Below are 288,358 nucleotides of genomic sequence, written 5' to 3' on the forward strand. Positions count from 1 at the left end.
TACAGAAGCCTGCAAGCCTAGCCCATTCATCTAAAGACACACCAAACTACTAATTTCAGTGTTACTCTCATTTATTGAAGTCCTTAACATCACACAGACCTGTGGACAGGACTCAGACATTTTGAGCTTCCTGCTGTCTCTTGTCTGTTGTGTGAGAAAAGGCCATTGAATTCTTAACGCTTGTTTCCTCTTGCGGCTGCTATAAGGAAGGATGTTGCTGTTTCTTCCATTAACAGACAGTTCTGCTCTGTGTGAGGGTGGGGGACTTACCCCCCTCCCACTCTCCAAGGGAAGAGGAAGCACCCTCTCTGCTACAAACAAAAGATAACTTTTTCTGATGCACATCGAGATAGTCCTCCTGGTAACAAAGGCCCTCAGAGAATATGCAACGGAAAACTCTCGCAGTCCCAACAAGCCCTTTTACAGTGTGTTTAATCAGGAAACAATAGGGCATTATGCAGTAGAAACATGTCGAGGTCTTGCATTAAGGGCAACATGTATGCTGGGCCATTTATGACCTGCAATTCAACCAGGGGCCTGCCTGGCCAAGTGACAACTTTTGAGAATTTGAAAGCAGGAGATTTACATCTGCTCCAGTCATTGCTCAGCTTAGCAGTGCACGCAAACAGTCAGCTAAGGTTGATCACTGAGCAGAATGCATCCTGGCCTGTCTGATTATTAGGGTGGCCCACTTTTATTTATTTCATAACATTTGTATGCTACTTGCATGCAAGAATATGAAACAACAAAATAAAAAAAAGTTGCAACTGTACTTTAAAACAAACAAAACTTTTGCACCATCGTTTTAAAAAACGAAACAGTGGGTACCTGTTGTATCTTGATAGGGGTGCTATTCCACAGAACAGGAGCAGCCATACTAAAAGCCCTGCACAGTTACTGGCGATTGGGCTTCGGAGATCTTGGCAACTTGTAGGAAACACTCTCCCACAATCTGCAGCAACCTGCTGGATGTGTTGACATCATTGAGCTGGAGATCATCATATAGTGCCCAATAACATTCCACTGAGTCCTTGTACCTGTGTGTGTGTGTGTGTGTGTGTGTGTGTGTGTGTGTGTGAAGCAGCTTTTATCAGTGGGACTGCTGGGGTGGAAGGCAGGGAGGCCAACACTAGGTGGCGCCAGAGCCAATGGCAGGAGGAGCCAACTCAATCTGGTGTTGTAACCATCCTCTTCCTCCAGACCCAACTGCTGCAAAGGCAACTGAAACGGAGGAGGACGAGGAAGCTGACCTCCACTACCACCCTCTAGACTGGTTGTAAGTAAGGAGGGGGGCAGCTGGCTGAGGGCAGGTAGTGAATGGTGGTTGCAATGCCTCACTCGCCCTGGTGGACCAACCTGCACCTGCTTTTCACAGTAGGAAGCAAGGTCGAATCCTGCCAATGATAACAGTGAAACATTTGCTTTTGCTTCCTACTGTGAAAAGCAGGTGCTTTCCCCATCCTTGGCATGATCCTGAGACGCCACATGTGCCGGCCTCTGCTCACTGTTAATCAGCTGCTAATTTGTCCAGCTTTTAAGAAAATCAGAACCACAAAGGCTTTCATGTGGCTTGACATGCAATGCTTTGATCTCATGCTGCAGGAGGGAGGAAACAGAAAAGATTTTGTTGTTATTAGATGTATAAAGGCTAGTTTGCAATACCCTCTCCACCACCTGCCCTGTCCTGGCCATTCAATGGAGCGACAAAATTAATCTCCAGTCATGGAAATGAAATCCAGGGGAAGGTTTAGTGCTAGGGTCTAGAGAGAATGCAAAAGTCTTCTATTCTTTCCTTCTATAGCAGTTCCAGGTTCTGGAACTGGGGGAAGCCCATAGTTCCCTAGCAATGCACCAGCTTTGCCTTTAAAGGTTCTAAGTTCAATCCCTGGCATCTGCAGGGAGGCCTGGGAATGTCCTCTGTCTGAAACCCAGGAACACTGCTGCCAGTCAGTGCAGTTGACTGAGTTGATGACCCAGCGCAGAAGACACCCGAAACCCCACCCACCGGTCTAGAAGGTCCCGTATGTGGGGTGGGAGACACACTGTCCCTCCTGCACTGCCCCACCTCACACTTCTGTCCCATCACCAAACCTGCCTGCAAAATCTTGTTTGGAAATTATGGCTCTTCAGAGAGCTTTGGACCGACTAGACACCAGCCTCTACTTTATTAAAGCATTAGCAATGCATCTTCACCATTGGATGTCAGAGAGTTATATTACCCAATATTCTCCTTGCTTTATGTCCCAGACTTTGGGGAGGGAGGGCACACTGCTGTACTGTACAGTCACTACATCTATTAGAGGATAATTCATTCCTGACATTTACTAGCATTTATGAGAGTGCCATTGTTCTTTCATTACTATTTTTTTAAGTACTCAAAATGTGTAAAAGGAAGGAAGGAAGGAAGGAAGGAAGGAAGGAAGGAAGGAAGGAAGAAGAAGAAGAAGGAAGGAAGGAAGGAAGGAAGGAAGGAAGGAAGGAAGGAAGGCGGCTCTAACATCACTTGTAAAATTGGGTCTTGGGAAGTTTAACATTTATTACTGATGTGTTTACAGGGAGCTTCCAAGCTGTCACTGTTTGAGGGGGTGGGATTCAATCACATACCGGCAAGTTCAGGTTGCATAATTTTATACAGGTTGCGTAATAATATACAAGTTGACTGGGAGGCTTTGTACAACAAATCTAGACATTTTGCAGTAAGGAAAGTGACAGAGAAATGCCCTGGAAAGTGTGAGAGGACACTTCTTTTATTGGGTGTTATAGTCTGGATGTCCTCAAGGTACTATTATTGGCGATATTGGTTAGAGTCCAACATCTGGAGTGCACCTGATTGGCTACTCCTCACATAGGTGATCTAAGCCAGAGCCAGAGCTACGGTAGGGGGGCACAAGGTGTTTTGCCCAGGTGAAGCCTGAGATAGGTGCCAGTGCGTGTGTGTGCGTGTACACAAATGTGCATGGGGGGTGCCAAATTGGGTCTTTGACCTGGGTGAAATAAAGCCTAGCTTCACCCCTGTCTAAGCACCAAAGTATCTGGGGCAGGAATGTGCAAGCAAACCCTTTCCATCTTGCTCTGTGCTCCTCCTGCAACTAGCCCGCTGGTTTTAAGTTTTCATTCTTAATTTGGGAAGGTGAGGAAAGTTTGCCATCTGAGAAATTACTCCTGGGTGGAATGGAAATCCCCCTGGCAGAACAGCTCCTGCTTTCAGCACGAAACCCGACGGGGCAAATCTTGCTTGTCGGCAGTTGGAAACCCTTTGCAAGAAGGCACAATTAAATCCCAGGCTCTTTACTTAGAATATTTGCCATGGGGTGAAAAGGAGGAGAGAAGTTACAAAAACAGACCATCGGGGAGGAAGTTTGAGACAAATGTGAGCATGCAATTAGCCAGAACAATTTAGATCCCGAGAAGATGGATTTTCATTTTAATCAGCTTGTTTTATTGCTACCCACATGTTATGTCACTCCCAGACATTTTAGTGCTAAATGGTTTTATATAACAGCACTACACACGCGAAAAACACACACACCCTATTCTCTAGTCTAGAAAGCATCCGGTTGGTACCAGTTGGTGCAAGGAACAGATCCACCTTGGGTTACTTATTACCACTGCTCCACAGAGCGCGGGGGGTGATGGAAGAGGGGGTGTTCTCCTGTATTCCACTTTGATTGCTGTCAGTTACAGAGGGATGTTTTTTAATTAAGTGCAATCCCAAAACATGAAGTCATGTCATCAGTGATGATCAAAAACATTCCACTTGGTTTAACCTATGGAGTGGAGGCCACAATATTATTTCAGAGTCATTGATGCAGCAGAGCTATCTCTCAGTGTGGGAGTAATGCATGATCCACAGCAGAAGATGGTGGTGGTGGGGCGGTGGGAGAGAGATTCAATATCAGTTTAGCGGTGGGTGAGGGGAATTATGAGTTCAGAGACTTGGAGACAAAAAGCTGGGCTTGTTATTTTGGGTCAACATGAAAAATTCAGTCATCTTCACCCATCGTTCCACAGACATATGAGAATAGAACTGGCTCTTCCATTTGGCAAATGGAGGCCATGGCCTCAAGTGGAGAGACTCCCAAATCTGAACACACCCATGCACACACCCGTGATGTAGTGGCAAATTTAGAAGTGCAGGGTCCCTTCATAATATTCACCGCCATGCCCCTCATAGCCACAGCTACATTCCTTCCAAGATGATGCAATTCTCTAAGAACGTACAATGATCTTATAATTAAACAACAATAATAAGTAGGGATGCATTGCAACAATCAATGCAGATCTCCATGTGTTGCCTTTCAGCCAGATCTGTGCACATACATGGGGAAATGATTTGGAGGGCTCCAGTATCGCCTTTCAGAGCGACTTAAGTTGTGCGAAGTTAAATTCTATGACTAGCGCACCATCCTCTTGAAACTGAAGCTCTTTGTGTTTTGAGTGTTCTTAAATGCTTAGGTTTGGAGCATGCACAACAACTCCTCCTCAATGTTCTTCCCATGTGCCTTCTCCAGAGTGACCCTCAGAGCGCATCACCTCCTTTCACTCTCATTGGCCCCAATCCACACAAAGGGCCAAAGCAACTTCTTCCCAGTGGCTAAAAAGCTCCTCTTTTTTTTTGTTATTGGAAGGCTCTAGGACACTGGAGACAGGGACCCTGCTGGGACCCTGCAGTGGAAATAGTAACAGGTCTTCGGTCATACTGGGAGATGCTGGGGGTTGAACCTGAGACCTTGGCTCTGTTGTAAACAAAAATTGCCCTTTTCCCTTATGGGGTATCCAAGAGCCCATATAGAGTCCTTACATAGGTTCCCTATTGGTAGGAGAGAATAACAGAGGCCAACCAGAGAATATTGAGAAGCAAAGCAGCTAGTAAGCCTGATCTTTATTGATCTGTTGCAACAGGGTGCTCCCCTCACACACAGGAGAGGAGGAGGAACCCAGAAAAATGGCGCACAAGGCGTTATAAAGACTTTTGAAATTGCCACCTTGTAGATCAAGACAACCCCCAGAAACATCATACATACATCACAGAAGGGGTGTAACCTAAGACCACCCCTCAGATACATCATACCTACATCACAGAAAAGGCGGTCTAAACAGAAATTTGAATGTTGTTTTTCTCCTGTCCTTGTTTATCTCCTGTCTGGCAGGTTACTTGATTGGATTGCCTGGGGAGCCTGGCCAATCTTTTGTAATGATAAATACTTAGTTCCTGGACCAGGTCACAGGTTTACACCCTATTCAAACACAGACATACCCTTAAGACAGGATTTGTGAAGGAAAAGACAATGGGGAGGCTTTTCCACTTTGACCTTGCAGAGAAAACATTTGCTCAGTTTAGGAATCAAAATGGCTTCAGGTCGGTCTTCCTGTGCTGATCTATGTATGTGCGGTTATGAACATTACCATATATCTAAGACCTCAAAATTCCTATCACAGCGACCTGGATGCAAAGGAGATGCTCCACCACTAAATTACTTCCCCTACCCCAGCAACAGTTTGCAGCCTTGGAAGTTGTCCAGCGTCAACTATTGCCAAGTGCCTTTCTAGATAATGATGCCAGAGAAAGTGGCACAGACCAGGCCAGCCTCCTCCTTTGTAGATAGCTTAGCCTGCTGGGTAATCCAGCCCAGAGATTCAAAGATCTTCAAGATGAGCTCAGTTCTCTAAGGAATGCAGGTGAAGCATCCCTATTCAATAAGCTCTGAAGTCACACCTCCTATATTGAACAGCATAAAAGCCAGGCTTTTTAAAGGATGATGAGAGCACAGAAAAAGAAACCCCAATTCTGAGTGTCAGATTGATAGCATGGGGAAAGTAAAAGATTAATCAATGGTCTATAAAGCAATAAAAGGGGCAAATATATATATATCTTTCTTGCTGGGACTATTCATCCTCACCCAGTGAGGGTCATCAGGAGAGTTTAATGCCGTGCAGGCCCTGATTAAATATTTGCCTTGTTTTAGTGCTGCTCATGCAACAGACGTTGGCTTTGAAGTCCCCCCCCCAAAAAAAATAAGAGGGTGGATGTTCCTTTGTTGCAGGATGAAACATGATAAGACATGGAACCGGGAGACTGAACCGCAGTTAATCATTGTGGTTTTACAAGCAACAAATCATGGATTTCAATGGTGAAGTGGATGACTTAAAATTTTGATAGAGGGAAAGAGAGAGGGAGAGAGTGGCTGCCTCTCCTCTCCTCAGTATCCCAAAGGATACTTTTGTGCCCAAACTTGTTTGCAGAAGTGCAGGGAAAGCCCTGGGCAAAACCAGCTCTTCTATTGTGAAAGGAGGTTCCGTTAATAGGTGTGGGCAAACCCCAAAGAAAAGGAGGCTGTCAAATCCCAGGCTGGTGCTTTCAGGGCTGATTCCTCTTGGGGATGTTGCAGGTTGAGTTTTCAGCTTCTGTTTAAAGGTAAAGGGACCCCTGACCATTAGGTCCAGTCGTGGCCGACTCTGGGGTTGCGGCGCTCATCTTGCTTTATTGGCTGAGCTTCCGGGTCATGTGGCTAGCATGACTAAGCCGCTTCTGGCGAACCAGAGCAGCCCACGGAAATGCCGTTTACCTTCCCGCTGGACCGGTACCTATTTATCTACTTGCACTTTGACGTGCTTTTGAACTGCTAGGTGGGCAGGAGCAGGGACTGAGCAACGGGAGCTCACCCGTCACAGGGAATCGAACTGCAGACCTTCTGATCGGCAAGTCCTAGGCTCTGTAGGCTCCACAGTGCCACCCATGTCCCAGCTTCTGTTTAGAGAGAAGTAAAAAAAAACATGGATCACAATTCAGCCCATTCTGACATTTCAGATCACACTGATATCAAGAGCAGAGTGAGTGAAGTGGGGTAATCAAGACGCAGAGCAGTAGGGAGTGCCCCCCAAATGTACAAAAGAGGGCACTGGCTTGCATAAACTTGGCATATGCTGATGCATATGTATAGCGAATTGCTATATGTATATCTTATATAAATTGCCTGCATTTGCACAACAGTTTATTCAGTTTCTTTGAAGTTTTCCTAACCGCTAATTTCCATGTTATAGCTGAGCTTTCACACGGTGTCAAAACAACCTCTGGAGATCTAGCCGAATATGGAGCTCATTTCTGTGTATTTTTTTAATTCCAGAAAAAATCCATTTGCAGCCCCTTTAACCCGGAATATTGTCTTAGTAGAAGTGATGGAATTTGGGGCCATAAACCAGCATGCAGTTGTCTCTTGCTGTGTCCATGGGGGAATCAGGGGGAAACAGAAGCAGGCATGTGCAGAAAGGGAGGGGAAGCAGCGATCTTGTCAATGACATTTATTGTTGTGCCACACCACGCCCACTAGTATGAATGAAATTTGGCACAAAATGCTGGCATCTTGGTCAAAAAGCCACCGTTCCACAACACAGCAGTCACTGCAGTATGGAAGGAACATTAGGAAACGGGACAGAAGCACTGACCGTATAATCAGGAAAACTAACACAATATTCCCCATGTCTGAAAGCATGCATAGAAATGCAATCCATCTCACCATAAGAGGGAACAAGATGGTGAGCAGAAGACTTGTGCGCCTGCTTGGTTGGCTGCCCCATTGTCGGTGTGCAATGGTGTTGCTTTAGCCTACCAGGATAGGGCAGGGGGTGGATGAGGAAGGTGGTCAGGGCAGCACAGGGACACCAGTAAGGCCCACTGGTGCTTCCCTGGTGACCCCAGACCCACTCTGAACTTGCCACCCTGTTAAGTGGCAGCCACGCTTCTGTTGGGAGATTGGCATGGTGGTGCTATCGTTCTGGCCAACCCTGGATAGAACCCTGTAAGACCATGTAAAGCTAGACAGACTGGTTAAGGCACCTTTTAACACTCGATTGGGAGCCGCCCAGAGTGGCTGGGGAAGCTCAGCCAGATGGGCAGGGTATAAATAATAAATTATTAAATTATTATTATTATACATTCGTTGAATCGTAGAATTATAGAGCTGGAACAGACTGGACTGAGGAGGAATAGTGGAGACCGCCTCCCCCTCTTCCTCCTGACAGTGGCGAAGGTGCATGCTCTGCTACTGGGGGCAGAGAGAAGGCAGGGGCGTGGCTGGCACCCCCTCCTGGGGGTGTGATGCACACCCCAGGGGCGTGGCACACCGCCCATGGGTCATGGCACGTATCCTGGGGGCATGGTATGCCACCCACAAGGGCATGGCACACTGCCCGCAGGGGCGTGGTGTGCGTTTGGGGGGCATGGTGCGCTACCTGTGGGGGCATGGTGCCTGGCGTGCAGGGGGTGCACAGCGCATGTCTGGGGGGGGCGCCGCAATGGCACCCTACTGGAATAGTGGTGCCGGGGGCAGTCCACTCCCTCCGCACACCCTTTCCTCTGCCAGTGCCTCCTGAACCTTCCAGAGAAGAGGAAGACAGTATAGATTTACAAGACTGGTTTGCAGGAGGTCAAGGCTCAGAGATAGAAGAGGGACAAAGCTGGGAAATCATTGGAGAAGAGGAAGGGGGAGAAGCAGAGCCGGAGCAGCTGGCTGATACATTATCACTGGAAAGCATTCCAGACCCACCTTCTCCCAGAACCCGGCAAGCAATGAAAGTAGGAGAGCAGAGAACTAAGAGGCAAATGGCCTTCAGCAGCCACCATAAGGGTGGTGGTGCTGTTGACAACTGAGAAAGGAAGGGATGGAGTTTACTCAAAGCAACGCCATTACTCCTAGAGGCAGCATTTCTAAACCGCTCTCTGTAAATATTGAATAAAAGACTTGGTAGGAGCTTTTCATGTCTATTTAACCCTGGCAGCCTCTCATGTGGCGGAGGATCAGACTCCCTGATGGCTGACACCAGGGGTCATTGTGTCCAGCCCCCTGCAATGCAGGAATTGCTGCTAAAGCATCCCTGACAGATGACCACCCAACCTCTGCTTGAGAACCTTCAATGAAGGAGAATCCATCACCTTGCGATGAAGTCCATTCCACTTCCAACATGCTCTTGCCATCAGAAAGTCCTTCCTAATTCCATGTTCCTGGTTCTGATGTACGCACAAACACAAAGGGTGTCATTAGGATTAGGAGATGTTAGTCGGAATCATCAGCTCAGCGCTCATTTCAAGTCATTAAGAATGACTGATTAGCAAACACATTTTCACTAAGTGCTTGGAAAAGACAGACCTCAGCAACCCCCTGGAAATAAAGAAATAAAAGCCCAATGTTTTCCTCAGGCAAAACATTTCCCCCCCCCCCACAGGCTCAGACTAGTGGCGAACAATGCTAGTCGTTACCTCCCTAATTAACATGCACGTGGGATGAAAACAAATTTCAGCGCCTCCTCTGATGCACCAAGGTGGATTCTTTTCCCTCTGATTAAGCAAAACTTTGTGGAATGGGCCGCCCTTGCTCGGCACGCAGATCCTTTGGGGTGTTCTTGGGCTCGGAATGAAGATAGATGGAGTTATTAGGAGAGGACGGAGGCAAGCGGAGGCTTTAATTTCATCCAGATGTTTGGAGGCTTCCCCTCCCTTGACAGGTGTGAGCTCAGGAGGATAGTGAGTGAGAGTTTGCAAGGGAAGGTGGCTTTCATTTAATACCTCCTTTTATGCTCATATGTTTTTAAAAAAGAGAGTATTTTTTTGTTTGTTTAAAGGTGTGGGGTTATGTGTGGTGATAGTGGGGGCTGCATTTAAAAAAATGATATACCCTCTGGGCAATGCAATGAGGATTTGGGGGGGGCAGGGAGAGAGTATAATAATATTCAGTATTTACACGGCACTTTTAAAGGGGGGCAGTTTTGTTTGGTGTTGGTCTAGGACCTGGGAGAGTAGGGTTCAAATCCTCACTTGGCCATGAAACCCACCTGGTGACCTTGGGCCCATCACTGCCTCTCAGCCTAACCTACCTCACAGGGTTGTTGTGGAGATTAAATGAGAAGCGGGGGAACCATGTATGCCACCTTGAGTTCCTTGAAGGGAAAGGAGGGTATAAATGCAATAATAAATAAATACATAGAATTGCTGCATGTATATTATTCCCATCCCATCTAGGCCCGGGGTTGAAGAGTGAATTGGTTAATATTTATTTATTTATTTGAATGGGGAACCCAGACCCAGGGGGTGAATGTGGCCATCTATGCCTTTCTATTTGGCCCTCATGACTCCTCCCAGGCCACACCCACTTCCCAGGCCACACTCCTCACCCACCATGTTCCAAATGCTTCTTAGCTGTTTTTGCCTGGCTAGAATGTGCCACTGACCTATGACAATGCCTCTTGCTTGCCTGGGTGGAGTGAGATATGCATTTGGGTGTGGCAATATAGCAATCCTGGGTTCTGGCATGACTGGAATTTGGCTTCCTGCGCAGACGTAAGAGTTGCATCTGTTACTCTGCCCATTTTTGCTTCTGGCCTCACCTATCACTGCCATGCATCCCTCACAAAGTTCTCCATGAGGGAATGTGGCCAGCTGCTCAGCCCACCAGGGGGCGCAACACTTGCCCCGCCCCGGGCACCAGCAACCTACACTATACCACTGCCTCTGAGAACAGAATGCAGGTCTAGATGGGCCATTGGCCTGATCCAGCAGGCTCTTCTTATGTTCTTATGACCTCCCTCTGAAAAGCAGAACAGCCACTCACCCTACGGCTGGGTAGTGGTTTAATGCCAAAGCCTTGTTCCAAGTCCAACATTCTGTCCATTGTTCGGCAGCCACTTGCATTCTTTGTGACGTTTCCTTCCACGGTGGTCCAGCCAACTCCAGGAGTCTTGCTCACTCAAATAAAAGCAATGTCTCTACAAGAATGTGCACAGGTTTGAGGCTCTCGTTTATGCTGCCAGTAAAGATGAATGCGAAGTAGCTTTGGTGCCCCTTTCGAAGGTCAGCCTCCGAGTGGAGGTTTCATGGGGCCCAGATGTTTTCGATACGTCCTCAGGGCTCTTAAAGCATTTGCGGTTCCTGAGCCCGGTGGGGAGTGTCTCCAGTCCAGGCCGCTGGTGGGAAGATGAAATATCACGAGATGAGTCTGGGCTGACTTTTATAATGTTTCCTCGACGTAATGCGGCAACTCTGGACAATTCCATAATACAGCATGGGATTAAACAGGGGCTGGAGAAGCGAGTTCTATGTGTCCATGACAACACAAGGGGAAACAAAAATATGAAGCTGGGCTCACCCTTGATGGAGACCGAGAGATGGTTTGTAGGCCATCTACCCTTAAACCACCTGCCCTCACCCAAAATCCAGACCCCACTCCCATTTTGTTGACTGCAAATGGTCTGGTAAATTTGGAGATAAGAATGGGAGAGAAAATTGATTAACTTTTTAATGCAAACCTACCTTATTCTTCCTAAAGCACCTGAGGGCCTTACAGTTGTAGTTTGTTATGGGTGCTGAGAGTCATTAGGAGACCCCTGTTCCCTCCCAGAGCGACAATTCCCAGAGTTCCTTGTGAAAAGAGACAGAGTGTTAAGTAACTTTGGGAATTGTCGCTCTGGGCGAGGAATAGGAGTCTCCTGTGTGAGAGCCAGTGTGGTGTAGTGGTTAAGAGCGGTAGTCTCGTAATCTGGGGAACCGGGTTCGCGTCTCCGCTCCTCCACATGCAGCTGCTGGGTGACCTTGGGCCAGTCACACTTCTCTGAAGTCTCTCAGTCCCACTCACCTCACAGAGTGTTTGTTGTGGGGGAGGAAGGGAAAGGAGAATGTTAGCCGCTTTGAGACTCCTGAAGGGGAGTGAAAGGCGGGATATCAAATCCAAACTCTTCTTCTTCTTCCTAACAACTATCAGCACCCTTAACAAATTACAGCTCCCAGAATTCATTGAGGTGAGCCATTGAATGTTTAAAGTGGAATCATAGCACTTTAATTGTGTGGTTTGAATGTGGCCCAAGACACAGCGATGCTTCAAGATTCACACTTCTCTGAATTTTGAGATATTGTTCACCCCTCACTAAAGCGTACAAAATGTATATACTAGAGAAAAGTTTGCATAAAAATGTGTACATTGCTGAAAATAATGTACAAACATTTACATTATATTAGAGGAAACTGCTTACAAATAGATTAGGAAAATAAAAGGTAAAAAGGTAATGGACCCCTGGATGGTTAAGTCCAGTCAAAGGCGACTGTGGGGTATGGCGCTCATCTTGCTTTCAGGCCGAGGAAGCCAGCGTTTGTCCACAGACAGCTTTCCGGGTCATGTGGCCAGCAGGACTAAACCCCTCCTGGTGCAACAGGACACCGTGACAGAAGCCAGAGCACACAAAAATGCCATTAAACTTCCCTCAACAGTGGTAGCTATTTATCTACTTGCACTGGCATGCTTTAAAATGCTAGGTTGGCAGAAGCTGGGACAGTGCAACGGGAGCTCACCCCATTGCACAAATTTGAATCACTGACCTTCCAATCGACAAGCCCAAGAGGCTCAGTGGTTTAGACCACAGCGCCACCCACTCCCTCTGATTAGGAAAATAGTTGCATTTAAAAATTGTGTATCAATTAGGGTGGCATGGCTGTAAACAAAAGGTGTATATTAGGGGGTAATGCACATTAATAGACTGCTGAAAATTTGTCAGGACTTAAAAATAATAATAATGCAAACTGATGTAGAAGTGGTGTAAACTACACCTCAGGAATTGCCTGAACCCTTTTATCCCAGCTTGATTGCTGAGCTCATCTGCAGGAGATGCCACTGGTTGTTCCCTGAGCTAGTGAGGCTCATTTGACAAGAACAAGAAGCCAAGCCTTTAGTGTCATTGGCCCAGTCCTCTGAAATACTCTACTGAGAGAGATCCAGTGGCTGCCTTCTGGGCCAGCTTTAATGCCTGCTGAAAACCTTACTGTTTCACCAGGAGTATGCAAGCAATTAAGAGGAGACCCTTCCACAATGGTTTACTGGTGTCTGTTGTTGTTGTTGTTGTTGTTTTAAAAAAATTAGCTTGTTTTTAACTTTTTATGCATTTATTGTATAGTTTTATTGCTGTAAACTGCTTTGATTTTTTATGATACATTTTAAATTGTTTTTAAAAGCTTTTCTTGGGTAACAAAAGTATATACAGCGTCTCTGTTTTCAATTCATAGAGCCCTCTCTACAGGTCAATATAACAGACAAACAAGCAAACTGAACCAAAGATCAGAACAATGAGAAATGGAGATAAAGCAAAATTGTCATATTTGTCCATCTCTAATTGGAGGGGAGCCCTTTTAGCTCAGCATATATTTTTTAAAAAAATTTTTTTTAAAGAAGACTAAAATTCTGGACTTTATTACTGGAAAGCTCAGCTTGAAAACTTGTGGACAGTTTTGGTTTGGTTCCAGAAGTCACTGCAGGGAGGCGGTCGGCTCCTGCGTGTAGTGTAGATGGGAGGCTGCAGGGCTCCACAGAACTAAGCAGCCACAGCCGTGTGCAGGTTTGCTTAATCTGCATCTTTTTGGCTTGCAAATGGTCGCTTCCCTTCGAGCTACCTGTCTGCAGAATGTCAGATTTTTTCTGGATTGGTTAACTCCTGGGCACCGTGACGCCTGTGCCAGCCCAGCCTCCCTGCCAGGGTCTCTCCCTTCCGTAACAGCTGGCAAATGCCCTGCTTGCTGTCACCAGCTGGGGCATTTGCTTCAAAATAAATCATTATTTGCTTCCTTCGTGACATCCCCGAGCTTTCCCCGTGCCAGGCTCAACTCTGAACAAGTCTTGGCAATCCCTGGATCGAGGTGCATCCGTTGAGTGACAGCCCTTATTTAAGAGATTTCACTGAGCACCTGGAGACACGGAGCAGGACTTGGCTGGGGAAGCAGGTGAGGAGTGAAGCGAGGCACTTTGATCTCTTCCACAGGTGCACAGAAAGCAGGGGACAAGGGAGTCGGGACTGGTGGAAAGCACCTGCAGAGCTTTGTGTACCGAACTTCTGGTCACTCCCAAGTCAGGCATTCAGCGGGGAGGATGCTTATCTGCTCTTCCAGTGTGGTGTAGTGGTTAAGAGCGGTAGACTCGTAATCTGGGGAACCGGGTTCGCGTCTCCGCTCCTCCACATGCAGCTGCTGGGTGACCTTGGGCCAGTCACACTTCTTTGAAGTCTCTCAGCCCCACTCACCTCACAGAGTGTTTGTCATGGGGGAGGAAGGGAAAGGAGAATGTTAGCCGCTTTGAGACTCCTTAGGGTAGTGATAAAGCAGGATATCAAATCCAACCTCCTCCTCCTCCTCCTCCTCCTCCTCCTCCTCCTCCTCCTCCTCCTCTTCTTCTTCTTCTTCTTCCATCCAAGATAAGAACATCCAAAGAGCCAGTTACTAGACGTGGTGGCTATGTTCTGCCTCCACAGTTGGAGCCAGTGATGCTTCTGAAGACCAGTTGCTGAAAGCCATGGGGAGGCGAGAGTGCTCTTGTGATCAAGGTCCCTGCATGTGGGTTTCCCACATGCATCTAGTTGGCCGATGTGAGAACAGGATGCCGGACTAGATGGGCAAACGCCACAGCACCTTCCCCTCTTGTGATCCTTAGCAACCAGCCTTCAGAGATATACAATCTCTGATGCCGGACGGAAGGACTTAGTAAGGAGTTAGAAAATGAAAGCTGGCTTGCTACAGAAGTCATAATGTCTGCATTGACCAAATATTATTGCATAGTCTTAAGAACGGAAGAGGAACCCCGCTGGATCAGACAAGAGGAGGCTCATCTAATCCAACATCAGATGTCCCAAGGCATTACATCACTGATGGGAACTCCTAGTCTTTTAAGCTAGCTAAATTTTGAATAAACACAGTGAAACAGGGCCGGTGGTTTATTGTCGCCAGGGTCAGCAATTTATCGTCATCAGGGAAAACTGGGACAGTCCCTGTCAGTCTAGGACCCTGCCTGACTCCTTTGTGTGGGTCAATGCAAGTACTTTCCAGACTCGACCAGATTCCCCACCCCACCCCCATCTTCCAGTTCTCCTTCATAGGCATCATTACAGCCTGTTATCGCTCGTGATGAGTCTGGGAATCGGCCTCCCTGTGTCCTGCCATTAAACCCTCATTTGCTTATTACGGTAATGATCCTTCTGACTTAATAGGAATATTTTTTGCTTAGCCGAGTCAAAGAGATTTGGCGTCAGCGCAGTTAATTAAAGGAGATACAAGGCAGGAATTGAATTATCCGCAAGGCCAAAGTAAACTTCTCAAACAATTTGAAGAATCATCCATATATCCTCCCCTCGGTAGCCCCGATGTGACCTCCTGATTAGTTTCTCGTGATGGACTGAAGGGATGTTTGCATGCATGTAAGGTGAGGCTGGGTATAATAAAATAGACATTATTGTCTGGCTCAGCTTATGTGGCAAATAGCGATGGACCAACCTAGGGGAGTCCAGTGCATTCCCTTTCCACATGGATACAGGACTAAGCCCATCCCATCCAATTTCCATGCTGATTTAAAAGGGGAAATGAAAAAATAAAATATAAAAAATAAAAGCACATCATTGCATTTTTACATCTTATTGCATTTACCTCATGTTATGTTTGCTTCATGTTACGTTTTTTCAGGTTGCGTCCCACGGTGACCCAGAAGTACTGGAAAGGGTTACTTCCGGGTTTTGCCACTCGCACATGTGCAGAAGTGCTAAATCGCTCTTTGTGCATGCGCATAAGCGCCAAATCGCACCGCACACCTGCGCAGATATGGCGCTTCAGGTTGCAGGCTTTTCATGTTGCGAACAGGTCTCCAGAACGGATCCCGTTCGCAACCAGAGGTACCACTGTATATCTCACCTGCAAGCAGCTCGTAGCAGCATACATGGCTCTCCCCATCCTAATTTAATCCCCCCCAACAACCCTGTGAGGAAGGCTGAGAGGCAGTGACTGGCCTGAAGTCACCCAGTAAGCTTCATGGGGGATTTGAACCCTGGTCTCCCAAGTCCTAGTCTGACACTCTAATCACTATACCACCACTGGCATTCCTAAATGGCTAGTCAGACTTCCCTTGATGATGAAGTGACCAACCTCTCTGCCCAATGCCAAACTTTGGGCAGGATAATATTGGGGAAGGGCTATAGCTCAGTGGAGGAGCATCTGCCTTGCACGTAGAAGGTCCCAGGTTCAAATTCCCAGCATCTCCAGGTAAGGGAGAAACTCCTAGTGGGAACCCTGGAGAGCTGCTGCCTGTCCGTGTAGACAATATGGAGCAAGATATACCAATGGTCTGGCTTGGTGCAAGGTATCTTCATATGTTCCTTTGTATTGCAAGAGGTGCTTTGTCTGGGAGCTTAGGGCTTCATATGTCAAGGTTACCCCCTTGAATTGGGCTCAGCGGCCAACAGGAAGCCACTGAAACTGTCCTGCTAACTTTTAAGATTTTCAGGTGACGAGAAGATCCTGAATTGGTAGCAGCAAGGAAGGAGCTGTCTCCTGCTGAGCTCAGCAGAAAGAAAGAAAGAAAGAAAGAAAGAAAGAAAGAAAGAAAGAAAGAAAGAAAGAGTGAGTATGGAAGGAGGGATGGTCTGCACTGGGGGGAGCAAGAGCATAGGGAATCCCCTCCCCACAGTCTGCTCTCTATGTATGGAAGATGGAAAGCTTGGCAGGTCAAGACCCCCCTCTAGTGGAATTTTGATCAGCTCTTTCTTTTTAATCACCATACTAATTATCTTCATAACACATTTAGGAACAACAAGAAGATAGCAAGTTGCCTTATAACAAATCAGGCCATTGGTCCCTTTAGCTCAGTATTTTCTCCATCGACTGGAAGCTGTTTTCCAGGGCTTCAGGCAAGGGGAAAGAGCAGCAGCAGCAGCAGTAATGACAATTCTGTTTGGGAGAAAAGTCAGTGCCGTGCTAGGATTGGGCCCCAGTGTTTTTGTTACAATCCCCTTCTCATTTAAGTAATCAATTTTAATCTAGAATTTAAATTCTCAAAACTTTCTTATTTGTTATAACTGCCTCCATCATCTGGGGCAACAGGTTGACAAAGGCTGCTGTAGAGTCTCAGGAGTTGAAGCAGCCCAGGAAAAGAGATGTCAATAATAATGGAGAGCTTGTTCCTTTGAAGTTTGACCACAGTCGCTGTTCACTTCTGTTTCCTCAACACCTAAGTGTAAATGTAAGTTAAACCTAACAATTTCTGTGGGGAGCAATTCTAAAGCTCAACAAATCTGGGGCAAAATCCTAAAAAAAGCCCAACAACTTCAATCCTAAAAACAACAACTTTGGCCGGCCCTCACGCATGTTCACTTCATCAAATCTGGCCCTCTTTGAAAAAAGTTTGGACACCACTGGGCTAAAGGAAAGAGACACAAAGACTCATTTGCAACTGTTTTGTTGATTACTTGATTAAGGGAAGCAATACTGAATTTTCACAGACACCCAGACTTGTTTCAGTTACTCTGGGTTAAATCATCTGCACTTTGGACTGCTGGCTGTGTATTCTTATGCAGCACTTTCACTGTATGCCTTGAGATTATTTTTTCTTAAAAGAGGTGTTTAAAACAAAAAAAACCCCCAATGACTTTTTTTAAAGGAGTAATTTTGCAATTGCTTTCAGCAAACTGTCATAAACTGCAGCCATCCGTTTTGAACTTAACTTTAGTTCCTATATCACTTCCAGTACTCCTTTCCCAACATTCTTCTGCCTCACTTGATGATTCCAGTGCTGAATATATCCATGCCAACATTGTAAAAAGCCATTGTAAAAAGTCATTTTCAGTTTCGTATAATATGATATCTTGTGCATTTGTTTTCAATGCCAGATATCTGTTTTCCATTCTCTCAGAGAAGGAGGCTGCCGACCCTTCCAGCAACTGGCTACCAATATCTGAGCAGCTGACAATATTTTTCCTTACCACTACCCTGGGATTATTTAGTAATATTTCACATACGGCTTTCTAATAATGCATGTAAACCAAGAGATTCCTGACTGATGCTTATCTATCGCCTTAGCCCAAATGTACCCACATAAGACTTAAATCCTTGGAATGGGCACTGTTACAGGTGCAACACAAGACCCCTTCCACATTTGTAAGAATGGCAACATCCGTACTTTGGAACTCCCTGCCTATTGAAATCAGGCAGGATCCTCCACTGTATGTCTTTTGGTGCTTACTTGAAACATTTTTGTCTCACCAGTCCTATCCAGACGTGTAGAATGCTGTCCTGCCTTTTAATCACCTTCTTTGCATGCAGAAGACCCAAGTTCAACCCCAGGAAAGAGCCGTGGTCTGAAACCCTGGAGAGCCATTGCCAGTCCGTGTTGGCAATACAGAACTAGGTACCACAACAACGTCATTTGGTATAAGGCAGCTTCCTTTTTTAAAAAAAAATAATAATTAAACAATTTCAACATAACAAATTATCAGTCCAAATAATCAATTACATTCCCCCCCTTTTCCCCCATCCCCCCCTCCTCCCCCCCCAAGGACTTCCCTCAGCTCCTTTCTCTGATTTCTTTGCACATATTATTCTTTGCATGTTATAAAATTGTACATATCCTTGCCTTATCTACCATGTGTTCAACTAATAAATTTGTGGATGTTTATTCAAAACCTGCCAAGGAGTTCAGTTCATTTTGTTGTCTTTTTAAGTGATTTGTAAAAAGTTCCCATTCTTCCTTGAAGTCACGATTGTCCTGTATAAGGCAGCTTCCTAATTTCCTTCCCATTTATTTTTTCTTGAAAGTGGGAGCACAGCTCACTGGTGGAGCATCTGCTTTGCATGCAGAAGGCCCCAGGTTCAGTTACCGGCATCTTCAGGTAGAGCTGGGAAAGTTTCCTGTCTGTACCCTGTTACAGAAATTACCGGGGGGGGGGACATCTTTAAAGTTATTAAATGTTACAAATATTATGCCTGAACGTATCCTTTCAACTTGACAGCTCAGGGAAGTTACCTAGCTTTAAAAATCATATAAAATCAACTCCTTTGCCAGTTTGGAACTCCATTCCAAAGCTATTTTCCCCTTGAAAAAGGGACTCCAGGAAGTGCCCAGAGGTGACAATTGCTGAGCTGATTGTTGGCCAAGGAAAGCCTAATCCCATCTCCAGACTTGCCGAGGGGTCCAGACATGCAAAGTAAGTTCTATTGTACTTTGGGTGGTGGGATTTCAGAGGTGTTTGCCTATGCTAATCTTATACCTGGGTCTTGCCCTGACATGTCTGCTTATGCTAATCTTGTAACCCCTGTCTACCCCTCCCCTTTTGTGACATGACAATGATGTAAAGAGGCTAAGCGAAGGGCCTTTACCTGTGCCCGTCTCCAACTGTTTTCCTACAGCAGTTCTGTCGGGTCGTTATTCCAGAGTCCCCATCGCAAACAGAACATGCACCTGTAATGACACGGCTCTGGAGACTATGGAACATGTAATGCTCTTCTGTCCCAACTGGACAGATGAAAGATCTCAGTTTTTAACTCCTCTCATGAACAAGCTTCATCTCCCAATCCAGCCCTGGATAGTGTCCCTTTTTTTGCAGGATTCTGATTGTTGGATTACCGAGATGACAGCTAACTTCCTGCTCAGCGTGATGAAGAGGAAAGCGGCACTAACCTCTTTTTTAATACCATAGCTGCAGTCGATACGCTGCACAATCGAACGAAGTTCCAAGTAGCTTTATTGTACAAGGTCAATGGAGCTAGGACAAATCCGAGGAGCTGAAGGACCCCTTTAACGATCCTCCTCCACCCTCAGCAGTTTTTTTGTCTTTTTGTTTTTGTATTATCGGTCACTCGATGTTTTAAATCCCTTGTCGCTTCTGTTATCTCTCTTCCCCCCCCCCTGTAAGTATTTGCCCAGGACGATATCTACCTTTACCTCCCCACCCCCATTTTATGTTGTTATTTCTATGTATATCATGCTATGGCCACACGGCTAATGCAATAAAATCTATTGATTGATGTAAAGATGATGTATCAATGATGCTGTGCGAACTGTATCCTGGGATGTGGTGGGAAGTTTTAAAAGTTATTGTCGCCCCGTTCTCGGGGTTCAAACTTTCTTCTTTGAACCTGTTGTGCAATAAACTTTGGTCTATAGCTATTTGCTCCACTTGGTGGCTGGACTCCTTCCTTTATTCCGCAGGGACCCATGGGCTCTGCCCGATGAACTGGGTGAATGAGCAGTCTCGCACCTAGATCTTTCCGTAACAACCCCTAGAGAGCAACCACAAGCTAGCAGGTAGATAATACTGGATGAAGCAGTGTTTTGACTTCCAGTGCTCAAGCTTCCTAAACTAGCTTTTCTCAAACTTGGGTCACTAGATGTTCTTGAACTACAATGTCCAACAACCCTCGCCACTGGCCATGCTGGCTGGGAATGATGGGAGTTGTAGTCCAACAACTTCTGGGGCCTGAGGTTGAGAAAGGCTGTCCGATTACGAACTGTTTTCCTGCAGTGCCATCTCCTGTTCAGTGGCTGAAAATCCAAGAACCATTTGAACTTAACAAAAATCACACTGATTTCAGGGTTGCACTCGCAAGCATGAACCTTTTGTTGTTGTTGTGTTGTTTAGTCGTTTAGTCGTGTCCGACTCTTCGTGACCCCATGGACCAGAGCACCCAGGCACTCCTGTCTTCCACTGCCTCCCACAGTTTGGTCAGACTCATGCTGGTAGCTTCGAGAACACCGTTCAACCATATCGTCCTCTGTCGTCCCCTTCTCCTTGTGCCCTCCATCTTTCCCAACATCAGGGGCTTTCCAGGGAGTCTTCTCTTCTCATGAGGTGGCCAAAGTATTGGAGCCTCAGCTTCAGGATCTGTCCTTCCAGTGAGCACTCAGGGCTGATTTCCTTAGGAATGGATAGGTTTGATCTTCTTGCAGTCAATGAACCTTATATTTATTAAATACGGACATTTGCTTTGGTTAGGCTCCATTTTGAAGAACTGTCCATTCAGCAGCTGAGATGTGAATAAAAGCACATCAGAATGCAGCAGGGGAAATCTTCCTCCCTTTAAAACTTGTTCTGTTCTTGAGTGGCAAGAAGGAGGAGCCATTTCCATCCTGAGCACCACTTCTCCTTCCAGACAACCTTTGAGGGGCCACATGTGAAGCAGTGGGTGGGACTGGAGACAAGTGTGGGCAGAGCAAACAAGTGTCAATCTTATCTTTGTACCAACAGGCCTGTTTCTGCACACACACACACACACCACACACCCTCTTGCCAAGGAAGAAGAAGCCGTTTTGGGACACATGCCAGCCAGGCAGTAACACTCAAGGAAAGGAGGGCCAGTGAGGGGCATGGCCTAAGGAGAGAGGGTGCAGCTGGGGAAGAGGGTGTGATATAGAAGCACCCTGAAGGCTTAGAGGGCCACATTTGGTCCCTGGGCTTGGGGTTGCCCACCTCTGCTCTCCACCAAAATCTGTGGATGGTCAAGGACAACTGAAGCTTGCTCAGTGCTCATAAAGATCTGTTTGCATGAAGGATTATCAGCCTCTGAAAGTAATAAATAAAGTAAGCAGCTGGAAGAAATGACCATCCTTCGCAGGAAGAGGAGACTGATCAAACACAGAAGAGAACATGAGCTCTTAAAGGGCTTGTTATTCTGTTACAAGCACTAGATGGTAGCACAACCTCGTCATAATATTCAGGATTCAGCAAACTGCAAAACGGTCACAGTAGAAGCCCGTAAAAACGGTGGCACTTCCAGAACTCCTCATTCCCTGGAGTTCAGACAGCTTTAACAGCTCCCTAGTATGCTATGAGGCATCAACTGTCCCCAAACTGACTGTTGCTGGTCCTAGAAGAGATCAGGTTGTGGGGAAACAGCAGTCATTGCTCAAGCCTAAGGCCAATAACGCCAAGTGCATGGAATAACAGGTACCTGGGTCAAGATCTGCTTGTAAGACCTTAGATTTGAGCTGTCTAGCGACTCAGATGAAGCTCAGCTTCTGCAAGGGTCACTAACGCTAGGGAAGAGTTTGGTAGAGTGCAGAAAAGGGCCGAGCAATAACGCAACATCTGTTCCTTGATCTACCCTGAGGCAGTTGTATAGAGAACCACAAATAATATCGTTATGACCATGCCCTGCAGAAATAGACCTTCCACCAAGGCTTTTGTTCAGCTAGTTAGTAGTTCAAAATGCTTCTTTCATGGCCAGAGATGGCTGGTTGCTACAAGCTACTGCACACACCTAATATATTGGGGTGACGGCTGGAGAAAATAGATTGGCAAATTGATTGAACATAGGCAGCTGCCTTGAACTGAGTTGGACCATTGGTCATTCTAGCTCAGTATGGTCTACACTTGCCATGACTTGCCAGTGTTTCTGGCAGCGAGTCTCTCACAGCCCTGGCTGGAGATGACAAGATCTGAACTGTGGTCCCCTTTGCCGAGGATGTCCTAAGAAGAGGCAGAAGTCTGTAATTTATTTTTGGATGGCTAGTAAGAAGAAATGCTGCAGGGTATTTGCTTCCAGGTGGCAGCTGAATCTTCTTTACAGACCAGCACTCTCTTTCCAGGTCCCCAGAATCTCCAGGCAGGGCTCCATAAACTTCCTGCATAAAAACCAGGAGAGTCACTCCCAGTCTCCTAGGGAGCTAGGTGATCAAGTGGTCAGACTCGATATAAGGCAGCTTCAGGTGTTCCTAGCAACAGTTGCTGGACTCCAAATCCCATCATTCTTGGCCATTGACCATGCTAGCTGGAGCTGATGGGAGATGGAGTTCAGCAACAGTTGGGGGTGGTCACAGGCTTCCCATTCCTGCCTTAGATGCACATTCTGTGCTTGCAGAAGGCCCCAGAAGCAATTCTAGTATATCCAGTTTAAGGATTTTCAGACATCAAGCTAGAGATTTCTCTCTGACCAGGACCCCAGAAAGCTACCACCAGTAGGAGCATTGAACTAGAATCTGATGGGAGTCATAGTCCAGAACATCTGAGGGCAACCAGGTTAGGGAAGGCTATACTAAGCCAAACTTCTGGTCTATCTAGTTGCTAGATAGACTAGGGGTGGCGAACCTGTGGCCCTCCAGACATTGCTGGACTCCAACTCCCACCAACCCCAGCCAACATGGACCAAGTCAGTGGATGATGGGATTTGTAGTCCAGCAACATCTGAAGGACCACAGGTTTTGCAGCCCTGAGACAGACCAACAGTTTAGCTCAGTGCAGCCTTCCTCAACTCTCTGGATGTTTCGGACTACAGCTCTCATCAGCCCCAGCTAGCTTGGCCAGTGATCATGGATGATGGGAGTTGTAGTCCAGCACCATCTGGACGACATCTGGCCGTGGAAGGCTGTACAGCAGCTCCGTCTGTTCATACATTTGGCTGAACAAAATCACGAGTTCAGCGTGGGAGAGGGCAAGGGAGGAAGATGTTTCCCCACTTCGGCAAGATGCCGTCCAAGAGCTCCTGATTTGAGAAACAGATGAATGTTGGCCGTGTTGGAACACCGTCAAAAATCTGCTAACACTCTCCTCCCCCACCAAAAGCTCAATAAATCCCCTTTAATATGCAAGCACCGATCAAGAAGCTGAAATAATAGCAGAGCTTTCTGACACACTCCTTGCTATCTTAGGCTCCCCGGCCCCCCTTGCCCAATACATTTCCTCTACCTTAAAAGAACAGTTGAGGGCAATAAAATGTGCTTGGTTCAGTCAGAGGCCGACACTTCTCTGACACCTGGGCAACTGGGTCTCCTTGAATTTATATAGCATTTCTACAGAGTTTGCTTTAGAGGTTTCTGATCAGGGTTTTCTTATTCCTTCATTGTCTCGCAGAAATTTCAGGCTGACAGCTTTATATGCCTCATATGGAGTAGCAGTATTATTATTTTTACTAATTTATGCCCTTTGTTCTTTAGTGCGGTGCTAAGAGGCGCAAGCCATTCCCCTTTGCATTTTCTGTATATAGGACTGTAAGCGGAATTTACTAAAGGTTTAATATGCACAATGTGCATGGAATGGCGGTGCAAGTCTCTGCGAAATCTAAAATGCAACATATATTCTTAAATAGGCTTGTCATAGAAACATAGAGTTGTAGAGCTGGGGTGTATGGGGCGTTAGGGGAGGGGTAGTACCTCTTGTGGGGGACACATTCTGCCCCTTCTGGGGTAGTTTGTCCACCTTTGGTCCCCACCCTGCACTCAGCTCCCACCTGTGGCTCCTAGAGGCTGTCAGCATGTGACAGTGGCCACACCCTGGGAACGGCTTTGATTGGCCAGCTAAACCAGATGAGGTTAGCTGATAGGTCCGCAATACCTCAAGGACTGCCTCTTTCCATATGAACCATGTACCCTGAGCTCATCTTCTGAGGCCCTCCTTCATGTGCCGCCTCCTCGAGAGGATCAGAGGGTGGCAGCACAAGAACGGGCCTTCTTTGCAGTGGCTCCCTGTCTGGAATGCTCTCCCCAGCGAAGTTCACCTGGCACCTTCATTATACACCTTTAGGCACCAGGCAGAAACGTTGTTTTTTAACCCAGACTTTGGTTGACCTGATCAACATCCCATACCCTTTTAAAATGTGGCTTTTTTTTGGTGGGGGTATTATAGGGTTATTGTTTCATTTTTATTTTATATACTGTGATCTTTTTACGTGAACCACCCTGAGACCTCCGGGTATAGGGCGGTATAACAACAACAACAACAACAACAACAACAACAACAACAACAACAACAATTAATTATTTGTACCCCGCCCATCTGGCTGGGTTTCCCCAGCCACTCTGGGCGGCTTCCAACAAAGATGAAAAATACATTAAAATGTCACACATTAAAAACTTCCCTGAACAGGGCTGCTTTCAGATGTCTTCTAAATGTCAGGCAGTTGTTTATCTCTTTGACACCTGATGGGAGGGTGTTCCACAGGGCGGGTGCCACTACCGAGAAAGCCCTCTGCCTGGTTCCCTGTAACTTGGCTTCTCACAGTGTGAAGTGTGGTTTCCAGCAACTGATATTCCACGCTTATCTTTGGCAAGATGGCGACCTGGTGAGCTTTCAGGCATCAGCCTGGGCCCAGCTCCCATCTCTACACCTTTGTGTAGCTGCCAAATGAGTTTCCCCTTCTGACTGTGAAAACTTATGCCACAATAAATGCAGTTGTTAGCCGTTAAGGTGCAACAGTTGCACCATTTTCAGTCCCACTGACACTGACTTTTTACCAGACGTGAAGCAGAGACATCTTCAGCTACATTCTAGAAGTCTTGATTCCCGTGATCTGTGGATTCTGGGTGCCAAATTAAAACCTGTCCATTTCACACTCACACTTTCTGGCAGGGCCAATGGGTCCCGCTTCTTGCTCAGAGCTGCTAGACATGCTTCCTAATAGCCTCCCTGCTGAATTCTAAGTTTCAGTCGCAGCCTCTAAATTTTCATTAAGGCCAGTCACCCAGAGAGGATGATGGATTAGATTTTATTGTTGGAAAACCTCCAGATAAAATTAAAGTGACTCTCTCTCTCTCTCTCCCCACCCATCCCCCCATTTTTTCAAAAAAAGGGGGGAGGACTTGAAATGTTTCCCTTTTTCCTTGTGGTGCCCTCTATACAAGGTATCGATAATGTTTGTTTTCTTAAATGTTCTCATCACATGTTCTTGGTCATCTTTTCTGCCATGGTCTAGACACTGGATTCCAGAAAAAAAATTAGTATGAAAGAGCAAGTCAACATTTTCTTGCCAGTTAAACTCCAGAAAAGCTTGACTGTACCCATATATTTTTTCCAAAAAAAGAAGAAGGTAAAAATGATAGTGTTTTAGTTGACATGGGGCTAGCAATAGACGTTTTGGGTGCATGAGAAAGAAAATCTAAAATTGCACCATCTTCATGGCATTCATTGACAGAGGGCACGATGGAAACTTAGGACAGTGCACTGTACCAGCGCGATTAAGACAATTGCTCCATTAAACTCAGTATTGTCTACACTGACTGGCAGGGTTACAGAATAGGGGCTTTTCCACGCTACCTGGAAGTGCCATCAGGGATTGAACCTGGGACCCTTTGCATGCAAAGCAGATCCTCTGCCTCAGAGCCACAGCCCTTCCCAGAAACTGCCTTTCACCAAGTCAGGCCATTGGTCCATCTAGCTCAATACTGTCTACACTGACTGGCAGTGACTCTCGGGGGTTTCATACAGCAGGAATGTAAAGAATCTGTGATTTCCATCTCATCCTGTATTCATAGCAATCAGCTACTGTTCTGCTTCTGCTAAAACCTATGTTATCTCTCTTGCTCTTCACTATGGCTGACACAAAAAATTACTTTTGAAATTACATAATGAATTTCAGTACAGTTCGGTGGAAAGGGGATATTTTATAAAACAAAATGTGATAATAAGAAAAGAAAGTGATAAGGAGAAAATGGGACTGTTGGAAGAAATAAGGAAAAAAGAAAAGGAATTAACTAAACAACCAAACAATGATAAAATTAAAAAAGAAATTAGACAATTACAGGCAGAATATACGTCGAAAGCAGAACAAGAAATGGAATGGAATTTGAAAATGTGTAAACAGAACAACTTTGAGTTTGCCAATAAATCAGGTAGATATCTGGCATGGCAACTCAAAAAGAAGAAAAATGAAAAACAAATAAATAGAATAAAAATAGGAGAGAAAAGCATAGATGACCCTAAAGTAATAATACAAAAATTTATAAAATATTATGAAGACTGTACAAAAAAGACGTAGATATAGAAGAGGAAGTAGAAGATTACTTACGCCAACAGAAAATCCCAGAGAGTAAGAAAGAAAAAGTACAAATGTTGGATGCCCTGATATCAGCAGTAGAAGTCAGGAATGCAATCAAGGAAACTAAAATAGGGAAAACACTTGGCTCAGATGGCCTTCCAGCGGAATTTTATAAAAAAAATGAAAGAAATACTAATAACACCACTAACCAAAATAATGAATAATATTCTTAATCAAGAAAAAATTCCCGATTCATGGAATGAAGCTTATGTAACCCTAATACCTAAGCAGGGAGGTGACCCAGAGTCAATATCCAATTATAGGCCAATATCACTATTAAATTGTGATTATAAACTCTTTGCCAATGTATTGGCAAACAGACTTATAGAAGCTGTTAAAGAAATTATCCACCCAATTATCAGTCTGGGTTCCTACCAGGAAGACAAATTTTGGGGAACACCAGAAATATTGTTGATATTTTAGAATATCTAGAAGCTAAAAGTGACAAAAAGGCAGCCTTACTTTTACTTGTTGCAGAAAAGGCATTTGACAATGTTTCTTGGTACTATATGAAAAAACAGAATCAATGGGATTAGGAATAAAATTCAGGAAAGGAATAGAGGCAATATATAAACAACAGAAAGCTAGACTTTTAATAAATGGCAACCTTACAGATAACATCCCCACTATAAAAGGGACCAGACAGGGATGTCCTCTGACACCTCTGTTATTTATACTAGCTCTAGAACCGCTTCTACAAAATATCAGAAAAGAGGAAAATATAAAAGGAATAACAATTGGGGAGAAATCTTACAAAGTCAGAGCATTTGCCGATGATATAATTATAACAACACAAGGAGCTTTAAATCAGAAAGTATATGGAGAATGGAAAATATTTAAAGAATATTTAAGACTATACTGTACAAATAATATCATACTAGCAGAACTTGAATGATACCTGTAAGGGGAAAAAAACGTAATGAATATCTTGCTGGAGTATATGAAAAAATATAATATAACACAAAGCTGTGCAAGAAAACAATTACAGCATAAACAGTATAATGAGAACGATTGGAAGTTTTATGTCCAAAATTTTTATTTGATTGTTATTCAAGAAGATGCAGTTTCCTCTTATATAAAGTTTTCTTTTCTCTCTTTGTCTTGACTCTTTTTTCTTTCCTTTTTCTTCTTTGTTTCTGTTGTAAACGATCTTTTATGTCTGTATTTTAAACCAATAAAGATTTTTTAAAAAAGGAAATAAAGGTAAAAGGCAAAGGACCCCTGAACAACTAAGTCCAGTCAAAGGTGACTATGGGGTTGCGGCATTCATCTCGTTTTCAGACCGAAGGAAGTCACCGTTTGTCCACAGACAGCTTTCCGGGTCATGTGGCCAGCAGGACTAAACCGCTACTGGCGCACAGAGGACCGTGACGAGTGCCAGAGTGCATGGAAACACCTTTTACCTTCCCTCTTCAGCAGTACCCATTTATCTACTTGCACTGATGTGCTTTCAAACTGCTAGGTTGGCAGGAGCTGGGACAGAGCAATGGGAGCTCACCCCGTCACGAGGATTCGAACTGCCAACCTTCCAATCAGCAAGCCCAAGAGGCTCAGTGGTTTAGACCACAGCCCCACCTGCGTCCCTTACCTGGAAATACCAGGGAATGAGACGCCGGACCTTGCCTTAGACCTTCTGCAGGCAAAGCAAGGGCTCTTCCACTGAATTATAGCCCTTTCCTTCCACATTTAATCAGTACTTTGTCCTGTGCAAGGAACCACATAGCTTCCTTTCTGATATCCTCATTGTCATCATGAGAACAGCTCTGCTGCACTATATAAGAGACTCAAGCTTAGATTCTTTCAAGGAGGACTGGAAACCTTTTCTAGTTTATTTCAAAAGTGACTCTTTATATACGAAGTCCACACTGTGGGGTTTGATGTTTGGGAGGGGGGGAATTAGTAGAATATATTTAAAAATCTGTTAAAGTGGAGGAAACTCAATATGAGGCTACTTTAAAATGCAGTTACCTGTATATGAAATTACATTTACAAATGTAATTTGTACAAATTGAGGATGGGTGAGCGGGAAGCAATTGGTATTGTAGGATTTAATTATGGAGTGTTAAATGTAATTTTGAATCTTGAAACCAAATAAAATATTCATACAGTCATACCTTGGATCTCAAATGCCTTGGCTCCTGAATAAATCGGCTCCCTAATGATCGAAACCCAGAAGTGAGTGTTCCGGTTTCCGAATGGTTTTCAGAAGCCGAATGTCCAGCACGGCTTCCATAGCTTCCGATCGGCTGCAGGACACTCCTGCAGCCAATCAGAAGCTGCGCCTTGGTTTTTGAACGGCTCCAGGAGTTGAACGGAAGCAAAGCATAGCCAGTGTGGGCAGTAGCCACTGGTAGCCTTCTCCTCCTCCCTGAATTTGTCTAATCCTCTTCTGAAGCCATTCAACTTAATGGCCCTCAGTGCCTCCTGTGGCAGTGAGTTCCATAGTTTAACCATGCACTGCATGGCCATCTCCTCTGGTCTTCTTGCGTTCTGTTTCTCCTTCCTCTCTTTTACTTCCCCATCTTCCTCTTTTCCTTTGTTCTTCTCCCTTTCCCTCTACACAGTCTTCATTCCTCCCCTCACCCCTCCTTCTCTCTGCCATCCACCCCCACACAGACACAATTTTCTCACGTTTCATCACCCCGTTCCGTAGTTGCCATTGACTTCTCCCTTGTCTGCCTCCCCCATAACTGGCACGTTTCCTTTGAACATATTTAATCTCCCCAGATTGTAGACAGATGAGACAATGCTTTCTTCGGGTACTATTTCTCATTGCCATGTGACCCAGGCGGCTCCTCTTTTCAGAAGGAGCCACTGTTTCAAATTGCCATTTTTTATTTATTTGTTTGTTTTTTGATAAGTCCTTATCCACCATTGCGGCTCTTGGGCTGGTCGATTTTTCTAGCAGATGTTCTTTCTTACGACGCAAGGAAAAGAACTGAGGGGAAGATTACAGTCGGCTCGGAATGGGGGCTTAAAGGCTGATCAGGAGCCTTTTAGGGTGTCACTGTGACTCAAGGAGGCGAGGCGGGTGCCGCCAGTGCAGAATTAGGCTGCCCCAGCCCTGGTAGACCCCCCTGGCATGATTTGTGCTGGTGTCAGCTCCTTTAAATTAAATTCCAAAGGGATTTTATCCAGCAATAGTGCGGGATACAACTTACAGACTGTGCTGTCCGTCTCCCCTCACTGTCTCTTAAATTAATATAGTGCTGAAAGGCAGCATTTGGCCCAAAGACTGAGACAGACTCCTCTGCTAAATCCCCACCGCCACCCTCAACCCCCAGTTTTGTGTCTGCTTCATGTCTCCATACGAAACGGAGCAATCAGAAGTGGTTTGCTGACTGACTGGGATGGGGCCATCGCTCCAGCTCGGCCACAGGTGGGATGCTGTGGCTTCCTAGGAGGACAGAGGGGCAAGGCTACCCAGAAGATTGGCACAGTGCAAGAAGAAGAAGAAAGGTTAAGGAGAATGAAATTTTACATTGCAGACACATATGAGAGGCAGTGTGGTGTAACAGACTGTTGGACTAGGATGTGAATTCGAATCTGTACTCAGCCATATGAGAATCACTAGCTAGGACCTTGGGGGTCAGGCACTGCCCCTCAGCCTAGCCTACCTCACAGGGTTGTCATCTGGATAAAACTGGGAGGAAAGAACCATGTACTCCTTGGAGGAAAAGGTGGTATATCGGCATGATAGGTTGTTGATCAGGTCAACCAAAGGCCTAGTTAAAAAGGAACATTTCTGCCTGGAGCCTAAAAGTGCATAATGAAGGTGCCAGGCAAAGTTCCCTGGGGAGAGCCTTCCACAGATGGGAAGCTGTCAGGGAACTGCCATCGGAGAAACAGGAGGTGAAAGGGCTCACAGAGGCTGAGAGAGACTTATCCGCTGAGGAGGGGACCAGCAGGGGGAGAGGAAGAGCTCCAAGGGAAAGTGAGTCGGAGGGAGGGCTCAGAGACACTTCCAGCGAAAATAGCGGGGAGGTTTCAGGACCTCCCATAGGGACACCCACTCCTCGCCGGAAACTGTCACGCCGAGAGTCCAGAAGACGCGTTTCCGTTAAGGAACTTTTATGTTGGAAGAAGTTCCGTAAACGCCCACTGTCTGATTCTACGAGCGACTGATGGAGCCATGCTTAAGGAGCTCCGTCACAGGCAGAGGTTTGTGGACTTAGCCAAACTCTGAGGGACTAGGACTTTATGCACAAGCAGCTCATCATCCCATCACAGCAATCGGACAGTCCCTGAAAGCAGCTTGTGCAGAGAGGCATCATGAGCAACCCAGCCGGAACCGGGGGAACAGGAGGAGCTGGAGAGGGTCCAAGCCTGGAAGAAAGGTACCGGGTGTTGGAGGTCCAGCTAGCGCTGCAAACGGCGAGGCTAGAGGAAAGGAGGGCGCAGGATGCAGAAAAGGCAAAAGGCGCCCCACTAGCAAGAAAGATGCCAGGATTGGTGCAGAAGTTTGGGGGGGCCCCCAGGAACTATCAAGTCTTTAGGACAGAGATGCAGTATGCTCTCAATCTGCAGTTTGACGACTTTCCCGACGAGGCATCGCGAGTGGCGTTTGTGGTTGGCCATCTCGAAGGGGGGGGGCGAGAGACTGGGTTAGACCCCTGATGGCAGGGAATAGTGAAATGCTGAAGGACACGAGGAAGTTTTTTCGCGCCATGGATTTGATGTTTTCCAGCGAGATTGAGCAGGGACTGGTGCACAGACAGTTGATGGCTTGTAAACAGGGGAGCCGATCGGTTCGTGAGTACTGGACTGAGTTTACCATGCTGATACATAAATTGGGGTGGGACCTATCGGCGGAACCCATTCAAATGCTTTTCGAAGAGGGGCTTTCTTCGGCGGTGAAAGACGAACTTTCCCGGGCGCCCAGGGCGGAGTCTATGGACCAGCTGACCAAATCAGCGCTGACCATTGGAGCACGCCAGGAGGCGAGAGCCTTGGAGAAGCGGGAAGGGAAAGGAGAGCGTTGGAGGGATTTCCGCATTCCAGAGATTCCGGAGCCAAATTTCCCGCCAGGAGAGCCGATGGAAATTGGAACAGCGCGCGCGCGCGCAGTTTCAAATCCCAGTGAAGGGCGGAAGAAGGAGGGGAAGAGCACCAAGAAATGTTATCTCTGCCAGCAGCCAGGTCACTTTGCCAGAGTCTGCCCGCAAAGAAAGGAATGGCAAGGGATGGCGGGAGCTGTTGGGGGGAAGGAGGAGGGAGTCCAGGAGCAAGTAAAAGCCAACGCCTGTCTGCCACCGTCAGGGCACAGCAGCCAGGCCAAGGAGCAGTAAAAGTGCCCACGCCGGAACCTCCAAGACCAGCCCTAGTGATAGAGGTGTTGCTAGAGCTGGCAAACGGACACCCACTAAAGACAAAGGCGCTATTGGACTCAGGCAGCTCCTGTAATTTTATGAGTAAGGAGTTTGCAGCTGAACACCAGATACAGATACTCCCTTTAAGTAACCCCCTGCAGGTGACCACGATCGATGGGAGGGAGCTGTTGGGAGGAGAAGTTAGCCTACAGACCGTCCCAATGGTTATGAGGGTGGCCAGGCACACCGAAAGGATAGCGTTCAATGTGGCCACCCTGGGAGGGGCTCCCGTTATTTTGGGAATGAGCTGGCTAGCGTTGCATGATCCGCTAGTGGGCTGGCATCAGAGAGTGGTCTCCTTTGGGTCAGCACATTGCCTGGAACACTGCAAAGAGGGAAAGGCGCCAGAAGGGACAAAAGCCTTTCTAGCAGGGACGGAAGTAATGGACAAAGGGAAGGTGCCCAAACAATACGCTGACCTGAGCAAGGTCTTCAGTGAAAGGGAAGCAGATAAACTACCACCGCATAGAGCCTTTGACTGCCAAATCAACCTGGTCCCTGGAGCCCAGCTCCCAGTGGGCAAGCTGTACGCCATGTCAGACAGGGAAATGCAGGAGTTAAGGGAGTTTATTGATAAAAACCTGAAGAGAGGCTTCATCAGAGAGTCCAGAGCGGTGGGGGGCAGCCCAGTGTTTTTTGTGGACAAAAAACACACGGATAAACCCAGACTTGTAGTGGACTACCGGGCCCTAAATGCAGTGTCGGAACCAGTGGCTTTCCCCATGCCCAGAATTGATGACATTTTGACCAGGGTGAGGAAGGGAAAGATATTCACTAAACTGGACCTGAGAGGGGCATACAACCTGATACGGATAAGGAAAGGGGATGAATGGAAAACCACCATGTTCACCCCTTTGGGGGCTTTTGAATATTTAGTTATGCCCTTCGGATTACAAGGAGGCTCAGCATGTTTTCAATCGTTCATGAACCACGTCCTGGGACCTCTGCTCTACAAGAATTGCGTGGCCTTCCTAGATGACGTGTTGATATATTCAGAGAATGAGGAGCAGCATGTAAAGGATGTCAGGAAAGTGCTGAGCCAACTGCAAGCAAACCAGCTGTGGGTGAAATTGGAGAAGTGTCAGTTTCACACCAAGGAGGTGGAATTCCTGGGGTACCGCTTGTCGGACAAGGGATTAGCCATGGATCCAGGCAAGGTCCAGGCGGTGCTGGAATGGAAGACACCGAAAACGAAAAAGGATGTGCAAAGATTCTTAGGGTTTGGGAACTTTTACCGTAAGTTCATCAAGAACTTTGCCCACTTAACGGCTCCCATCACGGACTGTCTCAGCAGCAAGAAGAAATTTGTTTGGACGGCAGAGGCGGAGCAAGCATTTGAGGAATTGAAAAGGGCATTCGCTTCGGAAGAACAGCTCCTGCATGTGGATTTACAAAAACCAATGAGAGTGGAAACTGATGCATCAGACCGGGCGGTGGGGGCGGTGCTTCTTCAGCCGGGGAAGAATAAGTCGGAGTGGAGACCGTGTGCCTTCTTTTCGCGTAAGCTAAACAAATCCGAGAGGAACTACACCGTATATGACCGAGAACTACTCACCATTCACGAAGCGTTCCGGAGATGGAGACATTTACTAATTGGTGCACAGCATAAGGTGCAAGTGTGCACGGACCACAAGAATTTGGAATATTGGAGAACGGCACGAGTGCTCAACCAACGACAAGTGAGGTGGGCCCAAGAGTTCTCCAAATTCCATTTTGAAATTTGCTATGTGCCAGGTCCAGAAAACATCAGAGCGGACGCTCTCTCACGCAAACCTGAATATTTGGAGGGGGAGGGAGCACCTGAAGAGAGACATATCATCCCAGAGGACCGCTGGGTGTGTGGGGCGGCCTGGGTGGGGCAAAGGGAACTGGTAGAGGGAACGGTGAATGATGAATACGCCCAGAATAAGCTCAGAGGTTTAAGGAGAGAGGGAGAAGACCCCGGAGGTTTTGAAGAAAGAAACGGGGTATTGTATTACAAAGGGGCACTTTATATACCCGAAGGGGAATTGAGGGGGAGAGTACTCAAACAGCTGCACAACCCACAGTGGGGCATTTTGGGCAACACAAGACCATGTGGTTGGTGACCAGGGAATTTTGGTGGCCCAAGGTGAGGGAGGATGTACGGGAGTATGTAAGAGGGTGTGACCAATGCCAGAGAGCCAAGGGAGAAAGGCGGGCGCCGGCGGGGTTATTAGAACCGTTACCCACACCAGAACGACCTTGGGAGGCGGTATCGATAGATTTTATGACTGATCTGCCGAAATCCCAGGGGAAAACCGCCATACTGGTCGTAGTAGACCTGTTAACTAAGATGGGCCACTTTGTAGCTTGCTCACATGCAGTCACGGCGGAAGAGACAGCGAAATTGTTTGTAGAACATATTTTTAGGCTGCATGGCGCCCCCTTGAGGGTGGTCTCCGACAGAGGGAAACAGTTCACGTCCAGGTTCTGGAGGAAACTTATGAGCTTACTGCACGTAGAGGTCAATTTTTCGACTGCCAGGCACCCTGAGACCAATGGGCAGGCGGAGAGAGCAAACGGTATCCTCCAACAATACCTGAGGTGTTATGTCAATGACAGAGAGAACGATTGGGTCGAAAAGTTGGTGCTAGCGGAATTTGCCTACAATAATGCGGAGAATGTGTCCACCGGGATGAGCCCCTTTTTGGCTAATTATGGGTGCCACCCCAGGGCGTTTCCAGGGGGAGGAGGGGAGAGATGGAGTGTCCCGGCCGCCGAACATTTTGTAGAAGAAATGGAAGCGATCCATCGTCAACTCCAACTCAACTTAGAAAGGGCCAAAGAGGCAGGCAGACAAGAGCAGAAGGGAAGGTGAAACCATTAGGGTGGGGAGTCAGGTCTGGCTGTCAACCCAAGGGTTGCCGTTCAAGGGGGGTTGCAAGAAATTGAGACCCAAAAGATTGGGACCATTTGAGGTCATTCAACAGGTCAACCCAGTGGCTTTCAGACTCCGGTTACCAAACCACATGAAACTGCACCCAGTATTCCACAGGTCATTACTGTCACCATATAGGGGGGAAGGTGAAGGGGTCTCCACACGGGGGCCAGTCTTAGAAGAAAGGGAAAGCAGCAACCATGTGGCGGAGATCATCGACTCCAGGTGGAAGGGTAATCAGGTGGAGTATTTGGTCGCGTGGGAAGGGGAACCGGAGTCGGAAAACACCTGGGTGACGGCAGAGGAGGTCAGTGACGAGATCTTGATCGAAACTTTCCACCAAAGGTTCCCCAGGAAACCTCAGCCAGTAGCGAGGTTCCGGAGGGAGTACTTTGGCACCACCGACGAGGAGGAGGAACTGGAAGGATTCAGGGAATCGGAGTTGGAAGAAGGTACAGACTCTGATGAGGAGGAGTACTTAGAAACCGGAAACAGCAACCGGTGGAGGGAACTGTTCGAAACTTCGGAAGATGAGGGAGGTTCTTTCAGGGGTTTTGCTCCCTCGCCTCCCGCAGAGGAGGGAAGGGGAGGTGGTGAAGGGGGCCCTGGAGGGGAGGTGGATGTCAGGGAACTGCCATCGGAGAAACAGGAGGTGAAAGGGCTCACAGAGGCTGAGAGAGACTTATCCGCTGAGGAGGGGACCAGCAGGGGGAGAGGAAGAGCTCCAAGGGAAAGTGAGTCGGAGGGAGGGCTCAGAGACACTTCCAGCGAAAATAAGCGGGGAGGTTTCAGGACCTCCCATAGGGACACCCACTCCTCGCCGGAAACTGTCACACCGAGAGTCCAGAAGACGCGTTTCCGTTAAGGAACTTTTATGTTGGAAGAAGTTCCGTAAACGCCCACTGTCTGATTCTACGAGCGACTGATGGAGCCATGCTTAAGGAGCTCCGTCACAGGCAGAGGTTTGTGGACTTAGCCAAACTCTGAGGGACTAGGACTTTATGCACAAGCAGCTCATCATCCCATCACAGAAGCCACTGCAGAGAAGGCCCGTTCTCGTGTTGCCACTCTCAGAAGATGATCTCAGGGTCTGGGTAGGTTCATATGGGAAGAGGCAGTCCTTGAGGTACAGTGGTACCTTGGGTTACAGACTCCGCTATTCCAGAAATACTACCTCAGGTTAAGAACTTTGCTTCAGGATGAGAACAGAAATCATGTGGCAGCAGTGGGAGGCCCCATTAGCTAAAGTGGTACCTCAGGTTAAAAACAGTTTCAGGTTAAGAACGGAACTCCAGAACGAATTAAGTTCTTAACCCGAGGTACCACTGTATTGCGGTCCGGAGCTTTAAATGAATGACTGCAACATGCAGCCCTAGAACCCAGGGTCATCCAATAAAGGAGGTCAAAAGAAACCTTTTTAACACAGTTAAACCGTGGCCTTTCCTGCCAGTGATGGCCACCACCTATAACAGGAGTTTATGGAGGATAACATTAGAATGGCTTCTTGTTTCATTAATTCCTGATGGAATATTCACAAAGCTTAAAGGTAAAGGTAAAGGGACCCCTGACCATTAGGTCCAGTCGTGGCCGACTCTGGGGTTGCAGCACTCATCTCGCTTTATTGGCCGAGGGAACCGGCATACAGCTTCCGGGTCATGTGGCCAGCATGACTAAGCCGCTTCTGGCGAACCAGAGCAGTGCACGGAAACGCCGTTTAGCTTCCCGCCGGAGCGGTACCTATTTATCTACTTGCCCTTTGACGTGCTTTCGAACTGCTAGGTTGGCAGGAGCAGGGACTGAGCAACGGGAGCTCACCCCATTGCGGGGATTCGAACCACCAACCTTCTGATCGGCAAGTCCTAGGCTCTGTGGTTTAACCCACAGTGCCACCCGCGTCCCTTGCACAAAGCTTAGATGGCTTTAAAAGATGGTTGGACAAAGGCTAAAGCTTTCAATGCCTACTAGCCATGATGGTTATGTTACATTCTGCCTGGAGGAAGCAATGCCTCTGAATTCCAGCTGTTGGAAACCTCAGGAGGGGAGAGGGCTCTTGTGCTCTGGGTTTCCCTTTGGGGCGTCTGCTTGGCCACTGTGAGAACAAGATGCTGGACTAGATGGCCTCCTTTGACTCGATCCAGCTGGGTTCTTTCTGTTGCTCTTATCTATGAATTAAAGCAGCACACACAGAGAGCTCTGCTCCAAGTTACAACGCCCCCAGCTGGGCAGCAGCCCAGTGTTATTTTGAGGCAGGTTTCGTTGCACATTCCAAGGGAAACTTTGAAAGGGAAAGAAGGGGAAAGGCCGGGGGGGTGTGGAGGGGGTGTAACATTGCCGGAACTGAAACACAGTCCAAAAACTTATGACAGCCAACCTGCTAATTCTAGCACTTATTGGTAGGAGGTTACTATGTGTAAAGGCAGTTCTAAAGACAACAGCAAACAAACCCCAGGCAAAGCCAATGGGGCCTTAAAACGTATAAAGAAATCTGTGGTGTTACAATATCACAGAATTGCCGGAGAATTCGGATGAAAAGAGGAACAGGAGCAGAAATTGCCCACCTCTGCTTATTTATCCCATGTCAGGAACAGAAATAAATCCAGTGAATATAATCAATATTCACTGCTGCCCAATGAGTATACAATTATTTTTATACCTATGTATTGTATTCTGTTAAAGTTTCAAGTACCTTTTGGGGTGTGTTCACCCCCCATTTCTTTCACTTTATTTTTCCACAGGAAATTTTCTATAAAATATAAATTTAAAAAATCGCTGCTGTCGCTGCTGCTTTCAGTCTGAAAATGATAAGTAATTGAAAACATTTTCCCTTTCCTTTGCAATGAAATGAATGAGGTGGGATAACATAATGGCACTGGAACTTATGAAATTAATTACCATACTTTCCCATGTATAAGACTATGTTTTTTAATTTAAAAATCATGCAAAAAAGTGGGGGTCATCTTAAATATAGGTAGTGCATATGGTATTGTGGGTGTTATTGATTGCTGCATCAATAGTTTGGTGTTGATTGGCTGACGCTCTGGCAGTTTGGTGGGCTGTTGGCAGCAATGGGACAGACAGGAGATGAGCGATTTCTGGCAATCCCCCCTAAAAAACTCAACAACTCTGTGTCATCTCCCCCCCTTTCTTAAATTTGAGTCTCCAAATACATGGGGGCATCTTATAGATGGAAAAGTATGGTATGCATATTGCATAAGCTCTGCAATTTTGCAGCAGTGAGTCGAGGAACGTCCTTTTGGGTGGGAGATATAACTTTGGAGCAAAAGAAGCAGGGCTGCTTGTGACAAACATAGGACAGAACGGGAAAACAATGCTTCCATACATCACTGCAATACAATAATAAAAGGTTAAAGCGTGCGTGAGAGAGACTCATATAATTTCAATAAAAAGCCACATATGAAATAAAACATCTTGCAGCCAAAAAACTTATGAACTGCCCTGAGATCTTTTGATGAAGAGCAGTATATAAATTTAATAAATTAATTAATGATGATGGTGATAAAACCACCAGATATACCGAAATACAATCCCTGCCCCCAGTGAATCTGAATCTGGAATGAATGGATAGTAGAGATGCTGGTGACAAAATCTCCAAATTATATTGTTTCTTTAGTTCATCAAAACTAACTTAGAAATGAGGAATTCCTCATTGTTGAAAGTTGAAGATCAACCTCCAGCCTCTTATTTTAGGATGTAAAATATTCCCACATAACTGAACCAGCAGAAGTCTCTCAACTGAGATTTGTTGTTCCCTGGAAGCTTCAACACAACATCAATCCCACCAAATGATCCAGACATTAAAAAGGTAATTAGAAAGGACTCAGCCACTGAAAGGCAACCCAAACACAAAGTTCATACGCCCCGGCTTTCAGGAGAGCCTCGCAGCTAGATTGCCCTGACTCTGACAGGAGCGGGCTCCATAAGAGAAGTTCGAATTGCCACAGCGAATGCCTCTGTGTTTGCTGAGGGGTGTCTTTTCAGATTTCAAAAAGGGGCAGGGGCCAGACAAATCCATTGGGAAATGGAGCCTCCACAGTCAGGTGCAGCATACTTCAATGATCAAATAACAGGGGAGAAAAAAGAGGAATAGAAAAATAGACAATGAACAAGTACAAAGGAAAATAATAATGGGGGGATGAAAAGGAGAAAGAAAAGAAGCTGAAAGAAAAATAAAAAGAAAGAAAGGAGGAGGGGGTTAGATCTGGCTTAACTCTAAAGTCATTTCTCTTTCACTCAATTTCTTTTGTCTTCCCGCAGGGAAAATCTCAGTGCAGAATTTCCAAACCTTTAATGAAGAACAGGCTGTGCCTTACCTTTTAGGGCCCTGATTCATGGTGATCATCCATAAATACTGCTTTTAAAACTTTTCCGAGGGGCTCCCCAGAGGCCCCCGTTATAGCCAACGTCAGGAAATGTCAGACATTTCTCCTCCTCCTTCTCAAGGAGCCGGGAGTGCGGCTGGGAAAGAGCAGATGCTTTAAATGCGGCAAGATTTACGGCGCCCTCAGCACGCAGGAGCCATAAAACGACAATTTGTTCAATTTCAGAAGCAGACCCTTGCCCGTCACGAGGCCTTTCGCCGCGGTTTATAAATCCGGGCCTTAAAAGGTCGCCCAATCCTTTATGATGAAATGGATGCAAAACTCTGTTTTTCAAACTGGGCTGAGCTCCGGAGATGGAGAAGTTTGGCGCAAAGATGAGGAATGGGGATGTTGGGAGACTGGTGCTCGTGGATCTCTGTTTTCCTACCCTCCTGCCATATTCACTTCTAGAAAGCTCAGTGGTCTAGGCCTGATCTTTTCTTTTACACCTTTACTTTGGCAGGTGGAATATGTCTTGATCAGGGGGATGATCTTCTCTTAGGAAGAAAAGTTGCAACATTTGGGACTTTTTAGTTTAGAGACAAGGCAAGAAAGAGGTGACGTGATGGAAATTTATAAAATTTTGCACAGCATGGCAAAAGTGGGACGGAAGAAATATTTTCCTCCCTCTCTCAGAACTTGTGGATGCCCAACAAAGCTGAATGTTGGAATATTCAGAGCAGAGAGAATAAAGTCCTTCATGCAGCACATAGTTAAACTATGGAACTCACTCCCACAGGAAAGAGAGATGGCTACCAACCTGGATGGCTTTAAAAGAGGGCTGGACAAATTCCTTGGCTACCAGCAATGATGACTATGCTCTGCCTCCACAGTTAGAGGCAGCAATGCTTCTGAATACCAGTTGCTGGGAACCACATGAGGAGAGGTTGCTCTTGGGCTGGGCTCCTGGTTTGGGGTTTCCCCTTGGGGTATCTGGTTGGCCCCTGTGAGAACAGGGTGCTGGACTAGCTGGGCCTCAGCCTGATCCACCTGCAGGGCGATTCTTAGGTTCTTATGACTCAATAAAAGGCAGTTACCAAACGGCTGTGGCTCAGTGGCAGATCATCTACTTTGCACGCAAAAGGTTCTCTTTTTGCCATAATTTTTTTATTGATTTACTTAAATTTCAATATATGCTTTTCTTAAAATCAAAAGTTTCCAGATTCAATCCCCAGCAGCATTTCCAGTCTTGTGTGCTAATTAAATATTAAATTGTGTGCTAATTTAAATGTTAACTGAATCTAATTTCTCCCCCATCCCCAGCTGCAACCCTAACCCCACTTCCGTGGGAGCAAGCCCCATTGATTTGAATAGTCATGGTTAAAGATTACACTGGGATAGTGCTTTTGGATAGTCGTCGTCGTCATCGTCATCATCATCATCATTTTATTTGTAAGCTGCCTTTCCATAGTTAAAACAATGCTCAAGGCGACTTACAACATGACAAGATTTACATAATTACCAACATCACAAAAGTCATAAACAATAAATAAAACACATCAAAAGATACACAACCAAATGGAAAACAATTTCCACATAAATCATGAAATCTAACTAAAAATACATTAATATCAATAACAATTTAAAATGACATAGATAAAAAAATAAAAAATAAATTTAAAGAAGGAGCCTTCTCTGTTGAGCAGCAGCAGCAGCAGTAGCAGCAGCAGCAGCAGCAGTCCTTTATGGAGCCAGTCAGGCCCCGCCCCAAGCCAGGTGGAGAGAGGCACAGCAGGGCCCTTCCAGCTCCCAGCAGGTCAGTCCTGGGCAGCAGCAGCAACAGCAGCAGCAGCAGCCCCTTATAGTCACAAAGCACAAGACTCCTATCCACCAAGATGAGATATTATTGCCCACTTTGACGTACCTTCTACCAGGGCTGTCTTAAGCATATGCAGCGTGGGAGTGCAAAGATCCACCCAGCACCCCCCCCCCCAGGTTGCCCAGTCCCAGGCGTGCAGGAGGGTGGAGCCGGCCGGCCACCTCAACGTCTTGCTGGCTCGGTTGCCCCCGAACTCGTGGCACAGAGTCGCCCACAGCAGAAGAGCCTGCTGCAGCGCTCCTACTGACGAGCAGGCTCTTCTTCAGACTCAACTCTCAGGCCTTGGACTCTTGGCCTGACGCTCCTGAGAGTCCTGCACCCCTAGCGCCTATGGGTAAGACGGCCCTGCCTTCTACCACCACAGCTGAGGGAACTCTCAGCCAGAGGATCCCAGGGGACTGAAGACCCATTACTATATTTGCAGCAAGGTCCCTGTCTCTGGCATCTGACAGCCACCCAATCAGCTGGAAGGGGAGCTTTTTATCCCCAGAGAAGAAGACGTCTCAGGCTTTGTGCTGGCTGGAGCCAATCAGAGTAAAGGAGGTGAGTCAGCCCCTGAGGACTGGCTCTTGGGGTCCCTCTGGAAAAGATGTGCAGGAAGAACAGCTAGAAGTTCTTGCTCTGTATGCTCCAAAGCTAAGCGTTCAGGAACACTGGCAGCAAAAGTTTCGAGAGAATGGTGTGCAGGTTCTAGTATTTAAAACACCAGCTGCAGCTGTGACAGGGTTTGGCTATGAGGGGCATGGCTGTGACTATCATGAACTAACCCTGCACTTGTCGCTACACTACTGGTGTGTGCATGGGTGCATGTAAATTTGCCAATCTCTCTAACTGAGGCCATTGCCAAATGGAAGAGCCAGCTCTGTTCTCATATGCCTGTGGAATGATGATTGAATTTTTCATGTTGACCCAGCATAACAAGGTTTTGTCTCCAAGTCTCTGAGCTCATAATTCCACTCACCCTCCGCTAAACTGATAGGGAATCCCCTTCCCCACATCTTCTGCTGTGGGTCCTCTATTACTCCCAAACTGAGACAAACCTCAGAAAATAGTAGCTCTAGCAAAACTGCAACACATGGAGGTCTGAACTGATCGTGGCAATGCATCCATAATGGTTTTTACCATGTAATTATAAAATGGCTGTATAATCTTGGAAGATTTTCCAATCTTAGAAAGGGGTGTGGCTTTGACTATCATGAAGCGACTGTGCCAGTGCTATTTTTCTAGAAAAAGAGGTGCTGTGTCAGGAGTGTGTGCAGGAGCCAGGCCCTGTGACCAGTAGGACTTTGCAGGACTGGGGCCTTCCTAAGTTTGTTCTGAAAAGGTAAGGCGCAGCCGCACAGGTGAGGCCAATTGGTAACTCACAGCACCTGGTGGCAAGAGCTGGGAAGGGATATAAGGTCAGCATTTCCCTTCAGCTCTTTGCCACAGCAACACATTTCTTGCTTTGCTGCATTTGGCTCCTTGACCCCTTGCTTCTTGATCCTCAGACCCTTGACTTTGTGACTCCTTGCTTCTTGATCCTCGGACCTTTGGTTTCTTGACTCCTAGCTCTTTGACCCTAGGACTCTTGGCTCCCTGACTCCTGGCTTCCAGACTCCCATTCCTGCTCCCACCCCACCCTCTTGCCCCCGGTCCCAATGTCCTCTGCCAGGACTTCAACCGCCCTTAAACCAGACCATGACATGCTGGAAGTCACCACAGATGCCTCCCTTGTTCTCTTACAATGGCAATGGTGCCCACTTGAGAGGTGCCGGAACTGAGTTCCAGAGAGTTCTGGCTGAAAACAAGCCCTGGACTCTCCACTTCTGAATTAGCCATTACGCTTGTGCTCTAGTCTGCCACAGAAAACGGGGTCCATTCAGGCCATGGCTGGAGTCTCTCTGCTTCCTTTGGTTTGAAAATATGAGAAAAGAAAGGATTAGAAAAGAGAGATTTATGGGCTCGCCCCATCAGAGTGCCTCAGTTCACACTTTGAAGGAGGAAGCCTCAAGGCAGGGTAACAAAGGAAAAGCGATAAAAGGACCACCGATAAAAATCTACCTCTCAGGGAGGACTAAATCCCCCTTTGGCTTAGGAAAGACGTCGCTCGCCTTCAGTGAAGGAATGCTGACACATTTTTTATTACAGCCTTATTAATAAAGAACTGGGAAAGTGCTTACTGCTGCCCTTGTAAATCTTTAAAGATAGGGAGGAGGCATGTGAGCGGGTGTCACACTGGTGTCAGAAGTGCAGGGGAACCTCACAGGAACATCAAGTTTGACCTTTTATCGCCCACCTTTCATGGGCATCAGTGGCAGCATCTTCGGTTTCAGGAATGGCCGACGAGAGAGGTAGACCCAGGAGAAACAGAACCTTGTGCAGGTGGACAGCCAAGTCACAACGGGGGAACCCGGGGGCATTTTTTTGAGGGAAAACTGAACCGTCTAGCAGAGCCTGCTTTATGAGTGTCAACGCAGGCCGTTTGCATTCAATAAAACTGCTATTCCAGGTGTTACACAGGAGTAAATGTAGGCTTATCACTAGGGATGGAGGAGAAATTTGATTCATTTCACGTTCAAAAACAAACCTATTTATGAAACAGGGTGAGAACAAAGACACAGCCATCCTCTGAAATTCACACTTTTCTGAGTTTTGCAATGCAATTCTCCAACCAAACATGTGTTTATTCATGTAAAAATGAATACATAAGAGAAAATGAATATATAAGTGAGGGGGGAAAACTTATTACAGGAAGTTGCTTGAAAAAATAAGTATAATCGTAAAAAAAAAAAAGCCCTGCATACAAGAATGTGTTTATTGGGAGAAATCTGCATTGAAATGCAGATGAATTTTCATGAGGGTTTTTTATTTTTAAAAATGTAACTATCTGCAGGGATGCAGGGAACTGAATTTTAGTTCAGAAAAATGAGAAACAGAGAACTGAAATGGACAGATCCACCTATCCTTTTGTGCCACCGGTGACAAACCTGGCTATGAGTCCCATGTCTTCAAACATGTTATTGTTCTCATTCATGCGCTACTTTTTAAGGTACACAATTAGATCCTATTTGCAGTTTAAGACTAAGACTAGAGATGTAAGAAGGCATTATTTTCTATTCCACCTTGTAGCCATCGCGTGTATCTTTGTTGGCATCCATCTGTCTCTGGAGACAATGGAAGAGTGTGCCTTTGGGGGTAAAGGCAAACTGTTGGAGAGTTGCAGCACCTGCTGTGGCTGTAGAGACCGATACGGGAGGGACATGTTTTGTTGCAGGTTGGGTAGATGAAGGCATCCTGTTTTGCTGCTTCAGGTGCACCACGACATTTCTTCTCTCTATGCTCCTCCCTTTCTGGAAAAGCGATAGGATCTGTGCAGGAAAGGTGGAGCAACAAACAGAACAGTGGTTCTCAAACTTGGTCCCATAAACTCTTCCCTAGTGCTCCCTACCGTATAAGAAACATGATTCAGAATAGTGGTTTGCACGACCCACAGAAGATAATAACGCAATAGAATTCAAAGCAAGGAACAATTGATTGCACAATTATTCATAATCCATTTAAAACAATTAAGTTTAATTCATTCAACAAAACTGATGAATGTGATCCAGTCATGCCAGCCTTTCAAAGTCTGGTAGTCATTTTCTGCCACCTTCCCCCTTACCTCTTAGTACCCCTTAGGCAGTGCTTTTTTCTGGGGGGGGGGGGGAGAGATGCAGGGGTACGCATACCCCTAAACATTTTGTGAATCTAAGTTTGGCCTTATTGAGGTGCAGTATTTCAATATGAATAGGAAGATGAGAGTATGCCTAAACATTTTAAAAGAAAAAAACCCAAAACACTGCCCTTAGCAGTGTATGTGGGGGGGGGGGGGAGAAGTACTGCCCACTTTGTGAACCTCTCCATTAGAAAAATAAACTTTAATCCCTCAGCAATTAGATGTCTGGGGGAACATTGTCCACAGCAGTTAATAAAGTGCGGCCAGCTCATCCAAAGGCTGGTTTTCCCTCCCAGATAAATCACTGGCTGTGGGAGAGCTGCAGCTTCCTGTTTTATGAGGTGAAGTATCTGTGCAAAGGAGCACAGGTCGTGTGCGGAGCTGCGGTGTCACTCCATCTCTCTCCAGCTCAAGCAGAGATTTCCCAGATCCACTCGGACTCTTAGAATAATGCACAAAACACACTTGAGTGAGAACTTAACAAGCTCATGTCTGGTCTGGAGAGGGAGAAGGCGGGTGTCGCAGGCTGCAAGGGTTTGGCTGCTTCTTGGGCCCTGCCACTCAGACTTCCAGGAGAGGGTTTCACAACGAAGTCCAGAATAGGGACAGGGAAGGAATTTGATTCAGTTTGCGTTAGAAGGAGGGTTTGCAGAATTCACACTTTTTTGAAAGAATGCTTGGACCCCAACACAGCTGTGCATTGAAATTCGCACGTCTCTGAATTTTGCAATGCGGTTCTGTACAAGTCACAAGTACAGAGATGCACACAGCTTTGGGCCCATGCTGAAGATGCACCTCTTTGAACGGCTTTTTGATGCTTGAGATGTATATTTTTAAAGACCCACCTTATTTTTAAGTCATTTAAAACTGTTTTGAATATTATGCAACGTTGTGTTTTAATAGTAATGTTGTGTTTTAATTGCGGCAACCTGTCCTGGGACCCTAGGCTACAGGGTGGGCAATTGATGATGATAATGATAATGATAATGATAATATAATTTATTATTTATACCCTGCCCATCTGGCTGAGTTTCCCCAGCCACTCTGGGCGGATCCCCATCAAGTGTTAAAAACAATACAGCATGATACATATATTTGTTAAAAGTAACTACACACAGGTGAGATTACTTTGTAAAAATGTGTATATTAGGCAAAATTGCATATGAAATGTGTATATGAGGAGATAATGACAGTGATAAATACTCACGGGGACTTCTTCCACAAAACGCCCTCAGGCTGAAGACTGGAACAATAAGAAACTGAGAGGAACCAAACCAGACACTATGCCCATGCTTAGTCCAGAATTTAGGGCATATTAGGAGTCATGAACAGCAGCAGAAGAAGAAGTGGAGTCAAGCTATAGAAAGTTGAGGGTGTTGATTAAAATAAGACCTGATATAACCAAGGATCACTACTGACTTTTCAATTAATGACTGAACCTGAAGGGGGGAAGGGTAGTTCACATCCTATATTAGAAATATAGAAGAAGAATCAAATATGCAAGGAATTAGCACCATACATTTCAATATCAGAGCATTGGAAGCTGCTTCATAACAAATCATTGGATGATTGGTCCATCTGGTTCAGTGTTGTTAACACTGGATGGCAGCAGCTCTCCAGGATTTCAGGCAGGGGACATTCCCAGTCCAGGAATAAACTACCCGCACGGATAGAGAGGAAATGCAAGCTGTGGTTTTGATGCAGACAATGTTGTCTACACTGCAAGCAAGCAAGCAAGCAAGCTAGCAAACAAACAAACAAACAGCCCCAAAACACCTTGCACACATGACCAGAAATGATACTACAATAAACTCCTATCCAGAAGCACCTCTGTGTGAGGATCTTTTGCAAGCTCATTTTGAAGTGAATGTGCATGGGATTGGAGCTCTGGTAAAAGAGGAGGTGTTCTCTCATTCCTCACTCATCCCAGGATACATGATCATGGCTGCAATCTTTGGTACATTTGTTGTAGCATAACGCGGGTGGCGCTGTGGGTAAAAGCCTCAGCGCCTAGGGCTTGCCGATCGAAAGGTCGGCGGTTCGAATCCCCGCGGCGGGGTGCGCTCCTGTTGCTCGGTCCCAGCGCCTGCCAACCTAGCAGTTCGAAAGCACCCCCGGGTGCAAGTAGATAAATAGGGACCGCTTACTGGCGGGAAGGTAAACGGCGTTTCCGTGTGCTGCGCTGGCTCGCCAGATGCAGCTTTGTCACGCTGGCCACGTGACCCGGAAGTGTCTCCGGACAGCGCTGGCCCCTGGCCTCTTAAGTGAGATGGGCGCACAACCCCAGAGTCTGTCAAGACTGGCCCGTACGGGCAGGGGTACCTTTACCTTTACCTTTAAATGCCTTTTGAGCACTGTAGGTTTTCCTCAAAAGACAAAACATGCATCAGAAAGCAGGGGTCGTGATGGGTGAATCTCTCAAGTTTGGTTTCACTCAGTTGCTCATTTTCCTATTCTTGAGTTCAATTCCCCACATCAGATGAGAGAGAGAGAGATAGATGATTGATTGATTGATTGATTGATTGATTGATGATAGATAGATGATAGATATAGATAGATAGATAGATGATAGATATAGAGAGATAGATAGATATAGAGAGATAGATGATAGATGATAGATAGATACATAGATAGATGATAGATAGATCTCATAAAAATCCATCAGGGGTTTCATGTGAATTTCTCCCAATACAGTGTTTTGTATGCAATCTCACCTAAGATAAACACCTTTGCAACACAATTTCCCCTAACACAATGCATTTGAGTATGTTATTTTTACTAATGTATTAAATGCACACTTTGCACTAGTACATACATTTCTGCACAGATTACTTTGCTGGAGAAGCGCATTGCAAAATTCGGAGACGAGCGGATTTTGAAGGATGGCTGCATTTCAGCTTCCGTACTGTTTTGGAAAGGGCGAATTCGGTTAGGTTTGGCTTTTAAAAAGAAACTGCATCTAATTCCTCCCCTCAGACCAGCTCAACAAAGGCAGGTGGCCCATCAGAACTTGCTCCCAAGGTAACCAAAGAGCGAGGGAGGAGCAGAGAGACAAACCCATCAGTTCTGCAAGATCACAGAAGACAAATGAACCGGAGGAAGATGTGTTTCCTCTGCTTGGGGCTGGATCTCTGGAGGGAAATGTTCATCCGGGCAGGTCAAGAGTTGAAGAGAGAAGAGGTAAGAGTTTTGTAAACCTCCCTCACTTTTTTTGCCATCCTGGGGGTGGAAATCCCTCTCCCCGCTTTGCACAAATGAGTTAAGAGTATGTTTAAGTCTTACCCGTTAAAATAGAAGGGCCTTAACACACTTTGCTGTGTTTGGGACACACCCAGACATTTTTACCCTGTGGCTGCCTTTGCCAGCATTCGTGCTCAACGTGACCTCCTTGTTCTTAACCAGGAAGCTGGAAACATTTTTCCTGAAGGCTCTAAGCTGTTCTCGTCAATATAAGAAGTCTGCTTATGTGAATTTTGTTGAGATCTTGGGGTGCGACAGCAGACTAGCCCTACACCCTATAATCTCCCTGGACTGTTCAGGTGGCTGTGTTGTTGCTTTGGGGGGGGGAGAGGTCTGCCTTCAAACACAGCCAGGGAGAGGAAGGGGGGATTTTGGAGGGTCCTGTGCGCCGTTGAGTGGGGTGGTGTCTCTCCCCCCACCTACTCTGCAAAACACAATGCCATCCATAGACCCACCAGCTTCAGCCCAGCCATTTGGAAGCAATTACAATACCTGTATGTTATGTTCAACTTTTATTAAACGGCTGGAAAAATTTGGTCATGTGTTAATCATGACTTGAATGACAGGTGCCTAATGCTGGAGTTTTCTGCATTGCATCAAGGCAGGTCAGCAGTTCAAAATGATTACCAAAACATATTGCTCCTTTTTTCTTTCCTTTTCTTTTCTTGCTTTTCCATACGTGTTAATTTTTAATATTTACGACCCGAGACTCTTGCCTCTCCTGTCTCCAATACACGTTGCTGTCCATTATATTCTCCTTCCAAATGCTGGAGCTATATCGATAGACTAGTTTCCTCCAACCCGGTGCCTTCCTCAAGGATAAGCATTGGGACCTGGGCTTTTTGATCTTGTTCTCCAAATTGGGTGAAGGGACAATAAATGGCAAATGCAATCAGTGTAAGCAAGTGTGAAGGCAAAAAATCCCTCCATTCACATATAATAATAATAATTTATTATTTATACCCCGCCCATCTGGCTGAGTTTCCCCAGCCACTCTGGGTGGCTCCCAATCAAATGTTAAAAACAGTACAGCATTAAATATAAAAAAACTTCCCTAAACAGGGCTGCCTTCAGATGTCTTTCAAAGATAGGACAGCTGCTTATTTCCTTCACATCTGAAGGGAGGGTGTTCCACAGGGTGGGCACCACTACCGAGAAGGCCCTGTGTCTGGTTCCATGTAACCTCACTTCTTGCAATGAGGGAACCACCAGAAGGCCCTTGGAGCTGGACCTCAGTGTCCGGGCTGAACAATGGGGGTGGAGACATGCACACTTATGGGGCTTAGACTGGCGGTGAATGATGTTGCAGTTGTGATCTGCAGAGCAAAGGTCTTGGGTTTGATCCCCAATGCTTTTACCTGGAAGGATTCTGGGTAGCAGGTTCTGGGGAAAATTCATTTATTCGTTGCATTTATATCTCACCTTTCCTTCAAGGAGCTCAAGGTTTTTCTGCGCACATGGTTTTCCTGTGAGTTAGGTTAGGCTGAGAGACAGTGAGTGGCCAAAGGTCACCCAGTGAGCTTCATGGTCGAGTGGGGGATTTGAACCCAGGTTGGGTGGCGCTGTGGGTTAAACCACAGAGCCTAGGGCTTGCTGATCAGAAGGTCGGCAGTTTGAATCCCCACAACAGGGTGAGCTCCCATTGCTCAGTCCCTGCTCCTGCCAACCTAACAGTTCAAAAGCATGAAGCGCAAGTAGATAAATATGTACCACTCCAGCGGGAAGGTAAACAGCGTTTCTGTGTGCTGCTCTGGTTCACCAGAAGCGGCTTAGCATGCCCACATGACCCGGAAGGTGTACACCGGCTCCCTCGGCCAATAAAGCGAGATAAGCGCCGCAACCCCAGATTCGGCCAGGACTGGACCTAATGGTCAGGGGCCCCTTTACCTTTACCTACCTCCCAGATCCTAGTCCAACACTCTAACCACTACACCACATTGGCTCTTGGAGATGGTCTGCCTTTCAGAGCAAGCAATCCTGGGCAAGAGGAACAAATCAGTCTGACCTGCCATGAGGCAGCTCCCTTGATTCCTAAATCTATGGGCACATGTTCCCCACACCATTTTTCGACTGTTAATATCAATTCTCTGCAACAAGTCCCAATTCCACGTGTTTTATTTGCACTCGCTACGAGCAAAACGCTTTACACTCCCTGAACATCGTTTCCTTCCTGATTTATGCTTCTTTTATTATTCCCCCCAATGTCCTTCCCTCCCATTTCAGTAAAAATCACCGCCATAAATCCATCACTTCTCAGAAAGACGTTCCATAAATCTGCTTGTGTGAAGTCCCGGACTGTGCCGAAAAGTAATGCAATCTTGCTTTTCTTTTCTTTTTACACAGTATCTTGCTTTCTGCAGCCTGACATTTACCCCACCCCCACCACTCCATTTTTTCCTTTTCTTTTGGGGTGGAGGGGTGAGTGTTGGAGAAAATAAAATAAAACTGCAAACCCGAATCTTTGAAAGCCATCTCCTGAAGTATTCAGAGATAGCCAATATTATGCAGGAATAAAGCTTTTCTGAAAAAGGATGGTCTCGGGCACCCCAAGAGATGGTCTCCCAACTTCCCCTTTCCCACCCTTTTAAAACAATGGCCCTGACTGCTCTTCTAACTTTGAGGGACATGAGGCTATGTAAAATCAGGAGGTCTATGTAAAATTCATGGATCACTGCCTTGCCATGGCGAAGGGGCTTGAAGAACTCAGAGAAGCTATGAACTATGCCGAGCAGGGCACCCAAGATGAACAGGTCATAGTGGAGAGTTTTGACCAAACGTGATCCACCTGGAGGAGGAACCGGCAAGCCACTCCAGTATCCCTGCCAAGAAAACTCCATGGACAAAGACAACAGGCATATAAAAGTTATGACGCTGGAAGATGACCAAACTGCGGGAGGCAGTGGAGGACAGAGGTGCCTGGCGTTCTCTGGTCCATGGGGTCACGAAGAGTCGGACACGACTAAACGACTAAACAACAACAAAATGTAAAATTCAAAACCAAGCACTCTTGACCTGGACATATTTTTTCACACACACACACACACACACACACACACACACACACACACAAATGAAGGTCTGCCTGACTACACATTAGAGCAACAGTGGGGAATCTCAAGCCTGGGGGCCAAATGTGCTCCCAGTCTGGCCCCTAGATCTCTTCTGAGGCCACGCCCCCTCTCCATAGGCCACACCCCTCACTGGGCTGCCGCTGCACTCTCCCTCTCTGTTTCTGCCCGGGACGTGACTCTGACTCCTGATAAGGCCTCCTCCTTGCCTCAGTGGCATACAGAGAGGGATGTGTAAATATATGCAGAAACTAGCCTATTGTCCACAGGTAAAAATTACATTTATTGCCCACCCACTTTTGCCTCACCGCCCACTCACCACTGGCATGTGGCCCCTGGAATGTTATCCAGAAAGGAGTGTGGCCCTCAGACTGGAAGGGATTCCTCCCAGCTCTGAAACGGAGGCTGTCTTAGGTCAGGGTTGCCATATTTTGAAGAGCAAATAAGAGGGTGCTATCACAGCTCTCATTTTAAATACCCCTTCTATGTGTAGGCTATAGAAGCTGTGATATATTGCAGGAGAAGAGAAGAGGAAAGCAAGTCTTCAACCGCCGGTTATGTCTATGTCTCATCCAGAAAGTATAGCCAGAGACATTTTGGCAAATATAAAAAATCCACCTGGACAGAAATTTAAACCCTGAAAAAGAGGACGTGTCCTGGAAAAAGAGGACATTTGGCAACCCTATTAGGCACGCATGCAGTGTGCCTTTAAAAAAATAATTAAAAAATCAAACAGGTTTCCCTCCACGCACACACTTTGCAGAAACAAAACAGAAACTTTAATTGTAGAAATGTCTAAATCCTTCTTTTGGAAAATGCAGGGTTTTTTTATTATCTTCCTCCCTGTCCTGAGACAGTTTGAAAGTGCCAGACTCCTGCAGTCGCGGCTCGAGGCTCACAGCCATGACCTTGGATGACTTTGAGCTGCTGCAAGCAGGGTTGCCGATCCAGTGATGTCACCTTTTGGATCTCAGTTCATCATCAGGTACTCTTAGCTTTTGGCAGGCCAGCCAACATCCGAACAGCCGGCCAAGGTGACCACTAAAATTAGTATCAAATCTCACGAGTGTCTCGTGTTATGTGTGATATATATATCCTATATTATTTCCATTGGATCTAAATTGCTTTTGTTTCTGTCCAGCTCTCAGGGGAGAGCAGTTCAATAATCCTAGCACTGCTCTGGGAGTGCAGAATCCCAGTACAGGAGCTGATCTTTTGTGTCGGGGGAGAAAGTTTCAGATGGCTTTGCCAAGACTGCTTAGGGAAATGGGCTGATGGGATTAAGCAGAACAGGCTCCGCAAACATGCACATCAAATGTCACTTGGAGACCTCCAAGATTTAACCTTCATCAATGATATCTCTGTCAGGAGTTCAGCCCTACACTTGAGTAGGACCCTGGTAGAGACACATGCCCGACTGGCATGTTCCCTCCCTCCTGGTCAATCGTTCGGGAGCTTCAAAAGCTTTCTTCAGCCCGAACATCACAGCGACTGATGCCAACCGACACCGGCACACTTAGGGATCCTCAGAGTTTGTGCATCATGTGTAACAGACCTCAGCAACTCAGCATTTTAGCTAATCTACATTATTTACATATAAACACACACAGAGCACTGCAACATGGCTCCCTCTCTCTCTAGCATCAGACAGCAAAGAACAAAGGACAATAGTCCCACTTCACGGAACACAGTAAGACAAACATCCTGTCTCCGTCACTTTCCACTCTGTGGAGTCAAAACATACACCGTCATGTGATAGACAAAAATCCCATGACTGCAGTCATGGAGCAGGAATTCTAACAATCTCCATGAATAGGACCTGGAAAAGATCAGTCCTCCACAGCAGCATCCAAACTCAAAACAAAATTGTTCGTGATTTCCAGAAACCTGTATTTAGAAGCATGACTGCACCCGACTGTGGAGACACGAGTTTAGCCACCATAGCTAGCAATCGATTGTAGACTTCTCCTCCATGAATCTGTCCAGTCCTCTTTTAAAGCCATCTAAGTTGGTATCCATCATTGCCTCCTGGGGGTATAAGTTCCATAGTTTACTCCATAGTTTATTTATTATTTATTTCATAAAATGTATATCCCGCTGGTATGTTTAAAACAACAACAGCAGCCTCAATGAGAATTACGAAAAGAAGTAAAATGACTAGTAAAAACAATTAAAACATTCAAAAACTAAAACTAAAAACACATCAGAATTCTAGATAACCAGAGTAGGCTTGTTGAAACAGCAGTGTTTTAGTAGGTGCCTGCCTGATATCAATAGGCAGGGAGTTCCAAAGTGTAGGTGCCAAGTTGTTAAGGGCTTTATATACTAATAGAAACACCCTGGATGAGGGTGGTGCTGTGGTCTAAACCACTGAGCCTCTTGGGCTTGCTGATCAGAAGGACGGTGGTTCAAATCCCCTGGACAGGGTGAGCTCCCGTTGCTCTGTCCCAGCTCCTTCCAATCTAGCAGTTCGAAAGCATGCCAGTGCAAGTAGATAAATAGGTACCGCTGTGGCGGGAAAGTAAATGGTAATTCCGTGCACTCTGGTTTCCATCACAGTGATTCCATTGCTCCAGAAGTGGTTTAGTCCTGCTGGCCACATGACCCAGAAAGCTGTCTGTGGACAAACGCCAGCTCCCTCGGCCTGAAAGCGAGATGAGTTCTGCAACCCCATAGTTGCCTTTGACTGGACTTAACTGTCCAGGGGTCCTTTAACTTTTTTACCTTAGTAACTCTCTGAACTTGAACCTACAGCAGATCAGCAACCAGCGCAGATCTCTGAGCATAGCTGTCAACTTTTCCCTTTTCTTGTGAAGAATCCTATTCGGAATAAGGGGATTTCCCTTTAAAAAAGGGAACAGTTGACAGCTATGTCTCTGAGTATATGCAGAATTATGGAAAGAACGGAGATGACTAATTTAGCTCTATTAATTTAAATGCGTCTGCACTGAGAATAAACAACATAGCAACAATGATTATTATTTTCCTGCATTGCAGGAGGTTGGACTAGATGAACTTTGAAGTCCTTTCCAACTTCATAATTCTATTATTATTATTATTATTATTATTATTATTATTATTATTATTATTTACAGGTAGGTAGCCGTGTTGGTCTGCCGTAGTCAAAACAAAATAAACAAATTCCTTCCAGTAGCACCTTAGAGACCAACTAAGTTAGTTATTGGTATGAGCTAACTGGTAGCTTAGTTGGTCTCTAAGGTGCTACTGGAAGGAATTATTATTATTATTATTTCTCACCTTTCTCTTCCCATGACAGGATACAAAGGTGTAAAAAAATCAAATAATACAATGCAGTTAAATCACTTCTATGCTTTTGCTTTTTTGAAAGGCAGGAGGGGTCGAGATCCGCTGCCCTCACCACCCGCCCTGCTCCTCTCCAGGCCTGTCTCTGCCTGTTATGATCCTGATTTCACGCTGCTAATGGGCCTGACATGCACACAGCCGGCAGGAAATATCGGGTGGCGGCTCTTATGCGTATGGCGAGAAGCCGGGGCTGGGTGGACCAGGCTGGAAAATGCACCTTGGAAGGAGCCTGAGACGTTCCAGGGCCTGGGCCAGCGCTTGGCATGGGTCAAGGAGAGGTCTGGGAGAGAGGCAGCCCTCCGCCATGGCCACTGGGGGGCGGTGCTGGCCACAAGCTGGGGCCTGCAAGTTCTCAGTGGATGTTATTTCCTTTTGGACCTTCCCTCGAGAAACCCACAGAGCTGGCAGCCGGTTCTGATGTACAGACTCCCTCACCATTGCCCGTCTGAGGGAGGATAAATGCAGAAAAGGGATAGTGTGGGGAGGGAAACTTAGGGGGATTTTGTAGAAGAGAATTGTCTGGTGAAGAAACCAAATAGGTCATCTCCTGCAAGATCTAGAAAGTTTGTGCTCCTTTAAAAACTGGGAGGGAGCATAGGAGTCAACTCCTAGGGGTCAAGGTCCCTTCGGCCCCCCCTATAATATTTGAAGGGGCTAGGCCCCCCAAAGTTGATGGCCATTGCCATTCAGATGGTGTGTGCATGCCACATCTTGTGATCAATTATACAGGGTGGGCGTTACGTGGCACCCCCCCCCATATTTTATTCAGGTTGGCACCCCTGGGAGTGTGTGTGTGTGTGTGTGTGTGAGAGAGAGAGAGAGAGAGAGAGAGAAAAGGTTGCTCCAGATATTCTCTACTTTCCATTGTTTTGATTTGAAACAGTGGCGAGATCAAACCCCTTTCTCCAAGACTTTCCCTTTTGCTCCATATTCCAGGGTGCAGCTTCCCCAAATGCTGCTTCTCTGAGGACATCTCTGCCCCCCCCCCAAGAAAATTAGCCACAATAGCAATCCTTCCCAATCAGAGGTTCACACCCAGTACATGGGACTGGTTTCTTGAGCAGCTGGAGATACTAAGAATCAAAAATATAAGTTTCGGATGAGGGAGTTCTGACTTGGCTGCAGCACATGGGAGAGGAAAGGCAATACCGTCTTGGGCCAATGATGCCCCCCCCATCCCCAACACATGGTCTATAGCTTTCATTGATTTATGGGTGGAGCCATTGTGTTTTGGGTGAATTAATTTAGCTGCTGACCACTACTGATGGGAATGAAGCTGAGCTTATATGACAAGATGTGAGGCAGGTAAAGAAGCAACTGGGATGAACATTGGAAGATGCAGGACACATAAGAGGACATCCTCAGTGCATATTTCACGCTATGGAACTGCAGGTTGGCCACTGTGAGAGCAGGATGCTGGACTAGATGGACCACTGGCTGGATCCAGGAGCCAGGCTCTTCTGGTGTTGTTTTGCAGGCACTGCCTGATTTTCATCACTTTTGCTCTGTAAACCATCAGCTGCGCAGAGAAGCCCCGACAATCAGCTGGTTGTTGGTGTGCAACACTTTGCAAACATGTTAGGGCATGGGTAGGCAAACTAAGGCCCAGGGGCTGGATCTGGCCCAATCACCTTCTAAATCCAGCTCGTGGGCGATCCCGGAATCAGCGTGTATTTAGACGAGTAGAATGTGTGCTTTTATTTAAAATCCATCTCTGGGTTATTTATGGGGCCTTCCTGGTGTTTTTACATGAGTACAATGCATGCTTTTATTTAAAATGCATCTCTGGGTTATTTGTGGGGCATAGGAATTCGTTCATTTTTTTTCTTTCCAAAATATAGTCCAGCCCCCCACAAGGTCTGAGGGACAGTGGACCAGCCCCCTGCTGAAAAATTTTGCTGACCCCTATGTTAGGGGATTGACAGCTGGGGGAGACAAGGTGATGGCTCCCAGTTTCTGAGCTGGGTGGACCAATGGTCTGAGTTGGCATTAGGTATCTTCCGCTGTTGAGGCGGCTTCAGAAACACAAGGCAACCCCCTTTAGTCACCCAAGCATTCGTCTCTCTTTTTTGATTTCCCGAGTGATGTCCATGAGTCAACGTCAGACCTTGGCAGACAGCACCAAATGGGCAAGCTTGGCAATGTCTGTGAGGTGGAGAGAGGGCAGGATGTGGCCGAGGGAGAAGGAGGCTCTGTGGCTGGCCACAAATTGACAAGCCACACTTCCCCTGAGGGTTGACCTCAGGTCTTCCCCTCTGCTCTGCCCCCCAGTCAGGAATGGGAGAGGATTTCAGGCGGGCTGATATGTGTGTTTGTGGTTTGGGGCTGTTCAAAGCTGGCTGGTGTTTTGTTCCTGAATAATTTGGGCAGTTTGAAAAGAGCCACATATGTATTGTGAATGGAAAGGGGCAAGAGTCAAAGAGCTCAAACCCAGTTGAAAGGTCCTCCTCAGTCACAGTCCCCCATCCAGCTTCTTTCACCAAGCCTAAAGACTAGAAATTTGATTTTTGAAAAGTAAACATGAGATTGTTTGGAAATTGATATCTGTGCTCAACATCAGTCCATATGTGGAGAATAGCAAAGTGTGGAACTGCACACACACAAACACACACACACACACACACCACCTAATATAGGAGCCAATTGAACAAAGATAACTGCCAGAAGAGGAGAAAGAAGACTTGCCTGGTTTAAATGTGCTGAAATGCATTGAATTTACATTGTCACCCCACCGTAATTGCTCCAATATAAGCCCCGCACAACAATAAGGACTAGAAGCTCAGATTTCTCTAATGAATTCTTCACCAAATACGACAAGTACAGACTTATCTGTGGGCGTTATCCTGAAATTGTATAAATAAAGGGCTTTTAAAAAGAAACAATAACAAGAGACTCTTTATTTATTTATTTTTGCTCTAAAGCAGTTTCTTATATATTAAATGTGTGGTTCGCATTTTCATTCTAAATCTTCTGAGCTACACAACTCACTAAAACAAAAACCAGTCTGAAAACAACACTAGTTAACTCAACCATTGCCACAACAGTGACCGAAGTTAATATTCGTAGTCTAATTTCCTTACCACAACAAAAAGGCAACACAGGAAATAGGCAACACATCTTCTTATTGTCTATAAGAAGGGTGCAAATTGGTTTTCAAGGGGGAAAGTGGTGTTGTTGTGACATCTCCTGCTTTCCTCCCCACAGCTCTGGGCTTGTTGCTCCCAGCCAGACTCTCTCAACTCCTCTCTCTGGCTAATGGGACTTGCTCTCCAACCCCTCCAGGCCTCCCTGTGGCTTCTCCAGCCTTGGCCCTCAGTCCCGCACCCCACCGCTTGTGTCGGGTGGCAAGGAGCAAAAGCTCTCGGTTCCTGCCAAGAAATCCGTCCATTTGGCTGCCTTTGGGAGCCTGCCAAATCCTCTGCCAACTCCGAGAGAAAGAGACGAATGAAACTGCTCACAAAGGCCGGTTTATAGGAGCTGACCAGGCACCTGACATTTGGGGAGTAGCTTACGTTACTCCCTTAATCTCCCCCATTTGAGTCTAATAAAAAAACATAAAAATAAAAAAAGAAGTAACATTTTAAAATAATAAAAAGAAGAGTGGATGGCAACAGCTGTGCCTGAAGCTTTCCAGGAGATGAACTCATGGACAACTGTTCAAAATAACTTTATTCGTATGGCTATTAGATCAGGCCTCGGGGGAACAACCAATTAACTTGGCTGGTGGTAGTCAGACTAGGCCAGCGTGGAACTGGAAACCCGGGGATTGGGAAAAGACAAGAGGGAGAAGGGACGGATGCAGGAGATGGCTTCACAATGATGGATCAGGTGGAGTCTTGTCCATCAGCTGTTCAGCTCACAGAGGGTCTGGGTTGCATAAATGAACGCAGAGGTTTCTGGGACAGAGGTAGCTCTTCTCATGTTTCCAGAGGGAACTCGGTTAGTTCAAGGGGCGTAGGAAGAAGGAATAATTGGTGAGGAAGGGTTGAGATGCAACTGGAGAGCTGCATAAAGAAATGTTTCCCCCATTTTTTTCAGCTGGGCTTGAGGGCTGAGTCTCTCACCCACTCCCAGTTAGAATCTGAGGCTGTCTACACTCCAAAGACACAGCTACTAAGCCTCATCACTGCAACTGCAAGGTAATTCAGTTAAATTGGCTTCCCCCTCTCTGTCTCTTTCACAAGGGGCACCCCTGCTCAAAGGATTAAGATTTACATAGAATTTGCATGTGCTAATTTATATATCTAGCTGTGCATTTAGAAAATGTGGGTCTCTTTTTATTCAATTTCGTTTCTTTGCAAGCATTTATTCATCCTAAGTTGTCGCAGAATGACTTCTGCTCACACAACAGAAATTCCTCTCCTCTCCCTCCATGTGCCTTTATGAACCTCCCTGCCAAATCTCCTCCTCCCCACAACTCTCTGGAGCAGATCTGAGGACAGTGCAGGTGAAAGGGAGGGAGTGGAAGTGTCGTTGTGTGAGCGGAAGCTGTTGCGTGAGCGGAAGTCCTTCCGCTCTTGCATTGACTGTAGACGGATTCAAACCTTGATATTTCAAAGGAATTTCAAAGTGGTGTACAGAGCCCGGTTTATTTATTTTGTTTAGTATCATTTTGTTGCTGCAATTGTGAAACATTTGCCCTTGTCAATCTACTGCAAATCGCTAAGAGATCCACTGGTAGATCCCAACTGACCTTACCCCCCCACACCATTCCTACAGATGTGCAAACACCTCCTAACACAGGGGATAATGTTTTAAACAAATACAGAATGGGATGGAGCTGAAAGATCTCTGGTGGGCAAAATCAACTGCTCTGAAAGGAAAGGACAGGCAAAAAAACCCCTTCAGTACTTCCTTCAAAGAAGAAAATTGTACAGAGCCGGATTTGGGAAGGGTCATAGCTCAGAGGTAGAATACTTGCCTTTCATTCAAGTGGTCCCCGGTTCAATACCCTACAGCATCTGCAGGTGGGACTGGGAGAGTTTCCTGTTCCAAACTCCAGAGAGTGGCTGCCAGTCAGTGTGGATGATACTGAACTACTTGCTTCCAGCAATCTTATCTGGGATGTGAGAGTTCCCCCACCCCACCCCAAAAATGCAAACAATCCATTTTGTGGTTTATTTCATTCTTTCATTCTCTCTCTTTTTTTTATATCGCCTGGACAAAACATTAGGAAATGAACCAGCCCTGCCTTGGCTTAGAGGAGCTCTTACCTAATCGGGCTTTTTTTAGCCCTCCGGCCCTATGATTAATCAAGAGGAATAAAACGGGAAGTGATAAACTGAGCGATAACACCTGCCAACATTTGCCTCATTCACTCTCGGCCCTCCATTACCTCATGTCTTGCTGAGGGGACGAGCGAAAAAGGTCTCCCTGCAAAACAAAATGCAGCTGCCTTGTGGTGGTCGTGGCGGTGGCTGCGGTCATGGTCCCTTCCTGGCCAGCCTCGGCTGAGGTCTCTTGCTGTGCAAAAGTTCCTCGGCGCTGCCAATAGCTTAATGAATGCTGACAACACAATCTGATGTGCCTCTCCTCAGAAGTAAGAACAAGGGAAGAGCAACAAGGGCTGATTTTGCCTTTATGCGGTAGGCCAGTTTCTACATTCACACTGAAACACTTCTAATTATTATTATTATTATTATTATTATTATTATTATTATTATTATTATTTATAGCCCGCCCATCTGGCTGGGTTTCCCCAGCCACTCCGGGCGGCTTCCAACAGAACACTAAAATACAATAACTTATTAAACATTAAAAGCTTTCCTAAACAGGGCTGCCTTCAGATGTCCTCTAAAAGTCTGGTAGTTGTTGTTCTCTTTGACATCTGGTGGGAGGGCGTTCCACAGGGCGGGTGCCACTACCGAGAAGGCCCTCTGCCTGGTTCCCTGTAACTTGATTTCTCACAGTGAGGGAACCGCCAGAAGGCCCTCGGCACTGGACCTCAGTGTCCGGGCAGAACGATGGAGGTGGAGACGCTCCTTCAGGTATACTGGACCGAGGCCGTTTACCAGGTGAGCAAGTGCCATTGTCAGAGTCTAAGGACACATGCCAGCCAGGCAGAAATGTTCAAGGAGGGTGGGAAGACAGGTTGGGACAGGCCCTGGCTGGGGAAAGTTTCATAAGCCAGGTGGAGAGACCCCACTGATCAGACCAAGCCTTTTGAGGAACGGTTGAGGGAGATGGGTATGTTTAGCATGGAGAAGAGAAGACTGAGAGGTACTATGAGAGCCATCTTAAAAAATCTGAAGGGCTGTCGCATGGACGGTGGAGCAAGCTTGTTTTCTCTTGCTCCAGAGGGTAGGACCCAGAACCAATGGATTCAAATGACAAGAAAGAACATGCTGACTAGGAAGAATTTTCTGAGGGTAAGAGCTGTTTGACCCATGGAATGGATTCCTTCAGAAGTTTTTAAACGGAGGTTAGATGGCTTTCTGTCACAGATTTTTTAAGCTGTGATTCTGGAATTTCAGGGAGTTGGACTTTGGGTCCCTGCAATTCTATGGAACTTAGCTACTTATTCAAATGTTTTTACCCCACCAAGGCAGCTTACTAATCTTATCTCATACCAGGGTGGGATCTGGAGTAAAGTATCTGAAGTAAACAGTGAGGTGGTTCGCTTGGGCACAGGTAGGTCTTGGGGTCAATGGACTCAACCTTTCCAGGGCTTCAGACCAGCACTTTAAACCGAGCGTGGAAAATAATAGATGAGGTAAGAGTGGAGTGTGAATGGCTGGGGTCCAGGTTTCCAAAAGTCATCCCGGAGAAGCCTTAGCCCTCTGGGAACAGACTGTACTGACAGGCACCACATCCCTGCAGGGTGGAGCAGATAAGATTGTTGGGCCAGGACTGGAGAGACTGCACAACCTGAGTGACCAGTCACTATATTTCAGTCTAGCCTACCTTGCAGGACTGTTGTGATGATGATTTGGGGGCAGGGGAGAGAGAGCTGTATAACCTGCCCTGAGATCTTTGGGAAGGATATAAATATAACAAACAAATAAAATAAAAACAGGGTTGTATCCAACTAAGTCCTACTCAGAATAGACCCGCTGAAATTAATGTTCCAGTATATGAGTCATGCCCATTAAGTTCAGCGCCTCTGTTTTGAGCAGGACTAACATTGGCAACAAGCCCAAAACGCTATCAGCTGAAATCTTGTGGGATAATGATTTATCCAGGATGATGGAAACATTTTAGACTGTCAACTCTTGGTGCACCAGCAGCAGCAGCAATAATAATAATAATAATAATAATAATAATAATAATAATAATAATAGAATACAAGTAGTACAAGTTTCTAAATCTAGCAGGATTCCGTCCTTTGTGAACCGTATGTGACATAAGGACATCAAGGACTCAGCTATGTTAGTAAAGAAAAAAACACATGTTTTAAATGCGTTATAACACTGTAACACCAGATGGCGCTGTGGAGTTCTGTCTTTCGGCAACGTGATTTCCCATTATGAGGTTTACAATGCGTTTTCCTGAAATGTTTTTTTGATGTGTCTAGATCCAGCCCTCGTCTTGCATCCTGTTCTCACAGTGGCCACACAGATGCCTGTGGGAAACCAGCAAGCAGAACAAGAGCCCTTGCCCTTCCTGTGGTTTCTAGCAACTGATGCTCGGAAACATTACTACCTCTGACCAGCCATCAATATCCCTCTCCTCCTGCATGAATTGGCCCCATCCTCTTTCAAAGCCACCCAAGTTGGTGGCCGTTCCTGCCTCCTGTGGGAGCGAGTTCTAGAGTTTAGCTCTATGCTCTGTGAAGAAGGACTTCTTTTTATTTTTACACAGTCTTTTAAACTTAGAATCATAGAATTGTAGAGCTGGGCCCCAAGGGCCATCTAGTCCAACCCCCTGCAAAGCATGAATCTTCACTAAAGCATCTATGACACTTGGCCACCAACCTCTGCTTGAAAACCTCCAAGGAAGGAGAGTCCACCACCTACTGCGGAAGGCCATTCCACTGTCAAACAGCTCTTCCTGTCAGAACGTCCTTCCTGTTTAGTCGGAATCTCCTTTCTTGAAGCCATTGGTCAGAGTTGCACGGCTGATATAGGCTGTCACTCAATGACACTTAGTGAGATTTGTGGGCTCACAGGCCGTCGCCTCTGTTTTCTGGCCTCTGCTTTCCCTCAAGCTGCATTGAAAAGAACATATTGCACTGGGTACATCACAGGAGCTAGCGAGGGGTGGGGGATGGGGGAATCTTCGCATTTTAGATTCCCAGACAGTAAAATCAGCATCTCCACTCCACTGACGTAATCTCAGGGAAACGGCACTCCAAGGAACTGTTCTTGGTGGCGATCAGGGGCTGTGCTAAGAAAAGAAATAAAACGGATCCAAAACTGACGCTGGAACTGAAAAATATTCAAAAGGCTGCAGGTGAGGGGAGCAATTTCAATCTCCCAGGAACCTCCCCTGACAAACATTCCCTGACAAATCGGCAATCCAGCAGCCATCCTGGGGCAAAAGAACTTTGAAACCAAGACAGACATGTGAAAATGCATTGGATCAAGAGGTTGCAGATTGAACCAAGAAAAGTTGTTGTTTTTAGCAGATTTTATATGTTAATTGGCTTACCGACACCAGGATGCCTGTGTTATCAACAACTGTTTTGTGAATTACCGTTGTATATTACATAAGGGTCACTGTCTGTGCTTGACTGCATTTCATTTCCTTCTCTGACCTCCCTGTTGACACTTTCCATCCAGGCACTCAAGGAAGTGTGGGGGGAGGCTGGAGAGGGGCATGGCCCATGGAGAGGGCCAAACAGAGAGCACGCGGGGGCCACATCAGACTCCTGGGCCTGAGGTTTCCCTGATCTAACTCAGAATCCTGTTTCCAGCATTAGCCGGTTCAAAAACAGGGAACAAACACTAAGAATAGCCAACTCTTGCTTGGCTTTCAGCATTGGTTATTTGGAGGTATACTTTGCTTGTACAAGGAGATTCCACTTTGCTACTGCAATAGATAGGGTCAAAGGTAAAGGGACCCCTGACCATTAGGTCCAGTCGTGGCCGACTCCGGGGTTGCGGCACTTTACTGGCCATCTCGCTTTACTGGCCAAGGGAGCCGGCGTACAGCTTCTGGGTCATGTGGCCAGCATGACTAAGCCACTTCTGGCGAACCAGAGCAGCGCACGGAAACGCCGTTTACCTTCCTGTCGGAGCGGTACCTATTTATCTATTTGCACTTTGATGTGCTTTCAAACTGCTAGGTTGGCAGGAGCAGGGACCAAGTAATGGGAGCTCACCCCATTGCGGGGATTCGAACCGCCAACCTTCTGATTGGCAAGTCCTAGGCTCTGTGGTTTAACCCACAGCGCCACCTGCATCCCTGCAATAGATAGCTATCAGTAAATGAATTTCCCATGAATTTGTCTTGTCCTTTTTTTAAAAAAGTAAACACACATAACTAAGCCATCACCACTAGTGACAGTGATAAGGCAATTTTAAGTGTGATAGTTTTGAACTATTTGCCCCACCCCCACATCTTGCACAGTACGGCTTAACTGTGTGAAAAATGTCTCCAAGTTTCCACATTTGACCTCCAAGTGGTGAACCAGCAAATATGTCCCTTTCCTCTTTGTAGTTTTTGGAGTTTGGCACTCCTGGAGAATCCAGGTCCTGCCTTAAGCTAGGACAGGTGGGGAATGGGTGGACTGACGGATTCATGAAACAGAATCCTGACCCTCCGAGTGCCCTGGAATTAAAGTGCTCCAGAAAACTATTTCAGGCTTTAATTGGGGAACTTACTGATTTTGGTAGAGTTGAACAGCTGACTGGCAGCGGGCCTCAGATGACAGAATGCTCTTTCCTGAGGCTTTTACCTCTTCAGACAAGTATATTGTGCTTTTTCACTTTTTCCATTCAGGTTCAGCAGGCTGGCTGAACCCTTCAGTTCAGTTCTGTTGTGGCCTGTGAATAAACAAGAGCTGTCTGAAGAATCGCTGTGTCGTCTAATATGTTCACCCACAACTTAACCATTTTCAAGGAGAGGGCAAGGCCCCTTTCATATTCTGTGGCCTGTGGCGGGCCCCGGTGAGCCTTCCTGTGGCCACTGTGGGACGTCACATGCACACAACACCCCCCGCCCAATGTTGGGTGGAACCTGGCACATGTGCTCTGGGAATTGTAGCTCGGGGGGGGGGAATGCATCCATTATAAAAGGCCTGTTGGAAGAGGAAGGTGCCCAAAAGATAGCAGAGCCACATGGTGCCATTAAAACAAGCGAACAAGCAAGCAAACAAGTGAGGCTGCCCAGTATACAACAGGAAGGATTTCCAGAGGGTAGGTGCCACCACAGCAAAGGGCCAATTACTACAGCAAACATAACAGACCTCTTGATTATATGGACTTGAAGAGGCTCCCACCTGCAAAGTGCAGTGAGGAGTTGGATGTATTTATTCTGATTGATTTATCTTTACATTTATATTCCATCATAGTGCTCGCCCCTGCCCTCCATTGGTTCAAACCAAGGTCAAAAATGGGACCAAATGGGACTAGAACCCCTTGTCTTCCAAGTCCTAGTTTGACACTTTAACCACTACACCACAATGGCTCTCAAATATGGAGGTGACATAATATTTTAGGTATCTTGGTCCCAAGCTGCACAGGGTTTTGTACACCAGGACCAAAACCTTGAAGCTAGCCCAGCAGTTAAGAAATCTCAAAGTTTGAACATATCCTTTAAAAAGTCAGCTAGTAAAAACAACAACCACGTTATATATTGCAAAAGAGAGAGAGAGACGCCTTATTCCAACAATAATATGTAAATGTAAAACTATACAACATTGCACTCTTGCAAACCCTATAGAATCCAAATGGCTATTGAAACATACAAATATGTGTGTGCAAACATGTTTGGACATCGAGTCCTTTTCAGCGCCCAGATAACGCCTTAGACCAGCAGTTCCCAAACATTTATCACCACAGGCCACCTGAAAATTGTTCCGAGGTCTTGACAAACCACTTCATGATTTCCCTGCCTATTGTAGCCTTTGCAATGTGCACTGTGCTAGATTCTGGGAGATTTTAAATCACATTCTTATTGCTTCTTTTATTTCTTATGCATTGCATCTCATTTTATTACAGTTTGCATTCCATAGAATTCAAATGGCACTACAATAAATGCAATATAAAACATGAAAGATGCAACCAGAGCATAATTAAAAGTCAATATATTTAGTGCAGACTTGCCAAGGACCACCTGAATGAAGCTCTCAGACCACGGGTGGTCCACAGGCCACTGTGTGTGTTTTGCTGCCCGCGTTGGCCAATCTGCCTGCCCAAGGGCCACAATGTTAGGACCGGCTCCTTCACATCAGTGGCCCAGCGCCTCCAGCTTCACAGAATCACCCTTTGTTGGGAGGCGGGCAGAGGGCACATGCTGGAACCCAAGGAGGCATTCGCCGCACGGCTGGCGTTGACGCTCGCCAAGAACCAACGGCCGTTTGGGGGGGGGGAGTTGAGTGGAGATTGGAATTCTAAGCACAAGTGTGAGCAACTTTGTTTTTCTAATCCGGCCGGGTTCAAAGTGGATGGGCTCGCGTTGGGCACAGCTGCGGCTGTCTGAACTCAAACAGGTGACGGGCGCAGCTGTCTTCCTTTTCAACCGCTCCAAAAGACGGAAAGTGTGTGTGTGTGGATTTCACTATTTCCTCACTGCGTCGCTCATTAACCCCCGAGAGTCCTCAACGCCATGCTTCCTAGACTCCAGAACCCCTTGTCCTGGATCGGGACTCTACTCCTTTCCCCAAGAGAAGCGCTGACTTGCTTTCTTATATTCTTCCCTGAAAAGCGATTTCATCTGTGTTTGTTTCTGTCCGTTTCTGCCTAGTAAAGCGAAGCAAAAAAGGAAAAGGAAAATGGGGGAAAAAAATAAGAGTACATTCCAGTGGTTTGAATTTGTGTCTGGCTGATTGCTTAAGCCATTCCTGAGCATCGGAAAGACCCAAGAGGAAAACGTTGACCTTCGGAGTGAAGTGGGGTGTGTTAAAGGTCACTGCCCTTTCTCTACAATGTCTTCCACAGATCAGCAAAGGAGAAGGCACCTGTTCCTGTAGGCTCTGACCCCAGAGATGAGGTTGAGAAGACACCAGGACATGGGAACATTTTGTAATTTGTTCCCATAGCCCAGTATCTTCTCAGCTTCTATCTTCCATGCTTCTTCCCACAGCCTTGGAAAGCCCCCTCCAAGCACCTTGAAGCTTGCTTTGCTTCAAGGCGCTCTGGGAAGAAGGCCGAGAATGGGCTCCGAGGAGACAGTTCCTCCTCTGAATTTTGCTTTGCAGGTTTGGATCTTCCTTCTGCAGGTTGGGAAGGGACATAGCTTCTGCTTTCCATGCAGAACATCCCTGGCTCATTGCACAGTGATGGGAAGTTGGAAACTAATAAAGAGGCTTCTGCACTTTGTATTCCCCAGCTGTCCTTTTATAGAACCGTTATTTGCAATACTCATAGTAAAGTTCAGGTGGGGAGAGAGCTCTTGTGCTCAGGTCTTGCTAAGGGCACCTGATGAGAACAGAAGGCTAGACTAGATGGGCCACTGGCTTGATCCAGCAGACAGGGTTCTTCCATTGTTCTTAAATCCAAACAAGCATGCATTGTGGCCAAGAGACAAACTGAGAGGAGGGCTACGTAGACATGGGTTTTTCTGAGTTGCTGGCCTCAGAGATAGATGGATGAGTGGAGGAGGGACTGAAACCCCTCTCCCCATCCTCTCCTGCATAACTTGATGGGTTTGTTAGCGAACAACTATGGATGGATTAATCTCAATTTCTGGTGTTGCCCTTCTTCACCACATTTTGGCATCAGTTTGCTTTTTTTTTTTTTAAATTCCTGGTGAAAATCTGCCCGCATTTTGGTGAACATTTTACTTAACACGACCATTTTCGCAAGCCATTGCCCGTTAACACGATGCATCTTTGCATGTTATTTCCTCCAATATGTGCATTAAAATGCACATTTCCCCCTGACACGTGGATACTTGTGCGCGGTTTCTGATCGGACGACCAAATTCAGAGCAGTGTGAATTTTGAAAGGTAGCTCGATTTTGGACCATTCAAGGAATTGATTTGGAAGCTTAGTGTTCCACTGTGAACCGAGTCAAATTCTTCCCCCTCCCTTGTGAATATGTCAGGATTTGACCACTGCAGATGTCCACATCAAAGATTCCAGCAGGTAAACATGCAAAGGAACCCCCCCCCCCCAGAAAAAGCATGAAGTTTTTGATTTGGATCAGCCTTGGGATATCATGTATGGATAGGAATACCATCAGGCATCTGGGCATTTTAATATTTTCACAGTCAGTCGTTGTTTGAGGCTTCAGTCATCTTTGGGTATAACACTCCCTCGATTCCTCCTGGTTGCTGCTGTTCAACTGTTGCTCGTGTCCCCCCCCCCCAGTCCATGCAGCTGCAAAGATGACGTTGAAAGGACCAGCTTACTGATTATTTGTTTCTGGAGTTGCATAATTCCCCCCGCCTTCCTTGGCAGGCATTCATCTTGATAAAAGAAACTAAAACCGGGGGGGGGGGGGGGGATTGGAAGCCTGTTTGAAAAGGAGCAACAAGTGTTCTGTTTAAAAAAAAAGAAAAAGTTCGCGCCCCCCTTCCCAGAAATGGAGCATGGGCAGCTGCCCCTTTAAATATTAATCAGTGCCTCATTGAGATGCAAATATGTTAATGCCAAATAACACGGCTGCAGCTGCAGGGAATGGGCAACGGTCGGAGCTGACCTTCTTCTGGAACTGGAATAATGGTACAGGTGCAGGATGGCAGCACAACCTTTTGCTTAATAAGGCAATTTGTGTGCCTCTGCCTTTCAAGGGGAGGGGTGAGAGACACTGGGGAGGGGGCAACTATCTTGACATCGCCTCGCGGCTAAAGCAAGGTGCTAATCTTACAATAGCTGGGTTGACCTAGGACATCTTTGGTTTCTCGCCCCGAGGCTCGGCTAATCAGAACGGAGATCTCCCCTGCCCCGCAGCCCCGCGAATCAGCTGGACTCTGGCCAAGACCCAACCATAAAGTATTACTTGTTATGTTTCCAAGATAGCAAGCAAACAGGAAGAGCAGGGTGGCCCCAGAAACAAAGCGGGGACCAGAGAGCAATTGCCTGCCCATGCTCCATTTCTGGGAGGGGGGGGTGAACTTGATGGTTTGCTCTGCTCTTGTGAAATGCTCAGATGTCCCAATGGGAAGCCTGCAAGCAGCACTGGGGGACAACAGCGCCCACTCCTCCTGTGCTTTCCAACAACTAGATTCAGAGGCACAGTGCCTCCAACAGAGGAGGGAGAACAGGGACATCATAGTCTTCCTCTCCATAAATGTGTCCAATCATCTTTCAAAGCCATCCAAGTTGGTGGCCACCACTGCCCCTTGTGGGAGTGAGTTCCACAGTTTAACTAAGGGTCTTCTTTGGTCTGCTGGTAGCAGATCACAGTTGATCAGCAGCTTCCTGTGCTGCCAAGGTGACAAGGTACTGCACACTTCCTGCTCCTTCTGCTTCCAGCTCTGGCTGTCATGCTTTAAGGAGGACATTGACCAATGAGCATGTTCAGAGGGGTGCGATGAGGATTGTGGGGGATCTTGAAGGCAAAGGCCACGAGGAACAGCTGGAAGAGCTGGGTATTTTGAGTCTGGAGGGTCCAGCAGAGACGTGAAAGCTATCTTCACATATCGGAAGAGCTGTCACAAAAGTAGTGGTGGAACACATGCAATTTCTGTTAGGGGAAGGGCCAGAGTTCAGTCGCAGAGCACCTGCTTCTTATATTTACTTCTCCACATTTTCACATCTGTTTGCAGTTGTTGCTTTTTTAAAAAAAGAAATGTCCTCATGAAAATTTATGTAAATTGAATTTTTGTATGCAATTTTGCCCAATGTACACATTTTTTTGCAAAGCAATTCCCCCATATGCAATGCATTTTTGTGTGCTATTTTCATTAATATATGCATTTCATATGCATATTTTGCCCTAAGATGTGCATATTTGAACACATAACTTGGCTGGAGAACTGCAGTGCAAAATTCAGAGAAGTGCAAATTTCATAGACTGGCCGGGGGGGTTGTGGTTTGTGTATTGTTTTGGGAAGTGCAAATTGGGATGGTCCACCATTCCATGTGAACTGAATTGAATTCTGCCTCATTCCTAGACCTATGTCATTCTCTGCCAATCATCTGGACCAGTGAGGGTGGGGCTAGCACCTCACACATCCGGACTATAAAACAAACTTCAATCCCATCACCGGGCTCATTTGAATTCGCTCTTAGAGAGAGCAGGGAGGGCATTTCTAGTCAACTAAGTCTGATTCAGAGTAGACCCACCAAAGTGAATGGACCTAACATTGCCATCTTCATTCATTTCAGTGAAATGAAGCAAAACACAAGCCACATTCACACCATCCATTTAAAGCACTAGCATACTGATTTAAAAAGTCATGGTTTCCCCCAAATAATTCTGGGAGCTGTAGTTTCTGAAGGGCATGGATAATTGTTAGAAGATCCCTCTATTCCCCTCCCAGAGCTACAATTTCCAGATTTCCCTGGGGAAAGGGATTGATGGGGAAACCACTCTGGGAATTGCAGCTCAGGAAGGGGAACAGGGGCCTCTTAACGACTCTCAGGACCCTCAATGAACTACAGTTCCCAGGATTCTTTGGGGGGAACCATGACTGTTTAAAGACGAAATCAGTACTGTCACTCCTCACTCACCTTTACCAAAAAAACAACAACAACTTTTAAAAATACTGGTATTTCTCCTGGGCATGGTTGGCCAATTGGTGCCAAAGAAGGACAGAACTTTCTTTATGTATGCAACAACAGCAGCAAGAATTCTCATTGCAAAGTATTGGAAGACACAAGATCCACCCACCTTGGAAGAGTGGCAGATGAAAGTGATAGACTATGTGGAATTGGCGGAAATGACTGGCAGAATCCGAGACCAGGGAGAAGAGTTGGTGGAAGAAGATTGGAAGAAGTTTAAAGACTATTTGCAGAAACATTGCAAAATTAATGAATGCTAAAATGATGTTGGATTGAAATGAAGTGGCTTTAGCAATAAGGTTAAAAAGAATATGTAAAAATGGACTGATAATTAGATGAAAATATAAAGTTATAATATGTTAAGATATAGAATTAAGATAAAAACAAAGAGGGAAAGGATTTGCTGAATTAACTATGTGAATTGGAATACAAAAAAGGGAGGTGTGAGGAGGTCAGGAAACAAGTAATTGAAATATAAGATACAAAAAGATTGATCTGTTTTTAATTGTTTTTTATTTCTTCATGTATTTTGTATTTTTCTTTGCGTTTTTGTATCTTTTTTCTTTTTCTTTTTCTTTTCTTATTCTGTAATTCTTTTGTCTGTAAAATTTCAATAAATATCTTTTAAAAAAAAGACTATCTGCAGAAATATTGTAAAATTAATGAATGTTAAAATGATGTTGGATTGAAATTAAGTGGCATTAGCAACAAGGCCAATAAGAATATGTAAAAATGGACTGATAATGGATGAAAATATACAGTTATAATATGTTAAGATATAGAGTTAAGATAAGTGAAAGAGGGTAAGGATTTGCTGAACTGACTGTGTGAACGGGAATACATAAAAGGGAGGTGTGAGGAGGTCAAGGAAACAAGCAAACGAGCTTAAAGATATGAAAAAAATGGATTTGTTTTTAACTTTTTCTACTTATTTCTTTTTTGTATTTTGTATTTTCTTTTCTTTTATGTATTTTTGTATTTTTTGTATTTTTTTCTTTTCTTGTCTTCTTTTTACTCTGTTAATTTTTGCTTTTTGTAAAACCCTAATAAACATCTTATAAAAAAAAATAATAAATTTTTATCATAGTGCTTTAAATGTATGATGTGAGTTGAATTCTACCCAGAGTGATTATATTTTTACCAGCTTTTGGAATTCCGGAAGCTGTTGTGATTCTCTTGAAGCAAGGTGTGTGAGACGGTGGTTCTGGGAAATTAAACATTTCATTATCTGTTCAGCAAATGAATAACTTTGCCCTGGACACCTCAGTACCAGGCAAAGGCAGCTGCAACGTCCTTGTCCCCCCCCCCTCTTTTTAAAAAGAAATCACAGAGACGGTGCTGCAGATGGCTCCTCCATCAACAAGTACTGCAGCTGCGTGGCATTACAGCCCCTCCGCGTACAAGCAGTGTGCGAGAATGCGGCTGGATGAATTGGAGAGAGGAAGAAGGCGCCTCATTTGGTCTTGTTCAGCACCGAGGGCGGGGTGGGGGTTGGAGATGCGACATGGAGGGAAGAGAAGAGACAGATAAAGAAAGACAAGGACCAAACACACAGGCAGACACCCTTCCCTAAACTTGGGGACATGGGGGGAATTCTGTCCAGTTTGCAATTAAAGGCAAGCTTCCAAATCTGCACACTTTGAAACAATAAGCAAATTATGTCTGAAAATAATAAATCACACGACACCTTCCATGTTCACTCAATGGCAGCCCAGTCCATTCAGACATCTCAAGTCACAGATTCGCAAACTCCACCAGAAGCAATCTCATTCGCTGACAAAGCACCCAACTACTTGGGTCCGAGGTATCTGAGGAATTGTCTGAGCCCTTCTATTCCAGCTCAGTCACTGACATCATTTGCAGGAGTGTCTCTGGTCGTTCTCCAAGTAGCTGAGGCTTGTTTGTCAATGATGAGAAACCAAGTCTTTAGTGCCATTTGCCCAGTCCTGTGGAACTCCCTGCCAATAGAGATTCAGCCTTCTGCGGCAACCTTTAAATGCCTGCTGAGAACTTTTCTATTCTTTCAGGCTTATGCAGCCAATTAAGAACATATCCTTCCACAATGGTTTATTGATGTGTGTTTTTAACTTCTTATGGTTTTCATTGTACGGTTTTATGTTTTTGGTTGCCGTAAGCTCCTTTGATTCTTTTTATGGCACAGCAGTATGCAATTTTTAAAAATTTTATAGATAAGTATAAATAGATAAATTTCAGCAGAAAATAATGATAAAGGATAAGCTGTAACTCACTGGAGGGAATTGTCTCTCTTGGGAACTTGATTAGATATTTGTTTTAAACTCGTCTTGCTTCATTTTGTAGGAATCCACGAATCGTGTCGCAGAGTATTCGGGTGCTGAGCAATCAAATTAATCATTATCATCCTCTACGGCCAATTACAAACATGCATCAGCTTCCCATTGGGGCACTCATGTGAACCCCAAGCCAAGGAGATAAGCAACTATACAATCTTTAGAAGACATCTGAAGGCAGCCCTGTATAGGGAAGTTGCTCTAGTTATAATGGAGTTGAAACCCTTTATTTCCACCCCTTGTTTGGTTGGGCTTCCACTCAGAGAGATGAAGATCTTGACCTTCCTTCTTTCTTCTCTGTTGGCCATCTGGCAAAAGTACCTGCAAGACGGTCACAATCCCTTTCATTCCTACACTTGTCTTTGGCTGATTTGTAGGGAACCAGACAGGGTGGGTTAGGGAGGAGGGAAAATAGAAATGCAATGAGACTTTGCACCAGACTAGCACTTAATAAATGCTAGCATGAATTAGGAAACTCCAGCATCTTACTGTAGGGTTGTTGAGAGAGGCCAGTTCTTGAAACTGTTATGGACTACCCCAGATGGGTTTTCATGAAACGCCAGATGGGAAATATATTCAAGCATTGTAATATATACAAATTATTTAATGCTTCTAGCACCAGCCCCCCAACTATGGGTTATTACAAATCTTTACGGCTACAATCAGCAAATATATCATCGATGTATATAAAATGTACATATTATAAACACTTGTGAGTATCAGGTCAGATGCACTGATCTTGTCTTAAATGACATATTTTATTTTATTTCTATAACTGGAGAATAGCCTTCTGGGGAATTTCAGTAGAAGCATGTTCTTCATACAGTTCCCATCAGCCCCAGCAACTGTGATTACTGAGTGTTTTGCCCCTAAACATCTGGAGGGCTACAGGTTGGTCTATAGACAAAACAACTTCTTTGTTTGTGGAAGCGGAGCAAAGTTTTCCTCTGGAGTGACTTTCTGGATCTTATCAGCAAGTCTGGGTTACGCTTTTGCCCTTCTGACATGGCCTAATTGTGCTTTAACCTCAACCAACAACTTGGTGAAATGGATTGATACGAGAGCTGCTTAAGGTGACCACGGCTTTCACTTCCTCCTCACAGATAGGCTGCTTCATAATCTGTTGCCTATTTATTATTGTTGCTAACTGCTTGCAGGCCACATCAATTGAGCACGATCATTTCCTCCATGCAGGCGCAGAAGTCTCAGCGATGTTATCCTGGGCTATTAAAGAGCCGAGTGCCCAGGGAAAGTCAAAATGGGAATTGTGAAATTTTACATCCCTAAACAGGCTGGTGCAGAAGGACCCATGGGGGCTCTCCTCTCTTCCATTTTTGTATCAGGCTAGCCCATGTTTTTTGTTCTCAGGCTACCTATGTGTGAGTTGGCAATTTGGCTCGATTTGCTGGGGGACAAGAAGTACTGCTTTTGAAAAGCATTAGGTGTTAATGCTTCTGAATACCAGTTGCTGGAAACCTCAGGCATCTTGTTGGCCACTGTGAGAACAGGATGCTTGATCCTAGATGGCTTGATCCAGTAGGGCTCTTCTTAAATTCTTACATTCCAGGTGGGCCTTGATAATTCATTAAGAGGCTCCCCTACCTTCCCTCCCAGCGAAATTTTGCACTGTGTTAATGGCTCATCCACTCACTAGTTCTCTGTAAGCAGGATCTTACAGGATAGAGCAGTGCTCTGTGCTTAAAGACAAAAACCCTGCATCAAGTAATCCAAATTTTAAGTCCTATGGACATTGAGCGTCAAAGGCCAACACCCTCAAACTGCTACTGAAAACATCAGAAGACCATCAGATCAAAGGGGGCCCACCTAGTCAGATACCCTGTTCTCACTGTGGTCAACCAGATGGCCCAATTGGAAGCTCACAAGCAGGACCTGAGTACACCAGCACTGTCCTCATGTGTGATACCCAGAAACTAGCACAAAGAGGCATTTGGAGGTTCTATTTACAAGCAAGTGGTATACAAATTTTGTTAAAAGCAACCCATCGATAAATTTTTCACCAAAAGGCTGAGCCCACCTCAACTGCCATTTTTATCTGTTCCATCCGGTTCTTCAGAATCTGCTTCCTTTCCCTGATCTCCAGTCTCCAAGCTCCTCTGCCATGCATAGCTTGTCCCACACATCTTTATCTACCCAGACACATTCTGGAGGGTGTGGGACGGACAGGGAGGCCAATATTACTTTCTTCAACAAAGCGATGAGGGTTTGGGAAGAGACAAAAAAAATCCCCCTGAGTTTACAAGAGACCAGGGAGGAGAGGAAGAGCCTGTGTTTTTACAGCCTTCGCTCCACTGTTTGGAGAATGATCACAATTTGTCTGGAATGCTTCCGGTTCTTTGCCTGCTTGGGAGTCTCTTCTCTTTCGTTCTCCCCACAACAACCCCCCCCCCAAACCTCTTTTCCTCCTGGGCCAGAGAGAACCAGGAGACAGGACAAAACACAACACTTCGCAGCTGTGCGTCTCCTTCCTCCAGGACCTGGAGTTCACTGGCGATGCTAATTGGTTTTGCAGAAGCCATCAAGATGAACTGTCTCTGAACGCCTCTGAACAGATGATACTCCTAGTTGGAGAGGGACTCTGCAAAGCCTCACAGATCTGAGTTGCTTTTCAGACCCTGAGGTGCAAAAGTCACGGTCACCTATCCCTGCACTTGAAAATACAAAAGTATAGCCCTTGTAAATGGGGTCTGCTAGAATTCAGACCTATTTGTCTGTAAAATCAGAGCTTTGAGCAGGGCAAGTCTGGGGAGCTTTTTTCAGCCTGAGGGTTGCATTCCCATAAGGGCCATCTTCGGGGGGGGGGGGATGGGACGACAGTACATGTCACTGGTGGGCGGTGTCAGAGGCAAAAGTGAGCCGGCCAACCAATGTGAACTTTATCTCTGTACAGTAAGGTAAAGGGACCCCTGACCATTAGGTCCAGTCGTGACTGACTCTGGGGTTGCGGCGCTCATCTCGCTTTATTGGCCGAGGGAGCCGGTGTACAGCTTCCGGGTCATGTGGCCAGCATGACGAAGCCGCTTCTGGTGAACCAGAGCAGCACACGGAAATGACGTTTACCTTCCCGCAGGAGCGGTACCTATTTATCTACTTGCACTTTGATGTGCTTTCGAACTACTAGGTGGGCAGGAGCAGGGACCGAGCAATGGGAGCTCACCCCATCGCGGGGATTCGAACCGCCAACTTTTGATCGGCAAGTCCTAGGCTCTGTGATTTAACTCACAGTGCCACCCGCATCCCTGTACAGTAGTTATCTTCTAGATACATACACCAATCCATTAGGGCAAGCAAAAGTCACGACCAGAGTTCTAAGACACATTCCAGCCAGGCAAAAACACCCAAGGAGGGTGATAAGCAAGGCCAGTGAGGGGTGTGGCCTGGGGAAAGGGGTGTGGCTAGGGAGGGGTTTTGGCCTGAGGAGAGTCCCAAGGGTTAGAGAGGCCCAAAGGGCTGCATTTGCCCTGAGGTCCTGCATCCTTGGACTATCTGGTCAATAACCGGCGCTGCCCACATGAAACCCAGCCCACCACCCTAGGCAGCTGCCTGCTGGGAAGGGTGAGAGGGCAGCAAGCAAGTGGATGACCTGAGATCTGTTCAAGTGTGGAAGAATAAGAGCAGTCGTGCAGTGGGAAATTCAGAAGAGCCAGGTCCCTTCATGGTAGTCACAGAAATGCCCTCTTCTAAGATTATACAACCTTCTAATATTATACAGCAATCTGATAATTACCATATCTTTCGGCCTATAGGGCGCACCTTTTCCCCCTCCAAAAATGAAGGGAAAATGTGTGCGCGTCCTATGGGGCGAATGCAGGCTTGCGGACAGCAGCCTGCAGCCCGAAACCCGGGGAGCGCAGCGGAGCACACCCCGGGCTTTGGGCAGCTCTCCACAAGCTTGCGGAGCCTGGCGGGAGTTCCTGCCAGGCTCCGCAGGCTTGCGCACAGCTGCCTGCAGCCCGAAGCCCGGGGAGCGCGGTGCTGTGCACCCCAGGCTTCAGGCAGCTCTCCGCAAGCCTTGGGAGCCCGGCGGGAGTTCCCGCCGGGCTCCCAAGGCTTGCGGATAGCAGCCTGTTCTGGGGGCTGGGGTCGGAGGAAGCTCGGACTTCCCTCGCCCCAGCCCAGCGCCTGGAGGGGAAATTTTTTTTTCTTCTTTATTCCCCCCCCCCAAAAAAAACCTAGGTGCGCCCTATGGGCCGGTGCACCCTATAGAGCGAAAAATACGGTATACAGAAATAATAGTTAGGGATGCATTTCAATGCCCTGGTCACCAGCTCTGGTGGCAATGTCCTGGAATGGTCATAACCATATTTTAGTGTTCTGTTGGAAGCTGCCTAGAGTGGCTGGGGAAACCAAGCTAGATGGGCGGGGTATAAATAATAAATAATAATAATTATTATTATTATTATTATTATTATTATTACATCTTTTGCAGGCCTGGATGAAGGAATGTTTATGTCTGTATATATACCTATAACCTTTTGCATAGCCGGAATGTAATATTGTGTTCTAATCTTGTATTTTAATTGTTGAAACCCTTAGGCTGAAGGGTAATAATTTGTAAATAAATAAATAATAATAATAATGTGCTTGCTGTAAAAGCCACATCCATTGCTGTGCCCACTTGCCTCTGGCCCAGGCATCTGGGTGGCCCCTGTGAGAACAAGATGCTGGACTAGATGGGCCACTGACCTGATCCTGCAGGGCTCAACTTATCGTCTTAAGTTTTATGTTATGACTCATAATTCGACACTGAGTGCCTACCATTCGGCTAACCAATTGGGGTAACAACACTAAAATCTAGTTGGTTATATAATTAGAAAATTAAAGAAATCCAAGCAAGCAAGGCTGCGAGAATAAGAGGCTGAGATACATCTGTCTACGGAGCCTTATCCATTTTACTGTAAAATGATGAACATGAGAAAAAGGCAGACTTAACATTTTAAAAAGTAAGTAGGGTTTTCAAAGTCAATGGTTCTTGGTCACGGTCTCTTCATTTGTTTGCTTAACCGTCTTGCTTGGGTTGGGGCCAGTTTCGAGCCTCGAAAAACTTCTTCAAGCCCTCAAGGTTGACGGGTGGGAAATAGGGCCCGATCCTCTTTCGGATCCACCACTTCCCGTCTCTGGCGTGGTTACCTCCAGGGCGGCTAAACTTGTACCTGTAGTGTTCGCCCCGAACCCACCTATAAAAAGGAACAAAACGCCACAGAGTGAGGGCAGGAACAAAGAATGCAAACTTGCGATTCATATTTGCAAAATGTGCCTTTTAAAATAAATAACTAGGCCCCTACCTCTTTATTTATATTAAAAGTATATATTAAAAGTAACTGCTCTTGCGTGTTAAGGTCATCAGAGGAAACCCTCCTGGATACTGTCCAACTTTTTCTTACCTGAAATCCATAAACAAATGTTTAGGCCCCAAATATCCGAAAGACCCACCCCTTTCTCTGCAAACTCCCTCAGGTGTTATGATCTGTGGGCCGCTTGGTAGTTCCTCCTTCAGAGGTTTCATATATGATTTGCCTCTGTGGTTCTTAGTTGTCTTAATCAATAACATTGTTAACCTTACATGGGGTAGCAGTACTGCTTGGTCTTGAATGTGGGATTTGTTTTGTATTTCTTAGACGGGGTTCCCTTTTTGCCAGGATCTGTACACTGCTTAGAGAGTTCTGCTGAAGTATGAAGCAGTGTATAAATTAAATGAGCAAGTCTAATAGATATAGTTTCAAATGGCTGTGGCTGATGGGAGTTGTAGTCCACAATGGCCATGTGAGTTCAAGCCCAAAACATCTGGAGGGCACCCGGTTGGTGAAGGCTACCCTCACATAAGCATCTATTTCGTTCTCCAAAACAAGAGAACAGCTGGCAATGAGAGGGTGAAGGGCCAGCTTACTGACCCTGGAACCTCAACAGAAGCAACATCCATGTGTTCCTTAAGCTGTAGTGTGGGGATCTGCAGGAATGACTACTTGGGAGGCTGAGAATGCATGAGAGAGAGAGAGAGAGAGAGAGAGAGAGAGAGAGAGAATCCCCAAGAGAAATGAACAGGCCCATATGGAAAAGAGCATTTGGGGAAGAGATATGAGCAATGCAGGAATTGGAGAAGAATGGGGAAAGAAACCATTGTGGGGTGAGGCTGCCTTCTCCCTGCTTACTATCTGAAAGCACACTCTGACAAGTCTGTGCCGAGCAGGCTGGAGCTTCGGAGACGCCACCACACCATGTTGAGAAGTTAATAAAATAACCCACCTTATAAACATGTCAGCATCACATCAGTGCTCATTGGGAATGTCCTCGCTTCGCTACTCAAATACAAAAACAGCCACTGAGTTGGGCAGGAAGGTGGAGCAGCTGCCTTTCCCTCTGCTTCATCCCCTCCGCCGAACACTAGATCCTCAGGGATGTTATACAGCTGTAGCTGAGGAGTCCCTGTGGCTAAATAACAAGAACCCTTTACACATTTGCAACACCTTGCTAAGCCTTGAGCAAATGGACCCTTGTTTAGTAAGGTGTTTTGGGGTTTTTTGCAAAGGAGATATATACGTGCAAACCATTTTATTTTTTTAATGGTGCTATTGCACATCACCTTTCAAATCCTCTGCTAGCTGCTGGGGTGTCATGGAATGTTCACAAACATTCCAACTTTTCAGGGCAAAAGCACCAGCGGCATTTGGCACGCAGTGTTGACAAACAGCGCAGATCTGGAGCAGAAGTGGAAGGTCAGTCTGGGCAGGAGGGAGAACAGAAGGAGAAAAGCAAAGGGCGCAAAATGATACGCAGGATCCCTGGGCCGGCAGGAATTGTGAAAAGTTGGATGGTGATGAGGAAGAGGAAGGAGGAGCCAGAGGGAAGTGCAGGAAGGAGGTTATGAAGCTGAGACTTGACAAAATGGTCAGTGCTTTGGGTGGGGGGGAGGCAGTCTGCCACTAAATCACAGGGAAAGGCAGTCTGTTGTGAGCAGTCTGTTGGGAGGAAGTGAATAGACAGGCAAAGGAGCTGTTCAATATGAGGAAACGTGGGCTGTGCATGTGTGCATATTAGGAGAAATTTGCTGATGGATTTTCATAAGGACTTTCAAAAACAAACCATTTGCAAACTGATGTGGAAATGTGGGGAAGTGAACTTAAGACTGGAAATAAGATAAAGTGAGAAAAACTGAAATGATCAAATACACCTATCCGTACCTAACAACTGGTGACCAGCAGCCTCCATTGGCTGCAAGATCCCATGGGGGGCGGGGTCAGACAATGTGTTTTCAACCTTCACCCCTGCACAGCCCTGGGGCACATGCCACCCCTTCACAGACACTCTGCTCTTTATGACAGGCATGGCACCTTTTCATGTTCACTGCCTGCTCCTGCCAGAGCGCATGGAAATGCTGTTTACCTTCCCACCACAGCAGTACCTATTTATCTACTTGCACTAGTGTGCTTTTGAACTGCTAGGTTGGCAGAAGCTGAGACAGAGCAATGGAAGCTCACCCCGCCATGTGGATTTGAACTGCTGACCTTCTGATCAGCAAGCCCAAGAGGCTCAGTGATTCAGACCACAGGGCCACCCGTGTCCCTGACATATATATATTTCATATCTTTATAGAATCATAAATCTGTAGAGTTAGAAGGGATCACAAGGGTCATCTAGTCCAACCCCCTGCAATGCAGGACTCTTTTGCACATTGTAGGGCTTGAACCCATGACCCTGAGATTCTCATGCTCTACCAGTTGAACTATCCCACTCTCTAAGTGGCTAACAAAAGTAACAAATACCGTATTTTTCGCTCGATAACACGCACCTGACCATAACACACACATAGTTTTTAGAGGAGGAAAACAAGAAAAAAAAATCTGAATGAAACAGTGGATGTATCATTTTTGTGCTTCATGCTGTGGCCACAGACATGTGATTTGACGGTGAGTTTGGGGTAGCCCAATGCAAAAATCCTGAGAATCCATGTCGATCTGTGCTTTGTAACCACGTTTTTGCACCATTGCAGCCCCAGGCAACAGTGGGTGCGTGATTTTTTTGGTGCAGGCTGTAGCCATGGACATGCTATGTGATCTGATGGTGAATCTGGGGTGACGCGATGCAAAGATCCTGAGGATCCATGTGGATCCGTGCTTTGTAACCACGTTTTAAGTGGGGAGGGAAGGAAAAACATAGAAGGGACAAGGAGCACGAGAGGGGTGTGCGGAGAAGCAGCTGGCTAAGAATGCAAGAGAGGGGTTTAAAGGGGGGGGAGGAAGGCAAAAGTCCCCCCCACCCAAGCCAGCCCTCTCTCTCTCTCTCTCCTGCATGTTTTCCGCTGCCTGCGAGTCCCTAGACGCAGCAGCAGCAGCACCAGAGCACGGAGAGGAATTAGAGGGAAGGACGCTCTGCTTTCCCCTCTGCTTGCCTGGAGGGGAGGGAATTTGCCTGCTCTTTGTTCCGTTTGAGCAAACACAGTAACGAAACAGAAGAGGGTGGGCAGTAAGACCCTGAGGCAGAATGCAGGAAAGCAGCAGCCTCCTCTCCTCCGTGACGGCGCGATATGATTTTTGCCTGATTTTTGCCCTGTACTTGGGACTGTCAGCTCCAGGGACCACACATTCGCTCAATAACACGCACAGACATTTCCCCTTACTTTTTAGGAGAAAAAATCTCCGTGTTATAGAGGGAAAAATACGGTAAATGCTTACCAAAGAATGGAACTGGAAAGTTCGAGTAAAGTATCTTACAAAACTACAACCCTATTCATTAGAAGACAATGTAATAAAATAAAAAGCAGCACATTTAAGAGTCAAGGATACTTCCCCTCTTCATCCCCCTTCCCTCTTGCCAAGGCACATCCTGAAATGAAGCTTTTATGCCATGCTTTTATGCCTTTAAAAAAATTTTTAAGTCGCTTGGAGACTCCTTATGTGTCAAGCAACCATTAAAGTGACTGACTGAAGTCTCTACTTAGCTGTCCCTGACAAATCTGTATTCCAAGCCAATAACCTGCTTCTCTTGCAGCTGCTTTTTTTTTAGAGGAACAGTACTTCTCTTCTCTTCCCCCGTCATCACACATGAGTGTGCGCACACACGCACACACACACACTCCTTCCAAACCCAGGGACTGAAGTGTTAGTCCCACCGTGTTTACTTTTCAGTAGCACAATATTTCCTGCTAATAATTAAAGCATTACTGCCTCTTGACATTTCCCAGGTCCAGCCAGCTTGGCAAGCCAGGCAGGCTGTTTCATGGGATGCTATGGTTTCAGGCACTGTGCTGCTCCCTGCCTGGTGAACACCCCCACCCAAATTCCCAAGTGAGAAAACACAGCCATCTTATGGAGCATCCTAGCTTTCTGGAAAACCGATGAGCTTTTGGTGACATCTTTTCCCATTCAACTCACTTTATTGCTGGTTTGGCAATTTGCTTTTGGTGACACAAGGTGTGTTTTCAGCTGTTCCTAAATCCCACTGATTGGAAACTGGGGTGATAGTGGTGTTTAGTGGAAGAGCATCTGCTCTGCATGTAGAATGTCCTGGCCTGGGAGAGACTCCCTGCCTAAAACTTTGTAGAATTAGATGGGTGAATGGTTTGACTCAGCAGAAGGCAGCTTCTCTTAGTTCTATATTCAAAGTCATGAGGACTGGAATCTTGCTTTATTTCTAATGAAAACAGCGATAGAGCATCAGTGGTAGAGCATCTGCATTGTGTGCAGAAGGCCCCAGGTTCAATCACTTTTAATCTCCAGGTAGGACTGGGAGATATGGGACACAGGTGGCACTGTGGGTTAAACCACAGAGCCTAGGGCTTGCTGATCAGAAGTTCCGCAGTTCAAATCCCCGCGACGGGGTGAGCTCCTGTTGCTCCGTCCCTGCTCCTGCCAACCTAGCAGTTTGAAAGCACGACAAAGTGAAAGTAGATAAATAGGTACCGCTCCAGTGGGAAGGTAAACGGCGTTTCCGTGCACTGCTCTGGTTCGCCAGAAGCGGCGTAGTCATGCTGGCCACATGACCCGGAAGCTGTACGCCGGCTCCCTCGGCCAATAAAGCGAGATGAGCGCCACAACCCCAGAGTTGGTCACGACTGGACCTAATGGTCAGGGGTCCCTTTACCTTTACCTAGGACTGGGAGATACTCCCTGTCTGAAATCCAGGAGAACCACTGCCAGACAGTGTAGACAATACTGAGCAAGATGGACCAGTGGTCTTAGTTGCTAGAAGGCAGCTTCCTTGGTTCTTATTTCTGCCATGCCTCAAATCCTGCATTCAGAAAGGCCCGGCTGGAGAAGGGCAGGTCACAGCTCCCCACTTCGCCTTGCCAAGGCCTAAGCGCCATTTGTTTCCACATCAACATTCCGCAATTTCCTTCTCAAGCCCGGGAGCAGCTGTGCGGCTGAGATGCAACCAGCTTTCTGCCTGCGATGACATCTCCCAACTGTGAAAGTGTTAAAAATTAGCAGCAATATTTGAGCTGTTATGGCCAGGGTCTAAATCTTCCAGACAGCTGTAATTAGTTGCAGAGGCTGCAGCTGTCCCTCTGGAACAGATGAGATGGTTTTGGAGGGGAAACCCAAGCACACAATCTCTCTTTCTCATACACACACAGACACACACACACACAACTGGCAAGACTGTGAAAATGTTACCCTACTTTCAATGCTAGGCTCTCTTACAGAAATGACAAATTGAGGGGGTCCATGGGAAGTATCAACGCTCATGGTACAATGATGCTGAAATGTCACTCTGTCCGACACGGAATGGTCACTGTCAAGAGACATCGAACTGCAGGAGGGCAATGCATGCCTGGAAACGAAAGTCTTTAGAACTTGTCAGTGGAGTAGATTGATTGCAGTATGTTCAAACTCATGACGCACCAGGCAATGGGCTTACCATATTCTGCTCATGTGGCTGACCACTGAGCTGTGCCCCCCCTTGATTCTCATGGGTGGGGGGGCGACCTCGAGGAAAAGTTGGTGCTAACCGCTGCCCTCCTTACGATTCCGCTGGGATTTGTTTCCAAGCAAGCAAATTTAGGTTTGGGGCACAAGGAGAGCAGGCTGTTGACTTTCAACCTAATGTTCTGTGACACTGGAAAAAACCAGTATCAATCTCTTTCCTAATTTAAATCTAATTGTCCTTTCTCACTTAAGCAAAACCACATTCATGTGGCTGCAACCGCCTCCTGCAAGAGTGAGCTAAATCACTTCTTAATTTTCTTAGCTGAAACCTCCAGCATTTCAGATTTATGGTGGCTAAATATTTTACAAACCATTGGCTGGGCCCTGATATTTCGCGTGCGGACATTTTGCAAACTTCACTTTGCTTGAAGTCAAGTTTCACACTCAATTAGATTGCTCCCAACTCCACAATGGCGTCATTAAAAATAATAAAAAAAATAGTAATAACCAAGTCACCTGCTTTTCATTCCATATTTATCACACTGGCTGCAACAACAACTACCCCTCCCCCCTCCCTCGCAAGTGTAACATAAAAAAGGCCAAACAACCCCCTGCCTCCTTTGCTCTAAAGCTTTTCATTTTGAAGGCATTAACTCTCTTGGAAATTCCTTTAGCTAGTGGGAGAAGTGCTGACCCAAACGGACAATGGGAAGGTGTTTCCCCCCCATCAGTTTGCCCCCAACTACAAACTAGGTTATCCATTTCCATTATTTTTCTATCCCTTTGAGATAGGGTGAAAAAATCGTACCCATGGGGTCGGTTTCCATTGGAACGTATCTCTGTTCATGAGGTAACCAGGCCAAAGGCCCCTCCCTCAAACTTGTCAGGGGTGGGGATGTGTATTTTGACTGAGCACCGCTGGATAGCTCAGTCGGAAAGAGCATGGTGCTGATAACACCAAGGTCGCAGGTTCAATCTCCATATGGGACAGCTGCATATTCCTACATTGCAGGGGGTTGGACTAGATGATTCTCAGGGTCCCTTCCAACTTCCAATAGAATAGGGTCCCTTCCAATAGAATCCTATTCCAATAGGGTCCAATAGGGTCCCTTCCAATAGAATCCTATTGTTTCTATGTCTATGTGTCTATATTTTCAGACTCTGAGCATGACAACACACTGCCTCTTTTAATGATGTATGAGGATCCAAAGGCCCATCTAGTCCAACCTCCTGTTCACAGGAGGCCAACCAGATGCCCCAAAGGGAAGTCAGTAAGCAGGATCCCTTATTATTCACAACAATAAGGGCCATGCTACTTGCAGGGTGGGAGTGGCCAACAATAATCCTATATCATCACTGAATTTCCCGTGGGTTAGGCTTACCTTGGTGGGGCTTTGCCCTTGAATGGATTGAAGGCTATCAGAGATAAAACTTCCTTCTCATTGGCCAAAAGCTTTCCGGCTAAGTGGATTATCCATTCGTTTTGTTCGTAAGTCTTGAAAAAGAACACATGGGAGAGGAAGAGGATGAACATAAGGAGGAGGAGGAGGAGGAGGATAATATTAAGTGGTCTATCTGTCTGTCCATCTGTTCTCTATGCATTTGGACACCTCTTGGGATATTGTTGCCCAGTTTGGCATAACAGTACCTGAGATGGCGGAGTGGGTCTTCGACTATGTTAAAATACCACTGGACACTACTGTGAATCAAGATGGCGGACCAAACCATTACTCAATCTGGCATGACAGTGCACAAGATAGAGGAGCAGGTTTTGGTCTACATTGGGGTACCAGTGGACACCATTTGGAATCAAGATGGTGGGCTTTTCCAAATGGCACTGATTTATTTTTGGCAGGGAGCGTTCTTGGAATTCTTGAACTAACAACAAGAACAACAACAAATCATCAGAACTGTCTAGATCACTTCTTATAGAAGGCTTGTAAATTGCTGCAATAAGGTAATTAAATAAACCATGTGCATGTGCAGAACAGCCTTTGCCAATCTGGTGCTCCTGGGTGGGTGACTTTGCAGAAGCCCCAAACCTCAGGACATAAATATGGAATACACCTCCTTCACTATCAAATAAACATGGCTAGCCTCTTCACATCGAGGATTGAGGAGCCAGAAGCAATAGTTGATTTGCCATATTTCAAGGGAAGAACAGGGAAGAACTTCATACTACTGTTTTACTGGTTTGATGTATTTTATTTTCAATGATATTGAGTACTGTTTTTATCCTGTACGCCATTTGCGAGATAAAAAAATAATAATGTTTGCAGTCACCATTAGTCCTACACAGAGCAGACCTACCGATAATAATGGGCATGACTAACAGATCTATTCATTGCAGTGGGTTTACTACAAGCTAGTTGGATATAACCCAGCAAGTGATTTATAAATGTTTTCAATAAATAAATGAACAAACAAATGAAACCAAGTGAGGATTCAAACCGAGATGTCCACAGTTCTATTCTGAGTCTCTGCCCTGTGTTGAGCCCCGCATCCCACTGGACAAAGGCAAAACTGAAACATGTAGGGCTCAGTGAGTGGGTGAAAAAAGAATATAGCACTGCAAATTGTACCTGGAAAGCTCTCCGGACCTCCTAATGAGTTTCAGGCACTGTAAATAAGAAGGGATCCTCCTACCCCCAGGTTTCGTTTCTGCGTTGCCCAGTCCTCTGCAGGCAGATTTTATACTAAGCAAGCAGCAGGGGACAGTGTAGGAAAACAAAATTCAGCCATCCTATCTGCATGACCATGCCGAAGTTCAGAGGGTTACTCAGCGTTTTGGGGCTATATGCCAGTTAAATATTTGTGACTCCTCTCCTCTGGGATAGGAGGGTCTTGGGTGGATAGGAGTACACTGGGTTCCGAGAGCCACTGAAGCTCTTATTGGAATAGTTTGGGAGAAGCCTCTTTCAAAACAGCTCTGATGACCCTTTCCATTTAAAACGGGACTCTGTGCCTCGGTCCCAAACTTTATTACGATTTCTTATTTGATATGCTTCAGGAATTATTACCCTGACTTAGGGGAAGGGCTATAGCTCCGTGGCAGAGCGTCTGGTCCCTGGTTCAATCCCTGACAACATCTCCAACTAATGCTGGGAGAGACCCCTGCCGCCTTTGCATCTGGTCCCTCCCACATGTGGCCCCTGGAAAGCTGCCCAGGTGGGAATGTGGCCCTTGGTCTGGAAACAGGGTATACATTGGGAGGTACAAGAAAGAACCTCAAAGGTTTTTGCCATCCTGCTTCTGGGGAGTCAGATAACAGAACTTTATTGAGGCTGCACCAGCCTTCCTGCATCTGGTGCCCTCCAGCTGTTTGGGACTACAAATCCTATCAGCCTTAGCCAGCAAAGAATCTGGGAAATTTCCAGAGGTTGTGCCACCCTTTATTTATTTAAACCCCACGAGTAACTTGGATGGTTCCCAACAGGTGGCTTACTCCAGAAACCACAGGCAAGTCTCTTTTAAGTGTTCCTGAGCCCAACTCATTGTCCCTGGGTTAGAAGGGAAACTTTGAAATAATAATGCAGAGATACTGGCTTTTAAAAGCCACTATCACCATTATCAAAAGCACTATAGCATTATCAAAGGCTATTGGTCTTCATTGTCTGAGTACTATGAGTGGGCTTAGCTATTGTCCAGAACAAAGGAGGCATGGAGTCCCTGTTGTACTGCAGTTTTGCAATCTGAACAGGATAAGAAAATCCTTACCCTATAACTCTGCATACTTCAAAAGCTCTCTCTCTGCATGCACATTTCTTTATTAAGAAGTTTTAAGGTGATGCTTGCTGGCTTTCAGTCATTGTCCTTCCAAGTTGACTTAGCTCAAGACACACCCTGCGTTTGCAGTAAATTCAGTGTATCCCCTCCTAATCTACATGTCTGACGTTTGTGAGCTCTGCTCTAACAGCTCCATTCTTTTCAATGGGGATTGCAGAGGAGAGCTTCCTTGTGGATTTCTCTGTGGGCATCTCTCCAGGATAAAGCAGGATTTAAAAGCAAACAAGCCCCACAGCAACTTAGGCCAGTATTATTCCAAACAGTAGCACCCCTGGCTGGAAGATGGTGCAAACACATTGCCTTATAAGCAGCCACTGGGATAGTCATTACATCATATGAAATGAATCAATTACATAACGAAAGGTCCTCATGGCTCCAATGCTTCGATTCATAGAGGAGGCATCCCACTGCCTCTCTGCATGATGCTTTGGCCTTCCTCCTTTCTCACAAGGAAGCACTCCCAGAAAAACAACTGATAAGATGGACACAACAGACTGACAACATAGGAAGCTGCCTTCTACTGAGTCATTGGTCTACCAAGCTCAATATTGTCGACACTGAATGGCAGTGGCTCTCCAGAATTTCAGGCAGCAGTCTCTCCCAGCCCTGGATGCCATTGGGGATTGGACCTGGGGGTCTTCTGGATGCAAGACAGATGCTCTATAACTCAGCTATGGCCCAAACCCCAGGTCAGCTACCTTTGGCCTCAAAGGACAGGCCTCTTCTTGGGGTACAAGCATGTCACAAATCTCCAATTTTAATTCAGGATCAAAAGCATATTATGGTTATTAGAAGAATAATTGGGGGTGGGGAATGTATGTTGAGGTATTTGGAAGTCACATTGATTCCTCTTCACTGTCGTGTACTCAGCATCAAATAGCTGCCTGATTTCTTCTGCAGACAAGAGGAAGACCTGCAAGTGTGTAAGCGGACTGGTCACGTCTCTGCCAGCAACAAATGAAGGACACTAATTGAGAGCTACGGCTCTCATGGGAGGCCGAGACACTCAAAACAAAGAGCGGTTTATAAGAAGGAGAGAGAGAGAAATGAAGAGAGGATATTATATTTGGCTAATAAAATTATGGTAACAGAAGCCCTTTCTTGGGAAGCAGTGTTGCGTTATATGAAATACAATTAAAAGCACTTCTGGGGCAGCAATTAAGCAACAGTCTGCTAACAAATTGCTCCTCAGGGCCGGGCATTCCAGGACAAATCCTCAAGCGTCTGAAATTTCGGATGTGCCAGCTATACAAACATGTGAAAAGTGAAGGGCCCTCGGTCAGCCATGACAGGCTTTGGGCCTACTCCTTTCAACAGATTGTGTGCTGCTCTGGTGGAAGTCTTGTCACTCGCCTCAAAAGGGGAAACTGTTTTCAGGAAGCCTGGACAAGAGAGTGTCGTATATCAAGCAGTGATGAGGTGTAAAGAGCAACCTGTCACGAGTCACACAATGGGATGGGAAAAGATCTTCTCCATCCACCTCCTGGCCCTGTTTGGCTTTCAGCAGCTTGTCAAGTGTTGGGTTGCCTCAGGTGTTCCAGCTGGCCCCATTCAGCAGCCCACAGTACCAGTGCCATCAACCTTGAAAGTTATTCTGCAGCCTGGGATGATAATAAAGGCCTGTTGAAAATATAAAAGGGTGTCATGGGGATATGGACACCCGAAATAGTCCTATAGGACAGGACTTCCCAAACTGTGGTCCCCGGACCAACAGTGGTCTTTGAGCTTCATTCAGGCGGTCCATGCCATGCCTGTGGATTAAGCATTCATCTTGATCTTTAACTGTGTTTTATTTCTTACTTATTGTACTTCAATGTATTTACGATTGGAGTTACAGGAACCACCCCACAAAATCTGGCAACAATACCTTAAAACTTGTCCAAATACAAGTTTCCAAAATATAGAGAAGAAGAAAAAAGAAGATGGGCCTCAGTCCCACTGGTTTTGATAGTTCTTTTAATTTCCAAGCCCATTTTGATTTGGGGCCCCAAAAATAATAATAAATAATAATAAAATTTTATTTGTATCCCGCCCTCCCCAGCTGAAGCCGCATGGAGATTCAGGTAGCTGCTTTTGAGCTGAAAAGGGAAGCTGTCGAATTGTGCCGCATCTATGGCTTCCTTCCTGAGTAGGGCATATTATTACAGAGTCTGGAGAAAGCACTGCATAGTGTGCGCATGTAACTGTGTCACTGAGCATAATTCCAAGTGAGCCTTGCATGTGACTTTCTAGCATTTACATCCCTGAGTTCCTGCTTGTTATTTTAGTATGTGAGAAGACTCTGCGGGTTAAATCATCAGGGCCATTCTTCCTTCTTCATCTGCTGCTTGGATTTTAGTTTAATGCCCTTGAACATTCTGATTTTTTGAGCGCCAAAACAGAGCGCAACACCATGAGGTACTCAGAGCAAGACTGACACCCTGCAGAGTGAAGACAATGGGAAATGTGGACATCAGGGTCAGAGGGGCTGCTGTGGCTTCCAACTGAAGCCACCATGAATACAGAAAACACTGGTCCTTCTGTGGCTAGTGAGGGCTATTGATGGCTACTAGCCATGACTGCTATGCTCTGCCTCCACAGCTGGAGGCAGTAATGCTTCTGAATACCAGTTGCTGGGAGGGAGACAAGAGTCCTTCTGTGCTCGAATCCTGGCTAGCATGTTTCACACAAGCAACTTGTTGGACACTGTGAGAGAAGGATACTGGACTAGATGGGCCTGATCCAAAAGGCCCTCTTTGTTGAGATCTGCAGCTCTAATCAAAATCACTTTACACCCATTGGATGCTCTTTCGAACAACTTCAGACTAGTGCAGGAGTAGCCAATATGGTGCCCTCCAGAGGCAGTTGGAATGGCGAACACAAGCATGGCCAATTGTGAGGGATAATGGGGATTGTAGTCCAACAATGTTTGGGTGGTACCAGGTTGACTATCCCTGCACTAGAGCCTCATACCTGTGTTGGGGACGCACCTGGAATGCAGCAAACCACATGAGCCAGTCCAGGCGATAGTGGTACGGACTTATGAGGCAGGGTCTCCTGTGCAGGTCCCCAGGTTTACACTTGAATTCATACTCTTCCCAAATAGCAGCAGGGTCGTTGGGATCCAGGCTGGACGTCCCTTGAATGATGACCTCGGTTCTGTCTTTGGTGATGCTGTGAAAAGACATGCGGAATTATTCTCTGGAGTTTCGGGAAATACCAATCCCAAATCTGAACTTGGGCAGCCTGCAGTTGCAAGAGGAAAAAGCAGCCAGTGACTCCAAACAAGCCAGCAACTCCAAACAGAGCACAAAGACCAAATCTCATGGGGCATGTTTCAGAGGAGCAAAGAAGAGAGAGGTTGTAGCATTCAAGCCCTGCTTTTGGGATTCCCATGGACATCTGGTGGACCACAGAAGGAAGGACCTGCTGGACTGAATATACCTTTTATTTGATCCAGCAGGGCTCCTCCTGTTAGCTGCGAGAGCTGGGAATCGAATGGCTATGTTCAGTTTATCTCAGACTAGGACATGCTGGGAGAAAATACTGAGCGAGATGGACTGATGTTCTGACTCAGCATTTCGTGTTCAAGCAAAATGACACCATTGAAAAAGGATGCAAAGACCCCATTGCACCCCTGCCCCACCCCATTTCACCCCTTTGCCATGATGTGCACATGTGCGGTTGCACACATATCAGACACGCCTAAAACGGTTGCAGTCTGTACTTAAATCACCCCTTCTAATAGAAACAGTGAGGACTAGAATCTTAGTTCCGTGGAAGAGCACATGCACAAGGCCCCCAGGTTCAACTACCAGCGTCTCCAGGTAGGGCTGCGAGAGACCCCTGCCTGAAACCGTGGAAAGCTGCTGCCAATCAGTGCAGACAATACTGAACTAGATGGACCAATGGTCTGACTCGGTACAAGACAACTTTCTCTGTAGTCTAAAACATCTGGAAGGCACCAGGCTTCCGGGACGCCGCGGTCACAGACAAGGAGCGCGAGGCTGCTCTCCGGAGGGGTCTCGAACAACTTGGAGGTCCAGAGGGGTCACGAAGGCTCCGTGAACCCCGAAACCTCAGGAGGATTATTCTGAGGGGCAAACTCCCAGCGAAGCTGTGTGTGCTCGCCTGTGTTATTGTCGTTTAACAGGGCTGGAGCCGCAGCGTGAAAGGGAAGCAATAGACCCCATGTTGTGAAGCCTCAGGCTCCGTGTGAAAAGCGGCGGATCTCCAACAACAGCCGAAAAGCTGGGAAACTGCTACTAAGGATTGCACAGAAAACATCGAAAAAACAACGAAAAATATTCAAGTTAAAGTCAAAGGAAATTTAACGGAAGAACCCAGCTTAAAAGAAATATGTGGTGAAAGGAGAAGGAATCTACTGCTGGCGGTAAGAATAAAATGGAGTATAGCGACAGGCTGGGAGTGGAAAAGTATGAAGGCAAGAAAGTAGCCGCTAAGTGGGTGTGAAGGAAAGACCTCAGACATTAAGTAGAAAGAGTCGGAGGCAAAGTAACAGTGAAATCTCTTAATGGACTAGAAAGAAGGGAAAGAAATTCCTTTGTTGCATCGAGGTCGGAGATTACTATAGCAACGAACGGTGGGGGGTTTATAGTCGGTTCGTCGTCTTTCTTTGTTTGTTTGCAACTTTCTTTGTCTGCAACTTCCTGGAGCGCAGCACTTAAGAACAGAACGCAATGCTTTATTTTAAGTTCTGGTGTTAAACATATTTGAATTAAGGATAGAGACCGGCACATACTTAACTTAATAAAAGGTTGGGAAAACTTGAGTGACAACAGAAGGACTGGAGAAGTGAAGAAGCCTCTGAGGAGACTGAGGAGAAAAAGTGAACTGTTTGGGAATACTTGCTTCGTCATCCTCCTCCCTCTGCTTCATCTCCATTTTCCCGTCTTAAAGAGACACACTCCAATTAACAAACAGTATACCCCCCCATAAGACTTTAAAGAATTAACCACGTGTCTTCATATATGCACCAGGCAAAATTCTTAGAACCTGGACGTTGAAGCGTTTCCACATCACCCCTTTCAATACCCTACTAAGCTACCTTCTGTAGTACTTGAGAGACGTTGGCATTGTCATTCACATACCTTGGGCTTCTAATTTGATTTTTTCTATTGGTATTTTGCTTTCTCATATTGGTTACGATATTCCTGTTGGTGGGGGGATGGGCTATACCTTGTTGAAGAAATATAAGGAAAGCTGGCAGTAACGGGAGAAACTGAGAAAGCTAACAATCTGTGTGGGTGAACCAAAGAAGGAAGAATATAAAATATACAAAATATACAAAATGAAAAAGGGGGTGGGAACGCCGGCTGAAAGAAGGCCATCTAGACAAGAAGAGGGGAAGGAGGGGAAAGAAATTAAAGACTATGATAGTTTGATGGCCGAAATAAGGAAAGAATTTAAAAATAATGAACATTATATAGAGAAAAAACTATTAGAAGTACAAGACACTCTGGACAAGAAATTGGAAAGGGTGGTGGGTGAACTGACAGGAAAAGTTAAAGATATATCAGCAAAAACTAAGGTACTTGAGGATTCAATGAAAAGGGTGCAAAAAGATACGAAAGACAGTAAGAAGGAGGTGGACAGGATTAGAATAGAAATTAAAGAGATAGGAAAGATACAGGAAGAACTGCTGGACAACATGGCTATGACACAGATGAGACAAAGTCAGTCTAATCTGAAATTTAGAGGAATACCGGAGAATCTAAATGAAGACATTAGATCTATAATGGTCAAAGAGTTAGCAATCTGGTTAGATAAGAAGGAAGAAGAGATAAATTACTCTTTAGCAAATATTTTTCGGATAAGATCTAAATCGACTAAAGTTAAAGGGAAAAAATTGCCAGGGGATGTGATAGCCATGTTCAACTCGCTGGACATAAGAAATGAAATATTGAAACAGAACTACAGCAAAAGGTTATATATTGAAGGAAACTCAATTATTATATTTAAACAGATTCCTTTGAGATTTCTTAGAAGGAGAGATGCTTATAAAAAATTAGCTAGTCAGTTGAAGAAAAACGGGGTCCTATATAGATGGGAGTTTCCGGAAGGCATTTCATTCTATTTCAAGGAAAAAAGATTCAAACTGTCAACCACCTCAGAACTGGAAAAATTTGAAAGGAGATACGAGAAGGATTTCGGAAAGATAGTGGGAGGGGGAGGAGACGGAGGAGCGGCAGGGGGAGGGGACGAGGGGGAGGGGTCGGAAGAAGAAGAAAGAGGGGTAAACTTAACAGAAGAAAGAGAAGAAGTAGAGAAAGAAGACAAGGAAAAGTAGTTTGCACACAGATTTTGACAATTTATAAACACTTTATAATAGATGGCTTTAAAAATTCTGACTTGGAACGTGAATGGACTGAACAATAAAAATAAAAGGAATCAGATTGCTCACACGCTATTGAAAAAGAACCTTGACCTAATCTGTCTACAAGAGACTCATGTAATAAATAAACACAGGAGAATCTTGAGTAATAAGAGGTTAGGGATGGATTTTGTGACTGCCGATAAGGTTAAGAAAAGAGGTGTGGTATTATATATAAAAGAAAAATTTGATCCTGAGTTATTGTATAAAGATGATCAAGGGAGAGTGATTGTAGTACAGATGGTGTTTCAAGGAGAAAAAATAATCGTGGTTGGAATATATGCACCTAATGATAAAAAGTCAGCTTTTTTCCTTGAATTAGGTAATAAGTTAATGGAATGGATGGATCACAAAATGATATTAATGGGTGATTTCAATGGTGTGGTTTCACCGAAATTGGACAAGTCAACAAAAAAGGAAGAGACTAAGGAAGGGAAACTACCCCGATCCTTTTTCGAGCTAGTTAACAATATAGGATTAATTGACGCCTGGAGATTCAAAAACCCTACTACAAAACAGTATACGTTCTTCTCAAACTCCAAGCAGAGTTGGGGGAGAATAGATAGTATTTGGATATCGAAGGAATTGATGCAGAATTTATGCAAATGCGAAATTCTAGCACAAACTATTTCTGATCACAATCCGGTATCTTTGGAGATAAAAGGCAAAGATACTAGAATAGGTAGATGGAGAATGAATGAATTTTTATTCAACGACCAAAGAATAGTAACTAAAGCTAAGGAAACAATTGAAGAGTACTTCAAATGGAATTTAAATGGGGAAACAGCTCTAGAGGTAGTGTGGGATGCAGGAAAGGCAGTCATGAGAGGCTTCCTGATCCAGAAAAACAGTCAATTAAGAAAAGAAAAAGAGAAAAAGAAAGAGCAAATTCTAACTGAGATTATGGAAAATGAAAGAAAATTAACTATAAATCCCGGTGATGAGAACGTAAAACAAAACATAAAGATATTACAAGCCAAATTTTCAGTAATAATTAACCAGGAAATTGAATGGAAAATAAAAATGATGAAACAGAAAAATTTCGAATCAGCCAATAGGATAGGGAAATACTTGGCATGGCAAATAAGAGAAAGAAGGAAACAAAACATGATTAGCAAGATAAAGGATGGAGAAAGGATTGTAGAAGAACCAAAAGAAATAAAAAGGACTTTCCAGAAGTACTACAAAGAACTATACAAAAGAGGCAAAGAAACAGATCATGAAATAGACTGCTTTATGCAAGAACATCAGATGCCACAGATCTCAAAAGAAGAAAAAGAGTTACTAGACCAGACTATTACACAAGAAGAGATAAAAAGGGCTATAAAAAGGATGAAAATTGGAAAAGCGCCGGGGCCGGATGGCTTATCGGCTAAGTATTATAAGACATTAAGCGATCAAATATCCCCAATTCTATGCGAAGTGATGAATGGTATCTTAAAAGAGGGGAGGATCCCGAACACCTGGAAGGAAGCATATATTACTTTAATTCCTAAAAAAGAGGTCGATATGTTGGAGCTGAAGAATTATAGACCAATTTCGTTACTAAACAACGATTATAAGTTGTTCGCAGACGTAATGGCAGAAAGATTAAAAAAGGTATTAAATAATAGAATTCATAAAGATCAAACGGGCTTCCTTCCAGGGAGACAATTGAGGGACAATGTAAGAAATGTGATAAATATTATTGAATATCTGGATATGAGAATAGATAAGCAGGCCGCCCTGGTATTTATAGATGCCGAAAAGGCATTTGATAATGTTTCATGGGGGTTCATGAGGAAAAGCTTGGAAATGATGGGGATGGGAGAAAAATTTAGAAAAGGTATCGAAGCAATCTATCATGAACAAAAGGCAAAACTCATAATAAATAATACTATGTCAGAATCTTTTGATATATTTAAAGGGACTAGGCAAGGTTGTCCTCTGTCTCCTTTATTATTTATAATAGTATTGGAAATATTCAATAAGAGATTAAGGGAAACAACAGAGATTAAAGGAGTCAGAGTAGGAAAGAAGGAACACAAAATAAAAGCTTTTGCCGATGATATTGTATTAACACTGGAAGACCCAAAACACAGTGTAAAAGAAGCTCTAAAAAAATTTGAAGAGTTTGGTGCAGTTTCAGGACTTAAGATCAATAAGAACAAAACTAAAATGTTGGTTAAAAATTTGACAAAGGAAGAAATGTTAGATTTAGAGCAAAGGACGGGACTTATGATAGCTAAGAAAGTGAAATACCTTGGAGTGTGGATTACGGTAAAGAACATTAATCTCTATAAAGATAATTATGAGGTCACTTGGAGGAATATTAAGAAAGATCTTGAAATCTGGGGGAGAATGAGGCTATCCTTCTTGGGGAGGATAGCAGTGGTGAAAATGAATGTTATCCCCAGAATGCTGTTTTTATTCCAAACTATACCCGTACTCAAAGGTTTAAGACAATGTAAAGAATGGCAGAGAGCCCTGGGGAAGTATGTTTGGCAGGGAAAAAGACCACGAATAAAAATGAAAATATTGGTTGATAGAAAGGAAAGAGGGGGCTTTGCTCTACCGGATTTGAGCATATATTATGAAGCGGCATGTCTACTATGGCTAAGAGATTGGATTAGACTGGAAAATAGAGATATATTGGATCTGGAGGGCTTCGATAATAGGTACGGGTGGCACTCGTACCTATGGTACGAAAAGGTGAAGGTGCACAAGGGCTTTCTAAATCACATTTTCAGGGGACCAATATTTCAGGTATGGGAGAGAAATAAAAACTTATTGGAAAGGAAGACCCCCTGGTGGATCTCACCAATAGAGGTGCTAACTATCAAGAAATCTAATATGGAAGAGAAAAATGCCACCTATGAAGATCTCATAAGTAAAACAGAACAAGGTATTAAACTTAGACCGTATGAAGAAATAAAAGACTCACTTACTGGTTGGTTGCAATACCACCAGGTGAATGATTTGCTAAAAGAAGACAAAAAGAAGGCAGGTTTTGAGGATAAAAAATCTAAGTTTAATGTGGAGGTTGTTGAAGGCAAGAGTAAAATACTGTCTAAAATATATGATATACTACTCGAGTGGTATACAAAAGACGAGGAGGTGAAGGAGGCAATGACCAAATGGGCGATAGATTTCGGGTATAATATTGAATTTGAAAGATGGCTGGAATTATGGAATAAAAATATAAAGTTTACAGCGTGTACGGCACTGAGGGAAAACGTATGGAAAATGATATATAGGTGGTACCATACACCGGTGAAATTGGCCAAAATGTATAGATTAAAGAACAAAAGTTGTTGGAAATGTGGTGAGGCGGAGGGCGATCTCTATCATCTATGGTGGTCATGCAATAAAGTGAAAGGTTTTTGGGAACTAATATATAATGAGCTTAAAAAAATTCTAAAATATACATTTCCCAAAAGACCCGAAGCCTTTTTGTTAGGAATTCTGGGTAAAGAAATCAAAAAAGAAGATAAGATAATATTTCTCTATGCCACTACAGCCGCAAGAATTATGTTGGCTCAAAACTGGAAAACGGAAGTTATACCTAATATAAATGAATGGCAGCTTAAAATGGTAAATTATGCAGAGCTTGCCAGGATAACAGCAAGAATACGAGATCAAGATGAACAGGAATTTCATAAAAACTGGAACAAATATTGGAAATATATTGGAAATAATTTGTAGATGATATTAGCGGGGATGGAGTAACGCTAACAGCAGCTAATATATAAGTTTAAAAACAAAGTACATGATTATAGAATTTTTATTTGATACTTACCAAAAGGGTAGAGGGGAGTCCAAAGGTTTTTTGTTTGTTTGTTTAGGGAAGGGATATAATAAACTATGTAAATGAAAGATATGTACATATATTGTAAGATTTATTAGCATGTTTATTTGTGTACCTTACATTTATAAGAATCTGTTTATTTACAAAAATTTGAATAAAAATGTATTGAGAAAAAAAAAAAAAAGGATGCAAAGACCCCATTGCACCCCTGCCCCACCCCATTTCACCCCTTTGCCATGATGTGCACATGTGCGGTTGCACACATATCAGACACGCCTAAAACGGTTGCAGTCTGTACTTAAATCACCCCTTCTAATAGAAACAGTGAGGACTAGAATCTTAGTTCCGTGGAAGAGCACATGCACAAGGCCCCCAGGTTCAACTACCAGCGTCTCCAGGTAGGGCTGCGAGAGACCCCTGCCTGAAACCGTGGAAAGCTGCTGCCAATCAGTGCAGACAATACTGAACTAGATGGACCAATGGTCTGACTCGGTACAAGACAACTTTCTCTGTAGTCTAAAACATCTGGAAGGCACCAGGCTGGGTGGGGCAGATGGTCCTCTGGCCTGATTCAACTAAGCCATCTCTTACTTTATTTGATCACTGTCTTCTGGCAAAAGCGCACGTTCCTTGAGCCCAGTACTGGCTGGCTGCTGCTAACGGGGACCACTTAGAATTATCCCTACCTCCAGTTCAACAGATTCCCAGTCAAGGACCTCCCCCCCCGCCCCACCACTGTTGCTCAGTGAGCTGAGTTATGAGAGGTGGCCCACTGCCCGATGCTTACGAACACACTGTAAATCCAGGACACCAAATTACTAATAAAAAGCCTGTTCCTACTGTGCTATTCAAAATATGTCAGCCTTCACATAATCATATATTCATTATGAGCTGCAATCCTCTTTTTATTGGTTTACATAGGCTGGAATTACGAATGCATTTATAGCACGGGTTTCATCACATGCTCGCGGGGTTCTGGTAACTGTCGAAAGGGAAACGGTCAACCTGCAGGGAGAGGGAGGGAGTGAAGGAGTTAAGAGGGAGGAACAACAACGGCAGGACAATACACCCCCCACTCCTCCGAAGGAGCCAAGGTAATTCTCATCGCCAAAGGCTCTTAATGATGTGGCAGAAAAGAGGCTGAGCTTCTGCAGGGCTATCAGGACGGGACAACAGATTCTGGCAGGAGCTTCCCTGTAGTACCAGAAGCTCGCTGGGAGGGAGGGAAAAGAGCTAACCTGAGGTGGGAGTGCCAAGACACACAGGGTTGTTGCAGCAGCTGGGGATGCACTGTGCCCTATTGTTAGTTTTTTTGTTTTTAAAGGATATCTGGATTCCACACCAAGAAAAGGTAACTTCTGCAAGAGGTTTCTTGGGGGGGATGGACAATTTCATCCCGGGGGCCACATTCACTTCTGGGAAACTTTCCAGGGGCCACATGCCAATGGTGGGTGGGGCCAGGGGCAAAAGCTGGCGGCTACACACATTCACATACCCCTCCTCCTGCAGTCCTCCACCCAGGCAAGCAAGAAGTATTATGCTCAATGGCACCTTCCAGTCAGGCAGACATATGTCAGTGTATGTTCTCACACTGGCCAAGCAGATGACTCAATGGGAAGCCCACAAGCAGGAGCTGAGCACAACAGCCGTGATTTGCAGCAACAGAATTTCAGGGGCACAGCACCTCTAAGATGGGAGAGAATACGTAGCCACTGTGGCTAGGAGCCACTGCCAGCCTTGCCCTCCATGCATTTGCCTAGCCTCTTTTTAAAAGCCCCTGAAGCTGGCCATCGCTACCTCTGGTGCAGTTGAATGAGTACTTCTGTTTGTCCGTCCTGAATCTTCCAACATTCAGCTTCATTAGATTACTGTGCCTTCCAGTATTATGAAGCAGGAAGGAAAACTTCTCTGTGCCCACTTCCTTCATTCCATGTATAACTTCATACATCTCTTATTCTGTCCCTTTGCCTTTCTTCCCAGATAGCAGAATCATAGAATTGTAGAAGGGACCACAAGGATCATCTAGTCCAACCCCCTGCAATGCAGGAATAGGCAGCTGTCACATGCAGGGACTGAACCTGCAATCGTGGCATTTTCAGCACTACTCTCTAAGCAACTGAGCCAACCTTTCCTCATAGGGGATGTGCTCCAATCCCTTGGTGATTTTGGTTGCTCTTTCAAAGGCCACCGCTTTAAACCTCACGGAAAATCTTACCTGTGCATCCCTCCAAAATCCCTCTCCCCTCCCATGAGATCTGGAAGAGCTCAAGTGGCATGCAGACCCCTGGATTTAGCATCCCCACTGTGGGTTAAACCACTGTGCTGCTTGGGCTTGCCGATCAAAAGGTCAGCGGTTCGAATCCCTGCGATGGGGTGAGCTCCCGTTGTTTGGTCCCAGCTCCTGCCAACCTAGCATTTCGAAAGCACACAGTGCAAGTAGATAAATAGGTACCACTCTGGCGGGAAGGTAAATGGTGTTTCCGTGCGCTGCTCTGGTTTCGCCAGAAGCAGCTTAGTCATGCTGACCACATGACCCGGAAAAACTGTCTGTGGAAGCGGACAAACGCCGGCTCCTTTGGCCTGTAAAGCAAGATGAGCACCGCAACTCCAGAGTCCTTCGTGACTGGACTTGTCACAGGTCCCTTTACCTTTACCTTGACCCTGACCCTAGTAGAGAGCCATACCTTCCAAAGGCCCCGTAGGTATTGACTATCCTGAGAGGGTTGAAGGATGTGTTCATGACTTGTCGGGAACTTAGCAGATTGATAACCACCGGGACGCTGAGGAAGGCAATCAGGACCCCAAACGATAGGTTCACTCCCTTGCGGATGTAGCAGCCTGTGGAAAAGGAGAGGTGGAAACCGTAAGTGATATATTCTTGCTTTGGGGACATATATTTAGTGTGCTCCGGAATCAGCTTAGGACAGGGTTGGGAAACCTTTTCTGGCCCTAGTGCTTCATGCTCTCATGGACAACTTTCCAGGGGCTTCAGGCCAGTGGTCAGAGGGGCCAGAGGGAGAGAGTGGGCAGAGCACTGGATGCATTCTTGCCTCTGTATGTTGGCCACATTCCAGCCAGACTAGAGATCCAAGCAGGCAAGCGAACAAGCAAGCTGGAGGCCTAAATGGCCACACTTGGGCCTGGGCCTGAGATTACTCACCCGCCTGGCTTGGGACGTTCTGTTGCTGGGCTGGGGAAGAAAGACACAACACCTCATGAGGGTCCCTGCAATGTACTAGCCCTCGAAGGACACCAACGGCTTTCAAGATGGCAGGCCTTCTGCACTGAGCCTCATGCCAAGAATTGGCAAGCCTCAGACCTGCAGGATTTATACTTGGCTTTCGCTAGAACCTTGAGGTCCAACCATGGCTCAGAAGGGAGGGTGCTGAATTGAGGGAAATGGTGCCCCTCTCAGCGGGCACTGACTTTCAGGAGCAGAACTGGAGCTCACACAGAGATGCTTACACACACACACACACACAGAGAGAGAGAGAGAGAGAGAGAGAGAGATGTTTCCTACTCAAGGTTTTCTGATTTCAGCAGGCTAGTTTAGGCTTTATGTTGGTGCTATTGGCATCAACTGTTCCTGATCTGGTGCAAATGACCCAGAGTTCTAGGAGTAGTTCCTGCTCTCCCTTCTTCCTGAGCCTGATCCAAGGCCACGGTGACTTAACAATTAAAGGACCAGAAGCTGTGATGTCTCAAATGACAACATTGCCCCAAAGCAGAGCAGGATCCAAACACTCATTCACTCACATTTATGATTTCTGTCTCCCACTTCCCTCTCTCATTCCCCCTCTTCCTGTCTCTGTTCTTTTGTCACCCCACAACTCTCTTTTCTCCTCCCATCGCAATGCTAAAATTCGGACTGCAAACTCCTTTGCTGTTTGTCCTTTCCCCATTTTTGGTTTGCTTATCTTACTATACAAAGTGCAACACACACACACACACACACACCCTTCAAGTGGTCTCTGGCAGGACAGTGACTTGGTAGATCAGAGAGTCTGGTTTCCTCCTGTCACTGTCCTGGGGGCCATTTGTGACCTGGATTCCCCCCCCCGCAGCCAATAAGAAAGCAAGCATTTGCTCAACCTCCCCCTCCCCACCCCCAGCCCCCGCCTGCAACATTGCGGGCCTCAGCCAATGGGCTGTGCCATATCTTTATGAAAATCTGCTTTTCTCTAAATAGTCTGGGAAGGGACTAAAAAGAAGAATGTCTAAAATGCTGCTCAGTTAACAACAAGCCCTAGTGTAGAGAAGCCATTTCTGGCTTGGGGAGTATTTTCTGTTCTTTCTTCTGGATGGCATTGAAATTAAGTATACGCTTGGAGTCCATCTGAGAAGGGAGTTTTAGTCTGAAATACCAGGAGTGCCAACTTGAAGAAAATATTGGGGGGGGGCAGGTAAACCCCGCTCTGCACAACTGATCACATGAAGCGGTGAGCAAACACCATTTGAATCGCAATGCCCATCAACCAAGCTTTGATATATCACCAGATTGCAATGTTTGGCTGGTGATATATCGCAATGTTGAAAACCTCACATTGCCCAGCCCTATTTTGTACTACAACTCCCATCAGTCCCAGCCAACATGGCAGATGGGAGTTGTAGTCCAAAACATTGGCCGGGGGGGGGGGCAGTTTGCCAAAGGCAAAGGCTGTTTTTTTATTATTTTAGTTGCATCAACCGATCCAGGGAAGTAGGTTGGCAGCATCCCCAAAAGACTAAGATACAGCTGTACCTTTGCAAATGGCCACCAGAAAGGAAACTGAAGCTACTGAGAATTGGACAAATAAGCAAAACTGACCCTTGCTGCATCCTGCTGCTTTTTGAAAAGAGAGACAGAGAGACAGACAAATAAAAATAATAATAACTGACTAGCACGGAGAGTTCCTCTTTTCCATCTCTGCAGGGAAACAATGCTTGTTTAAGCCTTTCTGCTACCCTGATAAACTGTTTAGTCTGAGAATATTTTGGGAGCAGTTTTTCATTGAAAAGGGAGGTCTGGACCCCTGGGAAAGTGGGTGGGTATTTCAGAAAAGCCAGGATTTGTTATGTTGCACAGAAACATAACAGAAGAGAGAAACTTGGTCAATATAAAGATGAACACATTCCTGGGACTGGGACACCTCATGCTAATTCCACCCCCCCCCCCAAGTCTGCCTGAGGATTGCTGGGTTGAGGTGTCTTTTGTGCAGGATCCTGGCCAGCTTGGCAGAGTTGCAGAGACAGCAGATCAGGGCCAAGGTTGCCCAATGACCTTCATGGGCGAGTGGGGATTTGAATCCTGGTCTCCTAGGTCCCAGTCTAGCACTCTAATCACTACACACCTGTCTGTCTGTCTGTCTGTCTGTCTGTCTGTCTGTCTGTCTGTCTGCCTGCCTGCCTGCCTGCCTGCCTGCCTGCCTCTATATAGAGAGAGTGTGGTACAGTAGTTAAAGTATTGGACTGTGACCTGGGAGACCAGGGTACACATCCCCACTCAGCCATGAAGCTCACTGGGTGACCTTGGGCCAGTGCCATCTCTTAGACTAACATACCTCACAGGGTTGTTGTGAGGATTAAATGAGAAGAGGGACAGCCATGTGCACCATCCTGAAAATCTTGAAGGAAAAGGTGGGATAAATAAAACAAGATATATGTGTGTGTAATGCAATCCTGAGGGCTAGAAACTTAAAACCAACCAACCAAACAGAATACTATTGTTGAAGCCATACAGCATTCCCAGAGCCTGGGAAAATAGGACATTGTCCCTGCAGCAATAAATAACTATTATTATTTATATCAAATGCTAGTCCTTCTCAGGGTAGACACATTGAAACGAATGAGCATTACTAACTTAGTTTCTTTAATTTCTTTTTTTCCAATGCTTTATTATCCATAATTGCATCCATATATCCACAACATGTCATTATCTATATATCAAACTTATCAAAACAAAATTCAAACAGTAGAATGTAAGTCTTCAGATCATAAAGTACATAATTTTGACTTCCCATCCTTTTCAACATCTTTCCACTCTAGTAAACCTATTACCTTAAGAGATCAATTGTATTAATAATAAACTAATAATGTACATCTATGTATACCTGTCTATTTTTACCCTTACCCTTTCTTTAATTTCAATGGATGTACTCTGAGTAGCGCTTCGTTGGGCTGGCCGCCGTCTCCCAACCTAACCTACTTCACAGGTTTGTTGCGAGGATAAACACAGGTGGCGAAGAACCTTGTGTGTACATAGGTGTCTGTGTGTTCCCATCAGACCAATGTATTGCTTCAGTCCAAGAAGGACTTACCACATCGCAAGGGCTCCGTCTTCCCCTCTGCCTCTCCGGCTTGCATCTCTTGCACTCTGGCCTTCAAGCCTTGTTCTTTGGAGCTGAAAAGGAACCCCAGGGCAGCATCGTCGAAGCAGGCAATGCTTGGCACGATGGTCAGCCAGTTAAGGAAGCTCAAGTTTCCGCTCACGATGAGGAGCACCTAAGGGCAAGAAAGAGGAGATGGACAGCTTGTGGTCAGGGGGAGATTAGTGCTTTCTTCTCAAGGCATTGCAGTTCGTGGCTGGTTACAGGTGCTAAGCAAACAGTAAGAGGGGCCTCAGAAGCTGCCTTACACCCAACCAAGTCCTTGGCCTATCTAACTCAGTGCTATCTACACCAGGCATAGACAAACTTGGCCCTCCATATGTTTTGGGACTACAACTCCCATGATCCCTAGCTAACAGGACCAGTGGTCAGGGATGATGGGAATTAAGATTGCTGGAAGAAATATCAACAACCTCAGATATGCAGATGACACAACCTTGATGGCAGAAAGTGAGGAGGAATTAAAGAACCTTTTAATGAGGGTGAAAGAGGAGAGCACAAAATATTGTCTGAAGCTCAACATCAAAAAAACTAAGATCATGGCCACTGGTCCCATCACCTCCTGGCAAACAGAAGGGGAAGAAATGGAGGCAGTGAGAGATTTTACTTTCTTGGGCTCCGTGATCACTGCAGATGGTGACAGCAGTCACGAAATTAAATGATGCCTGCTTCTTGGGAGAAAAGCAATGACAAACCTAGACAGCATCTTAAAAAGCAGAGACATAAAAGGTCTGTATAGTTAAAGCTATGGTTTTCCCAGTAGTGATGTATGGAAGTGAGAGCTGGACCATAAAGAAGGCTGATCGCCGAAGAATTGATGCTTTTGAATTATGGTGCTGGAGGAGACTCTTGAGGGTCCCATGCACTGCAAGAAGATCAAACCTCTACATTCTTAAGGAAATCAGCCCTGAGTGCTCACTGGAAGGACAGATCCTGAAGCTGAGGCTCCAAGACTTTGGCCACCTCATGAGAAGAGAAGACTTCCTGGAAAAGACCCTGATGTTGGGAAAGATGGAGGGCACAAGGAGAAGGGGATGACAGAGGACGAAATGGTTGGACAGTGTTCTCGAAGCTACCAACATGAGTTTGACCAAACTGCGGGAGGCAGTGGAAGACAGGAGTGCCTGGCGTGCTCTGGTCCATGGGGTCACGAAGAGTCGAAGAGTCGGACACAACTAAACAACAACAACAAAGCTAAGCAGGATCCGGTATGGTTTCACATTGGATGGGAGAACCGTGTGTTGAGATTCCTGCATTGCAGGGGGTTGGACTAGATGACCCTCGGAAGTCCCTTCTGGTTCTACAATTCTATGATTCCTCTTTACAAAAATGGAATAAAATGCCTGGGTGGTGTACAGAATGCATTAAAAGCAACCAGAGATTCAAACCCAAAGTCATGAGAATCCACATTAGAAAACAGATGCTTCGTCATTGCCATCATTATTGCATCACTTAAAAGAGAGGGAGGGGAATGATGATGCACGCTGTTAGTTTGGGTCTTTGGCCACCATTCCCCCGCCCCTACTTTTATATGACCTACATCCACAAATATGAAGCAGTCCACTTCATTAACATTTCTCACTTCTTCTGCTCAATTGCAATCCTGCGCCGCCACCCCCCTTTCCAATATTGAGGCAATTTGAAGAAAATAATTCCCTGAGTTGCCCCTCTGACACAGGATCACCTTACTACTTTATATGTAGTAACTGGGTGGTCTGTTCTGTTTTCCTTTCCTTCTTCTTCTTTTTTTTTTGCTTTATTGCTTGGGAGATTGAAAAAGAAGAATCTTATTTCTAACAGCTGTAGTGTGTGTGTGTGTGTGTGTGTGTGTGTGTGTGTGTGTGTGTGTAATCAAATAAATAAATAATCACAGGATTCAAAACCTGGCCTCTGAGGTTTTGACATGAGGGTGGAATTATGAACCTGTCAAACATATGGTTCTTCAGCCTGGGGCAAGCAGGTCTTTCGAGGGGTAACAGAGAATTAAGAAAAACACTAGCGGAATCTCTCTGGAACAGGCTGTAGGTGTTAGATCAGGGACAGGGAAGCTGTTGCCTTCCACATCTTTTCTGACTTCCATTCCGACCAATCCTGGCCAGCATGCCTAATGGTCAGGGGTGACGGAAACTGTTGTCCAGCAACCTCTGGGCGGTCAGAAGCTCTCCAGTCCTGGCCCAGAAGCACTATCTTTTCCTCACATCAAGGCGTCATTTGCAAGCCTGGTGGGCTTTCCGATGCATAGGACTACAACTCCCATCAGCCCTAGCCAGCATGAGCATGTGATGCTGGGGCTTCTGGGAGCTGTAGTCTGAAACATCTGGAGAGCATCAGGCTGGCAAAGGCCGCCTTAAACCAAGACCTGCTCCCCCCACATCCCAAGTCTGCTCCTGAATCGCAAAGGTTTTCTTTTATTAAGGCACAGTATTAATCACAGTAATTGGGTAGGAACGGTAAGGTTATAAAACTACAGAATGTCTAATGAGCAAAAGCCTGAAATGAGGAGCTGGGACCTCTTTTTTTTAATCTAATAATGTCAGTTTTATGGATTATGACTGGAGTTTTATGAAGTGTGATATGAAATACTGTGGATTCATGGCTCTCGCTGGATTAATTTGGGTGGGGGGGTGAGAGTGGTTTCCCTCCTTCAGCCCCCCAAACAATTATTCCTTGTGTTTCTCTCCCCTTAGCCCTGGCAAGGGAGCCCAAATGCTAGGAAATGGGGCAGGTACCGTCAGAAATCTTTTACAGGTCCGTACACGGTTTGAACCCTAATTGCAGATCATTATAGGCATTTGGTAGGTACCAGCCAGAAACTCATAATCTCCGCCAGACAGTATATCCTTCCAGAAGGAGCTGTAACAACAACTTGCAAACTGTTCCAGCGCACAGACCAGGGGCGGCTATTAGTGTGTGGGCTAAAAGGCACCACAGGGGCAACAGAGTGCCCTGGAAACTATGAGGAAGGGCCATAGCTTAGTGGTAGAGCACCTGCTTTGCATGCAGAAGGTCTCAGGTTCGATCCCCGATGAACCTTTTGCATGCAGAAGATCTCAGGTTCAATCTCACAGCCAGGTAGAGCCACTGCCATTCAGTATATTAATATTAGAACCATAGAACTGGTCAATTAGAAGGGACCATTGAGAATCATCTAGTCCAATGCAATGCAGGAATACTCAGCTGTGCCATATGGGGATCAAACCTGCAAACTTGGCATTATCAGCACCCGGTTCTAACCAACTGAGCTATCCAGGTAGATAGAGCTGAGCCAGTGGTATGAGGCAGCTTCCTGTGTTCCTATTCAATCAGCTGTTTCTTCATGACTGTGAGAATGGTAGGGTTGTGAAAAGACTCCCTGCCTGAAACCCTGGAGATGCAGCCAAGGCAGAACTGACCCAATGGTATTAAGGCAGCTTTCGCTTGAATCGACCCTTCATTCAGATCCATGAGGACTAGAATCTTACTTTATAGTTATGGAAAGAGCCGCAACTCAGTGGTACAGCACCTGCTTTTGCATGTAGAAAGTCTCAGGCACGACGATCGGCATCTCCAGGTAGGGCTGTGGAAAGACCCCTGCTGGAAACCCTGGAGAGCTGCTGCCAGTCAGTGTGGACACTACTGAGCTAGATGGACCAATGGCTCAGTGTAAGGCAGTGTAATGTCCCTACCTTCTCTAACAACACAGCCTAGTTGCCCCATGTGCCATTTACAGATCACATCAATGAAAATGTAAAACTGCTTTTTTTGGGGGGGGTCATAGAATTGTAGAGTTGGAAGGGAGGTGCTCCCAGTTACTTGTCATTTTTAAAAATTGAACCAGGAGTGCCTAATTCAGATGACTTGAAGGGTAAAGGTCTCCTGTTCTTGTTAATCTGCCCTTTACCCCAAGGTCCCAGGGAGGGTCACAACAATGAAAACACAATATTTAAAAGCAGGTTGAGTGTGGAAGGGGGTGCTGAGGGTTCCTCCCCCCCAGCCGCTGAGTGGGTTGGCTGGTGCACTGTCCAAATCAGGGCCTTCCTCTCAGCAACATTAGGATCCTGAGGCATCAGCCATGACATCAGGGACTTCACTGCCTCCCAAAAAACCCACCAATATTTGTTCTTCCAGGTCCTCTGGGATGGAACTGAGTCTAGGAGTTATTTTGCTGCGTTAAGGGCAGGCTCCTAGATTGCTCATTAGGAAGGAGACGGCGAGCAAGAGGTAACCCCCCTCTCCTCAGGGTGACAGAAAGTAGTTCTTGGAAAAACCACAACACGTTGACTTCTCTATTGCACATGGGACAGCAAAGGAGTTTCCAAGGAGTAATTCAAGCCAGTGACAGGCTGTGGAAAGCGGTGGGCAATCCGGGGGCAGCCTCCCGAACTTTTACAAGTGCATACTAGATATATTATCTTACCAAGCAAGGTGAACCCTGTTGATGCCTAGCCAAGTCAGTTCCAGGAATTTATAGGAGTTTAGGTTGGGTTTTTTTAAAAAAAGAAAGCAGAAAGGAAAAAAAAGAAAAAGGGAGAGGGGAAGAGAGAGAGAGAGAAGTCTCTCCTTTAAAAAACAAGAAGTTAAAGGAAATTTATTGCCCTGTCAAAAGCAGGGCTCTTAACCCAAACTCAGCACTTGGGTATCCAGTTTCCATCTTTGGCTGCACTTGCTGACACCCGCCTGCCTCGCTTCGCGCCAGCCGCCCGCCAGCCTGGGCCAGAAGAAATGTACACATGGCCTTGGATGGAGCAGCAGCACCAAAGGTGTCAAAACGTAAAGAGAGTCAACCCACAGAAAGCAGGTGGGAAGGCTGCCATGAGAAGAGGATATGGGAGAGTCGCAGGCCTCATGCAGAGAAACCCTTAGAGTAGAGTTTGTGACTCCAGGGAAAGTCCCTTTCCTCCTTGATATAGTGAAGGGATCCCCACGGCTGGGTGGGGCCACCAGGTCCTAAATTTCCTGAATGGAATCGCATTCCGCTTTTTGGAATTAACGGTGCTCAGCGGGCTGATATCAGATAGTGGGATAAGCTGGCGCTATTATCATCCCAGGAAAATCATGATATACTGGTGCAGCCTTTCTCAACCTCGGGTCCCCAGATATTGTTGGACTACAATTCCCATCCTCCCTAGCAAGCAGAGCCTGTGGTCAGAGATGATGGTAGTTGTAGTCCAACAACGTTTTGGGACCAAATTTGAGAAAGGCTGAACTGGTGGGTTAAGCCCACTTTTGATATGTTATTACTTAACTTATTTTTTAACTTCATCATCACACATTTAACAATATTGATATGCCACTCAACCATCAAAATACCTCTATGTGGTCTATACACAAAAATGTACATTAAAATCACCAGTAAAATCAGATGTTAAAAACAAGTTGTCCTTAAAACCCCCTGAAAAAATAAAAACAGGAGTCTTAAAATATACCTTATAAAACAAAATTACGTATTAAAATACACGCAATAGAACCGTACAATTGTAGAGCTGCAAGGGCCCCAAACGGTCACATAGAATGCAGGAATGTCAAATTTATGTGTCAAGATAGACTTGCTAAAACTTTTTTCCTTAAAGCAGGTGCTGAAAACAGTATAGCAAAGATGTTGGCCTAATATCAATGGGCAGGGAGTTCCAAAGTGTAGGTGGTGCCACATGGAAGAGTGGCTTCATTGCATTATGTGAAGCTTGTAAAACTGCCAGATCTAAGGACTGAAAGGAATGAGCTGTAAATGTGTAAACATGCTTCCTAAACCATGCACAAGCAGATCATACAAAAGTAGTAGAATGTAAAATACGCAATCAAAACTGGAACCCAAGAGATTCTTTTGCAGCCGGATCTTAACCCTCTTTACTCAGATATAAGGAGGACAGTGGTTCTTGAACTTTTTTTTTCAGTTGGCCACACTTTCAGAATAAAATTTGCTTGTGCCACACCAATTTTTTAAGGGATAAGAAATACACTGGAAAACAAAAAGAAACAATTCCTAGCAGTGCTTGATTTATAACACAGAACACAACTACTTTATAATATGATCACAGGGCATCCAGAAAGTATGTGGCTACATAAGAACATGACTCATTCTCAAAATATAATACTGATAGTCTTTGAATCTGCCTGCCACACTTGCCATACTCTCTTGTCACACCAGTGTGATACACCACACCCTGAAGTAGGTAGGACTTGCTCTCTGGAGGCAGGAGCAAAGCAGTGCAGACTCACTGCCTGTCTCCTGGAAATGTCGGCCAAGTTACGATCATATCTGGGTCAAAGGTTGGGGAAGCAATTTTACTTGGATGGAACTAAAGCAAATTCTTGATTAGCTTTTAATCAAACACAGGACAAGAAGATGGAAAAAAACCTGGAAGTCTTGGAGGTCATCCCAACCCACAAGTGGTTCTTATCCAAGTCTGTTGGTATTACCAGTTATAGAGCAAAAACCACCATCTGAGCAATTGGGATTTATATTCCAGTCCAGAAACCAGTAATTACCGAGTTACCAGGGAAATTTTGCCCCAAAGCAAGAGCCACAGCAAAATTGCAAATCCAGCCAGAGGAGAGATGTGTGACAGCATTCAAGAGAAGTCTAAAGGACTTCGCCTGGGTGAAACAAACGTTGAATGCCCCTGTGGCGACAATTCATTTCTCACTTCTGCCACAGTAAAAAAAAGTCCTTCCTGGGCAAAAGTGAAAAGATGTAGTGATGGCCACTAACTGGGATGACTTTAAACAGGGATTGGACAAATTGATGAAGGATAAAAACTGAATAAGGGTCCTTCTGGATGAGTCCAATGGCCCATCTTGTCCAACATGCTTTTCTCACAGTGGCCAACCCTGTGGAAAGCGCACAACATGGACCAGGGTGCAAAAGGAACTCTCTTCTTGTGGTTTCCAGCAACTGGTGTTCTGAAGTATACTGTGCCCAGATGTAGAGGCAGAGTATAGCCATTGTGGCTAGTAGCCATTGATAGCCTTCTCCATGAATTTGTCTAATCCTATTTTGAAGCCATCCAAGTTGGTGGTCATCACTGCCTCCTGTTGGCATTCCAGAGTTTAATTCTGTGCTGTGTGATGAAGTATTTTCTTTTATCTGTCCTGACTCTCCCAACATTCAGATTCGTTGGATCTCCACAGGGACTACTGACCCTGATGGCTATGTCCTGCCTCCACTGTTGGAGGCAGCAAGGTTTCTGAATACCAGCTGCTGGAAAATACCAGCTGTTAGGAGAGAGTTGCTGCTGTACTCAGGTCCTGCTTGGGGGCTTTTCATCATGGGCATCCTGTTGGCCATTGTAAGAAGAGGATGCTGAGTATTATTGGCCTGATCTAGCAGGCTTTCCTTACATTTTTATAAACAATAAAACGCCAGCAGGTACTGGGTACCCAATCCAAGGGCATGCCTTGAACCACAGGCCATCTTTTGCCGCATGGCCTCCAAACACCAGTTCCTGGAAATTGCAAGCGAGGAGAGTTGCACTCAGACCCTGCTTGTGGTCTCCTTCTCATTGAAGCATCTGGTTAACCACTGTGAGAGCAGAAGGTTGTGTGCACCGTTAGTCCTACTCAGAGTAGATCCACTGGAATAAATAGGCAAATCTAACTATGGCCCATTCATTTCAAAAAGTGTACCATGAGTAGAACTTAGCTGGATGCCACCAACCTACTGGTTGAGTCATTGGTCTGATCCAGACGCCAGATGTCTTCTTAGGTTCATCTGAGGAATTGAGGGAAACAAATAAGACAATTGTTTCTCAACCCCCTCCTTCCATCTCCGTAAGTTATTTAGATCGAGGCTTCACTTGTCTCTTAGCATTGGACAGTAGTATCTACAAGATAGGACTCAATGAAGGATCACTGCTGACTGATTTGATGCACGCGTGGAAACAAGAAGCTGCTCCTTTGATCTGTTTCTTCCCATGGCTACTTGTTTGACTCGTAATAAAATGATTTTGAGTAACTCCAGGCCCACAGCAACATCTGCAGGGCAATATTTCCCTTGGACTGGCTGTGCAGCATTGCCATGAGCCAAGATTTCAAAATCTGGGGTAACCTGCTTTCCCCCATTTGGAACTATGCTTTTTGGCACATTTCTTCCACTAACACATTACACAAGTCAAGATTTTAAAATTAACCAAGGGGGCTCTTGCAAGGTTGGTTTAAAACAGAAAACCCAAGCTGAACATATTCCGTTAACGAACTCCACACACACACACACACACACACACACACACACACACACAACTTCTGAATTATAGAAAAAGTAAGAATATTTATAAATACTTGCATATCTGCTATTCAGCATCTCCTGGTCATAGGGGAACAGTTAAGGAAAGAGGTGAAGGAAGAGAGCCTAGCATGCACGCAGGGTTCTATCTCAGCATCTCCATTCAATTTATGAGATCTCTGGTAATCGCAAGGCCAAAAAACTGCTGTCTGCCAAAGATCCAGGAGCAACACTGCCAAGAGCAGGGACTTAGATGAACAAGACATCTCACCTGGCACAAGGCTGTTCCTATGAATATATTTTTCAAGGTGGGAGCGGGGTGGGTATAGCTCCATGGTAGAGCATATCCTTGGCAAGCAGGTGATCCCTACATCAATCCTTGACATCTTGACATATCTGAATCTCAGGTATCAGCTGTTGGGAAAGACTAGCCTCTTAGCCCCTACAGAATCTCTGCCACTCAGACCAGATAAGATAAAGAGTTCCCCAACCGTTCCTGGGCCAAGAGAAGTGTCGTGGGCACCACCAAAAGCCCATTTCACAGATGAAAAAATGACGATGCTCAGAAACATTACCAGCCCAAAAAAAACACACCCAGAAAAAAACACCTACACCACCCTGACAGAAACATATAAGGCCTGACCGAAAATGGCAGGAAAAGCCACCAAAAGCCCAAAAATGTTTTCTTAAAAATGGGACAGGCAGATGGCCTTGGTGGTGGTGGGATCTGTGGGCAGTGTTATGTCCAAGGGTGCCACATTAGGGACCCCCTAGGCTAGATGGACCAGCAGTGCAATTGGAAGGGGTGGGATTTTTGCAGGGAGCACAGTGCATTAGGAGGGGAGACTTAACTCATTAAAAGTCCTCATAAAAATTATACACATAAACTGGGCTTGCTATTAATCTCAGAAGGGGAGCTTCCACTGGCCCCCAACAGCACCTTACTAGTCCTATGTTTACTGTCAGCTGGTTCATATTCAATTGGGAAAGGTGGGGCTGCACGCCTTTAATACATGCATTTGACAAGTAACAATCTTTTGCAAGATTGTAAGAATCATCTGCAAGACGCACGACAAGATCCAGGTGTGACAGATCGAGGAGACTCCAAGGCAAACCACTCCCTGCTGGAAGACCTTGGCTCCTTTGTGCTTTTCCTCCGCCGGAGTCATCCTGCTAAGAACACGGGACACACATTGTTTTGTGTGGTTTCCCTACGATTGGGCAGCACAAAATTGTTCTGACAGCTAAAAGGAACCCCGGAGGAGTCTGCAAAACCATCATGTTTACAGACGGGTGCCAGAGGGATGGGAGGCCAGCCCAGTGCGGCCGGCGTTCAAATGGGCCCCTCTGGAGCAAGGCTGTACTGATTTGAGGGCAGGAAACAAGCCAGGAGGCATCCGCGTTCCCACTGCAATTGAAACAAGCTCCTCGGGACAGCGGGAAGAGAGCCATCGCTTGGACCAAAGCCTCACGTTTCAGTGACATCCAGCTGTTGAAGATGCCATAAGAACAGAAGAGCACAAGAGGCGCCCTGCTGGATCAGGCCAATAGCTCATCTCGTCCACCATTCCATTCTCACAGGGATCAACCAGATGCCCCAACGGGAAGCCCACAGGCAGGATTCGAACACAAGAGCTCTCGCCCCACCAGCATGACTAGTAGCCATCGGCAGTCTCCTCCTCTTTGTCTAATCCTCTTTAAAAGTCATCCAAGATGGTGGCCATCACTACTTCTTCTGGAAATGAATTCCATAGTTTAACTCTGTGCTGCGCGAAGGACGTTCTTTTATCTGTCCTGAATCTTCCAATGCTCAGCCTCTTTGAATGGCCATGAGTTCTAGCATTATGAGAGATGGGGGAAAGCTTTTCTCTGTCCACTTTCCCCATGGCATGCACAATTTTATAAGTATCTGTAAGGTCACCTCTTACCTTTTCTCTAAATAAATCGTCCCAAGGGCTGCAACCATTACTCGCGGGGGAGCTGCTCCATCAACTTGGTGTTTTTGGCAGCCTGCGGCTGGAAAATCTGTGGCCCTCCAGACCTATGACTATCACCATCCCTGACCACTGGGCATTCTGGGTGGCTGGGAGTTGTAGTCCAGTAACACCAAACCTGGAAACCAAGCCTTATGAGGACTGGTTGAAGGAGCTGGTTATGCTTAGCCCAGTAAAGAGGAGACTGAGAGGTGATATGGTAACCATCTTCCAATATCTAAAGGGCTGTCACATAGAAGATGGAGCAAACGTGTTTTCTCCTGCTCTGGAGGGAGAATTCGAACCAATGGCTTCAAGTTACAAGAAAGGAGATTCTCACTAAACATCAGGAAGAATTTTCCGATAGCAAGAACTGTTTGCAGTGGAATGGTCTCCCTTGGGAGGTGGTGGACTCTTCTTCCTTGGAGGTCTTTAGGCAGAGATTGGACGGCCATCTGTCCTGGATGCTTTAGTTGAGATTCCTGCATTGAAGGGGGTTGAACGAAATCACCTTTGGGGTCCCTTCCAACTCTACGATTCTATAATTCTATGAACATTTGGAGGGCCTCTGGATAGCCACCCTTGGTCTACACTGACTGACAGTGGCACAAATGGAGCTTAATTGACAATCAGTTCACCCAGAAATTCTAAGAATGACTTTCAGGTGTCATTCAGAGATTGTCGAATGGATTCAGGGACTCAGTTAATCTAGCCTAGTGCATTCTGAGCACGAAGCCTGCTGTATCTTGTGGCTGGGAAACAGCAAGAAATGACGCATCACAAACATTCCTCAAGACCATCCACGACAAGCCTCAAGGAGCCGTTGCCTTTTGCTGAGGCTTTCTGTACTTACCCCCAAGCCCCCAAAACACTTCCATCCCATTTGCCTCTTTTTTAAAACGAGAAAATAAGGACACCATTTTCGAGCCATCTGCAAGGGGGACGGCATCTTGTCCTGTTAAACCAGCATGCCCTCAGATCACAGAGACTCCAAACATCCTGTGCGTTTTGGAAAGCACCCAGCTCACATCGTGCGTAAAAGCCTCGTCCTGCAAGGGACACGTCCAACCTCTCTTTTGGTTCCAGGGCCAGATCTGTCATAATCGAGCCCTCCCGGAATCACAGCCGCAGGGTGCCTCAGCGAGGTAGGGATGTCTCGCACGGGGTGCGGGCTCAGCGGCCAAGTGTGGCCTTGGAATGGGACAGTTGGGGGGTGGTCAGTGTGCAGGGCCCCCATCTCGACATACCAATGCCATCATCAATTTGCTCTGGGGGGACTTTGTGAGATACAACCAACCAGTGTGTGGCTCCTGTCCCGCGACAGAGCTAAAACATTTTCTACTTTTCAGTGTTCTAGGAAAAAGCTCTTTAGCTTTGCAGCCTTGTTGAAAAGCCTGCAAAAATTCCCAGCCTTTTGTCAGCATGCCAAGAGGCTAGTAGACTGCATTTCCAGACTGGCTGTGGAGAAGGGGAAGGACTGTAGCTCAGTGGTTAGAGCATCTGCTTTGCATGCAGAAAGTCCCATGTTCGATTCCCCAATGGCATTTCCAGGCAGGGCTGGGAGAGACTCCTGCCTGGAACCCTAGAGAGTGGCTGCAAGTCAATGTAGTCTTGCCCTTGAATAAAGCAATGGCTTAGACCGTAACATAGGAAGCTGCCATGATAACTAAGCTCTTCCTCCATGGTCAGAAGCAGCAATACTTCTGAATACCAGTTGCTGGAAAGCACAGGGGAGAAGAGAGTGCCTCTGTACTTGCAGGTTTCCCACAGGCATCTAGCTGGCCACTGTGAGAACAGGATGCTGGACTTGGTGGGCCATTGGCCTGATCCAGCAGGACTCGTCTCATGTTCTGATGCTCCTGAACACTGGCCCTGCTGGCTGCTGGAGCCCAGCAAGGTGTTGGTGGACCAGAAGTTCCCCACCCCTGACTCTCCTGGTTCTGCCAGCAACAGTGAAAGCAGAAGCAGATCAGTAAGAGGGGAGGGGAGAACAAGGAGGGGAATGCTAAAGAAGCAATCTGAGGGCAAAACGCTCGGTGGCCCATGGGGGACGGAGTCCAGATGTTGCAAGGTCAGCCAAGGAGGAAGAGGAAGTGTTTTCTGCACAATTCCCCGCAGCATTTTTAATTTACTGCAGCCTTGCGTAGGACACATGTGGGGGAATCACAGGTGGAGCTTGAAGGCTGAGGATAAACATGGTGTGGAACACAAAAGTTGGTTCTTTTTGAACGGCAGAGTTCCCCTGTCCCGCCAAGGCAACCATCCCAAAGAAGCCTTTCTCCCTTATGAAATGCACATTTGGCACGATGGCGACTAAGGCAGAGTGCTTTGAACACCTCCAAGTGCCCTATAAATGCTAGGTGTTGCTCCTTTTTCAAGGCACGCTTGCTTCTTTGGTTTCTCTTGCAATACGCAGGTTTGGGGAAAACAAGAGTTAGTCATATATTGATGTCATTCGTTGAACTCCCAGGCTTCGCCAACATGATGCCCTACAGATGTTTTGGATTACCTCTGGAGAAATGTTTTCTCTCTCTCTCTCTCATAACACTAGAACTCGTGGGCAGCCCATGAAGCTGAATGTTGGATGATTCAGGACAGATAAAAAAGCTTCTCCATGCAGTGCAGAGTTAACCTATGGAACTTGCTCCCACAAGAGGGCAAGAATGGCCCACGAACTTGGATGGCGTTAAAAGAGGACTGGAAGAATTCACAGAGGAAAAGGCTCTCAATGGCTACTAACCACAAGGGCTATGCTGTGCCTCCACAGCTGGAGGCAGCAATGGCTCTGAATACCAGTTGCCAGAAACCACAGGAGGGGAGAGAGTCCTCTTTTGCTGGGGTCCTGCTTGCTGGTTTCCCACAGGCATGTGACTGGCTTCTAAGTCCAAAATGTCTGTGTTCTCAAGAAGCAGCCAGTCTTTCAACCAGCAGAATGCTGCTGATTCATAGTAAAGTTTAAGGTCCGGCAGGGCAAATCCACCTCTTTCCTTTACGTCAGTTAGTATTTTAAATTTTATTCTGGGCTTCTTGCCCTGCCAGACAAATCTAGAAATATCTTTCTGCCACTTCTTGAAACAGTCCATCTTGTCCAAAATTTGCAATGACTGAAACAAAAATAACATTTTTGGCAATACATTCATCTTTATAGCTGCAATTCGACCCAACAAGGAAAGCTTCAAATTTGACCATATTTCCAAATCTTTTTTCACTTCTATCCAACATTTCTCATAGTTATCTTTAAATAAATTTAAATTCTTAGCAGTCATATTAACCCCCAAATATTTTACTTTCTTAACTAATGTTAAACCTGTCTCCTTCTGAAACCTCTCTTTCTCAATTGGTGTAAATTTTTTCTCAAGCACTTTAGTTTTTGACTTGTTCATCTTAAATCCTGCCACATGACCAAATTCTTGAATCAGTTCTAATGCTCTTTTCGTACTAGATTCTGGCTCCTGTAACGTCAAAACTAGGTCATCTGCAAAAGCTTTCAATTTGTATTGTTTGGCTCCGACCTGAATACCTTTAATCAGACGGTCCCTTCTAATCATATTCAGCAAAACCTCCAGAACCGAAATAAAAAGCAATGGGGAAATTGGGCAGCCTTGTTGTGTCCCTTTCTCTATCTTAAATTCCTCTGTCATCACATTATTGACTATTAACTTAGCCTTTTGTTCTGAGTAAATTGCACTTATACCATTTTCAAACCCTTGGCCCACCCCATTCCCTGAAGATTTTTCTTCATAAAATTCCAAGAAATATTATCAAAGGCTTTTTCCGCATCTATAAAAATTAAAACTGCTTTGGTATTGATGTTCACTTGCAGCTTCTCCAAAATGTTAATTATATTCCTCGTATTGTCAGACAGATGTCTACCTGGAAGAAAGCCAGCTTGGTCTTTATGTATCTCTTCGACTAATACCTTTTTTAATCTGTTAGCCAAGATATCAGCAAAAATTTTGTAATCCACATTAAGCAGGGATATGGGGCGGTAGTTCTTGAGTTGTGTCTTTTCAGACTCAGTTTTCGGTATAAGTGTAATGTAAGCTTCCTTCCACGACTCTGGCGCCTTTTTCCCCTCCAAAATTTCATTACAGACCTCCTTTAGTGGCTGAATTAACCAGTCTTTCAAAGATCTATAGTATTTGGAGGTTAGACCATCCGGCCCTGGAGATTTACCCAACTGCATGTTCTGAATGGCACCTTCTACCTCCTGTTCTGTAATTTTGTGGTTCAACATTCTCTTATTTTCTTGAGAGATTTTTTGTAATCCATTTGTTCTTAAAAACTGGTCTAAATCAGTCTCTTTCTGTGGCCCTTGTGTATATAGTTGTTTAAAGTATCTCTGGAAGCACTTTCTAATCTCCAATGGATTCTGTATGTTCTTTCCTTCCACCTCCAGATTTGTGATAGTGTTTAATTTTTGTCTTTTTTTCATCTGCCAAGCTAGCAGTTTCCCGCATTTATTAGCCGATTCAAATGTCTTTTGTCTCAGCTGCTTAATTTTCCATTCTACTTCCTAATTTATCATTTTCATATATTGTACTTGATATAGCTTTATTTCTCTCAGAATCTCTTGCGACTTTGGTTTCGCTCTTAATTTCTTCTCTCCTTTTATTTTTTCCAAGATTTTATCTTTTTTCTCATTTTGAATTCTCTTCTTTATTACGTTCTGTTGAATCAGAAACCCTCTCATGACCGCTTTGCTTGCGTCCCAGATTACTCTTTTTTCAACTGTGGTATTCAAATTTATCTCAAAATAGTCTCTCAAGATTTTTTGGGCCTTCTTGGTAACCTCTTGATCTCTAAATAAGGTGTCATTCATCCTCCATCTGAAGGAACCGATTGGTGTTAGTTTCATCTCCATCTTCACCGCATTATGGCCGGAGCAAGTTTTTGGGCAAATTTCCACTTTTCGAGTCTTAGGTGCCAATCCTCTGGTTATCCATATTTGGTCAATTCTTGTCCATGTCATTTTGGCTTCAGAGAAGAATGTTCCCTCTCTTCCAAGGGGGTTCTTAGTTCTCCAGATGTCAATCAAGTCCATATTGTCAGTCAATTCAAAAAAAGTTTTTGGTAGTCTGCCATCTTTAGTTACAACCTGTCTCTGTGACTTGTCCATATTTGTAGATACCACTCCATTCATATCTCCCATCATAATGATGTTGTAGTCCATATAGTCTAGCAATGTCTCATGCAATTTCTTGAAAAATTCAGATTTCCCCTCATTTGGTGCATAAACTCCTACAATCAGAAATTTTTCTCCTTGTGATTGAATCTCAATTGCCACAAATCTTCCTTGTTCATCTTTAAAAACAAATTTCGGTGATAGGCTCTCTTTAGCATAAATAACAACTCCTCTCTTTTTAACCTTGTCAGATGAGATAAACTCTTGGCCCAATCTTTTATTAATCAGTACTTTCCTATGTAGCCTTATCACATGTGTTTCTTGTAAACAAATTAAGTCCAATTGTTCCTTTTTTAATAAATGAAAGACTTTCTTCCTCTTCTCCGGGGAGTTAAATCCATGAATGTTCCAATTTAATAATTGCAGAGACATGGTGTAGTTATTCTATTCTCCTCCAACTGCTCCCAAAAGTTCTTCTTGTTCTGACGGTGGTATCACTTTTTTTAGTTTGTCCAGTCCCAAAGGTGGTGGTACTATGTCTAGTACTCCTGATCTTAAAGCTCTTAGCTCTTCTAGAACTTCTTTTTGCAGGTCTTCTTCGTGGTCTCTCAAAAATTTTCCCTTGTCTTCCACTGATCTTATTTTGAACTTTTTCCCTTTAAAGGTAAAAGAATTCCCACCTAAAAACAATTCTGTTTCTTCTCAGTAGGGCCACCAGATCTCCGTAGTTGGTTCTAAGATCCAATAGATGTTTCGGAATATCCTTAAAAATCTCCACTCTCGAATCGTTGATCTCCAAAGTCTTCTGGAAGTGCGCACTCAGTATTTTGTCTCTCTCTTCTTTCGTTCGGAGGGTAACCAAACAGTCTCTCACCCTGTTTTTTCTCCCTCCTCTTCCAAGTCTGAACGCACTTACTATCCTAAAGTCTTGCTCCACCTCCAAATTCCAAAATTTTCCAAATTTCTCTTTTTCAAGTTCTGGTACTGCCCTAATCCTCAGATTGGTCTGTTTCTCCCTCAGTTCAATCATAGACAGAAGTGACTGATGATCCCCAATCTGCTTGTGCATCGGTTTTATTTCTTCCTCTACAGCCACTGCTTTTTCTTTTGCTTCCTCAGCTATTTTTCGATTAGACGCAGATTCTTCCAGCAATTTTTCAATAGATTCTGTATTGGAATTCACCTTCTGTCCCAAATTATTAATGCTGGCAGTATTCCGGTCTATTTTAGTTGATTGTTCAGTAACTTGTTTGCTTAGGCCTTCCAATTTTTCATAAATTTTATTTAACACAGAAGTAAAATCCCCTTCTGAAGCCATTCCTTTTGACCCAGCTTGTGCAAAATCTTCCCCGTGTCACAGGAGGGCCGGGAACAGATGATCTACTTTGCTGGGAAACTGTGCTGGGCTGCTGCACTCTAGCCTTGCCCGATCTTGTTGTCCTATCAGTCATCACACTTTTGTCTATGAATCAAGGTCAATCCCACGGTCAAGTCTTACCGTGGAAAATCCCCAGAGTCAAGAATGGAAAAATCCCCCAGCTGGGTGTGCAATTTCAATGTTCCTCTAGGGGGACACTGTAGCAGTCATAAAAGTTACAATAAAGAATCTTTTCCAGCTTTCCTAAGTCCCCCTCAAGAAAGCAAGCAACAGTTTCAAATCCAGAGAAGACCTTCAACAAGTATCTCCTTTGCAGAGTTAACCATTAAAAAGTTACATTGTCTATAAATAGTGCGGCTCTCAGTGCAACAATTCTAGTGGACCTGACAGTCCGTTCCCAGGAGTTAGATAATTGTCTCTATTTTTTTCCACAAGTGAAAAAGTCACTTTTCCCTCTCTCCCCCCCCTCCAGTAGCCTGGGGGGGGGAAGTTCTTTTACTTTGATGTTCGGATTTGAAGCTTTTAAAACACCGCTCTCTAGATCTTTAGCTTAAAGAGTCTTTGCTTTGAACTGTGTACAGAAAACGGAAAGGCGGACTTCCTGTTTACACCTTCCCGCTTCAGTGCCGAATTAATCCTTTTTTTCTCCTTTAAGTCCCAATTCTTAAACTTCACCTACTCACGGGTAGTTGTTTTGCAGCCGAATTGTCACAGGAAAAAGGTCAGCGCTCTCCGGCAACAGCTGTGCGGCTTCACCCCACGGAAAAAGCGATTGACTCTCAGCACCGCGCCAAACTCCCGTTGCGCTCCGGAGCCCCTAACGGGTTCCCTTCGCTAATCCGGGGGGCGCTGCAGGTGCCCGCCGAGTCCCACGGTCACAGGCTTCTCCTGCCTGTGATTTTCACAAGGGTCTCCGCTTCACTGTAGCGGACAGACCCGATTTCCGCGGAGCTTCTCCCTCCGAGCTAGAAGGAGACTGCCATTGCCGTTGGCGCCGCCTCCGGAAGTCCCTTATGTGATACTCTTACTGCTGGGGGGGTGCTTTGAAAATGCAGGAGGGAAAGGCAGTAGAGCACTCACTTTGTATGCAGAAGGTTATGTTTTTAACTCCCATCAGCTGGACGGGCTGCGGCAAATGGAAGTTGCAATCCAAGAGATCTATCTGGAGAGCACCAGGCTGGTGAAGGATGATTAATATTACAGTGGTACCTCAGGTTAAGAACTTAATTCGTTCTGGAGGTCTGTTCTTAACCTGAAACTGTTCTTAACCTGAAGCACCACTTTAGCTAATGGGGCCTGCTGCTGCTGCCGTGCCGCCGGAGCACGATTTCTGTTCTCATCCTGAAGCAAAGTTCTTAACCCGAGGTAATATTTCTGGGTTAGCGGAGTCTGTAACCTGAAGCATATGTAACCTGAAAGATACCTTTCCAGCAAGGCTTGATGCTTTCAAAGCCTTCCTCATGGGCCCTTTGAAATCTCCGTTCCACCTGCAAATTGCTCTCCATTTTGCTAAATATCATACTAACGATGCATCTCTGTCCCATGGTGGGGTTCAAGCTGAGGTTGTGCATCCACACTGTGGATGCTGTGGGCCTACAGGAAGTCTGCGTTACAGACACTTATTTCACCTGGACCAGTCAGACTTCAGACAAGAGGTGTTTATATACCTGATTTATTTTTAGAGCTCTACGGGGAATGGAGCCTCTGAAGTTGGTCCTCCTTCGGGGTATCATTTACTCTGAGCAGCCGGAAGAAAGCAGGGTTTTCCGGCAGGCATTTTTCCTGCAACGCCTGTGCGCCCAGACCTTTGATGCTCTCTCCAGTATCGTGTTTTGCAAGGGGGAGAGAAAAACGCTGTCACTCCGGCTCTCTCTCCATGCAGGGCAGGAAGGACAACAAAGGGCTGAACTGAAATCTAAATGAAGAGGACCTTCTTTGAAAGGGGGTTATCTCCAAGGTGTCATCACGAGACAGTTACCTTTATGGATCCAACCAATCCAGCCTTGCTGATTATCAAGATAGTGCATAATAATAAATAAGAGCGCATTAAAGGAACTGAATAAGCTGACAACCGCCCCCCGGGGGGAAAGGCAAAAGGGGAAAAATACATCCAAACCAAGGTTCCATCTGCACCATATATTTAAAGCGGTATGATACCACTTTAAACAGCCATGGTTCCCCCCTCCCCCAAAAAAGAATCCTGGGAACTGTAGTTTATTGAGGGTGGTGAGAGTTGTTAGGAAGCCCCTATTCCCCTCCCAGAGCTACAATTCCCAGAGTTCTCCTGGGAAGAAAGAAGGCTGATCGCCGAAGAATTGATGCTTTTGAATTATGGCGCTGGAGGAGACTCTTGAGAGTCCCATGGACTGCAAGAAGATCAAACGCATCCATTCTGAAGGAAATCAGCCCTGAGTGCTCACTGGAAGGACAGATCCTGAAGCTGAGGCTCCAATACTTTGGCCACCTCATGAGAAGAGAAAACTCCCTGGAAAAGACCCTGATGCTGGGAAAGATGGAGGGCACAAGGAGAAGGGGACGACAGAGGACCAGATGGTTGGATAGTGTCTTCGAAGCTACAAACATGAGTCTGACCAAACTGCAGGAGGCAGTGGAAGACAGAAGTGCCTGGCGTGCTCTGGTCCATGGGGTCACGAAGAGTCAGACACGACTAAACGACTAAACAACAAAAATTTATCAGCATTTTAGTGTGCCTTTGTCTTAATATACAGTATACATTTCTGAATGGAATTTTTCCCCAATAGAGACATTATTGCAAGCAATTTTCGTAAGAACATTTGAATGCAGCAACATAAGAGCCTATAAGCCAAGTCCCAATTCAACAAGGGTGGCTTCTTTCACACAGCTAACTGTTTCTTTTCAAGTAAATAACACATTTTATTTCCTTTAATCATGTTTGGATACTTATAAAGTATCCAAAGGGAAAAACTGCAAAGGGAAAAACCCAGTATTTACAGTATACCTCATAAGAAGACATATTTGGTTATATCCAATGTTAGGCATACTCAGAGTAGACCTGTTCAATTTGATGGTCTTGATGAAATTAGGTCCCTTTTTTCTTCACTGGGTCTACTCTGATTAGAACTTGGTTACAGCCCAATGCTTTTACCAGTAGACAAATTAAAAGCATTCATTGAATCGGGTCCTTAATTTGCACGCATATCATTCTAACACATCTGATCAGGTCAACAGGACTTAATACTGCTTTTCGTCAACCTATTTTGTCCATTCAGGAAAAACAGATGGTCAGTTCAGAGGAAACAGTAGCAAAAGTGAGCTACTAACTCACAGCCAAGCCCTTTTAGAATGTAAGCACCTGAGAAATGTTGGGAGGGTTCCTCATCCAACCACCTATTCCTAAGAAATCCAGGAAGAAAAGATTACAGGAATTTGCCTTATCCAGAGTCAGATCATTGGTGCATCTAGCTCAGTGTTGTCAACACTGACTGGCAGCAGCTCTCCAGGGTGTCAGGGGAACATTTCCAGCGCTACCTGAAGATGCCGGGAATTGAACCTGGGACCTTCTGCATGCAAAGCAGATGCTCTTCTATTGCCCTACGGCCTTTCCCCAAAGATGCAGGAACAAAGCAAACTGCTTTATACTGAGTCAGGCCATTGGCTTATTGTCTACACTGACTGGCAGCAGCTCACCAGTGTTTCAGGTAGTCTTTTCCGCCCTACCTGGAGAGGCCAAGGAGTGAATCTGGGATCTTCTGCATGCCAAGCCAATCATCTACCACTGGATTGCGGCCTGAGCCCTGCTCTGGAACAGCCTTTTGAACAGGCACATTCTATTTCTACGTGTTTAAAAAGGGGGGGTAGGAGTTGCTCTTTTTCATTTTCCAAGCGACCTACTGTATGATTAATTGTGCATCCCACCGCTGCTAAAGCAGAGTTTGAGTGCGCCAGGCAAGCAGCGACTCCACTTCTCCAGAGCTGGTAATGGTCCCATTCGCTTGACCCTTTCCAATTAATCAAGCTCACGCCATGATTAAAAAGGCATGATTCACGTCTCGGGCGAGGTGCGCCGTGAAACAAACAGGCCTGTATATTATCCCAGAGAGCATGCCGGCCTAAACAGTTTAAAATAAATACCCTTCCCAAACTCTGTTTTCAAGTAGCCGAAACTTTCCCACCTCGACAACTAATTCAGGCTTCCTTCAAATTATTTTTTTAAGTAATATAACAATTTGTTTTTCATTAGAGCTTGTCAAAAGCCAGGGGCAGGTTTATTTTGAGAGAAACCAGCAACGTATGGGGAGAGGCGGGGGGGGGCAGTTCGGTACAATTTGAATGACGCCCAAAGGGGATCTTGCAGCCACAGTCAAAATAGAGTTTACGGCACCAGGGAGGGGAGACACTTTTAAATGATTGAAAAATAAATTAGGGGTGGTGTGGAGGGGGGAGGGAACTCTGAAGCAGCAGCAGCTAATTAAATGCGCTCGTTCGGCCAACAGGAGAGGGCCGTCTCCCTCACCGTCGCCACCTCCTTGACTACTGCAAAATATAACCCGTGTGTTGGCGAACTAATACCAGCCAGCATCCGCAGGGCGAACAAAGGCAAGCTGTGTTAAGTTTCAGGCTCCATGCACTGAACCTAAGGAGAGCCCTGGTGGATCAGGCCAGTGGCCCATCCAGGCCAGCATCCTGTATCCACAGCAGCCAATCAGATACCTCTTCTGGGAAACCACAAGCAGAACTGCAGCAGCATCCCCCCCCCTCCAGCACTTCCCAGCAACTGCTATGAAGAAGCACAATGTCAGGGCTAGAGTCAGATGCAAGTAAGTCAAAGAAGCAAAGCCGGTGTGAAGTTAACTTTTTATTCAAGGCAACGTACATACAGCCAGAGACACTCTCAGTAAGTCTTGCCCTCTGGAGCAGTTGCCAGGACTAACAGTCCAGTTGCCAGGACTACCTTCATCCCTCTTGAAGGCTCCCAGTGGCATAGCGTGGGTTGCCAGCACCCGGGGCCACGTGAAGGGGGTGGGTGGGAGAGAAACTGACAGAGTACACATGCACATTCAACTGTCTAAGGGCATCCGCATCACCCAGGAGATTGCAGCTGCAGAGATCCTTCCTGATTTACATGCAGAAGCCGTTTTCAGCAAGGCCCAGCAACGGAAGCATGCAGCTGTACTGACGCAGCACCGGGTGTTGAAATTTTGTGCCCCTAATTTTGTGCACCCAGGGCAACCACCCCATTGGCCTTCCAGTGTGGTGTAGTGGTTAAGAGCGGTAGACTCGTAATCTGGTGAACCAGGTTCGCGTCTCCGCTCCTCCACATGCACTAGTCACACTTATTTGAAGTCTCTCAGCCCCACTCACCTCACAGAGTGTTTGTTGTGGAGGAGGAAGGGAAAGGAGAATGTTAGCCGCTTTGAGACTCCTTCGGGTAGCGATAAAGCGGGACATCAAATCCAAACTCTTCTTCTTCTTCCCCCCATGCTACGCCAGTGAAGGCTCCTCCTCTGCTGGATGTTTCCCAAGCAGTCTCAAACTGCACCTGGGCATCACTTACTGTACCTTTGGCCTGCTCTACGCATCACTCTGTGCATCCTTGGAGACAAGAGGGGAGAGGAGCTTGTCGCAGTTGGAGAGGCAGGCTCCCTGTATTCTTCTGCAGTCTCTAGACCCCTCTCCTCTGCTTCAGCCTCTGAGCTGAGACTGCTCCCTGTCACAGGCTCTCCCTGATCACTCAATCCTGTTGCCCCTTCAGCATCCCACTCTTCCCCCTCTAAGAGAGGACCTGATCTCTCCTTTGTGTCCCACTACCAACCCCCAGGCTCTGAGCCTTCCTCCTCTGGGGTTTCCCTTGAGGATTTCCCAGCTGGTGCCTCCCACCACTCATCATCCAGCCATTCCCTGATCTACTTTGCCTCTAAGAGCAAAGGTAATAACTATGAAGATTCCAAAGCAGCCCTCTCCTTAAAAGTTGACAGGGTGCTGTGCCTTGCCCTGCCTTCTTTGGACTAATTGATCCATCTAACTCAGTACTGTCTACACTGACTGGCAGCAGCTCTTCGGGATTCCATAACGGAATCTTTTCCCAGCCCCACCTAGAAACGTCAGGTGTTGAGCCTTCTGCATGCATAGCAGCTGCTCTACCACTCAGCCCTTCCCTCCTTGCTGCAGCCAATTTGACTCAACTCTTTTCTTTCAATGTTTGGCAGCAGAAACCAGTTGGCACCCTTTGCCAGACGGGAAGTACCTGCCAGCTCCATCAGGTGGCTTTGTCCTTCCTTTCTGGCGCCCGCCTAACGCTTCCCCTCACAAACAAGCTTGCCAAGCGGTACAAGTTTAACAAGCTCAGCCCATCGGGGCCAAGAGCCGAGTTTGCCGTTGTACAATTCGGCACTGCAAAGTGTCAAATAAAATTGCAGGACTGCGGTGGGAGTTTGGGGGGGCTTGGAAGGAGGCATGGGAGGCCAGCTCCTCAGGCAAGGTCTCCCAAATTGGGGAGGGGGGCCATTTCGCTCACAGAGCTGAAAAGAAGTGGGGAAGTATGTACAAAATAGTAATAATAAGAAACCAAGAACTTTAACAACCCAATAATACAACTTCAGGATTGTAGCCGATTAATTTATTTAGAACATTTGGGCCCTGCACTTCAGTCAACAAAGTCTCCAAGAACAGCTTATGTACAAAAGTGCCCCAGGAAAAAAATGGGACATCCTGTTTTCTCATGTGAGATCTTGGCAGCCATTTTGCTGCAATCTTGCATGCTCTCGGGCTGCACTGTAACCCTGGAAAAGTGCTTTTTGGGGGGCCGTGATCTTGCATGGTGCCCCAAAATGTGCATTTGGGAGGACCTAGAGAGCAGCGCAGGTCGTGTGACGCACTCAGTAGCCCACAGCAGAAGACACATGTGCTAGTTTCAGATCCAAAAATGTTGGATGGTATGACATAGGAAGCTGCTTTATACCGAGTCAGACCACTGGTCCACCCAGCCCAGTATTGTTTACACTGCCTGGCAGTGGCTCTCCAGGGTTTTAGGCAGAGATGACCTTGGATCTGACTCTACCAGGATGCCGCTGGGGATTTGAACATGGAGTCATCTGCATGCAGAACAGTAGCTCTACTGCTGAGCTACAGCCCTTCCATGTCAAACTGAAGCTGGGTGTGTGTGTGTTGTATGACGTCAGTCAATAAATTAAGACATCCCTGCACACAGAAAGCAAGCATGTCAGGGGGAAGGTCCTGACTAGAACCCAGATCCCTGACAGGCCTGTTTTCAATGGAGGAGAGAATTTTGTGTGTGCTGAGCAGCTTTTTTATCTCTGCTTGCCCCACGTGAAATCTGAAGTACTCTAGCCCTGCCAGGCCCAGGCTGACCACCTTAGTGCAAATGAGGCCTCAGAGAGCCGGTTAACTTTTCAGCATTGTTAGGGATTTATGGGAAGCAGGTGCCAGACTCAACATGTCAAGTAACGCGGCTCTGCGTCCCCCTTGCCAGGAATAAACCTGAAGGGGTGACTTCAGAATTTCAACTGCGATCCTGGGCTCCTTCCCAAGCTGTATAATTTCTCTTTTTTTTAGGACCCGGGGGGGGGGGGAGGTGGAACGGGTTGCCTAAGCTTCGTTTGGGAGAGAGAATTGCCCTTAATGAAGGCACCAGGGGCTCATAAGCGCATCTTTAGAACACAGCTCAGCACACCACCCACCTCGGATGCTTGCTGCGCCAATCCAATCCAAAGTCTGCCTTGAATTATGTGAGCACAGAAACTGATAAGGAAGCCCACTGGCTGATTTGCAAAACGTAAGGACATAAGAAGAGCCTGCTGGATCAGACCAAGGACCCATCTAGTCCAGCTTCCTGTCCTCACAGTGACCAACTAGCTGCCCCAGTGGGAAGTCCTACCAAAAGACTTCCACATTTCAAGTTGGCTGTAAGCCGAGATGGCCATCCATCGGCAGATCAGTGAGGGGGTTCTTTGCCAGTGGTATTTCTTCACACAGCTCGTAGTTAAGCCATGGAACTCGTTCCCACAGGAGGCAGTGATGGCCAACATCAGGGATGGCTTTAAAAGGGGACTGGACAAACTCATGGGGTGGACACAGCTATCAAGCCAGCGTGGTCTGCCCTGTCTCCGCAGTCAGAGGCAGCAATGCTTTTGAATACCCGTTGCTGGAAGCCACAGGAAGGGAGAGTGATGTTATGTTCTGTTTGCATGTTTCCCAGAGGCAAAGAGAGCCAGGACCATCTTCCTGCTGACCTGAGGGATCCTGAGAACAAACACGGCACACACAGGTCTCTGAGATAGGGCACAGGGCAGCTGCTACCTGGCCCCGATGCTCAGCCGCAGTCAGCAGTGATGGAGACGGCAGCAGGGATGTTGGCTGCCAGGAACTGAGCAAGCTTGGTGAGCTGTCATGGCAGAGACATGACAAGAGAGCAGCTTGGCGGAATCCAAAAGAGCTGGAGCGGATACAGCGATCCTCCACCCACAGGGGGAACCAAGAGAAAGTGAGAGCCAACATAGTCTCCACCTCCCCACTCCACACACCCCCCCCCCTTGCAGGAGTAAAAGTACAATGTGGACATTTCAGCTCTGCCCTCCTGAGAAAGTGACTTTTCTCCACCAGACTCAAATTTCAATGTTGTCTGGCCTGAAGGAGTCAGGTACAAGTTCTGTTGGGCATCCCTTGTAGCCTGCGGGCTGGCACATGTTGGCGTCCATACAAGGGGAGATTTGCTGGGGGAGGGAAGTGTGCAGAGTAGCTGCCCGCTGGTTTCCTGACTGGTTCCGTCTGCAAGACCTCTCCCTCCCTCCCTCTCTATCGAGAGAGCTTTCCACCAGCTCCTTCAGAACTTGGCCACATTGGAACAACGTGTGCGGCACAACTCTCTCTCCGCGCCCTGAGGAAAGAGCTCTTGGGTGCTGCCCAAACTCCCCTTGCAAACCCGACGCCTGACGTGGCGGCACTGCCAGGACCTGGAAAGCCGTGCGCTGGGTGGAGAGGGAATCGTGCAGCAGACACAGGGAAGCAGCTTCACGAAGCTTCCAGCTCAGCCCTTCTACTCCGTTCATGGAAGGCAAAGCCCAACTGGCGGCAAAGACGCTTGGAAACAGCAGAGATGTGCAGCGAGGCCCATGTGGCTACCCTGCAAATATCCACCATGGGGTGTGCAGTGCAGAGAGCTGCACCCCGCAGAGAATGAGCTGTCAACCTGGGGAGACACCTTCGGCAGAGCCCAATAGGCTTGCACTAAAGGTAAAGGTAAAGGGACCCCTGACCATTAGATCCATTCGTGACCGACTCTGGGGTTGCGGCACTCATCTTGCTTTATGGCTGAGGGAGCTGGCATGCAGCTTCCAGGTCATGTGGCCAGCATGACTAAGCCGCTTCTGGCGAACCAGAGCAGTACACAGAAACGCCGTTTACCTTCCCGCCGGAGCGGTACTAATTTATCTACTTGCACTTTGACGTGCTTTTGAACTGCTAGGTTGGCAGGAGCAGGGACCGAGCAACGGGAGCTCACCCTGTTGCGGGGATTCGAACCGCCGACCTTCTGATCGGCAAGCCCTAGGCTCTGTGGTTTAACCCACAGCGCCACCCGCGTCCCAAGTGCCACCTGCGTCCCACTATGGCTTCTCTAATCCACTGAAAGAGAGCTGAAGTGGAAACTTTCTGCCCAGGTGAGCATCCCCCACCCAAGAAAACATACAGGGCCTCCTATCAAGGTAAAAATGGAGGGCCCTACAGATGCCCGAATTATTTCTGTTCCTTATCAGTGGCTGGAAGTGACAGGAGGGGAGAGTTGCTCTTGTGCCTAGGTCCTGCTTGCGGTTTCCCAATGGGGCATCTGCTTGGCCATAGTGAGAACAGGATGCTAGACTAGCTGGGCCATTGGCCTGACCCCACAGGGCTCTTCTTACATTCTTAACTAACTCGTACAACGTGAAAACCCTCACAAAGCGAAACAACTAATATGCTTCAAGTAGGCATTCAAAAGCTCAACCTTATGCCTTCTAGTCCCATAGGCACATTGTCTTCTTTCAAAGTCTGAACTTGGCATCAAGAGTAGGAATGGGAGGGATTTTGCTTTTATTAGCATTTCAATACAAACCCATGTACGTAATTCACAGGAGCCAAAATAGTAAGCGAACTGAAACACAGGAACCCTCTGGAATCCAGCCTCTCTCAAATCATGGGATGCATTTCGCCCACCCAAAAATGTGCATATTGGGGAACGCATATTAGGGGAAGACGGGTGTGCACAAACATATATATATTCCTTAAGGCAACATACAAAAAATGAATTACAGAGAACTGCTTTGCAATAATGTCTACATTAGGCAAGATTCGACTCAAGAATGCAAACTAAACAGCTGATGAATTTTCAAGAGCAGTTCCTCCACACCCTTTTTTAAAAACACAAACTGACCCCAGGAAACTCACTAGATTTGTAGTTCTGTGAGGGGACTAGAGGTCTCCTAACAGCTCTCAGTACTTTTAACCAACGATAGTTGCCAGGATTCTTTGGGGGAAGCCATGTCTGCATAAAGTGATATGAAAGTGCTTTAAATGTATAGTGCAGATGAGACCCAATATTAGAAAAATGAGAAGCTGAGAAAAATTAAAGGTGACACAGTTGTCCATCCCTGATCAAGACACTGCAAAAGGTGACTGGGTCCCTTTAAAACGCAGCTGATTTACTTCCAGCAAAAGCAACCAAAGGTCCTCATTAGCATTTAAAGACTGAAAAAGTGAGCGAGGCACTGGAGCTGACTGCCCACAGAAGCTGAATCTGCCACAATTTTTCTTGATAGTTTTTACTCCAACAGGCTCACAGGACAACCCTTTTGGAATCTCCTCGTTGCAATGAGCTGGCAAAAGCTGTCTCCCTTCCCCGCAAGCTGCAAATGTTAAAATATCACTTTCCTACCTATTTAGAAAGTTAGCACTAAAATCCAGTAAGTAAAGTGGTGATTCTTTCTTTTCCTTTCTTTTCCTTTTTTTGAAAAAATAATCTTCTCTTCCCTCCACCTTCCCCTGAGCTGTCAGCACTGCAGGAATATGTGAGAGGCAGTTGGCTGAAGCCAGACCAGCATGCCAGCCACTTCTGGCAGCTGCACCTGGCCCCTGGCCAGCGGAAGAGGCAATTGTGCTACTGGATCATGAACCGTTTGCCAGGGGCGAGGGAAGGGGCTGAGGGGCTTGGCTGGAGCATGCCATTTCTCCTTTCTGTCCTCATCTGTGCTAGAAAATACCTTGATCGTTAAAAGGAAGCAATGACTGTAATTCAAGACAATGCGCTCTATGTGGGGCTTCCCTTGTGCTTGAAGCTGCAGTTAGTGCAGGATGCTCCAGCATTGGTGCTGACAAGAGTCAGTCTCTGGCAGCACATAAGTCAAAGATCTGCCCCATTTGCTACAAGGCCAAATTCAAGGCGATTCTATGAGTATATCAAGCCCTTAACAACTTGGGACCTGAGAGATCACCTTAACCCAGGCATGGCAAAACTTGGCCCTCCAGCTGTTTTGGGACTACAACTCCCATCATCCATAGCTAACAGGACCAGTGGTCAGGGATGATGGGAATTGTAGTCCCAAAACAGCTGGAGGCCAAATTTGGCTATGCCTGCCTTAACCCATATATGGCCACTCAACCACCTCAGTCTGCGGAACTGGGACAGTTACAGGCGCCATATACAGTAATACTTGTCCCACAGTTATAAGAAACAGATATTTTGGTGTGGCAGCACCTGCACTTTGGAACTCCCTGCCTATTGACACCTTTACTGTGCTCTTTTCAGCACCTGCTGAAAACATTTTTGTTTGGGCAAGCCTATCCAAAAACACAAAATGTTGACAGGTGTTTTGATCTGGGGGAGAACTGTGTATGCCAGCACCTCAAGCTCCTTGAAGGAAAGGTGGACTACAAATGCAACCAATGGTGTCCCTGCCCAGCAAGTCCCATCCTTGACACCATAAACCATAGGAGGATCATATCACTGAGAACCCCGCTGAAAGCTGAACATGAGCAGAAAGCCTGGAAAAAAAACCCAATCCTTCCCCAAAGAGATAAAATGGATTGCACAAAGAATCATAGAATTGTAGAGTTGGATGGGATCTACTGTGACTCCCCTGCATTGCAGGATCTCAGCTAAAGCATCCATGACAGATGACCATCCAACCACTGCTTAAAAACCTCCAAGGAAGGAGAGGCCACCACCTTCTGAGGGAGTCTCTCTCACTGTCGAATAGCTCTTACTTGTCAGAAAATTCTTCCTCGTGTTTATGAATCACAAAAATATGTATCTTCCTAACATGACTCTCAGCAAAATCTGAGTCACTGCAGTTCTGTTTTCTTGAACTAGTAATTTGGCAGGGAATAGGGGGTTCCAAATTCATATTTACCTCTGGTGGGGGAAAAGGGTTGGGAGGCAGATTGCAAAAGGAAGGCGGCAAGCAGTGGGATGGGTAACTTCCCCTTAAACTCGTTTCACACAACAAATCTTGTAGCAGTCAGAACTCTCCCCCCCCCACCCCAACCTTCTACTCCTTTAATTTTGGAGAGGGGAGAACAGGAGCTCGGACACAGCTAATTTTCTCTGGGCCTGGTGGTTAATCTAGAGAAACGTAGTTAACAGAGCCTAGCCACCATGACTCCAATAACAATTATAAAAATGTCTAATAAAACCTTGCATGTAATGTCAATTAAAATCTTGAAAAGCACATTTAAGTGGGATATCGACATTAAACTTTATTGCTTCCTTTGCAGAGCAGGAGTATTGTCAATAAAAGTCATTTTGAATGAAGGAAAGAACAGTAAATATTAAATAAACATGTGTGTGTGTGTGTGTGTGTGTGTGTGTGTGTGTTTCAAAATCCTTTAACGGCAAAAGAGTGGCCTATTATGCTGGGATTTGTTCTCCTTGCTTAGACTCCTTTGGGAAAGAAAGTCAGTCAGTAATAGCAAACTGTCCATAAAATGTCAATTAAAGGGCAATAAGAGGAATGTATTTAACAATAGGTCATTATGAGTCGGTTATTGTACGTAATTTCCTTTTCTGGGATGCACTGGCTACTTGGTTAGCACTTGTGAAATTCCCTCCTCCCTGACGCAGCAAACAAATTGTTGCACCGCAGCTTAAGGGTTTTGTTGCACTTATTTTGTTGATGGAATATATAGAGGACATCTCTGGACTGCATGCAGGCTTGTGGGATATTTTAGCTTCAATTGCCCATGCATGCACACAAAGAAGTAGAAAGGCTCTAGCTCCAGTCCTGAAACCTTTGTTTCAAGGGATCAGAAGGCAACAGAGCTATCAAAGTCCTCTTTCTGGCACCTTGAAAAGTCTTTGCCAGTTACAATAGGCCAGCTTTCCCCAAGCTGATGTCCTCTGGGTGTTTTGGACTACAACTTCCACCAGCCTCCTCCTCCTCCTCTTATGGCTGGGGGTGATGGGAGTTGTAGTCCGAAATGGTGATGCTGGCTAGGGCTGGTGGGAACTGAAGTCCAATGATCCAGGTCAGGGGAGGCTGCAGTAAATAGTACTGGACCAAATGAACCAAGGGTCATTTAGGTTAACCAATTCTCCTATAAGTGAGAATAACAGCTAAAGTATGAATGGCTGATGTGTTTCCAGGTCTCCCTCCCATCTGTTTTGAATATCAACATTGCTGTTACTTCCTTGTAACTGATACCATCTAAGCACGACAGATGAGAGTTCGTTATTCTGCAAAGTGACATCCTCGTTGACGATGCTACACACCAACATCAACGTCACTCTCAGGCAGGGAGGTGAGGGAGAATCCTGACACCTAACACAGCAGAACATATTGCAGCTTGGAAAACTGCAACCCGCAGATCAACACCTTATGCTGAGGCAGATCATTGCTTGATCTTTCTCAGTGCTGTCTATACCAATGGACAGTGGCACTCTTGGATAGGGAGGCTCTTTTGCCAGCCCTACCTGGAGATGCTGAGGATTGAATCTAGGACCTTCTGCATGCAAAGCAGATGTTTCACCACTGAGCTAAGATTCTGGTCCTTATGGTTTTGAACAAAGGCGTACTTTAAATAGCAACATGGGAAGTTTCCATATGCTTAAGTCAGACCATTGGTTCGTCTAGCTCCATTTTGTGTACACTGACTGGCAGAGGCCTTCCTGAGGTTTAGACCAGAGTCTTCTCCCATCCCTACCTGCCGATGCTGGGGAATTGAACCTGGGACATTTTGCATACAAAGCAGATGCTCTGTAAATTGAGCCGTGGCTTTTCCCCAGAAAGAGGGGCAAACTGGCCAGATATGGCAACTCTACCCAGCCTGGGTGATGTGTTTCTCCCTTGCTCACATGTCAGCCTTTAAAAAACTCAACCAGCATTTTTACGGTTTGCCCACAGAGTTTATAGCAAGCTGCTCTCCCATTTATACAGCATGTGTACTACCATAAAAGCCTCCGCTGCTACTGCACGGCTCAGAGGCGACACAGAAGTCGTGTGAGTCATAAACGGAAGCAGAAAGCTAACATTTCATTAAGGATGTAGCTTTAAATACACTTTAAAAAATAAGGATTTAAGTTATGAGAATTCAGGAAATGGCAGCTCAAGTCTACACAGCTCAGATCTAGGGATGGAGGAATAATCTAATTGGTTCACTTTCTGCTGAAGACCAGATTCAATGTCCCCCAAAATTGCTCGTCCATCAAAATACAACTATCAGCAGTCTTTATGCACTTCTCCAGATCTTGCAAAGCAGCGCTGTTATTCTGATGCATTAAAAACATACACAAACGGCATACAATTTACACAAGATTTTTCATGCTCTCTTGTGGAAAATCCAGACTAAACAGAACAGGCCTATAAGTAAGCACCTTAATAAAAGAGAATTACATGAAAATGATGTATAGGTGGTATATCACACCAGTTAAGTTAGCAAAGATGTATAGAACAGAACAAAAGATTTGCTGGAGATGTAAAAAAAAAAAAAGGAAGGAACGTTTTACCATATGTGGTGGGAATGTAAGATTGTAAAAAAAAATTGGGAAATTATTTATAACAAATTGAAAGAAATGTTTAAAATAACATTTGTAAAGAAAACAGAAGCTTTTCTATTGGGTATTTTAGGACAAGATGTGAAGAAAGAATACACTATTTATGTATGCGACAACAGCAGCAAGAATTTTAATAGCACAAAACTGGAAGACGGGAAAAATACCATCCAAAGAACAATGGCATGAAAAGTTGATGGAACATGCAGAATTAGCAAAATTGACAGACAAACTGCGTGAAAAGGATAATGGTGACTTCGGAAAGAATAGGAACCTTTTGTAACATATTTGCAGAAACAATGTAAAAGTATGGATTCTTTGGCAGGGTTTAAATAAACATATACAATGTAATTAGACGGAACAAGAAAGGTAACAATGTGATAATATACTACTATATATAAGCAGCAGAATGCAACAAATAGTTTAACAAACCTGAAATGGAAACGGAGGGAAGCCAAAGGGGGAGAGGGGAATTTACAAAACGATTGTTGGTTAAGTTGAATAATGTATGATATATGTATGAAAAACTAATAAAAAGTGATTTATTTATTTTAACAGGTAAGCACTGGTGAAGCTGGCACAGAACAGGTTCATACTTGTCCATCTGCATTGCAGGGGTCCCCTTGGGGTCTGCATCCTTGGGGTCCCCCCAACTCTACAATTCTATGATTCTACAATTCTATGATTCTACATCTATCCCTTTTTGGGTCTTGTAAGCTGCTTCGTGGAAGGGAAGCAAGCCTAGGGACTGAAAGTTATCCGAGACAATTGGATTCAATTTAATTTGATGATTTTAGTCTGTTGTTCTTTATTACTGCTATTAGACCAAGGGGTTGTTAATTTTGTATATCAGTTCAGGTTGTAAAGGGCAGAACGAAAACAAATTAATATTCTAAGGGCCTGGTAAAGAATCGCAGAAGGCAGAATTTGATTACTGTGGTTCCCCACCTCAATACTAGACATTTGGGGTGTTGCTGCTGTTTTTGTTTTAAAAGGAAGGGTCTGGTAGCAACAGGGGCAAGGCTCCCCCCCCCCGAATAAGGATTGGCTTTCAGGCCGAAAATCCAGTCTCACCTGGAAAAGGATCTGCAGGATCCCGTGAACGAGGCACAGGCGTCGCCCGAGGAAGATGAGGAACGGCACAGCCAGCTCAATGAAGTGGTTGAAGAGCGTTTCGAACTGGTGGAACCACCATGGCGAACGATGCATATAGTAGGAGATGGGGTTGGGCACAGGCTGGGTCTGAAAGGGGCAGAAAAGGAACACAGACAGACGTCAGTCAGGGAGAGGATCGCCCCCCAGAACCGGACATTCGCACCACTTCTCTCCTGATTAGTCAGTTAGCACAACTCTCTTGCTGCAACGCACCTAGATCCCTTTTCCTCAGAGAAGTGTACCAAAAATGAGGGAGAGAGCTACATCATTATTAGTTACTAATTTATATCCATTAGTACACAATTTAAATTATCATTGCAATTAGTAATTCATTTATTCATTTATGTATTATTTATTAATTGATCTGTTGTAGCTTTTTTTAGTTCATTTTTTTAAAAATTGCCATAACCTCCCTTGGGACTTGCTGGTAATAAATTTAACAACAGCAGCAGCAATATAATCCTACTTAGTGTAACAATTATAAAATTTGCCTACCAGTAACATGCTGCTTCTAAGCAGTTTATAAGAATAAAATTTGTTATAAAATATCCATGTGCAATGAAAATACGCAATAAAACAATTCCAGCAACACGTTAAGGACACCCATTGCTATAATATACAATACAGTGGTACCTCGGGTTACATACGTTTCAGGTTACATATGCTTCAGGTTACAGACTCCGCTAACCCAGAAAAACTTTGCTTCAGGATGAGAACAGAAATCGTGCTCCAGCGGCGTGGCGGCAGCAGGAGGCCCCATTAGCTAAAGTGGTGCTTCAGGTTAAGAACAGTTTCAGGTTAAGTACGGACCTCCGGAACGAATTAAGTACTTAACCCGAGGTACCACTGTAAAGCCACCCTGTGATATGAAGGGGAGCCCACACGCTGCCACTTCAGGAGGTCAGAATCAGCCAGAAGTCAAAATAGGAGCCTGTAGGTCTGTCACCATTTCTGGGGAGACTTTTGAGGCTGCTGAGTGAACGAAAGTGATGCCAGCCAGGATAAACGTCAAGGTTGCAGACTCAATCCCCGTATGGGACAGCTGAATATTTTTGCATGCAGTGGGGGTTGAACTAGATGATCCGAGTCTCTTCCAACTCTACAATCCTATGATTCTAAGCAACAAATAAAGGCCTGTCTCTGACTAAGCTTTACTCAGGGTAGGCCTATTAAAATTAATAACTCTAATTTAGCCATGCCCATTAATTCCAGTGGGTCTACTCTGAGAAGGATTAATACAAGATACAACCCCATGACGGCATCCAACTCTCCGTGAGTGAGTGAGTTCAGGGGTTTGCAGGGGATGTTTGCTTTCAGATACTGGAAGTAAACATGACAAGATATGTAACTGGCCTCAAACCAAGAACTCAAACATGAATCACGCAGCGCTGGAAAAAAGAGCGGAGCAATTAAAAGCAAACAAACAACAACAAGAAGTCAAGAGGAATTCATCTTAGCGTATCTAACACAGGCACTATTCATCCCCAGTGTTTTTGTTTTTTAAAGAATCCCTGACAGCCACGCAGAGATGGCCTGGAAAGCCGACGATAATTGAAGGAGACGCAACACATCTTTAAATTGTTTGCAGCTAAAACATCAATAACAACAACAGTCAAAAATACACACACACACAAAATTACAAACACCACGAGGGGGAATATGATTACGAAGGATTGTCCCGGCTGCCAAACACTGTAACTAATGCAAGTCCTTATTAGCAAAGCTGGAATTAATCATACTGTTGCTTTATACGCTTTCGAGCCGGCTGGAATTCCCTCGGGACAGAATACCGCATCCTTCCTTCCGCTGACACTGGGGCAGGATGGAGCAAGCCACGGGGTCACGGTGCTTTGCCAAACCCCTACACCAAGGGGGCAGGAGGTCAGGGGATTCCTGCATCCGGGGTCAGAGAACCTATAGGTTTCCAGAGGCCCTCCCTCGGACGGGAGCTGGTTTGAGTTAGTCTGAGTTAGCGAGACTGGGCAGAAGCTCTATGCGGCGATTCCAAGATGGGAGGAAATACATTTTCCTTCCAAACCGGGGGGGGGGGGCAGGGGTGGAGCACCTTCTCTTGTCCATGCAGGACAAAGTATTATGGCGCTTGAAATGCACGTTCTGTTGCAGGGGATTGGACTAGACTCTTGGAATCCCTTCCAGCTCTACAATTCTATGGTTGTTCGGGTGATCAGGCAGGGCGGCTCTTGATAGCCAAAGGCAGCTGAGGTCCCGTTAGCCACGGATGTGATTCAAAGCATAGGACGCAGGTATATGGTTGGGCACCCAGGCGAAGGGAACGTTTTGCTAGACTAGCAAGTGTTGTGGGTTGATTTTCAAGGCTGGTGTGCGTGCTTCAGTTCTGCAAGAAAATAACACCACGGAGCAAGGCCTCGTCCGCATTTGGCTGGTCAAGCTTAGGGCAATACTGCCCTTAACTCCTTAGGAGAGTGCCTAGGTTTTACCAAGATACCTGTGCAGCTCCTGACATGTTAACAGATTCACACAGCACCCCTGCAGGTTCGTTTGCTGTGAATTAATATGTCCTCATGCCCAGGTATGTGTAGATACAACAATGCACACTCTCTAGCCTGATTTGCAGTGCACACACCTGGGTGCAAGCCTATTATAGGCAGCAAATACATACAGTAGCAAAGGCTAAATATATCTCCCTTTCAACCACTTTTTTTTTTTGGAAACATGCCCCCCTACTGCAATAAATAAGTATGTCCCATAAAAGTTTAAAAATGTGAAACTCCACTGCCTGGATGAAAGCACACAAGGACCTAAATTTTAGGATGCAAAGAGGAGGGGCGGGGGCGGTTCTTCCGTAACGAAACATCAAAATAATTACATCCCTAGAGAGCTTTAATTTGTAATTTTTAAAAGTTACCTTACAAGCTTTGGCTGCACTGAAACTCCCCCCCCCCCAACCCCATCAATGACACTCTTCAATTCGGAGGAAAACATGCCAGACTCTGCCCACCCTGAGACGGGCGAACGAGCCAAGGCGATGTCTGTTTGGCTCGGGTGCCTGCGCGACCGTAAAACGCTTGCAATTTACTAGAGACGTAGCGCCGCACCACTTTCCCCAAGGACTGAAATAAACTTCAGATGTACAGCAGATATATATATATTTCCCCAGTATAGAAGGCAAGGCTTGGGAAGCAGTGTGGGGAGAGGAGTGGATTTTGCTGGTTCATTTTTAACCCGTTCCCTCGGCCTTGTTTCTACAAAGCTCTTCATTTTAAAATGAGGGACAGATCCCCTTTTCTGTGCTATGATGCATTTTATATTGAGCGGCAAATGTGATTGGGGAACAGGAGGGCGACCATTTGATCGTGATCGAGTGGCCTGCTGATTTCAGTGGAAGGTGTACCTCCTGTGCCGAACCCTTAATGAGATTTGGAAGCGCTTAATGGGAGCTGGTTAGTGTCCACCAGGAGTGGCTGAATCTGTCACAGCTTCTGTTCCTCTCCATCTTTGGGCTTGTCCACACTTCTGCTTTCTCTGCTGCTTTCTCTCCAGGAAAACCCACTCGAAGCAAACATCAATCAGGTTTTCAGTGGCAAAGAGCGGGTTTTCCCAGAGAAAGAAGTGGGGTAATCAGAAAACCCCTGAAGCATGGGACAAGTGGGTGTGTGGAAGAGGCCAATCTCTCATTTAAGCACATCTGTCTTTTTCCCCTTTTTAAAAAAAGTTCTCATAAAAAAATTGTGAGCATTGTAGTACAGTGGTTAAGAACTTAATTTGTTCCGGAGGTCCGTTCTTAACCTGAAACTGTTCTTAACCTGAAGCACCACTTTAGCTAATGGGGCCTCCCGCTGCCACCGCACGATTTCTGTTCTCATCCTGAAGCAAAGTTCTTAACCTGAGGTACTATTTCTGGGTTAGCAGAGTCTGTAACCTGAAGCGTCTGTAACCTGAAGTGTCTGTAACCTGAGGTACCACTGTTTCTGTTTCTCATAATATCGAGAGTTTTGTATCTAGTCTTGCCTGATGGAATGTTACCATCACTGATACATGCACCCTTACAAAATACACATTTTTCCAGGCATATTTGGGGCTACAGAATTGCATTGCAACATTTGTATGCGTGCAAATTACAAAAGATAGCTGTGTCTTAGTTGGCAGCTTGTTTTTGGGATGTGTGAATTAGGCAGGTTTGCCTGAAAATGCAAACTGAATTTCCGCCCCATCTCTGGATTGCTCGGCCAACAGCGATTTCCTTGGGAAGGGCTAGAGTTCTGCAGCAGAGCATCTCTGCCTAGCATGCAGAAGGTTCCAGGTTCGGTGCTTGATGGCATCTCCAGGTAGGGCTGGGAGAGACTCCCTGTCTGGAACCCTGGAGAGCAACTGCCAGCCAGTCAGGGCAGACAATACTGAGCTGAGTGGACCAATGATCTGACTCAGTATAAGGCTGCTTCCCCTGTCCCAATGTGCTCCACACTGCCCCCAAACCCCAAGTTAGTGACATGGCTACAGCACCATAAAAGAGCCTCAGTGGCCCCCACTCTGAACAGAAACAGAGGAGGCTGCTTTGCAAATATTACCTATTTATTCTGAGCATTCCTGGGGAAACGCAGAGCTAAAATTACATTAGAAAACCATGGCTCCATTCAGGGTATTTGTTTGTTCAGAATCCCTGCAAAATATTTAAGAGTTGGCAGCAGCAGCTGTGGGTGGGAGAAGGGACATTATAGCTCTGCATTCCAGGTCCTTCACCCACCAATTTGACCCCGTGTTAGCTAACACAGCCCAGGTCACATGTTTGATCCATGCTGAAGTCCTTGCAGAAGGGAGGAAGCAGACCGAGGGGTAGCAATGGAAGGGGTGCCAGGCATAGTAACCTTACCCCTTGTATCCTCCAGTGATAAGAAGACAAGAACCTCGTTAGACCATTCAAATCCAGCATCCTCTGGCCAGTGACATAAGAACAGCAGAAGAACCTGCTGGCTTGGAGCCACAGTGGCTCATCGAGTCCAGCATCTTGTTGTCTTCTGGGAAGCCCACAATCAGGACCTGGACCACCTAGTCTACTAGGAGCAGAATTTAACCAGAAATATCTCAGGCTCCTTACATCCTGTATTTGTCACATGCAGTACTGCTTGTTGAAGGTTTTAAACGGTTGTTTTCAACTAATAATTTCATAGTTTTATTCTTTTTGTAAACTGCATTGAAGTTGCTAGTGTTTTTAACAATCAAACAGGATATTGCTTTGATGAAATAAATAATTAATCTGAATGAGTCGCTTTGGACGATGGCACAGTTCACATCTCCGATACCTTTCCAGGCACAGAAGAGAACAGGGGCAGGGGATGTGCAATTAGCCGACAGTATGAAACTGGCCTTAAGAACAGAAGAAGATGCTTTATACGGAGTCAGACCTTTGGTCCATCCAGGTCAGCACTGTCTGCCCTGACTTGCAGTGGCTCTCTAGATTTTGATATGGGAGTCTTCTCTAGCCCTACCTGGAGATGATGGGGATCGAACCTGGCACCTTCTGCATGCAAAGCAGGTGCTCTACCACTGAGCTACGGCCCTGCCATAGCCTTGGGTCCTGCCCTGACACTTGGTAAGGCTTTGAGATGTAACCCAGCTAAGAGCCTCATGGACTTTTCTCCCTGGACCTGGCCAAGTGGACGGCATGCGTGGGGGAAGAAGATGCTCTCCTTCCTTGCCCCCAAAACAATAAGCAATTGGGAGATTTATTTCATTCAGCCATACTTTCACTGTTTCCCTCTTAGCAAGAATGAGAAAATAATGAGGTTTAAATCCCACCCCCTGCTTTCTAAATTAACTTGATTCCAACCTGCAGAAAACACCCAGGTCCACTTTCCTTTCCAGGGTCTCCTCTTGTCCGCCTCTAAGCCATCTTTGCAGCCAGAATTATATTCTGTCAGGATTATTTTCGTACCGTCATAAATATGACGCACGTTGAACCAGGCCAAAGAAAAACCGGGCACGGGGTGGTGGTGGGAGTGAGTCGACAGAGGGAGTTTACTTTAGGGAAGCTAACGGCTCGTGCCTGTGTTTAGATTAGGGCGTTTTGGGGTCTGGATAATTTTCACCCAAGAGTGTAATAAAGTGATGTTGTGGGGAGGGGGGGGGAAACAGTGAGATCTTTCATAAAGCCTGTTCCACAAAGAGCGAATTGTGCCACTAGGAGCTCTCTACCTTGCTCAACGGTGAATTCCCTCAACTGGGACGCGGCTTCATTTTAAAGCCAACTTTCGAATGAAAGACGCTGGCTAGAGGGCTGGAGGGAGTGGATCTAAGGCAAACACTGGAGGGCTGTCTAATTTTAAGAGGCACACGTTAAAATCTAAGATCATCTCTCTCAAATAAGTCTGTTGCAACTGGCATATTATATAAGTCACATTTTATTTTTCCTTTTTTTAAAAAAGAGCGTTGCTACCTGTTTGCAGTTTTAAAGGCTGTTCTTATTTTAGGAGTCTCAGCCGTAAAGAAGTCAGAACACTTATTATAGACAGTGTTCATCTTGATTGTTGATGAGGTGGACAAGTAATTTCATAAATAATAAGGGTGAATGCAAATGCAATTTCAAAGGGGAAAGGGAACGGGGTGGGTGGGGAGGGGACGACCAATACACAATTAATGACAGACATCTGCATTAGAATGAGAAAAGGATTCAATATAAATTAAGATAGTTAAGCATGCAATTAGTTTGTTGAGTGTCTGCAACTACATTATACTAAGAACAGACCCACTGAAATGACTGAACCTAACTTACTCAGGTCCATTCATTTCAATGGATCTCTTAGATACAACACAGAGACATAAACGATGGACCTTTCCTTAAAGATAAAGGCCCATATAAATTAAGATTGTATCCAGCCTTCCTAAGGCTCATGTAAGGAGATACTGAGTAAAGAAATGACTTCATCTGTTTCCCAACTCCCCCTTTTAAACATATATGTTTTCTCAACTTTTGCCATTTCAGTTCTCCTCCTTGCTTTCACCAATGAATGCTTTCAAACTGGGCAGCGGCGGCGGGGGAAGGCTGGGGGTTCCCCACTTCCTTGCCAATAAAGTTCTCTCCCCTGTCTGAAAGGTTCTGCATGTAGGTCTTTCTCAAGATAGCCCAACAGGAGAAATGCTACTTGGTATTGAAATATCATTTTTGAGGGCTGGAGGAATGTCCTTCTCCCTTTCCTTTCTTTTTAAAGTCATTTTTATTGGGGCTAGGTGCATATGAAACTCATGCAGTTACTTTGGAAAATGCAGAGATGAAAAACCAAAGAAACATAGAGTAGCAACTTGATGTGACATAATGCCCAATAGCGTAGTGGCAAATTCAGAAAAAGTGCAGAATCCCCGTGTTGTGTTTTCTATGCACTGACATGGGCAAATGATTTGGAGTGCTCTAATATCATCTTTTGGACTGACTTAGGTTGTGTCTTCCTTGTAGTTCCATTGTGCGTAGCAGAATTTGAACATCATTCTCTTGAAACTGGAGCCCCTTGTGTTGTCAGTGTTCCTGAATGTTCACAACTCTTCGGTGTTCCTCCTGTGTGTCTTCTCCAGAGTGACCCTAGGAGCCAATCCTCAGTGACTGACTCACTTCCTTCAGTACAAAGGATGAGAAGCCTTTTCCTCAGGGGCCAAGCCACTCCCCTTTCATGCTGAACTGGGTGGCTGAAGGACTCTAAAGATAGGGACCTTGCTGCAAAAAGTTAACGGGTCTTCAAGATCCTGAAACCACAGACCACGACACTTCTGCATATACCACCATGCCTAAATAGCAAGGGATTCGTCCCTACAAAAGCAAGCCACAGCTGATAGGGCGAGGGGCAAGAATGCTATTCAATATTTACAGCTGTAAAACAGAAGGGGGGGGGGAAATCCACTACAAAATCAAGCACCAGCACACTAACATGGCAGTTATCTCAAATGAACCAGGCCATAGAATCACTGAGTTGGAAGAGACCACAATAATAATTCTAATCCAACCTACCTGCAACATAGGACTCTTCCATTCATCGTGGTGCTCAAACCCACAACCCGGAGATTAAGAGTCTCCTGCTCTTCCAACTGAGCTAAACAGAGCCATCCATTATCAATGTTTCATAAAGATTAATCATGGACAGTTTGAGCAGAGTTTTAGTATGTTTGCTTTGCTAACAAGGGTTCCAAGGACTTTGGGGGCACACCCCATGGGAGTGGGGGGGGGTTCCAGGAAAACCTCCCACCTCACTAATCTCACGTTATGGTGCTCAATGATTTCATGTGGTCTGCCATTTCTAAGTGATGCAACCTCATGCAAACTTCCTGGACTACCAGTACAGTGATACAATGCAGCTATCCTTCGATTCTGATTTTGTGCTTCTCCGAACTTTTGCAACACAGCTCAGAAAAATGTTGTACCATACCAAAAATGTGTGTTCTGGGATTTTTTAAAAAAGCATATACAAATGTGAATTTTGTGAAATGGACTTGTACAGAAACGACTCAAATGTTTCTGCGGACACCTAGCCACCAGGGGAGATGGTGTGTGGGCACAAGACATGCACAGGGCACACAAATACACACTGATGCCACCCCCACACTACACATGCCCCCGTCTTCTTCCCAAAATCTAGGTTGCTATGTTTGACCTTTTTTGTACAGTGGTACCTCTGGTTAAGAGCTTAATTCATTCTGGAGGTCCGTTCTTAACCTGAAACTGTTCTTAACCTGAGGTACCACTTTAGCTAATGGCGCTTCCTGCTGCCACCGTGCGTTTTCTGTTCTCATCCTGAAGCAAAGTTCTTAACCTGAGGTACTATTTCTGGGTTAGTAGAGTCTGTAACCTGAAGCGTCTGTAACCTGAAGCGTCTGTAACCCAAGGTACCACTGTATCTTGTAGGCCTTCTCCTCTCCACATCTGCCTTAAGCATCACCATCTTGCTACCATGTCCATGCATCCCACCCCCAAAAATTATAAATACAGACATATATACGTATCAAATCATACACACGCCAACACAGATATATACATAGAATATTCCATCACCGTTTCTCATAGTGCTAGAACTCAGGGACATTCAATGAAGTTCAATGTTGGAAGGTTCAGGACAGACAAAAGGAAGTCCTTCTTTCTGCAGCACATATAGTAGTTTAACTATAGAACTCGCTCCCACAGGAGGCAGAGACAGCCAACTTGGATCGGCTTTAAAAAAGGATTAGGCAAATTCATGGAGAAAAAGGCTATGTCAATGGCAACTAGCCATAATGGCTATGTTACATCTTTGCTGTTGGGAGGCAGGAAGCTCTCCGAATACCAGTGGCTGGGTATCAACAGTGTGGAGTGTGCAACAGTTCATACTCATGGGCTTCCCATTGGGGCATCTGGCTGGCCACTGTGAGAACAGGATGCTGGACTCTTACTTTATATTCTTAGGCACAGTTGTGAGGACTGATTTCACTAGGACTAATTCTCAGGTAGGTGTGTATAGGATTTGAAGCCACAACATCCCAATCAGAAGAGTTTTACTTCCTGGACAGAAGCCCTGTTTACCATCTTAAGTCCTCACTCAGTTCCTCAACCCATGTCTGGCCTACATCACCTCAGGTTCCAGGTGGGAGCTGAATGCTCCTCCATTTTGTTAAAAATGAAACGAAACCTGGCACACAGAAAACCAGCATGTCAGGGAGGACGCTAGCTTAAAACCACAATACACAATTTTTCTGTGTGAGAGGATTTTATGTATTCCAGGGGACAAGAGAGACATGTACTCGTGCAAACCTTCCCTTGCACAATGAAGTGGTACAGTCCCCAGGGCTGGATTTAGGTTTGATGAGGCCCTAAGCTACTGAAGGTAATGGGGCCCTTTATATGTCCAGCTGTCTTTTGTCAACAACCAATTGTCACTGTTTTTTGTGTTGAATATATGCTATATGGTATTTTACGGACTTAATAGGTATCTAATAGCCACTTGCACATAACAAAGCAGGTATTTTATAATAATAATAATTTATTATTACAGTTGGACACCAGCTTGTAAAACACATAATGGGACTGCGCTCCCAAATGCAAAGCAGACATTTAAAACAATATACAGCAATGGCTTACATGTTTTAAAAATGCGCTGAATGCGTAAACACATAAAATCTGGGGAAAACTACCATAGAAAATTGGCCCAGAGTCACCCGTGGATCCGAATATGGGGATTTTCTTGATGGGGTGGAATTCTAGGCCTTTTGACTAAGATCGAGTGTAGGTATTTTATCAAAGTAATTGATATAGAAATGAGCAAACCAGTGATATTTTAGGGAGGAGGCTAGCAGGCGGGGCCCATTACTTACATCATAGGAGCCTACACAACACAAAACGCTGTTGCTGTATGTAGGTTTTATTTTATTTGTTTTTTATCTTATATTTTGGAAATGTAAATCCAGTTTCTTTTTCCTTTAATTTTTTTGGGGGCCCCCAAGAGAGTGGGGCCCTAAGCTATAGCTTGTTTAGCTTATACGTAAATCCGTCACTGACAGTCCCTCTGCACATTCACCACCTGACCAAACGCCAATGCCCACCTAGCCCTTTGCCACATTCCCTGCAGCAGATGTCCTGGAAAGCCCACCAGCCCAGGCAAGACAGCAACTGCAGCTCCCTCCTTGCTTGGGCTGCAGGAGACGGTAGCCAAACTGCCCAGCTGCTCCTGGGCCGCCCAGCCCTTGCTCCATGTTTGCACAGGGTGGGTTGTGGGGGCTGAATTTCTGACATAGTCTCCGCCACCGCTGGCACCAGACCTTCCCCCCTCCTCTCCCCACAGGCCAGCCCCACGAGGCCGGAGCCAGCCTGTCCCAAACAGTGGGCTCATTGAGGCTAGCAGGCTGGGGCAACCCCATAAAAGAAGGGAACAGGCTTGTTTGTCTTGAGAAGGCTGCTTCTCGCAGCGCATTTAATATTCCCCAGCACGCTGCCTTCTCTCGCTTTGTGTCTCTGCCTGTCAGTTAAGGCCTGGGATGTTTATTTTAACGGCCACTTGTGGTCGAGCCTGGTGCCAGTTGTGCGGCACGAGCTACACAGATTTAACACAGCGTTTTTTGTGGGGGGGGGGGAGGGAAGGGCAGGGAGGAGAGATGCTTCACCCACAAGCCCCAAGTGCAGAGAAGGCAGTCAGGGACACCCCATCCTAAATCTGGAAGGGGAGGGGAGGCAGCCATCAATGGTGCTTAACTCTTTCAAGGGACATCAAGCCACTCCATTTCCACGGTGCATGGGGCTGCCAACTTCTTTGCCTTCCCTTGCTCCTATGCTTTGTACAGAGGCAGAAATCATAGATTATGTCCATGTCAGGAAAAGGAGGGTAACAAAATCTCCTTACTTCAACCAAAACAGTTTCAGCTGCTGTTTTTGTGTGTGTGTGTGTTTTTTTGTAGATCAAGGCAGGGGAACAGTCTGCCTACTGGGGTCTAGGGCTGGGCAATATATCAATATATTGTCCAAAACTGCTTTGAAATCCATATCATGATATTGGTTTCATAATTTCTGACCAGGCAATATATTGTGTGCGTGCGCGCGCGCACGCTTTGCAAAAATAATAACATGGGGAAATCTGTGAAGCCATCCAATGCCTCCATCCTTATTTCAGGTATTGTGATATACAGTGGTACCTCTGGTTGCGAACAGGATCCGTTCCGGAGGCCTGTTCGCAACATGAAAAGAATGCAACCCACAGCAGCGCGTCTGTGTACGCGCGGGTTGCGATTCACCGTTTCTGTGCATGACGTCATTTTGCGCGCCTGCACATGCGTGAGCGGTGAAACCCGGAAGTAACCCTTTCCAGTACTTCTGGGTCGCCGCGGGACGTAATCTGAAAGAACGTAACATGAAGCGGATGTAACATGAGGTATGACTGTATATTGCAATGTTTAGCTGGTGATGTATCACCATACTGAAAACCAGATCTTGGCCTCTGATGCCCTCCCCCACCTTCCTCTTTGCTGCTGCAGCAGAACTGCCACCCTTCTCTTCCCCCCTGCTACCCCTGCTTCACCTTCTCCCTCCACCTGACTCTTACTTTTTAAAGAACCCCCTTCCACAATGCTGCTACAGCTGTGGCAGTGCTAGTGGCGGCTTCTCTTTCACCCAGGCTCTGAGAAAGGGCCAAAGGGGTATTCTGGACGAGGTGTTTCGAAGAATGCCCACAGTGGCTAAAAAGACTTTTTGAACTTTGCAAATTTTTTATTAACAGAATTCTGGCTCTGAGGAGGCAGAGGCCCCTGTCCTTTTCTCAGATCCCAGGTGATCCCAGGGAGGTGGGTGGGTGGATGTGGACACCAGCACCTGCACCTGACGGCAGGTGAGTGAGCGGGCAGTCGCTCGATCTGGTATAGGAATCCTTCTGAATCCCTGAGTCCTCAACCAGTGCTCAGTGTGGTCAACTGCGGGTGCCAGGCCTGGATCAAGAGGCTGAATGGAGAATCGTGGGGAAATGCTTGTCTGCCTGTCTGTAACTCTGAACAGGAATATTTTGTTGCAGTTCTCAGGGGTGGGTTTTGGCAGGGGGTTTCCTGCATTTATCACCATTGCTTATTTCATCTTTGCAAATCAGCTCAGATATATTACTTAAGTTGCAAAGAGTAAGCCCTGCCTGCAGTCTTACACTGTAAGAATCATTGGCACAGGTATGAGAAAGAGTAAGGAGAATGGTTGGCGGCAGGGAAATACAACAAAAATTTAAAGGAAGATGCAAGTATTCTTCCAAGAGCCCAAGGACAGGAAGACTGAGATGTACTAATCTGGGACTTATTTAAATTTTTGTTCAGAACAGTAAAAATTGGGAAGATCTGTCCAGCTGGACAGGAGGGGAGAGAACGTAACCAACAGCCAATTGTATATTTCCCTTAGAAATTTCATGTCATGCTGCACCAGCAGAGTTACATTTTCAGGCTCCAATTTCAATAAATCAGCACGCTGCTCTGGGGAATGGGAGCACAACTCCCCTTCCCTTAATGTTCACAGGTAAAGCCAAGAACAAAATGGTCATTCTTTCTGGAGTCTGGCAGGAGAACAAATTACTTTCCGCACCTCCTCGCGCTGAAGGGCTCCTTATTAAAATATTGCCTCCGCTACCGTCCCACTTGTAGTTAAACCAAGGGCAAAAAATAGAGCCAGCAAATGTGTCCTCTGGGGATGAACTTTTTTCTTTTTGGCTGGGGGGGGGCAGGAGAGTTGAGTAAGCAATTAAAAGGAATACGGAGCCACCTTGTTCCGCAGGCTCAAGGGGAGGCTTCTGTTTTTCAAAACAGTGTAGCCAAGCAAATGAAACAGCCCCCAGTTCAAATCTTGTATGTAGGACAGGCTTGATGTGATGCAAAAACTGGTGAAGAGGATCACCAGCAAACTGTGTTGTTGTTTTTCCAGGGGTGGGATGTTACTTCAAGACAGCCATTTTTTATATATATATATATATATTTATTCAAAATTAAAACAAGACATATTATCCAAAAACATATCATCCTTGTTTCCCCCCCATTCCCCCCCACAAAACCTACCCCCACCCCACCCCCCAACTTCCCTCAGTTCCAGTCTTTGGTTTCTCTGAGACTGCTGTTTTCTGCATGTTACAAAGTTGTATAGATCCTCAAACTATTTAGCTGATTATTATCAATAAAAAGTTTGTGAATGTTTATTCAAAACCTGCCAAGGAGCCCAGTTCACTTTGTTGCATCTTCAGATACTTTGTAAAGGGTTCCCATTCATCCTTAAAGTCACAGTTATCCTTGTCCCATAGCTTATAAGTCAATTTTGCCAGTTCTGCATAGCCCATCAATTTTTCTTGCCATGATTCTTTAGTTGGGGTTTCTTCAGTCTTCCATCCTTGTGCTATTAGAACTCCCGCGGCCATTGTCACATACATGAAGATGTTTTTCAGCTTTTTTGGCAGGTCTTTCCCTACAACCCCCAACAAAAATGCCTCGGGGTTTTTTAACAAACGGAAGAGTTTCTTCAATTCATTGTATATCATTTCCCAAATTTTTTTAATTACATTACAATCCTACCACATGTGATAAAATGTCCCTTCCTTTTCCTTACACTTCCAACATATATTTAAACTAGTTTTGTACATTTTCCCTAACTGCACTGGTGTTGCGTACCATCTATACATCATCTTCATGTAATTCTCCTTCAATAGGGAACAATCTGTAAATTTTAAATCAGTTTTCCATAATTTTTCCCAATCTTCCATCATAATGTTGTGACCTACATCTTGTGCCCATTTAATCAGAACTGATTTTACCTCTTCATCTTTCGTCTCCCATTCTAATAATATGCTGTATGCGGCCTTCAGTAATTTCACTTTCCCTTCGATCACTTCCGAAGACAGCCGTATTTTTAAAAACCTCTTCCCCCAGCACCTTTTCCCAAATTGAAAAGCTATTTGTCTCATTTACATATGTTTGTGTGTTTGCCTTCAGTCAGGAAAGGGGCAACCGACCCCCAGTGCTGTGGTCCCAACCCTGTTTCAGAATCCACTTGCTTGCTTTGATCTTTAATACAAAGCCAAGGTAAGAACGTAAGACGATCAGCTGATCCTGCTGGATCAGGCCAGTGGCCCATCTATTGCAGCATCCTGTTCTCATAGTGGCCCATGAGATGCCTGTGAGAAGCCTGCAAGCAAGGTATGAGGGCAACAGCAGCCCACCTGCAATTCCCAACAATTGGTATTCAGAGGCATAATGCATCCTTCAACATCATGGATTGGAGCAACCTTTGCCCACCAGGTGCCCTCCAGATGTTTAGGACTACAACTCCCAGCAGCCCCAGCTAGCACAGCCAATGATCGGAGCCATGGTCCGAAACATGGCTGTGAAGGCTTTGCTGATGGAAACTGTGCCCCAAAACCTCTGGAGGGTACCAGGTTGGGAAAGGGTGCCCTAGACATTATGATAAACACAGGGATGCTAAAACAGGTATATTTTTACAGCAGGCTACAGAAGGGGAGAAGGTGGGTTCAACACAACCCTGCCACTTTGGGTAGGAGCCTTACGTTCGCCATAATACCTAGTTCTGCTCTAAGCTAGAAGCCATCCCCACATCTTGCGGTGGTGAATACCATATGTTAATGACAGGTTGTGTGGCGTTATGAACTATAATAAAACTGCTGCTGTTTCTTTATGCTTAAAGCAGGGCTGCCAGATTGCACCCACTAGGAGACCTTGTTCCTTTCCTGAGGTTCTGAGAGGCCCGTTACTTTGCCCACCCAGGGACAAAATATACGGTTAAAAAGAACACAACACTGCAAACAGAAAATGTTTGCACTGAACACACACCAGGGGCTCGGGACATTTTAAAACGGGCTGGGTAAATTTGTGTGCACCGACAAGGAGGGGGTGGTATGAAAACCATTTTTGCAAAGCCGGGGGGGGGGGATGCCAGCATTTGGTGGGAGCAAGAAACACCTCTTGATCAGTTGGAGGGTATATCATAACCCGCCCACCCCCGGTTAAGGTCAGCAAATAAAAATATCAGCATCACCACTTGTGTTTTTGTGTTTTAATTTGTTAGAAGCTGCCCAGAGTGGCTGGGGTAATCCAGTCAGATGGACGGCAAACAAACAACAACATAATATAATATAATATAATAATGATAAAAATAACTAGAATTTTTCCACAAAGGGGACACAGAATACCACAAACTACTCACAAGGGTACACGCTCTCTCACAAATACTTGTACAGTGGTACCTCAGGTTACATACGCTTCAGGTTACAGACGCTTCAGGTTATAGACTCCGCTAACCCAGAAATAGTGCTTCAGGTTAAGAACTTTGCTTCAGGATGAGAACAGAAATCGTGCTCCAGCAGCGTGGCGGCAGCAGGAGGCCCCATTAGCTAAAGTGATGCTTCAGGTTAAGAACAGTTTCAGGTTAAGAACAGACCTCCAGAACGAATTAAGTACTTAACCTGAGGTACCACTGTATATGTGTAGGGAACGGCTTGAATCTGCTCTGTGTAATGTGTGAACAAGCTTAAGGAGAACATGGAATGAGGCAATACAGGCTACTGCAAGAAAGCTGGGGGGAAATGTGGAACGATAATTTCCAGGATTACAAACCCCTGAAGGCGGAGATCTACTAAAAATATAGTTGGCCCCCAAGGTGCGCTAGGCAAATGAGGTGGTCCTGTGGGAGGCAAAGATTTGAAGAATGGATGGTGAGAGCCTTCCAGAGAGGTGGGCACCTTTTTGAGGCAGCCCAGACTGTCTTCATGGTTGACTGAGGTAATATAAAAACAAGAAAGGCCCCTGGCCCAAGTACACTGGCCACACAGTGGGGGGCGGCTCATGAAGCCAGGTTGATTAAAGGAAGTTTGCTGGAGTGGGACCAGGTAGTCACTGAGCATCAAAGGAAGTTCTAATCCCACTTGTGTGGTGCAGGCCCTGGAAGGGAAGCAAAGGCCCATCCCGGAAAGGAAGTGGAAGACCAACAGAGTTGGCCTTTTCTCTCCAGCTGGATGGAATTTGAGAAGAAAAGAAACTAAAACAAGGTAAGAGCTTGGAGGACATCGTTTGCACAGGATCTCTAGCCCTCCCCTGCTCTTCCACCCAACACCAAAAGCAAAGAAGGTGGAGGAAAAGTTCATAATGGCAACACTTCTAAATGATGGCTTGAGTTGGATTGGCAGTGGCAGCAGGAAATTCCCACCAAAGCAAGGCAAAATACTCATCTTTATTCTGCCTTATCTGGGATACGCTTGGCAGTCCAATCAACTTACCATTTTTTTCCACTTCTTGCTTGAGTTATGTATGAATAAGGTTTTCCAGGGCGCCATTTTGCCAAGGATTCCTAGGCTCCCAAGGTTACCTGGATATGAGCTGGGTCTTTGCCACAGCCCCAGCTCTAGAAAAGAGCCCGCTGCCTAGTTCCCATTGAGAGGCGCCTTTCTCAAGAGGTCCCACAATCCTGGAGCCAGCTTCGAACCTGGAACTTTGTGGAGGCCAGAGAACGGGATGTGGCCCACGAAACACCCTGAAAGCTGAGCACTCAGATCCCCGGAGTGTTCTTTAAGCACAGAAGTGAACAAGGGTCCGTAACATCAGCTTTTGTGGAACAAAGGAAACTGCCTCACACCGAGTCAGACACGTGGCCCATCTGGCTTCGTGCTGTCCAAACTGACTGGCAGCAACTCCCCAGCATTTCAGGTAGGGGCCTCTTGCAGCCTTACCTGAAGATGCTGGGGACTGAACTGTGGACCTTCTGCATGCAAAGAAGATGCTTGATCCCTAAGCTACGGTCCTTCCATGATTGGAAGGCAAGATGGAGCTTCTGGGTGGGCAGGAGTGAGTTCCAGGCTAGCTTCTCTTGTCATCAGAACAGGACCTCCACGTTAACATCTTGCTCACTATCCTGCTCCAGAAATTGACCTCATCCACTCAAGGATGGAGAACATTCACTCAGGGGATGGATTCTGGTTTGGTCTCTTGTGTCCTACACCTGAGGTCCTATACACTTTTTCTTCTTCATGACATCCGAAAAGAACAGAAGAAAGTTTCCCTGCTAGCATGTTCTAGAAAGTGATTTGGAATGTGAAAGGGATACAAATGGATTGATCTAAAATATGGTATGGGGTAGACAAGGTTCTCTATGCCATTCATACACACACGCACACACATACACCACCAATACCATAAATAGAAGTTCCTACAGAGGGCAGCATTGCCCCCATCAAATCAGCCATCTTCCTTTGCAGAAATTCTCATCTGAAATTGGGTTTGCGCTCTTCAACCCTGAAATGACCATGCGTAAACACTCTTTTAATTCAGTCGGTCCAAGGCTTCTCAGGAGGGCAAAGTTCTGGCTTCCCATTTCCTTGCAATCCCTCAACTGAATCACTTTTAAAATGTGCTTCAGTCAGGAAAGCAAAGCCGGGGTTTTCATTTCTTGGTGGGAAATTTCCAGTCGCTGCAATTTAAATAAATGAATACCAAGAGCTACTTGCACTTTGGAAGAGAGAGAATCAGCCTCTCCGCTGTAATGTTTTTAATTGAGCAACAGTTGAAATAACATCTGTAGCCTTGGTGTCTGGGCTCCCCTCGGCCTTTGCTGACCTGTCTGTCAAATGCGTATATTAACAACCTACCTCCAGGGGTTTTGCCCATCACAAACCAAACTGCTGTAAGCAAACACTTTGCAAATTTCAAAAGTGTTAGATATAAATGACTGTTAATTGACCACTACAAGGTATAGACATTTTCACTGCACTGAATGCATGGCTTCTTGCAGTTACAAACTGTGCATGTGAGCCATGCCGGACCACCAACAGAGATCTCAGTGATCAGGCAGGGATATAAGGGATCGGGCAGTCCTGAATACATCCTTAAAATAAATGCAGTGCTCCCGGGGCCCTGTGCTCCTTTCCCACTCCAAGATGGAGGACTGGATATAATCTGGGATCTGTTACAGCACGGGTGTCAAACACAAGGCCCGCGGGCCGAATCTGGCCCGCCAGACCTCGTCATGTGGCCCGTGTAGCCGCCGCCGGCCGCCAGCCTTCACCTTTTATTCTCGCTTTTTTTTTTGACACAAGAAAGCCACCTCTTCAGCGCATGCGCGGCAGCCTACAAGCCAGAGGACGTCTGCCCTCTAGCGGTGACCAAACTGCTGATGCGGCCCCCGATGAATTTGAGTTTAACACCCCTGTGTTACAGGCTAGCAGTAGTAACACCTAATTTATAAACTGAGCGATGGTTTACCCCAGAGACAGACAATGGCTAAGCAGGAGGTCTGAGGAAGCCAGGGGTCAAAAGTGACTGTCATATTACGCACACTTCCCCCCACTTATAATAACTCAACACATGGCTATTAGCCTTGGTTTATCTGAATCTATTTACAGAGAGTCAGTGAAAAGGTGTTGCTGTTTTTACAATCTACATCCAAATCATTTCAGGCACTCAGCTGACAACAGCAGCAGAAAATCGAGGAGAGTATTGTAATGATGTTAAACAAGGCAGAGAAGGTTGAATGATATGACTGGCCTCATTCTGCGAAATGAAGCCCTAAAGGCACAGTGAAGAGGGTGGCCAGTATTCGGGAGAACAGGGTCTCAAATCCAGTCAAAAGCACGCAGCGCCACTTGGCATATGCTAGAGTACAGACAAGGCCCTCCTTCCACAACAGAGGGCCTGCACCATTTCAAATGGGAGGGGGGGATATTGCCAAAGCTTGCATATACAGTGGTACCTCGGGTTAAGTACTTAATTCGTTCCAGAGGTCCGTACTTAACCTGAAACTGTTATTAATCTGAATTAACCACCACTTTAGCTACTGGGGCCTCCTGCTGCTGCCGCGTCGCCGGAACACGATTTCTGTTCTCATCCTGAAGTAAAGTTCTTAACCTGAAGCACTATTTCTGGGTTAGCAGAGTCTGTAACCTGAAGCATATGTAGCCTGAGGTACCACTGTACTTTTGACTGAATGGCAGAAAGGTGGAGGGGCAGCGGCACAGAGAGCATCATGTTTGTAAAGTATTTGCTGTGTTTCTTTTTCTTCTTTTTCCCTGAGCAATATGTGTTAACTACTGACAAAATATCAAATACCAAGATGAAGGTCTACCAGTGTGTTGAGAAAGCTGCATTGTGAAAGTGAGTCATGGGCAACTCACAACTGCCAGGAGCGATGCCTCAACGCCTTCCACATGCGCTCTGTCAGGAGGATTTTGGGCTTCACACGGCAGGACAGAGTTTCAAACAAAGATGTGTTCTCCCCAAGCCCACATTCCCAGCACGTTCGTACTTCTGTCCCAGCAACATCTACGCTGACATGGTCACGTCCACAAAATGGAAGATGGAAGGACCTCCAAGGATGTGCTCTACGGGGAACTGGTTCAGGCAACCTTCTCGTGCAAAGGACCATTTGCTAGTAGGGCTGAGGTGGCCCCTGGAGGGAATGGTCTCTCCTTGGCTGGAAGTAGTTAGGTGCAGACTCTAGAGACACGACAGGCACCCAGTATCTGCACAACTGAAGGCACCTTTGATCCATCAAACTTTCCTTGTTGGGTGAACAGGTCTCTGCCAGGGGTGTCCATTTTGTATTGGGGTTTTGTTTCTGTATTTCAAAAAAACACAACTGCTGCCATTTTTTAAATTGTGTTAGCTTTTTTTTATTATTGTACACCGTGGATTGGCTTGGGACATATGTGGAAGCCAATGTATTAATTAATACTCCTGTGCGGGTGGCGCTGTGGGTTTAACCACAGAGCCTAGGACTTGCTGATCAGAAGGTCGGCGGTTCGAATCCCCGCAACGGGGTGAGCTCCCATTGCTCGGTCCCTGCTCCTGCCAACCTAGCAGTTCGAAAGCATGTCAAAGTGCAAGTAGATAAATAGGTACCGCTCCAGCGGGGAGGTAAACGGCACTTCCGAGTGCTGCTCTGGTTTGCCAGAAGCAGCTTAGTTATGCTGGCCACATGACCCGGAAGCTGTACACTGGCTCCCTCGGCCAATAAAGCGAGATGAGCGCCACAACCCCAGAGTCGGTCACGACTGGACCTAATGGTCAGGGGTCCCTTTACCTTTATTGCTGACCCTTCATTGAGAAGGTCAGTTAAACCAGACCACCTCCAATGGTTTCTTCCATGAATCCAAGAACCAGACTTGTTTTCAATCCTTCAGAGGACACTCCTGGGTCTGAGTGGGCTGCCCCCCAATCCTAGGAATTATTTGCTGGAGGTTTTCAGGCCTGGTCAGTGGCGTAGCGTGGATTGTCAGCACCCGGGGAAAGGCAAGTAATTTGCACCCCCTAACCCGTGGATTTGCGCCCCCTAACCCGTGGATTTGCCCTAACCCCCAGATGTTGTGCCCGGTGCGGCTGGCCCCCCCTGCACCCCCCATGCTATGCCACTGGGCCTGGTTACCAAACTGGCTGCGTTGCAACTGAGGTCCATCCCCTGGCCCAGTCCAGAGGCTTTTATGGGGGGGGGGCAGAGAACAATGAGGAGAAGATTGTGCAGCATTGGGACAGTGTCATTCCCTCTCTCCATGGCAACTGCCTGTGGCTCCTCAGGGGGCTTCTCCCCCCACCCCAAACCCTGCTCACTTCAAACCCCCTGGTTGCAAATAGCATCACTGCAAACTTCCATCTGTTCCTTGTGTTTTCTAGATAACTCGATTCAGCTGACGGAAGCGTTTGCCATGGAAGTCTCCAGCGTTAAAAAATAAACAAAGCCCTCGATGGCCAAAAGCCCTGCTTAGAGACAATTCAGATATTTTTCTATAGCTCTTGGAAGGTGGCTTTTTCGTTCTATTTTTGGACCCGATGGTATGAAAAGCAGGGCCTTTTCTTCTCTCTGCTCCTTGTGAGGCTGTCGGCTTGCCCAGTTCCTCATGGTGCTTTTGTAGCTGTGCCTGGGCACCCCACAGGGTGGCTTTCTTTGGATGCTCGAATTTTTCCACTGGGGACTTTTATCTGCACCAGATTTCCTTCCGCGGCATCAGTTGTGCTGCGTTTCCTTGCTACCGCCCTTACTCCCTTTTGATATTCCTTCTTCTCCAGGCCTGTCTTTCTTTTTTTGAAAATTCAGATATAATTTAATCGTAATTATCATTTCATTTGTAATTTAGGCTCTTAGTATATTTTTATCCCTGCCCCCACCTCTAAAATAAAATAAAATAAAATGTTGGTGATGATAGGTAAACAAGACCAAAGAGTGTCTCCAGGAAATTCAATTCTCTGCAGTTAACTATGAATGACTTCTTTTATTATTATTTTTCTTTCATTTGACAACATTTATATAACGCTTGATTGCAACAAAATCTCTAATCAGTTCACAAAAAAGATGAAGAACACCTTGCTGGATCAGGCTAACAGCCCGTCTGATCCAGCATCCTGTACTCAGAGTGGCCTGTGGGAAGCCTGTAGCATAAGAGCACTCTCCCCTCCTAGACTGGCCAACTGTCTGATCCAGCAGCCTTTTGTTACATTCTTAGGTAGATTAGCAGAGTTAGGTGGGGAGATTAGCTTGACAATGTACTCCAACACAGGTTTAGAGAACCTCTTTTATCAAAAGAATAGGGGAAGAACAGAAAAAAAACCACACCTCCTGGTTAAATTCTGTCAAGCTCTGCCCACTGATGCTGGTGGCTAGCAGTGGAATAGCAATGAATATCTGTTACTGGGGGCCAGGGGAGGAAGAGGGGCTGTGTGGAAGCTATTGTACCCCCAGAAAAACCAGGTCTCAATGGCCCATGTGTGATATAGAGCCCCCATCAGGAGCCACCATGTATATGAATGCTTTTCCTTCCTCGGCTCAATTGTTATATATGAAGGGGTTTGTAGCTCAGCAGTAGAGCATCATCTTTGCACGCGGAATGTCCCAGGTTCAATCCCTGGCATGTCCAGATGGAGCGGAAATGCTGGAACCCACTGCCAGTCAGTCCAGGCAATACTAAGCTAAATGGACTCAGCGTTAGGCAACTTCCTATGATAGTTGCATTTCCTGTAACTTAGAATGAGATACATTCCATTTGTGATTTTCCCCACAAATACTTCTGCTCTCTTTTGTATTTCTTGATTTTTTTCCCATCCCCCAGCAAACAGGCTGGGATTGCCATTCTCACTATAAGGAGAGCTGGAAAGACATGAATGTTTGGTGGGAGGCCCTGATTCCTCTTTGCCCGAGGTGAGGAGCCAATGAATACCCCAGTGCTATGGCCTTCAGTTTTTCCCCCTTCGGCTGAAGACCAAATTGAGCAGCAGGCATCTGATGGTGGTTTCAAGCTACTGCATCTGTTCAGTAACGGGGATCAAGCCTTGTTTTAACTACATTTTCTAAACATTTTCCAGGTGTGAACTACTAAACTTGACCTTCCCTCACACTCCACCCCCTTTCTCTTTGGGCATTTCCCTACAAAGTCAGTGCAGGAGGCTCTGATGGGCTGCCACCCAACGCTTGGGCTCCGTCCATGCGAAGTTTGCACAACACAAATTGGATGAGTGGTCAAATGAGGAGCAAGACAAACATGCATGGTCTCCCTCCTCTCCCCCCCTTCATCCCCTCCCCCCTATTCTTTAGGTAGCTGAAATCACAGAATACAAGTCTCGCTGCAGGTGGCTGGAGGTTTAGACTGAGTGGAGAAATAAATCTATCACAGTGTGGATGCAGGAAAGGGCTATTGACGGCTACTAGCAATGCTTCTGAATACCTGTTGCTGGAAATTGCAGGAAAGGAGAGTGCTCTTGTGCTCGGATCCTGCTTTTGGATTTCCCATGGGTATCTGGTCGGTCACAGTGACAATATGATGCTGGACTACATGGGCTACTGGCCTGATCCAGCAGGCTCTTCTTGTTCTTAAACTGCCTTGTCTGAAGCAGATCCCTATTTGTCCCAGGTTAGCAGGCAAGTGGCTATTTACAAGCCACTTTCAAGCTCCCCGGTTTGGACTTTCCCTAGCAGAATGTGGGAGGGACGCGGGTGGCGCTGTGGGTTAAACCACAGAGCCTAGGGTTTGCCGTTCAGAAGGTTGGCGGTTCAAATCCCTGTGATGGGGTGAGCTCCCATTGCTCGGTCCCTGCTCCTGCCCACCTAGCAGTTCGAAAGCACGTCAAGTGCAAGTAGATAAATAGGTACCGCTCCGACGGGAAGGTAAACAGCATTTCTGTGCGCGGCTCTGGTTCGCCAGATGTGGCTTAGTCATGCTGGCCACATGACCCGGAAGCTGTACGCCGGCTCCCTCGGCCAATAAAGCAAGATGAGCGCCGCAACCCCAGAGTCGGCCATGACTGGACCTAATGGTCAGGGGTCCCTTTACCTTTAGCAGAATGTGACATTCTGCCCATGCAGGAAAGGCCGCTAAATTAAAGTTGCTCTGTAACGTTGCAGCCCTCGACTCACAAATGCCGTAATTAAGGAGGGGGGAAAGAGAGAGATTTAACCCACAGTATCACCCAAAGCAAACATGCTACTGCTTCACTCAAAAGTGGTTAACGTGAACTTTGATAAGAGGAATCCCAGTTGACCACAGATGTTTCTAATAAATGCACTTTCCGTCTCTCTCTCTCTCTCTCTCTCTCTCTCTCTCTCTCTCCTGTTTTAGAATAATTAAAAACATGGCTTCTTCAAATCCTGGTATGGATTCGTTAACGTCTCTGGGCATTGTAGCTTGTGGCTATTTTCTGTGCAGCGAGGAAGTTGGCAAGTCACACAAACTGCTCCTCCGTCAACAGTCTGAGACAGGGAGGATCAGATCCTTGGCAAAAGCAGGGCAAAGATGGCTGCAGGGTCTGGATGCAGGGCTGGTTTTCCACCCACTTTTTGGGGGGTCAATAAGAGCAGCGCTCCCTGCTGCAAGGGAAAGTAATGCCACAGTCTACTGCTAGAGTCAAGCTGTGTTTCTTCACTGCTCCAGGGGAGAAGGTGGACTCACAAGCCAATATTCTTAAGATGTCTAAGCTCCAAAATTTATTGTTGCTGTTGTTACATTTATAGCCCACCTTTCCCCTCCCCAAGAAGCTCCATGTGGTGTACATGGTTCTCCCCCTCCTCATTTAATCCTGACAACAACCCTGTGAGGCAGGTTTGGCTGGGAGATAATTACTGGCCCAAGGTCACCCAGGGAGATTCATGGCTGAGTGGGAATTTAAACCCTGGTCTCCCAGGCCCTAATCTGACACTCTAACTGAGTGGTTCCCCAAGCGGGAGGTGAAATCACCTGGGAGGCATGCTAAAAGGCAAGGGGGCGGTAGGTGTGCACCGGAGGTGTAGATGATTATAGACTTTGAAAAGCTGGTATCAATAAAATCTAAGTTCATCAGTTTTGTTGAAAATTTGGGTTCAGTTTACATTTTATTGCAAACTGACCTAATCTGCCACTTTCCAAAATAATACGTGAACACAGCTATCCTTGGAAATTTCCACCTCTCTGAATTTTGCAATACAGTTCTCCAGCAGAAAAACAAATCTACAAATGGTGTGTGTTAGCAGAAAGTGTAGTGAAACATATGAACATGTGTCATATTAGGGGAAATGGCTTGCAAAAAAATACATATATGTCAAAACTGTATTTGAAAAATGTTTGTTTTCTGAGAAATGTGCATTATAATCCCAATAAATCTTCATGGTGACCTTTCTTTATAAATAAATAAATAAATTGCAAGCTAATGCAAAAATAAGATTGGAAAAATTGTAGGGGGAACAAAATTGACAGATTTGTTGATTCCCAGGGGTGAGGGAATCCCTTTTTACTCTAGGGGTCACATTCCCTCCTGGGCAACCTTCTGAGGGCCACATACCAATGGCAGGAGGCTCCCCTCTTCATTTGCATCTATTAGTTTTTCCTAACAAAGAAAGAGGTGAGAGAATGCCCATTGCTTGCCTGGAACAGGTAGCAAGTGTTCGGAGGAAGGAAACAAAAAGTCACCTGAAGTCACATCCTTCAAACTCCCAAGCCGACATGATACAATTGGGGTGTGTGCGTGTGTGGAATCATACAGAACCACAGTGGAAGACTAAGAATCCGTTCCACATTCTGCCCCTGCAAAATGATGGCCATTCTCTCCTCCTTTGTTATGAAAAGTTAATTCATCTAAATGAGAAGTGGACCACAACAAGCCAGCTCAAATCGCATGCTTTTAAAACTGGGGTACAGGATGACATGATACTTGGAAAATGGACTGGGGAAGCTTGGGGGTCCACCTATACTTGTCCCTTGCCATTTGGAACTCTCTGTCTCGCTCTCTTGCTCCCTCTCTTCAATTTTAAACTAGAAACAGATGTCAGAAACCCAAAGCAGTTCTTATGCAAAATAAAAGTGGTATATTATTTCTAAACTGCTTCCTCTTTGCAAACAGGCCCCGGAGGCAAAGGCTGAGCTTCTCCGGCATGGATTTAAGTGGCAACTTCAGAAAAGGGGAAAAAGAAGGGGGGGGAGGAACCTCGCTTGCATTAAAAGGAGAAGAAAAGAAACCCAGACTTGGTTCCTTATCAATCCCCCTCCACACAAGACCCATGACGATGCCAGCGTCCCAAGTGGGGCGCGGGGGGGGCGGGTAGAAAGATGTTGGAGGGAACTACTAGAAGCTAATTCAAACGCACCACTCCAAAATTGTTTAAATCTGAAAGCTCAGGCTGTGAATCTGGTTAACATCAGGCGAAACAGGAGAGGCAAATTAAGTAATTTCTCACCCATTAATAGATTTAACCAGCCAGAAGTTATTGGATCCAGGCCATGTAGATTGCCTTATTAAATTCCGAATACCAGAAGCCAGGTTTCCTGATAGGGAGTGCTAATGAAAAATGAGTGGAATTTATGGGCACTTCAAATTTAATTAAAGCAGGGTCCCAGGTCCCTTAATTTTGCTGCTCTTGGGCTGGGAGCTACAGCAACCTGCACAGTAGCTGTGGCTTCATCAGATGTTCAACGGCACTCGGTTTCTAAAACACAGTTAACCGGAATACACTGACGTCTCCAAACTTCTGGAGACAAGTCCTAGCGCAATGCTAAAAGTCCCTCCCAAGGTCCATCCATGCAAAGCATGGGTGGCCAAGAACATGTCACCCCAGCACCCACATGCCTGCAGGGGTCCCAGCTGTAGAAAGCACAAGCCTTCACTAACCTACTCTCCAAGGATGGCTGGGTTGCAAAGGCAGCCCCGTGCAAGCAAAGCAAGGCCAAGCAAAGGATATCTGTCTCGGTCCAAATGTGATCCAGAGACAATGTCACGCAACACTCCAAGGTCAATAATAATAATAATAATAATAATAATAATAATAATAATAATAATAATAATTTATTTATACCCCGCCCAACTGGCTGGGCTTCCCCAGCCACTCTGGGCGGCTTCCAAAAAAATATTAAAATACTGTAATACATCAAACATTAAAAGCTTCCCTAAACAGGGCTGCCTTCAGATGTCTTCTAAAAGTCTGGTAGTTGTTGTTCTCTTTGACATCTCGTGGGAGGGCGTTCCACAGGGAGGGCACCACTACCGAGAAGGCCCTCTGCCTGGTTCCCTGTAACTTCCCCTCTTACACTGAGGGAACCGCCAGAAGGCCCTCGGCGCTGGATCTCAGTGTCTGGGCTGAACGATGGGGGTGGAGACGCTCCTTCAGGTATACAGGACTGAGGCCGTTTAGAGCTTTAAAGCTCAGCACCAACACTTTGAATTGTGCTTGGAAACGTACTGGGAGCCAATGTAGGTCTTTCAAGACCAGAGTTATATGTCTTGGTGGCCACTCCCAGTCACCAGTCTAGCTGCCGTATTCTGGATTAGTTGTAGTTTCCGGGTCACCTTCAAAGGTAGCCCCACGTAGAGCGCATTGCAGTAGTCCAAGCGGGAGATAACCAGAGCATGCACCACTCTGGCGAGGCAGTCCGCAGGCAGATAGGGTCTCAGCCTACGTACCAGATGGAGCTGGTAGACAGCTGCCCTGGACACAGATTTGACCTGTGCACAGTTCAGGCGAGGCACAAGACAGGTAACTAGAACAATCCAGAGGACCCCAAAGGGAATCCTCAGCACTGGATTCTGGGCCACTCCCAGTTCTTTAACATCTCTGTCCTGCGGGGTGCCTGTTTTGTCCTCTGAGAACTCCACATCTAGTCTCAGGCTTGGCATCATGCTGCATTGGGTCCCTATCCCAAGGTGGTATTCGAGGTGTGCAAAATTGCAAAGTATTCCCTTGGCATGCAAGAGGCCCCTTGCTCAATCCCTCCAGGTGAGGTTGGGAAAGATTTCTTGTCTGGAACCTTGGAGAGACACTGCCCATCCTCCATGCAGACAATCCTGTGCTGCATCAGGAAAGGGGAACTGTTTTCAACCCGAGGGCCGCATCACCTTCTGGGCAACCTGCTGGAGGCCATATATCAGTGGTGGGTGGGGCCAGAGGCAAAAGTGGGTGGAGCAACAAAGGCACATTTTACCTATGAACAGTAGACTAGTTTCTAAATGCACTCACACAGCCCTCTGCATCTATTTAGGCTGGTGTTTCCCAAACAGGTCTCCAGCTGTTTTTGGACTACAACTCCCATCACCCCTAGCTCTCAAGACCAGTGGTCAGGAATGATGGGAACTGTAGTCCAAAAACAGATGAAGACCCAAGTTTGGGAAACACTGATCCTGGCAAGAAAGAGCTATAATCAGAGTTCAAGGACACATTCCAGACAGGGAAAAAACCCCAAAGATGGTGTAGAGTAGGGCTGATGATGAGGGGTGTGGCCTGGAGGAAAGGGTGTGGTTGAGGAGTGGATGTGGCCTGGGGAGGACCAGACAGGCTGGGAGGAGTCCAATTTGGCCCTTGGAGCTGAGATTTCCCACCCTGAGATAGATGAACCAATGGAACAACTTGGTATAAGGCAGTTTCGTATGACTACCAACCTCGAAAGAGCTTTGCATTCCAGCTCCGGTATTAATTGCCTCTGATATTAGCAAGCAATGAGCTCTGCCTCCCCTCAGCCACCCCATCTTTCATCCTGATGCCAATGTTTGTTTATAGCCCTTTGCTTGAAACTCAACATCTGCAGTTCCACCATAAACTGGTGGGAAAGAGTTCAAGAATTCCTTAATCAGTTTATTAATGACCACTCTTGTATGAAAGTCAAATTAAAAAGGAAAAAAACACGCACCAAAACACCACTGAGGGCCACTGCTGCAACCCAGAAACCACATTAATAAACATCAGGGCTAACAATGAGCAGAATCAAGTGATGCTGGTCATCAATCCACCCCCTCCCCCGCCCGGCTGCCCCACTACCACATCTGTGAATGTTTCCCTATAAAAAGACACAACGGGGCAGCCTTTCCAATTGAAAAAGCCCTGACCTTCGAGTGGGAGAGGGAGGATTTCCCACCTACTCCCCAATCATTTGTGGGAATATTGCCCAAAGAGCTATTTTGTATATACCAGGGGTGTCCAACAGGTCGATTGCGATCTACTGGTAGATCCCCGCGAGGTTCTGGTAGATTGTGGGCTGATCTCTGGCTCCCTTTCCTCAGTGTTGTTGACTCCTGCCCCACCCCCACCCCATTGTTGTCTGTTTAGTGGAAGGGAAGACGGAGCTTTCTCTCAGTGGCTGCTTTCATTCAAAGTGATATTATTGTGAGTGACTTAAAAAGCTCAACAAGTCTGACCTGAACCCAAAAAAACGGGGATACAGTGGTACCTCAGGTTACATATGCTTCAGGTTACATATGCTTCAGGTTACATATGCTTCAGGTTACATACGCTTCAGGTTACAGACTCCGCTAACCCAGAAATAGTACCTCGGGTTAAGAACTTTGCTTCAGGATGAGAACAGAAATTGTGCTCCGGCGGCAGCAGTGGGAGGCCCCATTAGCTAAAGTGTTGCTTCAGGTTAAGAACAGTTTCAGGTTAAGAACGGACCTTCAGAACGAATTAAGTACTTAACCCAAGGTACCACTGTAGATCATTGCCAGATTTTAATTCTGAAAGTAGATTGCCGTCTCTCGAGAGTTGGCCACCCCTGGTATATACAACCCAGTTTGGCTTACGACCACAGTGTGTGTGTGTGTGTGTGTGCATACATATACACCAGTCTTCCACAACTTGGTGGAAACCAGCTGTTTTGGACTACAACTTCCTTCAGATCCAGCAAGTACAGTTTTGTTGGCTAGCGCTGATGGGAGTTGTAGTCCAAAACAGCCATGCTGGCTGAGAGTGATGGGTGTTGCCTTTTAAAATGGCTGTGCTGGTGGGGGCTGGTGCAGTTCAAAACACCAGGAGAGCACCAGGTTGAGGGACACCGGCATATACCAAACTAGTCCTGCAGAAGAAAGTATTGAATCATTTGCATGTCGATCCCCAAAATTACGTTTTCAGGAACTGACTTAAATGTATACCGGTTCAAGAGCTCTTAGGTCCACCCAGCGTGTGGTTAAGTGGAAATCCCTGCCTGCTGTATATGTTGGGTGCTGGACTACCCCAGGCTCTTTGGTGGCTCGGCAAATCAAGCAGCTTGGCTGGAAGTCAACTGGGTCTGGCCGGAAGTCAGGCGGAACCCCCCATGTGTGGATGGCCACAGTGTGCGCCCACTGTGTAATATAAAGCCTTTCACCATATTGAGCAGGAGAAAGAAGAGGATGAGCAGTGAAGGGGAGGGGGGCCTGAAATAACTGTGATACGGCACAACCCCCAATTCACACTGCATGCCAGTGCTAAATACAGACCGATTTCTCCAGTGGTTTTATTATTCGTGATGGAATCCCCTGTGGCCTCCAGCAACTCATTTCTGAGCTAATGGATTCGGTCCAGCGTGGAATAGCACAAGGGTGAATCAGTCTCAGGTTACCCAGCAAAGATGAACCACAGGAAGGTGAATGAGAGAAAATTCTATGGGTAAGATCACACACACACATACCATTCTGAATATCACCCTCACTCCCCCAGCACAAGACACATGCCGGAAACATTTAAAGAGCCTGAACAATTTCCGCGTTTGGCCTGAAATCACGATCCGGCACTGTATTTCAGGGTAGAAAGACATTATCTTCGGATTTGAGCGTCATGGCTCTTAAATACGCACACACACCAGTCAGCAGCTCTTTGACAGACATATGAAATACATATGCACTGACACTAGAGAGAGAGGGAAAACAGGATATCATAGGGATTTTATTTTATGATTTATTTTTTGCAATGTGTCCAAAACGTTCACGGTTTTTGGAGCCCTCACTGAGGACTGCTCACATGCCCAGGTGTATAACCTGAGCCTAACTGAACTACAAAAGAAAAGCATTTCAGAATGCCCTTACAGACAAATCTGTTTTCAAAGTCCCATTTGCTTGTTTTTAACATGAGCTAAATCTGTTTCCCACCCTATGCTGGGGCACAATCAAAGCAGAGACAGAGTTGAGAGAACCCACACAAATGAAGATTACACAGGTTTGCTTACATGGTTTGCTTACATGGAGAGGGGCGGACAGCATTTTGCAGAAATTCATGTGGAGAGCATACTCAGAAGGCCAAAATCCAGACAACAATATACGTTTTAGTGGTAGCTAGTGACCCTTGTCCAATTAAGTGTAAAAACAGCTAGCACACACCCAGGCCTTATAATTGCAAGCTAAGATAACATTGCAGCATTGGCATCAATTCTAAAGGGTAGGAACTTAACCACCCCCCACCCCAAGATTTTCAAGGTACTTTAGAATTTCAGATGGGGGAGGAGGGATTTATTGCATCAGTCCATTTACAGCTGGAAGAAACATACAATTGCTCAGATAGGGGGCAGGGAGTAGCAGAATGCTCATTGAGGCTCCCTACCAAATGATTTAAGAAATAAGCAAATGGTGTGCCCCTACTGTTTGAGCGAGGGCATTGTAACACATCCCTGAAATCCAGGGGTGTTTTTTGGTTTGCTTTTTAACATTGTTATTTAGTTCGATAAAACTGTTGAGTTGGAAGGGACCTTGAGTATCATCAAGTCCAACCCCCTGCAATGCAGGAATATGCAGCTGTCCCATACAGGGATTGAACCTGCAACCTTGGTGTTACTGGCACCACGCTCTAACCAACTGAGCCAGCCAGGCTCACTAAGTTTTATTACTGTTTGGTGTTAAGCTTCTGTCAGCACCCTGTCCTTGATGAGCTGGGTGCCCAAGTCCAGAGCATAGGCCGCTATCAAAATCATTGGGGTGGGGGGGCATGGGGTTAGCAATGGGAATTAAATTAGCAAAATACGCATCCATCAAAACACTGGGGAGAACAGTTAAAGGATCTAAAATATGACTTGCACACACTGCTGAGCCAGAGGAAACAATAGAAAAGGTGATTTTAAAAATATCTGGTTTTCCTGAAAGTGGTTGGTTCGACCTGTCATGCTAAAAATCGGGTGAAGTCATACCAAAGTCATGTTTTGCTCTGCTATCTTAGTTCAAGATGGCACCTGGTATCCAAACACTGACATAGACTGTCACCCTCATCTTGGGAACCCTTGTGTTGAGTTTGGTGACAATATCTCAAGAGGCAGCTGACAAAAAAAAATGGTGAAGTTACTCCAAAGTCACATTTTGGTCTACCATCGTGAATAAAAATGGTGCTGGTATCCAAACATTGATAAAGACCGCTGTTCCCACCTTAGGAACCCTCAAGCCAAGTATGCCAATGATATATCGAGGTATGACATCTCGAGATATCTTCCCACTTGCTTGGATGGAGGAGACACTGGGGTCCATGTGTAGAAACTGGCCTACTGCACAAAGGTTAAATTTGCAATCATTGCTCCATCCACTTTCCCCTCTAGCCTGGTTTACCACTGGCATGTGGACCTCAGAAGGCTGCCCAGAATGGAATGTGGCCTTCGTGAGGCTGAAAAGGTTTTGCTGCCCCTGTTCTAAAACGCCATGGAAATAATTGGTAAGGAGTCGCTTGTGTGATTGAGGGGCCATTTGGAGAGGCAGACAGGGCAAGTTCTTTCCTCTTGAGGACTTGCAAAGTTCCGAAGCTGGAGAAGCGGAGGAAGAGGAGAGTGTGAGAAAGCCAGAGAGGAGAGGCAGGACACCCACTCACCCCACCCTCTCTTTTCCATGCTGCCCTTAGGTAAGTCATGTGCAGTTCCTGCCCAAACCGCCCCTGGCTCTTGCAGACAAAAGGAACCTTCTTTAGCAGCAGAGAGAAAGCTACGCATTACCCTCACCATGACAAATTCATTTGGCCGCCTCAATTATAGGATAAGATCTTGTGACACTCGCTAATTTGGAGCCGCGTCTTTTCCATCTGTCCCATAACAGATACGAGGATGGGCATTTTTTAATTACAGTGCAACAGAAAAAGAAAAGAAAAGCAGGGTGACTGTAGACAAGGACCTTCCAAAAGGGCATCCAGGGTCTGCCCATAGAGGAGCAGAATAAGTGTGGAGGCTGTTTTCCAAAGAAATAGGAAAATCTTCAAACCAAAACAATGTCTTCCTTCATGCAGTGGATGTAACAAAGTTGTTTTAAATTTTTTCTTTTGAATGTTTATACTCCAGCTTTTCATTGTTGCTGCTGGCTGCCTCGGACATTACGTACAAAAATCAGTACAGAAACTCTATTTTTGCAGCATGCATAAGCCATTGGATGTGCTACCTAGTCTAACGCGACAAAAGCGACTTGCAGCCCTGAAAGATGCTACACCAAGTCAGCTTACAAAGGGGAGAACAGAGGCAGCGGGAAATGAAAGCAGGCAAGCAGCTCTGAACTGAGCTGTGCATATTGCACAGTTCAGACACTCAAACTCTTGGACTGGGTTCTCAATTTAGGTTAGAGCAAGCAGCAGTTTGGACGTGGGGTCGTACTTGAGACAAGATAAACTACAGCGTGTGTATGTGAAATATTATACACAAAAGGGAGAGCTTTCTGTGAAGGACCACAGTTGCAGGACAGTGGTTGGGAACTTCCAGCCCATGGACCAAATATGACCTTCCAGGCCTCTCCATTTGGCCCACAGGGCTCAACTGCCCCACATCTGATGCCATACATACACTCCCCTCCACCATGTACTTCTCTTTTAGTTCCACACCTCTGCTAAAAAGCTGCCCTTGCCAACCTCCAGATGTTTTGGACTACAACTCCCATCATCCTTGACCATCAGACAAAGGACTGATCAAAGCTGTGATCCAAAATATTTATCTGAAGGGCACCAGCCTGCCAAGGGTTGCTCTGGAGACTAGTTTTCTGCACATCCAAGATAGGCCAGTATCTCAAGAGAGTGGCCACACTTGATGTGACTGGAATTAGAGGTAGGCCAAATTCCCTCTCCCACCTTGTGATCTCAGCCCCTGACCCACAAAAGCATATTAAAGAGCACAGAAAAAAGTCCTTTGTTCTGCCACAGAAGGGGAGAGTGTAACTTATCTAAGTCCAAAGGGGGAGAAATGCCTTTGGTATACAGCGTAAACTGAACTGAAAGCACCAGCGGAATAATAAAGACATTCCGGGACAGTCTCCTAACATTTCCCCTGGGCACATCGGCCTTTTAATAGGCAACATATAAGATTTCCGAAGGTGGGGATGAACCGTCTTCGAAAGAGAAGCAAAGGCAGCAACATCTTAACTAGTAAATTAAACCCATACTGCACACTCTCCCATGTCGGGGGAGAGAACCCGATAAAAGGGCCCGTATTACAACAATGCCCCAAGAAAAGGGTCTCTTGGGGAACCTTGAGTCTGAAAAGCTTCAAAAACCTGGCACGAGCTTTCGGGAAGATTCGCTTGAGGTAAATTGCATAATAGGAAACTAAGCCTGCGTCTCTGAGAGACGCAGAAACCTAATGAGGAAATACTGCCGGAGAAATATGCCAGTAAGCTGAGCCCGTAACACAAACACAAGTGGGCAAAGGCTTTCGTTCTTTACAGCAGCTTCTGTCGTGGTCAGACTCCCCCGTCGAGTATTAATCTCTCAGAAAACATATACAGGGAAACTAGAAAGAGAATTCTCCCATCACCTTATAGCAAGCACAGAACTTTCTGTTATCTCTCATGTCAAATGTCAACCCTGTGTGTCTTTCTTTGCTAGTTGACAAGGACAAACAATTGCGACCAAATATATTTTGATCACATTTACCAGTAAAATGGAAGTTCTGAAGAAGTCACATTGCTAAGCTGATGGGTGGCAAATGTGGTACTCTCCATACAGTTTGAGACTCCAGCATGGCTAATACATAGGGACGATGAGAGTTTTAGTCCAACAGCATCTAGAGGACACCATGTTACCTGCGTCCAACTTAGCTTCCTAGATGTACCTGTTGCCTTTAAAAGTCTTCTAAAGTAATTGGCGAAGAGGGTCTCCCATTAGCATCATACAGTACTGACTACTCCATACTTGGCACAAGAAATGGAACACCACATTACTAAAAAGAGGGTCCAGGGGTGAGCCAAAAACAGGGAGCAGAATTAGGGTAAGCGCCATAATGAAGAGGAGCCAAGACTCATTTTTACTCTCAGCCACCTGCTTGACTAGTAAGTTTGGAAGGGGGGGCCAAACTCACATTTTTCATTGCCAGGCATGCTGACAGTCCACAGGGAAACAAAAGATAAATACTGTATGCACCATCTAATATGCTATTAACCGCTTTGAGGTTTTTCTTTAAAATATAAAGCGGTATAGAAATGAAATAAATAATAATATGCCCACCATATAAATACTCACCATTGTACAAATTTCATGCCCTTGCTATATCTGAACATACTTGCTTGGCTTATTCAGACATTTACAGTATCAAGTTGTATGTGTAAATTAAGATGGATGTACTGGTGCTTATTGGATTGTTTGTGTGAGCTGACAGGGGTTTCCCCGCCTGTCTTTTTCTCCTTTCTTTCCTCTTGCTTTTCTTTCTTTTAATAAAGAAATGCAAATAGGCATTTTTGCACTGCCTTCCCTTTCCTTCTGTAAGGCATCTGTGCCATTTATTCCAATCCCCAACCGTGTCTCTTTTTCTTCTTCCAACCAACACACCTTGCACCAAAAGGCAAAGGCTGTCATGCTTAATAGGCTTGGAAGAAAAGAGCAAAAAATGAATGTAGCAAGCAAAAAAGAGACTCCATACAGATTCACCCTATTTGGTGAGCATCTTGCTAGAGCAGTGTCTCCCACTGCTGAATCAAAACCAGAGACACTCTTATACCTGAAAAGGTCAACAAGACCTGTTTGCCCTCGCTACAGTCCTGAGCGCTTGTCTTGACTACAAGGAAGCAAGCCCAGTGCAATGACTCATGCAGAGATGCAATGGGCAGCCTCTTCTTGGAGAGCATTTTATTTTGATCTCACAAGAGCCTTTCATTCTTTAAATGAAGCTAACAGCTTTCTTGTGGCAAACCAGTGTGCGCTGGCACAGAGTTTAAATATCGCTCCATGTATGTGATTGTGTGTTTTATTTATTATAAATCGACAGTCATTTCCTAATTCTGTATCAGGCTTTGCAGAGCAAGCTGCAACTCCAGAACAGCCAATTCTCAGAGCGGAGCACAAATCAGCTTTCGCTAACCACCGATACAAAATTCTCAAACCTATAAATTAAATTAATAAAAGGACAAAGACTCCTTTTGTGCATTTCCGAAGCCTGGAGGATTTTACAAATAATAAGACGGGAAAGTGATTTATACTCCTAGATTAAAAGCTGGGTTGGCACGCACAGCTCTTTAAAAAGAGCACAAAACTTTCATTAACTCATTCGGGAGCAATGTTTTAAAGTCACAGCTTTTGCTGTTCCTCACGAAAAAGAGCAGGTTAGCTGCAATCCAAAAAGGCTGGGGTGGGGAAAATAAATATTGTATGGGTCTCATCAATGTAGGGGAAATACGTGAAACAAAGTTAAACTATATGTATTTGGCACGTTTAGTCAGGAAATCAAATCATGCGCTGAAACGTCAATAAAAAACAGAAGACGTTTCATTACTGGTTACAGCCATCTTTTTTCAAAAGGGCAAAAAAACCAAACCCACCCTGCTTTCAAGAAAAGAACTTTAAAGTTTAAACATTAGTTAGTTTTTTAATCTTTTACGCCCAGAATCAAACAGCTTTTCTGCCACCCACAGCTCCTGTCTCATACTCCAGCCCATCAATATGTTAAAAGTAGATTTTGCCACCTACCATCTTCTTGATGGACGTGCCAATCACAACACCTGCCAGTCCTTCCTTTGCCCCCTTACCAGTTTCAAACCCCCGTACTCATTGTCCCCCCCCAGTATCATTAATTAACAAACAGCAACATATATTTCTCTGTTCCCCTTTTATCCCAACTATGTTTGCCAACTGCACCGTTTTTCATCATACAGCAGCCTTGAGAAATCTCCCTAATGTACAGAATATTCAAAGCACACACAGTGAGAGCTTAGATTTATTAATTTATTTTTAAAGGCTACAGAAGGAGAAATGCCATACACCTGGAACATTTGAAACATTTGAGAGACAGTGGCACACAGTGGTCAGAGTGTCGGACTAGGACCTAGGAGACCAGGGTTCAAATTCCCACTTGGCCATGAAGCTCACCGGATGACCTTGGGCCAGTCACTGCTCTCAGCCTAGCCTACCTCACCGGGTTGTTGTGGGGATTAAAGGAGGATGAGGAGAACCCTGCATGATACCTTGAGCTCCTTGGAGAAAAGTGAGGTATAAATGCAACAGTAAATAAATAAATGGGGCTATCAGCCTAATGGCAAGGAAGGAAAGAATTTCTCCAGGTAAATCCTTCTACCAGTCAAACAGTCATAGCGTCTCCCAAAGAATCTTGAGACCTGTTATTCAGTGAGGACACCAAGATATTCAATACTAGAGCTCCCCAGCCTTCCAGATGTGTTGGACTGCAAGTGGGACTGAACAGTCAGAAAGGGGAGGGAACCTTCTTTTAGGTGTGAAATTGACATGTGAAATAGACTTAGCTGCCCCAACCCTAGTGACAAGTGAGCAATCCCCAACCCTCTTTAACAACCAAATGATACTTCCCTTAAATAAATTTATTGAACTTCTCGCATACTACAGTGGTACCACAGGATGTGAACGGGATCCATTCCAGAGCCCCGTTCGCATCCAGAAGCAAACTTAACTAGCGACAGCATGTCACGTCGCTTTTCGCCACTTCTGCGCATGCGTGTGATGTCATTTTTGAGCGTCTGCGCATGTGCGAGCGGTGAAACCCAGAAGTAATGCGCTCCATTACTTCCGGGTTGCCACGGAGCACAACTTGAACATGCGCAACATGAAGCATATTCAACCCGAGGTATGACTGTACTGGTTTTCAGCTGATGTGCTGAAAGCACCATGGTTACATTTTTTTTAAAAAAAAAAGAGGAAAGAGGAAAAGGAAAGAGAAGAAGAGGCAGAACAGGACATATATAGTAAATAATTAAAATGGATCCTTATAATGCAGACAGGGATAAAAGCAGGGGGCTGGAGCTGAGCAGGTTGGAAACTGCTGTCCATCCCAGCCAAGTTTTCCATCAACAAGCCAAATCTTGTGGACCCTTAAGAATGTTGTGAAATGGAGACCTGGCCTCAAAAACAGAGGCGGGTCCCTGCAATTCCACACCTGTTAGTCTATGGGCTAAAAGCCTCTTAAGGGTCGCCATGGATTAGACGTCTGTAACAGGCTGCCAGGATTAACCTGATTAAGAGCTGCGATTGGGGCAAGAGAGATTGTGTGTGTTTGGAAGGGGACGGGAAACGTTTCCAAGCGAGAGTGAGGTGGGGTTTGGGTGGTCCTGCAAGAGAGAATGCACAAGCAATGGCAAGATGAAATCCAATCGCCATACAGGAAGCTTTCGCAAGGCTCAAGACAAATCCTTAAGAAAATAGAAAAGAATCCGGGAACGAGAATCGGGTTACAGCTGAAACTGCAATTGGCATATTACCAATGCATGTATGCTTCATGATTGACAGACGTTCCTCTGGATGTCAAGTGCTGGGGGTGCTATCTTCGTGTACTTCAAACCTCCTGGGGTTTGCAGAGTGAGTGCATGCCCCCAGGGATTGTTCCATCTTGCTTATAATTTTGTCTTTTTTCCCCCTTTCTTTTTTACAGAAAAGAAAGCTAAATCAACTGGAAAAGGCAGGTCTGCGTTAGGGGGTGCTGCTCAAAGCACTGAGCTCTAAAGCCTTAAATTGCCAATTTTAGGAGCACGTGAGTTGCTCAGGTAAATCACATAGGAAGCTGGTTTATACTGAGTCAGACCCATAGCTCCAGCTAGTTCACTAGCAGCAAGGACTATCCAGGATCTCAGACATAGATCTTCTCCCAGTTCCGTCTGGAGATTTCGGTGATTGAACCTGGGACCTTCTACATGAAAAGCAGGTGCTCTACCGCTGTGCTACAGCCTTTGCCCTGTCACTAGCTCTGTGGTGTTCCAAAGCATGCCTTTGCATGTGAACAGGTACCCGGAGGTTGGGGTAGCAGAAAGGTTGTTCATCTCACAGTATCATGGCCACATAAGTCAAGCAAGATGAGTGCTTCAGTGCCTCTGCCCAAGTCTACCATTAGGAAGACAGAAAGCTGCCTTTTACTGAGTCAGGCCATAGGTCCATTTGGCCCAGTGCTGTTGACATTGACTGGCAATAGCTCCCCAGAGATTTCAAACAGAAGGTAGATGGACCTTCTGCATGCAACAGCTTTCCTCATTCATTTCTCTGTCCCTTCCATAGCATTTAGGGCATATAGCTCAGTGATAGAGCACCTGCTCTGCAGGCAGAATTGCCCAGGTTCAATTCTCCAACTTCCTCCTCCTTAGTCTCACCATGGCCCTTGTAGAACAGGAAGGAAGAGGAGGACCGGGGCAAAACTAGAATGAATTGGCTCTGCCTCTCATTGGCTCTGACCCTGCCTACTGTTTGGGCCCCATGCCTTCTGCCCTATCAGTTCCAATGGGCACCAGGCACCATTAAAGGCAGCTGAAAAAGTGTGTGAAACAGCTACTTATGCAGAAGTACAAATGCCTTCCAGACTGTTGTTCGTTCGCTTGTTGTTTTGTACTACTGTTGTTATTGTTGTTAATAGTATTATTAACATTTTGAGTTACGAATCACTTTTCATATAAATTGCAAGACAATCCAAAAGTTCAACCTGTGCAGAAGTATCGAACATATTTTGATTTTGTCCCTCTGGATACAACTGAAGAAAATGGCCTTACATTGCTTGGAGATTCATTTTTCATGCACGGAAACCCATGTGCCAATATATGAGCGAAAATGTGCATGTTTGGGCACGAATAAACAACATGTTACATTTGTGAAAACAGGAAACAGGATTCTCCCCCTTTTCAAACCTCCATATGCACAGAATATCTGTGCACAAACTCACAATCAACCCATCTGAATCTTTTTTAAATATCTGGTTCGCGTTTATTTCCCTGGGGGACCTCTATTATATTTCAGTTCCAGCTAGAGAAGATAAATGGCGACCCCTTTCTGGTTTGGCAGGGCTAAAGAGTAAAGATGCAATACTTTAGAACCAGCCTACCATTCCCACCCCTAGACTGTCTTCTTTGCAGTAGCCTGGCTTAAGAGCTGGATCCTGCATTATCACCAGACCATCACATTCTTCAACTCTGAAATCAATTCTGTCTCCCCCTAGCTCTGCATTTTTTTATTTATTTCCCATCCTAATGCAACCCCCGACTATTCAAATTGTCAGCTACCGCATTTCTATTTTTGCTATCCTTGCCTCTCATTTTCTTAGCAAGAATGAAAAGCAGAAGAGAAAGGAAGGGGGTGGAAGGGAAGCAGCAGAATTTTTTAATCTCCTTTGTTTCATTACGGTTGGATTCACAAGTGCTTCTCGAAAGCCCTCAAACCTGGGCTCCGCACATCTGTTTGTCAATTGGGCCTGCTAATTCCAGGCATGCCATGAAAGAACAGCTAACAAGCCAACAATACATGACGCTTGCAGCTCTCGTTGAAACACAAAACCCTCTTCTCCAGCCTACTACTGTCAATTTTGATGGACAGGATTCCCACCACAATTCAAAATGTGCTTTCCTACAACAAGCTAATTTGGACATGATGAAACTTAGACTACCATTAGCTCTTTCTAAAGCTCCAGGAATCTGAGCAGGTCTATCAATATCAGACAGGCACCTCCACTGCCTTCTAAAACATTTTTGTGTAGGCAACCCTACCCAGGCATGAAAATTAATTATGTATATCTGACAATTAAAAACTGTGGATTATATCTACAGATCATTTCATTACACTGCTTGTTTTAAAGCCTTTTAAACTTGAGTTTGATCTTATCTGGATTCAGCTTCTGCTTACTGGTTCTCACACAGTCCATTACCAAAGTCAGAAATTGACGCAGTACTTTCACTGCCACACCTGCAGATGTACAGGTGAAATTGAGCTGTGTGTCATCAGCATACTGACAGCACCTAGAAGTTTCATATAGGTGTCAAACAACATGCAGGAGCTCCAGAAGGGGCTGTTCAAATAGAACTGAAATCACCATGAAGCAGTGCTACTCTGTCCCAGTTCAGACAGGGAGATAACACAGTTTGATGATATCGAAAGCCACTTCCTGAGATATTTCCTTCCTTTCCAAGCTCTTTTCAAAATACAGTGGTCTCAATTTCTCATAAATTCTTTGCTCTCTTGGAGGTGGGGAGATCCCACTTGTCTTCACTCATTTTAAAAAAAAAAAAGCTTCTGAAAATACTTATAACATAGAATCTGCATATACCTCCCCTCTCCCAGAAATATTTGGCTGCCGTTAGGAGTGCAGAGAGAAGAAACACCATGGTGCATCTACAGCAACACAAGTGGATGCCTCCATCTGTCCCAGCTGCAACAAAACATGTCTCTCCTATATCGGTCTAAAAACAGCCACAGCAGGCGTTGCAACCTTCCAACAGTTTGACTTTACCCCCCAAAGTGCACTCCTCTGTTGTTTCCTGAGACAAACAAGTGTCACACACACACACACACAACAAATTATACAGTAAAAAATTTACCAGTTTGTATATTAATTTATATTTGGTAATATCAATTAACTATCTTCTACTCTTAACAGACTGTCTCGCAGTGAGCCATGGGTAGCTGGTGACAAACGTACAACATTGTCCTTCAAATGTGTACTATACATTTTCAAAATTGCCTTAGATGCTTCCTAAGTTTTTTCCGTAAGAGCCATGCTCCATAGTCTATCTTGCCATGCTTCTAGCTGTTTTCCAATATTGTCCTACAAGATTTCTAGCTGCAGACATAACTGAAGGAGAAAAGAACCTTAAGGAAGAACATTTTGGCTTAAAGGGGGTTTTATTGGGGACTCTCTGAATTAACTTTGAATACCATTCCAATCCAAACAATGAATTTGCTTTGCTTGGTGTCTACTGACAACTCTAACAGATGCTCTAGCTGTGACCACTGGTTCCTAAATCTTGGAATGATTCTTCCCTGGCCATCTACATAAGTGGCCTCCAATGTTTTGAGGCCAATCTTGAACCCAACAGACATTTCAGGGACACTTCTCTTTTCTTTTTAAAATTATGTATTGGCAACATGGTAGGCCTGCTGTTACAACCCATCTTAGATCAGACTGCAACCCAGTTCTAGGTCCCGATCCAGAAACTGAAGACCAAAGACCTACATTCGCTATAGATCAAGTATGGGGAATCTTTCGCTCCTCCAGGGGCTACTGAACTACAACCCTCATCATTCCTGGTTGTTATGGCCACGTTTGCTGGAGGGCTGAGGGGCGTTGTAGTTCAGCAACATCTGAAGGGCCAAAGATACCCCACACCTGATCTATACTGAAACAGCTTTGCTGCTCTTTGTATCTGGGAGACATCACCAATTCCTCTGAAGGAGCTTGCCTCCGCCATAGCCTGTTCTTAAGAGATATCTTGACTGTCCTCACATCAGCATTTTGCCCAGTCTACTTGAAGGCCTCATTTGGAATATATCACTTCAAAAAGCAAGAACAAACAACAGCAACAACCCTTCCGCTTATTTTAGTTTTGGCTGTTCTGCTCAGCTGGTTGTGTCCCAAAACACATCCCAACAAATTGGAGGTGGGGTGTGGGTTAAGCTGCAGATTTCTTCTTTTAAAAATAATTTTATTACCCTGATTATCTTGGATTGACTCTGTATTTCCAGAGAATAGGAAAGCATCTGCAAAGCGTTAACAGTATAAATACATGGCTCTGAAAATTTATTATTATTAAAATAAATCATTTTTTAAAAAAAACAACTCATAGTGTATCTTTAAAGAATCTGGCCATCTTGAAGAACTGTCAGTGGTATGCCAAAGCCACATTTGGGGAACTCTCGGTTGTTACAGGGAAATTTCCTGGACTGACCCTGTGATGTGGGCTTTCTGGAAAAGTCTGAATTTTAAAAATTTCCGCCGTAAATTAGGGCAATCTGCATGGGGTAATTTTCAGTCTCCATCAGAAATTTATCTGATGCCCTAGAGCAGTGTTTCCCAACCTTGGTTCTCTAGCTGTTTTTGAACTACAATTCCCATCATCCCTGGCCACTGGTCTTGCTACGTAGGGATGATGGGAGTTGTAGTTCAAAAACAGCTAGAGAGGTTCCCAAGGTTGGGAAACACTGCCCTAGAGAGTGATCTAATCTGGCATGTTGATCTTACTTGCATTTTAATAAACAAAGCTAAAAACTTTTGAAACTGCCGAGTTTGTCTGATACTGCATTTTCAAATTGGCATCCGTTAATTATTACTAATAAACTCATTAAATGGAAATTTTTCCATTGAAGAATAGAGCCCTGGAAAAATGTTCCACCTTTTCTGCTCCACAATAATCCATTTCTACAAAGGGGTCTGGAAGGAAAATAAAGTGCACAATTTTGCAACACCAGAAACAGCACACACCCTCCATGCTTGATCATTCTTGACTCCCCCTATCTACCCACTCCGATTCATGTTTGCGAGACCAAGCATAAAAGAAAATTGGAAGAAGCAATGAGAGGCCATGCCTATCTCTGCAAAAGGCACAGAGGCAGCCTTGCCTCAAGAGAAGGTGAGGCACCTCAGGCAGGAGACTTGGGGCAAGATTACATAACAAGAGCCCCATGGGATCAGGAGAAAGGGTCCCCATCTAGATCACAGTGGTCAACCAGATGCCCCAATGGGAAGCCCACTAACACAAGCCCCCTCTCCCCACTTGTGATGTCCAGCAGAGACATTCTGCCTCCAACAGTAGAGGGAGTGCACAGCCATCACGGAAACACATGCCACGTCTGCTGAGAATGAAGGTGCTGGAGACAAAAGCTGGGTTGGCCAACGTTTACTCAACAGGTCCAAGAGGTCCCCAAGTACAAGCAAGAGCCTATTCTATCGTCTGATCTCACCTATATATGAGCAGCTTTCATGATCCCTTCCATCCAACGGTAGATTGAATTACAGCACCCTACCACTTCCTTGCATCCTTAATTCTGCCCCACAACTGCCAATAATGACATCAGGTGACTGACAGCTGTCAAAGTTCAAAGAGGCTTTCTGTTGCTGCCAACCAGCTAATTGGCTGTTTCAGCGACCTCCATTGAAGGCATGCCGTCAGTGCCGTACAGCTGATTGTGCAGGGAAGAGTCAAAGGGGCTTGCTGCAATCGCTGGTGAACTGAATGGTGGTTACAGGTAACCTCTCCTATTTGCAGGAAATGGTTTGGATTGAAACAACAACAACAAACGCTCTGTAGCAAGTGGACTCAAATTGCTTGCTGCAAATGGAGCATTCTCTCTCTACAGACACGTATCTTCCAATATGTCATTGGAAGGGAAGATGCAAAGGCTGAAACAACAGATAACTACAGGAAATCCACAAGACATGTTTGGCAGCTTACCTCGTAATGGTAGTCCATGCATGTCAGATCTCTCCAGCAACGATCCCCTCGGATTTTGATCAAACCCTGTCAAAGAAAAGGGGGAGCAGGGCGGAAAAGGGAGGTTCTTTTTAGCATCACAATTCAGATGAGAATTTAAAAGCCGTATTTATTAAAAGGTGTTAAAAGGTATTTCCAAAATCTGGATCCTTCCTTTCAATGGCCTTTCAGCATTTGGAAATGAAAATACAACTAAAAACCAGGAAGGTTGGGGGTTAATTAAACACCCACAACACATGCAAAGGCTATGCACATTGAGTGCTCCTACAGTTCCTGAGCACACAAGTTGTCCCAAAAATATTTTGGTTCAAAAAGAAAGCAAATGGTGCTTATGGCATTTTTAACAATATATCAATAACAATAAGCTAGTGGTGGTGCGCTGTTTCTACATCAGTTTCCACACATCGTTTTGCATACATTTCCTCCTAATATAATTTTTATATAACACCACTATCCCCTTTGCTCTACACATTTTCTGTGCACATTTCTTTGGCTGGAGTACTGATTCGCAAAAATTGAAGTCGTGTGTATTTAAAATGAGTTTCAGCACACATATTGTTTGGAAAGTGTGAATTAGGTAGGTTTGCATTTTTAAAAAAAGCTTTACGAAGTGGGTAAGTAGGTTAAGAACTTATGTTATGCTATTTCACAGGGGCTATGGAGTTTATTGCTGGAATGATATTGTGTATAATGTAATATTTCTGCTTAGTATGTATTCATTATGTACAGTTGTACCTCGGATGTCGAACAGATTCCATTCCAGAAGTCCGTTCGACTTCCAAAACGTTCGGAAACCAAGGTGTGGCTTCTGATTGGCTGTGTAAAGCTCCTGCAGCCAATTGGAAGCCACAGAACCCACACCGGACATTCGGGTTCCAAAGAACGTTCGCAAACCAGAACACTCACTTCTGGGTTTGCAGCGTTCAGGAGCCAAAACATTCGACTTGCAAGGTGTTCGACTTCCAAAGGTTTGACTGTACAGTGGTACCACTGGTGGCGAACGGGATCCGTTCCAGAGGTCTGGCCAGATTCCGAGGTTTCTGCAACCTGAGGATCACTGTTCTGCACATGCAGGTGGCAGCAGACCCTTCTGCCCATGCGGAGAAACACGGTCTGATACTTCCAGGTTTGCCGCTTTGGTAACGTGAAGTTTACATAACCAGAGGGTTACATAAGCCGAGGTGCTACTGTATTATGTATTTTTTTTATTACAGTGTATTCCTTTTTATTATGAATTGCATCCAAATAACTGATTTTCTTTTCATTGAAATTCCTGAATTGCAGAGGATTGCACTAGATGACCCTTGGGTCCCTTCCAACTCTACCATTCTATGATTCTATGGTATTGTCTGGCTATTATGTCTCGATATATTTCAGTATGTTCAGTGCGGGGTGTAAACCATCTTGCGTTCTTCTGACAAAGTGCAGCATAGACGTTAATAGACAGATATGTGATATACAGAAATAAAATAATAAAAAGTAAAATGCAGGCTGAACAAATTTCTCCTGCACCTCTAATCTGAACAGAAATGAGAAGGATGCTGAAACGCCTCTCCCTGTTCGGGGTCTGAGAGCGCTGGAACTGCAGCACCCCAGATTAGAGAGATCACATCGTGTTTTTAGAACAATTGGAGAGGGAAAGAAGGCAAAGAGAGGTGTGCAGGAGAGCAGTCCTGCTTCTCCCTCAGGTTACAAAAAGGTCAGCAGGTAAAAGAAAAAACTTTGCAGCACTACAATGGAAGAGGGAGAGGTCCACCAATTTAAAGGTTGGCAGTAATCTCAGGATTGAATTTCGCGGCCTCAAAGTCAGGACTGAAGACAAAGGAGGGGGCGGGAGGGGAGAAGCCAGCCGTGCCAAGCAAGAAAGATGCCCGTCCAAAGAACAAACCTGGAAGCAGGAAAGGTGTGTTTGGAAGCCTCAAGGTATGTGGGACTAGAGCACCCACCTTTGATGTGTGCTTTTGCAGGACATCCTGATTAAGATCTCACAATAATATCTCAACCAAAGGAGGCTTCGCTAGTCAAAAGGATGTTCCGGACACCTGTGGCTCTGCTTTCTGGTGGTACATTTAATGACTACCTTCTCCTTTCACCCCAATAAGGTGGTCCATTGTCTTATGTAATTAAATAAAAGATGGGAAGGGAGATGGACACCAGGCTTGGGAAGAGCAATGAGACAGTTGGAAGATCTGTGTCGGGAAAGCAAGTGAGAGGAAATGTGAGGGTGCTATCCAGAGAAACTGAAGCTACATGAGAGATAAAAGTACAGGATTGATGGCTCAATGACTCTCTTCAATATCAAACAGGGAGAAAGATATAAGGAGCAGGAGGAGCAGTTAAATTCCTAGATGGTGGAATATCATTTTTAAAGACTCAGCCCTAAGTCACCACATAAATATACTTTCAGACAACTTCTCAAGATCTTCAGAAGTTAATGTTTTAGTGAAATATGTACTAGTCCTTTGGAACCTAACAGAGGGACCGTCTAAGCAGCTTCCAAGGACACTCATGGTGGCTAAACGTCTAATGCTTCCTAAGAAGAGCCTGTTGGATCAGTCCAGAGGCCCACGTCGTCCAGCATCCTGTTCTCACAGTGGCCTGTGGGAAACCTGCAAGGACAGTCCAAGTACAAGAGTGCTCTGCCCTCCTGCGGTTTCCGGAACAGGATTCTTTGGGGGAAGCCCTGACTGTTGAAAGTTGTACCATGCTACCCCCCCCCCCCATGGTCAGTGGTCAGTCATGTTGGGAGCTGTAGTCCAACAACATCTGGAGGGCAACAGCCCCTCCCAACCCTGATGTACAGGGTGGTAACAAAATAAAAACAGGGAACATGAGAGACTCCATTGTGTCCAACCTGTAGGATATTTGGTTCCCCCTCAATAGAAAGCATTGAAAATACTACAAAGGGGAAAGGAGCCAGTGTGGTGTAATGGTTAGAATGCTAGACTAGGATGTGGGAGGCCAGGGTTTGAATCCCCATGCAGCCATATAGCTCAGTGGGTAAACCTGGGCCAGTCACTGTCTCTCAGCCTAACCTACTCTACAGGGTTGTTGTGAGGATAAAACAGGGAGTGAAGAACCATACACACCACCTTGAGCTCCTTGGAAGAAAAGGTGGGAAATAAAGGTAATTTTAAAAAAAAGAAAGCTTTGAGAGAATGGGAGGCTCGTTGGGCCTGTTGCTGTTGTTGTTTTTATGTGAAGCCACACAAGCTATAAAGTTACAGGTTGGGTTTCGTGTCAACTGCTTGACGTTTCAATAGCCTGTTTGGACTGAAGCCACCTAATCGACTGCAGGGCCACACCCTTCCCTCTCTCCCAACCACCGACTTCTCACTTAAGCCAAAGAACCTTATGCAAAAGCCGGCTAGGAACAATGCAGCCCTTTGCTGTGAACCAGGGAGCTGTTTTGCCTGGGATTCAAATAGGCCAGGTAGGCAAACGGGCTTTGCAAATCAGACCGCTCGCCAGCCGGCGGACAGTTAGGCCGCACCCAGCCCAGGCTGACAAACTGCTTCACAGGGGAAAAGACAGCTCACTTCTGAAAACTTGTTGAATAACATCATTTGGGTGTCCACAGCACACTGCACATGCAAAATCCTCCATAATCCCATAAGGTAGATTGTTTAAAGTATTTTTTAAAAATAATAATAATAACTGATGCACCGCTCTATATCACAGTTTCTAAGAGGTGCACGGTAAGGATATATTTAAAAACCACAGAAAATCATTTTGGCGAAGTTCGTAGCTTAGTGGCAGAGCAGCTGCTTGGCATGCAGAGTCACAGAAATGAAATATGGGTTTTGTCTGTGCTGTGCACAAAACACTATAGAAATAAGTATCACACAGTTGTGAGAAGGAAGGGAAGGGGAGAGAACAGGCAAAGCTGACGGGGATTATTCTACGCAACAGCTCAGTAAGAAATGAACCAACTCTTTCCTTCCAGTGTTCTGGCCAATAAGTGCAAAGCAGGGATGGGGAACCACAAGCCCAGGGACCAAATCTACGCCCCTTGCCACAGAGGCTGTCTGGGCCTCCAAAACAGAGGCTGGCAAACATTGAAACAAAGGCTTCCCAAACCAAAGCAAATGCCTACCACCCTTACTGTTTACTGGAGCAGTTACAGAGCTTCACTTATGCTCTTTCCACAATTCTGACAATTGCCCTGTGAGGCAGGTCAATTGCAGACGAAGGGCTCAGAGTGTGTAGCTTGAATAAGGCCACCCACTGAGGCAACAGCAGAGGTCACAGCTGGTTTTGAGCACAGCCTCTTCTCCACTGTCCTTCTCCAGAGACCAGCAAAAGACTGTTAACTCTGGAAGGGAAAAGTGTTTTGAGGAGCTAAAGGGCATGTACTATTTCATATAAGGGCAGGAGAAGAACCTGCTGGATCAGGCCAGTGGCCCATCTTGTGCAGCATCCTGTTCACTCAATGGCCAACCAGCTCTGGGGAAACCCGTAAGCTGGATGTGAGCACAACACACCTGCAATGTGTTGCCCACCTGCAATGACTAGCGACTTGTATTCATTGACTTAATACCTCTGATAGTGGAGGCAGGACATAGTCATTGCGGCTAGCAGCTCTTCAAAGACTTGTCCTCCTTGAATTTGCCTAATCCTCTTTTGAAGCCATTCAAGTTGGTGGCCACTACTGCCTCCTGTGGGAGTGAGTTCCATAGATTAACTCATGTGCCATGGGAAGAAACACTTTCTTTCCTCCATCCTGAACTCTCCCAACAATCCACAGACCAATCCTCCACAACATTTCGCCATGGACCAAACAAATCTTTTCAAGTCAGCACGCTGTTTATCCCAAATTATGTTAGAAAACTTCCAGTTCTTTGATCCCAACCCCTCAGTACAAGGAATCTGGAAACTACTGCAATAAAAAGGTGTGGTTCCTTATTAACCGTACTCCGGTTCCTTATTAGTTTTTGTTTATGGAAGAACTGGCTCTGGTAACTTGGTGGTAAAAGTGTCAAGGAACATGTTGACCTGCTGGGTCTCACTTACTGGGAAAATGCTGCATTTAAAATATATTAATCCTCCCCAGTTTTGTTTTATTGTTATTTTTTATTGGCCCTTTTTGAAGTCCCTCACTATGATAAATAAAATTTTATAAACTTCTATCATGTTGCCTCTTACTCTCCTTTTCTCTAAACTAAAAAGTCCCAAAAGCTGCGACCTTTCCTCATAAGGGAGTCACTCCATCCTCTTGATCATTTAATATATATTTTGGAGAACTGGCCAGAAATGACAAGCCTGGAAACACTCAAAAAAGAAGTAGCGACTTGGGCAGGACAGAGGGCAGAACCAGTGAATAATCTAGTAGCTACACTGTGATATACTTTGGTATTACCGTATTTTTCGCTCTATAGGACACACTTTTTCCCCTCCAAACATGTAGGGGAAATGTGTGTGAATCCTATGGAGCAAATGCAGGCTTCAGGAAGCTATCCGCAAGCCTTTGGAGCGCCGCAGGAGTGCCCACCGGGCTCCGAAGGCTTGCGGATGGCAGCCTGCAGCCCGAAGCCCGGGGAGCGCAGCGCTGCGCACCCCGGGCTTTGGGCAGTTATCCGCAAGCCTTCGGAGCGCTCCCTCAGCCCGCAAGCTCTGGGAGCGGCGGCAAGGCTGCGCAACCTTGCCTCCGCTCCCGGACCTGTTCTTGGGGCTGGGGTCGGGGGAAGCTCGGGCTTCCCCTGCCCCAGCCCCATGGCTAAAAACAAAGCCACGCACAGCCTCTCCCAGCTGGAGATGAATCCCGCTGGCTGTCTTGGCTTCTTTGCTCTTTGGGGCTGGGGGGGGCGAAATAATCCCCCCCCCTTAAAAACTAGGTGCGCCCTATGGAGCGAAAAATACGGTACTTCCCCCCACAATAGCAGGGGACACTCAAAAAGAAGCTCTATTCCATATCGCCCTTGTCGTGCAAACTCCACTTCTTTCCATCATATACAACCTACCTCACCCAAGTTCGGCCCCGTTTCACAATGATAAATCCCAAATAATTAAAACGTCATTCACGCATTAAGCCAATATGAGCCACATTCATGGTGGGGGGGATTTTTTTTTAAAAAAAAAAAGCACAAAAAAATCTTTCAAAAGGAGGGGGAGGGGAGAGGGAGGAAGAGGGATAAATAACTATATTCCTCTCTGCTGAATTTCTCCCTCCCCTCAATTCTCTTTATAATGCAGATGTCAGGGTGATGTCCCCACCCCCCCTCTTCTTCTGCAGAATGTCAAAAAAGAACAAAGCCATCTTTGATCCTTTTTCAGGCCAAAATTTATTCCAAATAAGTTGGAGCTGGGTGGCTGGGTGGGTTAAGAAAGACGCACACAAACCCCTCTGGAACAGCTAGAGATGACAATGAAAGGGAGACTGATGGCCTTAAGCTACGTTTCCAAAATTCAATTGATGCAAGCTTGGGAAACACTGGTTGTGCAGGGAGGATTTGACGTGAAAAATTTTAAGAATTCAAAGTCAACCTGATTATAACAATTCTGAGTAAACCTGAAGAATGTTGTTTATTTTTTTATTCATTTGTGTACCGCTAAAATTTTTAAGAAAAAAAAAATACTCAAAGCAGTTAGCAGCACATTAAAACATCAAATAAAACAATCCAGAATAGAACGTTACTGCAGAAAGTAAAACAGAAAGTATGCATTCAAAGCGACATTGAAATAAATCATCGCTAAAGGAGGTCAACTGCGGAATGCACATTTAACGCAGCAAAGTGAACAACAACAAATGATCTTAAACATTTCAAAATAAAACCTTACTGAAATGAGTCAAATATAAAATGCACATTTAAAACAGCATAATTAGCAAGAGGGGGAAAATAATACCATAAGTCTAGAACTTAATCTGCAGCTGTTGCTGCCAGTCTTGCCAACAGTGGTCCATGGTGGGTGGTAGCTGTGGAGGCTCAGTGACCTGAATCTGCATTAAGAGGCAGCCAAGGCAGCCACATGAAATTGCTCCGCTGGGCAGCTACCTGGGGAGGTGATGGCGACAGTACTACAGTGGTACCTCGGGTTAAGTATGTAATTCGTTCCGGAGGCCGGTTCTTAACCTGAAATTGTTCTTAACCTGAAGCACCACTTTAGCTAATGGGGCCTCCCTCTGTCACCGTGCCGCCGGAGCACAATTTCTGTTCTCATCCTGAAGCAAAGTTCTTAACCTGAAGCACTATTTCTGGGTTAGCGGAGTCTGTAACCTGAAGCATATGTAACCCGAGGTACCACTGTATTGGGTCTCTTGCTACCTTTATTGCCATTTGATAGATTTTCAGCTTTGTGCACAACTCGCCTACCCAAGCCCCACTCAGGGAAAATGACCCTCCATGGAACCAAAGTGAGCAGATTCTTCGAAAGCATTTTGGTGCTTGATAAAAACCTTTCTTTGTTTGTTTGTTTGAGCAAGCCTACCTAGGGATGCAGTTTTTAATACATTTTAGTACAATTGTTTTTGAAATACTGGTTTTATTCTATATCACATTTAATGGGTTATACTGAATGAGGTTTAGCTCAGCATTATCAGTTGCCTTTTATTTGCTTCTCTCTCCAACTCATTCCGCCGCCCCCACCGCCGCCCCATCCTTTTTATAGACTGAAGACTGGACGAGAGTTTGACTTTGAAGACTTGCTGTGAGGGGTGGGTGAACAGGATTTCTGAAAGGTTCTTGGGGTCTTAGCTGCTATGTGCCTTTTTAAGCCGTGGAGAGGCAGGGGCAGGAGGCAGAGAGATAAAAACCACAGCGTTTTCTTGCCAAAGGGCTATGACTCGGACAAATGAAGCAAGATCAGAAAAGTACAAAGGAGGCTACTAAGAAGTCAAGTATGGGATCTCCACAGAGTACGGGACGGCTGCAGCTGGAAGGTCAGAGGTCGGAACGTTGCAGACATCACTTTCCAAAAATTCCCATGAAGCTTCGCTGCAGAAAGTCTGTCCCTTTCCCATTTCTCATGTACAGATACCGAGGAAGCATTGCAAAAAACAAAAGGAGGAAAGAAAGCGCCCTTTATGTTCCACTCCGGGCCACGTTAATGCAATAAAACCAATTGGGATAATTACCCTCCCTTTCAGAGTCCTAACGGCAAAAAGGAGGAAGACGTGGCTGTCAATTAAAGCTGCTGACTGCAGCCCATTTTGAGCTTGATTTCAAACACATAGGAATGCAATAAATCCTTGGTTTACAGCATCATATCTAATGTGATTTCAGAGCTGGAGAGCCTGCAATGTCAAAATTCAAAGCAATTTGGAGAGCAGAGGAAGAGGGCTCATCTGACTTCTCAGCTAATCAAATTTCCACCTTTTCCAGTAAGTGCTTTTGCGAAGCTGCACAAAAGAATGGAAAACCCAAAAAAGTAACAAAGGGGTAGGGGAATTATATTTGAAAGTTTAACTTTGTGGAATAGCCTTCACAGGATCTGTCCACAGGCTGCAACCATAGAGCAGTTTTCCACCAGTACCTCCAACGGTGCCTGTGAAAGGTTTCTTGAGTTCCACCCAGAATTCATGGGCATCCAATGAACCTGCATGTTGAAAGATTCAGGACAAGAAAAAGGAAAAACTGCCTCACACAGTACATAGTTAAACTGTTGAACTTGTTCCCACAGGAAGAAGCGATGGCCACCAACTTAAAGGTAAAGGGACCCCTGACCATTAGGTCCAGTTGCAGACGACTCTGGGGTTGCGGCGCTCATCTTGCTTTATTGGCCGAGGGAGCCGGCGGACAGCTTCCGGGTCATGTGGCCAGCATGACTAAGCCGCTTCTGGCCAACCAGAGCAGCGCACAGAAACGCTGTTTACCTTCCCGTCGGAGCGGTACCTATTTTTTATCTACTTGCACTTTGACGTCCTTTCGAACTGCTAGGTTGGCAGGAGCAGGGACTGAGCAACGGGAGCTTACCCTGTTGCGGGGATTCGAACCGCCAACCTTCTGATCGGCAAGCCCTAGGCTATGTGGTTTAACCCACAGCACCACTGGCTTTAAAAGAGGACTGGACAAATTCATGAAGGATGAAAAGGCTATCAGTGGCTAACATGACACTTTCTCAACATTCTGAAGGTGGCCACAATCTTGGAGTCCCCTGCGACAGAGGCCATGGGCCTGCCCTTGGAAGAAAGGGGAGGATAAAATTAAATGAAATGAAAGATAAACAAGCAAATATAGTAAGAGTGAACTCACATTCTTAGCATAGGTCCTTCTGTACTCAAAATGACCCACAAGAGGAAGTCATTGAGGTGGGGGACTAGAAACACAGAAGATGGTAAGGAGATGGACTCTAAATGAAGGGAGTGACAGTTTAGTAAGGACAGGGCATTCTCAGCAGCCAGAGAATGATCAGCATGGGAAGGGGGCAGAATGGAAAACCAGGGAGGATGAAATGGAACAAAGTTTCCTGAAAGAAGACACAGCCAACTGACACCTAGGCAGGAGCACACGGCTCTGCAACATTCTGCTGCAGGGTCCACATGTTATAAAATCATATTGTGGGCTTCTCGAAAACCATTTTTTTGCTTGCCTTCCAAGGATGATGGAAGAGTAAGGGTGAAATGCAGTTAAGAGTGTACAGTGGTACTTTGGGTTACATATGCTTCAGGTTACATACGCTTCAGGTTACAGACTCCGCTAACCCAGAAATAGTGCTTCAGGTTAAGAACTTTGCTTCAGGGTGAGAACAGAAATCGGGCTCTAGCGGCGCTGCGGCAGCAGGAGGCCCCATTAGCTAAAGTGATGCTTCAGGTTAAGAACAGTTTCAGGTTAAGAACGGACCTCTGGAACGAATTAAGTACTTAACCCGAGGTACCACTATAGCAGGAAAGAGGCTGTTTCCTTCATTCCCTGCACCAAGAGCTTTTCATCCTGGCTGGAACAGACTACAGGGCTCGTTGGACCTTACTAGCCTGACCTAGCAAGACAATTCATCTCTGAGTCAGCTTCCAGTAACCTAGAGAAGAACTGGTGTGGATTTGGCCATGAGTTCAACAGCTGCCCCATTCTTCCCGAAAGCCCTCTTGCTCCTGGGACTGTTTTAACTTTACATAACCTGCCTGCACTGCACCAAATACACACACACACACACACACACACACACGTGTGTGTGTAGGATAAATATGAAGAATCACTGAAGATTCGTAACACCTGCAAGAAGGGAATTCTGTGCATTTATTTTAACCAAGTACGGTTGGCCTGCAGCTGCCTAAGACGTTCAGCTATGAATCTGGGAATATGTACAATTCACAGAGTGTCTCTCCCTGTCCTTAAAAGATCTGAGCTTTTGGTTATCCAGAGAGCCATAACTCTCCAGGTGTCTTCCGAGTGAGTTCTCAGTGAAACAGATGAAGCCCCAAGAGCAGCTTTTTATGTCTCACTTGTTGATATATAAGTAGCAGGCATCTGAGAGGGGGGAAGATGGAAAGGTCATTAAAGGGAGAGGGGATTTTAATCCAGGCTGGCGTGGATCAGTGATTGATGGCACCTCAGGCAGCGCCATGCCCCAAGTTATGTGTACAATCCCTTCTGGACTAGGATAACAAGGCTGACAGCCCACAGCACAGCGCAAGCTTAACGCGTGAAACCAGCATTTCCTCCCGGACCACACATGTGCACCTGTTGCAATGCTGCCTGCAGCTGAGGAATGGGCGGCAGTTAAACACAGACAGAGAAGGGGCTGTCGGTACTGCCACCAGCAGGGTGTGTTTCTGGTTGCATGGCACATGCACATACAACTCCAGCAGTGTGTGTGTGTGTTATTACATTTATATCCTATCTGCTTTCATCTAAGGAGCTCAAGGTGGCATACAAAGTTCTCCCCTCCTGCCAATTTAATCTTGTGAGGTAGGTTAGACCAAGAATGACTGGCCCAAGGTCACACGGCGAGCTTCATGGCAGGTCCAGCCCTCTAACCGCTATGCCGCACTAGCTCTCAAACCATTCTGGGAACTGTAGTTTGTTAAGAGTTGCTAGGAGGCGCCTATTCCCCCAATGCAGCTAAAATTCTCAATGTTCACAAGAGTGACTCTTATACCACTCTGTTAAACTGAACTGAGAGACAGCGACTGGCCCAAAATCAACCTTGAGCCTAGCCCCTTTGAGGAAACGGTGGGACAAAAATGCAATAAATACATTAAAAATAAATAAATACAGTGGTACCTCAGGTTAAGAACTTAATTTGTTCTGGAGGCCCTTTCTTAACCTGAAACTGTTCTTAACCTGAAGTACAACTTTAGCTAATGGGGCCTCCCACTGCCGCTGCGCGATTTCTGTTCTCATCCTGAAGCAAAGTTCTTAACCTGAGGTACTATTTCTGGGTTAGCGGAGTCTCTAACCTGAAGTGTCTGTAACCCAAGGTACCACTGTATGTGAATGGGCTAAATGAATTCCTGGTTTCCACAACAACACTGGAAATGTGCAGGATTTACTATTGAGAGCAACAAGTTGGGTTTTTTTTGTTTTTTGTTTTTTAAAGAGAATGGCAAAATGCTTCTGGTTCGATCCCTGTATGGGACAGCTGCATTGCAGGGGGCTGGACTAGATGATTCACAGGGTCCCTTCCAACTCTACAGTTCTATGACTCTATGATTCCATAGCACATTCTTAGTCCCGGCAGCTGGGAGACAGGCTGGAAAGTGTGGGGGCAATGACTACTGAAACCAGGTGCTGCAGTCAAGGAGGGGCTTTGGTTCCCAATGTGGGCAGTACCACCCCCATCCCTAGAGGAGGGGAGTGGGATTACCTTGCTGGGAAGTGCTCAGGGGCAAGAGGAGGTGTAAATGACTATCAGACTTCAACAAGCTAGTATCACTGGATCAAGTTCACCAGTTTTGCTGAATTCATTAAACGGAATAGTTTTAACTAGGATTGTGAATAGATGTGCAGTTAATTGTTACTGTTTTGAATTCTATCGTATTATTATCTTCTTTAGTGGGTTCTGCAAACCAGTGTTCTGGTTTATAGTGTGTGTGTGTGTCTGTGTGTGTAGTGTTTATAGGGCAGAGAGTCACTGGGGATGAGCTTATTGAATCAAGGGGGCAGTGGCCCAAGAGAATTTGGGTACCATTGGACCAGAGGTTTCCCCAGCTGGGAGTTACAAAGGAAGCTGCCTTCTACCAAGTTGGACCACTGATCCAGCTAGCTCCGTATTGTCTGCACTGAGTGTCATCAGCTCTACAGGGCTGCAGACTGGGAATCTCTCCCAGCTCTTCATGGAGATGCCAGGGACCTTCTACATGCAAAGCAGATGCTCTAACCACAGAGCCATGGCCATTTCCCCATGAATGAGGGCTTCCTTGAACCACCTCACGACAAGAACGTGTGTGTGTGTGTGTACACACATACATAATATACACATACAGGCCAATATGCACACACTGGCATTTCTCACCAACAACTTTGGGTCGTGAGGCTGCAGGATTTCAATTTGATGTTGGCTCCATAGGCAAAAAGACAACCACATTGTTTTGGGCGGAGACCTGTTTCTGCAAGCAAACCGGAACTGGCCAATTTGTTTGTTTGTTGCCTTGAGAGCAATTTCTCAAAAGGCAGTCAGGGCTGTTGCTTCCCCGCCTCCCCATCCCTACCTTCAAAAATAATGTTAGATGATTAAACCTTGGCTGAATGTAGCAGGTGCAGTTTTGTCTCATGCTTGAGGGGTCCCTTGATGCTGGAAGCAGAAAGCAGGGAGGGGAGTCTTGATGGGTTTTGCAGACCATGGAACCTCTTGGGATGATGCTGGTGGTGTCATGGCAGGGGCAAGGGGAGGAGATTACTGGATCAAGCCCCCTCCCCTTCTCCAGGAGGAAGGGAATTGGGAGATGGACAGCTCTGAAGGGGGGGGAGGTTATTTCCCTGTCTCGTTTTTTTTTAGTTGGAGAGACTAAATGCAAGAGGGAATCACAGAAAGCTGAGAGGCTCCTTGAGATTCCCATTATCAACCCAGTATTGCAGGACAGAAAATCTTTAACCCCTTAACTGCCTAGTGTGCTGAAAACCTGTAGCCCCACAGGGCAGCCTAAACATGTAAGAAAAAGTGATAAGAAAAGGTGGTCATTTATTCTGCTGGGGTAAATGGAAGGTACAAAAAATTTCAGCTATACTGGAACATCACACAGATCTTGAGACCTAGGCCCTTTGCACGACAGTGTTCTTAAACTTTGAAAAATGCGAAGGAATTACTGTCTTCCCAAAGTGATTTTTAAATTTCAGCTCCACTTATAATGGAAAGCAGGCAGTAATCACCTACCAACGCACAGCCCTGGTTAATAGCTGAAGCCTGAGGTGAGATCTCATGTTAATCAAGCACTTCAATTAGCATTTAGTTAGGAGAGATTCAAATAAAAACCTCTCCCAAGCCCTCAGTTCACACTTGAGACTATACCCAAAGATTTGTTAGATTCAAGTAGGAATGGGAGGAGGGAGGCAGGGGGAGATTTGATTCAGTTTGTACTTAAAGGCGAACCAAGTTATTTTACACCATCTGAAACAATATGCAAACTGAAGCACAGTGATCTCTTGAAATTCTTACTTCTCCAAATTTTGCAATGCTGTTCTCCAGCCGAGTCATGTGGGGAGAAAAAAAAAATGCCCACCCTCCCGGCCACAAGGAGGAAATTCTTGCTCCCAACAAGGACTCCCCAGGAAACTGTCAACTTACAAGTCCAATGTATACTTGGAGCAAACAAATGCAAAATTAAACAAATATAAGATGTGGGGGAAATTCACTTACTGCTCCAAGCATGATTCTGAAGATAAGCCATCGATAGCCCCAGATGACTATGCGGGAAGGTGGAGTGCGTCTGGGCAACTGGGAAAGTGTCCAGAGAGGGCAGAGGAATATTCCTAAAAAACCTGTCTCCAGAAGCTGAGATTCCCATCCTAGAGGAGAAATAATGGGAGTTACACATTAGTTTGCTGGAGCACTAAGAGACAGTTCACCTGCAACATGCAGCTTTATTGTCAGTTAAGCCTGTCTCTGTTAAGCCGAGAGATCGCAAAGTTTGGGCATAAGTGGAAGGAAATACCTCCCAAATTATGTAGCTTCCAAAGAGGTAGCCTGCTGCAGCAAAAACAAGAAAGGCTACTTTTTATCTCCTATCACAAGATACATTCATTTATTTAGAAGCATTTACAAACCACTTAGCATTTCAAACATCTCTTTTAAATAGTTTGAAAAACAAACAATATAACATTAAAACAAAAACCGCAAAATAATACCAATAAAACAGTAGTTACAGATGAAGCAAAAATTTGGGAGATCTAAGCAGATAAAACAGGATCCAATCTTATAGGACAAGAAAAGCTTGGGCAAAAAAACAGCGCCTTTGGAGGACACCTAAAGCAACTTATAGCTGCTGCTTCACATATGGAAGAGGAAAGGGTTAGGCAACAGCAGAAAATGTCTGTTTTTGGGTCACTGCCCTACGATGGGCATGTGGGGCATGCTGCCAACAGCAGAATTTCCCCAGATGACCTAAGTCAATGGTTCCCAAAAAATTTCGCCTGCTTGGTCCCATAGATTCATCTTCAGTGACCCCTACTCTATAAATAACATTATTCAGAATAAAGGTTTGCACAACCCACTAAGGAAGATAATAACACAATACAGTTCAAAACAGAAACAATTAATTGCACGTTTATTCAAAAACCAATTAAAACTATTTAGTTTAATTAATTCCACAACACTGATGAGTTTGCTCCAGTGGCACAAGCTTCTCTGATTGACATCCGCAGCTCTAGCACCCCCCTGCTGATCCCATTGGAATCATAGCATCCCTTAGGTCAGAGGTTCTCAACCTGTGGGTCCCCAGATGTTGTTGGACTACAACTCCCATCATCCCTGAGCTCTGACCTTGCTAGCTAGGGGTGATAGGAGTTGTAGTTCAACAACATCTGGGGACCCACATGTTGAGAAAGGCTGCCTTAAGTAATCTCATTGCCACCCAAGGGGTGGTACCAGCCACTTTGGGAACCACTGACGTAGAGTAATATAATAATAATTAATAATAATAAATTATTATTTATACCCCGCCCATCTGGCTGAGTTTCCCCGGCCACTGGGATAGTCTTGCCCTGGGATATTCTTTCCAGTCACCCACCAAAGTCCCCTGCTTATCAAATGTGTTAGAGAGGTAGAATTCCATCCCATGTCATACAAAGTTACAATATTTGCATTTTATTTCCCTTCCAGCTCCAGCAAAACACACACAACATAAAATATCCAAATGATTATTAAGAAAAGGAGGGAGGGGACATAAAAGAGTTTACACTGATGAAAAAAGACTTTTATAGAAGGGCCTTCACTCTGATTAGTTATTAGTGGGAGTTCTTTGTTCTCTGCTCTGTACTTGTTTAAAATTGCTCTGTACTTGTTTAAAATTCGATAAAAGATATATTAAAAGACAAAATAAGAGGGTCTGCCCTGTTACTATTTCAGCGTGAGCAAAACAACTAAGTCACAGGTTGAACAAAAAGACATACATCTCAGTAAAGTAAATGTGACAGAAATAATAAACAACCCAATTACTATGTATCAGTTAAATGAATTCCACGAATTAAATGAACAACATACATATATCAGTAAAAAAGGTATATAAATAGCAATAGATTAAATTCCATATATGAATAAGGTTTGTCCTTATTTGTATGTACACATTCCAAAAAAGTGAATTTTTGACATATTAATTCTACTGCTGGTTTTAATATTTATTCTACAGTCGCTTAGAACTTGTACAAAAATATTAACCCTCCTGTTGGTTAAAATATTAATCTTACTGTTGTTTGGAACTTGAAGGGCCGCCTTAGGCAAATATATAATGGGAGAAATAAGTACACCCTTGCTGAAGCAAGATTATTCCATAAACAAGAACCTTCCCAATTTACACACGCTGGAGACAATTTTAGCTCACAAACTCTGCTGAGTATCCTTCACCTATACTTAAGTCAGTGTTTCCTAAATTCCTGACAGCAGAGAGAGAGAAACATTCTGAATTGAAACTGGAAGAATGATTCACATATATATCCCCCCTTCTCAAAAGTAAACCTATTGCCTGTCCTCAGAGCCCACTGACTGGGTCTCCCAAATACATCAGGGCAAGCACAGAAAAGGAATTCATCCAGAGTTGCAAGAGGAAGCTTGGCACAGGGAAGAGTGAACGAATGAACCAGGTTGCTTCTGATACAGGTATCACTGCTGTTATAAAGGTGGCCGGGGCAGAGCAATGAATCATACAGAGATGCAGCAGGCAGCCTCCTGGTGGGAAGGGACTGAAGCTCACAGAAGCTTTTATTTATGAATTACGGGACATGCAAGCAGGTCTCTCAAAACACATTAGGGTGCCTGCTGCTGTGTTTTGGGAATCACGGCATCGCATAATTAAAGGGCTGTTGAATAACTGAAAATGTGCAGATCTTGATCTCATGATGAGCAAGACTATTTTCTGAATATTGAAGGAAAGCAAAAAATAACCATGAATGGAACAGCCTTTTTGTTCTGCTAACTGTAGACCCAACAATTCCCTTCAATTAAAACTTAATGACTGTTTTCCCCTTCATGATTGAGCTTTGATTATAAAAAGGGGGGGTTCTCATTTTCTCTGCACACATCCTGTGGTTTCTAGGAGATAACACTCACTGCCAAAGCCAGCACTTTTTGTGGAGCAGAACGCAGATCTGCAGTTGCAAAAGCAGCTGCATCAGAAAGGCGAGGGGAGACGGCAGAGCTTGAAAGGTTAATTGTTCCTGATGGCGGCCACAAATAGCAGTTATGGGCTCTGAACTGGCACCCGAAGGGTAGTATATCTCACTTGATTCAGCCCGAACAAGAACCCCAGTGTTATCAGGGCTTTCACATGCTAATTATCACAACCCTATTCCAGAAAAAACAACTGGGTCCACTGGATCACCACCCAACAGTGCATTATCCCCCCCACCCCAATTCTTCAACAGGGATCCTGCAGGCCACATCAGCCCCCTACCTCATTCTCTCTCCCCCACCCACATCACCCAGCACCATTGCCCCATTCATTTTCTTCTCAGCTGCCCTAGCTCCAACCATCACACTCCCTTTTGTCTGTGCTAAACACACATCTGTATTAAGAGGAAGTCACAGGTGGGGAGTCTCTGGCCAAATGTCAGGTCTCTTTATCTGGCTCTTTTGGACTCTGCCCAGGCCATGTCCTTCACGGGCCCTGCTCTGCACATTCTTGCCTGGCTGGACTGCAATCATGCCTCTTGTTGGATGGAGAACTATTGATTCTGTGTAAGCAGAAGCTGCTGTGTGTGGCTGGACATTAGCCTATAGCGTAAAGAGAACAGCCAACTGTTTCACCTGGCCCCACCTGCAACTGGTATGCGGCCCTCGGAAGGTTGCTAACAGGCCCTTGGATGTAAAGGAGCAGTGTGTTATCAGCACATTGATGACAACGTACTCCAAAACTCTGGATAACCCAACTCAGCAGTTTCATGAGGGATATAACCGAACCTTGAGGAACCCCACACTGAAGGCTCTGTGGGGCCGAAGAACACTCCCCAAGTATGACTTTCTAGAAACAACCATCCAATTAGGACCAGAGCCACCTCCAAGCAATGCCACCCACCCCTAGCTCCAACAGCTGCTCCAGAAGTATACCATGGTCGATGGTATTGAAGGCCACTGAGAGACTGAGGAGAATTAACAGGGACACATTTACCCTGTCTCTCCCAACAGAGGCCATCATACAGGGTAACCAAAGCAGTTTCTGTGCCAAAACCAGCCCAAAGCTACAACTGAAATACATCTAGAAAATCAGATTCCTCCAAGAGCACATGGATCTGGTTCACGGCCACCTGCCCAAGAACCTTGCCCAAGAAGGATTGGCAACTGGCCAGTAGTTACCTTTGATTTTCCAAATGTAGGGAGGTCTTCTTAAAGAGTGGTTTTACCATTGCCTCTTTCAACCCCGTCCCACAAGGGGGCATGAATCATCTCCCTGGCCCAGCTAGTTATCCCCTTTCTAATTTTGATGAGCCAAGAGGAGCAAGGGTCCAGAGCGCATGTGGTCATCCTGGCCAATCCAAGCATCTTGTCCATATCCTCAAGCCTCATCCAACACAACAGGACTAGACAGTGCTCTGGACACCCCTTGAGATTCGTCTGATGTAAGAGAAGAGTGAAGATGCCAGTGGATACAAGCGGTTTAATCCTCAAAACACTTTGCAAACAACTCACAGTGAGCTACCATCAGTTCTGCCACCTTCGGGCCAGACTCTAAGAGGCCCCACACAACCCAGAAAAGCTCTGCCAGATGACACAATGAGGATACAATGGAGGCCGTATGTGTTCTTTGCTGCCTTCACTGCCACTAAGTAGGCTTGATGATGAGCCCTCACCAGTGTTCGATTGCATTCAACCAGAGTTTTCCTCTACTCACTTTTGAGCTGCCTGGCTGCTTGTATCCACACCCTAAGCTCTGGAGTGCTATTGCACTGAAGCCCCATACTGGCAGGTGCTCATGTGAGTTTTAATTTAAAACACCTGGCAGGTTCTCAAAAGCTGACATATATCCTTCTTAAAGTGCAGTGCCCAGAACAGGACACAGTACATCAGAGGAGATCCAACCAGCATGGAACAAATGGAAGAACCGCTTCTTGTGACTTGGAAACTCTGGTCCCAGTAATACCCACTAAAACTTCATTAGCCTTTTTCTGCAGCCAGGTCATACTGCATTCAGCATCACAGAAGAACAACCCTGTTTGAATACCACCTGGAAGAGGATTTGCAGCAGCCCTGAGAGTCACCAAAAGCACCAGCGTAAGACGCACGGAAGAGCAGGCCTCTGTTCCAACGTGAAAAACAAGGAGTGCCTCCAAATGGTATTCCCATCAAGTACTTGTGAACCGCTCTTCATACTGAAGATGGGGGCCCAATAGGTGCAATTCTGAAATGTGTGTCTGTGTCAACTGGGGGCGGGGAGACCTCAATGGAGCCTCCAAAACCACAAGACCACACAGCAGGCTCCTTCGCTTCCCCTTCCTTTTTCTTGGATCCCAGCTGCTGGCAGGGGCTCACCCACTAGATTTTAATTTGTACCTGGCACAACACACACCCTTAGGCATTTTATTACTATTACTATATCAGGCAGGGGAGGAAGGGACCCCAAACTCAGTAAGGGAAAAGGGGGGAGTACAGCTTAGAATTTCACCCGATGTACCAGAATGCCTAATGGCCTGGAATTCTCTGCATGGAAATTTATGGGGGGCTTTTTGGCCTAGAAGGCTGATCTCCCCCACCCCTCCTGGTGCACCTGCCAGGCTTCTTCCAGAGCTGAATTCCTGGCACTGCCATCTTCTGGGGATGGTTCCAACATCCCAATCTCGTTTTAAAATGTGCCAGGATTTATTTATTGAGGTGGATAATTCCATCATGCAGCTGGAAAGGGCTTGGAAGGAGGGGTGAAGAGAATCTTATTGATGAGCCAGCCTGGAGTAAACAGAGCTCCCCCAGCTGTTAAAAAAACACAAAATAAATTCTTAAGTTACCCACTGACACCAGCAACAGCTGAGACAGTGATCAACAGTGTTTAATGGTCAGTGAGGCCACAGAGAACCATCGTTTCAAAATATTCAACGGACTGGGCAGCCCCCAGTTTGGAAAATGTCTTTTATTTTTAATAATTTTATTGATTTTAAAAAATTAATGCCCCCTTAACAAAAAATTCTCAAGGTATACTGTGAAAATACACCATAGGAATACACAGTCTGCAGTCTGAAGTGTAGAATATGATTTAACCCAGAACAAACAAAAAATGTCTGGATGTCTGTGAAAATTCAGGATTGTTTTCCTTATTCGTATAATCAATAAAACAGCACCAGCCAGTTATAAATGAGTTTGTGTGTCTCTGTCCTTCAGCTGGTCATATTTTGCTGCTCTTTCAGCCTTTGGTCAACAATGGCTACTGCTAACTGGGCAGTATTTTTACAGATTTGGGTATCACTCTAATAGTCCTCTTCTTCCCCACAAATTTGTCTCACCTCCTTTCACAGCCATTAGCCTAAGGAAAACAGAAATCTATCTTTCACAATAATAAATGGAAAACCCAACTTCAATATAACAGGTGAGGAAGGGATTCCATTTTCCTACTTCTATAGTGAGATTACCTTACAGAAGCCAGCGGGAAACAGATTTCCCCTCCTGAACCCTGCTGAAGTAGCACAAGCACCCATCACCAGACCCAGATTTTTCCACAATGAATCAAGCAGGCCCGAGGTCTGGACATGAAGCTGGGAGATATGGCATCACAGCTTGCTAGCAATTTACAAGCAAACACTGGAGAACGGTCATAGTTCAGAGGCACAGTACACACTTTGCATGCAGAAGGTCTCCAGTGGCACTACTGAGTTAGATGAGCCAATGTTCTGACCCAATATGAGGCAGCTTCAAAACACACACACACACACACACACACACACACACCCTTCTAAGCATTAAAACAAACCTCCCAAAAGTATCATACCTCAATATATTGGTCTAAATATCAGCTGGGAGCCAACAGAAGGAAAACAGAGCAGTCAGGCACCAGCAATGAAAATGAACACTCCGCCATCTTGACAGAGCATATTGGCAATAGAAGTCCCACGTACGATTCTGTGACATTTGGGGAGCTTTTATAAAGGGAAACCACAATCACACATAAAATTTTTCCCCGTTAAGGATACCCCTTCTGGGCTCCGCTGTGCCCTCACCCAGCCACTCCCGCCCCACTGCCCAGCGGCCCTCTCTGCATACTGATACTTCTGGGAACGAAAGGGTCGCATTGTTGACCCACCTGCTCCCGTTTTCTTTTGGTTGGGTCTCGTCAAATTTCAGCAGCTGCAAGGGCAGGACAATGAGCGCTACTGTTATCTAGGCGGAGGGAATGGATGCAATTTAAGATGGAATAAAATAAAAAATGGCACGGATTTCAACGGCTGCACTCGCCTCACACGTGTTCAGAATGTACGGTACGTGCGCCTAACTGGGTGCAGAAAAATAAGCCAATTTTCTTTCTTTCTTTTTTAAAGAAAGTATCTTCTTGGAAAATGCTGGAGAATGCCACAAACGCTAATGCTTTTCGGTCAAGATCGCATGCATTAAACTTAATCTGTCACCCTTCACACACTTCGAAAAATCTTCCAGAAATCAACCATATAAACCAATGTTTAACGACCAACATCTGTTGGCTGGAAAATCTCTCTCTGGCTACACATTTGTGAGGATGCTTCATTAAAGACCATACAGTTGTTGACCAAGATGAGGTGGGAGACTTGTGTGAAATTGGACAAATCGACTGCCCATCTACTGTCTCCCCTGGCGGGTCATTAGCCCCCAGGGTGTAATTTGGGAAACATTCTGCAGAACGCATGAAAGAATCCGCATTACCAATACAGAATGCATTGCAAACGGAAAGCTATTCAGTCCACACACAGGCATTCACACATAGAAATTTAAGACATGCACACTTACTACGGAGTATGCCCCACTGAACATAATGGGACAATACTCCCAAGCAAACTTGTAAAGCATTGCACAGTTTTGGGGGGAAAGCACACAAAACACAGATTTATGGGGGAATGGGTAATGTTCCTTATGTTCTGCAATAAAAAATTACCAGGACAATGTACAATTGTGTGATGTGTTGATCTATCATAATCTTATAAATATTATTCACATTTCTCTGTTGCAAAATAAATAAACAAATAAAGCAAGCAAGCAAGCTGGCAGCACAAAAATAATTTTACAGACTGGTACAAGTAGCTTCATTAAAGGAATGAAAAATAAAAAACAAAGCTTTAGAATGTGAACTAGAAACCACCTTTTATATTCCTAAGGATGAATTGAGGTCTAGTTTTGGCTATATTAAATTTGTACATCGCTTCCCGCTCAGTGTAAGAAACTCCGATATATAAGCTAGTCACCAAATGGCTCCTGAAACCAGGGTTACAGTCACCAAAATAGAATGTCTAGTTGCCATTTGGAGCCAGATGGCTCAAAAGTCATATTTTTCAATACGATTTTTTGGTTGCTGAAATTTTACTGATTGTACTGATTGTGCAGATAAAATATCATGGATAGAATTCTAAAGGATGTGTTGCTAATGTGTGGAAACAGGCACGATCCAAGGATTCCCAGACATGCGCGTCCAGATGACAGAGGCGTCATGCACCATCCTGGCACCTGGGCATCTTCACTCGATTGCAGTAAACACTGCTTAGGAAAAGCCCCCTCCCCACATGATGATATCTATATCAACTGTAGATTTAGTTGCTTAGTCTGTTAAAGATTAGGATGCTCAGAAAAACACACTCCCTTTCAGCGTTCATTAAAACAAGAGTCTTGCTGTTTATGCAGACATATACACCTTTCTGAACATTGTTATTGTTATTTATTTTTAAAGCACTGAATATCTCTTTCTGCCTCCTCTTCTACTTCTTCAATAGTCTAGCAGACGTCACGCCACAATAAATTCATCACACCTTCACGGCGCCACAAAACTCAGCCCTCTCTCCCCCCCAGCATATTTTTTTAAGCAAACCCTTGAACAAGTTATAAGCCCGGTTTGCTTTCGAGGTCAAGCCTACAGAAGATAGTACAGAGATCCCAGTCAAGAGAAACCTTTCTCCAACCGTTCCACAAACAGAAAAGGAACGGCAAGAAAAGCTTCCATTAAAAAAAGGGGGGGGGAGAAAACCACCCGTAATTCTGAAGGAAGCCGCAAATCGTAATGGGACATAGGGTCATTCCGTTTTATGGCACAACTTCGTTTATGAAAGAAGAAAACTCGAGAATCAAAAGGCCCATCCATCAAGTCCACTTGACAAGGAAATAGCTGAAGAGTTGAAGGTGGTCAGGGGACCATTTCACCGCAACACCTAAAGAGAAATTTCCCAGCGGAGAGAGTGGTTAAGAGTCTCTCAATCTAAGCTCCAAATTCATTGGCGCCACAGCCTTCTAAAGTTACTCTTCTCAGCCCCACAAGCATCTCAGCCCCACCCCACCCCCCAAAAAAACAGTTCCTCCACCTCCTTCCTCTACTCCACATCACCAGATTCATAGAAGAGGGCTTTTTAAAAAGGTCACTCATCAAATTGTTCAGACCTCAATCAAGCATCACCAAATATATCCTCTCACATGCCCAGAGGCTTAAAAAGCTAACACTTTTGGGTTATGGTGTCAGCTTTAAGCCAGTGTTTCTAGGGTTCCCTCTGGCATGAGGGGATACCCTAGACCCCTCCCCAGAATTTTCAGCTTTTATTTAAGTGCAGGCACAAAAAACAAGTCACTGCAACCTTTCTTTATAGGGGAGTTACTCCAGCTTAACCCAATTAAGCAATTCATTGTAATATTGCTTATGCTTAGCATTGAACTGGCTTCTGTTCTGTAACCTAGAGAGTCATCACCAATTAGATGGACCAGTGGTCTGACACTGTATAAGACACCTTCCTAACATCCTACTTGTATAAGCCAGCTATTCAGAACCATGAGGACTGGAATCTCACTTTATATTTAGGTGAAGGACTGTAGTTTGTGGTAGAGCACCTGCTTTGCATTCAGAAGGTCCCAGGTTCAATCCTCGTCATCTCCAAGTGAGAGTAGGAAAGCCTCCCTGCAAAAAACCATGGAGAGCTGCTGCCAGTCAGTGTAGACAATACCAAGCTATATGGGCCAATGGTCTGATTCTATATAAGGCAGCTTCCTAAGTTCTTGCGCTGGGCAATGATCTCAGGGTAGAAGGAGAAATCAGGGTGCTATAAATTTACAGGAGGGAGGGCGACAGAAGAAAGACCCTGTCCAAAGGCAGACTTCTGTAGAGGCTTAACTCACCCCCACCCCTTTTTCAGAAGCATCCAGGAGTTGAAAAACATTATCAACAACTTCAGGGTCTTTTTTTAAAAAAAGAAAAAAAAGTATATGTGGCACAGGGGGAAACAGAAAGAATTTAGCACAAAACTTTTAAAAGCTCCCAATTACTCTCCAGGGTAGTCATTAGAAACTACTTAGGTGACAGGAAGGCGATATCTAAGTTAATGCAGCAATAAATTAGCTCTCTTCTACCCCTCCACCCCCTCCACCCATCCTCCCTTCCCCTCGTCGTTTTGGAGCAAAGCTGCAAGTGACAGAGAAATCAGTGGGGAAGATTTTAATTCTTTCTTTTTTTTAAAATGCTTAAAAGTTAATGGATGTCCTGTTTCCAGTTCCGTAGGTGGATGTCATTCTGAGAGATCACTGTGTTATCACATTTAATTAGATCCATCTTAAGGCATTTGAAATAATTTTGATACGCACAGTGAAGTGCAGGAGGTTCTCTGAAGCCCCAGTGCAATGGGGCAGTCAGTCAGTGATGGGCTACACATCCCGGAGCCCCTTGGAATATTGGCCTGTCATTGGTAGTTAGTGGGAGACTTCCCAGGATCCAGGATTCCATGGCCAGGTTCAAATGCAATGCTCCCAGTCCAACAAACTATAGTTTGCTTATGCACATGTGAAGTAAGCTCCTGTGTAAGGTAAAGGGACCCCTGACCATTAGGTCCAGTCGTGACCGACTCTGGGGTTGCAGCGCTCATCTCGCTTTATTGGCCGAGGGAGCTGGCGTACAGCTTCCGGGTCATGTGGCCAGCAGGACTAAGCCGCTTCAGCAAACCAGAGCAGCGCACGGAAATGCCGTTTACCTTCCCGCCGGAGTGGTACCTATTTATCTACTTGCACTTTGACTTGCTTTTGAACTGCTAGGTGGGCAGGAGCAGGGACCAAGCAATGGGAGCTCACCCCATCGTGGGGATTCGAACCGCCAACCTTCTGATCAGCAAGTCCTAGGCTCTGTGGTTTAACCCACAGCGCCACCCACATCCCACCAAGCTCCTATGTAGCCTTCCCCAAATACTTCCTGTTTGCTAAAGAAGAGCTTCTTGTGATGCTTATACTGGGAAACTGTGGTCTGACTGCTCCCTACAAAACCCAGATCAAAAGTTTTGGGAAAACCTTTGCGCTCTCAAGGGCCACATTCTATTGAAGGCAATCTGTTGGGGGCCGCATGCTGGCAGTGGGCAGAGCAGACCTTTCTCTCTGCCACTTCCTTCCTTGTCTGTTTCTGATGCCCCCTTCTCACCCTCTTGGTCTGAAGGAGGTCTGGGTCTGGTCAAAGCATGGATAGGTGGCCACCTAGGGATCACACATATGTTGCCCTTGGGTTCCATGAAGGAGAAAAGTTGGGGTGTAAATGTCAGGAAATAAGTACTTAATGTCCAACGGCCTCTTGGGAATCTTTTTCTTCCCCCATCCTCACAAGAGCTCTGAGAGGAATGCCAGCATTAATTCTGTAATGATAGTGATGCTTTCTTAGATGGAAGCTAACCAAAGCCTGGGCAACAGAGGTTGACTCGCTCCCCAGCCGTGCACCCCTGGTGCCCTACACACAAATGCAACACAAAACCACACCCGCTTTCAGCACATTCATGCAAAACGTTCCAATTCACATACTTTATTCTGATCCGTAAATAATTCCAGATGTTTTATGGATCGCAGCATCCCACTCTCTTGCCACCAGAATCAAGAGTATATACACAAGCTATCCTCTCTGCCTGGTCTTAGCAATTTCTGCTATATATAAATTATTCCATACGTATTATGTACCTATATAAAGCTACGGAGTGGGGGTTTTTTTTGGTTGGCTCTGCAGAAGAACCACAAAGCCCCTCGGGGGTTGGGGGGAGGGATGCAGGAAGCTAACATTCATTATTAGCAAATCTGAAAGCCATGCAAAGTTCGGGATGAATAATTACACCATGAAAGAGCTCCACTTTCCAATTATCTTGCCCACGCCGATCTCTTTGAAGTTGATTATGTAAGCCAGCACCAGATAATGACGTTTTCTGGTGAATTTCATAACGGGAGGTACGCACAGATTGCATGAAATTGTAACGGGGACAGGATAATGAATACAAGTGATCATTTGTGTAAAGCATCCAAAATGTGTAAGGGGGGGGAGAGTTAAGGATGGGTCCTAGACATGATGGCTTTTGTGGCAGAAATTGCAAGATGCATAATCCCAGTTCGGGAAAATACAACTGATAACTGTGTAGAACCTGTAGCCCTACAGATGTTGCTGAACTGAGTAAGAACATAAGAAGCGCTTGCTGGATCAGGCCAATGGCCCATCTAGTCCAGCGTCCTATTCTCACAGTGGCCAACCAGATGCCTATGGGAAACTGACAAGCAGGACCGGAGCACAAGAGCACTCACCCATCCTGTGGCTTCTATTCAGAAGCATTTATTGCCTACGAACATAGAGGAAGAGCATAGTCACTGCGGCTAGCAGCCATTGATACCCTTATCCTCCATGAATTTGTCCAATCCTCTTTTAAAACCATGCAAGTTGGTGGCCTCCCACAGCAGCAAGTCCTATAATTTAACTATGTGCTACATGACAAATGATTTTCTTTTTGTCTTTCCTGAATCTTCCAACATTCAGCTTCATTCAATGTCTGCGGGTTCTGGTGTTATGAGAGAGAGGGGAAACATTTCTCCTTGCCACACATAATTTTATATACTCCTGTAAAATTATATAGTTTTCTCTAAACTAAAGTAAAAACAGTCCCAAATGCTGCAGCATTTCCTCATAGGCCATCTAGTCACGCTGGCTGGGGCTGATGGGAATTGTAGTTCATAGAATCACAGAATCATGGAATTGTAGAGATGGAAGGGATCCTGAGAGTCATCTGGTCCAACTTCTGCAATGCAGGAATCACAACGAAATAATCCCTGACAGATGGCCATCCCACTTCTTTTTTAAAACGTCCAGTGAAGGCAGGTCAACCACCTTCCGATTCCATGGTCAGACTGCTCTATCAGAATGTTCTCCCTAACGTTTAGGCTCAAGCTCCTTTCTTGTCATTTCAATCCACTGGTTTGGATCTTACCCTTTGGAGCAGCAGAAAATAAGCTTGCTCCATCTTCCATGTGACAGCTCTTTAGATAGCTGAAGATATCTAGCCACCAAACTTGCTCTATGTCATTTCCATGGCACCAAAATGGATCTGCTCAGGGGGAAATTGCCGTTGGCTGAGTCTGAGTGACAAAAGAGAACGTAAATTAAAATAACCAAAGCAGAGACTTCCAACTTTGCATGAGTAGTTAATCTTCTGTGAAAAGAGGGACTTGTACTTCCCTATGAGAAGAGTATCTGGTGGAACTTTGCTTAACATGGAAAGGCTCTGCATACATAGGAAGCTGCCTTCTACCAAGTCAGATCATTGGTCCAACAAGCTCAGTACTTGTCTACACTGACTGGCAACAGCTCTCCAGGATTTCAGACTGGGGACAGACCTTGCCATCCCTGGAGATGCCAAGGATTGAACCAGAAGCACTGTGCATGGGAAACAAATGCTCTACCACAGAGCTACAGTCCTTCCCCAGGCTGAGCATGTTGCTACATGAGGGGTAAAGTGACACTGTGGTCTAAACCACTGAACCTCTTGGGGTTGCCGATCGGAAGGCTGGCAGTTCAAATCCATGTGATGAAGTGAGCTCCTGTTGCTCTGGCCCAGCTCCTGCCAACCTAGCAGCTCGAAAGCATGCCAGTGCAAGTAGATCAATAGGTACTGCTGCAGCGGGAAGGTAAATGGTGTTTCCATGTGCTCTGGCACTTGTCATGGTCCTCCATGCGCCAATTGCGGTTTAGTCATGCTGGCCACGTGACCCGGAAAATTGTCTGTGGACAAACGCTGGCTCCCTCAGCCTGAAAAGTGAGATGAGTGCCACACCCCATAGTCCCCTTTCACTGGACTTAACTGTCCAGACGTCCTTTACCTTGTTACATTTTTACATGAGGGGTTGGCTGCTTTGGTCAAAGAACATTCCTTTCTCCAAAATCTGGGGGGGGGAAATAAAAAATTAGAGCAACTCTGCCTGCTCTGCTCCCAGCTCCTTGCCAAGGAACAAAAAGGTGAGCTTCTGCTTACAGTTATAGGGGGTGTAAATCTGAGCCTATCTCCCTGATTCCCAAGAGCTGCAAAAAGATTTTAAAATCAGCCATGAACTGTTATTCTGCTTGCTTCAGCATGTGCTTTTTTCCCTTTTGCTGCTTGGGAAAAAAAGATCCCAGCCATGATCAAAATGACTCATAGGACCTCAACGCCCACATGTTTTAACCTCAGGGAATAAAGAGAACAGAAGGCCGGAAGACCAAGGGAAAAAATTGAGGGTGGTGATGATGGAGGGGGGGGGAAGAACGATGATCAAACAGCTTGCAAAACCCATCCTAACAAAAGGAGAAGTGCTGTGACTCAAAGGTAGAGGCTTTGCATTCAGAAGGTCCCTGGTTCAATACCCAGCACCTCCAAGTAGGACAAGGAAAATATGTCTGAAATGCTGATGAGCCACTGCCAGTCAGTGTAGACCAGGGGTCCTCAAACTAAGGTCTGCAGGCCGGATCCAGCCCGCCAGGCTCATAAATCCGGCCCGCCGGCCAAAAGACCACGCCAGGTTTACCTCAGCGCGCAGGGAATGACTGAGCAGGCGGCGAGGCTTCCGATTGGCTGCAGGAAGCTTCTGCAGCCAATTGGAAGCCTCGCCGCCCGCTCAGTCAGTCCCCACACGGCAATTTAAAGCTGGCGTGGCAAGGCATTTCCATGGAAAAGAAGGCATGCACGCACGCTTGCTTAGTTCCTTCAGCCTGTTGCCCTTCATGCATGCTAGCACCTGCCGCGGCGGTGATGTCAGGATGCCGAAGTGGGCGAGGCCATTTGAAATTTTGGCACAAGAGCGCAAACCAGGCGTTGAAGGGATTCACGTGCACGCACTGGGCAGGACACACACCTGAGGGGAGGGAGCAAAGAAAAAAAGGGGGCTGATGTATCTGGGAACTCTCGGACGGATGGAACAAAGAGATTCGCTCGCACACAGGTAAACACAAGCTCTTGCTCTCCAGGGATCCGAGGAAATTTGAAATAAAGAGAGAAAGAGTGGAGGGTGGTAATGCGCCGGCGCTTTTGTGTTTCCTCATTGGCAGCAGTGGAGTGAGGAGGGTGTGGTTTTGATATCGCCACCTTTGGGGCAGGGGAAAAGGCCGCCCTCCCTCCCCTCTACCTGAGGTGAATTTCATTCTTCGTTTGAAATATTGTATTGTTTTTCCTGTTTTTTGTGTACAGTGGTACCTCGGGTTACATATGCTTCAGGTTACATACGCTTTACAGACTCTGCTAACCCAGAAATCGTGCTTCAGGTTAAGAACTTTGCTTCAGGATGAGAACAGAAATCGTGCTCTGGCAGCGCAGCAGCAGCTGAAGGCCCCATTAGCTAAAGTGGTGCTTCAGGTTAAGAACAGTTTCAGGTTAAGAACGGACCTCTGGAATGAATTAAGTACTTAACCCGAGGTGCCACTGTACTACAAATAAAATATGTGCTGTGTGCATAGGAATTCGTTCATATGTTTTTCAAAATATAGTCAGCCCCCAACAGTGTCTGAGGGATAGTGAACCGGCCCCCTGTTTTAAAAGTTTGAGGACCCCTGTTGTAGACCAAAACTGAGCCAGATGGAGCAATGCTTTGACTCGGTATAAGGCAGCTTTCCATGTATCTCACTCTCCACAGGCCTGGAGAAAAGAAGTTGTCCCTTCACCTGCCAACAAAAAGCTGACCTCCCTTCACCATGGACCTTGCTAGGCACAGGAACTACTAACAGGGCTTCCCAACAGAAGTCAAGGAACAGGCAAGTGAATACATAGGGAGATGTCCTTTCAGCTTTCCTATGTGGAAAGGTTAAAATATTGGGGGCTTTTCAGTTTAAAGAAAAGGCAAAGAACAGGAGGCACAAGGCAGTGTATAAAATTATGTATGGTGTGGAGAAAGCTGACAATGAAGCCTTTACCTTTCTCTTGCAACACTAGAAGCTAACTGGGCCATCCAATGAAGACAAATGCTGGAAGATTCAAGACAGGCAAAAGGCAGTAGTGACGGCATCTTTGATGGTTTTAAAAGGCTTTCATAGAAATTCATTAAGGAAAAGGCTACCAATGGCTACTAACCACGATGGCTATGTATATCCTCCACTGTCTGAGGCATTATGCCTCAAAATGCCTGTTGCTGGGAATCATAAGGCAGTTGTGCTGGTGGGAGTCCCACAGGGGTATCTGAATGGCCGCTGTGAGAACAAGATCCTGGACTAGATGGGCCACTGGCCTGATCCAGCAGGGCTCTTCATATGTTCCTATATTTGGGGCCTAAAGTCACATAGGGCTTTAAATTTCATCACAGCTGCCTTAGATTGGGTCCAGAAACCAATACTTGATTCACTTGAGGCCTGAGAAGGAGGAGGAGGAGGAAGAGTTTGAGAAATCACCCTTGTTTTCGGAAACAGAAAATGAGAGGCAGTGTTATACGGAGCCCGTATAAACATTTCTTCTCAAAATCTCATTTCACAGTGGACGGAATGAGGAGGCCTGACCTTCACACCCACTTGAATGACCCTGGAGTTCATTCAGCTTTTGTCACAGTACATGTTAGTACTTGGTCACCATGGCAACCCAACTTCCTCCTCACAGATGGCTTCCATTGCTTAAAACCATACAGGTGTCACCGGTCCGTCCGGAGGAAAACAACCCAAATAATGACCTTGAATGGCTTTACTGGTTTTAAATAAATATGGAAGTGCTTCCTTCAGCGGAAATTGGACCTAGCAACAGAGGCTCTCGAGCATCAATATTACTCCAAATATTTAACATATGGAAGAGTGAATGAAACAATAAATTATAATTCCTAGTCTTTAAAATAATAATAATAATAAATGAGATATATGCACACTTTTCTGAGCAAATACCAAGGTGAAAAAATACAAAAGTACTGTAATAATACATAATGAAAAATTCAATAAATATTATAATAAAAAGAGATATATGCACACTCCTTGCTATGTCATTTAATATAGTTTGCCGAAGTTGCTATTATTATTATTATTATTATTATTATTATTATTATTATTATTATTTATTTTTTTCCCAAACTGATACACAAATTAGAACACAGATTAAATACAAAAAAGGGAAAACATATTATGTACAGGATAATTGTAAAAAGGTAATTAATATAATTAAAACAATATTAACAACTCTATTATGATGATGAAAACCCTAGAGATTTACAGCATTAAATGAGTGTCTCTCTCTCTCTCTCTCTCTCTCTCTCTCTCTCTCTGTGTGTGTGTGTGTGTGTGTGTGTGTCTGTGTGTGTTATCTAAGTAATGTCAAGAACGTAAGATTTGCTGCTGAATATCAGATGAAGGGTCTAATTTGACATTCTATTTGCAATGAATAGCCCAGACTGGGAGCTGACAGACATGGTAGAAAGGGCAAAAGCTCTACACTGCCCACTATGATACCACTTTAAATGCTCTTTGCTTTCCCCCAAATAATGCTGGGAACTATAGTTTGCTGAGGATGCCAATAGTTACTAAGAGACCCCTATTCCCCTCACAGAGCTATAATTCCGAGGGTGGTTTATCAAATCAATCCCTCTTCCTAGGGGACTAAAAATTATAAAATGCCGGGACAAATGGGAAGTGTGTGGTGGTGGCACCAGCCATTCAGCCTTAGGGAGGGAATTATAAATTCAAAACAAGGGTGCTGTCCACGGTAGAAAAATAACGTATCTCTACTGAAGAGGCTACACGGAAGGGGACGGGAGGGGAGGGAAGGGAAGGGGCTCAGTGGCAGAGCATCTACTTTGCAAGGAGAAGGTCCCATGTTCAATCCCTGGCAACCCAAGAGAGCCAGTGCTGGTGCAGATATAATACTGAGCTAGGTGCATCAATGGCCTAACTGAGCTAGCTGGATCAACACTCTGACTCAGTACAATGCAGCTTCCTGCGTTCTGTACATTACAGCTTACATCACACCGAATGGGAATGGCCTGGGTTTCAGGTAGACGCCTTTCCCATTATTTCTTCCCTGATCTGCCAGGGATACTTTTGACACGTAACACCTGTACTCTACCAATGAGATATGGCCCACCTCAGAGCTGTCAAAACAACAGCCCTACATGCATAGTTTGGTTCAAGAGTGCTGGAGTTCAGCACAGGTAACGAGAACCTGCACCGACTGTTTTTGAGAAGGCTCTCGCGTCTTTTGAGAGGTAACAGGTGAACTTAATCTTGCTAGATAGGCACCACATGCTCGGGTAAAACGATAAAAGGGTATATACTGAGAGCAAAACCTCCCATTAAAACTATTATTGCAAAGTAGCAGGTGTGATTGCAGCAATTATGCGAACGATTTCAAGGGGCAAAGCACAGCACTGCAAAAAGCAGATGCAAATGGAGGTAGCTGAGAGGAAAAAGCGGCAATGACTTTTGAGATCTTTTGCTCCTGAGTGCAATTTGCTCCCCTGTCAGGCAGCCACGGGACAGGTGACCAACCTCATGGTTACAAATTTGCCCATTTGAGAATCTGGCCATCCTCTGCATTCAACGGACAGCCTGTGGCTGTAAGCAGCAGTCTGTCTGCAGACTAATTAGGAACACTTTGGATATAATTTTGAGGTTTTGCTTTAAAAGATTTTTCCCCCTTTGTAAAACATAACCATTTCATATCTGAGACATTATAAGCAGCGATAAGTGGGTTCCAATGCCTTCCAGACAGATCTAGCTCAACATTTCGTCATTATTTGTTTCCGGGCAGTTATCAGTTCCGGCTAATCGCACACATGGTTTTTGATGGGGGCGGGGAACAAGGAAACAGATCCAAAATCTGTTTGCTTTCCCTTCCCACTAAACACTGTTTGCTTTGAATTCTGGTCTCCTTGAGCTCCAAGGAGATTGGCAGGGCAGTTTGTGTTTGTTTGTGCTGAGAGTTTTTCAAATCTGACTTAGTGGCACAAGGGTCCTGCGTAACGTAAATTAATCTCATTCCTGCCATTTCCAAACTTTGTAATTATGTATAGTTACTTAGCTGCGGATATGTGCAGATTGCAGCTAGCAAGAACTTGAAGGCCCTCTGTCGCCTGGGAGAGTTAATTGGTTTAATTATTTTTCCCTGTCCTTTCCCACAATCCCCTGTGACTACAAGGAGTTCAGAAAAACGCTTTTCCTGCTCAGCTGCTCAGTAATAGGCACACTACACTTTTGAAGGATGGTGTGTAATGCAAGGGTGAGGAATCATCAGGTGTGGCTAAACTACGACTTCCATCAGTCCTAACCATGCTGGCTGGGGCTGGTAGGAACTGGAGTCCAAAAACTATCTGGAGGACTGCAAGTTATTTATTTTATTGCATTTATATACCACTTTTTCTTCCAAGGACCTCAAGGTGATGTCATTCTTCCCATTTAATCCCCACAACAATCCTGTGAGGTAGGTAAGCCTAGGAGGGAGAGACTGGCCCAAGGTCACCCAGGGTGCTTCGTGGCTGAGTGGGGATTTGAACCCTGGTCTCCTAGGTCTTACTCCAACTCTCTAACCACTATGCCACGCTGCCTCCATTAGTGGTGATGCTTATGATAATTTTATACCAAACTCTCTACTATTATTTATTTCCATTATTACAATCTTCATCATAATGCTTGAACTGTACTCAGAAGGTGATAGCATGTTGCACTTGAAAGGTGGTCTAAAAATAAAGAATTAATTATTGTTATATGATAATATTTTACCCAATTTACTAAAAACCATGTGCCTGGTTTACACAACACTGAACCAAAGAAAGCAGGTAAGTGCCCTGATGCTGACATGGCTTTTGGGGGGCAATTTAACAGTCCAAGATACATTCGAATTTGGCCTGGGAGAGGAAAATGCACCCACCCCAATTGCCTATGTACATATTTAAAATTCTTGGGGGGGGGTGGAATGTCCCATGTGGTTTTCCCCAAACAAAAGCTGATCCAGGAATCAGATTTAAATGTTCTTCTCCTGACACAACACAGATGCCTTCGTTGGGGATATTCTATGACTCCAAGATACATTAGCAGGCAGTTTAGGGTAAATAAATAAAAAATGTGTCCCAAAATTGCCTGTGTCAGTTTCTTAAGTTTCTGCCTGTAAGGCTTAAAACATGCTTTTGATCTGTGGCTAATTGTTAACTTGATTGCTGATGAGGGTCTCTTAAGGCTTTTGCCCCTGTTCTTTGATTATTTTGTGTTTTAACAGTTGTTTTTACACTTTGCTTTTATACTTATAAGCTACTTAGAGCACATTATTTGTGGAAGGGGAAAGTGAGGCATAAGATCTGGGGTGGGAAATAGCAGCTTCTGCCTGATTTGGAGGCAGAGGTTGAAAAACATGCCAGCCAATTTTTATTTTTATTTTGGGAAGGGTGTTCATATGCAAGTTTGCATTAATGCACAGCAACAAGACAGACCAAGATAATGAGGAACAGCCTCTTATTGCCCCTTCTAATTAAATTAAAACCCAAAATGTCATTGTGAACTAAGGTTAGGGAGAGCGAAGGAAACAAAGCTATAAATTAAGCCAGAGGGTATGAATCTCATGCAAAAAAAAAAAAATGGTAACGTTTCGGGTTAAGGCTGAATCTGGAAACAGTTTAGCGGAAAACCTGGCATAGCTGTAGGCCAGGAGAGAAAGAGAGTTAAGAGTCGCTCCGGGCTAATTGCTTCCTTCATGCGGGCTACTCTAGCACACTAATAGGTTTTAATAAAAACTTTCAATTGGGCCAGTAAACCCCTCATTAAGCTGTTTTTAAAGCATGAATTTAAGAGCAGGGAGGGCAAGAGGTCGTGAGGAGCATTTAATTCACAACGGCTGGGGCAAGGTGCTCGCACAATTGGAAACAAGCACTGCAGCGTCCAGGGCCATATAAACATCCGACTCTGTCGCTAAAGGCCAGCTAAGTGACAGCTTGAAAAATAGATTTAATAAGGCAGAAGGGGAAAGGGGTTTTTTCCCCCAGTCGTACACGGACAACAGGAATAATCAACAGCCCAATTGTCCCGTTTCTACAAATAAAAAAAAGTTATCGACACACAAACACAAAACCCTTTCCAGGCTAAGAAACAAACAGGACCCCGAATCAAGAGAGAGCAGAAGCGATTCCAAAATACATTTTTAAGATTCTCGTTACTTTAAATGAATAACAATAACAATAATATTTATGAAACGCCTCCTGTCTCAAGGCCAGACCATAAAAACAGCTAAGATAGTTTTAAAAGCAGTACCAAAAGCAACTGATGATAGGTTTTAAAGCAAAACGAACTGCTAAGAGACCTTTTAATCCAGCTGGAAAAGATTGTTGAATCAAAAATATCTTCCTTCCACCCCCAGGGAAATCAGAGATAGTGGGCGCCTTGCTTCTTCCTGTTTGTGTCTCCCCTCACTCCATCTAAATTTTATATTATATTTTCTTCAGGGCTGAACAAGCGTGTGTGAGAGAGGGGGGGAGGGGCAGAGAGAGAGAGAGAGAGAGAGCTTATTATAGAGATTGCTAACACTTTGCCCTCCAGGTGGTATAGGTAGGGGCTGAGGCTGATGGGAGTTGTAGTCCAAAATATCTGGAAGGTAGCAGGTTGGTGAAGGATTTTTTCCCTGTAAACTGCCAAGTGCATTGTTGCCACTGCATAAAATTTATTGTGGGGTCAAATTACTACCAGCACAGAACTTGCTGTGGGTTTTGCCCTGGTTGCCAATCTGTTACTGGCCCTGTACATCGTAGGGCCAGGTTGCTTAAGAGAAAGCCTTCTTTCTTATATACCCAGTAAGTCACTGCTTTCTGCTGGAGTTTTTCCTTAAAGTCCCCAAAAATTCAGAAACCAGCTCCACAGTAACTCTGAGCAGGGCCTTAAGTGTAGCTGCTCCTGTTTATTGGAAACAACACCCCTATTAAGATACATTAATAATAATAATAATAATAATAATAATAATAATAATAATAATAATATGTACTTCCCAGAAGCAACTGAAAACATTTCTATTTCAACAAACTTTCAAAGCTAGAAAAAAGGTCTCTGCCTCAGTTCCCTTTTTCATTGCATTTAACCCTATCCTCAGTTGTTCTTTGTACTGTTTTTTAAAACTATATTAGTGGTTCTTAATGGTAAGTCTGTACATCACATTGAGACAGGCTTTACCAGCTGGATAAATGGATACTTACCACAAGGGTCCATTTGATAGGATTTTAGTCTTGTTTTAAATGTATTTTGTGCTTTTAGCTGTTCTTAATTATCTTATGTGTCAATCGCCTTGAGATAGTGGTTTAGAAGGCGATTAATAAATTAATTGTAATAAGTAAAAGGCAATGTGTAACTTTATTATTATTAATAGTCGCCATAGTAACAGGAGCAAACTAGTCCTTACTTTGGGTTGCATTTCAACGTTGGAAAAAGGGTCCGCCATCTGTAGCTGAGGGCTAAATTAAAGGACATTTCCCGGGGGGTTGATTCACCCCAAGCCCAGCAACAGATCTCTAGGTGGTGAGAACATTCTCATGACCCAGCTGGCCAGGAAATGGCTGAACACTGCGAACAGCTGTGGTAGAAGTGTCCCAGGCCTTTGAAACAGGTGCTTCTTGTTAAGCTCCACCTCTGGGACCAGGGAAGGTCTCTCTCCCTCCCTCTCTCCCCAAGGAATAGGGGGATCAAGGAGGAAGCCAGGCCACGGGAGACCGTCAAGGGCAGCAGAGCATGACAAACACGGTTAGGGCTCAGCTTTGTGGCAGTGACATCGCTGCAGAGAAATTCCAACCCCGAGGGCAACGGAGGCCATTGCACCCAGGGGGCACTCCCGACAGCTTTAAACCTTGCCACACCTGCTCCAGAGACACCAGCCTGGTTGTCGTCTTAGCAAAACAGCTCAAGAACAAGGCCAAGAACGTCGTCGGTTATTCAGAGGCGGATCTCTGCTAAAGTAAAGGGCTTGTATGCAGAAATAAAAAATGAAAATTAAAGCAGCCCTGCTGGATCAGAATAAAAGATCCCTCTGGCCCAGTGGCCAACCTGATACCCACAGGAAGCCCATTAGCAGGGCAAGAATGCAAAAGAAACTCTCTTGCTACACTCCCTACAGAGGCAGTCTGCCGCAGAACACAGACATCCCATTCAGGGGTAGACTGCTGCTGAATGCAGGTGTTCCATATAGGCCTCATGACAAGGTGAATTTAAGGCATTGCACTTGAGAAATAACTTCTGTTTGCGCAACAGAACTTCCCCTTCCCTGCTCCTACTGCGCCCCCAACCCAACAAAATCTGATCTGAGGTTTCCCCAACCCTCTGGAGCAAATTGGGGGAGGCGGGGAGAGAAGAGAAGTTCAATTGCACAAGTAGCGGTTTCATTCAATATAGCCCACTATTAATAAAGATGCTTTTTGTTTGAAATACGAGCCAATCTCAAAATATGCTTTAAAAAAAAAAAAAAAGCAAGCAAGCAAGCACCATGCTTCCTGCAAGGGAACAGGAAGCACCCAGCGGGTACAAAGGATCCCAGCAGGAACTGTTAAGACTGTCCTTTGAAGTAAACACTACCCAGCGCTAAAGTGGGATTCCCCCCACCAAAAAAAAAAAGCTCAGCAATATTTAAATGCCCTCTGACAACAACAGACAGACGACAAAATGTCACTGTTCCACAGTTCTATTATAACAAAAATATATTGTGGGTTTCCTGCATTCCTCGCCAAAAAAATAAAGAACCGCGGGGGGAGGCTTGAGGCATTTTTATTTCATTAATCCCAACTCAGAAGCATCTCATCCAAAAACAGAAGGAATAGAGCAGGAGCCTGCTGTGTACAAAGGGTTTGATTAACCAGGACTCAAAGACTTGACCCAGTTGAGGAAGAAGCTGTATCTCCTCATGTTTTTACATAAGCCAGCAATCGGAGTAGTGGATGAGCAGAGATGGATGGTGGTAGTGGCAATCTCCTACAACATCCCAAAAAAAAGTTACTAGGAGGCACCGGGCACACCTGGCATGCCACTGGGATGAAGCTGAAACCAAAAGCTCATCAAAGAAGCATCCACTACAAAGGTTACTATATGATATTTAAAGTCCTGTGGCTTTGGGACTCAAATGCCTTCTTACAAATTCACCTACCAGTGCAAGTTCTGACCAATTCATATGGCTCCTCTGGAAACCAAGCAAAACCTGGGCTGTGTGATAGGCATCAAGGTTCGGCCCACCATATGGTGATGCATGAGAGGGTCTTCTGTGTTGTGGAGTCCCAGCTCCAGAATCCCCTTCCCCTGAAAGCCTGGATGGCAGAGGCCCTGATGGGCCTCCACAAGCAGGTAAAACCAGTTTCATTCTCCTGGGTTTTTGGCAATAACTTAGTAGCCATCACCAATTGTTTGGCTTCATGCTGTTGCTCTATTAAAAAGGCAAAGGGGCCCCTGACCATTAGGTCCAGTCGTGGCCGACTCTGGGGTTGCGGCGCTCATCTCGCTTTATTGGCCGAGGGAGCCGGAGTACAGCTTCCAGGTCATGTGGCCGGCATGACTAAGCCGCTTCTGGTGAACCAGAGCAGCGCACGGAAACGCCGTTTACCTTCCCGCCACATTTATCTACTTGCACTTTGACGTGCTTTTGAACTGCTAGGTTGGCAGGAGCAGGGATGGAGCAACGGGAGCTCACCCCGTCGCGGGGATTCGAACCACCGACCTTCTGATCGGCAAGCCCTAGGTTCTGTGGTTTAACCCACAGCTTAATTGGACTGTCTTAACAGTTGTCTTTATTTTTGCTCCCTGTATTTTTGTGCATTGACGGAAACCGCCCTGAGATCAGGTCGACACAATAAAGGGCAGTCTACACATGTAGATAAGAATGAATGGATGCCCTGGAAAGAATGAGTGAAAAAATTGTGGTGATCCTACACTGAACTCCTGGAGTGGGGAAGCACACCATGCTTCTTACAGATAGGTGTGAAACTGGCATAACCTATAAGAAGTGTAAAATTCAAGCGATAAGAACAGAATAAGACTTTGCTCGGGTTCACCACAAAGCCAGCTCGGATTGAATACAGCCCCAATTTTGAGCCAAGGCAACAGGCAGCATCTCCAGTGAACCTTCCAAGGTGGGACACTTTCCTAGCCAGTTCTAGCTCCCGCTAGAGAAGAAGAAAAGACAATGGACCTTTGAACCTGCTCTGGAATGCTTCCGTAAGCCATGAACTGCTTGAGGTGGAACCACACCCACATCCTCAGGCGCCTTTAAGAAAGGGGTCGCCAAAGTGGCACACATGGGTGCTCATGGGCCCACAGAGGCCTTCCCTGACCCCCACAGGGCTCCCACCCCTTTGCTGAAATTAAGCTTAAAATAATTTATTATAGCTCAATGTGGAGCAGTGGTTAGACGCAGGGGTCAGCAAACTTTTTCAGCAGTGGGCCGGTCCACTGTCTCTCAGACCTTGGGGGGGGCTGGACTATATTTGGGGGGGATGAATGAATTCCTATGCCCCACAAATAACCCAGAGATGCATTTTAAATAAAAGCACACATTCTACTCATGTAAAAACATGCTGATTCCCAGACCGTCCGCAGGCCAGATTTAGAAGGCAATTGGGCGAGATCCGGCACCCAGGCCTTAGTTTGCCTACCCATGGGTTAGAGTGTTAGGCTAAGACCATGGAGAACACTCAACTATTAAGCTCACTGGGTGACCTTGAGCCAGTCACTGCCTCTCAGCCTAAACTACCTCACAGGGTTGTTGTGGGGATTAAATGAGGAGGGGGGAAACTTTGAACTCCTGGGAGGAAAAGGTGGGATATAAATGCAATAAATAAATAACAACAACAGAGTAGGGTGAGGGGATGAGCCTGCCCAGAACAGTTTATCTGGTTTGCAAATGTGTCCATAAGTCCTAAAAGGTTAGAACTATTTCCCTTTAAAAAAAAAGTGGGGGAGGAAGAACAGCAATAGAGAAATTTTAAAGTATTACATACCCCGAAAGTGCACGAAAATACAACTACTGAGGATTTTCTGGGTTATGTTCACTTACCAAAGGAATACCTGCAAAAGAAACAGGAGGGGAAATGTCACAATGCAAGGTAAGAAAAAAAACAATGAGAGGATCTGTTTTGTTGTTAATTGCGTTGCTCTAGAATACGGATTTTTCCTAGTATTTATTGTCTTTTATCTTTATGATGTTTTAAGATATGTTGCAAACTGTTTAGCTTAACTCTTCTGGTAAATAAGTATGTAAGTAGTATATAAATTGTCTAAACAAATGAACAAAATATTCACAGGCCACTTTCAACATTTTTAAGTGGCAAGCTAAGAAGTGATTCCATATCATAGACATTTTGTTTGTCTTTCAAAAACACAAACACACACACTCCATTTGTTAATGCTTTAATGTTCCTCTAAGGCCTCTACAGCATTTTCAATGATTTGTTAATACTGCAAAGCTATCTGAAGGCTTTGAGCAGAAAGCTGAAATATACTTTCTTTTAAAAGATCAATAAACAAATGAAAACAAGGCACTCAACAGGGGGCAAACAGCAAACCAGCTCCCCACCCCCCGGAAGCCCTTTGGCACATGCCTGTGGAGAAGGGGCCATAGCTCAGTGGTAGAGCATCTGCTTTGCATATAGAAGGTCCCAGGTTCAAATCTCGGCACCTCCAGCTAGGAATGGAAGAGACTCGCAGCCTGAAACCTTGGTCAGTCAGTGCAAGCAATGTTGAGTTAGATCAGTGGTTCTCAAAGGGTGTGGAAGGAGAGGATGGCAAGTGTGGCAGGAAGACTCAAGGACAATGATCATATTATAAAGTAGTTGTGTTCTATGTTATAAATCAAGCACTGTTAGGAGTTGTTTCTTTATGTCTTCCAATGTATTTCTTATCAATAAAAAGTTTGGCATGGCCTGAGCAAATCTTCATTCTGAAACTGTGACCCAGAGGGGGGAAAAGTTTGGGAACCCTGAGTTAGATGGGTCAATTCTCTCATAGCTGCCTATGTGCTAGTACCTTCCACGTAACAAATTGTTTGGTTTTTGAAAGGGAGGACCGTAGCTCACCGGTAGAGCACATGATTTACAGGTCCCAGGTTGTTATTATTTAAACCATGCTCATACTGCTTAGCCACAATAGTCTCTTAAGTGGTTTTCAAGAATGTAATATGAAAGATAAACACAAGTTAAAACTGTGGAATCAAACATCCATTAAAATGCCTGCTGAAATAGGAAAAGTCTACAATAGGCAGCAGGTGGAGGGGTTCTGTCTGACCTCAAATGGAAGGGAGTTTCATAAAACTGGGCCCACAATACAGAACACAGCACAACCCCTAGAGATCATGCATCTGAGCCATGAGGGGCTACTAACAGTGACCCCCGCAAAGATGATGATCAGGCAGGGATAAAGGGGATTAGGCACTTCTTGAGGTAGCCTGGACCCAAATTGTTTAAGGGCTTTGTATATGAATATGCAAGCCTTGAACCTGGCCCAGTAGCTTAAGGGCAGCCAGTACAGAATTTTGAGCAGTGAAGTTATGTGATGGCAATCGTCTGTCCCCATCAACAGTCGGGCCACAGCTTTTTGTGCAAGCTGGAGCCTCCAGACCAGGCCCAAGTTCAATCTTCAGCCTCTCCCAAGACCGCTGTCTAAAACCTACAGAGCCACTGCCAGTCACGTTTCTGAGCTCTTGCCTATCTTGTAATTTCAAATCCCACTTATCATGATGTCAACATCAGCCCCCGCCCCCTTAATCTCATACACGATCCCCTTCTCCCAAAACATAGTGCCCATCCACCCAAAATCAGTCCCTGTGACACTCTGCCATTCAAGAACTCAAGGCAGTGCCACTGGAGACTTCCCACAAAAAAGAGATAAACAAGCAAAACAATACATTAAATAAAAACCGGAGCAGTGTGCTTTAAAACCCCATGGAGAGCTGCTGGAAGCAGTTCCATTTAATCAGAAGTGAAGCTGTACCAAGGCACCGTCCAAGTTCACCATCAATTTCTGACACACTATTAAGTTGAAAGCCCCTTCGGAGGGTTAAGTAACATCTTGGGCAGCTGGTTTGAGTTGCTCCTAAGCTGTTGGCGTTCCACAGTGGTCATGGTGGTGGGGAGAGGGGGAAGGAAATGCGTTTACAAGGGTAGTAAACGAAAGCACTTGTCTGGTTTCTGGATCTACTTTATTGTGGTCCCCAATCTTTTAAAGAACTGCCCTATAATTACAAATATCCACATTCAAAAAAAGGGGAACATTTGCACTAAAATAAAAGTTTTCCCTGCCTCCTTTTTTTAAAAAACAACAACAACTTGTGTTTGCTGTGTCCCAAAATAACAACCCATTTATATTAAAGAACAAGCATTCCTACCAAATTCCTTTGCTGGTTATCTTGGTTTGTTCAGGGGTCATTGTGTGTCTCCAGGGAACTGTGAGTTCCAACCACTGGACTGGACTTCCCCAACCAGATGCCCTCCAGATATTTTGGACTGCTGGCCAGGGCGGTAGTTCAAAACAGCCAGGCTATCTGGGACTAATGGGAGATGAGAGCCCAAAATGGCCGTGCTGATGGGAATTGCAGTACAAAACATCTGGGAACATCTATTGGAGAAGGCTGCATTGGAGGTAACAACCTTGCAGCTATTTCACACAGTTGCTCAAGACAGTTAGAAATCCCTTCTTCTCTTTCAACAACTTTTTCAACTTGTTTCAGCCCTTGAATTAACAGCATTGCAACCCAAGTTCAAGGTCCCCAAAGAGTAGTAGTAGTAATAACTATTGTTATTATTGTTATTGTTGTTATTATTGTTATTAACCCCACCCTTCCTCCCCACGGGGCCAAGGGAGGCAAACAGATCCACAATTTGAAAATAAAAACAAAGAGGGGGAAAAAACCAGATGAAACATTCTAAAACAATTATAATGAAACACATCTAAAATCAGTTACAGTTAAAAACATCGTTCTATCCAGTGATCTCAGACTTGCCAGGAACAGTATTCATCTGCCTGGGTAAATAGGAATGCTTTCAAATTTCCTTTATTTCCACTTTAGTCACTTCTCTTTTCCGTTTTTACTGTAAAATTTCTATTGAGGTTTATCCTTCTGTGTAAATCTCTTGCTGGGGTTCACCCGCAAACAGATACATACCGGTACTTAAAATAAAACTTTAAAAATAGGCCTAGCTGGATCAGGCCAAGGGACAGTAACTCAGTACATAACACTCATCCACCATCCTAAAGTAAAAAACCAGACACCTCCAGGAAGCCCATACCAAGTGACTTAATAAGTAATGACAACAAAACTGAAGAGATACTGAGAGGAAAGACTTCCAGGGACATTGCAGAGAAAGCCGACACTCCTTGCTGACAGCCCCAGTATTGTTACAATGGAGGCACCCTGGTGACAATGTGGGAAACTTTCCCCTAGGAAGGACCCGCCTCTCAGCTGACAGACAGAGAGCTTATTGCATGAAGGCAGCCTTGTGCTGTATTATATCATCAATTATTATTAATATTACTATTATTCAGTCAGATCTGAGTAGTCACATTATTGCAACTTCATTGTTTTGAAGAAGCAGAAATTCAATGGACCAAAATAGCGCCATTGCCACAAGTGGCCTGAGCTGCTATTGCTATTATTTAGTACGTATTATAATTATTATCATCATTGTCACCACCATGGCTTTTTGTATGTGTGACAGTATTCACCAGTACAGAGTGCCAACACATCTTAATTTTGCTGACCATGGCAGCCATTTTGTGCTAGTCCTGACAGCTCTATGCTCAATATATAAATACTGGGACATTCTTTTAAAACCAAAAAAGCACTGAATACTACATTTATATCCCACCTCCCTTCCTAGGAGCCCAAGAAGATCCACAGTCCCCTCAGAACAACCCTGTGAGGTAGGTTATACTAAAAAAGAGGGATTGGCCCAATGTCACCCAATGAGCTTCATGGCAGTGGGATTTGGACCTTGGTATCTCACTTTTAAGCACTACACCACAGCAGCCAAATGTATCTTAGAAATAATTATATCCCAGGTTTTCCTCTTCCAAAGTTATTTGGGTTTTACCCAACTAAGAATTAATCAGAGTAGTTCCACTGAAATTAATGAACCTGTGTTAGTCATGCCCATCAATTTCAATGGGTCTGTTCTCTGTTAGACTAGCATGAGATGAAGCCCCAAAGTAATTCTGAAGAAACCTGATTTTTTTGGGGGGGGGGGTCTATACTTTCAGGGCACATTTCCATAGCATCAAACTAGTGAAGTCTAATTTTAATTATTGGGGGGGTGGGAGTGCTGAAATGCTAGTCTTTGCTCCTGCTTGCCTCTTTCTGAAATTGCAGTAACCAGCCTAGGATGTGTGTTTGATCTTTTACAGGATTAGGGCCAGGGGGCCAAGATCGCTCCAGAGGCAGCTCAAGATGGGATGAAAATTATTCCTTTCTGACATAAGCCGTCACTAAGTTATAATTTTGTGAACCAGGAGTATGTTTTCAATTAGCTTCGTTAGCCCCTGCTTGTACAGCTAAGCAGCAGCAGTGTCACATGGTATTAATCTTCGTTTCATTAATATGTCATATCAGCCGCACACGGCATTCTTTGAAACTGATACACCCGGCCGTCTCTCCCCGAGAACCACCACCACCACAATATCAGCAAGAGGTGCCAAAATCTGCTTCCTACAGGAAGGATGACCCCCCTGAGATCCTTTAACTTTTGGTTTAAGTTTCTAGAAATTATTCTTTTTTCCATTAGGAGGAGGGGAGGACAGGAGGAATGGCGAAGGCCATAGACTGGACCGTGATAAACAAAGGCATTTCTGAAGCTTATTGCCAAAGGCCTATTATGTTGTTGTTTGTGATGAAAAGTTGCTTTCTGCAGCACGCCAAGTGAAAAGCGGCTCTAACACATAACACTTTTTGCCCCCAAAATGCACAAGAATATGTTTTTGTTGTCACTGAAAGCTTTTAAACCAGCTCCATGGACTAGATCTAAATTTAATGGTTCCTAAAATGGGCAGTACCACCATTTGTGGGGGGGTAACCCGGGGGGGTAGTGGGGGGGCTGAAGGTGTAAATTCCTATCAGACTTTGAAAAGCTGTTCTCACTGAACCAAGTTCATCAGTTTTGTTGAATGAATAGAACTAAGTAGTTTTAACTGGATTTTGAGTAAGTGTGCAACTAACTGTTATTGTTTTGAATTTTTTTTATGTTATTACCTTCTTTAGTGGGTCATGCAAACCGCTATTCTGAATAATGCATTTTATAGGGTAGGGCTCACTGGGAGTGAGTTTACGGGACGACGAGGACGGTAGCCCCAAAAAAGTTTTGGAACAACTGATCTAGATGAAATAAGTTGTACTTAAATCTCACTGAAACGCTCTTATGTCATGACTGATCTGCCCCACTAATTTCAGTGAGACTTAACTGCAATACAGGTTAATTTTACAAGACTGTTGGAAGGATTACAGAGTTAATATAAATGACAGATGTCAGCTAGTCAAAAGGCACTGCCTAAATATTAAGAGTTGTATCCAGCCTTCTCAGAGTAGACGTGTTGAAATTATTGGACCTCAGCTTGTTGTGTCCATTTTTCTTCTTCCAAGTGTCTCTTCTAAGTAGACCCAACATTGGATCTTGGCCTTAGGGTTGCATTCAGCTACGTTCTCCATGGAGCAGATCTATTGAAATTGATGGGCATGACTAACATAGATAGTTTCATTAATTTCACTGGGTCTCCTCTAACGAGAACTTAGTTGGATGCAAGCCCATATGTTGGATCCAGATGAAGCTAGTTATCACATATTGGAGCAGGGTAGGTGACTGAGAAAGCAGTGGATTGCAAGTGAGTTCATGGCTAAGGCAAGATTGAACTGGAGATCTCTTGAACCACAGATCACACTTTCATCCACTATATGATACCAGCTATGGTATCTAGGATGTTGATTCGATGTCTATGTTTACATTATCTGGAAAAGGCTCATCATGCAAATTGTATGTTATTCTTCTGACTTCAGTGCCACTAACCCGGGTCCAGATGGATGTGAGCATGAAAGCCTGAGCAACTGACTTCCAAAGACGTAAAATCAGATAATTGATGGTATCACTTTAAATTCACAGAATTGATGGTATCACTTTAAATCCACAGTACAACCGGGGGGGGGGGGTGTCCTCCTCATGAGCAAGACAAGACCAATGTCTGTTCTCAAATCGACATCAGACTAGGAGGACTAAATCAGAATCTTGGTGGCTTCTCCCAGACTTTGGAACTTCCACCCTAGAGAAGTCAGACTGGCTCCCTCCTTGTCCACATCTGTCAGCAGGTAAAGACTTTTTTGTTCCCACAGGCTTTTGGGAAAGGACTGATTTTAATGAAAGGGCTGGTGCCATGTTGTTTTTATTATACTTATTTGTATGGTTTTAACAGATTTTATACATGTATATAGTTCATTTTTAAAAAAATGATTGTTTTTTCTATGTTTTTAGCAGTTCTCATTTTTTTATATACAAGCTGCCTTGGGTCCCATCAGGGAAAAAGTTCAGGTATAAAGAAATACATAATAATAACAATCTCACAGGCACAAGAATTCAACCAGAATGACTGACAGAATCCAGATTTTTTTAAAACAAAACCAAATACACACCAAATGCAGTACCAGAGATCAGGATGAAGCCAGCAGCCACTGCAACCGTCCAGTTGCAGTGAGGTGCACGATGAGGACTAGCAGATTGCACAAACTGGGTTATTGAAATTTTGACTGCAATCCAAAACATGGAAGTATTAAAATGTTTATTCCGCTCTCCATGTTATCCAGCAGACACCAAACACAGCATCTTTTAGATACTTGCTGAGAACTTCACTTTCTCCCCCCGTCCATTCTGGATCGTACTGCTCAGCAATCCAGCATTTTGTATATGTGCAGATATATTCTGTTTTCATATATGTTTTAGAGTTTTGATTTTGTATTGTAAACAGCTTTCAGATTTGGTGTGTATGCACACATACATGTGTGTGTGTTTGTACACACACACACACACACACACACACACACACATATAAAGACACATGGATTAATAACAAAAACAAAGATCAATACATACAGACTATCTCTTGATGCCAAATTTCCGCAACCAATATATCCAAACAGATACTTCTTCCAAAGTTCACTGTACACTCCAAGAACATAGCTCATTATCAGGAAATCCTAAAACAACAGAACAACCTTCCCCCAGCTCTACAAGATGTTTTGAATTCCTGCCTTGGCTTCAATTCCAAATCCCCAAGCTTTGTTAAAGTAATCCTAATCCGATCATAGGTTGCTTCTCATAGGAGAAACCACCAACGTGTCTTCCCTTCAAATAGGAAAAGCCAGGAAGTTCTGGAGTGGAACAAAGCAGGCTGGAGGAAGTCAATCTAGCCTTATACCACCCATAGAAAAAGCTGCAGGCCGCAAGCATAAGAGCATAAGAACCCTGCTGGATTGGAACAAAGGCCCACCTAGTTGAGCATCCTATTCCCACCGTGAAGAGCCAGCTGCCTATATGAAGCCTGAAAGTAAAAGAACTCCCCCTCCTTGCAGCAATTTCCCAGCAGCTGATATTCGGCCACCTCCGGCGCAGAGAGTACAGTACATAGCCATCATGACTAGTAGCCACCCAAAAAGTCACAACTGTGCAGAAAACAAGAGATTCAGAGGAGACATGTTATTGGAGACCCATCCGTCCAAGTACAGCAGAATTATTGTGGGAGGGACGCGGGTGGCGCTTGGGATGCGGGTGGCACTGTAGTTTAAACCACAGAGCCTAGGACTTGCCGATCAGAAGGTCGCAGTTCGAATCCCCACGACGGGGTGAGCTCCCGTTGCTTGGTCCCTGCTCCTGCCAACCTAGCAGTTCGAAAGCACGTCAAAGTGCAAGTAGATAAATAGGTACCGCTCCGGCGGGAAGGTAAACGGCGTTTCTGTGCACTGTTCTGGTTCGCCAGAAGCGGCTTAGTCATGCTGGCCACATGACCCGGAGGCTGTGCGCCAGCTCCCTCGGCCAATAAAGCGAGATGAGCGCCGCAACCCCAGAGTCGGTCACGACTGGACCTAATGGTCAGGGGTCCCTTTACCTTTAAGAACATAACAAGAAGGCAGTGTGGCCCATCTAGCCCAGCATCCACTTCTTACAGTGGCCAACCAGATGCCCCAGTGGGAAGCCCACAAGAGGGACCTGGGAACAAGAGCCCTCTCCCTGCCTGCAGTTTCCAGCAACTGGATTTTCAGAAACATGACTGCCTCCAACGGTGGAGGTAAAAACATAGCCATCGGGGTGAGTAGCCGCTGATAGCCTTCTCCTCCGTGAATTTCTCTAAACCTCTTTAAAAGCCATGCAAGCTGGTAGACACCACTGCCTCATGTAGGAGACAGTATCTTGCCCTTTCTCCCTCGTGGAACCCAAAGTGGCGCACACGATGAGATTCTAAATACAGTATTGATAAATACATTATGCACATGTGGTTCCAGGTACTGACTAGACCCAAACCTGCTTAGCTTCAGGCAAAGGGGGTGGCCTTGTGTGCCCTCAACCTATACCCTGGAACCAGTTGTTGTTGTTGTTATGCCGCCCATCTGACTGGGTTGCCCCAGCCACTCTGGGCGCAAGTTTGAGCAAGTCAATTCCAGGCACACACACAACCCAGATCCTCTGGAAAGCACAAGGAAGATGTGGCGAGCTCTCTGCAGAAAAGGGGGAAAGGCTGCAGCTCAACGTAGAGCATCTGCTTTGTGTACAGACAGTCCCGAGTTCAAGCCCTGATGGCAACTCCAGGTAGGACTAAGAGAGATTTTTGTCTGAAATCCTGGAAAGCTGTTGACAATCAGTGTAGACCAGTGGTTCCCCATTAGCTAAGTACTACAGACCCTCTGTTTTTCAAAAGCCAAGACAGGGACCCCCTGCTTTTGAAAATGTTGATATGTCTGTTGTAGGTTTTGTTATGGGAACGGTGCCACCATACCCCCCCCAACATGTCCCAGCGCTAGACTGAGACGTGCGTCTTCCAGGCAGTGTTCCCACACGAGAGCACAGCACCCCAAAATGGGATGTCCCAGACAGTTGACAGGTATGTGCCACAAAACCCTGAGTGGGTTATGTGGACCCTCCGGTGTCCATGGACCACAAATTGGGAACCACAAGTATAGACCCAAGGGAGTTCCTCAAAAAGGTAGAAATGTCGAACAACATTTATCCTGAAGAATGGATGTTATTTGCTCGCTCTGCTATAAAACTGGAGAGGCCTGGGCCCCTTAGGGTACATCAACAGGCACGTAGCCGAAACCTTCACTGATTTAGGCTGCAAAAAAGAAGAAAAGAAAAAGGGGCAGTCCCTCTGCTGAAGCTTCCTTTCCGTCCTGCGTCTCAGCCAGCTGGACTGGAGTTGAAAAGAGTCACACTCAAGTCAACAGCGCCTGGTATCTGAAGCTTCTGACCCAAAACAAATAGATAAATGCTTCAAAAATTAAAATAAGAAGAGACTTTAAAAGAATAAATTGGCCCTTGCTGGCAGGGAAAAAACAGAAGAGGGGAAACTGCATTGCTCTTCAAAAAAAAGAGAGAGAAAAATAACCCATCAGCTTATCTACCTTTGAACTGGCTTCCCATCAGAAACCTCACACCGGCCACTCATGTAACTCAAGACTTTGTCTCCACTCACCAGATGCTAGAAAACAAAAAGGGCTAAGGATATCCAGGTGCACCAAGAGCCGGGTGCCAAAGAAAAAATATCCTTTTGGATGCTCCTGCATGAAAATCTTTCTTGCTTCCAAACTCCATGTATCAGTATCAAACCAGAGGTTGACCTGGAAAAGGAAGCCCAATGAGGCATAGGGATAAACCCACATTGGTGGAGGGTCCTGAGTCGCATATAGCTTGCCCACTGCCTCACTCTGCCATGCACTGGACAGCTCCTATGCTCCTTTCTCTCTGGCATACGGGCATCTCAGAGGCACAGAGGGAAAACTGGGGGTCCTTTCATTTATGTTATGAATTTCTTTCCATAAAACATCCCAAATAGATTTCAATGAAAAGTAAATACAAATTTCTAAGTCAATGTAGATACAGACTAGGATTTTCAAAAGATCTCCACTTAAAAGTCTTGTTGGAAAAGGAAGGCCTTCAGTGGATACTGGTAACTTCCGTATTGGATTACTGCAATGGGGACTAGATGGGTCTGTCCTTCAAGACGTATTCTAAACTTCACTTGGTACAACAAACAGTAGTCATTTCAAAACTGCTGCATTGGCTGCCGGTTCATATCCAGAATCAGCCTCCTTCTGCAAAGAGGTGTGTTCAGAAAGGTAGACCAGAACTTCTAGAGCATGGAGCATTCAAGACCACACCAAAGTCTACAACAAGACCCTAAGAGGGAGTTTCTAGGCCTCCAAGGGCACCATGGAGCATACCAAACTACTGCCTCCCATTTTGAATAAATTGCCAACTTGCTGCATGTGAAATGCTTTGGACTACGTCCCATCAGCTGCAGCCCAACACCGCCATGCTCCCATGAACCCACAATTATACAGCCACGTTGGCTGGGGATGATGGGACTTGTACTCCAAAGCATCTGGAGGGCACCAGGTTGGCAAAGGGCAACACGGCACCCAAAACTGGCCACAGTTAGCAGAGACTGGTCCAAACAGACCCAGGTTCAACATCATGCCCCAGCCCAGAAGCCATGATGGGCAAGGAATGGAACATGCAAGAAGTATGGCAAAATCTCAGATAGTCTGGCTGCTGTGGAGGTTAACTGAAAACTACCCTCTCCAGGAGGAACGTTAAATAGCAGACAGTTAAAGTATGGAAATCACTCTCACAGGACAGCCATCAACTTGGATGGCTTTAAAAGATGATTGGGCAAATTTGTGGAAGAGAAGTAGGCTCTCAGTGGCTACTAACCATGATGATTGTGTTCTGTTTCCACTCTTAGAATAGAGTACTGAGTTACATTTTTTTCAACTGGTGTGGTATATTAAACAAATAAATCCATACCACTTCGTACCCCAAGCTCCATTTATTAATTATTATTTTAATAACCCACAAAGATACATCTAAGCAACTAAATGTCACAGTATATATACAATAATAATGATGTTCAGAGAAATCTGAATAGGGCAGGGGTAAGCAGAAGAATTTTCAACAGTCAACAAGCCACTTTTTAAAACCATCCCACCCCTCTTTACAACATTAACTCCATTTCATATTTCACCATAATTTATACTGCCACTAAAATTGAGATGAATGGGGGGCAACACCTAGTTCCACTCCCCTTAACCTCGTCCTCCTTGATCAAATTGCTATGTGGTTCTCGACAAAAGCTACCGTTTACCATAAATTATCCAGTGAGGGAGCTGAATCCAACTTCATATGTTTTGCGCACACACACACACACTCAAAGGGAATCAGTAACCCCAAATAACAATCCAGCCTCAAATATCACACGTGGTTCCTTCAAAGCCACAGGCCTGCTCCAGCAAAGAAAGAGCCAGAAATGTCAACATTCCCAAGAGGCACCATGGGGCCTCCCAAGGGAGCCACGTTTCTGTGCCCATTCAGAAGGCTCAGCAAGTTGAGAATGATCCTGCTGTCAATCAAGTTTCACAGCCCTCTGGACAACTGGAGCAAAGCAACCCTGGAGTTTCTTCAGCAAGGTTCCCTAAATCCATTTGTTGTGCTCACCACAGTGAGGGTCCCATCCCCTCTAAGGCATTGTTATCCAAAGAATCATAGAATTGTAGAGTTGGAAAAAATCCATATGCCTGTAGTGCAGGAATTATTACTTGTTGTTGTTGTTAGATTTATTGCCTGCCCTTCACCAGCTGGTCCCAACAATTAAAAATTCAGAATTAAAAACACTTAAAACAGCCCACAGCCACAGGAATAGGGAGAACTCTGAAGACACATATCTCAGGTGCCAAGGGTCAGGAGAAAGTGATGAATCTTCAGCATTCATCAAAGGCTATACAGTGAAGAAGCCACGCAAGTGGGGAACGAATTCCACAACTTCGGGGCAGGCACAGAGAAGGCCCTCTACTGGGCTGCCACTCACTGAACATCTGAGAGAGGTAGAACTACCAAGAAGGCCACCTCTGCTGATCTTAACACCTAGGAGGGTCTGTAGGGAAAGAGGCAGCCTTTCAGGTATTTGGGGCCTAAGTCATTTAGGGCTTTGAACATCTTGCTTTGGGCATAGAAACAAAATGGCAAGATGAGCCCCAGCCTTCTTCCTCAAGATGGATCCAGGGACAGAATGAAGGTATCATCCCATCATTCATGTTGTGTTTTTCACGGCAATCGGAGTGCCAACCCCAAACTGTCATAGCCATGAAATCAAATTCCAAATACACACCCTGGCTATCTTAGATTTCTTACCTATTCCTAGTAGACAGATTCATTGGACGGGATTCTGGCATAGAGGCATGGACAATCGTTATTTATTTAAAACGTTTCTTAACCATTCTACATCAAAGGAATGGGACATTCCTACAATATGAGTTATAGTCCAAAACATCTGGAGGGCATGAAGTTGGGGGTAGGGGTTGGGAGCCTATGAGATGTTTCATTATTTCTACATCATCATCTTAATAACTTGAGGGTCCTCAGAATGACAAGCACAAGTATAACAGAGAAAATGTACCAACCAACTTACCAGACCTGTCCCACGTTAATTAAGGAGAGGTAGAGAGCCCACAGGGAAGCCATGAGGATCACGTTGGCGCAGCCAGTGACCAGGACAAAAGTTGAGATCCCCAGGCCAGCCACAGCAAAGGCATCCAGGACACTGTCCATGCTGGACCAATCCAAAAACCAAATTAAAGTCGGGGCATAGCTTAAGGCTTCCAAGTTTATCTTCCCCTTGAAATAGCGCTTGACACTCTCCAGGTACAACTTGCAAGGGAGGAGTCCCTGGTCTCCAATCAGGGCCTTGTTTTGATGCTTAGCCACCAAAAAAGCTACAACTGCAAAGAAAAAAGATGAGGGGAAAGGCGTGTTAGCGGAGACACATCAGTCCAAGTAAAGCAAAATTATTGTAGGAGCAAGAAGAGGCTGCTGTATCAGGCCAGTGACCCATCTAGTCCAGCATCCTGTTCTCAAAGTAGTCAACCAGGTGGCCCAATGAGAAGCCCACAAGCTGGACCTGAGCGCCACAGCACTCTCCCCTCCTGCAGTTTCCAGCAACTGGTATCTGGAAGCATTCCTGCCTGCAACAGTGAAGGCAGAACATAGCCATCAGGGTAGTAACCATTGATGGCCTTATCGTCCTCCATGAATTTGTCCAATCCTATTTTAAAGCCATCCATGTTGATGGCCATCATTGCCTCTTGTGGGAGTAAATTCCAGCTTGCTTGCTTAGAGCTGCCTCTTTTAGTAATTTGCTACCTACTGATTTGCTATGAGTTGTGCTGTTACTCTTAAGGCTTGTATCTTTTTACAGATTGCGTGTATTCTTCTCATCTTATTTACTTTTACTATAAACCCCCCTGTGGCTTGTGTAAAGGACGGTGTATATATATAAATCATCTAAATAAACAAATGTACATGTTATTCTCTGCATACTGTAAAATTGTATAAATCAGAGAGAGGAGCTGAGGAAAGTCTTGGGGGGGGAGGGTTTGATGGGGAGGTGGGGAAAAGGGGGGGAATAATGAATATAATATGTTTTCATATTTTGTTATGTTGCAATTGTTAAAAAAACTTTTAAAAAATAAATAAACAAACAAATGTAACCAGGTGACAGCCTTTGCTTGCCAGCCAACATATGCCTAAATAATATACAGTGGGGGCGGGGAGGATAGAGAGGGAAGCAAAACCACCCTTTTTTGTTCAATTTGTTTGCTTGGTCACCTGGAGGCGACACTTACCCACCGCAGGCAACTAGGTAAGCAGGTGTGTGGTAGGCTATGCTATAACATTCCACCATCACACCAAAGCAGTCGTAAATGATAGTTAAGACACATAAAGAAATCCAAATCAAGCCTGTGGCCTTCATGAAACTTCCCCCACAGTTTAATATATCCACTTGGTTAAAAATATTTTTTCCCTTCCTGCCAGGGTGAGGGTCGCTGAGGAGTGGGGAACCCTCCACAACCTAATTTACCTTGATTAACACTGCAATTGGCCAAGGAGTTTTTCCTCAAGTGCTAATCAAAATTTACCTCAAAATTGCTGGTCTGCCATCCAACTGCTCATCAGCTCCTAGAAGTACAAATTACACTCCTGGCTTGAGAGCAAAGATAAACAAAGGAAGAGCAAATGAGGAATAAGATACACCCTGACAAAAACGGAAATAAAACGGAGAGTGTACACTGTTATTTACATGCAGGTTGGACATAACGGAAACATCTAGAAGTGGTACACACGAGGACACAAAGAGGCCCCTGAAATAGAGGCCTGACAGGTTCACAATGGCAAGAAGCTCAGTTGGGCTGCATTTACACAGCAGTCCATACGACATTTTCCCTAACTGCTAATTTCCATATTATATTTAAGCTTTCACACAATGTAAAAGTCACTTCTGGAAATCTAGCGGAACACAGTAGAAGCTGTTCATTTTCATATTGTTTTAAAGCTATTTTCTGTGCATTACATGGGATGAAGTCGTAGATAGGAAGATGCCTTATTCAGAGTCAGACCATCCGTCTATGTACAGTTGCCCACTACCTGCACTTTCCAGAAACAGTTGAAAACATTACTGTTCCAATGGTGTACCCCAATCTGGACAAACGGGTCTCTACCACAAGTGTCCACTTGTTAGGAATTTGGTCCCGTTTTAGACGTATTTCTTGTTTCTGTGTTTGTAGCTATTTCCAGTTATCTTACGCGTAAATCGCCATGACACTGTGGTTTAGAAGGCAATTAATACATTAGTGGTAATAATAAGAACAACCCAACAGGCACAGAGTCTCAACCATCCAGACTTGTTAGGTCTGCTAATCTAGCCCCAGCCTTTTCTTTGTGTTGCTCTCCCCACCCAAAGATTGTCATGGTTCGAGGAAGAAATAATCTCGATATTCATGCTCGATAAGGATGAAAAGACGTGAAATGCAAAACATTCGAGACACATCTGCTTCTCCCCATTCCCACCCAAACTTCTTACAAAAAAGCAATAAAAAATACAAAAAAGCAATCAATTTTCTTAAAATCAGTTAAAAGTGCTGACCACATGCAGTAGTGAACCACGAAGGAAAGATGCCTTATAAAGGGAAAGGCCAATAGTCCACTGAGGTCCGTACACAAGCAATGGGGAAGTATCAGGCGTAATTAACCAAGGCCAGGGTCCTAATTTGGACAACGAGGCTATTTTATCCAAGCCTCACACTACATCTGACATCTACATGCAGCACATGGTTAAAATATGGCACTCGCTCCCCCAAGAGGCAGTGATGGCCACCAACTTAAAAGAGGATTGGGCAAATTCAAGGAGCAAGATAAGGCCATCGATGGCTACTAGCCATGATGGTTATGTGCTGCCTCCACAGTTGGGGCAGTAATGCTTCTGAATATGAGATGCTGGAAACCGCAGATGGGTAGAGGGCTCTCACGCTCAGGTCCTGCATGCAGTCTTCCCATAATGGGCATCCGGTTGGCCACGGTGAGAACAGGATGCTTGACTAGCTGGGCCTGTTCCAGGAAGCGCTTCTGGTGTCATGTCATATATGTCAATATGTGGTTGCAAATGAACAACCGGGAGGCTTAAAATGTTCTCCCAACTGTTCCTTAGAAAGCAAAGCTTGAACTTGGCACCTTTAACCATTGCTGTCAAATGCAAAGTATCACTGAGAATGATTCTTGTCGGAAGGAGAACCTGAAAGCAATGCTAGTTGGTGATGACTTCCAAGCCCTGTCTTGGGCTGGCCAGGATCTTCTTTTGCAGCATGGCTTGAACTCAAGCCACCCTACAAATGGAAAATTGGTCACCTGACATCAAGACAACATCAGAAGAGTGAAAGGTGGGTGGCCACTCCCATCTTTCCAGGTTACAAACTGGGGTGGTGGGGCCTCAGGATCTTGCCCATTCATTGAAAAGATTCCCTATCTGTGGCTTACACTGATTGGCATGGGCTCTCCAGGGTTTCAGACAGGGAGTCTCTCCAAGCACAACCAGAGATGTCAGGAATTGAACCTAGGACCTTCTGCATGCAAAACAGCTGCTCTACCGGTGAGCTTTGGCTCTTGAAAGAATAGTTATGAAATACACACACCTGCAGCTTTCTTTTGCAAAGCTAGAAACCTAAAGACCATTCTCAAAAGCAGAGCTTGCTGGAATTGCAAGAGGTGACATGATAGAAATTTGTAAAATTATGCTTTCTTTCTTTGCTTTATATACCACCCTTCATCAAAAGATCTAAGGGCATTTCACAAGATAGAAAGTGGAGAAAGTGGACAGTGAAAAGTTTTTCTCCTTCTCTCATAACACTAGAACTCAGAGACATCCAAAGAAGCTGAATGTTGGAAGATTCAGGAAGCACAGGGAGGAGATACCGGTAATCAAAATACCTAGAGAACTGAACTGATTTTTAGCAATCTGATTTTTTAAAAACTATGAATACAGAAAATGATTATTTCTGTGGAAAGTAATACTGTAAAATACTTGGAAGCTGAACTAGTAGAGTAGAAGCCAAGTACAAAGCTATCTGTTTGCACGCATTGCCCCAGGAGGCATCACTCTCCCTTCAGCTTGTTTCTGTGCAGAGTGAGCCACAACAACAGCCTTTGCAATCATTTTTCTTATTTGCAGGGAAGGAGGGGGAGTTTTGCCCGACGCCTTCCGGTTTCCTGATTTATGAGAAAGTCCCAATGAATTCAATGGGGTATGTGGGAGGTTAGGATTTGCAGTCTTGCCAGTTTCTTTTTAAAAAAAATAAAAAGCTGGAGAGAAAGATGCTTATTATCTATCCCCACCCCACCAAATAAAAATCGTTTGCTGGAAATAGAGAACTGATGGCGAGGATCTGGAAGCCCCATCGCCGATTTCTCCATCTCTGCCTCCCCGTCCCCTGCCAGGCAGGCACTCACAGTAAATGAAGGCGGTGGCGCGCAGCAGCACCAGGCGCGTTAGCCAAAAGGTACCAGGGCGCAAGGCGGAGGGAGCCGGGGGGCTGCGCGACTCCTTCGCGCCGGGGTCTGAGGCGGCTGCGACCGCCTCCCCACCAGCCCCTCGCCGTCGCCTCAGGTCCACCCTACTCGTAGCCATGCCTGTCTGAAGTGGGCGGGCCCGATGGCCTGGCGCGGTACAGCGCGTGCGCCGCATCCCCGGGCGGCGTATTTTGGAGACGCCACGGAGCGCGCGGCCATTGGAGAGGGCAGTGGCGCACGCGCGCCCGGGTAGCTTGACTTCGGGCGCTCGTTTGCTCTTGCTGCGAGCTGATCACGCGTAGGACTGGAGTCTGCAGTGGTGAACTCAAGGGGGAATTCCTAATTAAATGAATGAAATAATTATATCACGTCGTTTAATTGCCAAACTGGCTTCTGTGAAGTTCGCAACATGTGCTGGATTTTTATGCTGTGCCGCAAGACGGATTTTGAAAGATCCAAGCACGATGAGGCTTAACAGCCAAATAAAAAAGCAGAGCGTCAGACTATCCATTCATATGCATGGACAGGAAAATTGAATACTGTAGTTTGAAATCCCAGCGAGAACCTTGAATCGAATGGTTGCTGTTTGCAACGATGACTTGTTAATTTGAGCGAGCTAGAATTAAGAACAACCCCAATAAGTGTTGAAGTTTCATTTTATTCTTGATTTCAAGTAGAGGTTATATTTTCTCATCCTTTATGTTTCTCTTTTTCTGTTGTTCTGGCAACGACCTGTGGCTGTAAGCAAATTAATATTTATCTTATGATAATAATGTCACTTTGACAGTCTGTCTTCTTCTCTGTAGTTACTAAAGGCATAGAAGCCTGGTTCTGTTGCCAGCTTTCATCTGGTCACTTTCAGTAGCCAGGGGACTCACCCTCTGGGTTCAAATAGTAGCATCAGTAGCAGGATTTGGGGGCTCTGCACAACCTGAAATATTGGTATGTTAGTTTCATATGTATTGAATGGAAGTAGGGCTGGTACATTTATAAATAAATCAATTAACATTGCATTCACATTCTGAGTCTGCAAGCTACCCAAATGTTGTTTTAAAGTTTTTTGCCTTTGTTTGTTTGTTTTCACAAAAATTACAGTTTACAAAAGAATCAAAACAATGGAATGAATCAGTAAAAACAGTTTTAACAAACTATTTAAAACATTCACAAAAATAATTAAAATAAGTGATAAGCTAATAACTATATTAAGATACATGTCAGCATTCTACACATCTGGACATGCCTAAACGAAAAAGGTTTTTAGCAAGTACACGAAAGAGTATAGTGAAAGTCCCTGCCTAGTGCCCCCCCCCCAGTTAATGAGCATTGCCATTTAAATGGTGTGTGTGTGCCATGCCTTGTGATTGATTATGCAGGGTGGGGCTTATCTGGCTGCCCTCCCCCCGATATTTTATTCAAGATGGCACCCCTGGTTCCCATAGTAGGAGTCAAAGCATCCCCAGTCAAGGCAGTAATGCTTCTGAATACTAGGTGCTGGAAACCATGGAAGAGGATGAGTGATCTTGTGTTCAAATCCTGCCTGCGGTTTTCCCACAGGCATCTGTGAGAACTGGATGCTGGACTAGCTGATCCTGATCCAACAGGACTCTTCTTAAACCAGATTGTGCCACATTGATGAAGACTATAGGAAATGCCCCAGCCTCCCCCACAACCCCAAATTGGTTAACAGCCCCCAAGTGTTTAAAAGTGAATTCACAAAGTCAACTTGAGTTAATATTTTCTTGTTCAAGACTGATCGATAGCCTCTCTGAAGATCTATCTCGCCAGGTGTCACACTGTTTGGGGCTTCTCAGGCTACAGAGCAGTCCCTTCTAAATGAGCCTTTTGTTCTGCCAGTTTCCCATCAGTGCCACTGGCTTTATTTTGCTTTAAAAGGGGGGACAGTGGGGGGACATAATAGGGCATTGTATGGGTCAAGATAAATAGCTTGTTTGTTTTGAGGGTGTTGTGAGATTGTAGGTAGGTTGCCCTTCACCCCACCTGTCCAATAGCCCTGTGAGTCTTGCGTGTGAAAAATACCACGTAGATAAAAGTGAAGGATTTCCTTAGAGGTAGATTTGTGAATCACACAGGCTGGCACCCGCCTGTCTCAGGAGACATGGAGGCGTGCACCGTTGGGAATGAAGTCAAACTGTTGGAAGGTTACAGCACGTGATATCAGCAAATTCCACATCACCTTTTGACATTTGTAGAACAAGGTGGCTTGGCTTCATGGAGGAAAGCGGTAGAGCTTCTGCTTTGCATGCAGAAGGTCCCAGGTTCAATCCTCAATAGCATCTCCAGGTAGAGCTTGGAATGTCCCCTGCCTGGAATCCTAGAGATTTGCAGGCAGGCAGTGTAGACAACACTGAGCTGAATCATCCAACAATCTGATTTGGTATAAGGCAGCTTCCTGTGCTCTGAGTAACCCTGAAGCAGCTGGCTGAGGCTGATGGGAACTGTAGTTCAGCACCACTTGAGGTTCCCCAGGTTCCGCATCCCATCCTTCTATGATAAGGATTCAGTTAAAGACACAACCAAGACCCAGAATAGTTGGCACCCCCTGATCTGGAGATGGGTCTTAACAAAGGTGGTTTTAGGGCAGCATGACTGGTGCAGTGGCGTAGCGTGGGTTGTCAGCACCCGGGGCAAGGCAAGTAATTTGCTCCCCCTAACCCGTGGATTTGTGCCCCCTAACCCGTGGATTTGCGCCCCCTAACCCGTGGATTTGCCCTAACCCCCAGATGTTGCGCCCGGTGCGGCCGGCCCCCCATGCACCCCCCACGCTACGCCACTGGACTGGTGCAGCCACACTGGGTGCCATGCTGCCGGGGGGGCACAACAATGCTGTAGAATGGAGACAATCCTGACCTAGAGGGACCAATGTCCCACCTCAGTATAAGGCAGCTGTAGCACCCTAAGAGGTAAAGGACCAGAGATGAACAAGATCTCATTTTGATACCTGAAATATAAAATCCAAATGCTTTCGAGAGGGTGGGTGGGAATTGCTATTCCAAATGTGCTTATGTAGCAAAGGGGAGAAAAACACTCTGAGCATGTTCAGAGGCTCTTTTATTTTCTGGGAGGAAGGAAAACCTGCAACTTATGAAAGTGATTCTTGAACTGAATTCCTAGTGTGTTTGTATTAGAAATAAGCACTTCCCTTAAACCAGCTTAGTCGTAACTTAAGCCAGTAAGGCAGAATACAAGTTAAATGCAGGCAGCATGTGGATCCACAGCCCCAGGCAGGCAGCCAAACCTCTGCCAAGGCATCTGACTCCCTTGATTGTGTATATATATATATATATATATATATATATATATATTTGCTGGGGGTGGGGGAGAGCGGGGAATCCTCTGGCTCCAGCAGAACAGCTGCAAGGGGGCAGGGAACATTTAAACAGGTTTTTTTTCTCTGCAAAGCTGAACCCAGGCTTCCAGGGGTTTGCAGGGATTTGTACCACAACTAGTTTGTGTGTGTGGTTTTTTTTGTTGTTGGTGGTAAATGTAAAAATGAGAGTCTTTAAAGGGTCAGCCTGAGAGTGACCCCTGTTCCTGAGGTGGGGGTGCCCTCTACTGTGGATGGGCAGTTGCAGAATCCTTGCAAAGGTGGATGCTTGGAGGCAACTCTGAGATCAGAAGCTGTTTCAGTTGGTGTCCGTTCCTCCCCATGCCCACTTGCTTTCCATTTGGTTAAAGGGATCCTTTAGCAACTTTCAGCCTGATAACATAGGAACATTATTATTGCTACATAAGATGAGCCTATCTTAAAAAGCAGAGACATCAACTTGCCAATAAAGGTCCGTATAGTTCAAGCTATGGTTTTCCCAGTAGTGATGTATGAAAGTGAGAGCTGGACCATAAAGAAGGCTGATCGCTGAAGAGTTGATGCTTTTGAATTATGGTGCTGTAGGAGACTCTTGAGAGTCCCATGGACTGCAAGAAGATCAAACCTTTCCATTCTTAAGGAAATCAGCCTTGAGCGCTCACTGGAAGGACAGATCCTGAAGCTGAGGCTTCAATACTTTGGCCACCTCCTGGAATACTTTCCAGGAAGACTCCCTGGAAAAGACCCTGATGTTGGGAAAGATGGAGGGCTTGGAAATCTGGAGGCCCCATCAAAAGAAATGTGCAAGAAAATATCTCCAGGCAGAGGGAAAAGAGGAGGGGTGCAGTGAGCGTTTGCTTTTTCTTCAAATGGTGGATGTGACATTGGTGGAGGCAGGAGAAACGCCCTGCAAAGAGAAAGGCTGCTGAGCTGAACAGGGCATGGGGGGGGGGGGGAGGCAGATTGCCTAGCCAAGGAGGCAGCAGCCAGGTTCTTCTACCCGTCTCCCCTTCCCAATATTAATCCTGCAAAAAAAGTAAAATTAAAATCTTTAGCTATCCAGAGCCTAGACTGCAGGCTCTATACTTCCGCTGTCACTTACTTGGAAGTAAATGACCTTAGAGGAGGCCCTTCCCAAAATTTAACCCCCCCACCCCACAATAATGGTCATAATAACTAATAACAGTGATAATTAACAACAGTATAGTGGTACCTTGGGTTACATATGCTTCAGGTTACATACGCTTCAGGTTACAGACTCCGCTAACCCAGAAATAGTACCTTGGGTTAAGAACTTTTCTTCAGAATGACAACAGAAATTGTGTTCCAGCGGCGCGGTGGCAGCAGGAGGCCCCATTAGCTAAAGTGGTGCTTCAGGTTAAGAACAGACCTCTGGAACGAATTAAGTACGTAACCAGAGGTACCACTGTAATTGTTTTGGGCATAATTCTGTGAGAGCGTGGCATACAAATAAACAAATGATCATTATTACCAATTATCAATAATAGAAGTGATAGTATTAACACCATTCGTTTTTGCTACTAATTTTTATTATTAATAACAATAGAAATATAAATTAAAACCATTAGTTGTCAACAACAATAAATGGTAACAGTAATTATTAATAGAGTATAAACAGAAATAACAATTATTCATATCATATAATTAATAATAACAGTAATTATTAAATTTCGCACCATTAAAGTCCATGGTGCTGTTGGGTGTCACCAAAGGCTGCAAACAACCACCTACTCCAGGTCCCTGTCTCCGAGGAGCTTACAGTCTGAATTGTAATAGAAGCCGAGGCAAGGATCCCAGAGGGCGCGATCCCATTCTATACGGCATTTTAATATTAAAAAGTATATTTGTTTCTTGACTTGGGCTCTCTGAGGAGGAAATCCAATAAATAGATAAGTAAAATAACTACTTTGGAGAGGGCGGGGATCCATAGTCACAGTTCGCGACGATGAGACCAATTCCCAGCGGCGTCTATAAATAGTTACGTGGAACGTCCTGGCTCAGACGAAGTCTATCTCTGCATGGCAGTAGTCCGGCGGCGGCGGCAGCGTCAACGGCAGTGGAGGAAAGCTACCGCCCTCCTGCCTTGCTGCTTGTGGGCTTCCCGGCAGCAGCATCTGCCCGGCCGCGGTGGGAAGCCAAACTTCGGCTGATGTTGCACGTACCTGGCAGAACTTCCCTCGGCTCCTTACGGTCCTCTAATAAGCTCCGCTGTGCGCAGTAAGGGTTACTCCCAGGTAACCGCGCACAGCCTCGCAGCCTGCTTTGTGTTGCAGCTGAGGTCTGATAGGAGTTTAGTGTTTAAGAGATTAATTTAGGGTGGCTTTTTTGTGGGGGGCGGAGCAGGAGATGCTGGAGAGAAATATCCTCTGCATGACTGCCCCCACCACCCCGCCAGAGGGAAGCGGTACTCAGGGGGTTAACGGGGAAATGGCAGCAAAGAAAACCGTCCCGGTTACATTCAATGCAGTAAATACACTCATTTTTGGAAAGCTAAAAAAAAAAAAAAAAAAAAGAGGGCGGCTGCCTCTTTAAGAAGTCGGAAAGGGTCAAAGCCCCGCCCTCTTATGCAGATGAGACCGTCGGAGGCCGCCAATCGGAAGTGCGGGAGGGGAGGGGCTGCCTCGCCCCGCACTCAAAGAAAGTTGCTGGCCGGCTTCGCCGCTCGGCTTCTACTTGGCGACGTCGGTGGCTGCGAAGAGGACGCGTTTGGAGAGCTCCGCTTTTTGCGCACGGGAGAGTTTAGCGCACCGGGGGGACTTGCTCGTTTGGCGCTGCTGCGGCTGCCGATTCCGCTCCGGAGGCTCCTACTGCTGCTGCGGCGGCTGGCCCAGCGTCGCTTTTCGCCCGGCAGGCGGCTTGGCGTCGTGCGCCCGGCTGCCTCTCCATCGCGCGCTCCAGGCACCGTGCGCTCCCGGCTGGCCCGTGCCTGGCTCCTGGGCCCCGCGGCTGGGGCGCCCCGCTCTTCCCGGCCGGCTCTACTCGCGCGCCGCCAATGCTGAATATGAGCGAGGAGCACTCCAAAGCCCTGGAGGCGCCGGGCAGCCCCGCGGGCACGGCCAGCTCCATGTCCCACGTGGACTCGGACTCGGACGCGCCGTCGTCGCCCGCTGGCTCGGAGGGGGCCCCGGGGGTGCCCTCGGCCTCTTCGCAGCGACCCGGCAGCGGCCCCAAAGGCGAGCCGGGCGACGTGGACGAGCGCTTCCCGGCGTGCATCCGCGACGCCGTCTCGCAGGTGCTGAAGGGCTACGACTGGAGCCTGGTGCCCATGCCCGTCCGCGGCAACGGGGCGCTGAAAGCGAAGCCGCACGTCAAGCGGCCCATGAACGCCTTCATGGTGTGGGCGCAGGCCGCCCGGCGGAAGCTGGCTGACCAGTACCCGCATCTGCACAACGCCGAGCTCAGCAAGACGCTCGGCAAGCTGTGGCGGTGAGTGGCCGAGCCGGGGCGCGCGGGGCTGGGCTGGGCTGGGCTGGACGGGGCGAACGAAGCGCAGCAGCCCGCGGTTGCGAGAGAGGTCGCGCCTGCGAGGGCAATATGCGCAGGGAACGGAAAGGTGACGGCCAGGGACCTTTCCCTTTAAAGTTAACGCGCCCCGACGGGAATGAATGGGAGTTACTTCCGAGGAATACGCTCAAGCAAATGGTGTGTGATTCCAGTCCGAAACAGATTAATGACAAATTAATTGCATTAGAACACCAGTGGGAGCATTTAAAAAAAACAAAAAAGCGAGGTTTTAAGATTGGGATATCCTTCCCTTTTTTCGTGGGAGGGGTGTATGTTACATTTTTTGCTTTCCCCGCAGCACTTGGGCAGCAGACCCGTCTTAAAATCGTGTTTCTTTTTGGTCTGCTATTGTATTTTAACTTATCTTATCCCTCCCCCTTTTAGCAAAAGGTAGCCCAAGGTGCTCCAGTAAATATAATGTCATGGCAGGGTGGGTTTGAACCCCGTTCTCCCAGTTCCTACTCTGACACACCATTTCTTTATGCTTGCTGTAGTGTGGTTGGAAAACTTTCCAGACATTTAACGGTGTATAGGCAGTGTATGAATTTAGGTACATAAATTAAGACTTTATGGGTATTAAGGCCCCTTTGGAGAGACTAGATGGTGTTCAATTTCTCTCTCCCCAAACCTATCCTTAATGTAGATGGAGTAGGGTTCATTTGAACTCGGTTTCATGTTTGTTTCTCTGGATCTCCAGATTTGAAGAAGGTGAAACATAAACTAGGGGGGGGGGGGAGAAGGCATCTGAGCTTTTTAAAAAATTCCATCAAACCCAACTTATTTATTCCCAATTAAAATTAGTAGAACTCTCCCCCCCCCAGCATTTTGTGTCAAAATTTTTTAATTCCATTGAAGTTTGTGTTGCTTTTAAGAGAGACTGATGAGGAAGTGGGGGAAACAGACTGAAAAAAACAGGGAGGTCATAGGAGTCACTTTTTGTGGGCATTATGGAGTTAGTGATGTCTCTTCCCAAAGGAGCACTGTATGAAACATTTCCTAACCATTCCCAAGTTTGGAAGCACCTGGGGTGTCTCTTGCTGTTACAGTGGGGGGCCCAGTAGAATCTCCAGCAGCTCTTCGGCTGATAAATCCCAAAGTCCGGGAACACCTGGTGGAAATCAAAGGCACAGGCAGCATAATGAGGGACAGCTGGTGTGGAGGGGGGGGGAGAGAAAGAAACATCAAGGTTCAAATCAGGGACATTTCTGCTACTTGAAAGGCATGCACTTTAAACCTACCCACCACCAAAGCACCCCCAAATTTCCTCAAACTTCTCCAGGCTGCCTCTTCTGTCTTGGCAATTCTGGTTGCTGAGAGCAGTGTGGATCTCAGTTGTGCCTCACTGCCTGGGTGGAAAAGCATGTGAGGTGTGCTACGGCATTGCTTTCAAGGCCGCAGTGGCCTCCTAGCAACCTTGAAGCATCCAGCTGTCTGGTTGCGTGGGCGAAAATCCTACTTAGTGCCCCCCCTTTCCTCCCAAACTTTTCTCTCCTAAAGCATCCCCCTCCCCCAGTAAATGTGATATTAAAAGGACACACTCCTCAGAGCTGTGAAGGGCCCACTATTCAAATATTCTTATTTTTCTTTAGAGGCTTTGGGAATTGGGTATGGTTTAGTTCCATGTACGGGTGCCCAGTGGGTTATTTCTTGGCATGGCAGTTTTTCTCCTCCTGTTTCGGAAGGAATAGCTATCAATCTATTACTTATTTCCTATTATTTATTTAAAAATTCAAAACTTTAATTAGTGCCAGTAATGTGTGAACAGGATGCAGGCCAAACCCAGACTGGCTCATCTGGCTCAGTGCAGTCTGCCCTGACAGGCAGCTGCGCTCCAGGGTTTTGGGCAATTCTCTTTTGCATTTTTTAAAGACCCATTTCATTGCCTCTTCATAAGGAATAGAAGAGCGCTGTTTTCATGTCAAAAACAAGAGTCTCGTGGAACCTTCATAGGTTGAAATATTTCCTTTGCAGGTCTGTGCCTGTAAAGCCTATGCCTAACAATTCTGTTGGTTTTTACGGGGTGCCACAGGAGTTTGTTTTGTCTCTTGGTTAGTGTCTATTTTCCTCTCAAGGCCGGCAGTGCTACCCTTGACACCTTTGTGGGTGTGAGAGTGAATCTGTTGACATTTCCATGTGGTATTTTCAGACCAAGTCTACTTCTGTTAGGGTTTGCTCATAAGAGGCATTGGGTTGTTCCAAAGTCTGTGATTCGGAAAACGAAAACCATAGGAAGCGGACTTATATTGTTTCAGACTGTTTAGTCCACCTAGTTCAGTATAGTCTATGCTGTCAAGGGTTTCAGGAATAATTTCCTTCCAGCCCTACCTGGGGATTGAATCGAGGACCTTTTACATGAAAAACAGATGCTTATCCACTGAGCTATGGCCGTTTCCCATTTGGACATTGGGTGTGTGGCAACAGGGTAAAGTTGTGTTAAAGCTACTGCATATTCCTTCAAGCTCCTGGACTACTAAACTTGGACCCTTGGTTAGAAATGTCAGCACTTAATAAAAAAAAAAAGTTTTACTGATACCTTCATGTAACCAATTACTTTGAAGGACTAACAAATATAAATGCTAAATGAAAAATGCAACTGGTACCACCTCCCAGCACCACATTTTCTTATTTTAAAAAACATTACTTGCATTATTATTAATGTAAATAATAAATTCACTATTCTTCAATGGTACTAGTACAGAGCAGTCCCAACTCTTTCCTTTCACTTTGAAGGGATAAGGAAATGGGGGAGAAGGTCCCCCCCCCCCGTTCCATAGCCATTGAACTTAATGATAGTAGAATCATAAAATTGATCATCTAGTCCCACAATGCGTTCTCTCCACCATGTATTTTATTATTGCAGGTTGCAATAATTTTATTATTGCAGGTTGCAATAATAAAATTGACTGCCATATTTATTGCATGCGGTTTTAAGACTATGGCAAAGGGTCCAAAAGAAGTAGAATGCCTACAGCAAATACATGAAGCGGCGGCGACTGACCCGGCCAGTCCTCGTGGAATATCAAACTGCGTAGCAAAAATAAATTGTTCCAGCGGTAACTGTTGACTTGGCTTCGTCAGATTAGTGAACCACCTTTGCAATCTGCCAGCGCTTTCCTTCTAGATTATTTGCTCATGTTTTCTCAGTAGCTGCTGCAAAGAATGTAATTTGATAAGATGGTAATACTACAACATAGTACTGATACAGTTCATTTCAAGTGTGGTGCCTATATTATCTCTGCATTAATCTTTGCCACAGCTGCCTAAGGTAGTCCAGTATTATTATTCCCATATTGCAGAGGCTGTGGCTGAGAGAATAGTGGCTTGCCCAAGAAATCTCCCTACTGAGTTTATTATGACTCAAGTAAATTTCATGAAGGGTTCTTCGTCGCTCACAGCTCATTCCTTTAACAATTGCCTGTGCTGTGAGCCCCACCAGACTGGCGATTCTGCAGCATGCCGTTGACTCAACAGTAGTGCATTAGTGGTGGTTAAATACTGGACCATCCAAACGTCATTTTGCTGTAGCAGTAGCTCTGTGATGGCTCCCCAGTGTTATTGCACTCTTGCACTATAGCGCAGCCAAAGCAGGAGACACGCCCTGAGACATTTGTGGCATAAAAAGTTTCAGGAGGAAGCTACAGAGTATGCGCAGATTGGAAACACAGCAGTGCATCTGCCCCAAGACTTTTGCGGGCACAAACAGCATTGAAAGTGCGATCACATGCAGTGTAACTGGCCTAGTGTCATCGATGTTAAATGAAAAGGACATCTGTCTGCATTTGATGCATGTGCTAGGCACCGTTTCTGGGATACTTGCACAATCAACATATGTGCTTGGAGTCTAGTGTAAGAGGTGGAGGGGATCCCATGAGTCATTTAGTCCAGCCCCTTCTCATAAGGCTGGAAATCTATAACATCATTGTCAGAAGCTAACCGTTTTTGTCCTTGGAAGGGGATTGTGATTTTTGCCTTTCTCCGAGCTGTTCTGCTTAATATTCCCTCTGAGGCTAAAGCTCCCCTTACATCAAAGTAGGTACCAGTGAATATAGTGGAGCCAGTCCCCAAGTATATATTCCTGAGGGATAGCTCGGTTGGTAGAGCATGAAACTCTTAATGCCAGGGTTGGGGCTTCAAGTCCATATTGGGTCAAAGATTCCTGCAGATCCCTGCCGTTCGACTGGGTTGGTCCCTTACAATTCTGTGAATAAGGTCACCATGCACACCTATCGCCCCAAAAGGGACATGCTGTCGCTCCTTGTTTTAGGATTGAGTCACTCATCGGATGGGCTGTGTGCGTAAATGGATCATCCCACTTCTGATACCACATACGACTTTCCTTTCAGTTTTGACACGGGATGGTTCCCAGTGGAGCTGGTTTGCACCTTGGCTGTCAGTAAGCAAGGCATCCAATCATTTTTACTTAAGTGCATGTGAATTATTGGCCTCTGTTTCCAGGATGCCTTTAAAATACTCCTTGTCAACAAGCTGGGAAGTTTGACTTAGTGACCTAGAGCAGCCAAGTGCACTGATGCACCCGATCAACTGATAGCCTTATTATTTTAGCTCTTTTTTAAAACAACAACAACAAGATTATTGCTCAGAGCAGGACGGTCACAGATGAAAGCAATGCAACACACCCCTGGAGCTTTAGGGAGTAGCCTCTTAGTGTCTCTTCTATTCGACCAGCTGGATTTGCATGGATGCATTTATGCAATGCTTGGCTACAATGTGCTCTGACGTATAATGAGTTTAAAACCTTTGCAGAATAGTTATGTGTGCTCGATCCAGAACCGAAAAGATGCAGTGTTAAGGTTGGTGGCAAAATACTACATAACAGTGCCATCTGATGCAAGTTTGCTTGGAAGGCGTACATTGTTAAAGAGCTGAGTTCAGTGGGGCCTCTTTCCTAGGACTGCAGTTTCAGTATGTTCCCAGTAAGCACATGTACCTGAACATAGGCTACATGTGTGTCTGTGTGCATACACACACACACACACACACACACACACACACTGTAAAGGGAGTGCGCCACAAATGGAGAAGCCACAGTATTGAAACCCGCTCTTTCCTGTTCAAAGCACCAATAATGTGTATGTCCAAAGACTTATACACAGTCCGTGTTTATAACAAAGGGTTTGGAGTTGTTGTGCCTCTGTTCACATCCCTGTTCAGTGCTGCAGCTCAGCGGCTGATGCTGGACTGGTCACTCTCTCAGCCTAGCTTATGGTACAGAAGATAGAGTGACCAGGATGCTATTGCACACTGCCCCATGATTGCTACAGACAAGGTGAAAGAGTATATTAAATACCCCCCCACTGCAATCCTGTATATCACTGCTTTGATTTATGCCCCACTGAGGCAAATGGACCTTACTCCCAGGTAAATGAGTCTAGGATCATGGCCTCATTCTCACGGAATCAGGAAGAAAAGTAATATTTGGATGGAAAGGACAAAAATTGAGCACTCTTCCTCTTAGATCGCAGCTGGGCAGAAAGTAGATCAGGGTCTGTTGGTTGAACTGGGGTGATCTGAAGATGTGAAGGATTTCTGGCTTCCAGGGAATGGACCACAGGTTAGTTGTAGAGGATCTCCCTTGCATGCAGAAGGTGTCAGTTTCAATCTCTGGCATCTCTAGGTAGAGCTGTGAGATACTCGCTGTCTAAAAACCTTGGGCAGCTGCTGCCAGTCAGTGTAGGCAATACTGAGCTAGATGAGCGGAGCGTGTGACTTGGTATTAGGCAGTTTCCTATCCATCTTAATATCTTCTAATTGTTTAAACAATGGCAACCACAGAGTTACTCTTCTCTTAAACTATACTGCTGAAATGATGAAAGCTGTATGTGTTCAATAGGAATGGCTTTTTGGTTTGGGAGGAAAGTGAGCACAGGTCAGTTTTGGTACTCAAAACCGAATTCCTGGGCTCATAATTCTTTTATTCTCAGTAAATGTCTTGAGCATCTGGCTCCAGTTGATAGAGCTCTGGGTTCTAGCAAAACACTCAGAGTAGCTCCCGCAAGCATGAAGTCTGCTCACTCCTGCTATAAGGTATTAAAGTGTAGACAGGGAAAGCTCTTAATGTGCACTCTTTTTTTGTGTGTGTTTGCAGTTTAATCTTGAGCATATCCAAGGTGAAATCTGTGCCTTTGAACATTGCTGTGAATCTTTGCCGCTCCCTGTAGAACCTGAAACAGCACTCCTGCTTCTGCTCCCAGGTTAATTTAATAGGTGAGGTGGTTGCCACATTGAACTTTTCTGCCCCTGGCACCAAAACCTCTTATGCTGCCAGCTGTGACTATTTGTAATCTATTGGCAACAGTCTGCAGTCCAGTGAAATTGACTGATAATTAATGGTCACTTCTAGCATCAGTAGCTCCTGAGCTGTATGACTTACTCGCTAAAGCAATTTGCAGTTGCTTAACTTTTCCTCTTCCAGTTTGCAACCCCCCCCCCTTGAACGAAGAGAGTCTGTTTTTAACCTTCCGCTGATCCCAAATGAAAAACAAAATAAAAAACCCAGCATTTTGGTCTAGTGCCAAACATGTCAAGGTCCCTCTAGAAGAACCGAATTATTTATCTAGGCTTGGGAGCTGGGAGCCTTTCGGCTGCTGCAATCGTCTCTCATAACAAGAACCATTTATTTATTTTTTGTTCTGCACACAGTTGTGTTTCTGTGCATCCAGGTGAATCTCAAGCCAATCTTCTGGGACAGTGGGGACCTGGTCCCCAAACTAGAGAACGTCCAGTATCCCAGTAACTGATTAGTGTTATCCAAGGACGCCAGAATGTAGGAGCAGAAATTGCTCTTTGTAAACAGAGCAGAGCACAGGAAAGGATTTGAGAGGGAGATATGGGAGGTTTGTTCGGCTCCTGGTGTTGGGGTGTGCGGTTTGAGATTTCCCCTCCATCTTACTACTTCTTTTTCTCCTGTTTAAAACCAGTGGCGGCCCCAGAAACAAATTCTTGGAGGGCACAGAAAAGGGCAAATTACATTTCCAGGTGGGCAAGAGAGAAAAATGACGGCTATGTCAATGACAGGAGTCCAGCATTCAGGACACTTGCCCCTCTGCCCCCTTTGGGCGCCCCCTGTGTTTTAAGGTGGCAGAATCTCAAGGGCATGGCATCTGCTTTGCACACAAAAGAACCCAAATTCAACCTCCAGCAGCATCCCCAGGGAGGGCTGGGAATGTCCACTGGAGAGCCAGTGTGGTGTAGTGGTTAAGAGCGGTAGACTCGTAATCTGGTGAACCGGGTTCGCGTCTCCGCTCCTCCACATGTAGCTGCTGGGTGACCTTGGGCCAGTCATACTTCTCTGAAGTCTCTCAGCCCCACTCACCTCACAGAGTGCTTGTTGTGGGGGAGGAAGGGAAAGGAGAATGTTAGCCGCTTTGAGACTCCTTCGGGTAGTGATAAAGAGGGATATCAAATCCAAACTCTCTTGTGCCTGAATCCTTGGAGCGCTGCTGCTGCCAGGCACTGTAATAAGTACTAAATTGGATGGACTAGCAGTCTGACTCTGTATAAGGCAGCTTGTTCTGTTCCTTGAAAAAAATAAAAATTGTCGGCCTCTCACAACTGCGGGAAATGGCTTTTGCTGCAGAGAAGTTGATTTTCGAAAGCAGACCAGGCCAACTCTACAATCCTATGATTCTCTTGCCTGTCCTCCCTTTTGGTGGTACCAGCTGCTAGTGAAAACAGCAAGTCTATTGAGCCCCTGGATCTGATGTGATGTGGCCCATTTGGCTGGATGAGGATTGCCAGTTTTGTAAGCACGAATTTAAATTGCTCATGGGTTTGTGGTGCTTTAGATATAATGAGTGACGTACAAGATTAGTCGTAGTTGGAGCTAGACCCATTGAAATAAATGGAGTTAAGTAAGTTTAGTTTATTGATTTGGGTAGTCTGACTTAGCTAGATATCATGCAAGTGTCTATTTGGGCTCATATTATTTAGCAGTATTTTCCCTTTGTTTAAGCCTTTCATAGTTAAATGGAATTTTCCCGTATAAACATATGGAAATTAAATGAGTGAAATACGCTTTGCCTGTAATCTTTTATTTGTCTCTTGCAAATATTATCAAGTAGTTTCCTGGAAAGGTTTGCAAAAAATAAAAATAAAAATTGTCACTTCCTTTGCAGACTCTGGGTTGTAGCCAATGCCAGCCCTACTCAGAGTAGATGCATTGAAATTAATGGACATTGCTAAATTAAGTTCAGAAGAACTTGGTTGCGTATAACCCTTGGTGTTGGCTAAAAGCTAATAGTGTTCTAACAGTGCAATGCTATGCACACACACATACCTGGGAATAAGTCTGGTTGAAAGCAGTGAGCTTTACTTCTGAGTAGTGATACCTAAGATTGTGCTGGGTGAGCTTTGTGGTTCAGGGTCTGTGTTTTCCTGTGCATTGTTAAAAGTTCTATGGATCAAAAATTTGGTAGAAGAGGCAGGGGAGAGATGCCTGTGCATTTGGGGAGAAGGGGTACAGAGACAGGAAAATGCTAGCAGGTGCAAAGGAAGAGCTTTAAAAATCATCATCATCATCATCATTTGCTCAAGACCATTATAGTGGTACCTCGGGTTAAGTATTTAATTTGTTCCGGTGGTCTGTTCTTAACCTGAAACTGTTCTTAACCTGAAGCACCACTTTAGCTAATGGGGCCTCCTGCTGCTGCCACGTCGCCAGAGCACGATTTCTGTTCTCATCCTGAAGCAAAGTTCTTAACCTGAAGCACTATTTCTGGGTTAGCAGAGTCTGTAACCTGAAGCGTATGTAACCCGAGGTACCACTGTATTTAGTTTGCAAGTCCTCTTGCCAGCTAAGAGAGTATTAGAGACTTTGAAATGACTTTGCTGTAAGCATATATGGAGAACAATTGCAGGAGAGCTGCAACGATAAAATTAAAACTCAGGGGATGGAGGAAGGTGGTGGCTGTTGTAAACTGGTTTGTGTTGGTGCTTTAATATGCGTGTCCCAAACCCACCCTTTTCACTGCTGTAGGAGAACATTTTGGTATGGCTACTTTGCTTTTTCCTCCTTCTTCCTCAGATCCTCCCCCAAAGTTTTTCTCCCTCACCCCTCTGCCTTCATCTCTCTGTAATCTCTCCTCCTGGAGTCTAGAGGAAGGCTAAGGACTCTTAAAAACGAAACCTTGGGTTCCTCTTTGACTCGCGGCTGCCAGCCGCTGAAGGCAAATCTTTTCCCCCAAACTGCGCAGCTGAACAGTGTGATTAATGCCGCCGCCACAACAACAGCAGTTTTAAATTGAAGTTACCTGCCAGACTCACAAGGGCAGGGTCCCATTTTTCCCTGTAAAAAGGTGAGGGTCAAACCAACAGCTACAACATGGGAGTGCAAGCAAGGCTGTGTGGTGATCCAATACATTTTAATTGTATTGGTTTAAGTGGAAACACTTAAACCAATACAGTTGGCAGTAATAGCAATAGGAATAATAAAGATATAGCAGCCCATCCTCTGATGTTTTCTCCTAAGTAAATGCTACTTAAGTTTATTTACCGTATTTTTTTGCACCATAACACTCACTTTTTTCCTCCTAGTAAGTAAGGGGAAATGTTTGTGCGTGTTATGGAGGGAATGCCTACGGGTGGCGGGGGGGATCTGCTGCAGTCGTGAGCAGAGGATCCATGGTTCCCCTTCCTTCCCTCCTCCGTGGCTCGCTTTGAAACAGCAAAGCGGGAGAAGAGCCGCTGAGTGGGGAGGAGAGAGGGACAGAGAGCCTGCTTCTTTAAAGGAGCAAAGCGGGAGAGGAGAGGAGCCGCTTACACAAGTGTAAGCGGCTCCTGTCCGGTTGGCTCCTTTAAAGCAAGCAGGCTCTCTGTCCCTCTCCCCTCCCCACTCAGCTCGCTACATAGCAGCAAAGTTCTTCAGCTCGCTAAGCCGGGGATGAGCAGGGAGGAGGGAGAAAAGCAGAGCCTGCTTGCTTTAAAGAAGCAAAGTGGGAGAGGAGAGGAGCCTTTTCCCCTTATACCCCTTTTCTTCATTATTAGCAGCATCCTTCTCCACACACCTCACTCGTGCTCCTTGTCCCTTGAGTGCTTTTCCTTTGGCTGGGGAGGGTGGGATATAAATAAAATTTATTATTATTATTTATTATTATTCCTTCCCTCCCCACTTAAAACATAGTTACAAAGCACTGATCCACATGGATCCTCAGGATTTTTGCACTGGGTCACCCCAAATTCACCATCAGATCACATAGCATGTCCATGGCTACATCTTGCACCAAAAAAATCACGCACCCACTGTTGCTTGGGGCCGCAGTGGTGCAAAAACGTGGTTACAAAGCATGGATCCACATGGATCCTCAGGATTTTTGCATTGGGCTACTCCAAACTCACTGTCAGATCACATGTCTGTGGCCACAGCATGAACCACAAAAATCATACATCCACTGTTTCATTTAGAATATTTTTTTTCTTGTTTTCCTTCTCTAAAAACTACGTGCGTGTTATGGTCGGGTGCGTGTTATAGAGTGAAAAATATGGTATATGCTGATTTCCCACAAGCATTCAGTAGGACTCGTCGTTCCAAATAAGTGTGCAACAGATTGTATTTTTACTGTGGGATCCTATACATGTCTTCTCAAAGGTAGATTTAATTGAGTTCCATGTAGCTTTCTCCATGCTAAATGGATTTAGGATTGTAACCTGAACAAGTTTACACTGAAATTGTGCTCGTCTTCTCTGCCTGGAAAGTTTGCTTGATGGATATAAAATTATGTAAAACGAGAGGGGTAGAGTGACTAGAGAAGAAGAAAAACCAACATTTTGTATATTGTCGTGGTTCAGGATTTCTGAAACTTGTAACAAAGATTAAAGAATACATTCCAAAGATTTGCAAATACTCGAAAGACTCGCCTGTAAAATAATGTTTAACTTGGGTAATGTTCGTTGCAGTGATGGGAAATCTGATCTGTTATATGCAACTGGTAGGAGCTGTATATAATTTCATTAAACCCTTTTTAATGGAAAACTGGATTCTGTTCAGGAGCAGAAAGTCGGTGTTGAGTTCCAAATTATACGTGGTTATTTATATAGATAATTGCTATACTGCTGTTTGCGCAGACAAAAATAATTTAAAACATCATAAATTAACACATGTAGCAAATCACTAAAGAATATTTACTGATAGCAAGAGCAGGACTGATCAGTGTCTCCTCCTTTAAAAGCATGCTGAAATCAATGTGTCAACCAGTTACCTGAAACCATAAATAGGTTGGGGCCCCCCAGAACCAGGTCCTACCTTAGAAGGAAGTTCAAACACAAGGAGCCACCACTGGAAAGGCCATGCCCCATGCCTTCATGCCATGTTCATCATACTGAGGAGGAATCCTCAGAAGGGCTTCATGAACTGAAGGCAGATTTCAGCTGAAACTGAACATTCAAGTCTTACAAATTTCACATGAGAGTAAAGCAGAATGTCAAAGCTCTCCAACTGGAATTTTCTGCTTTGACTGGTTTTTTCAGAGTTTCTATATAGTCCTATACACATTTATCTGAAAATAAACCTCGAACGTAACGAAAGTAGACATGCATAGTATTGTTCAGTTCTAAGTTACTTTGTAATATCTGTTAAACATCTAAATTTTTAATTTTTGAAAAATCTTCCTAAACGCATGAAAACAATTTCCTGTTAAATATGAAGCCCATGTTGTGATGTGATATCTGGGAATGGGGAAGAAATTCAGTCCAATCTGCAATTAAATGCAAACCTACCTAATTTGCACTTTTCTGAAGTAATACACAAATTGAAACGGCCGTCCTTCAAAATTTGTACTTTTTCTGGATTTTGCAATATAATCCTCCAGCCAAATAATGAGTATAAAAATACACATACTCGGGCAAAATGTGCATAAAATGCATATGTTAAAATAATTTACAAAAGCACATTGTATTAGGGGGAAATTGGTTTGCAAAAATGCATATATTAAACAGAATTGAATGCAAACATGTACATTGGGGAGGGGGGAAATGCATTAAAATGATGAATTTTCATGAAGACTTTTTTTAAAATTGCAAACTGATGTGGAAAATTGAATTTAAGAGTGGAAAAATGATGTGGTAGCATTCTCCAGTAAGAGAAATGCTCTCCTTACTTGCACTGGGGCACAAGTGTGACCTTTGACTTAGCTTTCCAGACCAACACACATGAGACATGTATTGCGTAAATCAGGGGTCAGCAAACGTTTTCAGTGGGGGCTGGTCCACTGTCCCTCAGACCTTGCGGGAGACCGGACTATATTTTTTTGGGTGGGGGAGGAATGAACGAATTCCTATGTCTCACAAATAAATCCAGAGATGCATTTTAAATAAAAGCACACATTCTGCTTATGTAGAACACCAGGCAGGCCCCACAAATAACCCAGAGATGCATTTTAAATAAAAGGACACATTCTACTCATGTAAAAACACGCTGATTCCCAGACCGTCCGCAGGCCAGATTTAGAAGGCAATTGGACCTGATCCGCCCCCCCGGGCCTTAGTTTGCCTACCCATGGTGTAAAGAGATTGTTGTTAAGTCATTTAGTCGTGTCCGACTCTTTGTGACCCCGTGGACCAGAGCACGCCAGGCACTCTTGTCTTCCACTGCCTCCCGCAGTTTGGTCAAAATCATGCTGGTAGCTTCGAGAATGATAAGCTCTCGAAGTAAAGAGATTAGATTGCAGTAATCTAGTTTTCGAACGGAAGCAATGATTTTAATCTCTCTCTTTTTTCTCTCCAAAAGTTTGCTAAGTGAAAGTGAGAAGCGTCCATTTGTTGAAGAAGCCGAGCGCTTACGAGTCCAGCATAAGAAGGACCACCCAGACTATAAATATCAGCCACGCAGGAGGAAAAGCGTCAAGGCAGGCCAAAGCGATTCTGATTCGGGAGCCGAATTGAGTCATCACAGTGGGAACCAGATCTACAAAGCAGACACTGGTCTGGGATCCATGAGCGAAACTCACCACCACAGTGACCACGCAGGTAAGGAAAGGGGAAGGCGACAGATTTATAATGGGAAACACCAAGAGGGCTGCAAAAGTCACTCAAGATGTAGTTGTTCACAATGTATAACAGTATAACAACTTATAGACATAATGCTAAAACGCAGTATATATTAAAAAAATGAAAGGGCATGTGCCATTTCACCCTTTTTCAAATGCTCTTCCCAGTTGCCAAGCAATTAAGTCACATCTACCGCATACATTTAAAGCAAATAGCTTTTCTAAAAGAATCCTGGGAGCTGTAGTTTAAGGGGGCTGGGAATTGTAACCCTCAGAAGGTTAAGCTACAGTTTCCAGGATTATGGGGGGTGGTGCCTTGACCTTTTAGAGCGGTAGCGCAGCGCAGTGCAGTGCTTTCAGTGTCTGGTGTGGCTGTGTCCTTAGAGAAAACAACATCTAAACATAATGAGAGGGTACAGTTTCCTTAAAAGGGAAGGGTTCTAGCTACAGGTTAGAGCATCACCTTTGGCTAATTCCCCAGCATTTTCAGATTGGACCAGTAACCTTTTGGGTAATATTAGGTCTCTCCTGTTCTCCCTTTGCCAGTGAACTTTATAAGGGGAGAACCCAGCCCATTCCTCATTCTCCCTTCTGCACTCCTGTCTCTTGCCCAACACTTCCTTGCAACCCCCCCCCCCCCCGCAGGGATTCCCTTCACAGCTCTCCGTTCTTTGCTGTTGTTCCTACTAAGTGGCGCCGTCGGTGCAGCTCTTTGGGCAAATATCCAGGGCGCCTCTCGGCAGAACAGGGAGGAGGGTCTCCCAAGGCAGCAAAGTGAGACTTGACCACATTTTGAAGAAAGTAAGCGTCAAAAGAGCCTGTCCGCTGGATCAGGCTGAAGGAGGCCCATCTAGTCCAGCATCCTGGTTTCACAGCGGCTAACCAAATGTCCCACTGGGAAGCCATCTGCAAAGATGGGGAACCTGGAGCCCTCCAGATGTTACTGGATTCCAGCTCTCATTGTTCCAGGGCTGTCAGATATTTTTGCTGAAAACCAACAGTCATCACAAAAATTACAAATGGTTACGTTGTGAAGTATGTTTTCGCATCAGTGCTTCCCCATGTCATGCAGTAAAATCTCCTGTGGTATGTTGGGCTGCTAAAACAGGCACAGAAGCCTTGCATAATTTTCTCCCATTTATCAGCAGGCAACATATTTTTTTCCATAATATTCGGAACAGGGAAACTCTCTGAAGAATCCCTTGGAGAAATCACTCCCTGGAGAATTATATGGGGAGCGATAAAATTCTCACCGCAGAATAGTTTCCACCTCTTCCTGCTGCAAGTAACATCAGTGCTGATGGATAGATATTCTAGCATGTCTCCCATCTAAATACGGAGGAGACATAGTTTGAAATCTCAAGGCTGTGGGTGCCTTCCGTGTTGCATCAACCAATAATTAGACAGAAATAATCTGGAAGGCCATAATCAAATTTCACAGAATAATAATAATAATAAATTAAGTTGCATAGTTTGGAGATTGGCTGAGGTTGGTGGGAGCTGGAGTGTAACAACATCTGGGAAGATGGGAAAGTTTGCCCACCCCAAGCTAAAGCATTCAACCGCCCCCCCCCCAAGTCCAGCATCTAAAATTACCCAACCATACCACTGCCCACTCCAGACTTAATCATGTATTAAATATCTACCCTGCCTTTCCAAAGGAGCCCAGGGTGACAAACATCAAAATGTTAATACATAAACATACTTAAAATGTATAAAAGCCAGGTAATTTTTCCCAAAGCAATTAAAGAAAAACATTTCAAAGCATTTATAGCATCTAAAAGTGTTTCAAAGTGATCACATACCCCTCAAAGTTACTGATTTCAAGGTTGCCATGGCCAGTATATGTCAGCCATCGGATGCCTGGGTAATATTTGCCAGAGCATCAGAGGTTACCCCAGGAATCTTGTCTCGATGCTGAGCCCAGGGAAGTGTGCTTGTTCTCTCATTTGGAGGAATGTGTGTGCCTCCATATCTATGGAGAACTTCTACATGCGACTGCCCCATTCATTGCAGTGAAAGAAAAAGACGACCACAAACCAGCGTAACTCTGCATTTCGGCATCCACATTCCATGCAGCGCCCACTCCTTTGCATCGCTACTTAAAGAGGGTCTTTGGTAGCAAGGAGAAACTTTAGATCAGCAAAATGGGAGAGAAGGTTGACGTTTGGCAGTCCCAACTCAAGCCTTCACTACAACTGCTTAAAGCTAAGGCAAGAGATCAGATTGTGGATCTCTGACTAATTTGTCTGGCTTGACCCCTCAGTCAACCAGCTAGCCCCCTCAATGGAAGCTGTAGACCCGAACATCTGGAGTGTACCATATGGAGACTCTGGTTGGTATAGACCAGAGAGGAGAGCCTCCAGATGTTTCTGAACTCCCAGGATTCTGTGTGATCCCTGTTTTCCTTTGGGTCCGATGTTGGTGCTAAGGGACCACTAACCCAAGACGCTTGAAACTGCTTGTTCTGAACAGTGTTCACATGGTTTGAAATGTGCTTTGTCTCCAGGGCAGACCCACGGGCCCCCTACCCCACCCACCACCCCCAAGACGGACCTCCACCACGGGGGCAAGCAGGAGATGAAGCACGAGGGGCGCCGCCTAGTCGAGAGCGGCCGGCAGAACATCGATTTCAGCAACGTCGACATCTCTGAGCTGAGCAGTGAGGTGATCAACAACATGGAGACCTTTGACGTCCACGAGTTTGACCAGTACTTGCCGCTCAACGGCCACTCTGCCATGCCGCCTGACCACGGGCAGAACTCTGCGGCAGGGTCTTACGGGCCCGCCTACCCCCACCCGACCGGCGGCAGCGGGGCTGGAGCCCCCCAGGTTTGGACTCACAAGAGCCCTCCCGCCACCTCGCCTCCCTCCAACGAAAGTGGGCAGCAGAGGCCCCACATCAAGACAGAGCAGCTGAGCCCTAGCCACTACAGTGAGCAGTCCCACAGCTCCCCAACTCACTCCGACTACGGCTCCTACACTGCCCAGGCGTGCGCCACTACTGTGTCCTCTGCCACGGCCACGGCCTCTTTCTCCAGTTCCCAGTGCGACTACACAGATCTCCAAAGCTCCAACTACTACAACCCATACCCCGGCTACGCTTCCAGCCTCTACCAGTACCCGTACTTCCACTCCTCGCGCCGGCCGTATGCCACCCCGATCCTCAACAGCTTGTCCATCCCTCCTTCGCACAGCCCCACCGCGAACTGGGACCAGCCGGTCTACACAACTCTGACAAGGCCTTGAGAAGGACGGAAGGAGTTGTTGAAGACCTGAGGTCTTCCCTGGACCCCCGTCCCCCAAAAAAAGTATGCACTACACAAGTTCAGAAATGGAATGAAGAAGGCGCAGCCCATGAAAGGAGCACCCCCATTTCCCCCGTCCCAAGTGCCTCCTGTTCTTCTGTAATGACTTGGCCATCTGCTCCAAAACCCTTTTGAAAAGTTTCCAGAAGACAAGAGTTCTATTTTCTTTATTAATAATAATAATTAATAATAATTAATAAAGCATCTGGACTGATGGTTTCCTTTGAATACATGAAGGACAGTATATTCTAACTCCTCTGTGAGGACTTAAAAGAGAAGTGCCACAATTCGTACGCAGGACAGTGCAAAGTTCACAAGGAGACGACAAAGGCATTCCGGGGTCTATTGCAATGTGAGGATGAGTCGGCCTTGGCGCACAGAACCCACCTAGATTTTAAAAATCCTAATCATTTAATAATATTGAGGGACCACTTGAGAATCTTTTGGGACCTACCAACCAACTAATGTCAGAATTCCTTTGATTTGTAATCAAGAGTTCTTCTAAGCAAGGTTTGGCTGTAATTAACATTTTTGTTCAGAAGCTTAAAAAAAAGTATGTTAAGCTCAGAAAAAAGTCTCTTTTTGTCATTGTTTTGGGGTAAATCTGTTAAATATGTATTTATGTTCTGTGTAATTTTGTCTTTTTTTAATTAATGAAGTAATTCTGTGCAAGAAGTAGATTTTTTTTAAAAAGAGATTTTAAGGAGCATAAACTAGTGGAGAAAAGATGGTTTTTCCGCTCCTTAAAAAGGTGGTGCAGTGCTTTGGTTCAGCCAGTCTTAAAAGCAAATCTGAAATGCTTCTCGAAATAATTAAAGTGGTTATGGAAGGATATTATGGAAGGGAAGTGATGGATTAATTTTCAGGGGGAGCAGGGAGAAAAAGAATCCTTATTGGTGGTGTTTCCTTATAATTTGTTGAGGAGTTATTATGACATTGATATTAAGTTATAAATAACATATATTTACTTCTGACCATGCCAGGCCAGAAATGAGGTCCATCAAGTCTAGGATTCTATTAATGAAAGAAACTAGCCAGCTGCTGCTGGGAGCTGATAAAACAACGATCTCAAGGTCCTGCCTGTGGGATTCCTCCTAAATGCCTATTCTTGGGTTGTACTCGTTGACCCTAAGGTCCCTTCTACAGTTCTATGATTCTAATTAACAGGTAGACTTTTTCTGATATGGTGCTTCTCTTTTGCCATTGGGGCTTATAGTCCCTGAGAGCTCCAGCCCTCCACGAATTGGTCGCTATCTTTTCCTGTCCCCCAAAAGCCACTGAGGCTCATGGCAGTGCCCTCTCCACCTCATGAGGTCGAGAATCCTAAAAAGGCAATTATCGGTTGTATGAAGGAACACTGAGCCTATTGCCAATGGGATCCAAAGGAGGGTAAACCCCCCCCCCCCCAAGTCCAGTATTACGGGAGAGGAAGGCAAACTCCATAGGACTGGTCCTGGAATGATCAACAATTGTGTCTCAAGAGTCTCTTAAAACAAAAATATTGACAGGGTTTAACCAGTTCCTAGTTATGGTTTTTCATGCCTATTCCTTCCTGGAAATGGTTAAAAACAGGCCAAATGTTAATTTGCAAGAGCTCCCTTCTCTCTCCAGCGAGGCTACTTCAGCATGAATGTGGAAAAAGGAAAATGGCAATAAGCATACCCTCCCCATGCCAATTAGTTTCAACACATTAAATTAAATTTGAAGGCATCATTGGATTTTGGGACTGTGCTGGGAGCACAGCTCGTTCTTGAGAAATTACATTTTAAGCAGAAGTTACGGATTGAGTTTCACTTTAATGTTGCCTATTTAGGGACCAGATGTCATCCTTCAAAGCTGTGAAAATAAAAACGTTCTCCACTATATTTTGGTTAGTTTTTTAGATGTAGACTAATATTTCGTTGATGTTTTGTTCCATTGTATGCTGAGCATATAATAACCATCCAACTCTAATGGTAACGTTGTGCCTTTTAAAAGAAAACTTTATAAATCTTTAAAACTTTCAGAGGTTATCTTATCTTTTCTACGTTTTCATATTCTTGGGGTTTTTTGTTTTTGTTTCCGTTTTGCTGAAAAGTGTTTCTTCTACTTTCTTTTCTTTCTTTCTTTTTTGCATATTGCCTTTTGGGAATTTGGGGGGAGGCGGGAGAACAAAGCGGGGAGGGGCAGCAGCGGCTCCTTATGCAATCTATTTTTCTGTAAAGTTTGAAGGTCGTCTGTTGTTATCTGTTCTGTTCACTAGAGTTTGACTAAGTACTGCTAACTTTTGTACAGGTCCATTTGATAAAATTAAAAAAAAATGCCTTTTATCCAGCAGTCGCTGATATATTCATTGAAAAAAGATACCCGTTTGTTCATGGGACGTTCCCATGGGAATGGGGAATGAAAGGCTGTTCTGCCCCCCCTCCAAGCACTGTGGGGTGCTCTTTCCATTTAAATGGGGTGCAAGGTAACCCTTGGGTGACAGGGCTATCTTCTGGGGGTGGGGCTCATTGGGGCACAGATTGACACTAAGGTTTAATTGCCATTTCTGGCATACATTCCAGATTACGCTTTTAAAAAGTAAGAGCACTTGCACTTAATGTTGGATTTCGAATCTCAAAGGGAAACCACTCGGTTACCTATTTTTGTAACGGTTGAGGTTCATCATACCATGGCTGGAGGACTGCTGGCCATCCACATGGCTGCTGGAGTCCAGATTGTATCAGCCATTCCAGTCGGTGCTTAGGGATGATAGAACTCGTAGCCCAACAGCACCCCCAAGGGTGGCGGGTTCCCTGTCCCTGCTGATGGATCTATGGGCAGGGAGGATTCACCCCCAACACACCTGCGTTCATTACAAGAGGGGTTCTCAAACTGGTCCACAAGCATCACTCGGGGCGTCCTTGGCATGGCTGGATTAAATACTTGCATTGTTTTCTTGATACTTTTTATTGCTTCTCTTATTTCTCACATTGTAAGTTAATTGTATTGCAAATTTAATTCCACGGGGTGCAAATAGTACTACCATATACAAAATAAAAAGAAGCAATAGAAAACCATAGAGCTGCTAGCGCAGTGCTTTAGAGTTGCTGCAGCAGGCAGAGAAATCATGCAGGGGTCCACCAGAACCTTCAGCAATTTTCCAGGTGTTCTAATGGGGGAAATTTGGGAAGCACTGCATTAGAACATTTACATTGTCTATGGATTTGGAACTTCTGGAAAGGGGCTCGTGTTACACAGTCCTATTTAATGCTCTACAACAGGAATGGGGAACCTGTGACTTTCTGCATGTTTCTGGAGTACAGCTCCCATCATCCTGGCCTTGGCATCTGGCCATCCTAGCAGGGGCTAATGGGAGTTGGAGGGCCACATCTTCCTCCAGTGTGGTGTAGTGGTTAAGAGCGGTAGACTCGTAATCTGGTGAACCAGGTTCGCGTCTCCGCTCCTCCACATGCAGCTGCTGGGTGACCTTGGGCTAGTCACATTTTGAAGTCTCTCAGCCCCACTCACCTCAGAGTGTTTGTTGTGGGGGAGGAAGGGAAAGGAGAATGTTACCCGCTTTGAGACTCCTTCGGATAGTGATAAAGCGGGATATCAAATCCAAACTCTTCTTCTCCTCCTCCTCCCTGCTCTCCAGCAGTAGAGATCATCACCTGCCAGCCTTGGAACTAGAGTCAGTTTGTTGTGTACTCATGTGCATGCCTGTCCTCTCCCACATGCACACAATTCTTCCATTTTTAAATAAAAGAATGCATGCAACTTCTCAATGTTTCACACATTTTAACCCAAAGTGTGCATTTTCATACACATTTGGAGATGCTTTTTTAAAAACAAAAATACCAACATGTGCAGAATCCAAAGGATAGCTGTGCTCTAATCCACATGCATTGCAGTTGGTAGGACTAGGCAACCCTTTCGGTCCCTTCCATTTCTACAATTTCTGATCCAGGAAGTGTGAATCGGGTTGGTTTCCTAAAAAATGTGATGCTTAAAGGATTCTGCTCTGGCTATGTGGACTACAGCATGCAGCTTCTGAAGCTCTTCTGCCTAGTGTCCCTGGTTGTCTTCCCATAAACAGCCCATCTTTTGATCACTGTGTCACTCAAGAGAATCAACAAGTCTCCATATCTCTTCCTTGGAAATGTATGGAGAATATGTGTGCTGAAAAGGAAAGGCCCAATGCCAGTCTGCCTTCAGGACAGCATTGGCTAGGTTGTTGTCCACCAGATGTCCTTAGAGGAACACCCAGTCTTGGCCACCATGGTCAATTGTCATGAATGATGGGAGTTGTGGGTCTAACAAGGAGGACTATAGGTTTGCCACCCCTGCTCAAGGAAGAATGATTTGGTCCTAAGATTTCCTCCGCACCCCATCTTGATGAACCTTATACATCTAAGCAGGTGTGTTTCATGCCTGGTCAAGAAGCCAGGAGTTCTCCCACTGCTCAGCATCTCCAGGCACGGCTAAGAAAGACCTCTGTCTACACCAGTGTAGACCAAGCACAGGGAATCTGGTCCTCCAGATGTTGCTGGATCCAAACATCCCCCATCTTGTGGCCATACTGCCAAGGCTGATGGGAGTTGTAGACCACAGGGTCACCATCCCTTGTGTAGATGATGCTGAACTAGATGGACCAATGGTCTGACTCGGTGTAGCTTCCCATGTTCCTATGGGTAAGTAAGTCTGAAACCTTGGGAGAGCTGTTCCCAGTCAGTATAAAAAGGTAAATAGGTAAATGACCCCTGGACGGTTAAGTCCAGTCAAAGGGAACTATGGGCTGTGGTGCTCATCTCGCTTCAGGCCAAGAGAATCAACGTTTGTCCACAGACAGCTTTCAGGATCATGTGCCAGCATGACTAAACCACTTCTGGCACAACGGAACACTGTGACGGAAGCCAAAGCACATGGAAATGCTGTTTACTTTCTCAGTATAGTGGTATCTACTGGTGTGCTTTTGAACTGCTAGGTTGGCAGAAGCTGGGACAGAGCAACAGGAGCTCACCCCATCACATGGTCCTTCCGATCAGCAAGGTTCAGACCACAGTACCTCCTGCGTCCCTGCATCAGTGTAGACAGTCGTGAGCTAGATGGTCTGACTCTGCATCCTTATTCACTAGGCTCCAAATGTATCAATACTCACTTGGTCTGTCAAAGCCTCACCAAATTCCACCCCCATGATCAGGTAAAACCGGCCCCTGGTTCCACCCACCCACCCATAAAAAGAAAAAAATCTGGCAGTTTTGTGTGCTTTGAAGCAGCCTGCATGTCTTAAGATGCAGACAGTGGAGTGATTCTTATGTAGTTGTATGTCCTGTCCCCTAAGGACATGTTGGGGAGTTTCCAGCAGGGCTGGAACTGTTGCAAGAACATAAGTAGAGTCTGGCTGCTGGATCAGGCCAAAGCGGGCCCACCTACTCTAGCATCCTGTCCTCACAGTGGTCAAACAGATGTCCCAAAGGGAAGAAGCCCACAAGCAGGACCAGAGTTCAATGGCAGCCACACCCTTTCAGATCTTTACCTATCCCAGGTGATTAGAACTGCAGAGAGCAAGTGGGGGAGCAGGGTTCAAATCCCACTTGGCCACAAAGCTCACTGGGTGACCTTGGGCCAGTCAGAGTCTCTCAGCCTATACTACTTCACAGGACTGTTGTGAAGATAAAACCAAGGGAGAACTATGTACACCATATTGAGCTCCTTTGAGGAAACATGGCATATAAATATAATAATAATGAAAGAAGGATTGTTGTGCTGCATCAAGCCAGCATCTTATCTAGTCCAGCATCCTGTTCTCACACTGGCCAACTGGAGGGCTTCATGGGTAGTCCACAATCAGAACCTGAGTACAACAGCAACTCTCCCCTCCTGCAGTTTCCAACAACTGGTATTCATAAGCATTTCTGCCTTTGACTGTGGAGGCAGAGAATGGCCATCATGGCTAGCAGCCAATAATAATAATAATAATAATAATAATAATAATAATAATAATAATTATTATTATTCTTTATATCCTACCCTCCCCAGCCAAAACCGGGCTCAGGGAGGCTAACAACAATAAAATAGTACAACATTCTAAAATCATGTCATTATAAAATTAATTCAAATCAAATTGATGGCAACCATTAGGCTAAAGTTCTGTGAAGATTGCCAAAGGAGGGAGTCAGGCTGTGCCCTGACCAAAGGCCTGGTGGAACAGCTCTGTCTTGCAGGCCCTGCGGAAAGATGTCAAGTCCCGCAGGGCCCTAGTCTCTTGTGACAGAGCATTCCAGAGAAAAAGCCCTGGCTCTAGTTGAGGCCAGCCTAACCTCTCTGTGGTCTGGGACCTTCAGGATGTTTTTGTTTGAAGACCGTAAGTTCCTCTGTGGGACATACCAGGAGAGGCGGTTCCGTAGGTACGAGGGTCCTAGGCCGTATAGGGCTTTAAAGGCTTTCTCCTCCATTCATTTGTCTCATCCTCATGTAAAGCCATCCAAATTGGGGACCAGCACTGCTGATGATGGCACATGGGTCCACCAACCTGTTGAAGTTCAGGAAGTTTGGTGAATACCTGGAGGCTCTCTGGGAACCTGTGGTTCCATGACAGAAGAAAGGGGGGGATATAAATGCAAGAAAAGGAGCTGGAAGAAGGGTGAGATAGAATTCTCAAAAGAAGAAACAGGAAGGGAGGCAAACTTGTGCTCATGTTACTGGGCACCCTAACAACTGGCCATACATGACTGGAGCTGATGGATATCCCAAGAACTTTGGGAGGGCCACATATTACCAAGCCTTGTTCTATACAATCTCAATAATTTGAAATGAGCATGCTGCTCTTAACTCCACAGACTTTCTGTAATTGGTCTGTGGACTGTACGCACACAATAAAACTGATTGATTAGGTAGGGAAAAACTTCAGGCTTCCTGTTGGGGGCTGCAAGACCTGGGATTAACTTTGGTCTCCAGATGGCCAACAGTAAATAAAAAAGTGGTTAATAACTTTGGTGAGCTGTAGTAGGTGTCGTCAGGGGCTGGCTCTGGGGCACTGTGGGAAATTAAAGTTCCCAGCTCCCAGAACCATCTGCTTTTTAAAATGTCCAGGGATGCAAAGGAAGCTGCTTACAGTGGTTCTATCAGGGAGATAACAAGGCTTGTTGATGTTTGAGGCAAAGCAGCCCACGTGGTCTCTCCCCACCTACTTCCTCAAGGAACATCTTATTCAGGGCCCATCAAATGATTTTGTCACTCGAGGCTGTAAGATGTAAGATGGTGTCAAATTCTGTTCCAAATGGCGTCCGTAACCTGCACCTCTGTTTCCATTCTTCTGCAGTTTGGCTCCTGACAAAAATGACGTCATTCGTCTGGCTGTCCACTGTGGCGGAAGGTTAGATGATTAATTAGGTAACTTGTCACATGATTATTACATCATCCCACACAATTCATATGAGGGTTAGTGGCGGGGAGAATCTTCTCAAAGCAGGGCCTGGGCAAGATGGCCCCAGAGCCAGCAAAGAGGCTATGGAGGAAGGGCACTAGGGCACAAGAGAGTGGGGCAGTGGAGCCACCTCACATGAAGTGAAGCAAGGTTTGCGCTTGTCCCATTCTATATTGTCAGGCAATGGCTCTCTGGGGTTTAAGAAAGGAGGTCTCTCTCAGCCCTTCCTGCATGCAAATATTGGGTAATACTGTGTGGGGAGATGGTGGATTTTGTGTTGTTGGGCATTGCAGTTCACTTGCAGGTTTGTTTATTTATTTTCCATAGTTATATATAGAGAGAGAGGAGGGCACCTCTGAGCATACACAGAGCGCCTTCCTTATCACAGAATCTTCTTATGGCTTGACAGTTCCACCAGCTATTTGGAATTCAGTCCAAACCTGGCTGGGACTTTGATTTCAGCCACTACCCCTATCATCCAAGCTCCCCCCACCTGTCTTCAGTGGATCTTCTATATTTTACCCATTTGCAAACATCTCTAATCCTTCATAGGATGTGAGTGTATATGAGGAAGTTATCTATTAAATATCCATTTAAAAATAATAATCCTGTTATTTGGTATATTAAGCAAATCTTGTTCTCCTAAGCTTGAAAACACTATTAGGTGTTGACCTCAGCCTACAAGGGAAATTAATTCAGCAAAGAATTATTAAAGTTCCTCTTTTTTCTCCCCATCCCCAACTGTATTTGGAGAAATCAAAATAAGCCTTCTAGTTCAGCAATACAGGTGTAGCATTGAGAACAAAGAAAGAGGAAACGTGTTTCATTGACAATCTTCAGATTTCTTCCTGATAACAGGGGGAAAGTCCCTCTTCTTAAACACAGCACCATTCATTAATATTCTACTGCCACTCCCATTTAGATTTCAACTTCCAGGGGAAGGAAATGGAGAACTTAGAATGAAAGACTTCTGTGTAATTTACATTTCAAGGCAGTGAGCAAAACAATAAGCCACGTGCAGCAGAGAGGAATCAAATCTCCACTGTTCTCTCCTTCCCCTGGCCTTGTTTTGGTAACCATGAGATGGGAGCTATAGCCAAAATTCAAGCTTGGTAGCTGCCAAGCATGGACCTCACTCCGACGGAGAATGCAGCCTCGAGAAAAATGTAGTTAAACGATAGGAGGGCAACTGGTGACATACTATTTACTGACCAATCATTACCTTTGGGGGTTGATCATTCCATGTGGCACAGACCTGTTGGGCGTAAAACACTGCTTCAGTCAAAGAAAAATTCAAGGCAAAAAAAGTGAGATGCTGGAATGCAGTAGTCAGCAACTGGAAAGCCTTGGATTGTAGTACAGTGGTACCTCGGGTTAAGAACTTAATTCGTTCCGGAGGTCCGTTCTTAACCTGAAACTGTTCTTAACCTGAGGTACCACTTTAGCTAATGGGGCCTCCTGCTGCCGCCGCATGATTTCTGTTCTCATCCTGAAGCAAAGTTCTTAATCCGAGGTACTATTTCTGGGTTAGCGGAGTCTGTAACCTGAAGCTTCTGTAACCCGAGGTACCACTGTAATCCCTTAGGTCAGGGTGGGGAATTTGAGGTGATGGAGCCAAATTTGGCCCTGTCGGCTTTCTACCGGCCCACAAAACTCTCCTCAGGCCACAGCCCTCACCCAACTTTCTTCACACCCTCCTTGAGTATTTTTCCCTGACTGGAATGTGTTCTTGAACTCTGACAATGCCTTTTGCTTACCTGGATGGAGGAGAGAGAAGGGGGGGCTGCACCACTAGTCTATTGTACAAAGCATAGGAGCCAACTCCAGGGAGCCATGGGTGCTTGGGCACCCACAATAATATAATTGTGGAATTATGGGAACCGGGCATCCACAAATTCAATGAGCAAAGCTGGCAGGCGGCAGCAGCACTGCCTCCAAGAGAGGAGCAGTTCAGCCCTGCCCTCTGCAGCTAGTGAGCAAGGTACCATTTCCAGAGGGTGGGGGGAGTCTCTCTACCTCCAAGTCTGAGCCCCTCCCCACAGAAAAGGGTGCCTTGCTGGCTGCAGAGAGGAGGAAGAAGAGGAGCCGCCGCTGCCAGCTGCCACAACTCACACACCTGCACATAGTGCAGTACACTAATGCCAGTGTACTGGAAGAAGCAAAGATCACCAGTGCCAAAGCAATGATTCTTCAACATTAACTTTGTTGGACTGGTCATGTTGTGCAGATGCCTGATTATCATCTTCCAAAGCAACTACTCTATTCTGAACTTAAAAATGGAAAGCGTAATGCTGGTAGTCAACAAAAGAGGTTCAAAGACTCTCTCAAGCCAAATCTTTAAAAAAAGTAGTATAAACACTGACAACTGGGAAACACTGGCCTATGAGCGCTCCAATTGGAGAATAACCTTTACCAAAGGGGTCATGGGCTTTGAAGACACTCGAACTCAAGACGCAAGGGAGAAATGTGCTAAGAGGAAGGCACATTTGGCAAACCCTAGATCCAGTAGATCCAGAATTGTGTGTAGATCCAGAATTGGCCTCCACAGTCACTTATGGACTCACTTTTGAAACAGTGTTTATGGAAGACAATCTTACTTGGCTATGAGTGATTGCCAAAGAAAGAAAGAAGGAAGGAAGGAAGGAAGGAAGGAAGGAAGGAAGGAAGAAAAGAAAGAAAGAAAGAAAGAAAGAAAGAAAGAAAGAAAGAAAGAAAGAAAGAAGAATGACACAGTGCATGCGATGCCACACGCACAATGCACGTTGTGTCACATTTTCGGAAGAACCCCCCTCCCAAAATGTGACACAACATTGTACATCAGGCATGACATTGGATGTCCCCGTTATGGTCCTGAGGGTGAAATGGCGCCCCTGCTACAAAGGTAACATTTATATCCATTGCTCTACCAGCTTTTGCCTTGAGCTCCACCCACTGACGACATGTGGCCCTCAGCCAGCTGCCCAGAAAGCAGTGTGGCACTCAGGCTGAAAAACTTTCCCTATCCCCAATCGAATAAAACAACGGACATTTAATTTCCTTACCTAATCAATCAGAACCACCAACTCTAACCTACACACTCTCCAGTGTGACTCTAGCCAGCACCCTGTTCATGACTGGCACTGGAGGTTGTCAAAGGGTGGGCAGTTACCAGGGCCCAAACGCAGGAAGGTGCCAACTAATTAAATCCTAGCTTTCTCTTGGAACAGGGTCTTTGCCAGGTTAGAGGCAAGGCCTGCTGCCGCCAACCAGCTCAGCCCTGCATGCATCAAATGGGCCCAGCAGAGTCTCCCGCAATGGTGCAAGGAAGTGGCAGTTTCTCTCTGGGAAAGGAGGAAGTTTGTCATTTCTTCTCTTCCTTTTCTCTTGCTTTCTCTTTTTTAAAAGAAGTTGGAGAGCGAAGTTTCACCGGCGCACATGGAATGAATGCAAGGCATGACCAGTCTCTGGTGCGATGCCAAGGGAATGAGAGAGAGGGGGGGCAGAGAGAGAGCGCTGCTGAATGTTAATGATTCATTACTGCTTGCAAGGCCTTTGTCTCCCTTTATCCGGTCCACTATAAAAGAATTAATTGGACAGAAAAATGGCAGGCTACAGAACCGATAACTAATTGCGGCACTCTGAATGCCTGATCACATGTGTGGCAGAGGGGTGGAATTCCAGACAGTCCCCTTTTGCCGAGACTTCTGGAATCATCATCATCATGATACTGGCACGTCACCCCCGCTTCGTATTTTGGAATCCCAGCTAGGAAAAGGACCGAGTGCTGACAGGGTGATCCAACCAGGCTCTGCTGCTGCCCATTTTCACCCATGTGGGCATTGCACTATGGAAGTAAGGAGGGACCAGCCTTAAACTTTGCCCTAGAGAGAGGGGGAGAGAGAGAGAGAGAGAGAGAGAGAGAGAGAGAGAGAGAGAGGGGCATTGTCTTGTTGATCCCCACTCAGTGGTAGGAATTAGCAAGCCGCACCCCACACCAATTGCAGCTTGATTTGGAATGCACACAGACAAAACTGTTTCTTTGCCAAATAAACCGTTGTTTTAAAACTAATCCCATTCTGGAGAACATGCCTCATAGTTTTCCTAATCTAAGGTGGCCGTGTGTCCTACGTTAGGGAGGACGGTTCTTTATTTGAACGGCAACATCTGCTGTCAGTGTGGTTTGTAGATACAGAACCCTAAGAAGGGAGATCGGGTGGGTGGGAGGCTCTTGTCATTGCCCCTCAGGCAGGAGACCTGAACATCAGACTGAACAAGCACCTGGGCACAGTCTTCCTCACTAAGGTGAGATAGACTATAGTGAGAGAGAAAGAGGCGGGGCTACATACACACCATGCATTTAAAGTATATTTAAGGCACACACACCCTGCAGTTCATCCTGCGAACTGGAGTTGCTTAAGGGTGCTGGGAATTGTAACTCTGTGAGGAGTGAACTGTTAAGTTGTGGGTGAACATATCAGACGACACAGTGAATCTTCAAACAGCTCTTGTTTATTCACAAGCCACAACAGAACTGAACTGAAGGGTTCAGCCAGCCTGCTTATATAGAGCTCCAGTACAACGCAACTGTAACAACTTTCTGTAACTTTCCAATCACTGAATGTCACTTTCAATCCCTTATTTGCATATGTGGACCTGAGTGAAAACTATCTACAGTATTCCCCTGCTGGCCCAGGGTGAGAACTTCAGTACATAACATAAACTATGGTTCCCAGGATCTTAAGGGAGGGGAGTGTGCTCTGAATGCACTTTAAATGAATGGTGTGTACACAACCAAATAAATAATATTATTCTTCTTATAGGCCTCTTCTGCACTATACGTTTCAAGCGTCATCATGTCACTTTTAGACAGTCATGGTTCCCCCCTGCAAAGAATGCTGGGAAATGTAGTTTGTTCAGACTGCTGAGCATTGTTGAGAGACCCCCTATGCCCCTCACAGCTGCAATTCCCAGAGTTACCTGGGAAGAGGGATTGACTGTTAGAGCACTCTGGGAATTGTAGCTCCTTGAGGGGAACTGGGGTCTCCTAACAACTCCCAGCACCTTTAATAAACTATAGTTCTTCCCAAGAGGGGAACCCTAACTGTTGTGGTATGATACTGCTTAAAACTTATAGTGTGCAAACAAGGCTATTTTAACTATTTCTAAATTTGCATCTGTACAGATAAATGAGCAGGTGCAAATTCCATGCAAATCTGTGCCTTCATTTTATTTTTCCTTGATGCATTTCCTCTTTTTACAGCAACATGTCAATTGTTATCCTAACATAATCACAACCTCTGACTTCCAATGGGCCTGGAGGCCCCTGTGCACTTCCCCATGCTGCTCACCCTAAAACTTTTGAAAACTTCCAGGGGAACAGGTGAATGAGGAAAGAGATGTCAGGAACCAGAGGGGCATTCCCCAGGGAGAGATGCTGCCCCTGACCCTTCCATGCTTTGAAGAGCACTCATTGTTCTTTGAAGGAACAAGAACCCCACCTGAAATGATGGCCGGACAAAGGAATCTGAAAAAAAAAGAGAACGATTCTTCCTTAACCTTACTGAACAGAGAAGTATAATTGTGGATTCTTCCCATTTGTGCTTCCCAGAAACAGAACTTCTGGTTCCTCTTCTGCAGTCCTGTGGGCAATGGATTTGTGGGACACAATTGGGGGGGGATTTTAATGCCTAAGAGACAATGGCTGTGCTGTGAAGATTTCCCCTTAAGAAGTGGATGTTTGGATACCCATCCCTGTTATGGCTCAGCTTGTGTGAGGTGAACAACTTCCTTTTCTCTGTCCTCAATCTTCCAATGTTCACCTTCACTGGGTGACCTCACTGGGTTCTATTATGAGAAAGGGAGAGAAATGTCTCTCTGTTCACTTTCTCTGGGCGATGCCTTATTTCACAAATCCCTTGCCCCTTATTCCTCCCCCCCAAAAAAAAATGTGTCATAGTGATTAGAGCATTGGACTAGGGCCTGGGAGAGACAAGAGTTCAAATCCCCACTCATTCATGCAGCTCGCTGGGCAACCTTGAGCCAGTCACTATCTCTCAGCCTAGCCTACATCACAGCGTTGTAGAGATTAAATGAGGAGGACAATGCATGCCGCCTTGAGTTCTCTCACACACATATCAAAGATTTATCATAGAATTGTAGAGTTGGAAGCGACCCTGAGGACCATCTAGTTCAGGGGTAGGCAACCTAAGGCCCGTGGGCCGGATGCGGCCCAATCGCCTTCTCAATCTGGCCTGTGGACGGTCCAGGAATCAGCGTGTTTTTACATGAGTAGAATGTGTGCTTTTATTTAAAATGCATAGGAATTCGTTCATTTTTTTTTCTTCCAGAATATAGTCCGCCCCCCCCCCAAGGTCTGAGGGACGGTGGACCGGCCCATGGCTGAAAAAGGTTGCTGACCCCTGATCTAGTTCAACCCCCTGCAATGCAGGAATATGCAGCCGTACGACACAGGGATCAAACCTACAACCTTGGCATTATCAGCACCACGCTCTAACCAACTGAGCCGTTATGAAACATACACACACACACATACACACACACTTCGGATTGCATTTGGCATTAGTCCTACACAGAGTAAACCTATTAAAATGAATGGGCATGAATAAATAAGGTTTATTCATAAACCTGAGTAAATGTTAATAAGACCTGACCCTTCCTTTTGCACCCGCTTTGCAGGCAGTATTGCTTGACCGGCTCAGCACCATCTAAAACTGCGTCTTCCAAAACAGGGATAATGTGTCTTATTAGAAGGGGCCAAATGTAGTCACTCTGTTGAGTTGTGACTGATTTCTGCAGGTCAGGCAAGCGGCCTGTCCCAGCACATTTTGTCCTGCTTGTTTGGCTGAGTCCTGCCTGTTTTGTTCCTTGCGGCTAATTAAAAAATAATAAAGAAAGCACCTCTTGGAAGGCTTTCAACCGCCAAGCCAGCTGAGGAGCCAGAAGTGGCTTTGGCACTTGCTCTGCTTGGGAATATCGGGCTTGGTGGTTTTTCCCTCCCGGGGACAAAATGGGACATGTTGAGCAACTGACTCCCTTTTCTGCCAGATATTGCTGCCCTCAACAGCCACTGCAGCAGAAGCTGAGGGAAGAGGAACAGAGGAAGAAACCTCGAGCCAAACCGTCGGTCCATCTAGCTCATTGTTGGCCACATTCACTCCATACTTTTGAAGCGCTTTAAACAGTTGTGGCTTCCACCAAAGAATCCTGGGAGCTGTAGTTCAGACCCTCCAAGTGTCCATATTTTGCAGGGACAGTCCTGGATTTATAGAAGCCATCCCTATTTTCATTGGAGAAATGTTGGAGGGTATGGAGTTATGCAACCCCTGAGCCAAGGAGATAAGTAACTATAAAACCTTTAGAAGACATCTGAAGGGAAGTTTTTTTAAAAAATGCTTAATGTTCTATTATGTTTTTGTATATGTTGGCAGTTGCCCAGTGTGGTTGGGGCAACCCAGTCAGATGGGTGGGGCATAAATAGTAAAATCATTATTACTATTATCAGTGCTTTTTTCTGGGGGGATGCATGGGTACACATACCCCTAAGCATTTTGTGAATCTTTGTACTTTTGTCCATTTACTGTATTTCCCCCCCCCCCCAATTTGAACTATAAAATGGTGATTTTCTTGAGTCAAAATGAGGGTACCCCTAAACTTTTTTTTTAAAAAAAAACCAACACTGACTATTATTATGGAAAAGGAGGACATCCCTTTTTTCATCAGAAAAATGTTGGAGGCTATGGTAAAGGTAAAGGGACCCCTGAACCATTAGGTCCAGTTGTGGACGACTCTGGGGTTGCGGCGCTCATCTCGCTTTACTGGTCGAGGAAGCCGGCGTACAGCTTCCAGGTCATGTGGCCAGCATGACTAAGCTGCTTCTGGCAAACCAGAGCAGCGCATGGAAACACCGTTTACCTTCCCGCCGGAGCGGTACCTATTTATCCACTTGCACTTTGACGTGCTTTCAAACTGCTAGGTTGGCAGAAGCAGGGACCAAGCAACGGGAGCTCACTCTGTCACGGGGATTTGAACTGCTGATCTTCTGATCGGCCAGCCATCATGCAAATATTCAGCCTGGATCTCTCCTCCCTACCATTTGGCGATTGGCTGCTGGCTCTGGGAGCATGTTGCTTGATTTGCAAAGGAAATTAGGTGCAAATATTCTCCCTTATTACCAAAGACAGACAGGACAGTTCAAAACGAGTCTCATGCCAGTGGATGAACTTCACTCGCTTCCGGGTTTCAGAACTGGCATTTATGTTTAGTGTCGAAGAGCTACCCTCACTGTTGGAGGCAGTGTGCTTCTGAGTACCAGTTGCTGGCAATCATGAATGGAGAGAGCGCTATGGTCACACTCAAGTCCTGCTTGTCATTTGGCTGGGCACTGTGGGAAAAGGATGCTGAACTAGGAGGGCTGTTGGCCTGATCCAACAGGACTCTTCTTGTGTTCATGGTAGCGGTGTTATTCCTTCAGGATCAGAGGCAGTATCTTCTGAACACCAGTTTCTGGGAATCACAAGTGAGCGCTGCTGTTGTACTCAAGTCCTGCTTGAAGGCTTCACATCAGATTCTGACTTCTTATGTTAACCTGCTGCCCATAGGTTTCATGATGGAGTCATTCTTGGACAGAAGGTCATAATATGCCAAACGATCTCACACACTGGAGGAACCCAGCGTCGCAGCACAGAGCTATTCAGCCCTGTTTCCGCAGGTCTCAACCATCAGGTTGTGTAAAAGCTTTTGGGAGCTGCAGTTTGAAGAAATCCAGTTTCTTCAGCCTCCCCCCCCCCCGCCCTCCCGCTTTTAGTCCTCCAGCAGGCCCTGCCAAGTGTTATAAAAATATATCAGCGTGTGCCAAAACATTTAGCACTCTCCTTATTACTTGAAGGTTAGAGGTTAAACAAATTCCTCCGTACAATTTACTGTGTTCATTTCAGCTTTGCAACACAGGCCTGGCCCACTGGCAGATATATTTCATGGTGAAATAACTCCCTGAAGTATTTAAAAAAAGGGGGGGGAGTTGCGCAGGGCTCCACAACACTTCTTTTTTATATTGCACAAAAAAGCTACTATATAAAACAAGCTGAAAATAAGGCCTCCATGAAAAAGGAGGTTGCAAAAACCTGTTTTGCAGTGGCCAGTAAACTTGAGACGTAAAGAAAATCCTCCTTTAAAACAGGCTGTTAATTTTATTTTCTGCCTCTTTACCTCCCCTTTCCTTCTGTGTGGCGTGGAGTCAGTAGGGATGTGGAAAGGTAATGTCCAGCAGGGTTGGAGGAGAAATTCGATTCACTTCACATTAAAGCGAAACTACCCAATTGTCTTTCCCAAACAATACAGGAATAAAAAATGCACCAGCTTTTGAGATTCATACTTTCACAATGCTGTTCTTCAACCACCTAATGTGTAAAAAAATGAATATATGGAGGAATAATGTTCCTATGTGTCATATTCGGGGGAAATGCCTTGCAAAGATGCTTATGTTAGGCAAAATGGTGTGCAAAAATATGTATATCAGGAGAAATTCACAACAAAATGCTGGTGAAATTTAATGAGGACCTTTTGCAAGACTTTTTTCTAAATCTGATGTGGAGAAGTGAATTTAAGATTGGGAAATTAGAAACAGAGAGAAACTGGAATCAACAGATTTGCCCCATCCCTAAGAGTCACATAGCAATCCTTAAAAACAAACAAACAAAACCCATTTATTTATTTATTTATTTATTTATTTATTTATTTATTTATTACAGTGGTACCTTGGAAGTTGAACGGAATCCGTTCCGGAAGTCCGTTCGACTGACAAAGCGTTCGACTTCCAAATTGTGCCTTCTGATTGGCTGCAGGAAGGTCCTGCAGCCAATCAGAAGCCATGGAAGCCCCATCGGACATTCGGCTTCCAAAAGAACGTTAGAAAACTGGAACAGTCACTTCCGGGTTTCGATCATTCGGGAGCCAAAATGTTCAAGAACTAGGCTGTTCGAAAACCAAGGTATGCCTGTACTTTTCTTTTTAAAAGTTTTTTGTATAAAAAATATAGTGTTATTGATTTGCAATAAATAACAATTACAAAAAAGAAAGGAAGGAATACAAAAGCCAAATCCCAACTTGCCCCACTTCCCCCTCTAGGACAGATCAATCGAGTTAAGTCTGCCCTAGTCCAATCTGTGATTCCGGTAGTTCTTCAGGATTATCAGTAAAGTATTTTATAAACAGATGCCGTATTTCAACAAAATATTTGACATCATTTGTATTATTCAATGCATGTAATTTTTTTCTAAAACAGAAATAGACCATATATTCTCTTTCCAAAAGAGATACAGAGATGTCACCCAGCATTCCTGTACGACAGCCTTCTTACCCTAGCATGTACTTCTTACCCTAGCATGTAGTTAAACTATGGAACTCATTGCCACAAGAGGAAGTGATGGAGGACAAGGCATTATCAATGACTATTAGCCACAATAGCTACACTCTGCCTCCATGGTCAGAGGGAGTAATGCTTCTGAATACCAGTTGCCAGAAACCAGAAGAGGGGGGAGTATTATTATACCTGTCTGAAACCTTGCAGAGCTGCTGCCAGTCAGTGCTGCCATTATTGAGCTAGGTGGAGCTACGGTCTGTCTCTGTATAAGGCAGCTTCCTTTGAAACATTTCCACCTTGATAGAAACAAGCTGTTGTCTCAGGAGGGAGACTCAGAAAGGGACCTCAGGGATTCTTACAGATTCAGCTTGTTGCCTGCCGGCTCTTCATAGCTGCCTGCGAGAATTTGTCTTTGTCGATCTGGGATTCTAAACTTCTGAGCTTGAAGCTGTAACAACGGTCCTTGGGGACCGGGGGGGCGGGGGGAGAAGGAAAACCACCACCACAACCAGCCCCATCATTGTGGCCCCACTTACATTAAGGTCTTGGATTTCCTCAAAGAGGGGCGGGAAACGGGAACCCAGACATCTAGGTGTCTTGTATAGAAGGTAATAAAACTGGCCTGGCGGATTGAAGATGGAGAACCTCGGGGACTATTTAGAGGTATCCATCATATAAATGAGGAGGCGGAGGAAGTCTGGATGATAGTAACCCCATATTAAAAAATTCTACCTTGTCAACAAGGAAAGCGCTACATGGTGGAAATCCACCTCCTTTTGTAAAACTGTGAAACCAGATGTCTCGGAGCAATAACTGTTGTACAAGAACAAGGCGGAGGGGAAGAGAGAGAAAGGGGAATGAGATGGCTCATATATATATATATATAAACTTCCCAGGAACGTTCTTGCGCTCTGCAGTGATGGTTTCGATTAAAACACCTTCCACCAAATATTGTTCATATTAATGGGGTGGCCAGCTGCAGGGTTGTGTTTGAAGAACACTTACACATTTTTAGCAAGCAACATCTGGCGAATAATCTCAGGATCCAGATGATGGTCAGAGGCCTCCATCACGGCACCCCGTTTTTCTTCTCCTACCAATGCCCCAAAAGAGAGAGAGGGAGTTGGAATGGGGGGGGGGAGAAAACAAGGATTATGATTGCTGAAATTTTGCCCAAACTGAAACCTTCTCTTCCATCAATTAGTCCAATCGTCTTTTAAAGGACTCTTCAAATATTCTTCAAATATCCATGGAAGATGGAGAAAACTTGTTTTCTGCTGCTCCAGAGAGGAGAACCCAAAACAATGGATTCTGAACAGAGAGATTCTGAACAAACATTAGGAAGAACTTTCTGATGGTAAGAGCAGTTCAACAGTGGAACAGACTTCAAAGGCAGTGGATCCCCCTTCACAGAAGGTTTTTAAGCGGGGATTGGACTGCCATCTGCCATGTATGATTTAGTTGAGATTTCTGCATTGCAAGGGGTTGGACTAGATGATTTCCCTTCCAACTGTACAATTCTATGAAGCCATCCAAATTAGTGGCCATCACTGCCTCCTACAGAAGCAGGTTCCATAGTTTAACTAAGCCTGGTTGAAGGCATGAGAGTGGTGGGATTGCTGTGTGTGTTATGAAGATGAATGAACAGTTGTGGGGGAGAGAGTTCGGCACTTTTCCCAGCTCCCTGATCTCTCTCTCTCTCTCTCTCTCTCTCTCTCTCTCTCTCTCTCTCTCTCTCCTGCCAGTAGATTCTTGTTGCACTCTGCATTCCCAACAACGGGGAAACAAGTGCTACAGGAAGGTGTTTGCCAAGGCAACGTTTTTACTCCTTCCACCTTATTCGCTGATGCATGTGGTGCAAAATTGCCGATACAAGAAACTGCTGCTGTTGGACCGACCACGTGCCAATTTGATCTCTGCAGCCAGCAACTGAGGAGTTAAAAAAAACAACCCCTGCCCGCCTGGCACACTGAAGACCCCAGAGAGCAGTTCACAGACAACAAAAGAAAACGGCTGTTGAGGACCTGGGGTGGAACGGCGTTGCATTAGGAAACACGCCTAGGCATGCTAGCTCATGTTAAATTAGGTGTAAAATTGACATTCACAATCTGCCCTTTTGCTGCACATGTCATCGGGAGGGAGCGGGGCGGAGGGAGGGAGGGGTCTCCAGGCCACCGTCCACCAGGCACGTCTGCTCTCGGAACACGATACGGGGGTCGGAACAGCTGCCTGGCCGTCGCAATAACATCCCGGGCTGGAAACGCGCGGGCCAGTAATGTGAAATAAATGCACAGATGTTCCCTATGAGCAACGGCTGGCCCACTTCACACGGTCAGTGGCAGATTGGGAACGCATTTGCGTCCGTTATGGCCAAGCGGCCCTGGCGAATCGTCTCTCCTATTCAGGCGGGAAATAGGGAGGCCTTCTCAGACGCCCGGAACAATTCCGGCATGAAGTGCGGAGGACAAGGCTGGCTGGGTTGCAAGGCCAGGTTTCAGTCCCCTGCAGGAAGCTCTCCTGGGCGAAACAGAGGTCATGAAGGTTCTCAGGGCAGCGGTGGTATAGTGGTTAGAGCAGGTGTCGGGGAACCTTTGGCCATCTAGATGCTGCTGAACTACAGTTCCCATCAATCCTAGCCATTGGCCAGGCTGGCTGGGGCTGATGGGAGTTGTAGTTCAGCAACATCTGGAGGGCCAAAGACTCCAACTTTTGGTTAGAGTATCAAAAAAGGACCTGAGAGACCAGAGTTCACATCGCAACCCAGTCATGTGAAGCTCACTGGGTGGCTGAGGACCAGATACTGTCTCTTGGCCCAACCTATCTCACAGGTTTGTTGTGAGGATAAAATAGGTGAGGAGAAGAACCGAGTCTGCCACCTTGTGCTCCTCAGAGGAAAGGTGGGATAAAAACATAGTGATAAATAAAAATATATAGGTGAAAACCTGGAGAAGCTTGTTTTTCTCAAGCCAGCTTCCAGAAGAGCAAGGAAGAAGAGCAGTGCCAGTTCTTTTTAAAGAAGAGGAGCATGGGGTAAACCCAGAGGGAGCAAAGGAACGAGCAGGCAGTGGCAGCTGCTGCTTTCTGCCCCCTTTCCTTCATTGCTTTCTCATTGGCCTGAGATAGTGAGTAGGGAATGAATAAGTGGTAAATGAGGCACCCAGGGCCTATACCACAAATGAGGCCAGGTGAGGTGACCACCTCAGGTGGCAGGATGGATCCCCAGGGGCAGCAGATTCTGATGTCAATCTTTCTTCCCACCTTGTTCCTAATATAGATCTTCACTCACCCCTTCTTCCCTGATGAGGAGGGGAGGGGACACCATTTTGTGTTTCATCTCAGGTACCAAAATGTCCCTGGGATAACTTGTGGCCTTCTAGATGGGTTTTTGGTCCTGGACAAACTGACAACTTGTCCTTCCCTCATAGAATTTGGATTGCCAGTTGCTCAGTCCCTTTAGCACGTGAACATTCTGTGCTGTCACCTCAGCTCAGCCAGTCACACACTTTGCTGCAGCAATGAAGCATCGGTAGTGTTGGATGGAACTTAGCATGTAAATCAGAGGTTCTTGACCTGTGGGTCCCCAGATGTTGTTGGACTACAACTCCCATCATCCATGAACTCTGGCCTTGCTAGCTAGGGGTGATGGGAGTTGTAGTTCAACAGCATCTGGGGACAGTTGAGAAAGGCTGATGTAAATGAAGAACTCAGCAATCATTCCCCTGCCTCAAACCACCCTACGAATCTCACTCGTTCGAGGTCTGCTCAAGCCCTTCGCTCACTTCTGCAGACTTCTGATTCACAAGAACATTTGTGATTTATCAGTCACCTGGACGACCCATTATGGCTCCATCTGCCCGGTATCTATGGAGAACGTGTTTGTTGCCTCATTCATACGCAGGCCAGAATAAATGAAGGAGGAAAATTTGCTCCAAAATCCAGCCTCCTCTCTCGGAGTCTCACTTCTGCCTCATTAATTTTACGCCTTGACAGCTTCACAAGCTGGTGGCTTCTGTTTGCTTGGCAGATGGATCTGTTTCAGAGCAAGTTTCTCTCTGCAATTTCTTTTGCTCTCCCCCTCATCCTGCCCCCTCATTAGGTAGGCTCTTCTTGACAGAGACTTTGTGGTTCCTCTACACATCACGTACCCTTCACAAGCTCATTATTACTGAGGGCATGGATGCGGGAGAAATTGGACTCCGTTTGCATTTAGCTCAGTCAGTAGAGCATTAGACGCTTAATCTGAGGGCTGTAGGTTCAAGCCCCACGTTAGACAAAATATTCTTGCATTGCAGAGATTGGACCTTGTGGTCTCTTCCAACTCTACAATTCTATGATTTCCTGGACTGGGAAAGCCTGTCCACAGTAGTTCAAACATTGGTTCCTTCAATACTGGATTAATGTGATGCTCTCAATATGGAGCTTCCCTTTGCACTCGATCCAGAAGCTGTAGTTAGCGTAGAATGCTGCAGCATGATTGCTGACAGGAGTGAAACCTTGTCAACACAGCACTTTTGCTCAGAGACCAGCATTGGCTGCCAGTTTGCTATCAAGCCAAGTTCAAGACATTAATATTAGCATATGAAGCCCATGACAACTTGGGACCAGTTTCCTTGAGGGATTGATTTTCACCATATTTGCCCACTTGACACCTTTGATCTGTGGAACAGGCACTGTTGCAGATGCCACATAATACTTATTTCCACATCTGCAATAATTCAATCTTTTAGTGTGGCAGCAGCCACACTATAGAACTCCCAGACTATTGACATTAGGTAGGCAACTCCACTTTCCTCTTTTTAGTGCCTGCTAAAACCATTTTTGTTTAGACAAGCCTACCAAGATATGTGGAAAGTTTACATGTGTTTTAATTTGTTTTTAGTTTATCACTGATGGTAATTATTCCCTGAATGTTTTAAATAGCTTAAAAAAAAACTTTTGCTACTTACTGATCATTTTGTTTTATTATTTTTGTCAACCGTTTTGAGGTTTTTCTTTTTTACAGCCAAGAATATAAATTTTATGAAATAATAAATAAAAGCAATTAATTTAAAAACAAACATACATTCTTCTCTGCATATATATCTGCATGCATCATTTCTGCTAGCCCTTACAATTGCTCTGTAAGGTACATCAGTATGATTATTCTGATATTGCAGGTGGAGGAGACAGCAGAACCAAGAGGAAGTGACATCTTCATCAAATAGAGAAGAAAATGTCAATTCAGCTTGCATTTGAAGGCAAACTTCCCCCAAAAATACACAAACCCAAATATGACCATCTTTTAAAATTTGCACTTTTTTGAATTTTGCAAGGCAGTTCTCCAGTCAAAAATTTGTACAAGAATGCATGTACTGGGGTAAAGTGTGCAAATAAATGCATATATTAGTCAAAATAACATACAAAAATGCATTGTATTAGAGGATATTGTTTTGCATACAGACATGGGCATATTAGGAGAATTTTGCATGAAAATGCTTATGAATTTTCATGGGGAATTTTTTATTTTTAAAAAATCACAAACTGATGTGGTAATATGGAGAACTGAACTCAAGAGTGTAAAAATGGGGCAATGTGGGAAATCTAAATTGATGGATTCATCTCTCCCTGACTTACAGTCCATCTATGTAAACAGGATATCACATGGTTAAACTTCATAGTGGACATTTTACACCTAGGAAGCCAGCATGTCAGAGAGAACATACTAGTACAAGGCATGTTTGAGGAGCCTGGTTTCTGTGAATTTAGATAGCAGCTGACCTGATTTATGCCTCCTGGATGAATGCATGGACTGGGAAATGGTTGTCTTTTGGATTTTTGCTGTTTTCTGAAACTTGCAATGCTGTTCAAAAATCAACATGGTTGTATATCATCCCGTATACAGAAATTTTATTGCCACTTAGGCTGCATTCACAATTCAATTCAAGCCACAGGAATGAATTGTCAGATAGATAGATAGATGATAGATAGATAGATAGATAGATAGATGGTCCTCATTGAAACTGGCCAGCATCTCAGTGTAAATTCATCATGTATCTACATTTTTAAATGTAATTTAGCCTGATACACACATTTTGCATCCCCCCCCCAATATAATGCACTTTATATGTTGTTTTCGCAGATCTATGCATTTTAATATACCTCCCACTAACTAATATACACATTGCGTACACGTTACTTGGATGGGAAACCGACTCACAAATTTCAGAAAAGCGGAACAGTCAAAGGGTGGCTGAGTTTCAGTTTGCACATTGCTTTGGAAAGTGAGAATTAGGCAGCTTTGCAGATCTGAACCAAAGCAAGTTTGTCCTCCATCCCTACCGGTGACGCTGCGCTGCAGCGCTGGGGAATCACCGAAGGATTGTGAGGCTTCAATGATTTATAGGAAGCAAGCCTGGCGTTTCCCAGCTGCTGTGAGGTACCACGACCCCCTCCCCGCCAGCCCCACTTTGTCGCTTGTTCGGCTCAGTCTATGCAGCAGAATTTTACTCCCGGTAGAGTTGAAAAATTCTTCCTTTGGAACTGGCGCCAGTATTCCAAAACGTCAGCGACCTCTGGAACCACACAAGATTTAGTGGTTACTTCAGTTCAGCTGTAATGAGGCTTTGCAGAAACCACTCGAGAAGCCAAGTGGGCAATTTTTGCTTAACCCTTAGGACGTCTCCCGACGAAAAGGAAAACTTTGACCGAGTCGCTCACAAACAGTTGCTTCCTCTTAAGAAGAGATCTGAAAAAATAGAGAGGCTTTAGGAGCGAGAGTGTCTGTGTCCCAGACCAGAGGTGGGGAAGCTGTAGTGGCCTTCCAGATGTTGCTAGACTCCAACTCCCATCATTCCTGATCAGTGGCCATGCTGGGGCTGATGGGAGCTGGAGTCTAAAACATCTGGAGGCTCACAGGCTCCCCATCACTATCCTAGATGATGATGATTATTTTTTTAAGTACATGAGAAATCTGTAGAGGTCACTCCCAGTGTTAAGGGGGTCCTTGGCAAAGGACTCTGCAATGGCCCTCCTCCTCCACTGGAGCAGTTCAACTAGATGGGGTTTAACTAGAAGGGCAGTGTATTTGTGGGGGTGACCACAGCACAAAGCTACTAGGTGTTGGAAGTACAGCAGCAGGGATCATTCATTCAGGAATGTAAGGGTTAATTCTGTTGACCGCTGTCCAAGAGGGGTGGAGGTGTTGCCTAGCAACCAGTGAGAATGGTTTGCTTGCTGAGGTATCTCAAGCTCTGCTTGGCTATGTAATTCTGGAGGCATCCCCTGCCCAGGGTACCCCTTGCTCTTTCCTATTCTTAATGGCACCCAAAATCTGCTGCCTGGGGTGCCTGCCTTAACTGACTTCACAGGAGCAGAGGGAGCTGTCTTATAAGTAGTACGAGCAACAGTCCATCTTCATCAGTATTGTCTACACTGACTAGCAGCAGCTGTTCAGGGTTTCAGACATGGAGAATTCCCAGCCCCACCAAGATATGCTGGGATTGAAGATCTAAGACCTTCTGCAGGCAAAAGCAGATGTTCTGTCACCAGGACTGGAGAACTGGATGTGGCTGTCCAGGTCTCTCTGGCTGGCCCTCAGGGTTCTCCTTGAGGGACATCCCCTCTCCAGTCACACACCTTCCAACCCCTTTTCTTTGGGGTGCACCTGCTTCACACACTCCTTAAGAGAGCCAGTGTGGTGTAGTGGTTAAAAGCGGTCGACTCGTAATCTGGTGAACCGGGTTCGCGTCTCCGCTCCTCCACATGCAGCTGCTGGGTGACCTTGGGCCAGTCACACTTCTTTGAAGTCTCTCAGCCCCACTCACCTCACAGAGTGTTTGTTATGGGGGAGGAAGGGAAAGGAGAATGTTAGCCGCTTTGAGACTCCTTAAAGGGAGTGAAAGGCGGGATATCAAATCCAAACTCTTCTTCTTCTAAGTGTGCTTGCCTGGCTGGGAATATGTCGTTGAAATCTTGCTCGCTTGCCTAGACGGAGGATAGAGGCAGCTCTGTGAGTGTGTGTTTAGAACAAGCCTACTGTACACAGGTGAAATTCAAATGTGTTGCTTGAGCTCTTTCTGCTTATGGCCCAGCCCACCACTGACATGTGGACCCTGGAAGACTTCCTATAAGGGAATGCACCTCTTAGGCTCATAAAGGGTTCCCCCCTCTGCTCTACTGCTAAGCTATGATGAATCTTTCTGAGCCTCCTCTGAAAAGCAAGGAGTCCACAGGATGCTTTCCCTGTTGACTGGCCCCAAAATATGCTCTCTCAGAGGGAGGTGTTGGAAGCATATTTCTGGTGGCCTGCAACCAGAGTTGGGTTCCTGGTCCTTGCAGCTATGTCATCCATCTTTTCTAAGCAGTGCTCAGGCACATCCTGTGCTTTGATGTGCTGCTTGGTCTTCTATTTTTACCAGGCAAGATGAAGATCCAGAGACACTATGCAAGCCCTGGAAAATTCCATCTAAGCACCTTCCAAAGAGAAACACGATCCTTCCACAAGGATCCAATGTGTCATTTGTCCACTCACTGGAGGAAGAAGATACAATTGGCTTAAGCTGCTTAAGTAGAGTGAAATGAGTTGCTTGAATCCGGAAGAGGAAGCACTGCACGCTGCAACATTTTGTTACAGGACACCCCCCCCCCCCCCCGTTACCATGTACTAACTTCAATCTCCATTTTCCAAGTTCTGGTCCTATGGAGTCAAAATAGCAACATCCATGCAGAAGAGAAAGAGATCAGCAGGCTTGGGGAAGCCCCCAAGGTTTGCAGGAGTACAAATGATGACATTGTGATGTCAGGTGGCTGACATGTGGGTGCCCCATTGGGGTGGGCTTGGGGAAGGAGAGGATCTCACTTGATGACTGAATCCAGTCCCTCACCCCTGATTTTGGCATAGTCACACTCCACCCTACTAGACATTCCTCATCATGAACTGAGAAAGCCAGATGATCCACAGCCAGCCTCACAAATACTTTCAGTGGATGAATCGGACCCTGCCAAACTTTGCCTCCTCTCAGACATACTAGTGGACAGAGTTCCCTCTGCTTGGAGAAGGATTTCAATTATTACATGCCACCCCCTTCCATTTTGAAGTGGTACTATCCAGGAGATGTTTTACCATCTGGATCTGGTCCTTGGAAAACAAAGGGGAGGGGCAGCAAAGGGAAGACTTCAGCAGAAAAGAGAGACTGGAAATAGAGGATGTCGGAGGTGTTGAGATGGATAATTCTCAAATGGGATTGCCAGCAGAGAACAGCCAGCCAGATGTGTTGACGCCAACCAGCGAGCCGGCAGGCCAGACAGACAGACAAACACACACACACATTGGGCATTTCCTTCCAGACAGCCTGTTAAGCATTCATCCTGCTTTCTTTGTGGGGGATTAGAGAGTGCTGCATCAAGCAGGTGTTAAACTATGGAACTCACTCCTACAGGAGGCAGCGATGGTCACCAATGTGGATGGCTTTAAAACAAGGATTAGGCAAATTCGTGGAGGTGAAGGCAATTGGTGGCTACTAGCAATGATGGAGGAAGCAATGCTTCTGAATACCAGCTACTGGGAACCGCAGTAAGGGAGAGGGCTCTTGTGCTCAGATCCTGCTTGGGGGCTCCAGAATTGAGGCTTCTGGTTGGCCACAGTGAGAACAGGATGCCGGACTAATGGGTCATTGGCCTAACCCAGCAGGCTCTTCTTATGTTTTTATATTCTTACGTTACTCCA

The 288,358-nt window shown here is 45.5% G+C and overlaps 2 protein-coding genes and 1 non-coding gene across 3 annotated transcripts; 1 reads left to right on the forward strand and 2 right to left on the reverse strand.

Moving 5' to 3' along the window:
- Nucleotides 1-77,353: 77,353 nt before the first annotated feature.
- LMF1 (lipase maturation factor 1) lies at nt 77,354-237,908 on the reverse strand. The gene is made up of 11 exons (XM_053364122.1): nt 237,693-237,908; nt 233,326-233,635; nt 220,679-220,689; nt 194,478-194,626; nt 180,711-180,776; nt 136,416-136,583; nt 103,584-103,767; nt 99,972-100,125; nt 90,097-90,280; nt 84,724-84,836; nt 77,354-77,656 (listed from the first exon to the last, which is right to left on the reverse strand). The coding sequence occupies exons 1-11, from the start codon at nt 237,868-237,870 to the stop codon at nt 77,479-77,481; spliced, it is 1,695 nt and encodes a 564-aa protein (XP_053220097.1). The 5' UTR covers nt 237,871-237,908; the 3' UTR covers nt 77,354-77,478.
- TRNAT-AGU (transfer RNA threonine (anticodon AGU)) lies at nt 167,905-167,978 on the reverse strand. The gene has a single exon. It is a non-coding gene; the product is annotated as a tRNA-Thr (tRNA).
- A 5,835-nt stretch (nt 237,909-243,743) lies between the features above and the next one.
- Nucleotides 243,744-263,217, forward strand: SOX8 (SRY-box transcription factor 8). Its single transcript, XM_053364121.1, has 3 exons — nt 243,744-244,524; nt 257,342-257,580; nt 260,110-263,217. The coding sequence occupies exons 1-3, from the start codon at nt 244,091-244,093 to the stop codon at nt 260,847-260,849; spliced, it is 1,413 nt and encodes a 470-aa protein (XP_053220096.1). The 5' UTR covers nt 243,744-244,090; the 3' UTR covers nt 260,850-263,217.
- The last annotated feature ends 25,141 nt before the right edge of the window (nt 263,218-288,358 follow it).

Source organism: Podarcis raffonei, chromosome 14 (assembly GCF_027172205.1).
Source record: "Podarcis raffonei isolate rPodRaf1 chromosome 14, rPodRaf1.pri, whole genome shotgun sequence".
Lineage (NCBI taxonomy): Eukaryota > Metazoa > Chordata > Lepidosauria > Squamata > Lacertidae > Podarcis > Podarcis raffonei.

Coding starts and splice junctions, on each gene's coding strand:
- LMF1 (XM_053364122.1), bottom strand. CDS start 237,870: ATGGCTACGAGTAGGGTGGACCTGAGGCGACGGCGAGGGGCTGGTGGG. Junction 233,636..237,692: donor CGCCACCGCCTTCATTTACT/GTGAGTGCCTGC, acceptor TTTTCTTTGCAG/TTGTAGCTTTTTTGGTGGCT. Junction 77,657..84,723: donor AAGGGCAAAGCCCCACCAAG/GTAAGCCTAACC, acceptor TCCTTTTTATAG/GTGGGTTCGGGGCGAACACT.
- SOX8 (XM_053364121.1), top strand. CDS start 244,091: ATGCTGAATATGAGCGAGGAGCACTCCAAAGCCCTGGAGGCGCCGGGC. Junction 244,525..257,341: donor ACGCTCGGCAAGCTGTGGCG/GTGAGTGGCCGA, acceptor TCTCTCCAAAAG/TTTGCTAAGTGAAAGTGAGA. Junction 257,581..260,109: donor CCACCACAGTGACCACGCAG/GTAAGGAAAGGG, acceptor CTTTGTCTCCAG/GGCAGACCCACGGGCCCCCT.